At 37.6% G+C, this 227,498-nt stretch overlaps 11 protein-coding genes across 23 annotated transcripts; 7 read left to right on the forward strand and 4 right to left on the reverse strand.

The window, feature by feature from the left end:
• Nucleotides 1-8,978: 8,978 nt before the first annotated feature.
• Nucleotides 8,979-54,437, reverse strand: vav3b (vav guanine nucleotide exchange factor 3b). 5 transcript variants are annotated; one of them, XM_089131367.1, is made up of 28 exons: nucleotides 53,396-54,437; nucleotides 52,092-52,208; nucleotides 44,429-44,487; nucleotides 44,274-44,339; nucleotides 43,853-43,955; nucleotides 43,494-43,586; nucleotides 43,283-43,351; nucleotides 43,080-43,183; nucleotides 42,566-42,665; nucleotides 42,382-42,477; nucleotides 38,289-38,357; nucleotides 34,751-34,837; nucleotides 34,570-34,655; nucleotides 34,355-34,487; nucleotides 30,066-30,175; nucleotides 28,901-29,002; nucleotides 27,646-27,743; nucleotides 26,423-26,445; nucleotides 26,026-26,059; nucleotides 20,297-20,427; nucleotides 18,036-18,101; nucleotides 17,428-17,462; nucleotides 17,215-17,331; nucleotides 16,332-16,419; nucleotides 15,396-15,504; nucleotides 12,214-12,288; nucleotides 11,794-11,942; nucleotides 8,979-10,114 (listed from the first exon to the last, which is right to left on the reverse strand). In XM_089131367.1, exons 1-28 carry the CDS (start codon nucleotides 53,597-53,599, stop codon nucleotides 10,073-10,075), a joined length of 2,565 nt encoding a protein of 854 aa, XP_088987493.1. In that variant the 5' UTR covers nucleotides 53,600-54,437; the 3' UTR covers nucleotides 8,979-10,072. The 5 variants fall into 5 exon arrangements, with proteins under 5 accessions (XP_088987493.1, XP_088987494.1, XP_088987495.1 ...); XM_089131368.1 differs by having other exon boundaries at nucleotides 27,652-27,743; nucleotides 53,396-54,436; XM_089131369.1 differs by lacking the exon at nucleotides 17,215-17,331.
• A 188-nt stretch (nucleotides 54,438-54,625) lies between these two features.
• selenoj (selenoprotein J) lies at nucleotides 54,626-57,817 on the forward strand. Its single transcript, XM_039676689.2, has 10 exons — nucleotides 54,626-54,783; nucleotides 54,917-54,983; nucleotides 55,222-55,398; nucleotides 55,525-55,623; nucleotides 56,062-56,154; nucleotides 56,307-56,463; nucleotides 56,575-56,690; nucleotides 56,849-56,926; nucleotides 57,029-57,168; nucleotides 57,420-57,817. Exons 2-10 carry the CDS (start codon nucleotides 54,917-54,919, stop codon nucleotides 57,519-57,521), a joined length of 1,029 nt encoding a protein of 342 aa, XP_039532623.1. The 5' UTR covers nucleotides 54,626-54,783; the 3' UTR covers nucleotides 57,522-57,817.
• A 684-nt stretch (nucleotides 57,818-58,501) lies between these two features.
• sh3glb1b (SH3-domain GRB2-like endophilin B1b) lies at nucleotides 58,502-69,932 on the forward strand. Of its 2 annotated transcripts, XM_039676687.2 has the most exons (11): nucleotides 58,502-58,873; nucleotides 60,075-60,216; nucleotides 60,705-60,833; nucleotides 62,682-62,815; nucleotides 62,931-63,023; nucleotides 63,336-63,422; nucleotides 64,551-64,574; nucleotides 64,851-64,940; nucleotides 68,758-68,858; nucleotides 69,207-69,429; nucleotides 69,520-69,932. In XM_039676687.2, exons 1-11 carry the CDS (start codon nucleotides 58,811-58,813, stop codon nucleotides 69,625-69,627), a joined length of 1,194 nt encoding a protein of 397 aa, XP_039532621.2. In that variant the 5' UTR covers nucleotides 58,502-58,810; the 3' UTR covers nucleotides 69,628-69,932. The 2 variants fall into 2 exon arrangements, with proteins under 2 accessions (XP_039532621.2, XP_039532622.2); XM_039676688.2 differs by lacking the exons at nucleotides 63,336-63,422; nucleotides 64,551-64,574 and having other exon boundaries at nucleotides 58,503-58,873.
• Nucleotides 69,933-71,820: 1,888 nt separating this feature from the next.
• arhgef4 (Rho guanine nucleotide exchange factor 4) lies at nucleotides 71,821-153,174 on the reverse strand. Of its 5 annotated transcripts, XM_039676670.2 has the most exons (17): nucleotides 152,596-153,173; nucleotides 150,071-150,100; nucleotides 108,725-114,994; nucleotides 107,446-107,769; nucleotides 107,028-107,157; nucleotides 105,810-105,863; nucleotides 86,987-87,132; nucleotides 78,662-78,838; nucleotides 78,243-78,437; nucleotides 77,902-78,081; nucleotides 77,581-77,813; nucleotides 76,451-76,580; nucleotides 76,226-76,357; nucleotides 75,860-76,103; nucleotides 74,243-74,320; nucleotides 73,805-74,049; nucleotides 72,715-72,855 (listed from the first exon to the last, which is right to left on the reverse strand). In XM_039676670.2, exons 1-16 carry the CDS (start codon nucleotides 152,776-152,778, stop codon nucleotides 73,811-73,813), a joined length of 8,745 nt encoding a protein of 2,914 aa, XP_039532604.2. In that variant the 5' UTR covers nucleotides 152,779-153,173; the 3' UTR covers nucleotides 72,715-72,855; nucleotides 73,805-73,810. The 5 variants fall into 5 exon arrangements, with proteins under 5 accessions (XP_039532605.2, XP_039532604.2, XP_039532609.2 ...); XM_039676671.2 differs by lacking the exon at nucleotides 73,805-74,049 and having other exon boundaries at nucleotides 71,821-72,855; nucleotides 152,596-153,172; XM_039676675.2 differs by lacking the exon at nucleotides 107,446-107,769 and having other exon boundaries at nucleotides 152,596-153,174.
• A 709-nt stretch (nucleotides 153,175-153,883) lies between these two features.
• Nucleotides 153,884-163,608, reverse strand: amer3 (APC membrane recruitment protein 3). 3 transcript variants are annotated; one of them, XM_039677844.2, is made up of 3 exons: nucleotides 163,431-163,607; nucleotides 159,594-162,361; nucleotides 153,884-155,589 (listed from the first exon to the last, which is right to left on the reverse strand). In XM_039677844.2, exons 1-2 carry the CDS (start codon nucleotides 163,565-163,567, stop codon nucleotides 159,610-159,612), a joined length of 2,889 nt encoding a protein of 962 aa, XP_039533778.2. In that variant the 5' UTR covers nucleotides 163,568-163,607; the 3' UTR covers nucleotides 153,884-155,589; nucleotides 159,594-159,609. The 3 variants fall into 3 exon arrangements, with proteins under 3 accessions (XP_039533778.2, XP_039533777.2, XP_039533779.2); XM_039677843.2 differs by having other exon boundaries at nucleotides 153,884-155,584; nucleotides 163,431-163,606; XM_039677845.2 differs by lacking the exon at nucleotides 153,884-155,589 and adding an exon at nucleotides 155,645-156,950 and having other exon boundaries at nucleotides 163,431-163,608.
• A 245-nt stretch (nucleotides 163,609-163,853) lies between these two features.
• Nucleotides 163,854-189,741, reverse strand: atr (ATR checkpoint kinase). Its single transcript, XM_039677460.2, has 47 exons — nucleotides 189,509-189,741; nucleotides 189,299-189,390; nucleotides 188,347-188,499; nucleotides 187,383-188,254; nucleotides 186,109-186,290; nucleotides 185,806-185,985; nucleotides 185,552-185,730; nucleotides 184,314-184,466; nucleotides 183,941-184,139; nucleotides 183,054-183,304; nucleotides 182,338-182,525; nucleotides 182,118-182,218; nucleotides 181,835-182,006; nucleotides 181,463-181,633; nucleotides 181,095-181,289; nucleotides 180,698-180,883; nucleotides 180,420-180,515; nucleotides 179,031-179,161; nucleotides 178,631-178,774; nucleotides 177,538-177,631; nucleotides 177,281-177,406; nucleotides 176,775-176,981; nucleotides 176,511-176,624; nucleotides 175,264-175,379; nucleotides 175,061-175,181; nucleotides 174,832-174,969; nucleotides 174,496-174,709; nucleotides 173,499-173,671; nucleotides 173,034-173,198; nucleotides 172,228-172,319; nucleotides 172,029-172,120; nucleotides 171,767-171,944; nucleotides 171,477-171,665; nucleotides 170,777-170,936; nucleotides 170,505-170,684; nucleotides 170,286-170,428; nucleotides 170,077-170,174; nucleotides 168,026-168,258; nucleotides 167,807-167,941; nucleotides 167,443-167,643; nucleotides 167,192-167,335; nucleotides 166,956-167,106; nucleotides 165,409-165,565; nucleotides 165,103-165,256; nucleotides 164,862-165,013; nucleotides 164,431-164,536; nucleotides 163,854-164,174 (listed from the first exon to the last, which is right to left on the reverse strand). Exons 1-47 carry the CDS (start codon nucleotides 189,562-189,564, stop codon nucleotides 164,001-164,003), a joined length of 7,908 nt encoding a protein of 2,635 aa, XP_039533394.2. The 5' UTR covers nucleotides 189,565-189,741; the 3' UTR covers nucleotides 163,854-164,000.
• A 677-nt stretch (nucleotides 189,742-190,418) lies between these two features.
• Nucleotides 190,419-194,577, forward strand: LOC120481614 (putative flap endonuclease 1 homolog). Its single transcript, XM_039675350.2, has 11 exons — nucleotides 190,419-190,611; nucleotides 190,863-190,938; nucleotides 191,107-191,209; nucleotides 191,308-191,362; nucleotides 192,450-192,511; nucleotides 192,632-192,768; nucleotides 192,942-193,002; nucleotides 193,117-193,248; nucleotides 193,843-193,988; nucleotides 194,059-194,200; nucleotides 194,281-194,577. The coding sequence occupies exons 1-11, from the start codon at nucleotides 190,530-190,532 to the stop codon at nucleotides 194,335-194,337; spliced, it is 1,053 nt and encodes a 350-aa protein (XP_039531284.1). The 5' UTR covers nucleotides 190,419-190,529; the 3' UTR covers nucleotides 194,338-194,577.
• An 872-nt stretch (nucleotides 194,578-195,449) lies between these two features.
• On the forward strand, nucleotides 195,450-202,682 carry agfg1b (ArfGAP with FG repeats 1b). Of its 2 annotated transcripts, XM_039677935.2 has the most exons (12): nucleotides 195,450-195,784; nucleotides 197,130-197,223; nucleotides 197,300-197,415; nucleotides 198,421-198,565; nucleotides 198,687-198,843; nucleotides 199,370-199,486; nucleotides 199,982-200,123; nucleotides 200,221-200,297; nucleotides 200,376-200,471; nucleotides 200,587-200,739; nucleotides 200,975-201,063; nucleotides 201,892-202,682. In XM_039677935.2, the coding sequence occupies exons 1-12, from the start codon at nucleotides 195,618-195,620 to the stop codon at nucleotides 201,949-201,951; spliced, it is 1,413 nt and encodes a 470-aa protein (XP_039533869.1). In that variant the 5' UTR covers nucleotides 195,450-195,617; the 3' UTR covers nucleotides 201,952-202,682. The 2 variants fall into 2 exon arrangements, with proteins under 2 accessions (XP_039533869.1, XP_039533870.1); XM_039677936.2 differs by lacking the exon at nucleotides 199,370-199,486.
• A 1,228-nt stretch (nucleotides 202,683-203,910) lies between these two features.
• Nucleotides 203,911-206,701, forward strand: fbxo36b (F-box protein 36b). Its single transcript, XM_039677869.2, has 4 exons — nucleotides 203,911-204,025; nucleotides 204,658-204,766; nucleotides 204,906-205,078; nucleotides 206,087-206,701. The coding sequence occupies exons 1-4, from the start codon at nucleotides 203,930-203,932 to the stop codon at nucleotides 206,303-206,305; spliced, it is 597 nt and encodes a 198-aa protein (XP_039533803.1). The 5' UTR covers nucleotides 203,911-203,929; the 3' UTR covers nucleotides 206,306-206,701.
• Nucleotides 206,702-207,235: 534 nt separating this feature from the next.
• LOC120483237 (putative G protein-coupled receptor 148) lies at nucleotides 207,236-208,905 on the forward strand. The gene is made up of 2 exons (XM_089131707.1): nucleotides 207,236-207,260; nucleotides 207,502-208,905. The coding sequence occupies exons 1-2, from the start codon at nucleotides 207,236-207,238 to the stop codon at nucleotides 208,548-208,550; spliced, it is 1,074 nt and encodes a 357-aa protein (XP_088987833.1). The 3' UTR covers nucleotides 208,551-208,905.
• An 8,706-nt stretch (nucleotides 208,906-217,611) lies between these two features.
• Nucleotides 217,612-224,607, forward strand: grk7a (G protein-coupled receptor kinase 7a). Its single transcript, XM_039678194.2, has 4 exons — nucleotides 217,612-218,363; nucleotides 218,464-218,901; nucleotides 221,874-222,154; nucleotides 222,445-224,607. Exons 1-4 carry the CDS (start codon nucleotides 217,767-217,769, stop codon nucleotides 222,776-222,778), a joined length of 1,650 nt encoding a protein of 549 aa, XP_039534128.1. The 5' UTR covers nucleotides 217,612-217,766; the 3' UTR covers nucleotides 222,779-224,607.
• The last annotated feature ends 2,891 nt before the right edge of the window (nucleotides 224,608-227,498 follow it).

Below are 227,498 nucleotides of genomic sequence, written 5' to 3' on the forward strand. Positions count from 1 at the left end.
GATAGTAGGGTAAGAGGAATATAAACCTGTATACCTTAACCCCAAAAATACTAAATTTGGATAATAATGTTTATAACCAGGTGTTAAAGTTGGAATCTAAATATTCTGGAATGGCATCCCACCATTAAAACTTGGTGTTTTTAGCGTAATTCCTTATTTGGTTCCACTTTATTTTGATAGTCCACTTTAGACATTCTACTAAGTAACTTTGCAACTGCATGTCGACTATATCTTATTAGTAGTAAACTTTTAGTAGTAGTAGTAAAGTTACGTATAGTCAGTAGAATATCTATTGGGGGACCAACAAAATAAAGTGAGAGCAAATATTAAGCAGACAGTCTACTAATACTCTAATGACAGTTAGTTGACATGTTGCTGCAAAGTTATTTATAGTTAGTTGGATGTCAAAAGTGGACTTTCGAAATAAAGTGTTACCCCTTATTTTTCTCAGAAACTTGCAAATATTGCATATATAAATATCCCAGACAGCAACATAGTGTCTGCCCAGATCTGGCCCACATCTGGTGCGAGTGGATTCCACGTGTAGCACACTGTAAAAAATTTGGAGTAGGATTTACTTGAAAAAACCTTGCTAAACGATCTCACTCAGAAAATGCTAGTAAATTTGCAAAGATTTGCCAAGTAAAAACCTAAACATATTTATCAGTAGCTTTAATTAGAAATCTTTAAGTTAAATTTACTTGGAATGTGGAATTAAGTAAACTTTACAAAAAATAAGTAATTTTAACTCGACTTGTAAAAGGTTGATTAATACCGATTTCCTGTGCATTTGTATTACACTTCACTAAAACAATTATCTTGAATTTTATTGGTCATTTATAGTATGTTCTTTACTTAGATCATCTAAGTAATTTATATATACATCATGTCAGACTTTAAGCCTTATGTGAATGCAAACACCTCAATACTTGGTAGACAATACACAATGGTGGTAACATTTGATGGATCGTTTTTGTGTTTGAATGTGTCGTTTTAAGCAAAACATTTACTCGAAATGTCACAAAATGGCAATTTACTAATACTGAAAACAAAAATCAATGATAAAACAGCGTAAATGCAGCTGGAAACCAGTGAAAAATGAACCTCATTAATTATTCAAGGTCCAGTGCATGATGGGAACCCCAGTATCAGAAAAGTTGAGTAATTTTTACTATTTTATTGAGTTGATATTACACTTTCATTTATACTCGCTTGAAATAAGTACTGATATGGAATACTTAGTTTTTTAAATTCTTGCCTGAACTAACTTTTTCAAGTAAATTACATTGGGTTTTTTCACTAGTATTTACTTAACCAAAAAATCATTTTTTACAGTGCAGATGTGGGCCGGATCTGGGCCAAAACCAGTAACACTATTGCATACTGTAATAATGACAGACATTTCACAGTCTGACGTGTCCCTTTGACAGCAGTGATGCCTGGTTACTGTTCAGAATATCTTCATCAGTTTTACTGATTGATTACCAATTTAGATTAGTACACGACAGAAAAATGTCAAATGTGGAAAATATTAATTATGGGCTTTTAAATTGAGGTTCTCTGCGTGACCAAAAGACGTGACCATACACTACAGACATTATGCAACAGCCAAGGATGGAAGGTTATATGCAATGATCTTGTTGGTTTGTACAATGAACAATTCAGTTTCAACAGCAGTTAAGAACTGTTGCATATAACTATGCTGATGAACTAAAATAACCATATGGTTAGAAACCAAAAGGATGAAAGAATTCAGAAAGCTTCGGTCTTAAAATGAGGACAAGACTACATTCTTCATCAACATCCGCCTTATCAGATATAATGAGAGCATTTGCATATAACCTTTATCTCAATGTGTAACATGTTGATGGAGCCACGGTTGCTGCAAAATTACAATAAAGATAAAGAGAAGGCAAATGGAGACGTGGTGAAGAGTAGAAATGAAGATTGTAGGGTTCAGTGCTTATTTATCAGTGTAAACAAAGTCAAAGAGGGGGAACAAACCACCTGAATTTGAAAAGGCATTGTGCTTCTGAGCAAGAGATACCAATGGTAAAAAAATAAATAAATGAATCAAAATCAGTGTTTAATTCCGTACCGAGATTGATGCCAATAGTTCAGGAGGATACTTGTGGTGAGTGGAGACATCTGAGGTTGCATTTAGCGATGATTCATCAAACGGCATCACGAAGAGAGTTTGATTGACACGGCATCATTAATGCATAATGCAGAGTGCTTAGGTCATTCAGTCATCAAATATTCAGCAGTTAACACACACACACACTTAGAAGTGAGTGTCACGAAAACATGCATTGTGTTTTCTAATTGAACTTTTGTGTTATGATAAGACTGAATATGAATATGTTTTGTTCATAGTTATGTATACACTTGAGGGTATAATCACACAGAAAGCCACAGATCAAACTTTGATCAAATGATTAAGTGACGCCAGAGTTATGAGCCTCGGAGTCGGCACTCCTGAAATGAATATGAAAATGATTTCTTCGTTCAGTTGAAGTTCTGCTGTCTTACCGAAACCAGAGCTAGTTGTTACACAGGGATGTTGTTGCAAAATGTAGCTTGACTAAAGTTTTTGAACATCTAAAGACTAAAGTTTTATACATCTAATTGAAAACTTTAATCACCAATATAATGAGGGTTTTAGGTGTATCTGTGTTCACAGGACAAGTGGCTATTTAAAAGGTGCCATGTGTAAGAATTGAGAATACCCCAAAAATGAGCTACACACATCAAAACAATGAGAAGAAGTAAGGTTGATGAGGTCATTAAAAAAATGTCAAGTTATAGTGCTGCCGAGATATTAACCTGCATTAGCATGCTAAATTACTAGCCCCGCCCCGGCAGGTGTCATAATACCAGTTTTGGCCATGGGAGGCGGTATGCGGGCGAGCAACACAACCACCAGCCAAACTGCAACACGAGTACCTCGAACAGCTTGTGGATGTACTTGAACCTGATGTCAATCCTGTCAATCGTGTGGAAAGTGCAGCCCACTACTACATTTCAGTTCAGGAAAGAGATCAAAAAATGATTGGTCGATATTATGCATGAGGAATACATTTTGGTAAGTTGTAGCATACTGTATCTTTCAACAGTGTTCGTGTTCTTTTACTATTAGCTAGTAGAGATGAACGGTTCATGAGCGCTAGGGATATGTCGTGTAACATTTACAAGCGCCAAAACGGTATTTATTGTTTGAATTGTGTAATAAAATTGACAGAATCTGAGAGCTGAGATTTTTTTATATATCATAACTAAACTGCTCTGTCTCTGTGTCCTTTTCTGTGCGTGACTAAATTGATGTGTAGTACGTCAAAAATGGAAATACGAATTGGCATGTCATACATAACACACCCAGGCTCTTATCTGGCAATGAAGACATAATAGTGTAGCCATCTTGCAGAGGTCCAATAATTGTTTTTTCCTCTGAATTTAGTATAAAAGAAATTACAAGTCATCAATTTTTTATATCAACTTTGCATTCCATTAGTTTTGTGAATTGGTATATTTTGTCAGGCTGCGAAGAAATATAGAGCTGAGTTTAATCAGCGTAACTGAAAACAAACACCATCTTTCCTAATGATATCTTGCAAGAGCCATGTACAGAGTGAAAAGCAACGGTCCTAGTACTGAGCCTTGTGGTACTCCATACTGAACTTGTGATTAATATGGTAGGCTGGCGGTAAGGAGGAGTTTTAAGAGACTGAATCTACAAACAAACTGTATTCAGACTCTTTGATGAGGTGTTGTGCAATGCATATTATGAGAAAATCTATTGTAGGAGACTTTCAAAACAAAGTTAGGAACCTTTAAAAAGAGCATAATAAGGGCACTTTAAGTAGAAAGAAAAATATGAATGTATATAATTTTAAGTTTTAAATAATAATATAATTGAAATATTTACTCCATAACAATGAAACCTGGTACTGGGGGCTGAGGTGGGTCAGAGCTGCCATTTTAACATTACACAGAACTTGGAGTCGGCTCAGAAACTTCATGTGGCAGACTTAAACCTACTGTATAAAAATGCCTTTACGAGATCACTAATCGCCCGCCAAACAGCTTAGCCAATCATATGCATTCTTGCTTGCTTATAAAATCCATTTAGGATATTCTGAATCTGGTGTCTCCAACCCAGAATCACTTTAGACCACTGCAACCACCCTCTGATATGCTAGCAAGGCATATCATAGCAATAGTTTGTATTTTAAATAGTACCTCAATGGCATAAGAACCATCTCCGGACTTAAATTGCAAATCACCTCCCCCGATCCCACCCCCACTAGCCCTCTGAGCAAATTATTTATGTATCACACCAACAGAGACTATAAATAATAGATTGTGCCCCAGATCCCTGTGTCTGGAATGAAAGCATTTATCCTCTTTTGAAAACATGTAGTGGTATCAGAGCACAAGGGAGACTGTCTGCAAATGCAACAAGGGCTGAATCATATGGAAAAAGCTATACAAAACAACTTAAACACAAGTCTGTCTGTCTTGGCATGTTTGAAGTGAGAAAGAGACCTAAATGAAATATCTGGGTGTCACAGTGTCTGGTTCGTGTTTCCCTGGTTAACCATGAGAGGTCATTTTCCACCACACTTCCACTTCACTCAGACTACATTTCCCATCATCCCAATTTGTCACTCAGTAATCATTGAACACAGCTGTTTCCCGTCACCTTGTTAGTATCTGTGTGTATATATACCCTGTTTGTTCTGTGATATTCGTTGAGTCCTTGTTTAAGGTCACTGGCGCTTTGGAGATCTGGTTATGTCTTGTTTTTGGACTGCTTTTTTATGGATTTTGAACCTTTGCCTGGCTGACTACGATTTGGATTACCCCAATAAATACCACTCTACTTAAATCTTCACCTTTTGTGTGTGCGCCGTGACACTGGGTGTAAAAAAAGGAGTGTGAAGACAGAATCAATAAAAACAGATGGTGTGAAATGACACTTTCTTGATGTCGGGACATCCAGTTCTGCGAACAGTGTGCAATAGAAGGAAGCCTGTGAAAGGTTTTGTGTTTACACTTCATTAATCTTGAAATTAAATGTTAAATAATTTAAGCAATAATAAATTGCTTTATTAAAACTAATTTATTTCTTAGACTTGATAACGTTATCATGCCTTCATCATTTACTTGTGCTACAAATGCCTTTTATGTATTTATTTTATTGTTTTACCATTGCTTATATCAAAACTATCCATTATTCATGAACATTTATTTAAAACTATGATAATGAAGAATGAAAAATAAATCATGAATATTTATTGTTTGAAGAGTATTTTTATGCATTTTTAAAAAATCATGACTATGAATGCAAATACTTCTATCAGGTATGTCATTTACATTGTTATAGTTAGTTGCAGTCTTTAAATATGATTGTCTAATATTTACTCAACACCACTGGGACGTTTCACTGTTTGGATCATTCCACTTGTCTGTGTTTGTGCATTCTGGACTTTTCAGAAACTCGCAGGTTACATTGTAATGTCAGCATAGTGGATTTTGACAAGTGAGTCAATAAATCATTTACAGCCCAATTGTTGTAAAAAAAAAAAAAAAAAAAAAAAAGAAGAAGAAGCTGATTCATTCAGATAAGCCACTACTGTTTGTTGTTCAGAGATGCAATGATTCTGCTTTGGCTTTGTTAAGACCTACTTAAACTGATGGTGCAAAAGTAGACAAAATACTGTGGTGATGGGAGAGAAACTAAATCAATTAAACCAATTGCTTTGCAAAATCATTCACTGTCAAGAAGCCTAAAAAGCACACACTGGTGGTCAAAATGGTGTAAATGAAACATGATCAGCCCAATCACAAATGTGAAGCTTCATCTCACCAAACACGGAACATTCTCAGAACTTCCCACTACATGCCATCAGTCAATAGAGTATTAGTAGACGGTCTGCTTAATTTCTTCAAACAATTTACCCCCCAACAGATATTCTATTAAACCTTACAAGCACATGCAAACTTAAGCCTAAACCAAACAGTACTAATTCTAATGAGAGTTAGTTGACATGCAGTTGCAAAGTTAGAAAGCGGACGAAACTTTGTTGCAGTCAACTTCAGAGCAACAGTTAAATATGCTAGTACTCAGAACCACTTGAGGTTGGTTAAAGCAAAAAAACTCAATCACTGTGTTTACAGCTGCAATATGCACTTGCAATGCATTGTGAATTCTGTACTAGGCTTAATGGAAGGTCTATTACACAGTGCAAAGCCCAAAGGGGCAGTGAGTGCATGAGGACACCTGTCCTCACTCACTCCAAGGTTGGATTGGAGGGATTCATTGTGGTCCACTCAGGGTTTGTTCCCTTTAACAGCTTTGATCCGCAAGTGTTTAATTACTCAATAGTGCTGATGAAGTCATTAAAGCGCTCAATCTCCGTCCTTCCCATCAGACACACGGGGGCTTTATTGAGTTTCCCTCACACACTCCCCATCTACAGTTGCTGAATTGGTAAAGACAGTGTGGTGAGGTAAGGTAAGTCACACCCATATAACACATAACTCTTCACCCATTCCTGTCTCTTATTCAACACCAAGAGGTGACACTTTCAGGTCATAAGATTGAGGGATGCTCTCTCTCTCTCTCTCTCTCCTGCTTCCTCTGAAGTCTCCAGCTGTCAGTTCACAGCTTTCAGAAGTAGAGATAGACCTGCTTCAATCCTCTGGCAAACAAGCCTGACCATCAATCATTGCTGCTCTCACCTCATGGCTCTTTCTCAACATGCCTCAGGATAAATCTCCACCACTGTTCCTACTCAGCCCCACTGTCCTAATATGAATTAAAAGCTTTATCGGGAATTAGTGACATGTACACTGAATTCTGAAAAATAATGTAAAATAATAATATATATCCCCCAGTTTGTTTGGAGAAATATTGAGTAAAAAAACACTAAATAAAAGCCCATACGACGTGTTAATATTGAGGAAAAGTGACATGCTTTACTGGGTGGCGGTACTAGCTTTTGCAGACATCTTTTTTTTTTTAAAGTACACTCAGACTTCATCAATAATTATAACTTGATTATTTAAACAATGGTAGATTGTTGTAATTCTTATCAGGACGTTAATAAACAGCTGAAGAGAGAGTTATCAGGTTGTCAACTTGAAAATAATTTAGATTTTTTAACCATCTTTGTTAAAAATGTTGCTATTATCAGCCAGATACAACAACAAACTCCACAAAACCACACTAAAGTCATAAAATTGCAAACACTTACTCTTTGTGCTGTTGTTTTCCCTCCAAAAAATGATGTCACTTCCTGTACGATGAAGTCGTCTTCTTCTTCTTCCTTTTATTGGCGATTCGCATCGATTTCATTACCGTGCATTACCGCCACCTAGTGTGAACTTGATCCAGAGACTTCAAGAACCCATTTCCCATCCTTACCCACTATATTAAACATTTATACTATATTATCCTGTCTCAAAAAAAATAAAATAAAAAATCAAATCCTGTCAATTAATCCTGTATAAACTTGTACAAAATATTCAATAACACTCAACCCAAAAAATACAAATATACAAGGGAAAATAATCGTTAAAGAAAATAAAAACATCTAAATAATGCCACTGCAATGGTATAAAATATTTTAATAAAAGTAATACAAAATACAGTTTCATGGCCAATTCTCTCACACCATTGACAAATTTGTGGAAAAAAAAGCTATTTTTTTAACCTGTATGCATCTATAAAAAAATCACTTGCTAAACAGTGTGAAAAAAAAAAACAATAATTTACATTTATTCTGAAGAAAACCCGACAACGTGAACTGTTAGGTGCATTAAGAAACAGATAAATGACTGCAATTATTTTTTCAACATTTACAACAGCAGTGAAAAGATTTCTGTAAATAAAGTTTTAGAAAAGACATGACCTGGATTTTCGCATTTAAAGCAGCTTGTAACAAATGTGTGTCCATTTATAGAGAAGTACTTGTTTTAAACAAAAGTCTGTGCTGAAAGTCCAAATTCAACGCTGATATATCTAATACAGTGCAAAAATCCTATTCTGAGTGTTTTTAACTTGTTCTCCATTAAAAACATCTAAACATCCTTAAAACAAGATAAACTTACCTGAGAAAAAAAATTACACAATACTACTGTAAGACTTTTTTTCAAAGGAAGTACCTTGGATATACTGTACACTACTATTTAAATGTTTGGGGTCGATAAGGTTTTTATTGTTTTAGAAAGAAGCCTTTTATGCTCAACAAGGCTGCAAAAATGCAGTAAAAATAATAATATTTTGAAATATTATAATTGAAAATAACTGTTTCCTATGTGAATATTTTTAAAAATATATATAATTCATCCTGTGATGTCAAAGGATGACATAGAAGAGAAGAAATTGGTGGTTAAAGGTTAAACCACAGTAGTCACATGGACTATTTTTTAACAATGTCTTTACTACCTTTCTGGGCCTTGAAAGTGGTAACAACTTTGCAGTCTATTGAAGGGGTCAGAAAGCCCTCGGATTTCATCAAAAATATCCTCATTGGTGTTCCAATGATGAACGAAGGTCTTATGGGTTTAAAACGACATGAGGGTGAGTAATTAAAGGAGAACTTCGGCGCAAAATGAACCTTTGGTCTAATAAAACATCGGTACCTAGTCAACCGTTCCCTGAGTTTTGTTTTAATTATAATCGAATGTAAAGAGTTTTATCTCAAACTGTTTAGTGTATAACGCTAGAATATGGGGGCATATAATAAGTGAAAAGAAATCACTAGTTAATACCACTAACAAGGCTCAAAATAGCCCCACACTAACACAGTAACATAATGAGGGTCCCTATAAGCAAAACGAAGCATTGAGAACTTTGTAAGTGTACAGACCGTTTAATAAGAAGATAATTTACACTAAACAGTTTTTAGAGATTAAACTCTTTACATTTGATTATCATGAAAACAAATCAAAAGTTTTATTAGACCAAAAGGTTTATTTTGCGCCGGAGTTCTCCTTTAACGACTGAATTTTCCATTTTTGGCAAACTAAATCTTTAAGAACAGAAAAGTTTAAGAAAGTTTAAATTGTTTTACAATTTCAGTAATGTCTTTACTTTAACTTGCATCCTTGCTGAATAAAAGTCTTAAGTATATATAAAAGTAAATCCTACAAACCTCCTACAAACTTTTAAACGGTTGTACATTTTGTCATCTTCCATTGAAAGACATTTTCTAACTGTACTTTTAATTTCATACTTCCATTTTTTGCCGCGTCTAGCATTCTAGCAATGTCTGTAATGTTGAGTTGCATGAAAAGAGAAGGAATTGACGTCAGTCCCAAATCAGTGCCAACATTCTGCTTGGGAGCACCTGAGGTTCAGAAACAGACAGAGCGATGACTGATCACAGTGCAGCGAGATGGATATCGCACTGAACGGCAGGCCTCCTGTCACCACGCAGCGCCCCGAGCGCACAGAGAGAGCACTGTTGCTAAGTGTTATCAGGGCTGAAGAGGGAGGAAGGCTTCGTGACAGCACCACGCTCCATCTCGCCCCAGCCAAACTTTGCAGAGTCAGACGGGCGGATGAATTCATCAATTATAGCACAAGGTGAGCTGAAAGCACCGCGTAAAGGTCGCCGAGCGGAGGGGGAAAAAAACGGCCAGCTCAGGGCTTTTCTCTCTGCGTGCCACTCCTGAGTATATGGGAGGTCCGGCATAGCACAGAAATGGAGTTTAAATTTTAAACAGGCAGAGAGAGGGGGGCCCCAGGCCCTGTGTGAAGATTTCAGGAGGTGACAGGGTGAGAGGGAGGGAAAGAGCGAGAGAAAAAGATGTCTGGATTGAATGTGGATCAGCGAGGGACATTCATAACTAATTAAACAGTCAAAGCCGACAGGGCCTCAGATGCATCACGCTGCAGATCTCAACCGCAGTCCACCGGATCCCATTAGAGGAGGACGATAATTGCTGTGTTTGTGGTGCTTCGCTCAAGTAAGTGTGCATTATTTACGATTACATTTCTTGTCCAACACCAACAGGTCCCAAATCACGGTCCCGGCATAGTGAGGATGACTTCCTGCATTGGTCACTCCTCTTCCTCCACATAGGTTGAAGGGAACCATCCCACCTGTAATTTATAAAGCATCCGTAAACCTTACTTAAAAGTAACAGAGCATATATCTCTTCATCCTAGGTGAGCCGTTTGAGAGCTCTTGTGTGTCAGATCTGATAATGACGTGCAGAAGTATCATTAAAAGTCATTCTGTCATCACCTTCCTGTTAATCATCTCTCTCATTAACGCACTCGAGCGTATGGAACGAAGGAAAGTGAATCTAAAATGGCTCGAGGAATGATTTAGGTGTCAAGGAGAGTCAAGATCTGTGATATTGCATGGGAAATGCTAGGCCAAATTTCAATTTCACTCTCAAATTTCAATCATGTTGTCACACCTCTATATTGCTGTCATTTGGTTGTGTCCAATTGCTTTCAGAACTGGGGCACATTCACAAAATGCCTTTACCTTTAATGTGGGTACTACTGTACATTTAACTCGGTACTACCGAAAGCTCTTCATCATGACAAAATATAGAGCCCAAACACAGACTGTATTCATTAATCTATTTCATAATTAATATGGATCAATTAGATAAAATATAATTAAAACATATTCCATTTAAAAATATAAAATATATTATATTATAAGTCATAACTCCAGTCTTCAGTGTTACATGATTCTCAGAAATAATTCTAATAGATGATTTGCTGCTCAAGAAACAATTATTCTGATAAACGTTGAAAACAGCTCCTTAATATGTTTGAGGAAACTGATACTTTTTTCAGGATTCTTTGATGTTCAAAATATCAGCATTTATCTGTTAAGACTATAAATGTTGTGAAAATGAATCAAAACTCAAAAGTGGCAGTAATGCATCTTGATTAGTATTAATTTCTTTAAAAAAAAATCTTACTGACCCCAAACTTTTGAAGAGTAGTGTACATATAAATTATTAGAAAATTAGAATATGCTAAAAAAAATATTAAAAATAGATTAAATAAATATTAATACGAAATTATATAATGATATTTTTATGAAAATGTAAATATAAAATAATACAGCTACTCTCTTTACAGCAAGGTTCAATTTGTTAACATGTTAACATTTATTGTGTTAGCAAGCACAATAGATCATAAACCATCTTGTTTATCATTCTAACAGTATTATTAATGCACAATATTAAAATTGTCTGACAACTCATCAACGATTTCTAAATATGCTAAATATATAACTCTGCTGTTCTGTAAAACATTATTTTTTCGCTGCTATGTGCCTTTCAGTTCCCTTTTGAGCAACCATGAACTGTGATTCGCGGGGAAGGGTAATAGTTCAGTTTACATGATGTGGAAGTTCCAATAAATAAGCTGAAAATATGAAGCACCAGTACTTACGCAGTTCACTAGAGGTTTTGGTGCTTTTAAAGGTGCAGTAAGTGATTTCTGAGAAACACTGTTGATATTTAAAATCAGCCCAAACAAACAGGTTCCCTTTTCTAAAATGAATGTATTTCCCAAAGCTTTGCCTTTTCCCAACCCTTCTTCTTCCAATTATATTCCTCTAACCTTACACATTTGTAATGTCTCTCAGCCATCTCTCTTTCTACAGTCTTTCTTCAAATATCCCTCCCTCACCATGAGTGTAAACACTCCCCTACAGCTGATTGGCTACAAGTGTCTTGTGGTGCTCAGCCCAATCCACTTTCAATAGCATTTCTCAGTAAATAAAGGTGTATAAGAGTGTTTTCCCTTACCCGGCCATTGACTTCACCCTTCCACCAACCATTGGTACACTTAATATAAATCTTCACCAGGTCTCCCACCTGCAGAGAGAGCTCCCGAGTATCCTTAGAGCTGAAATCATATCGTGCCAGTGCAATGCCAAGCACTCTCGGGGTCAAAACTGAGGGAGAGGGGGATGTAACGCAAAAACAAGTTGTTAAAAAATGGACAAGAGTGAGAGACACAAATGTTTTCACAAGATATGCCAAGTAGGACAAAATGTGTGAACGTGCAACAAGATGATTGGAGATTTGGAGCAAAAACGGGGGCACAAATGGCGTTGCATCATTCTCAGACATTTTTACACACAAAAGAGCTGAAGCAAACACAGGGAGAAAAGAGTGAGATGGCTGGAAGGAGAAATGAATAAGACAGGTGGCTGATAGCTGTACCTGACCAGAAGGGTGAGGGGGAGGGAGGAACAAAACTGTAGCTGGTGGGACTCAAAACAGAAAGCCCACACAGCACTGGAGCGTACAATCCAAGCCGAAGCAGAGAAAATAAGAACACAAAAACCCAGAGATCTTAACGGAGACATTTTCAACAAAACAAACATTAACAAGCTAATATCAAGAACTCCACAAATCTCTGAGGGAATGAACACACTCTAATATGTCAGACTTGAGAAATTAGGGGAAGTGTCTCAGTATTTTACGATTTGATCCAATATATAGACCACTTTTCAGTTGGTAAACATGGTGACGTTTTTTTTTTTTTTTTGTGGGTGGAGCTTGACTGATTGCCCAGTCCTATTTTGAACCCCATTGACTTTTATTGTATGGACAAAAAAAAAAGCACTGAGACATTTCTCAAAACGTCTACTTTCATGTTTCACAGAAGAAAGAAAGTCAAGGAGGTTTGAAAAGACACGTGAGTGAGTAAATGATCACAGAAAAGACCAAAATCTGGACTACTTCAGCCTACTGACTAAACTACTGGGGCAGAGGTTTTCTGCCGGGATATAATAAAAAGAAGAAAAAGAGGTTTAGAATTTCATGAGCAACCCATTCCTATATTTTTCAAGATGTTGTTTTTTTTGTCTCTACAGTAGGTGTTGTGATAGCTTTTGCCAAGTGCGTGCTCCTGGCCCTGTCACTGGTGCAGCTGTGATATCGCGCATACAGAGCGTGAGTCCTGTTACCATCTGAACACCCATCTGAGCATCCAGCACTTTCTAATATGTAAACTAGCAAACGTCAGATCCACAATATGTTTGCCTTCCTGCTTTGCATCTCCTCTGGGGGGAACGAAGGAGTAGATGATGAGCCAACTACTTTTTCCAGTGCCACTGACACTCAGAAATGGTGCAGATATCCACACATTCGATATCTATGCACGATTGAAACCAATGCGATATCTGTTTTCTCACATTAGCTTTTAAAACCCAACGCTGATTATCTGCCTTTCTGTTCAATGTGTTTACCAAACACTCTACGCCTGCAGACGTGTCAGCACACACGCAACCACTGGTCTGTTGGCGCATTTGTATGTGTTTTGGTTTGTGAAATGTCCCAGGATGCATCAAGGGCCTGGATTTTCAACTGCGGTTTTTGGGAAAGGATGCGTTACCGAGATCGGCAGTCGAATACAAACACCTCTAATAAGCCGAGGATGCTGACGAAAAAAAGGACAAATAGATCAGCGAAACCCCCAATTCACAATCCCCACAATCCCGTTCTTTATATCAACAGAGCTGTTCTCGTTCGCTAAGTTTTTCTTCTACGTGACACATCTCTCTCTGTTCAATAAAGCTGACTTTCTATGTCTTCACAAGTTGCCCTTTCATTTCTCAGTGCAGGGACTGTTTTTTTTTTTCTTTCTTTCAACTGCGAGAGAGAAAATCAGCCAAGTCCCCACAGGTGAGGGGAAGCTTAGCATCCATCATGGCTTTTTCCTGTAACTCAAACCAAACTGTCATGTCGCGTCAGGGAGTTTGCCGGTACTACTTGAGTCTTGTTTAGCAGAGTCCTCTCTCTCGCTGTGTCGCCTGAAGCAGGAGCTGCAGAGTCAGACACAAACAGCCTTTTTCCTGATGCCAGGTGCCGAGTGTGTACGGCTCGCTTCACAGCACCAGTCTGTCTCTTTGAGGAGCCATCTTGGGCAATGAGAGCTGGAGTTTCATTTTCCCATGAAAACAACACGTGTGCATGCACACTTTACATTTTCACCCAACGACCAGCATGCCAAGTGTTCAACATTTATATTTAATCAAAAGAGTCAGAGAGGTGTCAGGACATAGCTAAAAATACCTGAGCGCAAACCATTAACCATTGCCATTAAAAGAGGACCTTTCTGAAGTTAACACTGGCGGTGATTTTAATCGCCGGAGGTCGACGTGGCTGCCAGTACACGGTCCTGCTGCTTACTGTGTGACTGGATGTAACTCTCTGACAATGAAGATGTCTTTCTATAGTGGCAACTAATCTAAAGACTAATATTCTGCAAGGGAACAATTTTGTATGTTTGCATATAAATTACTAGGCTAGCAGCTAGGGTGGTCTAGCAACTCTCCGTTGGCATTCGAGCTGGAAAAACCAAGCTCTAGTCAGGCCAATCACATCGTGTATAGAGTCGGCGGGCGGGCTTAATTTAATGACGACAGAGTTGTGACAATTCCCTGCTACATGAAAATTAAAGAATGGCTGCTGCTGCTGGCGAACAGCGGTCTTTCGAATCGGCTTTGACCGCGACTATGGACGACTTGGAGTTAAAGGAGTAGTTCACTTTTTTAAAAAAACAACTTTTGCTGATAATTTACTCCCCCATGTCATCCAAGATGTCCACGTGTTTCTTTCTTCAGTTGAAAAGAAATTGAGTTTTTTTAATGAAAACATTCCAGGATTTTCTCCATATAATGGACTTCATTGGGAACCAAACGATTCATGGTCCAAATGAGAGTTTCAGTGCAGCTTCGAAGGGCTTTAAACGACACCAGACCTAAAACTAAAAACTAGCTCCGCTGGTGGGAAAAAGCTCTGGTAGGTTGTATCCTCTTGTGTGCAGAGGGAATTTGAAAGACAACCGTTTATCCCGCCCCTCCGATTGAGCTCTGCCAATGGTGAGTTCCCAGACCCAACATCTTGATGTGTGTCTGGCCTGCCAAGCTAATAAATTACAGCAGTGCTTAAAGTAGTACTTTGAATGTTACAGTACTGCAATTTCTTTAATTAAATCTCTTTATAATTGAAAAAGTATAAATTATATATTTTTATATTAACTTTTCTGTAAGTGTGCAAAGATTAATCATACTGAACTGTGAAATCGCTCACAGAGCGATAACCTGAACCTGATCTTGCGTGCACTCTTAGTGGTCAACTGATAAGGATGCAGGGTGGCTGACGACCACCCTGACCACATCTAAAACATGTTTCTGATTGGGTTGCTCTTGATAACTCTTCTACATGGTTGGACCTTGAACAATCTTTTGACCTTTGTATTTTTACTTTTACTTATTTTTACCTTTATTTATTTACCTTGATTACTTTATGTTTTACCTTTTTACAGTACCTGAAAATTAATTCTGGTCACTTGTTATCATATAATGAGTTAATTTGAAGGAAATGTAGATACTAACCAGCAGTTCTGAATCCACCACTGATCTCCTTATACGGCATCTGCAGAGTCGTGTCCAGCGTACGGAAACCCTCTTTCAGAGAGTGCTGTTTGTAATATTCAACCAGTTCCTGGGCAGAAACATCACACGTTTAAAAACTTATTCTCAAAGTTTTTTGCCAGCTAAAATTAGATTTTAAGTTAATATTTTAAAAAAATGTAACAACACATCTGCACGTTCAAGGTTCTCTGATTTTGGTTAATGGTCAAATCCATGGTAGCACTGGTGCTCCCAACTTATTCTGGTGAAGCACCACAATTTAAATATTACATTTAAATTGATATTTAATTTAATTAATAATTTAAATAATTTAAATATTCCTTTTATTTAAAAACAACACACATTTTGTATGAAATGAAATTTCTAGTGATGCACTGATCATGATTTTTCATTGGCAATTCCATTTTGTTTTGTTTTTTACAAGCAAATTTTACCAGCTGCCGATTTTTGTCTTTGTTAAAGCAAATTTATCAGCTGTTTATTTGCCAAACTGGCCTTAAAAATAAATAAATAAAAACATCTGTAGAATTTGAAATTAGTGGCAACCACTGCATTTTAATCACGATCCAAACAAAGACGCTACACACAAATGTAGCATGAGCAGTTGTCACGACAGTATTTATTTATCATTTTAAAAGAAAACGTAACAAGGTTGCAGTAATATTGGTGTCTCTAATGGATTAATAGCTGGACCCATGTTATTAATTATGCTAATGAAATACAGGATTATGCAGATCAGCAAATGTTCTGTTTTTACGATAAAAAAAGCCTAGGTCTCTGCAGCACAGATAGTGACATTGAATTATAGCACCCTACATTTGAATTCATATGGTTATAAAAAAAATAGAGCAAATGCTGATGAAGACCATTGCTTCTATGCAACTCAAACCCACTTACTAATACAGTCTTGAACGTCCTGCTTTCAGCAATGTAGAAGAAGCCCTCCTTAGTGAGGATCTTAATGTGCTTCACATCGTTGTTGTACCTGCAGATGGCAGAGAATCATTGTAACCATTCCAGGATTGTCAGTACTTCCACTGTATCTCAAAGGAGTTTTCCCTGGGAATGGGCTGATAAACAAAAGTTAAGCCAAGACACATCTTTTTATTTATGGAGCACATTAAAAATAAGTGCATACTAAAATGCTTTAAATGTGCAATTAAAACCAAAAAAAAAAAAAAAAGACGGACATGTGGGTGAGTAATTCATTTTTTTTATTTTTGGTCGAACTATCCCTTTAATTCTGGATCTAAAGATGTCATGAGCAAGAGAAGATGTAATGTCCAGTGGCATGTTATTCCATGACCTTGGACCAGCTATAGAAAAAAACCCATCCCTTTAAAGCTTAAATGTGAGCTTCCTATAACATAAGGATGTGGAATTGTTCTGTCAGTCTCTGACCGCAGGTCAACATACCCACAGGACCTAAAGCCGCACATAAAGAGGACAACATGTTTTGACAGAGAACCTGTGATTGGTTTAAGCATGAGACAAGCAACTATAAAATGTTCTGAGGTAATAAAGCCCACACTGTGCATGTAGTGTGATAACTCACACTGATCACCACATCCATGCTACACAATGAGCTGTATGCAAATTTGTGATGCATTATGTATTGGGTTGCATCGAGGGAAATGCATGAAGAAAACTAAGCTTTGCATGCAAAAGGACGTTCGTGCAAGAACCTCACCGACCAGCCGTCACGCCAATTTTATACGCAATAAAATCACGCTTGAACGATCAAATAAACAGTATGAAATGGTATAATAGCTAGACGAACTTGATGCTGATGGCGTACTCTCTGCTCTCCCGGCTCCTGTATCGCACCAGGTAGGTGCTGTTCTCTCTCTCCATGAGCTCAGACTCTGCGTGGTGTCTCTCTATTGGCCCAGCAAACCTGCTCGCACAAGCCAACGTGCATATGGCTCAGCACATGTAGTCATGCAGTGTCATGTGGATATTGGAGTAAATGTGGTTAAACATTAAGACTTACCAGGGTTGGGCTGAGTAGTCGACTGTCCTGGGCACCTGAGTATGGGACATATTACAAACAATGTCATGCATACACTACCAATTATACCCATTTATGGTGACGAATTAGTTTAGTTGACAAATACAATTTATTAGTATTTTCATTACTTGTATATATTTTTGAATGAATGAGTTTGACTGGATAGTGAATCTATCTATCTATCTTGTTCTTGTCGGTCAAAAAAATTATTATATTTATAATATTAAGTGAAACTCTCCATATATTCAGATTCATTCCATATAATCAGTTTCATTCCATATATTCAGAGATCCATTTCATATATTCAGTTTCATTCCATTCAATATATTCAGCGTTTTGGGGCTCACTTTTTTTTTTTATATCAATGTTAAAAACAGTTGTGCTGCTTAATTTTTTGTGGTTGTTGAAAACGTGATGCATTTTTTTTTCCTCAGGATTTTTTGATGAGAAAAAAGTAAAAAATAACAGCATTTATTTGAAAAAGAAATCCTTTGGAACAATGTAGAAGAATTCATTAAAACTGATAAAGTGATAAAAACACAAACCAACAGCATACAAATGATTGTGCAAGTCATCCAATACATACTTACACATGGGCAAGGCTTGACTGCATCACTTGGAAAGAAGCCGGTCTCTTGAGTTGTCAGGATTTTGCCCTGCCAAGAAGAGTGGTTGTTAATTGCATTATATTTGCCTTGAGGCGATGCTCGCTTCTCCCTTTTGCTTTAATAAATCTAAGACAATTAGCTCACAACAAGCAGTGAATCTCATTTAGAGCCACAGTTAATTACTGTTCAGCCCCTACCCACGGTTAAACTCCGTAACGCATCAGAATGAAAGCATCACCTAATGCTGAATAATCATACAGCTTCCAAAGCAGAACCTCGTGAATCATGACACTCGCCAATAAGCCATTGTTTGATATTGCTGCTCCGAGCATATTTGGATTTATGAATTACATTAGACTCGAGTTTCATATCATGTCCTCGCGCAAAAGATTGTATTGAGCAATCGCAGGCCGGATGACAGTTTTAAAATAGGCTAATTTCTTGCATGGCTTCAGCCACAATTATCTGTATATTTTTGGATAAAAACAGACAATCCCCCCCTTCCCCCCAACTCAGTATGAAACAGCTGGGAGGTTGTAATGCACTGTGAAAATGGCAGAACCAGGTGCCAAAATTTAGCAGCCTATGACTGATTGTGAGTTTGGCTGAAGGTTTGACTGAGGGTGTAATGAGGATCTTCTCCAACAACTATACTGAAAAAAGATATACTTTTCTTTCCAGGCTCCCTTTTAAGATCATCTCTAACTAGTATAAAATGAATTTCAGAAAAATGCACCTCTACCACAAATTAAATTGGAGTCCCAAACTGGAACTGTATTCATGATTTATTTGGCTTAATAATGTTTCGCCCTAGCTTTTGAAAGCCCTTTATATTTGTTATGCCACAGATAAGCGTATGATAAAGATTAAACTTATTACCCCATTAGAGTAAACAGTTGGCAGCCTAAAGGATCAAATTAAATTACAGTGATCGATTGCACTGTTCTGGCAACGGGACAGAGATAATTGTCTTCCAGTAACATGGGAGATGGATGCTTAGTGCTCTGTAATTCCATTCTTTGGTGTCATGGGACCCTGAAGATTTAGTAGCCTTATTAAGAGTTAAGTGTCGTTTCACACAAGATAAAATAAACCAGTGATGTGCATTATCATTCAATAGTACCGCTTCTCGCTCCCCTCCATGACCTGCCAAGTGCGTGAAGAACCACGGCTGACACGCACGTCTAGCCACTGCCTGTCGCAGTCTGTTGGCTCGGTGAATCTCTTGGCATTCATTTTTGATCTGTAGGGTTTTTTTTTTAACCTCTGTGTGCTATCGGGCAGAAATAGCCCAGCATAAAGCAAGGGAAATCTCGCTAAGTGTCTATTCCCTGCCGAGCTGTTTGAGTCGTGCCGGCCAGATTGGAGCAACACCAGGAGGAAGATGAGGTTTTAGTGCCACCATAAACCATAAAGGAAAAAGAGCCACAACAGCCTGGCCTGAGCCAGAAATAAATAACACTGAGACAAAACTGCAATGTTGAAACATGCCTGAACAAAGACTGTGCTCCGCAGTCACTATATCTGACGGCTCATTTAGATATCAGTGCATATTACGAAAGCAATGCGAAAAAGTATTGTTTTCAGTGACTATTGAATGTAAAGTTTGTATGTTATACTAAAGTTGTGTTGCAGTAAGTTGAGTCAGGGTTATTTTAGTTTAAAAAGAGGGGGAAAAAAACTAAAAACATTAAAAAAAAAATTTTCATTAGTTGAAATAAAAAATACAAAAACCTAAACAAATTTTATTTCAGCTAGTAGCCAAAGCAACATTTCTAATTTTCATTTATGTACTTAACTAAAACTGTAATAAAAAAATGTATAAAAACTATATAGACATATTTTTAAAAAAAAACAAAAAACAAAACTATTGTCAAAAACATTTTAACTTTAAATCAAGTAAAAATTAAACTACATAAAACTATAAAAATAAAAACTAATACAAAATATTTATAAAAACTATAACAGTATCTCATTCATCCATCCATCCGACTTTCCTCTCCCTAGACACTTCCTCAAACTCTTCCGGGGGGACACTGGGGCGTCCCCAGGCCAGCCGAGAGACATAATCCCTCCAGCGTGGAAGGCATTAAGGAGGCATCTGGAACAGACGCCCGAGCCACCTCAGCTGACCCCTCTCGATGTGGAGGAGCAGCGGCTCAGGGTCAAGCTTCAGGATCCCATGACACCACAGAACACAATTCAGCTATTAGGTTTTTAAATACTGCAGTACTTTATCTCACCTGCCACCAGGAGCTGTGAGGATCAGCACAGATGACCTCTATGACATCACCAATCTGAGCATTCAGCGGCGGCCCACCCTGAGGACTAGGGACCCCAAAATAATCTCTGATGACCAGCATTTTTGGCAAACCTGTAAAACATAAAACATAAAATCAAAATTGGCCATATACCTAAACCAGCTTTCTGGTTCATGCTTCATTTGTGTAGATAATTCCAGAGAAAAGATTTTTGATCTCTGACATTTCTGAAAAGTCTTTATTGCTTAATATCACCAACGCCTTTTATTTTTCAACCATCTCACGCTGGTACTTAACGCCCACTTTCAATAAATTCTCAATGGAAACAATCAAGTCCTAACCAATCTCTCTTTGAATATTTTAGATTACATACATCAAATGGCTAGCGAATCAATTTATATTAACTACAGTAAAACGACAAATGTCAAGGTTACTACATCCATGACTGACTGATGACTGAACTGTGAAAACATTACATTCCTGGTCTTGTGTTTATGTATGGTTTTGTTTACTGTGAGTGCATGGCTGTCATGAGTTCTCTGTGTGCCATGTGCTCTTGTGGATTGTCTAGCCCCTCCCACCTTGTTACCTCGTTATTGGATTATTTGTTCCACCTGGTTCCCTTCTTTGTTTGCCTTCCTGTTTAGTTTCCCTGTTTTTCCTGTCCTGTGCTCAATCGTTGTTAATGTTATGGGTGTTGAGTCGTGTGTAGTTCTGTCTGCGCTGCCCTGCCCTGCCCTGCCATGTCATGTTTTCGATTTAGTTTTTAGTTTTTGAGACCTGGATTTCCTTTGTTGGTTTGTTTGATTTATGTTTCACTTAGTTAAAACTTCACTTCAACTCTGCACTTGAGTCCTCACTCCATTCTCCACAACCCACCCGTGACAGGATGAGCTACGCGTTAAATTACATTTATAAAACAGATAGAAATAAGGCAAAATATGCCTGAATGTGCATTTCTCCCCAAATACAAAAAACAAACAACACCAAAAAAGCAGAAAAATAGCCCCCAAAGCAGTTAAGAAAAGTATTTAACAATTTGCATATGATACACTTATTAATAAATGCTTAGTGACCACTTATAAACAGATTATGTAAATTAATTCCACATCAAGCAACACTGATTTTGCTGAAGCTCAGTGCATGGCCCTTCCAACGCAAAGCAAATGTCCAATTTTCTCATTCACACAGGAAAAATAAAGTGACGCATAGCAGCAATTATTGTTTACACAATCCCATCCACTAAATCAGAGGCAGTCGCACTAACCAATGACAGAGAAGTGTATGGTGGTTAATGAACTGGGGAGTTATGTTCCGTTTTGGTCATGTTACTTTGTGTTTTGATTCTGCCCTCCTTGTCAGCTAGTTTGACCCAGTTTCTCAGTTCGTTTGATTAGTCATTACGTTCACGTCATCTCATTAAATAGCTCATTAGTTCCCTTTATTTGCTCCATGTATTTATACCCTGTTCTCCTTCATACCCTTTCCGATCTTGTCAGGACTATGTTGTGTTAGTTTGGTGTTATCTCCCTTATCTCCTGAGCTTTTGTCATTAAAGACATCTTCATTGTGCGATTCATACCAACAACCAACCAATGACAGGCCTGCAGCCTTAGAAGCCCCTTTCCCACCAAACTATTTTGAGAGCCAGTTCGGAGCCGGTGCCTGCGCGCGAACCAGTTCTTTGTGTTTCGACAGCTAAAGAACTGGTTCGCGGCCGGGAAAACTGGTTCCAAAGCGGCACCATCTCCTTGCTGGACTAGAACCGTTCTTTTAGCACGACATGTTTACGTCGGGGGCTGGGGCGGGTTTAGATGTGCTCTAAACATATTTTGTGACCATCGCGAAGCCAGGAGAAACTGCAGAAACACGCAAGCGTTTTTATTTATTTATTTTATCTATTTCTTTTTTATTTGAAACATAAGCAAAGAAGAAAACAGTCACGATATAGAACAAATAAATGGAAAGAAAAAAGACACAAGACAGGACATAACTTATCAGAAAAGATTACATATCAAACGAAAAGATTAAAAGACTTCTTGGTACACGAGTTAGAGATAATCCCAAAGCAATGTACTTGCAAGCGTTTCTAGCGACGTGCACAGTGACGTAATGACGTCGTTCCCTGGGCGCTCTAGTCAGTGGAAAAACAAACAGGTTCTGAACGGGTTCGCAAGTTGAACCAACTCCGAACCAACTTTGAACCAGCACCAGTTCCGAACCAGTTCTTTTTTCGGTGGAAAAGGGGTTAGAGAGAGGCTGGAGGGTTCTTCTAGTATATAATAGCTCTTTAGTAACCAGTCTATGAGTGCTTTAAGTGGGCCGCTACGTGCCGGTACTCAGTACCGTCACTTCCAAATATAGCTCTTGAGCATACCGCCACCTCTCCGTGCACCCAGAACGTGCTTTTAGCGTACCGGTACACTCATTTGCACTTCTGTTTTAATCCTTTGGCAGGGCTGGCGCTTTTCAGAGCGCCCTTAATTAAATGCACGCTTCCTAATTCGTCCCACCGAGAGCGGAGACTTGTTTTAAACAGCAGACGTAATATTAATTCGTCTCTGGTCAAAATTTACAGCATATATTATTAACCGTTTTGCCGTGCTGATCACGCAGTAAAAATGCCCCTCCCCGCGGCCAAAACCAGACATCTGTGGATGAGAATCCAAAACAAGGACTGGTGGGACGTTGTCCTGCTTCACTTCACATACACGCGAGTAAAATGATAATTTTAGAATGATGGGAAACTTATTATTAATACATTTTATTCAACAGGAAAGACAGATTGCTCCGTGCGTCACACGTCATTACGTTTATTTACCGTCATTGCACAGTCCTTTCCCAGATAGCACAAAGTCTATTTGATGTGATGTTTACATCTGGAAGACGTACTTTTAAGAGTGTTTGCTCATCTGCAATACGTCTATTGGACGTTTCCTGTCAGATGTCAAATAGACGTTTAGAAGATGTCAGTTTAACATGCAAAACTGACATCTTCTAAACGTCTATTTGACATCTGACAGGAAACGACAGCTATCTGGGTTCAGTTTCGGTTTTCAATCCGATCAAGTGTTTACATGTTCTCTCAATCGGATAAAAAAAGGGATGTTATCCGATCACGCCTTTCAATCCGATTGAAATTTCATTCGGATCGAGCTCAATCGGATCGATTAAGGTGTTTACATTAAAGTTTTTTTAATCTGATCGAGCCGTCAATCCGATTATAAGTGTCCATGTGTCAACCATGGTGTCAACTCAACGTGGTCCGGAGAGGGTGTGTGAAACGGGTAAAGAAATGAACCATAGCAAGACTCATGTTTATGTTCTACTGTTCAATGGTTATGTTATTTTGTTCAAATTTTTTTCAATAGCCCTTTTGCACAAGTCTCTTATGCACACCAAGGCTGGATTTATTTAATTAAAACACAATAAAAACAGTAATATTGTGAAATATTATACCAATATTTTAAAATCAAATTTATTCCTCTGATGGCTAGGCTGAATTTCAGCAGACATTGCTACATGACATCATGCTCTTTTTAAGCTAAGGTGTTTTGTATCATGAACAGTAAGATTGCAGCAGCAATATAACCAAGACCGCAACAGACTGTCAGACACACAGACGAATTTTCCTGCCATTACAGCACTTTGAATTGACCCTGACAGCTCTGACTGGTTCTCAGCGGCCCTTGCCTGAAGGTAACTAAAAGTAAACACATATTTGACATCCCAGGTGTTTTATATGGTGTTCACCGGGAGTGTTAAATTTGTGACAAAATTCTTAAAACCACAACTAGCCATTCATGTACAGTTTTCTCAAAGCAGATCTATGGAAGAGAAAATTGTGGCAGTTAGTGATCCTAAAACAACTAATCAATGTAAGAATTAAGAGAATTTCCCATGTGTTTGTTGTTAACTTTATAACTTGACTTGTTATCTTTAATGTACCAACGGCCTGAACTAAGGAGATGTTCCACCTGCTGAAATCGGTGTGAACATTATACTTCCTGAAGAAAGAATCCATTTACGGATGCGTTCATATTACAACTTCTCAATAAACCACTCAATCAGCTGTAGGTACTGATGATAGGTACAATGTTCTAGAAGTGAATGTTCCAATTAATACGACCAAATGTGCCAAAGCTATTTTTTTATTCAATCCATTCCAGAGAATGAATATAATAAAACTGCTTCAACTGTGAGCTTCTATCACTTTAGCTGTCAGCAAATTTCAGCTTATTTAAAAGTAACAAGTTGGTCAAAACACATTTCTGTTAAATCAGAAATGAATCATTCTAACTAAACAGCAATAAAATGAGCAGGGCAATTTTGTGCTGTTTCTATAATGCATTGTTTTTGACCACTTCCTCCCATCAACATGAGCACACCCTTTCAGCACTTTAGGATTGTTATTTAGTCCCAGTAGAGCAAAACAGAACTGCAGCAATTTTGAAAATCAGCACTTGTTTAAGCTGAGCATGAAGTTTCACCATTCTGAAAAGAAAATGATGTGGCAGTGTTTTTGGAGTGAAATGAGAAGCTCTCCTGACTGTTTACAAGTAATACTTCTGAGAATGACAAAACACATAAAAAGGTTGCCACACAGTTGCCAAAACTATTTACAAGAAACGTATATATATATATATATATATATATATATAGTATATATAAAGTATATATATACGTATATATATATATATATATATATATATATACAGTATATATAAAGTTATAAAGAGATTACAGTATATAAGCTATTAAAAAGTTATAAAGAGATTATATAAGCTATTAAAAGAAGTTATAAAGAGATTATATAAGCTATTAAATGTATATATATATATATATATATATATAAAGTTATAAAGAGATTATATAAGCTATTAAATGTATATGTATGTACATATATATATATATATATATACACACATGTATACACATGTTTCTTGTAAATAGTCTTGGCAACTGTATATATATATATATATATACACATTTAATATCTTATATAATCTCTTTATAACTTAATCTCATTTGATTTGTGACATGGTTCTGCAAATGATTATATATGTAAATTCTTGCAGAATATTCTGCAATGCTTTAATGACACGAATGAATGTCCACATTATAAATGGTCATAACTGTGTTTTAAAATTATAGTTTTAGATTTTTTTTATTAATATACATATTATATTGTGTGATCATTCTCATTCAATAAATTATCTATTTTTTATTTTAAAATTATTGCATCACTTTTTTTAAATTTTGCATTGATATGACCGTAAATAGACTCAAGGTGAATGGAGAGATAGCAAGGGAAAGGGATATGTCTATCTCACTTTTCCAGGCTCATATAAAGATCCCAAATCTCACACACCATGATAACCATTGCTCTGTGGACTCAAAAATATTTGTTCTAAAATAAATAAATTAAACAGGTGCGGGAAAGAGCCGAGTCAGACTGCCAAGAGTTGACAGATCCATGGACTTTTTTCCAACACTAGGTAAATATTTAGATGAATTTACTTTCTTTTAAGTTTCTCACCATTTTTGATCACTATTTGGTCTTCACTAGATAATTTCAAATGGTTCTGAAGTTCCCAGAAGACTATATAGAACAAAAAATGTTTAAAGTAGAGTACATAAAAGACCTTTACAGCCGTTTTGAAAACGTCACAGTCTATATACAGAAGCATGATGAAGACAAAGACACCTACCTGGGTCTTCTTGTTTCCGAGGTGTTGTCTTTCTCTGTGAAATAAGAGAGGAAACAGAATATCATTAACAGATTCTATGCAATATGAACACACTCAGCTATTATTATCTACTTTTCAACACTGTGTAAAATCCTTTTGACAATATTTTTACCACTGACACAAAGAAACAATCTAACAATGATCCTGTCATTCCTATTTAAGACAGCATTCTGTCAGTACAGCAAACATACATTTAAAAGGACAATAAAACATATACTTCAGACTGCATTACACAATAATTTCCTTCTACTTCCAAATATACATAGAAGATCATTATATCAAAGTCATGCATTGGCATGCATTATGTTTGAAGTGTACAGTATGGACAGTCAGTTTAGATTAATGTTGGTTATCTCACCTGTGCTTTTTGAACAGCAACATCTGAGATCATAATAAGACAGAAAAATAAAACTGTAAAGGCAGCAAAAGGCTGTACACATACAAATTACAATTCTGTGGCATTATATTGAGTATTATAGATATCTCCAGAAAGAAAGTAGTTAAACTACTTGCCTTATATCTAGAGATCACACAAAACACATTTTTGCTCTTTTTAAAGCGTGAGGCACAGGGCGAATGGAATAGAAAAAAAAAAAGGTCTAGAGATGAGGTTAACTACTTTTTACTCTCCCAGATACCAAACAACTATCTTTATTGCTGGATATGATCCTCGCAACAACAACAAAAAAAAACAAAAAAAAAACAAAACAATAATAATAACTCTTAAAACTGGAAATTTTTAGACTCACTTTGTTTCAAAACTCACTGTAGTTGAACGAAATCCTTAATGTTATACGATTGGAGGGTATTTGTTTTTTTTTTTTATTTGTTTATTTGTTGGTTTTTGGGCCAAACTCACATAATTAATTTCAAACTATGAGGCAGTACTTTCTGGATTTCCTCAGTTCTGCATAATAGACCTTTATGTAAAGTCCTCTATGGCTATGCCTTTCTATGCCAATGTTAGCCCATTTGTTATGTTCTTGTTTTATTTTTTATTTATTTAGCTACTTTTGTTATTGTTTCGATATTCATACTCTTTGCTTTGCATATTATCTTAAAAAAACATACTATATATTTTTTTTTTTACTTTTAACTTGTGCACCATGTTTTTGTCTGTAAGTGGAGTGGTCAAAATGTTTGCATAGAAAAATAAAGGAAAAGGGAAATGCAACTGAATGCAAAAACATTGGCCCTTGAGGATGTGGTACATACCTGAATCTGATATTTTATTCTTATAGTAAGGAACTATTCAAGCTCTGCATTACCTTCAGACTATGGCATGAGAGTTACATTAGAACATACACTGAAATATTTATGTTAAGTCTGAAAACCCATGAGCCTGACATGATAAAGAATCTGAAATCACCTGGCATCAATTCCAGTATAATTCTGTGAACAGTTTGTGACTGTAGTCGGTGATTCATTCTTTTTCTATTTAGTACGGGGGGTTCTGTTGAGCGTATGGGAGTTTGGAGGTTGGAAGTTATTTACGGAAGTGTGATTGTTTTTGTCTTTCTCTCTCTCTTTATCCTTTTTTGTCAAATATGAAATGCCAACATGGAGAAGCTCTTTACTGACCATTACCTGCCCTTCCACAGGCTCCTAGTCTTCCCAGACAGCCCTTATGAGCCCCGTTTCCACATTTAGTACAAAGATAGCCTTGGTTAAAAATTCCCCTGAAGAGCATGAGGGTAGAAAAGGTCAAAGGTGTCAACGCTGACTTTTGTTGATTTACACACATGTACCTTACATGACTATTACAGACCCCATTAAATCAACTTTCAGGCCATGTCAGTTAGCTTCAATAGACCTTAGTCAGGGTAGCATCATATTACATTTTTGACAGAAATAAAAAGAAGGCTTTGAGGGACCGAAGTACAATTTGTTCAATGGATTATACTGTTGGATGAAACATCTTTCTAAAAAACCTTCAATAGATAAAAACTCCATTAAAACATGTCCGGGGACCTTTGTACAGTGCATGTCATTGTAAAGACTGTAAAGGCCCATTTACACCAAGAATGATAACTATATTAGCATCCACAACAATGTACGTTAACTTTCTGTTCATTATAAGCGAGCACTGCTGTTTTGTCATCTACAATTTTAAATGCTCAAGCTCTTTAAAGCAGGATGGATTCTGATTGGCTGTCAATGTTTTTTTTATCATCAAATGGAAAGGGATTCTAAAGACATTGTTTCTCTCTACAAAAAAATGTTGTAAATTTGTGTTATTTACAAAAATATGAGGCTGTTTGTTTAGATTTACAACAATCTTCATCATTATCAGTAGCATATCAAATTAATGAAAATATAAATCTTTTAGTTTAAATATGATCTTGGGAATAGCCTATATAGTTCTGTTGTTTGTTTTATGTTTGTTTTGAGAATAGACATGACTTTCTTTTCCTCACTGGAATTCCTCCCCAACTCAAAAACAATCTGTTTGTGGGAGACTTTGAGCTATCTAAAAGAGAAGAAAGATCCAGACCTACGTAGCTAAAATGCCTCGATTGAATCATCTCTTACTGGCCTATGTCATTAATTGGAAATATTTGCACATCACTAAAGTGTGTGGACTCTGAGGAAGATTGCGGGGTTCCATTTATTATAGGGCCTATCTCTCGCAGCCTTGTTTTCATCTGTGTCAAGTTTAATATGGCATCTACCCTAACTACCCCAACAACTATATTTTCGAAGATTTATACACATTTACAATGTCACTGCAGAGAAAGCACACAAAAAAAAAATATGCTCATCAAGCAATTTCATAAGATCTTTATTTTAATAATCTGGTTTCATTAACTGCCTCAAAAGTGTAATGAGAGCTCACCTGAGAAGCATATGACAGGAGCTGCAGGTCGTAGCCCTCTCGAAAGTGTGCATTCTGAAGAGGTGAGAGTTAAACGTGGCATTCTCAGGGCGAATATTAGATCTGAAATGGAAAATGGGAAATATGGAAAAACTATGGTGCAAAGTTGACTGATTGGAAAAATGACAAACTAACTGTGTGAGTTAAACTGAATGTTTAAGTGGCCAGAGAGAACGGGGCTGGATGTTGTGGCCCGTGTGGGCAGAAACAAAAAACAGATTCTGGGCATGAATCAGAGCATTGGGGAATCACTTTGCCCAAACAACTCTGAGATTGATTCTTGCATCAAGAGAGCGGTTTGCATGCAGCAGGTGTAATTTGTTGTTTGAATGCACCTTTCAGATCATTATACGCAGTCAACCACATGTATATGTGTGCAAACAATTTTTTTAAAGGGTGACATATAAATCAAGAGGGAGAGGAAACATCATTTCAGACTCTCTGCACGAGGCATGGCGTATCCTCTTGAGCCTACACAAATTCCAAATCAAAACTTTCGTTAGTCCCCCCCCCCCTCTTCTTTCACTATTCATTTATTTCATTGTAGCCCTTGTAAATACACTGTGCCATCAAATCTCAACAGCATCTCAGATCCAGAATGTCACCATGTACTAGAGCGAAGTAAGCTGCTTGACATCAAACTGCATCGATATTATCATGCTTGGTGCTATATCAAATAGAAGATGATGTGTGCAAACATTTTCTCTCTCTCTGACATAAAAAAGTAGATGTTTCCTATTGCCATGGGCGCTATTCTATTTTGAAAGCAGTTTGATAGTGTGAAAGATACCAATTTAAAAAACAATTTCTAACCATAACTAACTAATTTCAAATCTTCACATTTTATAATTAGTATTTGATTTAAATGTACAAATACACTCACTCTCAAAAAACAGTTATTTTAAGTTAGATCTCAACTATTTGGTTAACAACTCAATGGAGGGAATGATTATAAGTGAATTACTTCAATTCATACTTTCATACCTTCCAGTACCTTTTGTGCTGTTTATAAAGAGTGAAGGCTATGGTTCTTGTTTATTGAAATTGCTCAGAAAAGATCGAAACAAAACTTTTAAGAAAGTCTGGGACAAAACTGTGATTTTTGGGACCAAAGTTTCAAACTCACATGGCCATCTCAAACTGGTCGAGCCATTTCTTCTTCAGCTCTTTTGTCTTGAACAGGAACTCAAATCCACTTTGCCCCTGCTGGTGGGTGAGGAAGAACCCGTAGCACCACTGCCAAAGGACAAGACAGAGCAAAATAACTGCTTAAAAGATTCAAATTAGACTTATGTAAAGACCTATCTTCAAATATGCATTTACATTAAGACTTTTTGTAATAAGTGGCACAAAAAGTTGATGTAATAGAAAATTAAAGGGTTTTTGGTTTAAAGCTATAATGGGGGATTGCGGTGAGGCTTGGTGGGTGATGGGGGGAAAGGGCTCATTTTATTTTACACGGTAATAGACAGCCAGAGGCAACCTTGGGGGAGTAGACACATTCATCATCAACTATTCAGTGTGTATGGGAAAAATATGTATGTGTGTGTGCTGTGCATGAGTACATTTGTGTGGCGTAGCATTTATGCCAGACTACTCTCGCAGCATCCCATCCTTGCCTCTGTCCAGGCCAGTGTTGTAAAACTAAAACTGTTAAATATTATTTGTAGCAATTGAAATAGAGCCGAAATAAATTTAAAGTATTAGATAAAAAATGTAAGTGAAATTTTGAAGAGTTGCCTTAGCAACTATCTGATATAAGTTGAAATACTATAATTACTCAAACTAAATAAAGTACATTAAAAAATTCATTTAAAAAAAAATAAAAAAATTAAAGTACTTTAGTTTAAACTAAAAAAAATTAACTAAATAGAAATTAAAATAAACAAAACACAAAAAATAATACTAAAACTAAAATTAAATTGAAAACTATAAAAGTAAAAGTTAGTTCAAAATATGAATAAATACTATCAATATATCAATAGTACTAAAACAACACTGTTCGAGTCAGAGAATTTAGCCAAGTATATCTGGCAATATTAACTCTTATAAACAGGTTAATTACAAACCAGACAAAATGCTTAACCAATTAAAGAATATGAAAATGAGCTTCCAGAGTTTACACGTTAAATTTGCTTAATTCAGTCAATATATTTATCTAATTTAACATGAAAAGCATAATATTCTGTTCCGTGAGTTATCGAAAGACTGAAACATGAGGATGTGTTCAGTACAAATCTTTCAATAAAAGGGAAAAAAAACCTTCTTATCAGCAAATGTATTTATAAATTAAACCAGGTGAGACTCTAAAAGTTTTATTTAAACGTAATTAAAGCCCTTTCAATAACTATTACAAGCTCTACAAGCCAAAAGTAAATGTGTAAATGTAGTATTCATTCTTTGAGAATTGCATAATGTGATAATGTTTATTAATGATTATATTATAAAGTTTTACGATCTTCTAAAAGATTTTTATGTGGCCATGTCTGTGTATTTTGTGGCTGAAGGAATAAGATCCATCAGTGTATTAAGTGTGTGTATGTGTCCTGAGGAGGGGCAGAAAAGCACTTCAAACAGAAAAGCCAGCAGGACTTCGCCTAGCCAAGGTCTCCTTGAGACAGATTTCATCAGACCATCTGTTCAGAAGAAACCTTCCTTTTGGTGAAAGGCATAAAAGAGAAAAAAATATCAAAAGTTTAAAAGACACGTGTGCATTATTTTTACATCTGTGCGACTATTGCTGAGCCCAAAAAGAACATCAGAAAACCAAAGGTAACCTGAGGATGAGCTGTCTGCCTTCACGGACTAAAAAAAAAAATGTAGGTACACAGTTCTGCAACCTCTATATATACACAATTTAACATGGGATACTCTGCACAATGAACACAGACTTTAGACTGTTTACTGTCAAAAGGAACCAAGTCTTTCCACAGCAGTTGGTTCAGCATGTAGCAGCGATCCGTCACCATCCATCAACCCTCATAAAGAAAAGTAACATCTGTCTGCAACACTATGCAATGAGCTCTCCAGCCTGATCTGTTCCACTTACCATTACAGTCTAAGGGACAGCTTGATTTTTGGTGCTTTTTTCAGCTTGAAGAGGTCTGGCTGTTAGATTTTAGGCTGTTGAATGACAGTTGACTCACAAAAACAGGCATAGTTTTCTAGTTGACAAATTTGGGAAAAAAAAATAAATCAAGCTTAGCGTCAGTTCTGGCAGGTCACGTTCATAGACTGTAAAAAAAAAAATAGCCGTAGTGTCCGTAACATTAGCCGTAAGTTTCTGAAGAGCGTTTTTGGAGCCAAAAGTGGATGGAGCCGGTGTGGTGAAGAGATGAGTCTCACTGAAAAGATGGGTCCCAGCTTAGGACCCAAGCAATCCGATTGGTTCAAAGCTAGTTTTATGGGTAATCGCTTTAGTGCCTGGTTACAAATCAGAGAAAATCCCTTTATTATAGAAAACGTTTAAAATACGTTATAATGAGTCATTAATGTCTTTAAGTTACATGATGACGTTTGTTACAAATAAACATTATAATGAGTCATTAATGTCTTTTAACTTAAGTGTTTAAAGTTCTCGACTGAAAAACTCTTAAAGCTAAAGTTCGTGAGACAATAAAAGTAGTATTTTTAAATTCCGTAGCCTTTTTTCCTCTGCTATTGACGCAACCTACTATGAAAAGCGCTATACAAATAAATGTATTACTTGATGGCAACAAACTACTTTTATCATTTTTTGCTGTCTTATCTTGCACATAGCAGCAGGATTTAGCATTCAAGCTAAACTCTAGCTAGCTCTAAAATTTGGCATTTTAACATTGCGGAGATACAGATTTGACAAAGAGCCTCAAGTGGCCAGTCAATGAATTGCAGTTTAAGTTCAATGTTGGTTTCAAGGGAGACAGGAACTGAATCAGAAATCGCCGTCAAAACCCTCATTCACTATTCCCAACGTTAGTCCACTAATACTGAATGAAAACGAGTGAGCGAATTCGTTAAGTACACATCAGTTGTACACTCGTTATTGAGGTGCAATGTGGGACAGAATGAGTGCACTCAATAACGTCCACTATGGTTTCTGACACCACTGCAAATGGGTGCCCTCTCAAATAGCGCCTTATTTGAGGGTATGTGGACGATTTCAGATACAGCTAGGGAGGTCACGTTAGTCAAGCTAAATTAACGATTTAGTCGGTCACGGTCACGTTAGTCAAGCTGGCATCAGTGACTCTCAGCTGATCCACGTCTACTTATAGGAATACGACGCCTATCACTGTATTCATATATAAGCTCCTTCAGTATTATCATCAGCTATTGCGTTTCTCAGGAGCTAATTACCCTCCTCCATCCCCAGCTTCTCCTCTCGTCATTCAGTATGGCATTCTGATTCCCCTTGAATCAGACTAAAATTATCTAATTATGTTGTACATTAAAATGAATTAATGATATCTGCAATACATTCACGTTGGTTATGTTCTGTTTACCCCAAGGGTTGTTATTGCTCTTATCCATGCTAGGCTGCATGAATGCGCAGAGAGTTCTTGCCCAGAACAGAACCATACCGCCAATCCTAACTGTATGCTAATTGTCAATCATATTTGACGATAGCGGTCCTGACAGAAATATTTAAAACATGCTGTTAATTGCCTATTTAAATTAGGTAACTTTAAGAAGATTTATTGAGTTACAACTTGAACAGTTCAATGAAAGTTGTTTCCTTTATTAACATGTTTTTAAATACTTCAGTAGTATGTTCTCATCTCATACTTCCTATAAAAAATGTACATTGAGAGAAAAGACAGCAACAAAAAGGGCAACACCACATAAATGGCCATTTAATTAAACAACTCTTATATATACCCACAGTATATATTTGCATACAGTGTATGTATATATAACTAAAGTATATTGTATTTGGAAAACTGCACTGAGAAGCAGTAATTCCTGGGGGTTGTTTGAACATTTGTTTTTTAGCATTATTTAGTTGATCTAAAAAAGGTTTTTTTACTGACTTATGCGGTTTCAAAGAGCTTACAACAGCACAACTAATTTGCATAAAAATGCACTTTGGTAAGTCACACCGTCCTTAAAATGGTTTGGATATCGCTAGAATATCCTACAGTATCCTGGAGGACATAACTACTTTTTACAGAGGAAAAAAAAAATCAGCAAAGACTATTCTATGACATTAACAGATCAAAAGAGATCTGAGGGAGAGTTATGTGGAGCCGTGTGTGAAGAAGACAAGAACGCTCAAGTGATTTCTATTCTAGTCCGACCTCAATAAAACACTTCAGAATGGAACAATATGATGAATATGAGCAGATGTTGGGATCATGAGAAAAATATAACGGTTTGATGTTTGGGTGCAGTTTTCTGAGCCTAAAACCTCCTGTTACTATGTTTCTCACTGACCTTTCTGCCGTCCTTATCAGTGGTGGGGTTATTTGTGATCTTGAAATGATTGAGGTCAATCACTTCCTTCATCTCATAGTTGTCCCCACGCCTCTTGCAGACGATCACAGCGACGTCGAACAAAAAAATATGTCTGCAGCATCGACACGTCATGACATGGCATGAAAGTAAAAACAGGAGTGGACTGCAGTAAAGGTTTTTGCCTTAAGCCTCACCTGTCCTGTCTACGTTTGTCCACATTTGACACCAGACGGACTTCACCATCACCCTTCGGTCTTCCGTAAGAAAGTAAGCAATGATTCTGTGAAGGGAAGTTCATGAACAGACAGGAAAACAACGATGACATAAGTACTATGCTTTTAAAAGCTGAGGGCATGCTTATTGTGAACAACTTACCAAATTCTCTATGGATCTCTGATACTGATCAATCTCCCTCAGAGTCTCAACGTCTCTTTTCACCTCATTTACATACTGGGCTAAGTCCTGTTTAATGAAGGAAAAGAAAATGAAAAATGGCTTTTATTTCTAAATTATGACTATTTTTGACATACTAAAAACATACTAACATTATAAGGGCAACCCATGAAACATTATAAAATAATAAAATTACCTTTAATTTCTTTAAAAAATACTACTGAGCCTACACTTTCGAGCGGTAGTGTATATATTATGTTAAATGAAATATGTCAGATTCTCCACTATTTCTGAGTTACTAATCAGATAAGTACATTGTGACATTGATCGTGTAACTTTTTCTCTGAGATGCTTTTTCAAAAAAATCTCCAATCATGCTGGAGAACATGATAATTAGATTTGCTGTCATTAAAACAAAAGAGAGACAAGCCATTATGAAAAACACATTATGAAATTGATGTTCATTTTCAAACCAACTGTTCACTCAAATTGCATTGATAAGACAGTGTAATTAATAATAAAAGAATTATGAAATTGATGAAAAAATAAAATGAATGAAAAATAGATCCAGTAATTATTTTATTTCATCAGCGAGAATAAACATCTCCACATTTCAAAAGAGGTTTTTCAAAAGACCCTACTGGGATAACGTGGATCTCGGCTGATTTCCATTTTAAAAGGCAGCCTCTGCTCAAACACTCACTTATGAGTCTAAATTAAACACACCATTTTACAGGCAGGCAGGTAGATGAGTTCAGTCCCTGTCTGAGCAACTCTCACTGCTCCCATTCGGCTCAACACTAGAGGATAATTCCAACAAATTAAATCTTCGCAGGCCTCTGTTCCATTACTGCTCCTCACATAACCATTAATCTGCTTTCCACCTACTCTGCCAGTGAGACAGATATGAGGCGTTGACATCACTTCACGTATAGAACCCCATAATATCTCAGGGATATTAAAACATTTCCAAGAACATGCAGGAATGAGCTGATGTACCATTCTAAATAGAAATCAATGCTGGTATAAGTGAGACATCTCAAGGAGTTTTGTGGCTTTTAGGCCCTGTGTCCACCAAAGCATTTTTTTCAAGTGGCTGGCGTATTTTTCCATTTGTCTTTAAAGGGAGCTCTGCGGTTTTTAACGGTCGCCGAGAGTTGCAGAGTATTCAAATTTGGGTAAAAGTAGCACTCATCACTGTCAGCAAACCAATCACATTGTAGAAGGGGCGGGACAAATACCACAACAACTAACAGTCACATTCTGCTTGTACAACATCAACGGAAGACAACAACAAACATAATAACGGAACAAAATAATTTAAAACAAGAGCCAGATCACTTTAGCCTGGTTCAACCAGACTCTAGTTCATTTCATTTCCACATAGAGTCTGGAACCGCTCCATTGAGAAACGTTTCCTTCCTTGTAGGCGGGTTCACTATTAAAGTTCAAATCTATTGGATCTGCCCAAAGTCACTCACGTTCTGCCATAGCCAATCGTGAGTGACGTATGTCACGCGCCGAAGAGGATTATGTTACGAGCGCCGCAGGTTTTGTTAATCTAGGAACAATTATTAATTCGAAATGTATATTTGACACGAAGGACAGTGATATATACATCCAACGGTGGAAGCTGTGTCTAATCATTACAAATACGCCGCTGTGGTCGTTTTCTGATCTGCCGCAAATGCTGTAACATTAGCTGCTACAGTGAATGATCAGTCTCTATCTGCAGATGTGTAATAAACAACAATTTTTTCATATTACGTCTTATTGTTTCTTAATTACCTTAATTATGGTCTTCAAAGTATGTGTTTGTACATTTTTATATGGCATTTAGTTTTTTTAGTAAAACAAATCAACCATTGCCATCTAAAACTGAAAATCAAATATCTTCAAAGTATGTTTTTTTACATTTTTATTTATGACAATTATTTTTTTTAAATCACAACCAATTTGTATGATTTACAACATGTAAAACTGACACACCAACCTCCTGCACGAGTGCACAAAGGGGCTCAAAATGTTCTATTCATCACAAGAATCAGTAAATATACAGTTGGGAATATGAGCGACTGACATGACTCCTGAGCGGATCTTCAACAATAGTTTAGCAGCCAGGACTCGGGGCTTCCGAACACCGCGAACACCAGGCTAATAAACCGTCCGTCCAAAATGTCACGGTCATCGTGCACGAACTGCCCAGCACAAACTTCCAAACTTTCTGCCTCCTTCACTTGGTCCTCCGTTGTGCAACAAGAGGTGAGACGACAACAATCCGGCTTTAAATTCTGTATATTCGGCAGTTTCTTTTCCAACAACCGACCGAATAGCTTTTCTCACGTCTTTCTCCGCTGCCATTACTGAACTGAAACTGACGCGCTTACATCAACGTCATCGTTCTCAGCCACTCCCTCTATTCGCTGATTGGTCCTACAAAAAATTGATTTCTGGAAACCTAGGGATATGGAGCGGTCCCAGACGCAGTACTGAAGTAAAATGAAATTGAGCGGAAGTGCGTAGGAGCGCGCAGCCAGGCTAAGATCACTTTACATTGTATCGATATTTTTATATAGAAACAGCACAGAAACAAACGATCTGTGAAATGAGATATTAGTAACACTGCCACGGATATTACATATCATACCAAGCACATAGGCTTAGTCTATGTTAGGAGCCGCACAGACAAGTCGACTAATTGAATTTAATTCTTTGCCATGTAAGTCTGACATCGGTTAGCTGCAGATCATGGCCTAGAGAGGGCGCAACAGGATAATAAATCTTTGAAATCCAATTTTATGCTCCATTTCCAACTGTTAAAATGAAACATAGCGTCAAATATAATATAATTATATATAAATTTATAATCAAATTATATAATTAATTTGACGTTCCCTTTCATAAGTTCCCTCATGAAAGGGAACGTCTCGGTTACTATTGTAACTCTCGTTCCCTGAGTGGGGAACAAGACGCTGCATTCCCCCTTTTCGCACGCAAGAGAACAACTTGCTTCGACCCTTCAAAAGCTGACGTGGCTATGTTCCAATGTCCTTTTATAGCTTCCGGATCACCGTCACATGCAACGTCAGTGACGAAAGACATAGCACCAATCAAGATTGGAGCAGTTCCATTACAGCCGAAGGCATTCCCCAAAGCGACGAGTATCGATGTCTTATCTTGTTTCCCATTTAGGGAACGAGGGTTACAATAGTAATCCGAGACGGTTTGAGTGTCATTGAGTGTCAACACAGCTGGTATGCTGCTGGCGACTAGCAATCAACTCTTCCTTTCCTTATATGTGTGTACTTATGTTCTGTATGTAAATCTTTTGTTCTTCATAATTGTTAATTTAGCATCTTGCTATGATAAAGAGACATCCACACTTGCATTGCGTGTTCGTACATTTTTGGGGGCGGAGTGTTTCTCAGAAATCACTTACATTTAATAATTACAAAAAAATTGCTAATCTGTACTTTCTGTACGTGTTTTGATGTAGATTCCATAAGAAATTGATACTTACTCTCATGGCATCAAGGGCTACTCGTAGGTTGCTCTTTTCTGTGGTGTCATTAGTATATTTGACCAATTCCTATATGAAAAGTAAAAGAAAAAACTTAAGTTGTTTAAATACATCTCTTCTTAGAAGATCATGATTTTAATTTCTAAAATTAAATTAAGACAATAAAGTCAAAATATCATGATGATTTTGTCCACATACCACAATGAAAGAAGAAAAAAAAGGCTAATTAAAACAGTGCAATCCTTGAAAAGTGAGAAGCAGTTTGGCATAATCTTTTTTTTTTAATTAATGGTCATGCAGGGGAAAAATAAGACAACTTTTTAATTATTTATTTCATTTGATTAATGCGTTTCATCATTTTAGTTAAATTATGGCCATGTTCTACCAATTTTCCCCCCTCGTAACAATTTAGTTAAATTCTGGCCACACTATCTTGTTTTCCCCGCCACATTAATCGTGGGCCTCCGTACAAACGTTCTTCACTGATTATTAATATTTGAAAAACTTCAAATCAAATCATGTGGTGAGGCCTAGATTTAACCAACTGAAACCAAAGTGAATATTTCTACCCTGGTGTATGTGTTTCTTTATCTTGGAGACCTCATATGTCATTGTCACAGAATGTGGGCACATCATCATTATCATCATCATCATCATCATCATCATCATCAAAACTCTGGACTAGAACACTTCATTGAGGACTTGTTCTGAAAGACCCACTGTCAAGTTTCTAATGAGTGCACCAGTTCAGTTTTGATGGGATGCTACACATTTTGATTTGAACCAGATTTATTCCACGGTATCGAGAAAAGCATCAACAGAACCTTTTGATACACGCTATAACATAACTAATTAACTTGATAAACAAATCTGGCCTTTGGATTTGTGCGCAAACAGACTCGAGCACACAAACACGCTGGGAGAGAAATGGTGTTGTCCCAAGTATGAAATCTGTGCAGCTCATCAGAAACATGCATTTGTTTTCAGAGTGGAATCGAATTCTGCTGGAGAGAGACAAACAGCCCAATCGCCGCAAGTAAACAAGGTGAGTAGAAAGTTCAGCACTCTTTCCAGATTTACATTCTGACCCAGGCCACTGCTGTGACTTTGATGGAAGCTCAAGCATGTGTGTGCACATGCAACTAGACTCAGGTTTGTGAAGAAAAAAGTATTAGAGGTATAATGCAGAGCAGGAGCTTATGGAGACCCAATTACCTACAGTACAAATGAATGAGATTTCAGTGTTCATCCCTGTAGATCTACCAGTAAATCCTGTCTCTTCAGACATTCATCTGTATTTCGGTCTCAAAACTCACTGCTAGTGGTGATCCGTGCTTCTGCAGACACCATGAGCTTTGTAAGACCAATTATTTATTTATTTTTTATCTGCACTGTCATTTTGCAAGCGATGAACTCTGAATAATTTGTTAAAACAGTGTACAATAGTCAATATCCACATCAGTTCCCAATGTAATGACTTATGCATTAACAGACGGCAAGAGATGCAAGACAAAAAGAGAATTGAAAACAACCAAAGTGTCAGACTGTATTTACTATACTAACACAGTGAGTATGCAGTGTCTGAAACTCTTTTGCTCATGTCGCAATCATTACATTCTGAATGCCAGTATGATGTTACATTTGAATCATATCATAAATGATGAAAAATTATATGAAATGTGATCTGAACGTCAACGTTTAGAGTTAAATTATTTTTTATCAAATTTATTTAATCAAATTTATGCGGTTCAGATCTGGTTTGTAAAAATCAGATCTTGTGTTTCGGGGAGCTCAGGCCACAAACAATTGCAAAAATGCAACAAAAACAAAAGTCAGATACGCCACGCTATTACAAATTGAGCATGTTTGAGTTATTCCAGAGGAAGTGGGCACAACGTGTTTGAGCACAGGACAGCATGTGGTAGAGGGTCAGCCACACTCTCACCTGCCCCTGCTTTTGTTTGTGTGTGCAAATGTGTGTGTGTCGTGTCTGTGTGTGAGTTTGTCAGGTGTTTGTCAGGTGTGTGGCGACACGTCTCTAACACTTGTCCACACACTTCTGTTCTCATGTCATCTCTGTACTGTTGTGAAGGACCTCTTACAAAACTTTAGCATGAAATAGTTTATTAACTGTGATAATTATATTATTTAACCAATAGGTTATGCCTAGTTAAAGTGTTAGATAACTCAAAAAATGAAAATTCTGTCATCAGTTACTCACCTAAAAATGAAAGATATTTTTTATGAAACCAGAGATATTTCTGGCCCTCCACTGAAAGTCTATTAACCCAAAACACTAGATGGTTCAAAACATTAATAAAGAGATCATACAATAAACCCATATGAATTGAGTGGTTTAATTCAAGTCTTTTGAAGAGACATGATCCCTTTATGTGACAAACAGATTTAATTTAGGCTTGTATTCACAAATGAACACTGATCAGCAAACATACATAGAACATTAAAATATGGTAAATGAAAGCTTAACAGTAATTGCATGACACACAAGAATGAACCTCATTGGTTATTGAACTTCAAGCCTGTATGTTTGAGCTTCTATTTACCAAATTTGAGATATTTTTAATCACTAGAATTCATTAAAATTTTTGTTTGTGTTCCAAAGATGAACGGAAGTCTTATGGGCTTGGAATGACACAAGGGTGAGTAAATTATGACAGAATTTTATTTTTTTGGGTGAAATATCCCTTTAATTTTGTAAAAGTGACTGGCTCATTAAAGGGTTAGTTCACCAAAAAAATTAATCTGTCATCATTTACTCACCCTCATGTCGTTCCAAAGCAATAAGATTTTCATTGTTCTTCAAAACACAAATGAAGGTCTTTTCAAGTCCAATCTGGGAGCTTTCTGTCCCTCCATTGACAGCTACACAACTACCACTTTAAAGCCACATAAAATTAGTAAAGACATCATAAAAGTAATTAATGTGGCTCCAGTGATTTAACCTCAGTTTTATTTAGTGACACGAGTACTTGGTATGCACAAAAAAAAAAAAAAACATAATTTACTACTTTATTTACAAAATATTAATCTCCAATGTACATGGTACATTTTTGAGCACACAAAGCACTCCATAAAATTAAGGATAAATCATTGGAGGCACATGTATTACTTTAATGATATCTTTACTACCTTTCTGGGGCTTGAAAGTGGTAGTTGCGCCATAGACTATCAATCGAGTGATAAAAAACTCTCAGATTTCATTAAAATACCTTAATTTGTGTTCAGAAGGGTCTTGCGGTTTGGAACGACATGAGGGTGAGTAATTAATGACAGAAGTTTCATTTTTGGGTGAACTAACCCTTTGAGAAACATGGTATTTATTAAATGAACAGTAAAACATCTTGAAAAAGGACCACAATTATTGGCTAATACTGGCACATTTACAGAAATGGTCTTAGACATAAATAAAATAATTACTTTTGGTTCGGTCATAACACCTCTAGTGGTCACTTTAGGAAAAGTAGATTTAAAGCCAAAACTGGCCCTATTTATTCTTGTAATATATTTTCTAATACATTGTGTGCGTGTGATTATGAAGACAACTTTCCCTTTCCTCCTACATCTGTCATATACAGATCACTTTTTAAAATAACATTTTTCCAGTGGATAAAATCAAGTCCCAACCATAGACTGTAAAACCAACCCACGATTATTTTTTATATCCCTAATGCTCAGAAATACCTCAAAAGTATAAATGTTAAACTTTTTGTGATTGCAGTTTCATGCTGACTATAATATAATGACCCCTTGTGTTGATTTGTGCAACCTGTACTATCAAAAATGTCTTCCCAGCACAAAACATGAGAGTAAAACTTTCCAGCCGCAGCGGTGACAAGTTCTGCAAGTTCATCTAGTGAAGTGGTCACAGATGAAAAGAAAACCAGCCAGACGGTGCCACCATGTGGTACATTTTAGTAGGACAATCTAAGAGGCTCATTCCAACACAGTACCGTATGCAGTTTAGATCCTCAAAAATGTGATGTGCTTTCCCCTAGTGTTAATTCAAAGTGTTGGAAGAAGACAATATATAATAATGATAATAGTGTGGGTGTATAGGTGCATTTTACTATACCTGAAGCAGTAGTGGGTACTTCAGCACACGCTGCATGGGAACTACAAGTAAGTCTCTCAAAGTGAATTTCCCATTGTTGGCTCTCTTCGAACATTCCTGCAACATAAAGTAAATGCATTATAAAATACATTATAAAATGAGATGAAATATTGTAAATATGACAGAAAATGAGACAGTTATGCACCTCTAGTTTCAGTCGAACGCCCTCTTTCTCCTTGCAGATGAAGTCTAACAGAGAAATGGCTGATTCTACATGACTGCAGTATTTTCCATAAAGCAGAAGCCTAAAGCAGACAGGGTACATGTTAGCAGAAAACACACACATCAGCAGTGCTTCATAATATCATTCTAGAAATATGAAATATTAACCAGGCCTGCAGAAATGTAACGAACACTCTGCAGATGTACACAAAATTTGATTCTACACAAAAATCTGTCACCCCTAGCATATTTAATTCATTTTTTCCTCAATAGGATTGCTTTGAATTTTCAATAAATGTCATGTAAATGAAATAAAAATATATAATCACATTTTGGAAAATGTATTATTCAGTTTATTTTTCTTACCCCATTGGTAGACTGTTTCCAAACTAAATTGTGTGAGGTAAAAACGTCTTCTTTTCTTATGCAATTTTGCTTCTGAGCTAACTGCGATTAAGATACTAATTAAGATGTGCTTGAATGTATTGGTTTTATACTTTTCTTTGTGTGTAATGAAGATCTGGTGGAGGTTTTCTGCATTTTTATTTTGAACAGAGTCTTGAATCTCGGCCATTAGGATTTTGTGAACTTTAACCAGGTCCTGTAAAGTGCACACACACGCACAGACACACATATGGTGTAAATTTTAGACATTGTTTACTTGAAAAATATAAAAAACATGGTGGTCAGCTTTACTCACTGGTATATTGATGAAAACCTTGTCAATTTCTGTTGCTGAGATGAATTTTATCAGTGGAATCATAAAATACTGTTAAGAAACACACAACAAATGTAAGCTCCATGTAGGAAAGTTATATCCTTCATAGAGTGGCAACAGCGGAGCAGCTGTCCATCACTAGACATTAAGCGGGGTGTGATGAAATTTTCCACGCTGAGAATATGAATCTTACCTTCTCGATGGTCTCCAGAGTCTCAGTGTATTTGGCTTCTGTCTGTTTGATCTCCAAAAGACAGCAGCTTCTGATGTCCACCTCGGCCTGTTTCTGTCAACACAACTCAAACGTGAGGAAGACTACAGCAAGCTATCCCAAAAAAAGCTTTAAAAACACAACCTATTGAAAGTTTTATAGTCTCAATGCTACTCATCCAGTTTTTTCTGGTGATTTTTGTGTTTAAAGTGAATGTACTCATAAAGATTCGTATGAAAATGCAACCATAATTGTGGTAGGAGTAGGTGTTTTACAAAGGAAATCAACACTTTGATGCGTTGGGAGAGTTTGCGTGTGTGTGTTTTGAGTCATTTGAGTACCGCCTGAGACGCAGCAGCCTCTGTCCTCATCAGATCCTCATACACCTCTCCTCCGTCAACATCTCCGTACACAGGGTCGTAAATATCTTCCTCCAGCTCCTCGCTGTTTACACAAACACATTCAAGATTAGGACTTCAGAACTGCTTTAAAAATATGAATATGAATACACAACAGTTAACAGTCAAACCACAGACTTTGTGGCTGCTGGTTTTTAAATACAATAGATCATTGAACTGGGGTAACTTCCTGTTTTCACACTTACTATTAATCAGCCATTCACATTCCTCCCACACGACAACACTTCCATAGATTATAGATCTCATACATTACTGAAACTACATAAAAACACGTACATATACGTGGGAGACTAAAAGTGCTAACGAGTTTCTGAAAATTAGGTTAAGAGAGCTTCATGCTTACTCAAGGAGATCTGCCAAATGGATGTATATGTCTTCATTTTCACTGCTTTCCTCTGTGGGGAATGACCTGTGAAATCAGTGCAGAACCCTTATTTTAGCTCAGAAAATAAGATCTTTAATGTGTCCAACTGATTCATTTTGCAAATGCAAACCCACCTGATCCCTCTCTGTTGTGCAATAGGCGTATAAGAGAGTTTTGATAGAGTGTCGATGACCTGGAAAGACAAAAGTTACATTTTTGAATCGCAAGTTAAAGATAAACATTGTGTGTCAGTTGTTGGTCTACTTACAGTATACACTATACAGACTTTTAGTTTATCTGTAGACATTGTGTTTTTAAACATGTTTCCCGGGGATAACATGTTTCCTTTTGAGACAAATGAGTTCAATGTATAACACTTTATGAAAACAAACTGTAACTTCCAGAACTTCCTCTCTATCTAAAAAAAAGGACATTTATTGAAACAATCCCAGCCAAACAGTTTGTTCTGCAACTTTAAATTATGTTAAATGACAACATTTAAATATATGCACATTATTTAGTTTTACATTTAACAAGATCACTGATCATTTCAGTCTGACCAACACAGTTTATAAATCATATTTTAAACTATTTTGTGACATAATGCAAGGTTTACAAAGTTGTTAAAACGACAGTTAAAACTATTTAATACTCAATAAAAATCTGCAGTTCAAGTAAAAGTGCTGTTGCTCATTTCAGATAAGGGATGTTTACAAAAGGCAATATATTTATACTAATTATAATATGTCTTAAGGCAAATGTACTAAAATAAATATAACTTAGTGATACTTCCTATATAATCTTCATCCTTCAATTACAACAACATCTTTGTAAACCTTGCCTTCCATCACTAAACAATTTAAAATGTGACACAAACCGTAAAGGTCGACTGCTGATATTTAGTTTATGTGGTTTTCTGGGAAAATATTAAATAACAAAAATGCGATACAACACATTTTAAGTGAGTAAAAGTTTTTTTAAGAAACAAGAAATACAACAAAACAATTAAATAATAGTGTGAATATTAAACCCAGTGCTTTAGATGAAAAGCAAAACTGATTCCTATTATAGTCTACCTATGAAAAGTGATGCTATTAGAGAGACGCTGCACTATCGGGAGAGGAAGTGGTCTTGCAATGCCAAGCTGCTCTGATGTGGGCTCGTTTTCTCACATTTACAATCATGCACACACACATACATAAACAGATTGACATGGTTACACAAATGCATGCATGCATGCATGCACACAAGCGCAATATCTTCAAATAGACAGATCTAGGTGATAACACACTATTTGGGTCTTTGACTCACGCTTCAGAACACCTGTTGAAAACCAACCCTGCTTCCTTTAGAAAGCTATTTTTGTTTGCACCCGTGATAAGATGTTTTATCTACTTTCATTCTCGCGTCATGCATTTTAAATTGCATAAATGTTTCAGCATTTTAACACTCTGACAGATGCCCTTCTGTCACTGTGGAGATGAAATCCCTAAGTAACAAATTGAGCTAAAACTATGTTTTCCTTGTATCTGTTCCACAAGGTAAAAATAAAACCATTCAGTACCTTATTACTAATATAATCTGGATTACGAATAACATCTTTGAAGTGCATTTAAAAAGTCACCTTTATGGTATAAAGCCAGATGCAAGTTCATAGCTTTTGCAGTTTTACAGGCAGACCGCAGCTGAATTTCAATTCCTACATAAAGTGGCATAGCAGAGGTGAGCTTTCCATTCTGCATTTCAATAGATGCATTCACAGGCCTTGTTCAAACAGAATGCGTTTTTGCTTTGAAAAACGTGAGACGCGGGCAGTGGAATGGGGAAAGGGGTTTTTTTTTAAAGTTGAATTGATTTTAACTTGAGCGCTGCGTGTTTAGAACGCCGTGTCATGCGCGAGACACTGCAAAAGAGGTGTAAAAAAAACAATGGAAAAGTAGCGCATTGGAATGGAAAAACACATTCTGTGTGAAACTAAGTGATGTGCAGAAGGCAAGACTATATTTAGTTTAACATTATATCAATGTAAAAACAGTCACAAATTTGACAGAAATTGTTTAAATGCTTGAAACAACATGGAAATTGTGCATATGGATTTCTTTTACATTTGAATTATATTTATGCATTTGGTAGATGCTTTTATCTATTTATCTAAGTCCATTCATCAGCATCCTCTGGGAATCAAACCTATGACCTTGGTGTTGCTAGTACCATGCTCTATTGTTTAAGCAACTCAACAGACAGCTTCTATAAACTCAAATTTACATTTTTATTGGATAAATTAGACAATATAGTCAGTCAATGAAAACAATTTCCTAGCAGACATATAGACTGCTTCAATCCTGTTAAAAAGCAACCCATGATGCACCATGCCAAGATTGTACTGAGCTATATTCTATCTAGACAAAACTGGTAGCTATTTTCTACTTTGTGAATATAAGATGCAAACATTTTAGTCACAACATTTTTTCTATTTCTCCTTCCATCTATGTTATTTCATATAGAGTTAATGGCTTTCACGTTAATGATGTGACAATCTGACAACTAAAAGTCTTTCAGATATTTAACCATCACCATACAATGATGGTTTCCTGTGCTTCTTAGGTTACATGTTCATCAGAAGGAAGTTAAAAAAAAACAGACCTGTTTAATCTGAATGTGGTCTTAACTCTTCGCCTGATTAGGATTTGGAAGATTTAGAAATCAGGAACCAGACCATGATTTAGAATGTCAGCTAAATAATACGGCCATGTACAAAGAAAAAAAAGAGTTGATCCGATCCACTTTTTGCATACTGATTAGTGATTAGACAAACAAATACACACCAGACTATGAAAAAAACATCTGTACTCAATGTTATTTATTTTTTTAATTATCAACTTACTTTTTCATTCAAAACATATGTGACACAAATAAAGCATCTCAAGAGAAATCATGTAGATCACGATTGCGTTAGGATTGCAAAGACAAAACTCCAGCTACCTATTGATTTGATATGGTTGAGTTATCTAACTGTCAATATACTACCCCAGTAACCTAATAATAAGAGAATGCCTAGAAGGTATGTAGTAAATCTATATTCTCTACTGTCAAATGGGGTGACTGAAACAACAACATGTGCATAAGTTGACGAGCCTTGAAGTCTCTAACTAAGGAAACAGCACAGGAAGAAAAAGCTACCCTCCAAACAGCTGTGGTAGAGTTCAGCAACATTAACACCTGTGTGACTTCATGAGAACAATTTTAGAAAGAAATAAGCAATGAGAGACCATGTATTAAAGGCAGGGTAGGCGATTTGTTTCGGAAACATTTTTTGTCTCTTCACGTCCTGATAACAATCACTAATTTGAAGAGGTGGTTTACTGTTTTTTTTTTCTTTGCATGATTGTGTTTATGGGGTGTAATCTAACATGTATTCGTGGTTTTTCTTTTTTAAAAAGTCTTATTTTTCATAAATTTCACCTTTATTGTAAGCCTCGTTCTCCTCTGTCTTTTGAACGACTGGTTGACTTCCTGATTCTATGAAACCACTCCCTCAGAAACAGGCAATGCGCTCAGATTGAATAGTTTGGGCCGGTGTGTTGTTATTGGCTAAACTGTAGCTCACGTTGTCCAAAAGGTTCACTCCCATTACCTTTACGGGCGAAACGTGCATGTGCTCCAGTGACCGGTCCAATGCAGAACCGCTCTGGTCCAATTTACAGTAAATAATGGTGTCAATACTGCAGTATCAGAGCCAGATTCAGACCCAGAAAGCAGCGATGAAGAGAGTCAAGCAGAACCTCCCTAAACACGGCTCTTAAAAAACGTTTCTGAATGGTAATTTGCCTATTTTTTTAAACTTTATACACGTTTGTTTTACACTGACTGGCTACTAATGTTATATACACAGAGTCGGCATTGGTTTACATTCTTGATCAAATCGAAAATAACGTCATAAAGTATATATATATATATATATATATATATACATGAAAAATACATTTGAAACATTAGTACTTATACAAAATTCAGACCCATGATGTTTGTATGCATTTGTCGTAGACACAAAATAGCATAACTAGTAGCCTAGTGGCTAAAGCCAGCGCTGGAAACTAAATAAAACTAATAAAACTAAAACACAAGGCTATGTCTGAAATTATACACGCAAATACATTTAAAATGACGAAGTTTTAGCCTACTTACAGGTTGTGGCTCAACAACTGCTGCCTCTGGTTTTAAAGTTGGAACTGCTTTATGGTTTAGTAACAGTTTCTTGTTGAATCCGGCATTGAATTCATGGAGATCCTGTAAGCTGTCTTCCGTAAAATGCGCAGCACAGAGAGCTAAATTACGATCGTTATTTTCAGGAACATAATCAAACATAAATAGTATCCATTGTTGACGAAGTACAGCATCTGTGGGAAGCTCGAACACAGAAGACTGACAGCTGGATGAACACAACACACTCGACGAGCCGCAGAAATATGGCCATGCCCTTTCCAGCATTTTCCAGAGGGAGGGGTTGATGCAAATGTATGGGTTAGTGACGTATAAAACCCAGCTGTAGTCCCATTCGAGTCGTTTTTGTAGGCATTAAACTTCCTGATTTTTAAAAGACGATATCTCTGCTTACATTGAACTTTCAGCGCTGCAACTTTGCAGATACTGTTCGTGCACCAACAGCAACATTACACACTATTTAAAAAAGTAAAGAAAAAATCACAATCAACCCCCCCCTTTAAGTGGTCTAAATGTATTTGTATGAATACATATCGTCTGTGGAAGGCGTAGGACCATAAAATGTTAATCCAATCATTGCTTTCAGTCTACCTGCCTATCAACGTATGCATTTTTATACCTCTGAGCAACCTGCTCACGCAGACATTACACGTCAGTCACCGAGCTTACAAACAAACAGCGGCCACATTTTATAGTTCCTCCTGAACCAAAACAAAAAACGAACGTATGCTACGTTCACTATAATTGGGATGGAAGAGATGGAAACTTGTGACGTTATACTCGGAGCGGCTTGTCGCTTGATAGAGGTCCCTGAAGTGATCCCAATTACGGCGTCATGTCAATGTCAATGTCACGTCTCCCCTTCAGGGAACAAGGGTTACATTAGTAACCAAGACGGTTTTCAGCATTTTACAAAGGCTTTAAAACGGCAGACCATCCAATCAGAGTTTGAACAATGTTTATGAAGTTTATTTTTACTTAATACTAAAATAAGCACACAACTTCAACTCAGAGAGCTAAATCTGAGCTGCATTTCGTGTCATTACTTCATTATTTCATTTAAAGAAGATTTAATGGATGTGCATGTAATATGCATACTTACAAGGCAAACTCATGTTAGTAGATTGCTGCGGGGCAAAGATTATTCAGAAGGATTAACTTAAACCTTGAGAACACAGAGAGACGTATAAATGGGGCAAAACCCAGCAACTACAGTCTCAAAGAGTTCAATGTGAAGTCAACAATCCTTACAATGGAGCCACTGCTTCATTGTGTATTTAAAGCACAAATACAGTTTTCTATTTCAATATATTACAAATTATAATTTATTCAAAGCTGAATTTTCAGCAGCCATTACTCCAGTCTTCATTTTCATATGACAATATGTTGATTTGGTGTTTAAGAACCTTATATAATACATTTTAAAAACGGTTGTGCTTCTTAACATTTTTGTGGAAAAAATCTTTGATGAAGGGAAAAGAACAGTATTCGTTTGAAATAAAAACCTTTTCTAACATTGTAAAAGTCTTCTTTACTGTCACTTTCGATCAATTTAATGCATCCTTGCTGAATAAAAGTATTAGTTTCTTCTAAAAAATGTTTTGAACGGTAGCATAAATATATGAAAATAAAGAAATCACATTGTAAGATATAGACACATTGTGCAAAATAAGTAGAAACAAAGTCAAGAGATATCAATTGCAAGAGATGCATCGCAGTTGGGAGATACAAAGTAGCCAAATATATTGAAAAAGTAGAAAATGCATAGACATCTTCAAGGCTATAGGGAGTACAACTACAAAAATAGTCCTGGAATGATCTGTGATGACTATCAAATAAGTGCTACTGAAATAAGTAATTAAATTAGTAGCATCACTTTTACTACTACGACACTGATCTACTTCAACATCAACTGTACAGTACATCTGCTATTCACCATTCAGCTTGCATAACTGCAAAAAACAACAGGTTATCCACATTATATGCTGAACAAATGACACTCCTCAGCTCCATTTAAATACACACATGCCCTTAGCTCGAAGCCTCTAAAAAAACTGGGGGTGTTTGCACTGCTTTTTTGTTCCCTGCATTAGTCAGTTCTTTCAGGAGTGCTCTCCCGACTGTAGTTCAGCCCCGCAGGGATGTACTAATGCTTCTGCGTGGCTGCAGATGTGTCATATGAGTGCGGTCAAATAATAGCTGAACTCCTCTGTGAAGGACGCGCCACTTCATGTTAACCCCACATGAGACCAGAGCTTCAGCCACTGCGCTTGCTAGGAGGAGAAATGCCCAGAGGAAGCTACTGGAGTTGGTTACTCCTGTGGCTCAGGGAAATATCGTTCAGTCTAAACATTCATGAAGAGGTTGTACAACAGGAAATAAATGACCTATTTATTACAGGTCACCTTCAGAGGCCAGACCACAACCCCATCAACCTGAGTACAGGAAGCTATATTTTCTGAGAAATATTAACCAGATTATTTTTATTGCATGGGAAAACGGAATGTAAAAAAGGACAAGTTGGCGTAGAGATTGAAAACAATGTTCATAAAATGATTATGATTATTCTTTATAAACACAGCTATTATGTTAAGACTTCGTATAGTATGACCAACTAACAGTTAGTTAGGGGTAATCAGGTCTTACTTTTTGGTATAAAATTAGATCTTCGTGTAGCAGACTTAAAAAAAAAAAAAAGGTTTATTATTAGGTTACCACTGTAGTCACATGGACTATTTTAACAATGTCTACTACCTGTTTTTGGGCCTTGAAAGTGGTAATAACGTTGCAGTTCATTTGGGGGTCAGAAAGATATCGGGTTTAATCAAAAAAGATCTACATTTGTGTTCCGAATCTGAAGGTCTTATGGGTTTGGAATGACATTAAGGTTAGTAATTATTGACAGAAATTTTTAGGTGAAATAAGAAAAAAAAAAAAAAAGATGACTAATTTGTAAGACTGGTTTGCAAATGGCCCCAGAACTACATTCTCTGGTCAGCCGTAACACTCCCCACTCTATCAATACATACTGTCTGACCCATATTCAGCAAATAATGTTTGTTAATAGTCTCATTAACACTAAGCATGAATTCACAGCTAATTCTGATTTCAAAATAAAATCAAAACAGATTACTTCATGTTCATTATATAAATTATTACATTAATACACTACTTAAATATGTTTATTGCTCATGATGTACATTATTGTAATGATGACTATATGAAGAGTTCAGATGCAAAAGCCTCTAAAAGCCATTTGAAATTTTCTTCTTTATTGATGATTTTTATCAAACTTGTATATTTACGTTCAGTAATTTCACTTAAATAACAATTAATAGGTAATTAGCATTGCCATTTAAGTGAAATCACAGAACTTAAATATACAAGCTTCATAAAAATGATCATTCTAGAAGAAAATTTCAAATGGCACTTAGAGGCTTTTGCATCTGAACTCTTCATATATTCACCATAACATATATATTATATATATTATTGGGTAAAACTGGCTACTTTATAAACTGACAATAAAAAATTCTAGAAATAATTAAATATTTTGTAATTATTTTCTATTTTTACCTTTCCAAAATCACGGACATCGAAGAGATCGAAGGCATCAAACAATTCACTCTTCTTCATCCCAAATACTTCACAGCATGCAGACAGAAATGTACGAATATTCTTCAGGCAGAGGAACTAAAAGAGCAAAAACAAGATTTTGTTAATTTTCATACGATTTTGTTTTTGCATAATATGGACAAGCAATTTCGGGATAACACAAGAATTTCTATGGAAATGTGGCCTTGTGTGAGAGAGATTAGGGGACTCATTAAGGCTTTTCCCTTCGGTAGATGAGGAAATGAGATTTCCAGCTCACAAACGGTCTCTATTGTCTAATAGGTGCAATTGACTATATTTCTGCTTCTGTGTTTTTCCTTCCAGTCAAAGATCACAATAGATAAGGTTTTATTTAAATTACAACTGCTGCAATGGAAGCGTCTGTGTGTTCATCCATCATGACAGATGCATTTAAATTCAATAGTTTTATTAGTTCACATTCACATTTATTTATTTAAATTAATGTGAAAAAAATAATAATAGAGCACAAAAACATCACATATCAAAATACACACGACTACAGGAGTCAGATAAGTGACAGGAACACTGACTAATTCAAGGGATGTTGTTGAAAATTGCTCGTTTCCGTTGTCTGATGGAGACTGACTGTGTCTCCTCAATCCAGAAGGGTGGATTTGTGAGTGTAAAAATCAGTCACTTCAAAGATAGATTTTATCAGGTCACTGGAGTGAAACAGGGGCATCTGGGAAGAGTCGTTTGGCCCTGGGCAGGCTGCCCGAGACTTCTCAGCCCTAAACACTTACTTACACACAGCAGCGAATCAGACAGAACATTCATCTGGATGACTTTTGGGTCTCTACCAAAACACGCTGTACATTTAAAAATTGATGTTTCATTAGTTCAATGTTTACCCAGTTTGTTGAGAGCTTTGCAGACTGACTGAATGATGCAGTATACAAAGAGATCTGTGTATAGCCTATCTACCACTGGACCCTTTGTGAAGAGAAGTCTATGTTGCCACTGGCACTAGGGCCACTTACAGTACTATGGCACTGACTAGTACTATAACTGTTTAAATGACAAAATGTCAAAAAATATAGGCTAGGCCTAAGTATACAGTATAATATGTAGGTTAAAAACAAGTGTACTGAAAGAGCTATACTTCTCATATGTGTAGCTACTATAGGAGTAGTGTTTCCATAACTACAAACCATTATAAGAAAGAAAAGAATATAACGTTTCACAGCAGTAACTTAGTTCATAAGTAACAAAATAACAGTAGTCTGCCTATTGTTTGTGCTCACCTGTGACATCTGTGGTCTGAGATTGATCTCTTTTAGGTTAATTGTGTCGGGTTTGAGATTGTTCAGCAGTTGGCACAGAAGCACCCCATCCCGTAGAGTTTGGGCCAAATCAAAAACCTGCGCCGCATCCGCCGTGACCCGATGATTCCGGGGCAAAACTTTACAGTTGATCAGCCACAAGCTGCATTGCCTCCAGTACTCCATAATGCGCGTGTAAAAATAAAATAAACAACTGTGAAATAAATCTGACACCGTTAAATGAAGCTGAGGTGGTTTAGAAACACGCGAAGCAGAGCAGCGCGCACACACCTTGCGTTATATTTGGCAGGTTTTCTTTTTTGTACGCGCTCTTGGTTGGCAAAACCGAGACTTGTGCGCACTAATTTGGGTTTATCCGCGGTCTGCCAGGACTATAAATCCCCATGAGTAGAGTTACGAGTTCTAGTATGGCAAAGTTTTTTATAATAATTAAGTCGTGCGGCGATGTCTGGTAATCTTTCAATGAAGAAGTCTGATCTCATGAATATTAATGACACGTTGCTGACGCTGCGTTGTAATCTTCCAATGGTGAAGGCTCGTCTCATGAATATTAAGAGCCAAGTCTGTATCATATGATAATTTCGTCCCTTAGCCTATTAAATGAGCTTCCTTTTCCGTTAGTTTTAAAACCACTTGAGGATGTATCTTTTCTCTTATAAATATCATACTGACTTTAAAGTGGTTTGTATTGCGCTGTAAAATTGTAAATAAATTATGTGTCCAACCGATTATGTCCTGAATAAAAGAAAATCATTAATAACAACACAAAGATAGTAGTAGTAGTAGTAGTAGTGCGATGACTAGTTTATAAGGCGATCGTTTTGCTTTTTAATGGTGGAATCGTTTTGCTTTCACAGGGAATTTAGGACATTCCAGATGGATTAAACGTGGCTTTAGAGAGCTGATCATTCATAAAACAACGATGGAGAAGTTTATTTAAGAGCAAACTCACACAGATAGTGCAAACGTTCTCTTATACTTTTCCATGAGTGAGTATTCTAGTAAAATGAGTTTGCTTATTTGCTTAGTTTTTTCTTTTAGAACTTTAAGCGTGGTTCAATGAATATGAACGAATCGTCTAGTAGCAAAATATCGAAATTAATTCGTTTTAAATAACATAATTAGTTATTTATTTGGTTAAATCATAGTGTCTATATATTTAAAATGTATAAACAGTCGACGTTGCACGTGCATGTGATCCGTTGTCACGTGCTTAATTCCGTCCAATCAGCAGCAAGGGAAACGCAGTTCCATAACACAACCTGAACATGACATAACACAAGCGCTTCCACATTAAATTCATTGTGCAACTTTCAAACTTTCAAACTTGAAGAATATAGGATTTCAAGGTGAGAAAAAACACATTTGTTTTAAATTGTATTAAACATTAGTGCTAGTTTCAGTTGTGTACGTTGAATATATGCTAAGCGTAGGAAAGCATGATACAGTTTGTCTATATTTCGTTTTATCTCGTTGTTACAGATGGCTCTTGCCTTGGCTGACAGGGCTATCGGAGCTATCGTTGCCTCTGCTGTGGCCGATGCTGCAGGTTTGACTTACGAATACTAGTTACAAAATATTATATATAACAACAGAGGCAGTGTTACAGTAAATGTTATTATTTTTATAAGAATTGAGTAATACTGAAGAACATGCACATGTATGACATTCCAATTTATATAATCACACATGGTTCTTCTTGTTGTCATTACTACAGTAATTATAGAAGCAGTAATGTGTACCTATAATCAAATGTTTACACAGATTTGTGTTTATGTACCCTGCAGCACAACCGCTTCACTGGGTCTATGACCTGCAGAAGCTGAGTGTGTTACTCTCTAAAAGTCCTCAGCCTGAGTTCCACCCTGAGTCTGCAAACCCGTTCTACAGGAGGAACACTGGACAGCAGAGCTGCTATGGAGATCAAGCTTTCGTGCTCCTGGAGTCCCTGTCTGAGTGTGGAGGTGAAAAATACTCCACAAAACAATTAGAACATGATACATTCCACTATGTAGCTATATAAAAGCTTGACTATGGTATTATGCTTATCATCATGCTATTGTCCCATGTTGTTGTTCATGGGTTAACAGGTCTGAACGTGGAAGATTTAAAGCAGCGCACCTACAAGTTCTTTGGACCGGGATCTGAATATGACACACCAGTCAATGATCCTTACAGAGACAAAGGAGGTAGATTAAATCCATTGCACAAGTTTTCATATTATTTACTTTTTTATTAGTTGTTCTTGAAATATTTCAAGCTATATTTGTTTTTCTACATAATTACAACAGCTATTTTATTACAAACAAATGTTCAGACACCGCAGATGACAGTCATAACCTGAGACATTTTATTAGTTTTGTACTGCTATTATTTGTATTGTTATTATTGAGGTTTAATTTATTTTTATTTCAGTTTACTTATTTCAGTGAGTTGAGTAACATTTCTAATTTTCTTTTTTTATTTCATTTTTCAATCTAATGTTTTAGTTTTAGTTAACAATGAGAACCATGCCTGTACATTTGTCATTTTGACTCATAACCCCAGACAGATGGTTGAGTTTGTTTTGTTTTTTAAATGTGAGTTTTCTTGAATTATTCATGATTTTATAATTTGTTTCTCTCAAGCTCCCAGGCCTCAACTACCTATTGAGGGACCCTGGAGACATGCAAGCCTTAAGAGCTTTATAAAAAATGTGGATGCAGGCAAGGAAGAGACAGGTATTGTCAGAAAACCATCCTCCTAAATATTTTGTGTAGCCACATTTTTGTTAATAAACACAAATTAATTTACATTAATTTAATTATAAGAACATTCTATGTAAATTAAAAGGCGTTAAACAACACTAAATCTTTATTGTGACACTTTTCAGGTTGCGAAACTGATAATCAAATAGACGGAGTGACAAAGCTGGCTCCCATTGTAGCATGCTATGCTGGAAAGCCAGAGATGTTGGAGAGAGTCGAGGAAGCCATCCGTGTCACACAAAACAACGACATATGTGTGGCGGTAACTCTCACTGCTGCTAGGTTGGTAATATATGGTTATTTATGATACTTAGATGGTGGCATATGACAGTTTAAATTGTGTGAGGAAATGGTGTATGAACCGATCTCTTTAATATGATGGAAATTCTTCAGGTTCTTGGAGCATTTCATCCTGAATGGTTCTGATCCCAAGGCCCTGGATGCAGTTCTGAAACAGCTCAATGACCCGAACAGAAAAAACCCTCAGGAGTTGGACAAAGCTATAGCTGGTATAAGCAGCTTGGTACTGTTATAAGTGTTATGAGCTGGATTCTTCACAGATGATATAGTCACTTGTCTCTTTAGCTGAGGCTAAAGCATCATTTAACCCTGCAAATCATGTCATTCACTGTGTTACAATCAATCTTATTTTTGTTTTCTAACTTAGGGCACATTCATCAAGTAAAGGACAATCTGAGCAAGAAACCCAAAGAGCTCATTCCCTCTGTGTTTCCAAATACCTGAGGTTAGTAACATTCACTACAGTAGGCCCATGTCTCTTAAGCATTTAGTTGTGTTGTTATTTTTGAGATTGATTGTTAGTTACAGGCTATGTTGCGTACCTCAGGTTTGCCAGGTGCGTTCCAGGCAGCGCTGCATGGGGTTCTGACAGCCAGTGGCTATGAGCAGGCTGTCCGGGATGCCATGAGCTGCGGTGGATGCACCTGTAGCAGAAGCTCCTTCATCGGCGCCTGCATTGGAGCTCAGGTACTGCAGAAATATAAGAATGACCTTTTATAATTGCTTTATTATTATAAAAAGTAAGTAGTCTACAGTATAGGCCTATGTAGTCAAGGTCAAATTCTTCTTGTGTTATCTGTAACACTTATCTTTAACCGAGCAATCCATTCCAATATTTCATCAGGTTATTATGTCATACATGACAGAATGACTAAGCAGCAATTTTTAGCGTTTATGTAATGACTCTTAATATCTAATACTGTGACACTTGTTTTCAGGTTGGTGTTGAAGGAATCCCAAGTTCCTGGAGAAGCAAGACTTTGCGATATAACACTTTGTTAGATCTGGCAAAGAAAGTTGTTAATCTCCAAAAGCTTTAATTTTTTAGTATGCAAAGTTAATATGTAAGTGGAAAATAACTGATATGAATATAAAATCATACATGTTATTATGATTTTTTTTTCTTGTGCCTAAAGATCATCTTCCATGGTTGTGATTTTGATGAGACAGTTCATGAAAGTTGTAGCTTAAAATATGAAAAAGTTATAACTTGATACCTTTGTTTTATTAAATTACAACATGGCTTGCTGAAAATGGCATGTATAACTAATATTCAATGAAACACTTTGTATCTGTTTTGTTGTTATTGCAAAGTCAAATAAATACTACTCAACTACTTGTTTTGTCCAATGGCGCTATCTAGTGGACATCCTAAAAACTCATGGGGAGAGAATAAATTATTTTTATTTTTATTAATTTTATTATTTTTATCAGGGGGGAAAAACAATAGGCTACATTAAACAGTTTTCGTTTTTTTAAACACAAACCAAGCAGTAATATTTAACATTTTAATGTTCATATCACCTTATTTTATTTGGTTTATTTATTTGTAATTTCCTATTATTCCCTGTTTTGTTTAACAACATAAAATTGTATTTTTTTTAACATTTTTTTTATTTAATTTTAAATTAAAATTTAAAATTATAGCAAATTAGTTTGTTGTATTTGTTTATTTATTTATGCTTTTATGTTTGACAGGCTATGGAAGAGACATATATTTTTCATTTAGCCTCTCACAACATTGCTAATTTCCTATTATTTATTGATTTATTCATAACTATCTGTGGATTAATTAATTATTTATCTATGGTTCACTTTGTTAGTTTGTCAAGCTAAATGTGCCAAATATTAAGTTAACAATAATGTTCTCACTCTTTGGCTCTTTGTCAGAACCAACCAAATAGTATTTTTCCAAATACTATAGATATAGAGACTGTGTTATATTTTATAGCCAAACTGCTAAGTAGGCAGCACACACACTATTGAGACACACCCGCTGGCTCTCGTTGAGTTTGTCCTTCCTCTCTTCTCACACTCACACACTCCAACAACAGCTGCTGCTCAGCGTTAGCAGCAACACAACTGACAGATACATCACAATACACACCAGACAGCCTTAACACAGCCTCACGCGTTTATTTTTCATTTCATATCTTTCCAGTTGCGTTTTCTTACATGGACTACACGCTTATCAAAACAAAGCGAGCTGAATTCAGAAGTGTTTTGGCCAGACGGACAGAGGCTATAATAGCAGGCTAATCTGTGTTTGCTAACAGGCTTCAGTTCAGACTGAAGGTTTAAAAACATCGGTTTATTCATAAACACAGACATGGAGTTCAACGTCAGACGACTAGCAGCGGACGCGGGCACTTTCCTCAGCCGTGCTGTGCAGGTATAACGTTAATGTCTATAAATTTCTTTAAAACCCTCAAGACGGGGTGTTAGTCTCTTGTTTTGTCTTTAAACTGTTTTTATTTACTTTACTTAAAAGTACAGTTCAGACAAATTGACAGCTGTGTGTGTCTTCATTTACTCACCCTCGTGTTTGTTTGACTTCTCACTCCTCCACAAAATCAGATTGTAATGAATTGACAGCCGACGTCACCATTCACGTTACTACGTTTTACCATTTGAAAGTGATTGGAAGTGGAAACCAAAACTGTCATTCTGCCTAACATCTCTTTTTGTAGCTTTACAGAACATAGCCTACATTTTAATTAAAATGCATTGGTAAATGCAACATTGGAGTGGTGACAGTTTTTATTTTGTTTCTTATTCCTATTTAGGTTTGAACTTTTCATATAAACATTTTATATATGGCAGTAGTTTTAAAGCTTTTGAGATAATTTAAACAAATTTGTCCAGCAATTTGTATATTCTCAGATGTCAGGGTGGCACTGCAAACATCCCTCGTTTATTATGAATTGACAATGTAATAACAGTAAACATGATAAGCACAACTGATTCTTGTGGCAAAGTGGAAAGGTTTAGATCTCTCTGATATACTGGTAGAAACTGATCATATCAAGTATGGGTAGGTTGGTACTCAATGTCAGGTGGTACAACTACAGTATGTACACAACTGTTACGTTCCGGCTCCAGGAAGTAACAAAATAAAGGGAATAGAGTCCAAAGAAAAAAACAGACTTTCAACAGCAAATAAACAAACAATAAAGAAAAAAAAACCAATATGAAGGTTCAGCTCCTGATGTGCACAGGTACAGGATAGGGATACTATTTGGTTGTACCGCCTGACATAAAAAATGGTCAAAATAAATTTAAAGTAAAGACTTTGAAAGTGTTTGAAAGTAAACAATTGTTCTAGACTAAAAAAAAATGCATTATATCAGTTTTGAAAAGATTTGTGAAGCTTTATTTGTCAATGACCGAATATAATTTTATTATTCATGTGAACAGTGGAAAAAAAAGTTGGCCGGAAATGAAGTTTAGGTCAGCAGCTCACTAGGTTTTGGTTTTGAAGCCACAGCTATAATGTGTGAACTTAAACACTGTCAACTGTAATATGTAAACTATACTGCTGAACTGTCATGTGTCAGAACTGTCTGTCAACAAACTGTTTGTAATCCATGTAGTTAACAGAGGAGACGTTTGGGCAGGCGGAGAAGACTGAGCTGGACGCCCACCTGGAGACTCTTTTAATTCGGGCAGAATCCACCAAACACTGGACGGAGAAGATCATGAAACAGACCGAAGTTGTGCTGCAGCCGAACCCTAGTAAGAAGAAATGCGTGCGATCAAACAGGACTGTAGTTCAGCAATGCTGCAAGTCAACATGAAATGAACTCAGCATTACAGTTTGTGAAATCATCCCGCTATTGTAGTAATCCTAATTGCAGAACAGGAGTGTTAGGTTCCCCATCTGTTCTTTGCAACGGGATTAGGACCCAGCCTGAGTATTTTTAGCTGTTTAGCCAGGAAGTCAAAACAAAGTGGGTTATATCTTGCATTTATGATCTTAGGCTGTCTTAGAATTAAGAAAGAAACACATCTCTATCTTTATTTTGGCTTTTGGTGGCATAGAGGTTTACTTTGCTTTGTTTCCTAAGCAGCACAAGCACACATATCAATAGTAACTCTTTGTAAGATATTTGTGATGTTCAGCGGCAGTAATAATTTGTGCCTGTGGGTGACCAGCCTTGCTTAAGAGGTTGCATGTGGTCTCATCTGACTCCGTCTTAATTGAATTTGTCTGATGTGTGTAGATGTCCGGATGGAGGAGTTCCTTTACGAGAAGCTGGACAAAAAAGTCCCAACAAGGGCCAACAATCACGAGTTGCTAGGGGAGTGCATGATCGACTCGGGACACGAGTTCGGACCTGGAACTGCGTACGGTAAGCTCATTACGTGATCTCGTCCCACTGATCCTGGACCCTCCGCTAGTTTTTGGGGCCATGAAATTTTGGCGACGTCACAAAAATGCCAACACTTCTTCAGACAAGCAGCTTTCTATTGATTGTTATTATAAAGGGATACCTATGGTTTATTGTGAAGAAATGACACCTTCACACATGACTTGAGTTTGAATAAACACTGGCTCTTGTAATTAAACATTTTTTGTCTATTTATTTTCTTAACCTATGTGCTGTCTTGTAAGCTTGATTCATTCAGTATATTAGGTCACGGTCATGCAACTAATTTTATACTTTTTATACAACTAATATGTAGGTATATGTGTACACTAGATAAGTCACCAAGGCTTACTTTATTTGAACAAAAATACAGTAAAAACAGTAATAAATAAATAAATATTTACTCCTGTGATGTCAAAGCTGAATTTTCAGCATCATGACTCCAGTCTTACTCTTCAGTGTCACATGATTCTTCAGAAATCATTCTAATATGATGATTTGCTGCTCAAAAAAACATTTCTTATTATTATCAATAGCCAAGTTTCCATCTACTTATCAATCGAATCATCTGAAAACCTCATGCGAATGAAGCTTGTGAAGGTGCGTTTCCATCCAACGGCTTTTAGAGCGAATAAAAACATGTGCGTAATGACGTCACATGCTGTTTTGCGATCAAATTGGTATATCGAATTGATTTGAGACATGTTTTTCCATTCATTTTCTCACCGAATTGCACAACATTCAAGCAAACAAAGTTTTGCTAGGCAAAATGGATCGCGCCATAATAACGTTTCCATCAGCGTTTATCGCATAAGCCGTATATCGATCAAGATCAAATCCGATGAGACCGAACACATTTCATTTGAGTCGGTATTCGTTCAATTCAATCGAATTTTACTGTTTCCAAAAGGCATTTTTCATTCGTATAAAAATGTGTGGATGGAAACATAGCTGTTAAACAGTTGTGCTGCGTAGCCCTCAATCGGGTCATGGGGTCTATACGACCCCAATCGACTTTTACTTAATAAAAAAAAGGGAATAATCTCAGTGGAATAAGATTTTGTGACTTTTCATACAGTACATTATCTATCTATACACACACAAAAAACTGTGCTTGATTCGGTTGTTCTGAAGGTATGTAAAGAAAATGTTTACACTTCTGGTCTTCAGGGTCTAAAATATAATTTAAATTGAAATATAGTCGGAAATATATTTTCTTCATGTGTCAAAAAAAAAAAAAAATCCGGCATAAATCTGAACATTTTTACACAGAAATGAAGGCCTAGTACTAGAGCATAAATGCAACGTATTATAAAAATAAAAAAAAAATTCAAATGCAAGCTAATGGTTTAGTTGAGGAATTGTGTGGTATATGGATACAAAAGTACTTTATATCTCCAAAAACAAAGCATTAATGAATAGATGAGAAGTAAACAAAAAAAAATTATATATTATTTGTATGATTAAAAATGTATATTTTATGTACAATTACTCAATCAATTGTTGGGGTCGTATAGACCCCGAAGCCCAGAAGTGTAAACGGGAAACAAAGACCATTTATAAAATAGATACATTACAAATTTTGTAACATTATAAATGACTCTACTGTCACTGATCAATTTAATGCATAAAAAAATGAACAGTAGTGTTTGTGTATATATATATATATATATAGGATTGTGTATAGTGTGAAAGAACGCAGAAGTGTGGCTGTCAATCTACATCGAAATCCATATATTCCGTGAACGTAATTTAAAGCTGATGAATTTATCTCAATGAGTGTGTGTGTGCTGAGATGAATGTCTTGTCTTGTCCTCTGATGTGCTGCAGGTAGTGCTCTTGTTAAATGTGGGGAGACTGAGAAGCTGTTAGGCAGCGCGGAAAAAGAGTTCATTCACAGTGCCGCCATCAATTTCCTCACTCCCTTCAGGAACTTCATTGAGGGAGATTTTAAAACCATATCTGTGAGCATCAGCATACCACTGAACATATACAGTACCTTTGACCATAATATATGATGTTATATATTTAATATTTTAAACCGTTTCATTTATCTGTTGTTGTGTTCTGTCTTTACAGAAAGAGCGCAAACTGCTTCAGAATAAGCGTCTAGATCTGGATGCAGCCAAAAACAGAATGAAGAAGGCCAGAGTGGCTGATGCTCGTTCTGCAGTTAGTATTTTACACACACGCACACACAGAGAGACAGAATGCTATAATAAACTGCTTTTTTCTTCAGTGGCATTTCTAGCTTACCCGAGATAAATTTTGAAGGGTGAAAGCTGTTTCTTCCTCTTTCCCACGCTAGCCGCCAGCTCTCTAATGCTCTTAGCGCAGTGTAACTAACAGAGGTGATGCTTGTGTTAAATGCCCTTTTGCGTGTGCGTGCACTGCTGTCTTTGGATCACTAACCTCTCTTATTTTCCACAGTTCTCCCTCATTATGTCTCTCTCTGTCTCTCTGCTTGCCTGCCTCCGTCTGAAGGAGCTGAACTCAAGCTCTCCGCTGGGAGAGGAGTATGTGGCTCACTTTTCTTACATGCTCAGCTTCTTGCATGTCAGGTGGCTAAAGGTTTGTCTGTTGTGTCTAATAAAACATCTGCCCTCTCTTGCCTTTCACAAAATCCACCATCTTTGGAGAGAATCATTCTGTGGAAAGAACATTTTTACACTCAAAAAACACATCTTGATCAACACATGCTTGTTTTTCTGTCTAACTGAACAGAAATAGCAGTGTTAATTTATGTGTTTTTGGGTTCACACAAAACCTCAGTGCTGGTAAATGCGAATACTGATCTTTTATTTTACTTTGAGGGCAACAGAATGCAGTAACTGTGTTTGGTGTGGTTTTGTTTTTCATCTGTCCATTGATAATATATGAATACGTGTCTTCTGTGCCTGTCTCAGATAACATTAAGATGCACAATATCAATTATAAATATTTGATCTTTTTTATTTACTTGTATATTTATCATTTATTTATATATTTATAATTTATTATATTATTAGCTGATATTGGATATTCAATTGTGATCCTCATTTCCTCTATTTTACATTTAAATAACATTTGGCATAATCAATGTTTTATTTTCTAAATTTAAATTAAACTAATATTTTTTTATTTTCTATATTTAAATCAAACTAATATTTTTTTATTTTCTAAATTTAAATTAAACTAATAATTTATTAACACTAAAATCTAATGTAAATGCATTTTTATACAAAACAGTATGTGTAAATTCATTTGTACCATTTAAAACAATTGAGTTTATTGTTTTGTTTTTAAGACAAAATTTTATAAAATTTGATATTAATACCATTTTATTTGACAGGAATATCCTTATAAATAGATGATATATATTGTCACATTGGTTAAGTATTTCAATGTTCATTCAAATACATTTCAGAATAGTATAAAATTTCTTTAGCATGCCAGATTCAGCACTTCAGTAAACACTATGAGGTGAATGTGTTTGGCTCATGTTTCAGTGTTGTGCATAAGGAATGAACAGCTCCCTGTTTTGGTTCCTCCCAGTGAATGTGTCTGTGCATGAATTTTGACACCATTAAACCTCCCTAACATAACGGCTCCAGGCAGTTATGAAAGTTGTTGATTGTGAGGAGTGATCGGTTTGTGTGGTTTGAGTTGATCTGTTTACTTGACCTGACAAGTTTGTTACTGTTTCTGAATGCTGGCCAGCTGTGGACAGAGGAGGTGCAGCAGGTGAGTGCGCTTGAGTCTTTCCTCCCCTAACACTGGTGAAGAAAACGGAGAAAACCGCCCTGTTATCTGTGCTTGTGCTGTCTGACATCAACTCACCCTGCCACATGAATGAGGAACTGCTCTTACACACAACTCAAACATCATACTTGTGTCCAGAAGAGGGAGCTTCAAACCTGATTATATTACCACCTGACTCGGCTTACAGCAGCTTAGTGATTCTGAACCTGTTTGTGGGGATATATGTGATGTGATTTTGTGTGTGTGTGTTTCCCTTAGGCAGAGACAGAACTGAGGATAGCACAGAGTGAGTTTGACCGGCAGGCCGAGATCACCAGACTTCTGCTGGAGGGTATCGGCAGCACTCATGTACGCTCACACATCCTTTGTGTATATCAGTGATTCCTGCACCACTGCAGCACCATGGCAAAATAATGCTTTACACAAGTTAAAGGGACAGTTCATCCAAAGGAAAATTCTGTCATCCTTTACTCATCCTCATAACAGCTCAAACCACTATGACTTATTTCTTGACACAATTTTTTTTTTTTCATATATAATTGGTTGTCCCCAAAATGGTTTAAAGGGATACTCCACTTTTTTTGGAAATAGGCTCATTTTACCACTCCCCCCAGAGTTAAACAGTTGGGTTTTACCGTTTTCGAATCCATTCAGTCGATTTTCTGATATTTAGAAGAATAACAGTAACCAGACAGTTTCTGGTCTCATTGACTTCCATAGTAGGAAAGAAATATACTATGGAAGTGAATGAGACCAGAAACTGTCTGTTTACTGATATTCTTCTAAATATCAGAAAATCAGCTGAATACATTCGAAAACGGTAAAACCCAACTGTTTAACTCTGGGGGAGTGGTAAAATAAGCCTATTTCCAAAAAAAAAGTGGAGTATCCCTTTAAGGAAATTTGTTCAGAATGTCTTTTGTGGTCATCAGAATAAAGGCAAATGGTCTTGGAACGACATGAGGGTGAGTTAATGATGCCAGAATGAGATCCAGGGGTGCCCTAACCTGTTCCTGGCGATCTACCGAGCTGCAGAGTTCAGATCCAACCCTCATCAAACACGCCTGTCTCCTGTGCTCCTGAACTGGTGGGATTTTTCTTGTTCTCCCAAAACCAGTTCTGCGTAAACTAGTTTTATTGGTCATGTCAATCACAGTACTGATTGCCTACACCAAACGGATCCCTAAACCAACCCTCACTGTCACCTAAACCAACAATTAGCAGCAAGGCAGGATTTCTGGTGAAGTGGTTTGAATGGGGATCCCAATTCCAGTCCTTGCGCCTCTGCACTCTTCACAGTTTGTATCTTTCTCTTATCTCGCACACTTGATTCAGATCATCAGCTCATTAGAAGAGAGCGCTATGAACCTGGGTGCATCCTGATTGACAGAGTCCCTATGCAGTGTTCACTGCTTAGCACCAGATATCTGATGAATTCACTTCACTTAACAAAATGTGTTCATTAACAACAACCAGCAATGTCATCAAACACAGATGGAACTCAAGTCGCACATATTAGACGGCTTTCGTTCATCTTCGAAACACAAATCGGTAACACTTTACTTGAAGGGGTGTGCATAAGACTGATATGACACCTTCATAACCATGACATGAGATATGTCTTGAATATGAAGTAAGGTTCATGCATGTTTATGACAACTGTCATTGTTTTTCGCTCAATAATAACATTTTGAATGCAAATATGACATTGTTTAAGATGTCTTTGTTAGGACATCTTGACATAAACCATGACGTCATAACCTGTCAGTGTCTTTGTCATGACAACTTGACATAAAATTACGTTAAACTGTCATGTGGTTGGCTTTGACATTGGCTGTCATGAGGCCATTATAACTGTGTCAAGATTAGTACAGTGGTACTAATTGAATTTGTCATTAAAAAGTTATAATGGCTTCATGACAGCCAATGTCAAAACCAACCACCTGATTATGTTAACCAATAAAACTAGGTGGTTTCTTAAGTTTGATAATTAATCTGCTATGTCATGTTTATGACAGGTTGGGTTGTCTTAGTAATGTCAAGTTGTCATGACAGACACTGCAGGTTATGATGTATTGGTTTATGTCAAGGTGTCATAACAAAGACATCTTAAACAATGTCATATTGCATTAAAAAATGTCATAACTGAGCGAATGACACTTAATGACAGTTGTCATAAACATGCATAAAACTTCCTTCATATTCATATTCGTCCTATGCACACCCCTTCAAGTAAAGTGTTACTCACAATCTTTTTGAGAAAATCTGAGAGTTTTCTTCTGTCCCTTTATTTCCCAGTCTACGCAACTACCATTTTGACACTTCAACAAGTTTGTAAATATATCGTAAAACTAATCCATGAGCTGAGTCGTTTAGTCCAAATTTTCTGAAGAGACAAGATCACTTTGTATGATTAACAGATTGGATTTAGGCTTTTATTCACACATAAACATTCATCAACTCGCACATCAGTTCACATAAATTCAATCTGTTCGTCATTGGAAAGCAGTCGAGTCTCTTCAAACAATTTGGACTATTGCTCAATTCATATGGATTCGTTTTACCATCTCTTTTTGAACATTTTAAAGCATCAAAGTGACTGTTGCGTCAATGGAGGGACAGAAGAAAACTCAAAAAGATGTTCATTTGTGTTTTCCGAAGATGAATAAAGGTCTTATGGGTTTGGAACGACATGAGGGTAAATTTTGGGTGAACTAACCCTTTAAAGTTTATGCCATAATATAAAATTATTATAATTTTTTTATTCTTTAACATAATAAAACAATAGAAGAGAACAGCAACCACAGATCACAAGCACTTTCCAACATAAACCAGATGCATGCATCGTCAAAAGACAACAAAAAAATAGGTTCATATTGACCTGCCAAGCTTTTGCAAAAAGATAAGTGAAATCCTGGGACCTAAGTACTTAAAAAGGGGGTCCATATCTGATAAAACATTCAATTTTCCCCTTTGACCAGTTAGTATATTCCAGTAAAAGAAAATCAAATATGACTTTATGCCACTCTGACACTGTTGGCAGTTTATCAGAGATCCATTTAAGAAAAATACTCTTACGGGCAGCATAAGTAAGGAGATTAAACTAAGATTTCCTGTTTGAAGCACTCTATATTATTATCAGCAGCACCTAAAAAAATGAAGTAGATTGGGGTGTGTTGGAATCTCCCATAAGATTCCCAAATACACTATTAATTCACTTCGCGAAACACATATGGTCTAATGAAACCCACCCCTCAACTGACTCTGTCAGATAAGAGAAGTACAAAATGTACAGAGACTGGGACTGGGAACGCCTGCTCTTGAAGATCTTCAATCTGGTGCAGGTGTGTTTCATCAGGGCTGGAGCTCAACTTTGCAGGATAGTGGATCAAGGCACCCCTGTCTTTAAAGGGATACTCCACTTTTTTTTGGAAATAGACTCATTTTACCACTCCCCCAGAGAAAAACTGTTGGGTTTTACCGTTTTCGAATGTATTTATCCGATTTTCTGATATTTAGAAGAGTATCAGTAAACAGACAGTTCCTGGTCTCATTCACTTCCATAGTATATTTTTTCCTACTATGGAAGTCAATGAGACCAGAAACTGTCTGGTTACTAATATTCTTCTAAATATCTGAAAATCGGCTGAATGGATTTGAAAACGGTAAAACTCAACTGTTTAACTCCGGGGGAGTGGTAAAATGAGCCTATTTCCAAAAAAAAAAGTGGAGTATCCCTTTAAGAGTTTCTATTAAATGTGATAGGTCCTGCAAAACAACTTCAAATTACACCCTTTTAAATTTGATGACTTCACTACACTCAATAACAAGACTACATGACTACTAGTTTAAATGAGTTTGCAAAGGAATTACTTGTAGTCTTAATGACTTTTATTAGCCTGTTCTAATGAATAAGAAAAAAAGGCTCATTCTTTGTATCAATTTCAATAAATGTCTCTTATGAGCCATTCTTTTTAATGAATGAGTTAAATGAGTCAAAAGGCTCATTCTTTTAATCTTAATATATGATGCTGTTTGTCAGAACTGATTGAATAATTCTGATTTGAATAAATGATAGATTCTGTGGGAAACACTGATGTATAATCATGTCTATTTTATGTATGTGATGCACGCTGACGGTTGTGCTCTTCTGTTTCATCATCAGGCTCATCACTTGCGCTGTCTGAATGATTTTGTGGACGCTCAGGCTGCATATTATGCCCAGTGTTACCAGTACATGGTCAATCTGCAGAAACAGCTGGGAAGGTCGGCTCACTTTTGTATCTGTATGCATTTGTTTGTAATATATATATATTATTTTCAATAATTTCTGATCCTTTGGCGTCATATACGTAGGTGACGCCATATGACATTTTGTCGAAATACTATATTTAATTTATATTGACGCTAAAGGGCGCCATGTGCGTAGTATTTCGAAAGAAATGTCATATGGCGTCACCTATATGAAGCCAAAGGATGAGAACGGGCTCATTATTTTACACCAGTTCCTGTTTCTGCTAAACAGTCAAATTGCGATGTAAGGAATATACAGTATGTACATTGTTATTTCTATATTTAAAGCACCAGTAGTAACTGCTCCCTTATTTCCTCTAGCTTTCCATCCATGTTCTCTAATAACAATCAGCCGGCTAGCAGCTCCTCCGCCAGCGTCTCGGTTCCCTCGGCCCCGCCGGCCGCCTCGCTGCCCGCTCCGCCACCCAGCCAGACTTCACCCGCGCTCAACGAGCTTCGCAGCACCTCGGGCACCCGTAAGGCCCGTGTGCTCTACGACTACGACGCTGCCAGCAGCAGTGAGCTCTCTCTTCTCGCTGATGAGGTGCGCCTTCATCACCGTACTCAGATTTAGGCATTACATGGATCATTAGGAGTCTTAACTGGTATTTGTGTGCTCATTTCTCCCTGTCAGGTGATCACCGTGAGCAGTGTTCCAGGCATGGACTCTGATTGGCTGATGGGGCAAAGGGGCAATCAGAAAGGCAAAGTGCCAATTACTTACTTGGAGCTGCTCAATTAAGATCACATTGTAGATGTGGGTTCGACAAGAGTAACACTCCAGATGTGATCTGAGAGAGATCAGAATTTAATGTACCGCAAAGCAATATAAAAGTCTTCTACACTGCCATTTCCTGTTGTGTGAACGCCTCCTCTGCCATTGGAGGGGCGGCATAAGTAGCCTTACAGTAACGAACAGCAGTCCGAGGTTGCAAACTATTAATCGGATTTATGTGCCAACTGATTTTTTTTTACTGCTAAACTAATTGATTTTGCTATAATGTGCTATGGTGCTCGAATAAATATTATATAAACTATATAACAGTGTTGCTGTTTCGTGTGATCTTTTATTTTTCTTTTAAAAAATATTTGGTAACACTTTATTTTACATCTTATATGTACTTACTGTAGTAATAATAACCTTGAACCTAACCGTAATCCTTACCATATAGTATGTATGTGTTGGAAATTATTAAGTATTTGAATGTATAATTCGACTGTAACAAGGACACCTTAAAATTAATTTCTTATTGCTTAATATAATTATGTCTTGTTTCAAGGTCAGACAAAACTGAACACTGGATGCTAATTTTGAAAAACCATAGTAACAGTGAACTGATGTCAGCATGAATCTTGACCACTGGGTGTCAGTATTTTCATTTTGTAAAGATTTAAACGTAAACACTGCAGCAAATGTCTACTAGATACATCTTATTAATAATGAAGAGTGCAATTTCACTGTAGTGGCACCAAACAGAACTGCAACAATATTGACAGTATGTGGAAACACTTCTTTTGTCTTCCATTGTTTTGGAAATGCTGTGTTATTAACTAAAGATAACACGATTAGAATTGTTTTCATTAATTGAAATAGATTAAATTAAATTAAAATATATATATAAAAAAAATCAATGAATGATAGAAAGACAGATAGCAAAAGCTGTTATTAACACTATTAAAATTGAAAGATTAAATAAAATGTAAAAAAACATTATATTAAACTAAGGGATAGTTCACTTTGAAATTAATTTTTGATATGTTTTAGCTTACCTCAAAGGCATCCAAGATGTGGGTGTCTTTGTTTCCACAGTATTTTCAATTTTGACATTTTTCAGTCAAAGTGTTGTTGTCTGCCAGTCATATAATGCAGGTATGGAGGTCCACCTCAAAGAGCATGCGCAGAGAAGTCCAAATTAAACATGATTTAATGACTCGTAAATGTAAGTACACATTGATGGCCTAAGACACGAAAGCGGTTTGAGTGAGAAAAGTATTTATATAGTTTTTACCTCGTGTAATAATCAGTCTCGTCCAAGTGATCTGAATCATTTCATTGTTCCGCCGGAAGTGATCGCTTGCGTGTGACGTCGCTCAATATTTACACGGAGATTTCGGAAGTTTTACCTTTTACTAAACATATTTAGATATACCTAAATCGTGTTCCATTGCGGTTTCCCGTATATCTAAATATGTTTAGTGAAAGTTAAAACTTCCGAAATCTCTATATAAACAAAGAGTGACGTAGGCGCGCGGCGCAAGCGATCACTTCAGGCGCATGCGCAGACCGAAACGCCCGTGCCGTCAGATCAATTTGGCAAGGCTTTGATTACACGAGGTAAACATGATATACTGTTCGTTTTCTCACACAAACCGCTCGTTTCGTGTCTTAGGCCATCAATGTGTACTTTCATTCACAAGTCATTAAATCATGTTTAATTTTGACTTCTCTGTGCATGCTCTTTGAGGTGAACCCAGGGTGGACCCCCTTAACCTCCAGTGTATGACTGATAGACAACAACGGTTTGACCGAAAAATCTTGTGGAAACAAAAACACCTAAATCTTGGATGCACTTGAGGTAAGCTAAAACATATCAAAAATTAATTTCAAAGTGAACAATCCCTTTAAAAACTGAAATGAGAAATGTTGCCTTGTCAACAAACTAAAATCAATAAAATATTAAAATTACCAAGACAAAAAACAAAAACAAAAAAAAGCTAAATAGAAATTATAAAACTAATAAAAATGACAAAAGCACAAATAAAAACCTAAAAATTACACCTGGAAATGAAACCTCATTTAAAATATTAATAAATACTATAATGGTATAAATAATACAAAAACAACACTGTGCAAAGATAATAGTAGTCATTGGAACTGGAATAGAAAGCATTTCAACATCAACAATAATAAAATCAGTTTTACGTTAACCAAATGTCAGATTCATAACACTTACAAATGCTTTTTATTAACATACTTGGTTTTGTGGTCAAAGATAATCATATACATATTTGACAACTGTCAAAGATACTCTTTCATTTTATAGTACCATTATCTATCAGAATGACAGAATATTGAGAATTTTATTTGGGTCGAAAATGTCGAGTTTCACAGCAAATTCATGCAACCCCCCATCATAACATCCGGGTTACGTTTAGAATGGCACTTCAGAGAGAAGTTCGTTACAGATAGGAGTCGTTATTTAGGCAGCAGAATTAAATCGAGCACGTACATGAAACACTCATCTGAAACGGTGAGTACCGATGGGACGTCGTCGAAAAGCTTCATGAGGAGAAAGTTCGGAGATAGTTGCATACACAGACTGGCATGATATCGACGGACTTCGGGTGACAGCCTTGAGGAAGTTAATACAGTAATAAATCTCGACACGGTCTACTTTCGTCTTGTGCGGGACCCCCTGAAACTTGAAACTTTATCATGGGTTGCACAAAAAAGTATCAAATTACATACAAAAGCTAGTAGTTGGGCACTGTGGATAGCTGGCATACATTGAAAACTTGAAAATAAATTAACCGACATATAAAGAAGTCCTCTCTTCAAGCGGGGCTCTTTTGATGAAGCGTGTCCGTACGATAACTTGCAGCAGTAGTCGTGTTAGTCGGGAAGTGGAGCGGTTGAGCAGTAGTAGCCGGACAAGGTAGCAGGAACGCCCCCCTCCCGCGATGTTCGGCAACGTCCGGGAGTGATGCTGTGATTGTAACAAACCCATAAAGTGCTTTCGCAATTGGACAATACAAATAAAAATGTTACACTGGGATAAAAACACAAGTTCAGGCACAACCGCGAATGTCCCTCATTTTTTGAACGGTGTCAAGCGTCCGATGTTGTGCCAGAAATTGGAGGTCTTGCGTTTGGGTTCGGCCAACATGATGACCTGCTGCTGGGGCAGGGAGGTGGGGAGCGTGGGGTGCTTCTGACGCAGCAGGAAGTCATAGTAGGGCCTGGTCACAGCTGTGGGGAGAAGGACATAAACATGGGGTCAGGACACCTGAGAGTTCGAACAGGACACACCCAGACAGCGGATCTGGGCCGACACTGTGTTGCTTGTCTGGGACATTATACATGTAGACATGTTGGTTTAGTAGACGAGCATGTTCCGGTCGGTTGGTGCTGATATTATTAAATGTTATGCTGTAATGGTTTTTAGTGTGTGCTTATTAGGGAAGGATGGGTTGCCAGTGAATTATGTAAACTAGAACAGTTACTGTAAATAAAGAGCTGGGTATCGATACAGATTTCCTGATTCATTTGAATTTTGATGTCGATCGGTTTGATCAGCTAATGCTGTACATTTCGTACATTACAAAAATAATAATATAATATCAACATGGTCTAAACTGTGCAGTTCAATTGGCAATTATTGTAATAAAATGTATAAACTGCTCTGTGAAAACTGTGATAAATGGTTATTTATTTTATGATTGTTTGTGAATCAGACAACATTTTTTGCTCATCATGTTTTTTGATTCACTAAAACGGTTTAAAAGAATCATTCATTTGTGAATTGGACTATACTGGTTGTGCTCTGTTTTTGATTCACCAAAAAGAACCAGATTTAATAGAGCCATTTGTTAGTAAATCAGACTACATTGGTTACTCTGTATGTTTTTGATTCACTAAAAATAACCAAACATAAAAGAGTCGTTTGTTTCTGAACTGGACTACACTGGTTGTGCTCTATATTTTTGATTCAGTAAAAAGAACCGAGTCATTTGTTCATTAATCTGACTACACCAGTTTTGCTGCATGTTACTGCAACAACTCAATAAAAAGGAAGAAAGAATAAAGAATCAATATTGATATCATTCAAATGAAGATAAGATTAATCTGAAAATCAGTATTTTTTACCCAGCCTCAGTTAAATAAGCGAATAAGTCACACTAACACACTCTGGAATTACCCTGGACTACTCGATCGGCTCTCTACTTTGAGAGGACACCCAGGATATTGCCCTGCGCAGGACCCCAGGAGGCACCCTAACCCCCCGCCCCTGCCTACGCTGAGGGCCTTCAGGGAGGAGAGGTGAAGTTAAGGTGGCCCTGGGAACCAGAGGTCCTGAAGGTTCGGAAAAACGTAGGCACTTGGAAGTTTTTGGGTGAAGAAGTGATGGAGATCTGAGTGCCACAAGGTGCTGTAAAGCTAATGCTGTTCCAGGACAGCGCGGTAATGTTGAAACAACACACAAACATCATCAAACACGTGCTTGTGAACAGATGAACAGTGACCACACATGGCACAACTCATTCACTACATGATAAACTGAAATTATTTCATACTGTATCCTGAAAACTGGGCTCTCTAGCATACAATCATACATAATAGAACAGCTGAAATTCACCTTTGGGCTTCCCTGTTGGGTGACTTTTAGATGCATTCAACATGGCCTGCTTCTTCTGGACCTCTGTGATCGTAAAACCTGTTTGGAGGACGAACAAAAGCATTGATAAACTTGTTGATTATCATTCTTAATCAACTGTGGAGAACTGACACGTTCGTCATTAACAAATATATAATGATCAGCAAATATAAATGCAAACGTCATGAAAAAAATACAACTCTCAGGGCCCTATCTTGCACCAGCGCAAATGACTTTGTACACGTGACGCATTTATCATTCCTATTTTGCACCCGCGCAAAGCGGACTTTTACGTCAGTAAACTAGGAAATGAACTTGCGCTTAGGGTTGGGTATCGTTTGAATTTGAACGATTCTGATTCCGATTCCTTGTTTCGATTCCGGTTCCTAACGATTCTCGATTCCGATTCTTTTAAGAGGCAGGGTCAAAAAAGTTTAGCTAACCTTGCTAACCAACGGCCTTTCTGAAGGAAATACTCCTTTGTAAAAATACTCCTTTTGTCACAAATTTTGCATTTTGCCGAGATTTCGTTATTTTTAGAAAAGCGAAGCCACACTTTGGATCGCCGACGTAAGGTACTCATGTTCGACTCGCGTGGTTATGCCAACACTTCCGGTAGACGCTTCTTCGTTGGTGTTGTTCAGCGGTTTCTTCTTCCGCTCGGCGGACTGTGAATATTGAAACTAGGAATCGAAATTTTAACTTTTGAACGATTCCGGGAAAAACGAAAAGTTAGTCCCGGTTCCAATCGATACTCGATTCTCGATACCCAACCCTACTTGCGCTCCCTGGGCGGGTCAGTGCAAACAATCCCTGGTGCTATTTTGCAGTTCCAGAAAACAATTGGGCCAATGATCAGAAAAAAAAAACAGTCTAAAGTCACTGGCGTGTTGCGCGTACATTCAGATGCTATTTTAAGCACGCATGCTTGGCCATAATACATACTGTGTGAACAACGCGCATACACTGTAGACGATTCCCTCATCTACACAGATGCATTTTACTTTTTGCAAATGATACATTATTATAAGAAAAAATATTTAAACACAAGGGAAATTATTGTTTCCAAATGCTGACCAAGTATTTGAAGGTTGAGCTCATGAGATACTGATACACAGGAACCAATTAGCTGTGCCCTTTAGATAACGATGTAATTACGAGCAGGCTGAGTTAAATGACCTATTAGCCTGCGCCATTTAGAGTTTCATGGCAGAACTTTGTATATGATCAAATGGCACTGCAAAGTGTTTGAATGTACATTAGCGATAGTTTGGTTATTATCGCAAACTGAGAGGAAGCACTAAAATTACTAACTGGAATAAATAAAAAACGAAACCTGAAAAATAAAATCTAATTCAAAATATTAACCAAACATGCAATACTTTATAAATAATATTAATGAAAAATATGACACTGGTTGCCATTGCTAGCTGGTTGCTTACTGGCCAGGTTATGTCATAAACATTTTTGTTTATGGAGAACAAATGATGCATTATGAGTTGTAGAAAAATCTAAAAATGATCCATGTAAAGACAATAAAAATCAATGCTTTTCGTTTTGCTTCTGAGAACCTACAGTAACTGAAGAAGTGCTGATCACCTGTTTCGAGGTCGTGCTGGACCTGTTCCCGTTCATCTGCAAAGGCTCGCAGCCAGCGCTGCTTCTGCTCGGGTTTCTTGGCACACAGGAGGTGGACCTCCTCTCCTCCGGGAGAACACAATTTCAAGGCATTCTTCACACTCACGTTAAAGTCCTTCTCCTTCCCATCCTCTACATCCACCACTTGCATCTGATCCATGTCTAACCGACCCTTGTAGTACAGGATGTCTCTCCGAAGCAGATCCTGGGATGCCAATCAAGACATGAACAACTTTAATACTGTCGAGAGCCACTCACATAAAAAAAAAAAAACATATGCCATAAATAACAGTGATTCTGCTCTCACTGGCCTGGCAAGTGACTGACCTTCTTACAGAAAACCAATTGGTGGTCAAAGAGGAAGAACATTCGCTGCTGGCCTTTGGCCTGTGGCTGGGAGATCTTGGTCAGGTCTCCTGAGAAAATCAGATCAGAGCTCCTGCTCAAGATGTCTTCACCCTAATGAAGGGGAAAAAGAGCCTGTCAGACCACAAACATACCTGGAGTGAATAAGTGTGTGAACTCTACACCCATGATGCTCCTGTGATTTACCTCCCAGTCCTCTATAGAGCTCTGCCATTGGGCGATTTTGTCAATATTCTCCAGACGCCTCTTCCTCTCATTGATCAGTCTGGCCACATTCTTCATTGCGTTTAAGGCAGCTTCCACATCCTTATAATCTCTGAAAAGCAGAATATTAGAGATTTTGTATAGCTGTAAAATGTCAATAAGCAAAATGTGAACCAAATCGTTCAAAAAACTGGTTCAGCAAATTGTCTTCGTCCATTAGTGATCATGAACGTGTATGTATGTAGTTTTAAATGGGTACTTGTATAAATGAACAAAAAATAATGCTCCTTTGTTTATTTGTGAATAATAATCATTCAGTGAATATTTTTCATAGAGTAGATTATTTATAAAAAATTTTTTGCTGTGTGTGTGACTTGAAACAAGTTTCTTATGCTCCTTAAGGCTGCATTTATTTGATAAAAAAAAATAAAGTAAATTTGAAATTCTTAAAATTATTACACTCATGATTAATAAATAGTTCAAAAGAACAGCATTTATTTGAAAAAGAATCATTACAAAAATATATTTACTGTAACTTTTGATCAATGTATAAAGTGTGGGGGGAAATGTTTCATTTCGTAATTATTACAGACCTTTTCCATGTCTATTATTTACCATACATTTTGATGCAGTTAGTTTCCTATGAGTGAAAAGCACTTCGGTACAAATCTGGTTTACACTTGTCTTTTCAGTGTGTGTAGACAGCATCCAGATACAAGTCACATGTTAATGCCAAGTGTATATGAAACCTCTGCATCTCTTCCATTATATACATGAAGTGGTATCTACACAAATTCTCAATCAATCATTTCATCTAATATTTAGATACACTCTTAAAAACAAAAGTTTTTTTTTTTTTTTGCAGTGATGCATGCAATAGAATCACTTGTAGAGTAGAATAGATAAAAGTACCATTTTGTAATCTCCCCAAAGAACCTTTTAGTGAAGAACCATTTCTTCTTAGTGTGAAAAACATTTAAAAAAGACCCTTTTTCTAGAATAAAGAACCTTTTGTGCAATGAATCGCAATCAATAAAAAAAACAAAGGCCTGGTTCCACAGCCAGGGCGAGATGACACAGGCAAAAATGCTGAGAAAAATACAGCAAAGTACCTGTGCTGTGGGTTGGTGTACTTCAGCAGTTCAGCCAGCTGAAGAGGGTACTTGCAGATCTTCTGAACAGGAGTAAGCAGGAATCCATCCAATGAAATGTCAATCATCTTCTGGAGCAAGCGACAGGCCTCAAAGAAGAACACATACTTCTTGATCTTCATCAGTTTGGAGAGCTGAACGCAGGCATTGGGGTGGTTGTTGCAATACTCCGAGTAGATCTGGAAGTTTGTTTGCTGGATGGAAACAAGCGAAGAGAACACAATAAAAATCCAAGCGTAAAAACGTTATCCTCCTTTAGCGCTTACATCGAAGTCAGCTTACCTGTTCTAAGAAGCAGGAGCCAATCTCGCTGAGGTGAGGATGGTCTTTGTTAAATTTTTTCTCCAAGGCTTTGACGAATTTCTTCTGGAAGCGGTAGAGCTCATCGATGTTGCCAAAGATAGTGCGCAGTTGCTCCTCGGTAAACATGTCTGTCCTCTTTCGGCACTGTTTTATATAGCCCTGGAAGCCAAGGTAAATATGTCAAGTAATGGTTACGGAACAGCTACTCTTATGTGAATCCAGATGTTCTTTCAGCATGTAAACACAGTGCCATTATAGACTGTAACAAGATCTACACACTGAGGTAGAACCGATCGATCAGAGTCATGTGGTAAACTGACCTCACAGATGTCTTTCAGGTGTTTGATATAATCCCTCTCTGTGCTCATGATCTCATTGATGACGTTGGCTCTCATCTGCTCCTTGCAGGGCAGGCCGGGCCCTAAAGGGCCCCCCATGCTGGCTCCACCCCCCTCCGAGGCCCCGTCTAGATGGGCTAAGTATTCCTCCATGGGCTCATCTTGGTTCACCCGTAACTATCAACAACAATGGTTAAGGGTTAGTTCACGATTTTGAACTATGATAAAATGTCTGGCATTTACTGCTAAATGTTGAAAGTGCAGTTCCTTTTATCAATGCCCTAGCCAAAAAGAACAGAGGTGCATCGAAGACCCCTCAATGTAGCTTAATGTAATAGTGATGTCATTATGTGACAGTAATCTAATTTTTTTTTATGAGCAGAAAGTCTGCTTTCTTTTACCCGAACAAAGCTGGCAGGGAACCAGCCCTCGCTGTCCAACACCCGGCCCCACCACCACTCCTTGTTTGTGGCGTCCACTACTTCGATGACGTCTCCAGCTTTGAAGCCCAGCTCCTGGTCGTCCATAGTGACATGGTCCCATAGAGCCTCCGCACACACGCTGCCATCACTGATCAGCTATTGAAAAAACACAAGATGAAGGCAAAACTGAATGATGAAATATAACTGATCATATTAGATGAGCTACAGGGATCTTCAACGTGTGTGAATGAAAATGTCGGTTTCATTTGAGAGGTTTCATAGTCTTAAATTCTTGAAGCCCATTCACGCCAAGAACGATAACTATAAAGATAACTATATTAGTGTCCACACAAGCGGACGATATCGTTCTGTTTATTCTAAGCGCGTGCTTGTCTGTCACTTTAAATGCTCAAGCTCGTTACAGCAGATTTGCAATTGCAGATTTCGAACAGAGATGGCGACAAAGAGTAAAAATGCAGGACTGCAGCTTTAATTTAAAAGTTGTTATAATATTTAAATGTTCTATCATGTTTAATACAGTACATGATGAATAAAAACAATCTGATAATTTGCAGTTTAGGCATTGTTTTCAAATATACTGTAATGTCCAATGAGTATAATTGTATAATTACTCATTATATCCCCAAAAATAAATTCACACATTAATTTGGAGATTCAATGTGGAAATATATTTATCAGACAGTACGCAATATAATGTTAGGTGTGATTAATTAAAGAAACTTGTGTGATTTTTGACTGATTAACATCCCTTATACATACACAATACTCAATACATCTGGTGACAAAAGGTGAATTGTTTTGCCTTGCTCCTGTATGCCAAAAAAAAAAACCCACCATGCAACAATACATAGCATTCAATTTCACAGTCTGTTCCAGCATTTCAGTGGTATAGTGTGTTATCAAACAAAGATACCCAACCCTTAATTCTGTGCACTTAACCAAAACCAAACTGCAATGTATCATTGGAGGAAGCATTGCCAATTAAGCTTTTTCTGTCTGCTTTTTTCCCTGAGTGGTCATTTTACGGTTCCGCTTTTTGCTTGCAAGGACTCGTTTGGCAAAGAAAACAAAAAGTGGGGTGATGTATTGCCCCACTGTTCAACTTGGCTATAGCGAAAATTAAGTGAAATCCTGGCAAGCTCAACAGCTTCCATTAAACCATTTCTACTGCACAGCTAAACGTGATCTATTGGTGCTGATCTAATCATCACACTTGGTTCTCTGTCCACACATCGTTGATGGACTCGAGGGCTGAACGGTGAACATACACCCCCTGAATCCAGAGCCCTGCATTCTCATCACAAGATCTGTGCCTATGTACCCTGTTGCCTAGCGACACACCCACATGCTTTCCCATGTGCCTCCTCTTCACAGCCTGTGAGTTACCGCTTCTTGGTTTATTTGAAGACACTATCAGGAAAAAGCCCTGGAGCATATTGTGCAAACATATAACAAAACGTAATGAAAACATGCTGAATGAATACGTTTTTTAAAAAAAAATTAGCATTATAGTATTCAAATGTTTCCACTATCAGAGTAAATACAGAACATTCTTTGCTGACCCAAAACTATGCCAAGTGCATTGGCCAAACGATTTCCTTCTGGATGTTTATTCCTCACCGAGACGCCATGCTGCAATACCCCCAGCATAACCGTGTCAAGCTCATCTGTGTGACCTCTTTCTCTGCAGAGTCCTGCTTGCCAGCAAAAGTATTGTGCAGATAGATCCCTCTGGGACACATAAAAGAACGCCTCACATGGGCTCAAGGCACAAGCTGTCAGTTATACAACAAAAACAAGCAGAGTCATTCAAAGTTTCCCACACATAAACACCCAAACATACTCACAAAAGCTTACAAAACGTCTGAAGAAGCCCTTTAGATGACTTGAAATCAAAGACTGACCCCTACAAGCCACTCAAGAGTGGTTACGGGCTGGTGAATAATTCACGCAGTGCAATCTCGGCACATTACTTCTGGTTGCATGCCGCCAACCACACACCCATTCTGGTTACCTGCACTGTGATGTCTGCATCCCGAAAACCCATCCACGAGTGAGCGAGAGGGACCAACTTTCCCTCCCCCTCCTCCTCACCGTCGTCTTCCTCTCCACCCCTCCCCTCGCTCTTCCTCCTCACTGCGGCTGCGCTCTACTGAAAGGCCAGCAGGAACATCAGCACTACGTTGATGATGACCAGCAACATCATGATGACGAACACCACCACCTTCTGGGCCTCCGGGCTGAGGTTGCAGCGCAACAGGAAGTGACTCAGGCCCTGCCGAGACGCTGTTCGCTGGCCTCCGCGAGCCATGGCGCCGGAAGCCCCCTCGCCTAGAGGTCTTGCCGCGAATGCTCGACGGCACACAGTGTGTCGGCCGGATCCGCTCTGTGTTCTCTGTGAAGCGTGAGGGGGAGGGGGAAGAGCCTCCACGTCCACAGTTACCTGCTCACTTCCTTTCCGTTCCCTTCTCGCTCTTTCTCTCTTTTTCTCGCGTGCGGGCAATCTTCCTCCTCCTCCTCCTCCTCCTCGTCCGTCTCTCCCCTCAATCTTTTCCCCGCGCGCTGCTGATGTCAGGAGCAGGGGTGGATGCGTCTCTCCGCCTCCATGTATTCTTCTCCGTCTATGCTTTTTCTGTCCCTTCCTGTCTGTTTTTCTCTTTCTGTCCTCCTTCCGCTGCCTCCCCCTCGTTCTCGTTCTCGTCCTCCTGCTCTGCTTGAACACACGGCCGTTTTAATTCCCTTGGATCTGATTAAAGCACTTGGAATCCTTTCTCATTTCACCGTCTCTTTTGCAAAAAGCAAACCTGAGGGGTGGAAATGGTTGCTGCATCTGTGCTTAGCGGCACTAGCAAAAACCATGCATCCATCTTCCCGAATTGACTTCTGTTTTTGCTCTGGATTTTTTTCCTCTTATCCTTCCCAGCCAATCGGCTGGCGGTGCTGTGAAGCGTATCCAGGATACCAGAGTAGTGGAGGCCGGATTTAGCGGCAGCGGGAGGGAGGCGACTGTGGGGGGAGGGATGTGAGAGAATGCACCACAATACATCCTTTCTATCCTGGCGTGTCTCCATTGGTCGAGCCGACTGCCAGTCAATTGCACTTCCCGACGTCTAAAAGCAAGCACGTCCTAGGCAGTGCTAGTGCTGCTGGAGATATTAATTAAAGGCTGCATGATGTGCCAGACACCTCTTGAGCTTTCATTTCCTGACCCGGGCCGGTGTCGACGAGGTAGGATTAACGCAGTCATTCTCACTTGTCTTGTTCCCGTGCATCAATGTGTGCACAACTAATGGGATTAGTAAAGGACTCTGATTCCATCAACCTTCTGTTCTCTCTCTCTCTCTCTCTCTCTCTCTCTCTCGGCCGCAGAGCCTCATCCCCACTGTCACAGTGTCACACAGCTTGATACTTCCTTTCAAATCAGCACCTGTCTTTTTGACACATGCACAAGCAAAACAATCACTCACCCTCTCCAACACTGAAACTAAATATCCTCCCCAACACAATGGTAATGAACAATAAACCAAAAAAAAAAAAAAAATGAGAGTTGTGCTTGTCTATGTAAAAGAATTTGCTAGATCACTGTGGTTGGTTGACAGGTTGCTGCTATGCAGTAGCTAAGGTGTTCAAAATGGTCTTTGGGTTGTTGCACTGCAAAACGGCTAACAATCAGTATTTTTGTCTGGTTTTCTAGTAAAACTATTTCCAAATGTCCTTGAAATAATAAAAAGTACATTAAAAGTGCAAAATAAGACAAAAATGTAATTAAGTTCATTTCTTAAGGGGCAAGAAAATGTATTTCTAATCTTACAGTAGCCTACATTTAGGCTAAATGCAAATGTGGATGAACTAGCCTGCTAGAGATCAAAACTATATTTTGTATCCAGCATTTAAAATTGCATTTTAAAATACACTGATCAGCCACAACATTAAAACCACCTGCTTAGGCAACACCTTCAACTCTTGGTCATGAACTTTTGCAGAAAAATTTCACACACACACACACACACACACACACACATATATATATATATATATATATATATATATATATATATATATATAGACCATTTTGCAAGATGTAAACAACACTGGTCCAGAAGCACTTCCTGTTTCAGTTTTTTAACACTACATAAAAGCTGGGATAAAATACAACTAAAAGAACCTATAAAACTGAATCAAAAAGTTAAACAAACATCTTTAAGATGTTTTATTTACATGTGCAATAAAGAAAACAGTTACAAACTGAAACAGGAAGTGTTTCTGGACCAGTGTTGTTTACATCTTGCAAAATGGTCTATATATATATATATATATATATATATATATATAAAATGGAAATTTTTGCCTATTCTTCTAGAAGTGCATTTGTGAGGTCAGGCACTGATGTTGGACAAGAAGCTCTAGTCTCAGCTCTAATTCATCGCAAAGGTGTTCTATCGGGTCGAGGTGCAGGCTAGTCAAGTTCCTCCACACCAAACTCGCTCATCCATGTCTTTATGGACCTTGCTTGGCGCACTGGTGCGCAGTCATGTTAGAAAAGGAAGGGGCCATCCCTAAACTGTTCCAACAAAGTTGGGAGCATTAAATTGTCCAAAATATCTTTGTATGGTGAAGCATAAAGAGTTCCTTTCACTAGAACTAAGGTGCCAAGCCCAACCCCTGAAAACAACCACACACCATAATCCCCCCTCCATCAAACTTTACACTTGCAGTCAGACAAGTACCATTCTCCAAGCAACCACTAAACCCAGACTCATCCATCGGATTTCCAGACAGAGAAGCGTGATTCGTCACTCCAGAGAACACGTATCCACTGCTCTAGAGTCCAGTGGCGGCGTGCTTTATAGCACTGCATCCGACGCATATTGCACCGCACTTGGTGATGTAGCTGCTCGGACATGAAAACCCATTCCATGAAGCTCCCTACGCACTGTTCTTGAGCTAATTTAAAGGCCCCACAAAGTCTGTAGCTATTGACTCTGCAGAAAGTTGGCAATATATTTTATTTTATTTATTTATTTTTGCAGAATGGGCTGCCTTAGCTCCGCAGTAAAACAATGACACTTTAAATTTGCCTGTTTACTCTTTACTGGGTTCTTTACCAGGACAGAACTGCTTAAAAAACAATAACAACAGCATATGCACACGGCTTCTGTGCAGCTCAGTGCACATCAAGCTCCCAGAGGCCTAGCCGTTGATTCGATTTTTCTGCAGTTTCTAAATAAAATGCTGCATGGAGTTACTGAGCGGCTTTCTATAATTATACCAAACAGTCATATATCAAACTCCGACACTGCATATTCTCTGAAATTCTTTGTAGATAAGAGCACAAATTCACCCTCATTCATGCTGAAGATGATGGGAGAAGGACAGTGGCAGCAGGTCATACTGCTGGTCTCAGGCCTCAGGAGAGGGACAGATGCGTAGTAGACTATTAAAGGGTTAGTTCACCCAAGTCATTAATTGCTCACCCCCATGCTGTACCAACCCCGTAAGACCTTCATTCGTCTTCGGAACACAAATGAAGATATTTTTGATTAAATTTGAGAGCTGTATAACTACCACATTGGCTGCCTAAGGGACTGCCTCTTGACGGCCCAGAAAGTCAATGAAGAAAATGTTTAAATATCCCAAGTGACTAACGTGGCTCAACTATATGTTTATCAAGCGACGAGAATAATTTTTGTGCGAAAAAACAAACAAAAATAACGAGTTTATTCGACTATTCCTTTTCTTCCTTGTAGGCCAGAAACGAGACTTCCTTAGATTTCCACGACGCATGAGCGAGAATTGCTATCTTTTTCAACTACTTCAGTTCAGTTCTCGCGCATGCGTCGTGGAAATCTAAGGAAGTCTCGTTTCTGGCCTACAAGGAAGAAAAGGAATAGTCGAATAAACTCGTTATTTTTGTTTGTTTTTTCGCACAAAAATTATTCTCGTCGCTTGTTAAACATATAGTTGAGCCACGGTAGTCACTTGGGATATTTAAACATTTTCTTCATTGACTTTCTGGGCCGTCAAGAGGCAGTCCCTTAGGCAGCCAATGTGGTAGTTATACAGCTCTCAAATTTAATCAAAAATATCTTTATTTGTGTTCCGAAGACGAACGAAGGTCTTACGGGGTTGGTACAGCATGGGGGTGAGTAATTAATGACTTAATTTTCATTTTTGGGTGAACTAACCCTTTAAATTACAGAGACTGAATTTCAACATGTATAACGACTAAATAAAGAGCACATCCTGAACTAAAGTGGAGCCTTGAAAGCTTGTCTGAAACCAGTTATCTTCATACAAAAACACGTTCTGTTTTGGCTGTAAGTCCTTTAAGTCCTTGGGTTTCAAACGCAATCTACCGACTAGGGCTGCACAATTTGGGGAAAATGTCATATTGCTATTACTGAGGTCAAAATTACGATTGCGATATGCAATCTTCGTCATACTCATATTCTAGTCAGAACGTGAGCCTGATACTGCTCCATAGGGCTTTGATTATGAGGGGTGTCTTAAAGCCACACTATGCAGGATTTCCATTTTTGTCAAACTGTGACCCCTAGAGTCGCTGTGGAGTACTTGCACAGATGTCTCCGCACTCACGGCCTGATCCCCTCCCCCTGTATACCGGTACCTGTTCAGTAGGACGGAAGCTGTAACGAGTGGAAATAAGGTGTGGCCCCTTTAACTCTTTCCCCGCCAGCGTTTTTAAAAAAAGTTGCCAGCCACCGCCAGGGTTTTTGACGATTTTCGCTAAATTTGAATGCCCCGCTGAATATTTTCTTCCATGAATATATGAAGATGATATATATATAAATAAAGATCTGAGCCTCTGCTTTTAGGCAAAAAAAAAACGTTTTTATTTTATCTTCATCTGTTCTTTTTTTATTGCCTCTTGAACAGAGGTAGGTTTTGTCAAAAACACAACATTTTGGACAAAAAACTGAGAAAAAGGTATTTTTATCAAACAAGTGCATTTAAAAGCAGAATACATTCAGATGTTGTTTCCTTCATATATAAAAATTTCCAAAATAAATTAAAAACATAAAATAAATGTAAAATATATCAAATTTCCCAGGATGTAAGGGAAATGTAACTTTTGCAATAAAACTTCTGCCTCTGCCTCTCTGTGTTCTACCTGTGAATAATGAATAATTGGAATTACAATAAACAGGCCTAGACACACACACACACACACACACACACACACACATTACAATGCGGTAAATGTGCACAAAGAGAGAAATAATTTGACAATTACACCTTCATATTTAGACACCCACACATAAATGCCTGCACACACACATACATATTATAGTGTCATAATATTATACGATCTATCTGCGGCACGTCCATGGCTAGAACTTTCTGTGACAACATGTGCATCTCTCTCACTGACTACTTCGTCCCGATCAGATTCAGAATTATCAAATAAAGAGTGATCGGACTCCGAGTCCATTAACCTCCAGTACTTCAGCCATATACCTCTGCATTGTCTGATACATTCTCAGTTCTCACTACTCCACTGTTTGAGACGATTGCAATCTGTTTCTCTGATCAAAGAGTTGCGCACTCATTCAGGACATGCGCGCGGGTCTTCCTTACCGTATACCACCTAAAACACGGATACCCGGAAAATTCCGTGTTTGGCGCAGATGCGTTTTTTCATTAAACCCGGAAAATTCCGTGTTTGGCGGGGAAAGAGTTAAGAGATGCGCCCTGTTGAACTGTCGGCAGTCTGTATTGTAGGCGCCTTGAACACCACATGCATACGGCGCCGGGTTATTTCTGTTTGATGCTCATTTTAGCAGATCTTTCTAGCCGTAAAGCAATTCGTTACAATGCGAGACCTGATATCACGCAACACTTCCTGATGCTGCGGCGGGCTCAAAGTTGCAAGTGTTTTTTTTCCGCTCACAGGCAACAGGGGGCGAATCTTGTTGCGAATGGTTTAAGCATTTGCATGAATAAGAGCGAGATCATGTAACACTAGCCAAACGATGAAAAAATTGACAGATACTGTGTTAACTGCGTTAACAGACCTAATTTGTTTATTTCAAATAAAATCTCAGCATTTTGCATCATATATATACCCGCATAGGCTTGACATCGCGATTGCGATATGATTAATCGTGCATCTTTACCGTCCCTTTAAGGGTTGGAAGGAATATGCTTCTGAGTAAAATTTGGAAAAGTGAATGTCCTGCCATTGACAGAGAAACAGAACAACAGAACCATGATCTGTGAACACAAACACAAAGTAACACACAGACCATATGTATGTTGTACCTCATTTATGGCCAGCTGCTCTCCTCCTCCTCCTGGGTGTCCAAATCGGTTGGAGGAGCTGCGAAACTCATTGTACAGGTCATCTTCACTCCCCACCTCATCCGCAAGGCCAGACTTATCCTGCGATCCATCGTTTATCACCAACGCTGGAAAGCAAAGCACAAATCTGTTTCAATTCAGCAACATTTGAGGTCTCGTGACTCAAACACTGATTAAACTTAATCTTGGGATAATAATGTGTTTGTTTATATGACAATGAAAAGTATTTAAACGAAAATATACAAAATCGGGCAATTTTGCATTGAAACATTTAAACACTTAACTGGTGTATGATATATTTACAGCATTTAAGTTCAATCAAAGTCATTTTTGATTATATTTTAATGGGTACATTAATGACTTCATTAATGACTCATGATTGAACAAACAAAAATCTTAAAACAGTATTTTAATGCACAAGAATATGATCTGTGATCTCAAAATGGAGTATGTGGCCCACCCTGTGGAATAAAATGGCTTTTTCTAGGCCAGAGGGTTTTCAAACGGGTGTCAAGAGACTTGAAGGAAGCCACAAGGGGGTGCTAGAGAGGTCCATGAAAAAAGAAATAATCAAAAAGGATGACATACAGATTTTTTCATTTTGTTTTTTACAAAACTATAAAATATTTAACAAACAACAAATCAATATTAAATTAATTCTTCAAAAAGGGAAATATTTCAGAATCCGTTATTCTAAAGCTGGTTAAACTATTTAATTGTAATTATTTAATTTCCATTAACAATGTGTCTGTATAATCCCACACATATAAAAGCTTTGGTAACACTTTAGTTTAGGGTTCTTTTCTCAGTACTATTTGCTTAAAAGCATGCATATAACTAGGATACTGGCTGTTTATTAATACATATTAATGATTTTTCTGCATGACCATAGTCTACATCCTTTAATCCTACCCTACCAAAACATATCATCTACCTTACTAACTATTAAAATAGGATTTTTTAAGTCATAGTTAATAGTGAGAATTAGAGCCTAATATAAAGTGAGCAACCCACTTTATGAAAAGAGCTCCTCCTAAGGCTATCATCATATCTGCACTGTAAAAAATATATATATATATATATTGTCAAGATTTGTTATTACAACATTTTTTCTTTAGTCAAATCAACTTAAATAATTTATTTAGCTGAGATGACTTATTATTTGAGTTTCTGATGATTAAATCAATCTCCTTCATTGTATTAACTCACTTTTTCCAATTCAATCAACTTAAAATTTTTGAGTCTTTAGCCTCAAACACAATAACAAAAAAACGTTCTAGGACCCTGATATGACACTCACGTGAGTATCAATTTTAAACATTCGTCAGATATAGCCTACTATTCATTCCTTCAAGAGCAAAGTTATATTTTATTATTAGAATGCAGAAGAATTTAGCATCTAACAGTTAAGATATGAGATTTAAAGCCTGAGGTTACACAACTGTTTTCCCAGCCATGAAATTTAATGACCTCATCTTGCATGGTCACACTTGATAAAAGGATGAATCCACTAATTAGCAGTTGGAATATTTGATTAGCTGCATCTCATTAACAGCAGGCTAGAACATAATGAGAGAATGTGGTTCACACACACCACACTGATCAAGCTTGAAACAGCCAAACCTGTGGCATGCATTGCACACTATGGGGGACGTTCACACAGAATGCATTTTTGCATTCCACTGCTCTGTTTTCCATTGCTTTCCAATGTACCGTAAGCATACGATAGAGGATAGACAGACATATTTGACAGTTCCGCACGTCATGTATTTTTCAGTTCTAAAAAATCTAGTTGTTCGAGCGGAAGACAGTGTAACCTAGTAGTAGGCTAACCAAAAGTAAATAAAACGGAAACATCTAATTAGTCACGTGGGTTTATTTTATTCGGCTAATGTGTTTCTATCTCCCATTATTCGCATTGACTATTTTTTCGCAAGTTAAAAACCACCTCAAGCGAGGGTAAAAACTTTTTTTTTTTTCGAATAAAGGGAATTTATCACTCCATCACTCATTTCTGATGCGATACTTCAAAATGCACATAAAACAATGATGGAAACATAGCTAATGTCAAAGAAAAAACACTAATGAAGAGCAACTGAAAAGGCACATGCAAAACATTTTTTTGTGGCAGCTGCTGATTCACTTACACTGTTTTACTGCAAAAATTTACTTTTGAAAGTGACCAAACCAATCGTCATTATAACTGAAATCATGTCTAGCATCAATACAAAGCTTTCTAGCCAACCCAATGGTTTCCAGATTTTTAGCAGACACTTAAGGGAACCATAACAACAAGCTTGCAGCTAAATTTCACTTTTAAGGCCAACAGTACGACCAAAATGCTCCAGTAAAACTGTTGGGATGCTTATTGAATCCACAGTGGTGCATTAACGTGCCCCTGTTCATTCATTTGTTATTTCTAAAGCACTGGAAACACTGCTGCCAGAGCTGGCTGGTTTCTCCACAGACAGGACTGCTATTATTTATTACTGTGCAGTAAACCAGTGAGGAAGAGAGGACCTGGCCACCGCAAGAAGCTCTCTTCCTGTCTCATTCATAATGAATGGATGGGAGGGAATGGAGTTAGACTTCAATTTACACCTCTGGAAAGATCCACTGTTCTGGCGACGCATGAGGGCACTGTCCATGAAATCGAGGTACTGTAAATATGAAAATACTTCTTTAAATTGTAAAGATGTAACTGAGAATCGAAACTCTGGCGAAAGTGGCTTCACGTCAAACTGCTGAAATGTCCCTAAAGCACAGAATATTTGCCTGTCATTTACAAGAAAAGCTGTACGTGTGAAAATGAGTCTGGTAATCCTGTCATGCTCTTCTGTGTAGGTTAATTGTTGAGCCAGTGGATTGATTAGGGAGACGGACAAGAGAATGAAATCGTCCTGATTTGTTTATCGGCTGCTAAGTGTGGCTCAAAGCATACGAGACAGCACATGTCAGCAGAGTTCTGCATTTCCAGGGTCACATGGGCTGATGAGATCAAATATAGTTCACTCAGAGCCCAAAGTCAGACAGTCACGGTGGGGTAACCCAAATAACCCTGTCTAGAACAGCCCCGCAACCGAGTTCATGTGCAACAGGGCTGTTTTCTTTGTAATGCAGCACGATTTTAAGCACGACATGGTTTGGGGTCTCTCTTTGAGGTTTTCTTTTTTTTTTTTTTGTGGCACAGATGTTTTGGATTTTGCAATTCCGTTAACACTAAAATATTCACTGAATATTTGAATTGTCCCTAATGCAAAATGCAATACATTTACTTTCCTCGCATCCTGCATTGGATTTGTTATCCTTTCCCTCATGAGACAAAATAACCCGAAGCCCTAAAATGATATGTACTGTATATATTATTTTTATCCACCTTTAAATTACTAGATTTTATCAATAAATTATATAATTCAAACACGTTCTTCACATTCTTTGATACTGCATGCCTCTGGGCACTAGATGGTCTTATAGCGCTATATAGAGCAAATGAGCTGTTCCAATTTAGGTAAAGTTTTAACATTTTGAACACTTTTTTGGGTTTTGTAAGAAGTATTTCTCGCATTCCATGTTTCCAACCACATAAATTCCTCGAATCCAGTAAAATAAAATGGTGTATTCATGGTTCAAGTGCAACAAAAGTCTTTGGGTCTTGGACGACTCTATTGAATCCTCAAAAATAAAAATATAAATTGTTTCGGCACAAAATAACCCGAGGGAATGACGAGGTCTTTTAATCAACATTATATGCTAGAAATGCTGTCGATTGAGCATTCCTTGTTCTGAACCTGTAAAAATAATATAATAACCTATAATAAAAAAACTACCTTTTGAGTGTATAAAAAAACACTAGTATCTAGTCTAGAATCAAACCCTGAAGAGATGTGCGAACATCCATGCACATGAGTGTGTTAACTCGTGCATGTTTTTAACCAGTTGCATGTACACACGCACACACATATATATATATATATATATATATGAAGAATTCAGATGCAAAAGCCTCTAAGTGCCATTTGAAATTTTCTTCTAGAATGATCATTTTTATCAAGCTTGTATATTTAAGTTCAGTAATTTCACTTAAATTGCAATGAGGATTACCTATTAATTGTCATTTAAGTGAAATTACTGAACTTGAATATATAAGCTTGATAAAAATGACCATTTTAGAAGAAAATTTCAAATGGCACTTAGAGGCTTTTGCATCTGAACTCTTCATATATATATGTATCCTATATCTCTTTATATATGATTTCTGACCCGCTGAGGGTAATTTAAGGAGTTGATCACACAGGCAGAACTGTGAATGCGCACTGACCTGCTTCCTTATAAGTCCACATCCTCAGATAAAGTCACCCGACCGCACAAATTCACCTCTGAGCCATGCAGGCGAAGACTTCCACTCAGCCTAATCCACGTGCACTTTAATGATTAAGGCCTAGTGCTAAAATGACACTAACTTGCATTATAACACTCATCAAAAAGAACATCAGTAAGCACAGAACATTGAAGAACGAAGACAATTGAGAGAAGATAAAAACGCCGTCCCTTCACCTCAGACAGAGGTCACATCAGTTTTGAAATGGAATTTCATTCCTCGCTGATTTCCCTTTTAGTCGGGGAACAAGTTTATGCCATTCACATGCCATCTAAAAGCCTTATATTAGTCTTATGGGGGTTTTCATATTGCTGCGGTCCGAATCCGTGACCGTTCACGGTGCCCTCTGCATCATCACGTGCATGGCGCATTAGAGAAATCAGAGATATATTGACAGAGACAGGTCAATATATTGTGTTTATTATTAATTTGGAGCTATTATATGCAGCAGAGTGAACGACACTTGGTTGCCGCTCTGATTGCACTCACTCTGCACAATTACACTCACTCACCACTGTCACACTGTCATTCCCTAAATGTGTTTTGTTGAACTAAAGACTCATCCTCAGCAAAAAAGCATACACGTTACTTTACTTCCTGAACAAGTTTGAGTTGCATTCACATGAATCACGCTGTTCCAGTGCATCCATCAAAGAATCCTAAAATATTAGAATGATTTCTGAAGGATCATGTGACACTGAAGACTGAGGTAATGTCTGCTTTGCCCTCACAGGAATAAACTGTACTTTAAAATAAAATACAGTTATTTTACTGTAAATTGTAATACTATTTCATAATTTGATGTTTTCACCTGAAAGAACTAAGTTTTTCTATCTGTGATTGACTCAGTACCTGAATTTAAAGAAGAGGTTTCCTTTTAAAATAATGCACTTAGTCTGTGTATCTGATCTAAAATTATTGACTATCCACATTGTGTTTGTTCAATCAACTGTTCAGATATGATTTGTGTGCCCCATGGCTCTCTGGCATATTTCTGGAATATCTGCATTGGTTTCTGTGGCAATGACATTGGTTTTGACGGTAGGTATATGCCAAAAAGAAAAGAAAATGCAAAATGGAGGGTTTTGCAATATTCAAAACGTGAATGATTTATACTTGTATGTATCAGTCTTCTAATGTACTTAGAAAAGCCCAACCAGGAACAGGAGATGAAAATTAGCATTAGCTAGTTTACAGGGTTTGTATTGTAACTATGTTTGCACTGTTCCTGTTAAATAATTTAAAAGAAATAAAATAAAAAATACAGATGTTGTCTTAGGCCATGTTTACACCTGGTATTTGATCAGGGTCGATCAGAATAGACAACGCTGAATACAGGTGGGGTCTAAAACGTTTTGAGCTTGTAGCTTTTGATCAAGCAGCACAAATGTGGAGTAGTGGTCGTGTTGCCTTCGCTTGTGCCTATCTGTGAATTCCAACAATGCCGCAGGGTGTCCCATTAATGGTATTATGGGTTAAATGAATGCTCATCAACACCCCCTTTGTGGCCATGCACGGTCCGAAGTCAACACCAGGACTTCACAAAGGATTGTTACCCAACAGTCTAAGTGGCATTACATCATCAAAATGTGGATACAGAGCAACATAGGGCTGAGGGTATGATTTGGGACAGAGCCAAAGTAGAATTTACTTAAAGTGATTTCAAAAGTCACCCAAAATACTGTACATCATTTTTCATCTTTTACTAACCCTCATATCATCCCACACCTGTATGATTCATATTTCATTACCTAAAATACAGCTGAAATCAAATAAAATCGAATATAAATATTAGATGAAGAACTTAAGGGAATTTTGGCAACTGAAATAAAATAAGTTTATGTTTAAGTAAAAGTACTCAAATTAAAATGTAATAAAATTAAGTTAAATGGACAAATTTAATAATAATAATTATAAGCATAATAATAATGATAAGCACATAACAAAATGAATAAAGCTTAACCTTAAAACTAGGGCTGTCAAACGATTAATCGCATCCAAAATAAAAGTCTGTGTTTACATAATATATGTGGGTGCACTATATATATATATATATATATATATATATATATATATATATATATATATAAACACATGCTTGTATATATTTAAGAAATATTTTCATGTATATACTGTATATAGATTTATATATAATTTATATTATAAATATTTTATATATGAATATTTTTTTATTTTATGTAAACACAAACTTTTATTTTGGATGTGATTAATCGGGATTAATCGTTTGACAGCTCTACTTAAAACTAAAATTATAAAAATAAAAGCTATAACAACGTTGGACCCCATTAACTTCCATTGTATGGACAAAACAGATATATATTATTAAAAAAAAATATCAGTTTTCATGAGAAACTCACACAGGTTTGGAACGAAATAGGCCTTGACCATAAAACCATAAGCCCATTTTGTTTACATTTTACATTTTATTCCATATTCATCACACACTCTTCCTGAAAGAGTTCCTTCAATGCACCACCATGTCTTTTTTCCTTTTGTGCATGTGAGTGCCACAGACTTCACAAAGCAGGTGAACTCAGTGTAATATACTTTAAAGAGATGGTTTAGAAGCTGGCTTTGAGTGGCACAGGAATCAATGCAGATATATAAGCCCAAAGGGCCCTTCTAGAAAAAACTCATCAGTTCATGTTCACATGACTGACTCTGCTTTAACACTCTAACTGTGTCCCACATTTACTTTGAACAACAGACAACATAAAATCAATAACATGAGTGCTCTATGTGCTTGTCATTTCAAAATATCTAACCTTTTAATCAGAATATTGAAATCAACTGTTAAGGTGCATCCGCTTTCATAAACCATAAGCATAGGTGTACTGCAGCACCTGAAACAAATGTACCAGACGCTCAAATCTCCACCTCTTTAACAGCAACATGTGTCTTATTCAAATTCAGATCAGAGCTCTGAGCAGCAAAACGTCCCAGAGCCGTCATAGCCTGCCAGGAGAAATCATGCTGTGTTTAAGTAAACCATACACATTACCACAGCATTACAATGAGAAAAACTCATAAACCACTGAGCTTACTACCCACATATTGTTGGAATCAGAGCTGCAGGACCCGAGGCAAGTCATAGAGTCCATTTGCACATGTAGCCTACTTTTAGGAGATGGCTTTAATGAGAGCTTCTCTGAATACTAGCGGCTCATGGATCATCCTCGAATCAAAATAAAACACACAGGTCAGCTAACCAACAAGAGCAGGGGAAAAGTAGCTAAGCAAGCACTGAATATGCCTAATTTTCAAACATTTGTGCTGATATTTGCACATAACTCAATATGAGACATTGGAGCAGATGTGCTATGAGACCAGGGTCAGGTCTGCATCTCAGTGTAAAAAGTCAACGAATTTCATGGTATAGACCATTTTGCAAGATGTAAACAACACTGGTCCAGAAACACTTCCTGTTTCAGTTTGTAACTGTTTTCTTTATTTCACATGTAAAGAAAACATCTTAAATATGTTTGTTTAACTTTTTGATTCAGTTTTAAATGTTCTGTTGGTTGTATTTTATCCCAGCTTTTATGTAGTGTTAAAAAAACTGAAACAGGAAGTGCTTCTGGACCAGTGTTGTTTACATCTTGCAAAATGGTCTATATGAATATTGATACCCAGTGATTTCCAACTAGGGCACTTTAGCAGGTGCAATTATTTTTCGTTTTCATTGTTAAATATTAATAAGAACAACTAATTCTAATCTCATGATCGGTCTTATGATTTTCTTTTACAAGGGAAACCATATACACTGCCATTGAAAAGTTTGAGGTAAGTAATAAGTATCTTATGCTCACCAAGGCTGTATTTATTTAATCAAATATTAATGCTTAACACCATTCAAAAGTTTGGGGTCAGCAAGAATTATTTTTTAAAGAAATAAATACATTTATTCAGCAAGAATGCATTAAGAAAATGACAATAAAGACATTTATACAATTTTCTTCTTTTTTAAAATGCTGTTCTTTTTTAAACTTTTTTATTCATCAAAGAATCCTGAAAATTAACAACAAAATGATTTCTATATGATTTTATTGATGCTGAAATTTTAGTTTTGCATAACAGGAATAAATTCGATTATTGCATTATACTTACATCACATATAGGCTACTTACGAGTGTAGCCTTGGTGATCATTAGAGACTAAAAATTTTACCGACCCCAAACTTTTGAACGGTAATGGTCAAAGGTTAAGATGATAAATAATGAATGAAAGAACATAACAGCCTAAGCATATGTTTAGACTGACAGAAAATAATAATAAAGTTAGCTAATCAGTTAGCTGTAGATAAGCACTTATAATGAAGAGTTATGCTAAGAGTCTTTGACTAAAGAGAGATAGCGTGTGAGTCACAGATAAGATCCTCACTGGGAAACATTTAGCCCAGCAGAGTCTGACATTCCCTGTGTATCAGAGAAGAGACAGCCGGCCCCGTGTGAGGAATCTCCACGTCACATCCAGTCAAAGACTATTACATTCACTCCACGCCAAAGTCATCTGACAAGTGTGTGTCTGCAGTGGGCCTGACATTCAAAATAAAAGCCTGATACCATCACGGTTTAGTTTATCTTATTAGTTGATTTGGGAAACATAACTGATTGGACGAGGCACTTGTGGCACTTGTTCCAAATAAACGCTGTTCTTTTGATCTTCCAATATTAATCAAAGAATCTTGACAGAAATGCATCATGGTTTCAGAAAAAGTATTAGTCACTATGACATTTTTTTTAGGATTTTTTTTAATGGAATGTTGCATTATTGCTATAAATGATTTATCCGTGCACATCATTCGTTTTCTTGTGCCCTTAGCATCTTTAATCAAAATAACGTACCCTCACTCTTGCAGAAGCCATCACAATAAGGAAGAAAATATCAATTTAATGCAAATTAATAGCAAATATTACAAAATATTACCAACCCAAACCGTTTTAGTATCTTTTATCCTACTTCAGACACAGTTGACATGCTCACACTTAATTTAGTTTATATGACAAAACAGTACAAGGTAGCTTGACGTTATGCACAAAACACATTTCCTGAGAGGAAGAAGCGGTCAGGACCCATGCTATAGAAAGGAGCCGTCTGTGCCTTGCACAGCTTAGTCTGGCAGTCCCGCTGGTGCCTGTCTGAGAGCAGAATTGAGGAACTGATAAACTATACTCAATACAAACAGGCGCACGTCGTTTACTGACAAATTAAAGCTGCATGATATTCATCACTTTAAGCAGAAAAAGTCTTTGGCAAGATTACTGACGTCCACTTAAGCTGCAGGGACAGCTGATGGACTCCAGGCAGAGTGACGATGGGTGAGGAATTCTGGGTAAAGTGTTGCTCAGACAGTCAACAGAGGGCTGATGAGGTGAACATGAGGGGCAAAGAGCCTTCATATGGTTTTGTCTTCTCCTCACTGTTTAGTATTCAAAGACTGACTAACTGATTAACTACTAATTTGTATGATATTCTCTACTATTCTTGTGGCCTTTTATGAGGGAAAAGCTACAGAATCCAATGGAATCAACGGATGAGCTCTATAATGTGTTCCATTTAAACTTTTTCTTTGACAGAAAACATGGTAACAAAGGAAAGAAAAGTTGACTCATCAAGCGATAGGGCTGCCCTTCATATTCGACTAATCGTAAGTGGGCTATATGAGGTTAGTCGCATAAGAAAGAAAAAAACTTCCGTGCGATACTTTGTGGTAATTACAGTATGTCGGGCAGGAAATCCAAACAGCTGCCTTTCATGCATATGGCTTATAATTTGAAACGCTCGCTCTGATGTTGATGTGCGCAATTATTAGGTAGATAATAGATAATACATCATTCGAAACTGTAATGACCTACTTTTATTTGTGTAAACTCACAATAACACGAAAATGTTGTGCCTTTGTGAAACAAAGAAAACAAACAGGATGTGCTTTGTGCCGTCTCGACGTCTGTGAACTTTAGCGCGTCAAAAATAAAAACCAAAACTCAGTGTATACTTTCCTCACAGACATGAGAAACATATCAATAGAAAGCTTGAAATGTCAAGCGATCGTACAACCAATTCAAGTGGAAAAGAAATATTCCCAGATCAGCCTATGTAGTCCATATGAAACGTGCATATTGGCACGTCCACTACTGTGGAGATGACAAGTCAGCATTGTCAACTTAATCACTGCAGCTGAAAACTGAGAAAACATTATCAATAAATTATTAAAAAGTTTAGACAGGCTCCTTTTTTTCATGATTCATAAACATTACTTTAGTCAGTATGCTGTATAAGCTTCATGTGTGCGCTTGAGCTTAGGCGGTGTTTTATATATAGGCAATTAAAGGCTCATTATTATTTATATGGCTTATTATATATATATATAGTTTAGTCGACTAATTGCTTAAATGAACGACTACTAGTCAACTAGAAAAATCTCTAGGCAGTCCAAGACATCTCAAACATTAAAAATGGCATTTATTAATAATTATTTGCAAGTAGGCCAACTTGAATTTATTTAAATAATTATATTTAAGATAATAAAATATAATAATAAATAATTTATATTTAACTAATAGAATCAGCATAAATCTGTTAATTTTGAAACAATTCAATTTAATCTGTTAGAAGTATGGTTTATACGAATATGGCTAAATGTATAACAAGCAAGATTTAATTAGTTAAAAATGTATAAGATTGGTTTAAGTGTATAATACATTTTATTGGTAATAGAAAATATAAATTTAACCAAATTTGTCAAAGAGCGAACTTTGTCAGATGCAAAGCTAACGCACATGGACAGTTGTAAACTTATGGGTACTAAAACATTATCAAATTAGCCAAAATATTACAAACTTGTATACACGTTCTTCATAAAATCATATAATTAGTGAAAGATTAGCGCCTTCACCATGTCAAGGGTCCATTCTTGTCCTTGCCCTTTTCTTATGAAAGTGATCTTGCAGTCTTTTCCCACTCTCAACCTGCAAAACACTTGCCCTCTTTTGACTTTGTGAATGATATTAATGCCACACAAGTCTGGGACAGTAATCTGTATAGACTGCAGATTATAACTAACCCTGCAAACAGGATCAAAGTTTATTAAATGACCCAAACAGAGGGAGGAGTGTTTGTAATCTCCCCATGAACTCACAGAAAATGGAAATATGCCACAATGATTTCACAGCAGCGATGATGTCTCCCTCTATGCAGTGGAACTAGGGTGGGAACATCCCGACCGCAGTGAAATTGTGGGTGAATCGGCTACTCCAAAACAGTTAGAATATAGCCCAAAATATTTAATTTTAGCTGTCTGGTTCAACACAGTGAGAACTGTGTGAGAGGTAAGCGGAGCCATTCACACATTGGTGGGAATTCCTCTGGTCGATGAGGCAGTGGGGGACTCAGTTTATTGTTGCTGTGGATGTACGATTACACTGCAGTGCTATTTCACCCGTAGACTGAGCAAAACACCTCAAACAGAGAAGCAACTGAGTCACACTAGATACTGCAAACAAACACTGTAACAGCAATGACACGAAGCTCATATATACAGCAGGTGAACTCTGCCCCGAAAATATCGTTTTCCACATGTTATTTTTATTTTATTATGAATTATAGACCATTCAAATCCATCATGTAACCAACTGAAGAACTGTAAAACGATTCTATGTTTTGTTGCACCTGAAATGCTTAAAAAGAAACATCTAGGGACTAGGGAGTTAATGTAAATGATTAAAACCTACAGATTTGAATATCTATTTAGAGAATTAACACTCACAACAGGTCATGTCAAACACCATCCATCTCTTCACATCTTTTCTTCATAGCAGAAACCAAAATAAGACAGAATGGGGAAAGAGTATGCCTGAAGGAGGCTAGCATACAGCAGAGCTGTACAAATGTGGTTTATGTAAAAAGGTGTGAATGAAACACCTTCTGTTTTACTGCCGTCAGTTGTAATAGTGCCTGAGGGGCTGCAAACCCCCCCCCCCCCCCCCCACCCCGTTCCGTCTACATGTTAACCGGATTAGCAGAGCAATTGTTGGATTATGAAAAGCAAAGGCGTAGCTTAGTGTAATACATTTGGCTGAATTAACCATTAAATGGCGTGTCATTCAGTTTCTTGGTGATGAATAATCATTTATGAAAATTAAGCAACGAGTGTTCATATAGAAACTCTCTCTCTCCATCACTTGATCTGGCTCGCACTGGGCGGTCACAAAATTCTGCAATCTAGACAAAATACCCCCCAGGGAAAATGCGGACACACATCTGCTCCTCTTCCAGCATAGAAACCCAAGTCCTTTTGAGAAGAACTGAGACTTTCTATTTCTGGCTCTGAGACAAGTGTGAAGAGCTTGTGCATTTCACACAAATAATGAAAGCAGAAGAGAAGAGGCTTTGCAGAAGCATAATGTTTTTAAGTGTGGTGGTGGTGACACATCATGCGAGAGTGTTTCCACTGCATGCTGCCCGTTCTATAGCGCATCTGCACTTTCAGGCGACCTTTACACAGGTAAACGCTGGAAAGCACATGATAAGCCCTTCGTGGTGTCAAATGTGTCATGGTGCATGCATTGACATTATAGGGGGGGGGTGGACAAGAAAAAAAAGTTTTATGATTGTCAAAACATCTGGTAACTAAAAAGAAATGTATTAAGCTTGGTGACAACACGTTATAATGTTTACATGGCTACTGTTTTTCAATTTGAATACAATTCAATTACAATACAATATACTGTATAATACAATACAATACAATTCAATCCCTTTGATTTGATTCCGATGCTGAATGTGTGAGAGTTGGCAGCCCCTGTTATTATAATCAATGATGAAATCAGTTGTGCTGCTTAATATTTTTGTCAAAACCATGACACTTTATTTTAGGATTTTTTGATGCACTTACAAATGAATGAATGTCATTATATTAGATACAAACTATTAAACAAACTCTTTTATTCTCAAATGTTTTGCTTGCAAATAGTGTTTTTGTTGTCCATCATTAAAATAAACGGTACTTGGATTTTATTCGATAATGCATTGACATTCATGTATTTTTTAAATGTCTAAATACCTTTTGCGGTCACTATATTATAACGAAAAATATCAATTTCACTAACAATTTAATAACACTTTTTTAACTACACATTACAAACAAACTTACACATACAAATCAATGGCTCCACTTTGATGGGTCATAGCTATGTTAGGCCCTTCTGGTAAATATCGTAACTCTATTGACAGGCATTCCATATTTGTTTTGTTTTTTTACATGCATTTCAATTGCAAATATTTAACTGGTAGATTATTTTGAGAGCTATTAAAAGATCAAAATAGACATGGTGCTGTCATGACATCATATTAGGAGTACATATTGCGACCTCCCTGTCAGTAATTACACTAAAAAAACAGTTATTGATGCCCAACACTAGGCAGATAGTCTCTTTATGCCGAGCGGCCATAAGAACTGACTACGATATCTATGTATTTTTAAGGTAATCAGCTAACCTACCTAGTTCACTTTGTTATTGCCGTTTTATTCCATTTAAATATCTAAAGGTTACTAAGAAGAAGAAAAAAATATAAAACGTTTAAATATCAATCTGCACATGTGAGGGATATTGGTTATGCTAATCTTTAAGTTATCTTGAGTAAAACCGCAAAAAAAAATCATGAAGCACATACAAAAGAGCAGAACCGGAAGCGATGAGACCTGTTTTACAGAATTCGGAAGTAAGTTGTGCATAGAGCCTATTCAGGGAATGGATGGTGTAGAACATTTGTTTGCTAGGGTCCAGTCTGGCTTGAACCCAAACCATTTCTCTCAGTCTAGGGATGCCATGAAATTAGGATTTGTTAGTAAACAAACTCTCATTAACCATTTTTTAATGCTCAAACTTATGAAAGTTTCAGTTCAGAGCGTTTCTCACGTGTCGCTCCAGTTTTTTCTACCTCCAACTGTTCTGCGATCAGCTACGGACAGTGTATGAGTGCTGTAATGAGGTCAGCGAACCGTGACGAGGTGACAGCGCTGTTTGAAATGTCTGTAGCTATTGCCCCCGGCTCACAGTGCACCATTTATTTCCCTCCATCACAGGAAAAGTCACATCCCATCTCTCTTGGGACAAAGCAGAAAACGAGAAAAACATCCAAATTGCAGCTGACGTGGGTAGTGGTGGCTGTTTGAGACATCGGTGCTACCTAGGCTGGCGGTCATTGGCTTGTCTGTCACCATGCCAACCCTGAGAGAACATAATGAGACCAAAATACTGCTCAAGCTGGCATCTCTTCTCATTTCACATAATTCGTCTTAGTACACGGCCACTGGCGCACGAAAGTATACGGTAATGTCAGCACAGAAAGAGAGAGTTGCTCTATTCTTAGAAAGGAAACCTGAAGAATTTGCGTTGATCAATATATCAGCTCTGTTCACTGACGCAAAAGGGGCAGTGTTGGTTTCCCCTCAAATCTTTTTAACACAGCCAATGCTTTCACTTGCTTCTCATGTTGTACTGAAAATCCAGCTGAATATTTTTACATGAACGCTGATGTGACATGATTAAGGTGTGGAAAAGCTCAAAGAATGCTAATGTTGCACATTAATATCCTGCAAGGGAATATGTGCAACTGCTGAATGCAGGTAACGCCGTCACTTCGGTCATAAGCAATCCATCTAAATCTAGAATACACATTGGCTCACTTGACAGAGCCTTCCACAACATTACCACTTAACCAATTACGAGCCAGCAGCAACATAGATCAATAGATGACATCCGTGACAGTAATGCAATAACCAAAGCAGGATACGGCCGAAAAGAGAGTGGCACATCTTCATTCAACAGTAAGGCATCATCTTTAATCTCGATTCCCACATGGCCACCAGCAAATAAATCTAGCTCGATTTCTAGAACTCATGTTTCTTCAGTACATGTAACATGCAGGCAGACTCTCCTGTTGCTTTGAGGAGCAGCAGCTACGCCATGTGTTTACATTTGCATTGAGACAGTGGCGCTTTCAGCTATCTCCTTTCGCCCATCAAGGGCTTAAGACAATGTCATTACATTGACCGAAAGACTGCAATACAATGAACAAGAGCCATCACAAAAACCTCAGCGAGGCTGCATGAGTGTCAAGTGACGTCAAGCTCAAAACGTCCAGCAAAACACACACTACTTATGACATGATGTGAGAGAGTCTTACCGTTGGTGGAGTGAAGGCTCTCCAGACTCCAGTAATGGGACATGACCCCTCGCACTGCTCTAACCCCTCCGGCCAGTCCCAGAGCGGGGCTAAAGCCCGAGTCAGAGCCAGGTGACTGCTCTGAGCTGCCACCACTGCAGCCACCTCCTGCCAGCGGGACGCCCACCTCACCGGCACTGTGCTGGGTGCGCATGTGAAAGCACGGCGAGAGGAAGAAGGGTGGCGTCGCTTCAGGCAGGTGTCTGGTCCAAAAATCGAGTCTCAGAGCCTCGTGGATGTGGCGTAGCTTCAGCCCTCCTCTGTCATTCCTCAGTCGCTCTCCTGCTCTTTTACTTTCACTCTTGGATGCACAGTCTCAAAGAGCTCACGGCTCAACACAGACGCCCAGGCACACAATCAGCCTTCTCTCTCTCGCGAGCGCACACGCATACAGTCACAGGCTGGCATCACCGGGGATCGTCTGAGGGGAGGAGGACTCATACGACTCGCATGACTCAATGTGAAACGCCTGCTCTGGCATTGAAAAGAACCGCCTTCCTCCTCCCCTGCGATCCCCCCTTGAGCCCCCCCTCCTCCGCTGTTAAAGCCAAGCTGTTGGTAAACCAAAAGACAGCGCCTGGAGAAAGCACTAGCGATGTCGAGAGTTGCAAACAAACCTTCTAAGAATTTAACCCATAATTAGCTGAGATCGCACATAAATGACGAGCCCAAACATGTACGCAATTTACCACAAACAAAGAGTGCTTGCACAGCACGCTGATTTGATACAAAAAGACTTGATTTCCATAGAAATGCTCAGAATCTCTGGAAACTATGAATAGAAAGGAATGTGGTTCGAGGCCATTCTCATTAGACTCAAACTTAAGAATCTTGACATGGGTGAACCTTTGCAGCTGGACTATACTTTACATGACATGGGAGCTGGAGGACGAACAAAGATAAAACTCAGAGGAACATTCCTCACATTCCTGTATATGACAGATCTGATCTGTCACTGGTTTAGATCAGGGGTTTTCAAACTGGTGTATCCGTGGAAAAGGTCAAGTTTAGAAAAACAGAATAAAATAAAAATAGTTATAATTATAATAATGTGATGATGATTATTATTAGAAGCAGTAGCAGTATTAGAGAGGAAATATTTTGCCCCTTTTTTACAATATAATGTTTCTATGAAGTTTCAGCTCAAAAATACCCACAGATCAATTATTGTACCATGTTGTAAATGCCCGTTTTTGAGTGAAAGGAAAAACATACTGCTTTCGTGCATGTATCTTTAAATACCAAAGAGCTGATGCTCCCCACCCTGTTTTCCAGAAGAGGGTGGAGCCTGTATGGCTACAGATACTCTAACAAAACATCTGTTTGCTTTTGATTATCATTTCTATCCCGCTCACGCTCACGTGACATTGCAGTTCTTCATCATCAGGAAAATGTATTATCGGCATGCGTTTTAAAGCCTTATCAGTCTAAACTTCTGATATATGTTTTTTTTTTAGAGCGCACACACTCAGAAAGCTGGATATCAGACAGCGCGCCCAATTTCTCTTTCACACAAGGTTGTCAAAAACACACAAAGTTCACATAAACACAGCTGGCTATGTGAACAGCAAGTAAAGAAATCGCATGTGTATATTAAATTGAAAGCAGCGTAATATACAGTACCTACTGCTATATGCTGTTAATATGAATTACTAACAGAGAATAACTTTAGTAACTTTAAAGGGGTCATGAACTGGCTTTTTAAATTTTATTATATTGTTGTCTGAGGTCAACTTATGACGTTCGCTTGGTTTTTGCATCCAAAAACATTCAAAATGAATAAGTAAAAGGCTATTTTATACCCTAGTTTTGAGCCTAGCAGAAAAACGCTCGGTTTTTATGGGCGTCTCGCACTGAAGACTCGGAAGTAAACGCCCACTGCTGTGAGTGGATAACAGTTTTGCATATTATAATGAGTTTCAACTCACCTCGTCGGTGTACGTGGGGGAAATTGTTTTGAAAACGTCCAATGTTGTCAAATGGCAACCGGAATGATTCGCCCATACATGTTCGACCTAGAGACTGTGTGTTGCACCATTCCTGTCGGATCCAATATAGACGGCACAGCACCGTTCTTGACTCTTAATCGGTCTGCAAATCCAGTCTTGTTTACAAAACAATCCTCATTGAAATGCAGCGAACAGATGGACAATGTTTTACCTCATCAGCTGGAACGTCATTAAAAATAAAGTTTATCCATGCAGTCCTATTGGAATCCAGAGGAAGCATCTTCTTCCACAACCAGACACTGCACAATATTCTGTATTGCTCGGTAGCTCGACCCATTTTGTCATCACAAGGTAGGCATCTATGTTATTTAGCTATGCGTGTAATGCGCGAATCGGTGGGCGGGGCTAAACCGGCCATGTTGAATTAGGCGTTGATCTTCTTCTACGGGGGTGGTGTTTTATCCTCTTTGACGTCATAGTTCCCCACTTTGAAAAAAGAGTCGTTTGCTGAGGCTGGTGTCAATAAAAGCTTTTATTGGACTAACTATTGAAAGGACGTTTTCAGTTCTGAAACTTACAGGACATTCTTTTAATATGATGACCTCTTAGATGTCAAAAGCTCAAGGAAAATTTGATTTCTCAGTTCATCACCCCTTTAATAAGAATACATTTCTTACTTGAATGCTGGTGTTAAATGCTCTGGCGAGGAGATAAACATGGCGGACTGTGTACAGCTCACTGAGGACGGGGTCTATGCATATGTGAATGTGTGACTTCACAAAATCTACAATCTGCAAATAACTTGTTCTGATTTATGGGGATTAAAATAAAGGAGTGGGTGGATTTTTACCATTATAGGGAGGTTGTATACATACACTACCGACACACATTTATGTTCAAACACCATGTAAAAGTGAATTTTGCATAAAAGGCCTTTAAAGAAAATAGCATACATATTATAAATAAAAAGTAACTGAGCCTACTATATATACACATCCCCACACTTAAAAAACCCAATTGGACTATTAGACAACAAACTAATGGTCATATTAGTATTCATAAAAATGCACAATAAAATGTGTATAAAAAAAACAACAGTTATAAATGCAAATAGGTCGAACAAACAGGTTTAAATATCCCTTCAATAATTTCACGCAGGCATTGTTTGAAAGTACAGGCTCATATTGTGTTTCAGAAGGAGTAAACTCACCTAGAGGAGCAATCTGTCCATGTGCCTCTTGTGCTGGTGTGCCGAGATTTGATTCTGTGGAGAGCAGCATGTATCGGTGTTAGTTTCTCTCATGAAGTGCTCCTGAACTCAAAATACAAACTAAGACTCAAGTTCTATATTTGCATAAACCGCAATAGGAATGCTGCATTGGCTTGTCATGCAGAGTACAGAAAGGTTGTAGAGTGGGCATGATGTCAGCAAGGAGCAAAATGAGGTTATTGTGTCTTTCTCCTCATAGGAATCCATATTACATGAGGCAAGGCATTTACAGAGGCCTTGCAAAACATACAGAGCATGTCATGGCAATAAGACACCAATAGTGGGAGGCATATTTTACATAAATAAAACAGAACAAGAGTAAAAACAAAGATCAAGAAGTCTCAGTTCAGACCAGAGATCCAGAGAAAAATGCACACTTAAATGTATAACTGGCTCAGATTTAGTCAGGTTTTTATGTTGATCATAGAAACATAATGCTTGCAACAGCAAGCAAACAAAACTGCCAACTCAAGGTCAGCCTTCAACTCTCAACTCCATTTCCTAAATCCAAGTCTCCTTTTAAAAGTGTGCATTTGTGAGTGTCTGTAAAGGTGGGGGTTATAAATCCATGCCAGGTCTACCTCTATGCTCAGAGAGAAAGAGAGAGTGAGAGAAGGCCTGGCGCCAGTGAGTGGGTGAGAAATAATCAGCAGGATTGTTTGGCAGAAAGGGAGAGGATCAGCACTGGGGGCCTCTGAGCTCCACGCCCCATGCATTACCGCACAAAGATAGCCTCTGTGCTCCTGATACGTGCACACACGACTGAATAAAGCTTCTCCTTAAGGAATTGCACATTGTAGGTGGAATTCATCACTCTTCACAGATGTATTGTTTGTTTGCGGCTGCAGCTGAGCTAAGACCTCCTCGGGTTTATGTCCAGGTATCTCAAACAAACTAGGCCATGTTTGATGATGAAAGACAATAAATTTACATCACAGACATCCGTGAGTCTCCGGGCTCCGATTGTCACAAACAAAACTATAAATATCTCACAGAGGGTTTTCAAAGGTTGCAGAATGAAGGAAACCATTGCCCCCTGGAGGAAACTAAAAGGACACTCAGACTTGAAGGGAAGATTTAAGAAGTCAATATACTGTGTCCCGTAATAAAACGGTTGTGGTGCAATGTGTAGCAGGTTTAAATGTCAATGTTCCTTACCTGAAATAAACGCATAATGCGGCCAGCCCAAAAAGTCCAGTCCAACAGGTGTGCTCTGGGAGAAGAAGTGGTCTTTGAGGGGAAGAGAGGGGAATTGCTCCGGAGAAGTGAGAGAAAGTCTAGCGTGCAACTATGGATGAGAAAGACACATACGCATTATGAAAAAAAAATAACACTCACTATTATTAATACAAGTTTTAATATGCAATATTAAAAAAAAATTAAATGACTCTAGTCTGAGCTCATCTTATAAACACTGATTTTTGTGTATTCAGACAAAACACAAGAAACGGAAGACAAGTCGGAAATCCTAAAGAAAACTACATGGGAATGATTCCAGGAGTACAAGAAGAAAGCAGAGCAGGAGAAGATAAAGTGCAGCGGCTCGGTGGTTCTCCATTTTCGACGATTTCCTTACTTTCTTGTGCTTCTCAGATGTTGGGGTGCTAAGCTGGCGCAAACTTCGCTGAATGCTTAGCTTCTTTTTATGGGTGTTCTCCACGTCAGTCAACGTTTCAAATGAGCATGAGCGTAGATGTGCTGCGGTCGAATTGTTCTTCCTTTCCAGGTCAAGCGCTACCTCTCTGATGCCCTGAAGAGACATGGTCCAACCGTAGAGGTCTGAGATGGGTCTGGGTGCAGCTGTACCCTGCTCTCTGGACTTCACCCGAAGCACACATGCATTTCCTTGTTGTCTTCTCTCTGCTGACTGGATGGCTGGATCAGTAGTCTGCTGTACATGCTTTGAGTGCAAATTTAGGTTGTTATTGTACATGTGTCTTTTGATGGATGTCCACTGAGAGATGAAGTTTATCAAATGTTAAGAAGTTCAATGTATACATAAGCAAGATATTTACACTGCATCAAATTGTTGCTATTCTTAACAAGAATTGTATACTTCTCCAGTTAAAACATCAATAAGTTGTAAAGAATGTATCTTCTAATTCTTGTGTATTTTGTCTGCACTGGTAGATTTATTCACTTGTTTTTACTACCATTCAAAAGTTTGGTGTCAGTACGTTTTTTTTTTTTTTTTAAAGAAACTAGCACTTAAAACAAAAATTATATTTTATATAAATGCTGTTTTTGTTGTCAAATAATTCAGCTTTGCATCACAGTAATAATTTATATTTTCTTTGAGTTCCAAACTTTGAAACTAATACAAGTGAAAAAAAATTGACAACACATTAGACAAAATACAGTTATATTCAAGACACAACCTATTAAAAACCATCCTTGAAAAGTGCTGCTTCAAGGATAACAAAAGGAAAAAATAATTTAAATCTCATTTAGGATTTTGCAGTGTAGGCTACACTTATTGAAAGGCTGCACTACATTGTGCACTAGATACAGCATACGAGCAATGTGATCATCCTTGATTCCTTGTAGGCCACTAGATGGCAGTATATTTGAGAAGTGCACACTATCACAGAGAGGCTCTTTAGTATAGTGACTTAAACATAACAACCCTTATAATTCCCTAGCTGGCCAGCCTCTTTAACAGAGAGCAGGAATGCATTTTGAAAAAATGCACCATAAAAATCCACTTATGATTTCATGTGTGAAGAAGAGTCTTGGGAAAACTCAAATTTTTGAGTTTTGAGACTTTTTGAAGTTTTGAGACTTTTTGAAACTCAAATAATTTGTTCAAAGGACACATTTAAACTGTCGAAACATCATAAATTACTTTGACTTACCTCTGGTTTGTTTATCAGGGATGCTGAATTCAGGCTATTCTGAGAATGGCTGTCTGAACTGCTGTCCTCTAGTAAGTATTCAGAATCAAAAGACTGGGTTGTAGTGAGTTGCGCTGTCCTTGGTTTCAGAGACCTCGGCCTCTGAGGTGGATCGGAGAGGCCGTCAGTGCTCACTCCCTGACCGAGCGAGCAGAGAGAGGACGCAACGGATCTCGAGGGGTAACGGAAGCTCCTCCGGTGTGTCCAGCCCAGAACAGGACTGGAAGGTTTGGGGCTCATGGGCCTTGTCGGACTATCAGTGTTCTCGAAACAGCTGAGAGACCTGGTCCAGATGGGTGACATCTGGGTTGCGAGTGCAAGAACATTGGGATTTACAGGTGACTGCGACCTATCCTCTACATTGGACTCAAAGCCATCTACTGAGGCCTGATCAGAATCTGAGGAAGTGGCATAAGGTAGCTCACCTCCTTCCAGACACGTACTGTCTTCAGCCTGTTCCTGAGGTGCAGATTCCAAACTCTGTGGGTCAAAATGGCAAGTGCTCCTTAAACTCTTTTGGGAAGCTGGTGAGCTGTTAAGTCTGGATCTGTTCTGAGGAGCACAGAAGGCACAATCAATATGGCTCTGATGTGTGGACTTGTCACAGACCGTCCCAGGAAGCGATAGAGTTCTTTTGTAAAGTTCTGCTTCCTTAAAATGTTTCATCTTCCTCCAGGACTGCTTGGTTTTCCCCTCCTCATTTTCAGACTGCAAGATCTGTTCCTGGTTGTCCCTCTCAGGATATCTGGACTCAAACAGGCTAGACAGAGACTTGTGAGCCATTGCGAGCTTCAGGCGTAAGTTCAAGTTATCGGTACTCTTGCTTCTTTTTTGTTGCAATCCCTCTGTCCTTGGGGAAGCTTTAAAATTCTGTGCATCTCCATCTTTGTGATTCAAATTTTGGGATTGTGTATATTTCTCTCTACACTGCAAGTTAAAAGCAAAAGCCTTTTCAAAAATGTCATCATTGGAGTGGTCAGAAAACTTTGTAATGTCTGTGAGATGATCTGTACTTTGTGAAATATGGGTCTTGTACAGCGAAGTTGGGGAACTGTTACGTGTGAGTGACCTACTGCACTTTACTTCGTCCCGTTCATCTCCATCCACATTGGAGTCCTTAACTTCCGGATCAACCTTGTTATTGCCTTTGTGTTCTCGTTTGTTCTTGCGGAATGAGGGCATTCGAGAAAAAACTGAAAACATAGAGCCCTTCCCTGATTGAGTTCTCTTATTCCTCGCAGAACCACGAAGACTAGACGATGACTGAGTGCTGTCCTCCGTCTCCTCACTGTTAGTACTGAAGTCAAGGTCTTGTGACACAGAACTGGAAACACTATGGCCATCACTGCTATCAAACTCATTTGATAAAGAGCTCATTGTTTCTCCAGCGTCTGGTTCATTCATGACAACGGCTACATTGGATTTTGTGCGCATGGCAGAAATGTTGTCATGTGGGCGGTTTGTAACGCCATCAAAAGAGCTCCATTTCTCATTAAGTACACCTTCTGATATTGGACTTCCTTTCTGTTCCTCCTCCAGTCCATTCTCCAACACAAACAGGCTCTCCAGTGAACGGTCCGACTCCAAAATAGCTTCTAAATTAGTGATGGGTAAAATTCGACAACATGTAACAAACGCGCCTTCGATCTTAGGGTTGTGCAGTTGCAAAGACTGCTTAAAAAGAGGATCAGACTTTTCACATAATGAATCAGGGATTTCAGGAGAGTTTGTTGTGGATGTTTCGAGTCTTCTCTCCGTGTTTTCTAATGCATGAGTATCATCGACCTTGAGAGAGCCACTCAATGGTAATTTGCTTTCCTCTCGGGCAAGCTCTGGATGTTTGTTTGCAAGCAAATGGACAGTATGTGAAAATTCACAATTTGTAGAGTCTGAATTAACCTCACCATCTGTGTTTGGGGGACTCAAGGTTTGCAAAACTCCAGTACTGCTCTGACTGATGCCGTCCGTGCCCTTGAACTGAAATCCTCCCGCTGCCTGCTCTCCCTCCACTGAAGATGAGTGCAGCTGGCACTCCTTCCCATTATGGCAATCACAGAGCTGCTTCTGTGTAACATCTTTGAATTCTGAAGGTTTCTTAACATTATCTTTGCTGTACATAACAATATTCATTTCAGGTGCTTTGAAGGAGGAAGCCCGACCAGCCGGGGTACTAAAAGATTCACTATCTTTGCAATCACCGCCCTTTGAGACTAAACATCCAGCATTATTACTAGATCTGCTGTATTTTTGCAAAGAACTAGGCAAAGACATTTGTACACTTGAGGCACAATCTGCTAAAGTAATGGCTTTAATGTTATTATTTGTGTCAGAGCTGTATTCATGGTTTCTACTGTTCAGCTGAGAATAATCAAAAGGAGTGAAAGGATCGGGACATTCACTAGACAAAATCTCAACGACTGACTCATTTTGCCTTGTTTGTTTGTCAGATAGGGTGTTGGGTCGGTGAAATTGTTTGGAGGTCTCTGTATATTCTATAACGCAATGCGCTAATTGTTTACAGTTCATTTGAAGGCCATCACTGAGCTCAAAGCAAACATCTGTAGGGCTGACTGGAGATTTCTCAAACAGACTAGCCAAAGATTCGACAGGACTGTCTACAGGACACCCATCAGCCTCAGCTGCCTTCGTGTCAGGACACGCAACACTCAACGACTTGGGCCTAGAGTATTCTATGCATCCCAAACTGTCAGAGTAAATTACTGATTGTTCAATAGAGGGAACTATTGTACATTCTTTCTGGTACCCTTTAATATTGTGATGCATGTTGCGATCCTCCTGTGTTCGTTGTAAAATTTCACCATCTTTAGCGCTAACACAAACTTGTGTTTCAGTGAATTCACCCAGTTTGAGAAAATTAATTTTACTATTAGGGCACTGATGGGTTTTGTAGAAATCTGCCTCAGGCTCATGGTCCTCCGAATATGTTTTCCCACTGTCCTGCACACAATAACTGTCCATATATCTACTAACTGAGTAATCTTCTTTTTCACTGTGCATTACTGGGCAATTTTGGTGAATGCAATGAGTTATGGCCTGCAGATCTGACTGTTCTGATGTCCAGTCATTGATCAGATGCTGATGCAGTGAATTTGACGCTTCAGCAGAAGTTGCATTAGGCACATTTGAGAAAGCTCCCTCAGCTCCAAAACACTCATTTTCCGAAACAACGGGAGTGTCAGTCAAGTCCTTCTTTTTGAAATTTAGACTTTCATTCTTTTCAAAGTTTAAATCAAGTTCTTTGTCAGTGTCCTTTGATGAATGCCTTCCAGATGTTTTCAATGATTGATTGACTTCACAGTCCATCCAAATGTCCATGCAGTCCTGTTTTAATTGTCCCCTTTCATAAGCCACTGTGTTTGAAATAAAACCAGCCTTACTGAGATCAACCTGTGATAGTCTGTCTTCCACTGAAAACTGTAGTTGGCTGTGTTCCAGTGAAGTATTGGATTGGCTATTCTCCATGGGGTTCTGTGATTGATTGTGTTCTGAATCCTGTGATTTCCTGTGCTGTACAGAATCCTGTGATTGGCTGTGTTCTGATGAAGTGTGACTTTGTTTTACTGATTCCTGTGATTGGCTGCGTTCTATTGAATCCTGTGATTGGGAGCATTCTACTGAGTCCTGTGATTGCCTGTGTTCTGATGAAGTGTGACTGTGTTCTACTGAGTCATGTGATTGGCTGTGTTCTATCGAATCCTGTGATTGGCTGCATTCTACAGAATCCAGTGATTTCCTGTGCTGAACAGAATCATGTGATTGGCTGTGTTCTGATGAAGTGTGTGACAGACTGTGCTCTACTGATTCCTGTGATTGGCTGCGTTCTATTGAATCCTGTGATTGGGAGCATTCTACTGAGTCCTGTGATTGCCTGTGTTCTGATGAAGTATGACTGTATTCTAAGTCATGTGATTGGCTGTGTTCTATCGAATCCTGTGATTGACTACATTCTACAGAATCCAGTGATTTCCTGTGTTGAACAGAATCCAGTGATTGGCTGTGTTCTGATGAAGTGTGTGACAGACTGTGCTCTACTGATTCCTGTGATTGCCTGTGTTCTGATGAAGTGTGACTGTGTTCTACTGAGTCATGTGATTGGCTGTGTTCTATCGAATCCTGTGATTGGCTGCATTCTACAGAATCCAGTGACTTCCTGTGTTGAACAGAATCCAGTGATTGGCTGTGTTCTGATGATGTGTGTGACAGACTGTGCTCTACTGAGTCCTGTGATTGCCTGTGTTCTGATGAAGTGTGACTGTTTTCTACTGAGTCATGCGATTGGCTGTGTTCTATCGAATCCTGTGATAGGCTACATTCTACAGAATCCAGTGATTTCCTGTGTTGAACAGAATCATGTGATTGGCTGTGTTCTGATGAAGTGTGTGACAGACTGTGCTCTACTGATTCCTGTGATTGGCTGTGTTCTATTGAATCATGTGATTGGCTGTGTTCTGATAAAGTGTGCGAAAGACTGTGCTCTACTGATTCTTGTGATTGGCTGTGTTCTATTGAATCCTGTGATTGGGAGCGTTCTACTGAGTCCTGTGATTGCCTGTGTTCTGATGAAGTGTGACTGTATTCTACTGAGTCATTTGATTGGCTGTGTTCTATCGAATCCTGTGATTGGCTACATTCTACAGAATCCATTGACTTCCTGTGCTGAACAGAATCATGTGATTGGCTGTGTTCTGATGAAGTGTGTGACTGACTGTGTTCTACTGAGTCCTTGTGTTCTATTGAATCCTGTGATTCTGAGCATTCTACTGGGTCCTGTGATTGGCTGCATTCGACAGAATCCTGTGACTGACTGTGTTCTGTTAAGTCCTGTGATTGCCTGTGTTCTACTGAATTCTGTGATTGACTGCATTTTATGGAAGCTTGTGATTGGATGTGTTCTGTCGAGTCCTGTGAATTGGTGTGTTCTATTGAATCCTGTGTTTGGGAGTATTCTACTGAGTACTGTGATTGGTTGTGATATATTAAATCCTGTGATTCTGAGCATTCTACTGGGTCCTGTGATTGGCTGTATTCAGCTGAGACCTGTGTTTGGCTGCATTCTACAGATTCCTGTGTTTGGCTGCATTCGACAAAATCCTGTAACTGACTGTGCGCTGTTAAGTCCTGTGATTGCCTGTGTTCTACTGAATTCTGTGATTGGCTGCATTTTATGGAAGCTTGTGATTGGATGTTTTCTGTAGAGTCCTGTGAATTGGTGTGTTCTATTGAATTGTGTGATTGGCTGTGTCCTGTTGACTCCACAACTTTCTGTTCAATAGGCTCCTCAACTGATACAGACTCATATTTAGAAAGATGCCGTGAGACAGATAAACTGATCTCATTGTCATCAACATTCAGCTCATCATGTTGAGTGTTTGATTTATTATGTTCAGCATCTGTACTTTTCACAACGGATCCAATTATCTCTATTTCAGTGTTACTAGTGTCAATATCATTTTGCCGTAACTCTTTCTCACTTGTGAACTGTATGTGTGGCTCGCTGTATCCTGATTGAGTGTCCATGATATTGTTGTTGATTTGTTCTAATTTGAATTTTTCATCAAAGGTGTCAGTAAATTGAGACTTGGCTCCATCACTGTCTGTTAAGGTGAATAATGAGTCTTTAGCACTTGACTCACAGAGTGTTTGTGGTTCTACAGTGTCCTTTAATTCCACTAGGGATGTTACTACATAGGATAGGCCATTCCTTGAAGAAGAATCAAGTCCAGGTCCTGCTGGAGAATTGCTGATAACCTCCCCACAATCTGAACCACCTTTAGCATCAGAAATTCCAGTACCATCAACCCACATGTGTATCATCTCCGTATTTCCAGTCTGTGTTTGCAATTGCTCAGTGGTCCGACTGTGACTGTCAAAAACAGCATGGTGGCTTTTTGCTAATGAGGGATTTCTCTCTCTGACTGAAGGAGAGGGTTTGACTAATGGAGAGTGTGAGACCAGATTACCCACAGAGCAAGAGCCAGTCTCATAGCTGTGCGACGTCCTGCAGCCATCCTTAGTTTCATGATTGGGGTTAGAGAAAGTGTCACTGCGCCATGAGTTTGTGTCAAAATATTCCTCTTTTTTATCCTGCGCTGCTTCAGGAACCGGCTCACACCATTCCTGATGGTCATGTTGCTCTCCATGGTCCTCCTGCTGAGACTCTCCATCTTCCAGACAGCCTGCTTCACTCCCAGAATCCTCTAAAGCTGGGGCCTAGGAGGAAAAAGACGATATATTCATTGTTTTCCCGTTCTTAACAAAAATGGGACTTGGACTCACTTAATTGAAGTAAACAGTTTATAAGTAACATCAGTGAGGCGATTCAAAATAAGAGTTAAACAATCCGTTGAGTATTTTTTTCCGATCTGCAATCAATTTAACTCTAAAGAGCAGTTTGCGAGGTTAACCACATAGGTATGATAATCATTCAATTACATCTTACATTCTTTCCCCCTTACACCAGGAACTAATGTGTCACTCAACATGCCCTGCTTCATGTAGTTAAATCAAAGCCTTTTAGAGAGCATATGAAGCATCTGAACCATTAGTTCATTTGTTCAAGGGATAATTTCCAATGAACAAAATGATGCATGATGATGAACAGACTCAGATGTAATAACACGTAAGAGCATAACAGATTGCATGAGTCATTAACATCATCATATTAGCACAAACAATAGAGAACAAAAAATTAACTGATGGAAAAACGCAACTAATCATAAAGTAGATGACAGCAAATCAACAGACCGTATACTATAAATCAAACCTTATCAGTGAATGCAGAAAGATGCATTTGTAGCCAGTTGGTGTAGTTACAAATGTCTATCAGTAGGGGCTAACTGGACCATGCTTACAAGGAAAAAACCTTTACCCTCTGAGCTCTTCTCATGGTCAGTAGGTTGTGGAAAGGGACGGGACCTTCCACAAGGGCAGACATTTGTGCCGTCATCCAGCTTAGAGAAACCATACAAACAATCCCCTAAGAGAACCACCAGCCGAGCAGCACAACGACAATCCCTTCTTATCGGACTCATAACCCACTGGCCTGTCTTCCATCAACCATGTCTCTAATCTAGTCCAAAAGATTGCAAAAGAAAACACCAGGCTAAGCTAGGTCAGCTAATGGTTCTGATGTTAAGTAATCTACAAACATCAGGTTCTGAGAGGGAGAGAGAAGAGATGAAATGAAAGCCTCCATCAAACCCTGCTTGTGCTTAAGAAGCGAGGGGTCATTAGGCACAGCACATATCCAGCTAATCCCACCAGGTCAAGCTACTCCAAACCCTTCATGTTAAATGAGGAAGGACACTAAGAAGAATGGCTTTAAGAATAGCAGGTATCAAAGAGGAGAGTGCCAAACACTTCTGCACAGCCTTTTTCAAGGTAAACAAAGCTTGAATACTATTTTTGGAAAATAGGAGTACAGGAATATATGGTAACCCATGCACCGTTTAACTTGAAAATATATGTATGCAAATAAATGTAAATGTTAAAATATTTTTTATTATATTTTTATTATTACATATTTTGTATTTAATTCTTTCTTTCTTTACTTCATGCATGATGCCAATTTCTCATAACCTGTTGTAGGGATGTAAACTTGAACTCCCCAATCTTCAATATCCTAAGGGTTAGTTCACCCAAAAATAAAAATTATGTTTGTAATTACTCACCCTCATGTTGTTTCAACCCCGTAAGACTTACGTTCATTTTCAAAACACAAATTAAGATATTTTTGATGAAATCTGAGAGCTGGATCACTCCTCCATAGGCTTCTATTGTAATTTAAACCTGCCGGTCCAGAAAGTTATTAAAGTTAAGTGACTACAGTGGCTCAACGTTAAGTTTATCAAGCGATGAGAATGCTTTTTGTATGCAAACCCCCAACCTTCCCACCCCACCACCCCCACCACCAAAAAATAACGACTTTTTTCAACTATTCGTTTTCTGCTATGTGGTCCTCTGAATTCACGTAGTGAAACAGCGCAGCGCTATGTTAAAATGTAGGCTAACTATTAGAGGCCCTCATAGTAGAAAACTATTTGGACTATTTTAACAATGTTTTTACTAACTTTCTGTGGCGGCAGGTTTCATTTACAATAGAAGCCTATGGAGGAGTGAGACAGCTCTCAGATTTCATCAAAAATATCTTTATCTGTGTTCCGAAGAAAGTCTTACGGGGGTTGGAACAACTTGAGGGTGAGTAATAACTTCTATCTATTCCTTTAACTAAACAAATAGGCTAACACTTGTTTGCTAGCTAGTAGTACAGCATAAGTCAGAAGTAAAACCTGTTCTCATTGGCAGGTGGAATGACCGCAGCCAAAAACACAACGTCACCTGACCCCATTCAGTAACCAGAGCTTGTTTTGCCAAATTGATTACAGTTGAGTTACCTAAATGGCTTAACATCTTAACACTACACCGTGGGCTGGGCAGGAGAATGGGGGGATTGGTTTTGTATTCAAGTGTGAATATACAGTATATACAGTAGGTGTACGATGTAAAAATAGAAAGACAGAGCCAGAAGAAGCACATGTGATCCTGCACACGGGACTGCTACTACTGACCCTTAAAGCCACACTTGACCCACAATATAAAAACCATTCACAGTCCTTCAGCTTGGTTCATATTTTGTTTTCACTAGGAAAGTTACTCATCAACACCAAGCAAAAGTTTTCTACTTTAATATATTATACTTTTAATATTCAAATGAATCGCTACATTTCTCGAAAAGAATCATTACATAACCAATTTATATTTGAATACATTTTAAATGTATGCATTTTAGAATGCAAAAAACAACAGAAGAAGAACATTGAGATAGCATGTATGATTGCTAACAATCTTTCTCAAGGTATTATAGACATCATTTGTTTAGATTTATTAGGATTCAGGAGGAGATACATGCACTCTCAGAAAAAAAAAAGTACAAAAGCTGTCACTGGGGCTGTACCTTTTCAAAAGGTACACTTTTGTATCCAAAGGCTACATATTGGTACCTTAGTGGTACATATTAGCACCTGAAATGTACATATTAACTCATGAAATGGACATATTAGCACCTAAAATGTACATATTATCACCTAAAATGTACATATTAACACCTAAAATTGACATATTAGCACCTAAAATTGACATGTTAGCTCATGAAATGGACATATTAGCACCTAAAATGTACATATCACCTAAAATGTACAAATTAACACCTAAAATTGACATATTAGCTCATGATATTGACATATTAGCACCTAAAATGAACTTAGCACCTAAATGTACATATTAACACTTAAAATGTACATATTAGCACCTAAAATGTACATATTATCACATAAAATGTACATATTAGCACCTCAAATGTACATATTAGCACCTAAAATGGACAAAAGTTTACCTTTTGAAAAGGTACAGCCCCAGTGACAGCTTTTGTACCTTTTTTTCTGAGAGTGTGGGTGCATCGGATCACAGGATCCTGCTGCTGTCTCCACAAGAGCATGAGCTCATCCCATCGGAGAGGCCAACCACAGAGAGGGAATCACACACACAAACACTTCTACACACATGCTAGGGGGGAGTCACTCTCAGGAGATGCACACACTCACAGAGGACACTTCTGAGAAAGGAACTAGAGATCATTTTTGATGATACATTCAGACAAAGTGAAATGACGTCTTGTCAACTGTAAATCAGTTAAATATGACAATGAAAGCACAGGAGAGATGATTTGTGGTGGTAAGTTATATGTGTTCATTGTAGGGCTGCTCTTATTTCTAAATAGAGGAGTGGAGAAGCACAGAATAGAAAGCAGATTTAACATACTGTAGTGAAGCTCAAATATATGCCATCAAATACAAGGTGAGGATTAACATCATGATATTAAAATGCAAATGGTGAGGTCATCTTAGACCACACCTTCTAACTGGTTCTCTCATTAAAAAAAGATTTTGACCTCTGCTGAGTGAAGCATCTGTGTATTTGAGGAAATTAATTAATAAAATACTAATATTTCTTTGCAGAAATGTTTGCTTTAGATTTAATTTTAACACAATCCCGCAACTATCAGTAGTAACAATACACCTGATTAAAACCCAGTGGATGTTCTAAAGAGCTTTAGCATCTTGAGTATAGAGAAGCGTTCGTGTGCACTGCTGTGCATAGTAAGTGGTTGTAGTGATTTAGAGCTGGTGCAAAAACACAACTGCAACCCCTTCTGTGCCAACTAAATCAGCTGACTTCAGATCAGATAAACCATTTTAACAACACTCTCTCCAAACACACCACGGTTGTGTTATTTCATATAAGAACTACTGTAAACGACAGCTTTAAGATATGTATTGGTTAAAATCTTAGTTAAATGCACTTAATTTGATTTTTAATCAATAATGTATCAGTATTACTATTTTCCTACATTTCCCTGTTTTTTTATTTTTTATTAACCACTCTAGATAAATCCATTAAACTAATAGCCCTTATTTTCCCGTTTCAACACTCATCATTTCTATATATTTCTGGTAAGTTTAAAGGCATGTGCTCGCTTTATTAGGAATACCCCATTTGAGCCATATCCCCATCAAAGGTTCTTTTTATCATGACATCATAATATCTATTTAGCTTTGAAGTGCAGTCTAACTTAACAAACAGTGCATAACATTATCTAGATCTGCAGGTATGATGCAAAGTACGTAGTAGACACATGACTGGCACTCTGAATTTTTTTTTTTTTTTTTTTTGTACTAGAAGTCTAAAAAATATTGTTGTTTAACTTAAAAAATTAAGTAACCTGGTTGCCTTAAAATTTTGATTGAAGTTGGTTGATTGAACTGGAAAAAGTGAGTTAATACAATGAAGGAGATTAATTTAATCATCAGAAACTCAAAATAATAAGTTATCTTAACTAAATAAATTATTTTAAGCTGATTTGACAAAAGAAAAAATGTTGTGATAACAAATCTTTTTTACAGTATATTTCTATATTTTTTTTACAGTGTAGATCAGATCTGGTATGGCATTTAGGCTTTTCAACTACACTAGCATTTACACCAGGTTCTACCGCAATCATTGTTAAGTGCCTAGTTGATAAGTTCATTAAGTGTCTGATATATTGTATTAAGATCTCCAGAAGCAGCATGCAACACACTGACTCAATCAGATCAGTGCCGTGTCACATATCACACTTTCATACTGGGCAACTGTACATTTTCAGAAGATGTGCACACTGCTGTCAGACTGACAAGGAAGGTCAATGCTTATGGTTAGAATAAATCCAATTCAGAGATTTCATTGACAACAAAGAAACAGATACATAATGAATGCTCCTTCCTAGACCTGGATCGGGCATTTTCAGCACCTGAAACACCTGATTCAGGCTTTTCTCAGAGGAATTTGATAGTGGAGCATAATTTCAGTCTTTTTATTGCTTTCCAACTCTGATTATCATATTATCTAAAATACCTCAAGGTGCACTGAAGCACAAGAGGTTACATTCACTCCCATCCATGTATTTTCTCGAAACTATTCAGGGTATGGCGTGTTGAATCAGCGGACCAAAAAACAAGTGGTTTCTTGTACCTAATGAGGAGGTGATGAGCAGATTATGCAACGCACCCCTGCTGAGAAAAACTTAAAGCTGTGCTCTGATAACTCTCAAAGAGACTCAGGAGAAAAATCAGAGATCCCAAAATGCACTGGGAAAAGACTTTTACCCTATAAACTCATGCCACGGCTCCCTAATCCCTCTTGTCCATTCTAATCAGCAGCAGCTTGTTTACCAAACAGATGATATATTCTTATCAATGGTTACATAACCTAAACAGACACAATCGCCAAAACACAAGGGAGCTGTTTTCCCCAAAACAGTTTTACAGGGCAGGGGAAATTATGCACACAACACTTACATTGATTGAACCGCTGATAGATGCTACACAGAAAAAAAAAACAATAGCACTCAATTTTACAGTTCTGTTCACCATGAACATACTACGTACATACTTATTATAGTTATTATGTTACATGTTTTTACATTGCTTAAACTTGTCAAAATAAGTTTATACATAAAGTTATACAACAAAAGTTGAAATGACAAACATCCAAGTTGATTTTATTAAAAAAAATTTAAAGCAGCAACTTTTTTTTTTTACAATTATGTTAAATTAACAAAGAGAATAGAAGAGAAAGCGAGTAATTTCTAGTTACTGATTTGGAAGTTTACTTTACAATAAAGTACTGGTTTAAGTACATTTTCCTCATTCTTTGTTTGCAAATTTTACTCAAACAATGTACATAGCACTGAATTAAGCCATGTTTTTAAAGTGTATACTCTACTTATAAACATTCTGTAAGAAAACATACCCAGCCGAACACATTTACTGTACCTCAATACTTGGTACACAATACACAATCAGTGGAAAGTGTTTGATGGGTAATTTTGAGTATAAGATGAACTCCAGATGTCACAAAACAGCAATTTACTAGCAACAACAACAAAAGCAACGATAAAAAAAGTGTAAATACAACTGGAAAACAGAGAAAAATGCAACCTTATCCATCCATGCACCAGTGCATGATGGGAACACCAGTCTCAGAAAGTTGAGTAGGTTTTACTTGATATTATTTACTCAAAGAATCACTGTAAACATAAACAATTCCAAGTAAAATATACTTATAAATAAAAAAAAAATACAAGCTTGAATTGAGCACTAACATAAAATGTACTTGTTTTTATTCTTGCCTGAACTAACTTATTCAATGTAGAAATTAGTTTTCTGTAGTATTTACTTCACCACAGAATCATTTTAAAAAAAAACTGGAACAAATTGCCCCACTGAACTGCACACAGCACTTGTTTAAACTCACATCCGATTACAAATGTTTTGTTTTTTTAATTATCACTGAGATCTTTTGGCCAAAAGTCAACCCTAATAATCTATGAGTAAAAACATAGGCTGGGGTCCGAGTGGAGGGGCTACAACAACACCCTCGACTTCACACAAGTTTGTATATCCTCTTATTTATTTACATTCCTGTCCTGTTATCTCTCTCAGTCTCTTCGTCTTGAATGGTCTGGCCTTGTCTCTGCTCTGGGGAAATAGAAAATCTGCCCACATCTATTATACACTTTTTTTCCCCCTGAGTGAAACCTCAGGAAAGCACTGCGAATGCTTCATTGCAAGGCCTTTTAACAGCTTAAGAACTTATATGTAAATGTTTAGCTGAGAGCCTCACTTGCATGTTCACTACACTTCACAGTTCCTACTGACATTTCGTGCTGTAGTTCTGCTACTCTAAATGAGATTGTTTGGAAGCGCCACATACAGTAAAGAGCTACTGAAAAACACTTAACATCATTTGGTATGTCGTTTGTTTGGATTTGCAGACATCTCGCACAAACAACCTCTGAGTTTCCTTCTGAGTTGTCACATGCCACAAGACTCAAATTTCACTAAATGTTTAGCTTAATAAAGTGCATAAATCTCTCATTGCTCCCTTGTTTTCTTTTTTAATTAATTTATCCGTCTATTTCCCCGTCAGGCCAAGTGCAACACAAGCCAATGTATTGAGTAACTGAGTGGGGTATGTAATGGTAATTCTCAAACCTGTATGTCAGAGGAATTGGGAGCCTTGAGCATCAACACACACACCTATCCGTCCCACACAACAACATGCGTGCTAACACATGTATCCATTCCACACCATACTTTTACTTACCACGTCTAGCACTGACATGCCAAAACACTGTCATCTAAAGAGACACCGGATCATCGAACTGCCTCAGGAACACACGGATGGGAAAAACAACTCCCATTCATGTGCAATCCGAGCGTTAATATTCCTGGCGGGAGAGCAGATTGGGACGGATCCTCTGTCACAATGACTTTGCTTGAGAACGGTATTGTTTGGGAAAGTGCTGTTTCGTGGCTCTTATTTCAGCTGGGGGTGTAGAGATATAAAAGGCTAAAAGTCAAGGCTGTTTCCTGTTCATGTCATGAAGTTTGAAAGCTGATTGATTAAGCTGTTGAAAAAAAAAAATTATGTCTGAAATTATCAGGCAGAAGTTATGCTGACCGAGCTCATGTATAATCTGCCTACATTTCCCATGGCAAAAAGCCATAGTATAAATACAAACGAATCTCTTTCAGAGAGACCCAGACAGTGTGAGGATGCATTTATTCACGGTCATAATCTGACACATGCTGTGCATAACATTGCAGTTGAACAATGCCCCCCAATGAGAAGATCTTACATCACAGATGAGGCTGCTGAAACGGCCGAGTAAGACTGCGCTTAAACTGCAGAGCTGCTTCATTACAACACTACTGTAGTGTCCTGTTCATAAGTCAGGTGGCAAGACTTTTGCTTTTCTACCAGTTAAAGTAGGGGACATATTTGGACACAGATTGGACACAGAAGTAGTTAGTAGTAGAAGTAAAAAATACGGTCATCATTTACTCACCCTTATGTTGTTTGAAACCTGTATGACTTTCTTTCATCTGCATGTGAAATTATTAAGATATTATATTTTGAATGAACGACGACATGATGGTGAGTAAATTATGTTTAATCTTTGGGCGAACTACACTGAAAAAAAATATTGTTGGTTTAACTTAAAAAATGAAGTAACCTGGTTGCCTTAAAATTTTAAGTTCATTGAAATTGAAAAATTGAGTTAACACAATGAAGCAGATTGATTTAATCATCAGAAACTCAAAATATTATGTTATCTGAACTACAGAAAGTATTTAAGTTGATTTGACAAAAGAAAAAACGTTGTGACTACAAATCATGAAAATATGTTTTTACAGTGTATTTGGGCGCATTGGGTAAATGATGACAGTATTTCAATTTCTGTGTGAACTATAAAAAAAATCAAAATGTTTAAAATGATATTCTATGATTTTATGACATTCTAAACAAATAATAATACTAATAAGAGACCATTTTTTATATCTCTTTAATATTTTTTTTTTTACTGTTCCACAGTAATGGCATAATAGTCTCTATGCACAGCTTCACTACTTCCTGAACTTCAGCCAGCTCCTTGTTTCCTGTCTGCCATTATTGGACCAACTTGATTAATTCAGGTGTGCCGATTATTGTTGTTGTGACTACTAAGGTCAGACACACCTGGGTGTGCAGACAGGAAACAAGGAACTGGCTGAAGTTCAGGAAGTAGTGAAGCTGTGCATAAAGCCAATTTCTACAACATCAAACTCTTTTTCTAAAGTTGGTGTACTTTTTTTACATAAGTAAACGGTGTCATTGAAGAGTTTGAGCTAAAATATGACTTTAATGTTTGAAGAAAAAGGTAAATAATTCTTTGCAAACAGAATATCACCAATAAAGTCATTTTAAATCACATTGTTATTCAATTTATCCCAAAATTGTGACAATATTTTGTAATTATGAGCATTTAGGTCACATAAAATGCTAGCTATGAAAGGTTTTATTCCAAAAAAAATGTAATTTCCATCCAGCAAGAAAGGAATGAAATGAATTAATCTGGAGGGAATGTGAAATGTTTGTTTTAAGAGAGCTTTTCTAAATGTCCATGTTTTATCATTTAAACTCTAACAAACATCTATAGTTTAGATTTCACTTGAAAAGTGTGCTTTAAAATGTGTTAAAACTTCAATGCTATTTGTACATTAACTAAGCTTAGTTTAATCATCCATTTCTTTCAATCTTGCCACTTTTTTTCTTTTGTGTACTGTATGCATGACTGCACTTCGAAACATTAACACTGGCAGTGACCAAAACGCCCTGTACGCACTACTGGACTTACTGGAGGCCGATGGCACCATGTTAAAGGGTTTCCACCTCCGCCGTGACAGTAACTGTAGATTCAGCTGACTGGGATAAAATACAGCTCAAATCTGTTGCTTTCACTGACTTGAACTCCAGTGAATTTGCATAAAACGCAGGCATTGAAGATTGGACTTATATTCGTTTTACGGAGAAACGTTGTGTAAATGGAACAGTTTATAAAACATGAAGTGACCAAGTGTAAAAAGGCTCTCTGTTAAAGTTAGGCTATGATCAAGCTGAAAAACTACTTGCCTTGCTGTGCCACTAAAAAACATTTTTTAACAGCACCCAAATCCATGACAACGCTGAAGACGCTGCCAACGCTTCCCAACAGCACAAGACCACTCACGCACACTAATACGGCCGTTGGTGAAGCTTCACTGACTCAATGGGAGAAAGTCCAGGCGCTGTTCTAGGCGTCCTTCAATTAATCAAAAACATATGTGATCTCACGAAACAAACCCAAGGATACAACCAAACTGCTGTTATAAGACGTTTGTCAGACACTAAAATGAATCTCTAATCAAAAGTGATCAAACTTAATCTCATCAGACTAAAAAAAGCAAACGTATCAGATCCTGGCATGCTAATATTATCTGCAACAACATTCAACATTTCTTTCACCAAAACAAATATTTCAAAAATGTAATTGAACTCAACGCTGTCATCTTTCCAAGAGGCGCAGTTACAAGATAACTTCAAATGAAAATGAACTGAAAGCTATAACTAACTAACCACCATGACGGTGTGATCTTAATCTGCACCAACAATCCGTAGCCGACTGAATGCTATGATAACAAGCTGAAGCACCCTTACCTTAAAGAAGCTTCGTAGAAAGTATATAACACTCAACATTATGAGTGTGTTGAGGAGGGGAGGGCTTCAGTCGTCTTCACTCCCCCTCGAACCCTCTCTCTCTTTCTCTCTCAATCCTCATGTCCTGTTGAGTTTCTCCAGCCCGTACCGGCCACATGCTTACTTGTTGCTATTTAGGAGCGCTCTAAGACTCATGGCACAGCCAGAGATAGAGAGAGAGAGAGAGAGAGTGCGAGCAAGAGACACACCGAGAGAGACAGAATGAACCTGTCATGCCATGTCAGTGGTTTAAGTTTCCTAACAATGAGCACTCCTCCTTTCAACTCAGCTATGTAAAAACATCCATGTTAGCCAGAGAATCGTTTAACCATTTCACTTCTGCTATGAGCAACCGAGGAAATTTAATTACACTGTCTGTGGCCGGACTGAGTGTGTGATGGTAACAACAACAGTGTGCGAGTCATGCTGCGGTGGATTAAAAAAGGGGTGTTGTGGGTGGAAAAGCATGAGGTCATTTTATTTTTTTATATTGTTGGGTGAATGTCTGTGAAACAGCCGTGCTTTAATCTTACAGCTCCCGCCCAGCACCACTGTGTGGTGTCTTGATTTATATAAACAACACTACTATGAGTGTGAGGTGAAACTAAACATCGCTGCTGTGAGGTCAAGTGGGCACACGCTCTCTAAAGGCCTGGTGGTGTTATTGAGTATTTATGATAGCGGTGGGGAAACATACTTTCTGAAGGTTGAACCTGCAGTGGAAAGTGTCAGATGAGGGGAAAGGGTAGCGGTGTTTGTTTTTTTTCCAATTGCAAGGGTATACTTAAAGCTGAAGCGTGTAATTTCTGAGCCGCTGGTGTCACCAAAATTAACAGCAAAAATAATGGTTGTTTCGTAAACACTACCCTACACTCTCAGAAAAAAAAGGTACAAAAGCTGTCACTGTGACGGTACCTTTTCAAATAGTACACTTTTGTAAAGGGTGCATATTGGTACCTTAATGGTACATATTTGCACCTAAAATGTACATATTAGCACCTAAAATGTACATATTAGCACCTAAATGTTCATAATATCACCTAAAATTTCCACATTAGCACCTAAAATGTACATAATAGCACCTAAAATGCACATATTAGCACCTAAAATGTCCATATTAGCACCTAAAATGCACATATTAGCACCTAAAATGCACATATTAGCACCTAAAATGTCCATATTAGCACCTAAAATGTCCATATTAGCACCTAAAATGCACATATTAGCACCTAAAATGTCCATATTAGCACCTAAAATGTCCATATTAGCACCTAAAATTTACATAATAGCACCTAAAATGTCCATATTAGCACCTAAATGTACATATGAGCACCTAAAATGTCCATATTAGCACCTAAAATGTCCATATTAGCACCTAAATGTCCATATTAGCACCTAAAATGTACATATTAGCACCTACAATGTCCATATTAGCACCTAAAATGGACAAAAGTTTACCTTTTGAAAAGGTACAGCCCCAGTGACAGCTTTTGTACCTTTTTTCTGAGAGTGTATCTGCCATGGGTTGACCAAGCAGATACTGCCCCAAACCAATCCTTTTGGATGAGCCAGTTTGGGCAAAAAAGCTGAAACAAATCAACCAATGATGGCTTACTTCTAGCTGCATATTAAACTACTTTTAAGGGGGCATATATAATACACTTTGTAGCATTTGCCTGTTTTTTTTTTTTTCCTGAAGGTCCACTTAATTTAATTTTCCTGCACCAAAAACAGTTGTCATTTTTTCTCAATACTGTAGGTTAGTGGTGAAACAATGCACTCTTTTTCCTCAATGCAACTGAAACAAAAATAAAAAACAACCTTTCATTGCATTGAAACCGGACCATACTTTTCTCCAAGACAAAACATTCAATATTGCTGTTACGTTTTCTTTATTTGCATACACCGTCTAAAGGTTTTGGGTCAGTAAGATGTTTCTGCAAAAAAGTCCTTTATGCTTACCGAGATTGCATTTATTTGATCAAAAATACAGTAAAAAGAGTAATACTTTGAAATTAGATCATGATTATTCAAGCCCGATTCCAGTTTCTTTCAGAGATATATATAAACCCATTCGATATTTTTATGTCTTTCAACCTATGTTTTATTTACTCTGCTGTCGCGTCTCCTCTCGCCTTCAGGGTGTTCTCTGGTAAACGTTCTGTTTACAAACTTCGTAATATTTCCACACAAATTACACTTTGGGAAATTATTTCAATGTAATAATTTTATGTAATAAGTTTGTGGACAAGTCCGGAATAAGTGATCGGCCAGAATAAAGCAAACAACTGTGTTTTCACAGTTTTTTCAATGAAGAAAAAACAATCCGGTTCCGATTTATGGCAAATTACTGCTACAATTATACATCCAAAATGGCATGTAAAGTCATGTCAATGTAAAAGTATTTTGGAAAGACAATATAATGGTGGCATTTCAGGAATCAAGCTTTGAAATAGTGTGAGTTCTTGGCACAGGGCGCTCTCTGCTGTGTACATCTGGAAATGCAAGTGAGGGGCAGTAAAGGACCCACTGCTAGGGATTTTATACTAATATGATAAGGATTTATAGGATACAACTATCAAAATTTAAAGGTAAAATATTTATTTTATCTAAAAATCCTGGAAGATAAGAGCATGCAACAAATTATTTGGTGACACTATACAATAAGGTCTCATTAACATTAGTTAATAGTTAACATGAGAATGAACAATACTTTTACTTAGTTAATGTTTCTATCAACATTTACTAATATTAAAATCAAAAGTTGTGTTTATTAACATTAGTTAATACACTGTGTACTAACGGTGAACGTGATTTCACCAAGTACCACATGTTCCTGGATCACCATCTTTGTTGATCCTGGATCACCATCTTTGTTGATCCTGGATCAACTTTCCAGTCAACCAATCAGATTTGAGGGACAAGTTTACAGTTTATGTCAAGTTTAGGCTTAGAACCAGGGTGAAGTACTTAAACATCAGTGTTATTCACCTATCATTACCTGATTTTAGGGAAAAAGTTGTAGGGTTAGGTTTAGGTTTACTACATTTTGGGACAGAAATGTTTACAAAATATGTTGATCCAGGACCATGTCTTACTTGGCAAAATCGCGGTGACCGTGAAGGAACATGAGCAAACAATGAACTGTTTTATTTGTAGAATAAATACTATAACAAATGTATTGGTCATTGTTAGTTCATGCAAGACCTTATTGTAAAGATTATTTGAAAACATTATACAAGAAATGGTCTCTTTCAAAATGTCATGTTTAATTCAATGTGTTACTTGCTGTTGTAATTATTTGTGAAATTCACTATCAATTTCTGAGTTGAATTGAATCTACTTTTTTCCCCCAGAGTGGTAGATACAAAGACTGGCCTTAAAAAACACTGACAACTATTAAGAGTTATAACCAGAATAGTCCAAATGAATGTCTGTTGATCAAATGTTTTTTGTTCTACTTTATATTGTAGCCTAGCCTAACAAAGAGCGTCTTTTATTCTCTGTTTTGTCTACACCATTTTGGCTTGGTTCACAGTCTGCTGTGACCACAAATCACCGCCTGCTGCCCACAACAACGGACAATTCAGCCGAACTCCTCAAGCCTGTCCTCTGTGTCTCCGCCTGTAGTCTCTGCTGTTTCCTGGGTGACGGCAGCCTCCCTCGGGGCTTTTCAGTGTGTCGACTCTCTCTGGGAGGTAGACGGTCGGGGCAGTTGGCGCGGGACCAGTAGCTCTAGTGACCGCTACCCCTCTATCTCTCTCCCTCACACTTTTCTCTCTCTAATTTAGTTTGACACCGTTTAGTGGAAGGCCTTTCCTGAATGAGGCCATTGTGGAGCAGAGTGACTGAATGACAGAGCGTCCGTTCTTCGATTTCTTGCACTTCAGCAGATGAAGATTTCCACAGCATGAGCATGAGTCTGTCACGACGCTTTGTGAGGGCTGAGGAGAGGCTTATGATATTCTCATAATGGATATGAACTCTGTCAAGAGGCTATTTCGCAGAGACAAAAGGGTAGGAAGACCGTTTGTCGGGAATCGACACAAAACGCATTATAATTACAAAAGCGGTCGGAGATCACTCACAGCAGCCTCCCACCACGATTCTGACAACTCGGCACAGCTATACATACAAAGGCACTCAAGAAAAAACACCCGCACTGAAATTTACACAACGGCCCGGGCGCGTGTTCCCAAACGGAAGCTGTATGTAAAAAGTCAACATTTATATAAGAAATACAGACACCGCCTTCGGTTTCTTCAGGAAATTAGCAGACTAATATTGAATTCTTGCAAAGCAATTTTTAGCCTCACAATTTCCACATTACATTACCCTTTTTTAAGCACCAGAGGCACAAATCCAATGTTTTGTACTTTAAGAACCATTAGATATATACAATCAACTATTACAAATAAAATAAATATAATTGCTATCCCAAATTTTGCGATAAACAATAAAACAGCAATTGCGCAGTTTACAACATTTAGTTAGATCTTTGGAAGGTTATTGATAACACCTCTTTCCATTAATTCACATTCCAATGTTTTTGCTTGGAGAAATATTAGATGTGATCATCAATAAAGTATACTATTATCTGTTAAGTTTTAAAGAGTTAGTTCACCCAAAAATGTTGAGTAAAATTCTGTCAGTAATTACTCACCCTCATGTTGTTCCAACCCCGTAAGACCTTCGTTCATCTTCGAATTAAGATATTTTTGATGAAATCGGAGAGCTGGATCACTCCTTCATACTAGTCCATAGACATCTTGAGGAATTGAAACTTGCTGGCCTCGAAAAGTTATTAAAGACATCGTTAAAATAGTCCAAGTGACTACAGCGGCTCAATCTTAAGTTTATCAAACGACGAGAACACTTTTTGTGCGCAAAAAACAACAAAAATAACGACTTTATTTCAACTATTCACTTCCTTCTCTTTGCGCCTCTAGTCAGTTAACGTAGTGTGATAGCGTAGAGCTACGTCACACGTAGGCTCACTAATGGCCGACACTTGTCGTGTGTGATGCGTGTGACGTACAATAACAGAAGCTTACGCTATTAAACTAACCTGACTCGAGGCAGAGAGAGAAATAAATGAATAGTTGAAATAAAGTCGTTATTTTTGTTGTTTTTTGCGTACAAAAAGTGTTCTCGTCGTTAGATAAACTTAAGATTGAGCCGCTGTAGTCACTTGGACTATTTTAACGATGTCTTTAATAACTTTGAGACCAGCAAGTTTCAATTCCTCAAGAAGCCTATGGACTAGTATGGAGGAGTGATCCAGCTCTCAGATTTCATCAAAAATATCTTAATTTGTGTTCCGAAGATGAACGAAGGTCTTACGGGGTTGGAACAACATGAGGGTGAGTAATTACTGACAGAATTTTCATTTTTGGGTCAACTAACCCTTTAAACACATCAAATATCCGTTTCCCCCTCTTTAAAAAAAAGATAAATAGATAGAAAGATAGGTTAGGCTACATGCACACTCCTACATGTTTTGTGCATAGTAATTTACCATTCTACAGTAGCTGCTTTTTTATTTTAGAAACTGTTTACTTCATTTTTATTACAATAAAAATAACTATCACAGGGTCGGAGTTTTATTTCAAACATATTCGTTTAGCACCACTTTTTACTGTTCATCTATTCTACTGAAATGGAAAACGGTTTCAGGCTCTATGTTGCACCCTGCTGTAGAAAGCCTTATCTTCAGATAACAGAAGTTATCTTCATGTTTTAGAACCTACAAGTTCTGTGACTTCATGCACTCAGTTTCACAGTACATCACAGCAGTCATATAAGCAGGAAACATATCACTTGAGTTGCTAGACATTTTAAAAGACCATGTAGCATGAACACCCTGAGGTGTCCAGGGTCACAAATCCTTGACATGACACGCGTGTTTAACATGACCTTTAAACCTTGTGTGGGTCAATCACACGGCGCGACAACTCGTCTGCTGGGATCGCGTGTTCTTAATTGGGACATGCTGTGTTTGTGTATATTTGCTGTTAAAATAGCTGGTTCCTTAAAAAATACCAAAGCAATCCGTTTAGGAGTTCATGTCTGATAGGTCTTTAAGTTAACCACCTGATCTCCGGCAAAACAAAATGTTTCGTCTATGCTGTGATGCCATTTCTTTTATTGCCACAGCCAATGTTTTCAAATGTGAAAGTGGAATTGTGTCTTTTTTGGATGAAATACTTTCTCTTATCTCAGCTCCATTTCCAGAGATGACTATCAGTAAGTCACCTGCACGCTGATATTTTTGAGCATTCCAACCAACCCAACATATGAACATTGGCTCAAGCAGTGGCATGAATTGCCAATGGCCAAATGGGGTAGTACAGGGTGACACCTGCATGGTTTAAAGTCATTATATTTGACGCTGATGGTTCAGAAATTACACAATTCAGCTCAAGTCGAGCTGATTAAAATCTCATTGATTATCTTAAAGTATATGGTTAAATCTTACAGAGGTTTAACCCTTTATGACCTGCCATAGAACAGTTCCACCAGAGTATATCTTTCTATTTTTACATGCTGTGCTGTCATTCTTTTGAGCATTTTCACATGCCATACATCAAAATAATCCTTACTTTCTCTACTTGAAGGCTATGTTTGTAATAAATCAATAGTACCTAGATAAATATCTCAAAAATGCAATAAACAAAAAGAAAAACAATTTTTTTGAAAAAAAATCTCCATATTTTATTCAATACAAAAAAATGATAAATGTAAACCTCAAACTTGTCAATGAGAAAAATGTGCATAAAACAGTTTAAAACTATACAGAATTGATTTGAACTGTTTACATCAATTAGTTTTTAAGATACACTCATTTAAAAAAGGGGAGTAAAATGCCATATGTAAAATATTCAATTACATTTGTGGTCAAACAGATAACATTTTGCTTTTGAACATTGATTGAACATTGAATTGGTTAGAATATAAATTAAATAGACCCTGTCAGAACAATTAATAATAAAATAAATATAAAATAAATAAATAAAGGCGATGAGCAGAAGGAATTCGGTGCGTCCGTGTACTTTCATTTTGACATAACGTTGCGCGCATGCGCACACGTGTGTGTGTGTGTGTGGGGGGGGGGGGGGGGTGTGTGAATGTGCTTGTATTTGCGAGTGTATAAACGAGAAAGAAATGATAGAATGAAGCAATGGTAAAAAGACAATAATGATAAGAAGGAACATATAGCAGATGGGAGTCAAGTGCGAGTCAAACCTATTATATATTCAGTCAAACGCATGGCCAAAAGACGCTGCTTCTGACGTCACTACATGCGACACAAGCTGGGGTCAAAGTGCACAGGAAGTGATGTCGTGATCAGTCCATGGATCCGTCATCGGAAGACGCAACTACCAATTGCGGGTCTATAGCACATGTGTGCAAAGACGTGCAATGCATTTTTGTGTGTTTTTTTGGAAACGCGCATTATTACAGACTCATTAGAGGGTGGAAACCGCGCAACATGAGCATGTTGAGGCTTGATCTGCCATGTGCACCGAACGTGATACCTCAATGCGCCATCGGAAGGCGTTACTATCAATCGCAGATCTACAGATCATGTGTGCAAAGACGTGCAATGCATTTTTGTGATTTTTTTGAGAAACGCATTTTGCGCATTTTGTACAGACTCATTAGAGGGTGAAAACAACGCAACATGCGCATGTTGGAGGCTTGATCTGACAATTTTACATCTCTGGTTTTGTATGCAAAAAGAATGATTGAGCTAGCCACTTGGTTTCAGTTTCTATAGGCTGTTAAACAGACACACGCAAACCGGAGCGCCGACGCTCCCGTCGGTCTTAAAGGGTTAACCAGAAATCAAACAGTCAGTTTCATTGGATTTCCAATATAGATGGGCCCTTAATGGATTGGAATATAGGACAATCCAATCTTATTCAAGCTACACTGTCCATGACACATCCATTTCAACTATACTGTATATATTATGTATATATACACATTATTCTGCTTTTAATTGGCCAAATTTACCAAATCAATCAAATACCGATAATTGTGCAGAGATGAGAGACATTAAACTACATCTATATAGCAATTTGATCAATATTACAGTTTATCAGTCCTTATAATACAACAATAACCAAACAGAAAAAAGTATTCCAGGGAGTCGTCTAATTTAATGACACATGTGGGGTGACCTCAGATGTTATTAATCCAAGGGAGCTGTCTAGGTGAGTAAAGATGTTAGGGATAGTTCTTGACGTCTGGATTTGCAGAGTCCACGTTCATGAGGCGAGGGACGTCATTCCCAGTGGCCAGACTATAACCCAGCCCATAACAACAGAACCTCCCAGGACATGGAGCGTGAGAAAGGAGCAGGAACAATGCAACAACGCTGCCTATAGCAACTTAAGCACACACACAATTAAGTTGTTGGTGCATATTACACAGTGCTGTCCCGGCAACAGCAGCTCGTTGAGACTGTGAGGGTCAAATCAAAGGCCTCCTATGGAGTGTTCTTCTCAGAGGAACTTCCATTCCCACCTTTAGAGCGCAAACTCTCACAGATTTAAACTGCCTTCGCTTATTACTAACAACTGTTTGGAGAAGAGAAGGGCAATGGTTTCCAGGACCTGTCAATCAGAGAGCTTGTGAAATTCTTGAGACTGCATTTTTGAAACAGTGAGGAAAATGGCATGGATTCGAAAAGATGAATCATTCACCATAAAATGCAGGAAACCTTGGAAGATCAACACAGACCTCTCAATCATCAGAGTCAGGGATATATTAGACTTACAAATCTTACTGGCCTGACTTGAAACTGAAAAGGAAAATGTTGGGTTGAGTAAAGCATCTGAGAGATCCTGATATACAAGATATATCTAACAAGCTATACAAGGGATGCAAAACATATCAGTGCCAAATTGGTATACTGTGTATGTCATTTGAAATGAACTATGTGCTCATTTATCATATCTTTACTTTTAAATTAACTTTTTAAATTAACATGGGTAACACTTTACAATAAGGTTCTTTTATTAAACATTAGCTAATGTATTAACTAACGTGAACTAACCATGAATAATACATTTGTTAATCTTTGTTAACGTTAGTTAATACAAATCCAGCTGTTCATTGTTTGTTCATGTCAGTTCACAGTGCATTAACTAATGTTAACAAGATTTTAATAAAGTATTAGTAAACGTTGAAATTAACATTAACAAAGATTAACAAATGCTGAAGTAGTATTGTTCATTCTTAGTTAGTGTTTACTAATGTAGTTAACTAATGAACCTTATTGTAAAGTGTTACCTTAACATAAGTGTGACATTACGGTAAAAATTATCTTTAAAAAAAAAAAAGTACAATATTACATGTATTCTTTAGGAAATCTCAAAATGAATTGGCATTTTTATACTGCGATGCCCAAATTCACTCATAAGATTTTTTTTTTCAACATTATAGTATATACACGTTTTTATACTATACTTTAATATATGCTTAATAATATAATATAATATATGCTTAATAATATAATATAATATAATATAATATAATATAATATAATATAATATAATATAATATAATATAATATAATATAATATAATATAATATAATATAATATAATATAATATAATATAATAGCCTTGAGTTATAGAAAATAAATACTCAAAATTAAACTCGGTACTTCCGATCAAAAAAGCAATGATTAAATTTACTTTAAGCAGCTGTTGAACAATTAATTATATTAAATTGCAAGTTTGCACACCTGAAAAAGTCAGAAAGAGAATAACTTGTGATTTATAACTTTAAATGTGTCCAACTTCCCTGTTACAGCAGAGAAGTGGGGGGAAAAGCACAGACATGATAAGAATGAAATGAAACAAAGACTCAAAATGGACAAATGGAGCTTTTCCAAAACACACTCAGCACTACATACTTCACTCATGAGGGCTAATGCTAAATGCAAGTCACTTAATGCACCATGAAACACTTCACAGCAAGATGTACACTCCTGTTACCACCTGTATGCAACAAAACCTGAGCATAAGACTGGTCAGTGTTTTTCCATGTTTACACGACTCAGTGCTGGTTGTTTGCACGGAGCCTAAACATAGCCCAAGAATCTTTCTTGAGTCTTCCAAGCTGCATGTTATTCTTGTATTTGTTTTGTTGTATTCCACCAGTTGCGTGATGACGTGACAGTTTGTAAGACCATAATGACACATGGCTCTGAGAGTGTGGAAACATGGCAAAGAAGCAGTGATTAAGAGGCACAAGTGTTTTCAATCCCTCCACTTAAGAGAATTGAGGACCATACACATGTGCTGCACACAACATACGATACCTCCATCATAGCACGAAAGGATGAAGAATGCATGACAATAATGTATCAAATGATTATAATTAGCCCCACTAATGTCTAAATGACTTTGTGTTTGAGTTTTCTGTTACAGTTTTCTGTTTTCTGTTCTGAAGTTTTCTGGTCCACACCAAAGACTGTATACAAGGCGGTTCACTCGTATTACTACAGTATGAGCGGGAGAAACTGCAATGCACAATATGACTGATTAAGTTCTGCCTTCTAAATAAACTGGTAACTCTCCTGTTTGAACTCGTTTATCAAAATGAACAAATCTTTTTTTGTGTCATTTGGTTCATTCAACGAACGAAATGAACGAATTGACTCGGGAAAAGATTCGTTCATTTTGATAAACGAGTTTGAACAGGAGAGTCATGAACGCTCATCACAGAACAAAGCAAGGCAACCTTTGAGCTTATAAAACGTAAACTTTTTTTTTTAAATGAGCGATCGTTTCGCTTGATAAGACCCTTATTCATCGTCTGGAATCGTTTAAAGCCCTTTAAACAGTTTGCAGTTTGCACTGAAACTGTCTTTTGGACCTTGAACCATTTGGTTACCAGTAAAGTCCATTACTGTATATGGAGGAAAATCTTGGAATGTTTTCATCAAAAATCTTAATTTCTTTTCGACTGAAGAAAGAATGACATGGACATCTTGGATGACATGGGGGTGAGTAAATAATCAGCAAAAGTTTTTTTTTATTTTTTGTAAAAGTGAACTACTCCTTTAATAGACACTATGTCGATCATATGAATCCTACTAGCCAAAACCGCATTAAACCACAATGGCAGAATGTTGTTGAAAGGACACGCTCACATTGATGAACCAACTAGCAGGTGCAGAAAGTGCATCTAGCCTATCTGGAACATTGCAGAGTCTGGTGAAACTCCCACATGTGTTCACTTCTAGGCAGAGGCCAGACATATGAGTTTGACCACTCAATGCTCTATTTGCCCAAAATACTTCTGCTGTCATTTACTCACACAAATCCATATGATGCATTTCATTTGGTGCAACACAAAAGGAGACGTTTTGAAAAATGTTCACCCTGCACTTTTCCATACACTGAGTGGATGGGGACCAAAATACGACAATAAAACCTCCAAAGAAGAATCATAAAACTCCACATGTAGTAAACTCCAAGTGTTTTGAAGACAGGCTGAAATTTAAGTCACTTTACTGAAAATATTGCTTTACAGCCAGCATAAAATCACTTTAATTGTATGAAAACAGCAGCTTGGGCATTCCGTCAAAAGTCGTGAGTAAACAAAGACAGAATTTTAAGTTTTGAGTGAACTATCCTTTTAACCGCAATAATGTGGTATTCCTCGTTGAGCCGAATCTAAAAATTACAACCTAGACAACAGCTAGATGCATATGCATTAAAGAAACCTAAATTGAAACATCCAATACAATGCAGTACTTGACAAAACAAAACACACACTCTGAGTTCAGCCAGAACTGAGCGACCTCAAACAGAACAAAGGAGGTGAGAGTGAAACCAGATCCTTTATCGGTGTGTTCCCATGCAGAGGAGAAGCTCTGACTCAAGATCAGTTTGCATTGCTGGCATTATCCCACTGCTCCGTTTAAATAAATCTGCTTTGCTGTGAGAGAAACAAAGAGAAGGGAGAAAATGGGGTATCCGTTTCACAAACCCACAAGCCAACAACACCTGCACCAACAGCTCTGAATAACAAGTGCAATTCCTCTAGACAAATGAAGTTCCTGATGAGCTGGAGGGGTTATTTGAAGTTGATGAAAACCTGTTAGCGCATGTTTTTGCATCTTTATTGTCAGTCTGCATGTGAGGTAGAGCGTTGCGTCACAGGAAGGTGAAGGTGCGGTGAGTCGCAAGAAGGGCAGGACTTCTTAGAATCTTGGTGCCACCATTGTTTGTTACCAAGGCAGGAGTGTTAGAAACGGTTTTGGAAAGACGGTGTCAGAAAGATGTCTTATTCTTGTGGAATAAACGAGTCTGACAGACACATTGTTTTCAGACGATGGCCTCTAGGCTGTCTAGAAAACTTGCGTGTCAGTAACTAATACCAAATTTTTAATAAAAAAAAACACATTGCGCAAATAATCATTACATAAATATTCAAAAGTCTAGTATGTGTGTAATTTATTATAAGGTAAGATAAGGTAAAATAACATCATGACAACACTGTTTGGTTGATGGCACCACAACAATGTGCACAGTTTCATGCCCTTCACCAGTAGCAACTACACTAACCTGTTGTGACAACCAGTTTATTTCATGCTTTTGAAGCCTATAGTATACTTCCATTGTTTGCATTCTGCTCTGGCTTCCATGAAGCACGATTTTAATGTCCCAGCGTAAAAATAAACGTCTATTAGGTAGTGCGCCGAATGAGTCCATCCGCATTCACTGTCAGTGGAGTGTACTTTGGATGGCTTGCATGCTCGGCTGGGCCCTGTCCCAAATGACACATTCATACGCACTTACGGTCTTGTGGACTTACAATGGCCACCGTGTTTGCACGGTCACGTCCGAGAACACCGTAGGGCGTCTTAATTGTTTATAGGTTTCAGAAGGGTGCTCACGAGTGCCCTGTTTGAGGGTCGATCTGTGCCCTTGATGCACACTTTGGCTGAGCCTGCGGCATTACGTCACAAAAGTGTAGGATGACCGCACGATTTTAGGGTGGCATTTGGGACAAGGCCACCGATACATAAAGCATACCTTGATCATACAAGTCCTCCATCAAGTAGGGGACCTTTTATATACATTTACTGTCATTATATGAACATTTTCCGGCTTCTGAATGGCCGTCAACAGAGAAATATGCTTTTTGCAGTTGATGTAGTTACAATAAAGGCTAAAAGTAAAAAAAACAAAGCCTTTTGCTTCAATTACCTGTGAAATTAAACCAAATGTGTTATTCAGTTAAGCTATAAACATGTTGACAGTAAAGGAGTGTATGCTATTGTATTTATTTAATAAGCAGAATGAGAAAAGACATTTTCAAAGTTTTTTTTTTAGAATTGTGTACTAACATATTTGGAAATTCAACAAGGTGTGAAATCAAGTTTGTGAAATTATTTGTTGCAGGGATAATTCAACCCCAAAAATGTTAATCTTGCCATCAGTTACAAACCATCATGTTCTTCCAAACCTGTATGACTTTTTTTTTCCTCCTCTGTAGAACATAAAAGATTGTTGAAGGATGTTGGTAAGCAAACCACTTTGGTTACACTTATAGAAGAAAAGGTTCTATATAGAACCTTAAAAGTTTTCTATCAGCGCTACGTATTTGGAACCCCTAAAAGGTTCTATACACTCTTAAAAAGGGTTCCTCTGGGTTCTATATAGAACCCTGGGGTTCCATACTTGGCCAATAGAACCTTTTACCAAAAAAATGGTTCTATATAGAACCATTTTGGAGTTCCATATATGAAGCAGGGGATGGAACCATTTCTGGTTCTAAATAGAACCATTTCTTCTAAGAGTATACCACTGATTTGTGTGTACAAGCTTTGAAAGTAAGTAAATAATGACTAATGAATATTTCTTTTTGGGTGAAATATACGTTTAACATATTTGCGTACAGAACATTTCAGGCTTAACAGACACAGGATATGACGCAGAAACAAGACAAGAATAAGAAATGGGATTTCTGGAAAGCCTCAAAAGTGTATCTCAGCAACGTCTGACAACCAATTCCCTGCTTCATTGGTTGGCTGAAATTTCGCCAAGGAGATAGACACATTTTTGTGGATGGACTATAATATCTGTCATTTAGGCACTGATTGTACTACTGTGCAAGTGCAAGTTCAGATCACAGGGAGGGAATAAGAGAAGAAAGAAAGAGTGAAGGAAATATCTCAGGACTATTGGACAAAAGACGTGCTCTGAAACAAGAAAAAGTGCTGCTCTCACACTTACATAGAGTTGCAAGACGGCCAATAAGAACACAGAGTCAGGGGACCTATGAAAAGCTTGTATAACTCCAGACAGGGGGCCGATATACTACAGAGGGAAAGCCCAGGAAATTACTTGAATTCTTGACATTAAACCACACTAGCACCACTATTTACTTTCTAAGGCCATTAGGGTGTAGTGCAGTGGTTTGGTTTTGACTTTCATTGCACGTCAAGTATCAACTCAGGCAGCACAATTTCAGAACTGTTCATCATACAAAAGCAACAAAAATGTGCTTAAAATTGAATATTGAAATGTAATTATAGGCCTTACAATATGCAGACTGAATGGGACATTTTGACAGATCAATGATCAGCAGTCAATAAGTCACGAGAGAGAAAAATATATAAAGACAATTAGAAAAAAAAAATACATACATATACATATATATATATATATATATATATATATATATATATTAACTGGACACTCTAATAAATGCTGGGTTGTTTCAACCCATATTTTAGTCAAATATGGTCATATACGACTTTTTTTTTTTGTAATTTTAATTAAACAGTTATGTTTGTCCATTTTTTGACTCAACAAGTTAAAACAACCCAGCATTTTTTAAGTGTAAAACAAAAAAATGTTTAATTTAATGTTACTTGCCGCTTCTTAATAATTATTATGAAGTTTACTTCACAACTGAAAATTGTTTCAAAGTAAGTCCTAAACCAATTTCATTCGGTGTAGTTTTGTTCATGTTTTTAATGCGGAGTATGTAAGTACATGTCACACAACCTATCCATGTCTAAACTGTCTAGCTGACTACCAAGTGAGAGATTTTGTAGTACAAATATACAAATTTAAAAAAGCAAACTAATATTGAATTAAAAAGGCCCTGAGAAAGAGGTCAAACACCATTGCAAGTGTATAACCAGGACACAAACACCAGGGTGAAGAGTCAAAAGAAGGCTTGGATGATGCCCTAGGCTTGTGGTCCAGATTGCCGAGGAAGCGACCAATCATCCTGTTCGTCTTTCTGTGCCCAAAAATGAGCTACTAGCTTCTGACTCTAATAAATCTATGTGCAGTGTGTCAAAAAAAAAACAAAGAACTAGCATGGACCAGAGAAGCGAAAATACTTCAGCCTCAGATTCTGGACGGGAAAGCATCCACCCTGCAATTTTGAGAAAGGGAAAATTTTCAGGCAGCATTGTGGACACTATTTAGTATTCGCCACCAGTGTCCACAGAAGCGGTTTTCCCTTGAGAAAAGAACGTTGACAGTTGGCAAATAAGGCCAGAGGCTTTTGTGAGCAAACTTATGCAAAACCTGACTGTTACTGTAAATCAGGCCCACTCTGGGACGTTCCTCTGGCTCTGATGGAGTCAGGACTATCCGGGGGCCGAAGGGCTGGCAGGCTGTACAGGGCGAGACCGGAACGTTCCACATTTCTTTTCCTCTGGGACAGATGAAACACATTCATGGCCCCCACACACAACACTGACACAACACCACACCTTGTTTGTTTTTCTGAACCACGGACGATTTTAACACACTTTTATTATTGGCTATGTGCAAAAGGGGGAAAAAATGATACCAATGATAAAAACAACAGCTGTTTCATGAGGGACACTAGCAGCTGCAGAATGCTACTGTACCTGACACAGCAACAATTCCATCGGCATGAGCACAACAGATATTTTCCAGAGCTGTTCATGTCTCACTATCCAGCTGCATCCCAAAGGATACGAGAAAACACAAATGTTGAAACTGGTTCTGTACAAGACGTTATAAACATTTATGGTTAAAAGCTTTCTTTGTTTATAATTCTAACAAGTGCCAGCCATTGGTATTCGTTTTTACTATCAAACTTATGTCATTCAACACTTGTAGTTGTACCTGCTGTGTCCTAAATCAGTGCTATATAAAAGACTGTTGGTTTATGGATGGTGACCTCTCTTCTGCTTTGTTTGACAAGCCCTTTAACTCTGAACTCGGCAGGAGTTTTAAATAGCCTGTGACGGGCACAACAGATTATTCTAAAACTAGGAGGCTCCATCAGGACATCCCAGCAAGAGGTGAACAAGAATCCCTAATTTACTCTTTCAGCCCAACTAATCCAACAGGAAGTCTGAAATGAAGGGGAAAACGGCGTCAAGCCGAGGTTAGGTACAAATCAATATCTTTGAATCTGCCTTATTCCATCATTATATTTTAATATTTTGGTGAATTTCATGAAAACTGTCAAGAACATGTTCCACATTTAAAAAATGTTTTATCTTGGAATGATTTAATGTTGGAAGATTCATTATTTGCCAATTTAGCATTATGACCAGTAGTCGAACTGTAAAAAAAAATTCAAGAGGGATGGGATGATGACTTTGTAGGGCACTGAAATGTTTATATATGTTTATATATATTTATATATATATATACAGTATATATATATATATATATATAAATAACTTCATAAATAAGTTCCAAATGATAATTATTTTTGAGCCCCACACTTTTTAGGGCTATGTGGATGGTAAAGATTATGATAAAGAGTAATGACAAAAGCTTTTTCCTAATAAATACATAATGAACACATACATTTATCTAACATATGCATACACCTCAGTGACTTTCAATAATTCAATGCAACTTTGACAACGATCCCTTAATCAACACACTTTAGCTTTGATCGTTATTCTTTCCAATGTAATGTCAGAAGATGTTATATCCTTAAACACGAATCAAAGATATATCATACCTTCTGTTCTCTTCTTTTTAAAGAATATCAAAAGTTGCATTTACATTTTCCATGCCCCTCGCATCCTCCCTCAAATCTAGCCCTAATTATGACATCATTTCCATGACAATTCAGCAAATTTCTCCCAATTCCTAATTAACGTAAACCAAAATATCTCATTATTAATACTATACTGTAAAAATAAATTAAATTGTTATGTATTTATTTTGATAGTATTTATTGAAATGTATTTAATTCATGCTGATTTAAATAAAAATAAATGTAGTATTGAGAATCACCAATGACAAAAAAAAAAAAAAAACTTGACAAGAAAGTCTTGACATTACTTTAGGGGAAATGTTTTGAGTTGTTGTGAAAATAATCTCAATGCAAAAAAAAAAATCTTAATGGTCCTATTTCTTTTTTCTTTTTTTCTTTTTTTAGAATAATATATTTTTTATTGGTATGAAATTATCATGTTTTCATGAGATTCCCCCATTCATTTGATTATGCAGAGATGTCAAATTAAGGGTACTGTGGTATAAAAATTAACATTTCTAATAGTTCACTGGAGCAAACACATAATTCTCAATGTGGGATAACATGGGAACAGAGTAAAGAGAGTGGGAACAGACTAAACCTTTAAAAACTGAGAACAGTGGCCTACAACCTGTACAGAACTACATTAGGCTGCTTCACAGAAGAGCTATATGATAAAAATGTAATCTCAAAGCTCAAATGTATACAATTCACATTCTGTATACAAGAGTTCGCGAGGCCAGTACCGAGACGAATCAAAGGAATCCATGATATATTTACAGACTTCACATCAAAACAATGGAGTTTTATTCAGCAATCATTCCGTGGTAAATCCGTGATGTGATATAGCCTATTTATGTACAATAACAAATTGTCTTAACTAGAAAACTGCAGATCACAAATGCCATAGGTGTTTCTATCAATAAGGGATTAAATAATAAAATATAAAAAAAAAAATTGGCAAACCAACTCCCAACCTCTCAGCGTAAAACAAAAACAACATTGGCAGCTACATTACAACGTGGTGTAAAATAACATGGCTGAACAAAGAACAATGTGTTTGACCCATTTACAGGTGTCTACACTGTAAACTCTACATCAATGAGACTTTTGAAGTACAGGAACATTGATGACAATAGTCATCTCATGTCCAAAAGCAAATGGATTGGTCAACTGACCACAAGAAGATTTACATCAAGTAGTTTCTCAGACATACCTGTGCCATGTCTCTGTGCTCACAGCCTCTGTTTGGCATCCTAACAGCCACTCTTCTCAGAAAGCTGATCTGAGTTCAGCCAGACTGGCTCCCAGAGTCCATTCATCGCCCCAGACTGCTCCTCAAGCACTGAGACTTCCAGTTCCCTCACTCCACAGCCTGTGGCTCAAACAGTGACACGAAAACAAAGGAGGAGGAAGGAGGAAGCCCATCCCAAAACACAGAGTGAAAGAGGGAGGAAAAAAAATGAATAAGAGAAAAGGGCCAGTCAGGACAGCCTGACGGCGCTAAGAAATTCAGGTTTTCCCTGAAAGCGGGTTCGCTCCGCCTTTTCTCCCGGAGGATGCTTAATCATTTCTCAGAGCGGTTTTACGGGTATTTACCTATTTTAACTACAGTGTGTTTTGCATGGCAGTGCATCTTTGTGAGGTTTGCGCAAACAAGTGCTATATTTTAAAGAGATAAAAAGTGAAGGCCAGGTGGACAATAGAGGAAGGAATATAAAATGCTTTCTTTCAAGCAAAAGGGTGTGATTCGCCTCAATCATTTAGAGCGATGTTTCACAAACTAAGCAGTGTTTTGTTTTTGTCATATGAAGTAACTTAAGTACCACTGCCCATTAATTCTTCAGGTCACTTGTCCCTTTAAAGTCCTCATGAACACCACAGTGACTTACCTGAAAGAATCAGTGTATTCGAATGAATCGGTTGAGTGAATAATTCAATGACTCACTCGATTGATTAAAGCTACACTGTGTAACTCTTTTAGTTTATTCTTAGCTAAAAACACTTAGTTCTTTCAAAAATATATGTGCTCATTAATGTACATTTACTTCGTTCAAGTAATAAAGTATTCTCAATATGCCATTGAAAATACATACGGGTAAGGGGTACTAATGTCGGTCGCCATGTTGTCCCTCCATCTTGAAAGTACATTAGCCAAAGACGGACATACCCGTTAATTCAAGCTTCACCTTTCGCGTTTACGTTTGAGTTAGCACTCATGGATGAGGTCGAACTGGAAGCCATGTTAATCTTGGACTACATTGGCCACCGTAGGAGTTAAAACTAAATCGGAATAGAGATATTCACTGGATGGTCATATACCTTTTCACCACTAGATGGGGGTAAAAAAAAATCACACAGTGTAGCTTTAATTAACGATGTAACCTGACACCCATCACTGAAAAATTCCCACCTCTAATGCATATCTTAATAATCTCATTATTACTTCTAAAATGAAATTTTAATCCAATCATTTTGTGTTGTAAATTCAGTTTTCTAGGTTTACAACTAACTTACTTTTTTAAAATCACTAGGTCAGCTTTCATATGTGCAGGTTCTAGTGCTTCAAGGTGAAAAGAAATAAATAAACAAATTGCCAGTTCAAATCTGGCACACCTCCTGCAGCCCTTCGCCTGTGGCAACTACCTCCAAAGAAGAGTGTGCGTGAGAAGTCGCTTTATTCTAAAAGGAGAGGGAATGAAAAGAAAAGCAAGCACTTCCAGATCCCTTTGTTTAGGCCATAACGAATACCCCTGAATAACTGTCTCTCTCTCTCTGTCTCACCTAGCATGAATCTTGCACTAAATACTAACATATTATGGTCATAATGAATGCAGCCACCAAATGAAAGGCCATTGTTCCAGGCAGGCATGTGACTTTTATTACTGCGAGTGATCAAAATCAGTTATTCTGTGTTGGGCGGGTTGAGGGGGAGCGAGCACAGAGGGAAGTTGTCAGTCAGAAGCTGAAAGAGGTCACAATGCAAGTGGGGCGGCACATGATAATGAGGAGCACTTTCCGATGCCTGACTGATTATCGGACCACGTAGAAAATGCGACACTACGCTGAACTTCAAATGCGCGGACAAAACACACTGTCATTCCAGTTAATCCACAGAGGAAAGATCCGAAGCATAGAAACAACACAACTACTGCCAACTCTCTTTAGCTCCTCTTTTCACATCTCTGTGGTTCCCAGACATTTTTAGTGAGTACAGTAGTGTTTAACCCATTGTCTAAAGAAGTCTAAGGAGAGTAATTATGGAGCGTGTATCCAGAGAACTTCAAGTACCCATGGTGAAGTTTACCCTGGCAGTGCGTGGCTATCATCCGCTAGCCACATGAGAGTTTTGGCGCAGCCAATGCAGCGTTCTAAAGCCAGCTCTGAGGTTCAGCACTGGGTCAGGAGTGTGACAGGTTACTCTTCCGGTCCGCAAACAAGAAGAGCAATGCTGGGACTTTAGGTGATATTACGGACTATTATTAGATTTAATGTGGGAGTTTATGACTGATGTAGCATTATTTGCATGTTTGTGGCATTATAACTCATGCTTCTAGCTTGCACTGCCTGTAGGGCACAGCCCATCAAAGCATACTTAAGAAGAGCATGTGACCATAAATCTAAAATTATGTCTCCAGGGTCGCGGAGTATAATAGTATGCCGTTTACAGCATGTAAATACTTTGTAGTACATATACTGTAAATAACCCATGATTTTCATATAAGTCTAAACTGAGAGCAAACTGCACAGATGGAACCATTAGATCGATATAAAAATACAAAAATATGCATGTGTACAAAGTAAAATCCCAAATGTTTAATGTCAACATTCTTAAACACTCAGACCTATTTTAAATGAAATGTCATGATTACTCAAAGGCTAAACGCACTTGGCTGAGTTTATTACTGTAAAATAGGTACAAGCTGAGACATGAAGAGGCAGATTGATGTTAAGCTGGAAAAGCATGAAATTCTACCAGTATTTCATCTCTTGAAAAATCCCTCTCATTAAAGGCAACTGTTTTTACCTTCAACTTTTATTTAGTATAACACGCCTCATTATTCAAATAATAATTTTACATGAATATATAATTATATAAGACTTTGCGTATGATTGGAGAAAATTTATATATTTGACTGAATCACAATTTAATTATTTTAATTTTCCATTTCATGTAAACTTTATAGTAATCAATTGATCAAATAAATTGTAATAATATTTCACAATATTACTTTTTACTGAAACATTTGATCAAATAAGTGAAGCCTTGGGGGGCATAAAAGACCACTTTCAAAAAACAAAACAAAAAAATCTTATGAAGTCCAAACCCAAAATTTTGAATTAAAATGTATTTATCATTCAAAGAAAATTACAAAAAGGTACAGTCAACGCATGTCTGGATGTTCCAAAATGCCTCATGGCTCAATTATCAAGAACAGAAAGCTACATAAATCACTCAGACAAGGACTGAAAGATTGCGCCTCAAACTCTCAGCATGAATAAGATCTGTGACAGAAGCAAAGCGACGCCAAGATCGTTCTGTGGAATAAACAAAGTTCAGTAGTGTAAAGGTGCTGCCGTTAACTATATCAAGAGCTCTGCATCACACTAGCCTATGAAGGAGGGTGGGCCAGTAGATGCTATCACTCAAATGAGTTAAACAGAGGATGGCCCTCAAAAGAGCCATATAAGCTCACAATGAAAGGTTATGGTCAAATGAGACAAAAATCAAACCAGTGTGGCACAAATCTAACAACCACTGCAAAAACACAGCACAAAGAAGTGTGACAAATCCTTCACTACTCAACCAACCAGAAAAACAACTAATATGCCAGGATTAATGAGTCAAATAAATTCACAACTGTCAGCAAATATGCTTATCTTAACATACTTAAGCCTACTTTATCATTTGATTCACAAATTTCTAAAGCCTATAATTGTCAACATGATCAAAACTTAACTGAAAACCCTCTTGTACACAATCTATCACATGCCTTTTGTTGTTTGATTGATGGTTCGTACGTTTTAGCAAGTAAAAGGCCTTTACTAAAGAAGTAAATGTGAAAATAACTTAAATATTGTAAGAAATATTTCATGATGAACACTTTAGTTTTAGATTTGGTTTACTTATTTATCATTCCTTTTTTAGAAAAAAAATCATGTTCGAAAGTATCAAATATGATACATCAGGCTTTTGAGGAATGTTTATTTGGAAATTTCTCAATCATCAGTGTAGTGCGAGCCAATCAAAAACAGCTTTAATCATAAAACTAAGCATTTAAATATCATCTTATCAGACATATTGGGAGATAGAGTAACAACTGGTATGCATTTTCTGTAAGTTGCCTGCTACAATAATCTCAATGGTTTATTAAAATTTGTAATTTCTAGCAATAAAAATATCAAAAACTGCACAAAATTCAAAGTTTTGCTCAGTATGGCCTTCTCACATATGAGCTCCATGTTCACCTATGAGCCACAAAAGCCAAATGTATCAAATATGACACTAAAATAAAACATAAACATTTTTAAAGAGTTTTTTTTTTAATCTAAGGGTTCAAAAAACGGTCCCATTTAAAAAAAAAATCTGACAATTATTATACTATACATTATTATTTCATGCTTTACAGGGTTAAGGTTGCTATTAATTATTACAAAATATCAAATGTACGCAGTCCTATTTAATGTGTCATTTATATTAAGCAAGATGCATATTATCCAGTTTAAATTCACCAAAAGCTTTTTGAATGGGTGGGATTTACAGACTATGATTCTCTAGATCAAATTGCCTTATTTTTCTGTCGATAAATACCAAGTTCTGGCATGCAACAGATCCAATGAGTGGCCAATGAGCTGCGGCTCAACATTCAAATACCGGAAGTGTTGCTGTTACCAGTCTGCAGAGCACTTTCTGAAACCCTCCACCTTCCCCAGCTCCACCTGTATACTGTAGATCTGCCTACGACAGGGTTATTTCAAGTATGTTACATGTGCAGCAGTAAATGTACCAACTACATATAACCTCCAATTATAATAACACTTAGGCCCCGTCCACACTACTGCGTTTTCGCTTAAAAAACGGAGAATTAAAATAAATATGTTCTCCGTCCACACACCAGCGTTTAGAATTGATCTCCGTCCACATTAAAACGACTGAAAACGTGGATCATGTGACCATTCACCAACACTGGGCATGCCTGTGTAAACAGGAAACGGGTCAGGTAATGGGTGGCTGACGAATCAGGGAAGGACACGTCATGACTGATGACACCCAATCATAGAGCCGAACGTGAGCCCCTGCGTCATCGTTTCTAAAGTCCTCAGTTTTGTCCCGTCTTCACTAAAACGCCCTCCAGAGATTCAAAACGCAAAACGGAGCTGCAGCGTTTCTAAACTTCTCCGTTTTATGTCTTCCTTTTTTCCGTTTTAGCAGACTGATCTTATGAAGTAGCGTGTGTATGACACGCCAATTCGTATTTCCATTTTTGGCGTGCTATCAACACGCATAATCGCTTTTCAGCGTGTTTATGAACGCCGTTGACTTAACGTTATTACTGTATATATAAATATATGACTTACCTCAACCCCGTCCCTAAACCTAACCGTCACTGGGGTAATGGCATTTATGACTGTTGCCTTACCATCCTAGGAAAAAAAAAAAGATCGCTCCCCAGATGTAGATCTACATTTGCTTCGTTTCGCGTGGACATTTGACGGCGTGTACAGACACGCGGAATCACTCGGACGTTAATGGCGTACACATTCACGCATACACGCGGATAGCTCAAAATGCGTAGAGATTACACGCCACTTGACTCGAAAGTCATGATGTCATGTTGGTTTTAGTCTGGACGGGAGGTGCAAACATAGCAAAAGGTCTCCGTTTTTAAACGAAAACGCAGTAGTGTGGACGACGCGGCCTTAAGCTGAATGGTTTAACCTGACCCCTGACATAACATAATTGACTTAAAATTACATCATTAGTGCCAACAAAATAAAGTCAATGTTACAGCAAAAACTAACAAGCACCTGGGAACAAGCATTCAGAATGACTATATGAACGTCCTACTGAATTAAAAAAATTGTACGCAACAATATTAGGCAACATTTCAATAAAACAAGAATGGAAGCAAACAAATTGTGCGACAGGAATCAGCAACTACTGGTATAAAACCAACATACTGTACATATGGTGCACCAACCATCTGCAGAAACTACACCTCAAAGCATTGCATAACTCCTAAGCAACATCCGACAAGTTAAGGCACAGCCTTTACCGGGTGAAGGCAGATAGGCTGTTGGCAGCGTATATGAGGGGAAAAGTACAATATGTCCTGATGGTGCATGCTTGATCCTCAATGATTACATCAAAACCGTTGGCTGAATGACGCTTAGTGGGATTAAATTCGAATGAATGGATCCTCATATTAAATGAAAAATGGCAGATCTAATAGTATTGTGCATTTATTAGACAATGAGCTCAGCTATTTCAATGCAGCAGCGTTAAAATGATTTAAATGAATTGAATGAGAATTATGGAAATGATTTAGCACATGTGAATTCTTGGGTTTTCAGGTTCATCAATCTCTACCTCAAAAGAAAGACTGAACTTACCTGGGGAAGAACTGCCGACGGGCTTAATCTCTGGAGACACACAAAAAGGAAACATACAAGACAGTTTCAAGGTGTGTTTTGAAGTACCAACAATTCTCAACAGAACATACGCAAGGCATGCATAAGGCAAATTGTTGACATGAACATAAAACCCAAGGAACTGGTACGGCACAACTGAAACAATCATTCGATATTTTAGTGTTTAATTAGGGTGAGGACGACGTAAACAAGACGTTATTAAATGCACAGCACATACCTACAGCATTATGACTTATTCTGAGGTAAAACAGGTCTCTTCGGTTAGTTTTAAAGCCTAGTGTAGTTAAAAGTAATGTTGTCAAATAAACATTAAACAGAAAAAAGCGAACCCATGGTGCTTGTTAAAAGCTACTGTTTCTAGTGCAACTCCTGTTCAGTCATAAATGTCTTAATAAATACATGCCTTTGTTTGATCTACCAGCCATCCATATGGTTCACCACTATTTAAAAAAAGTTCCCGCTGTGCTTTAAAGTCGGTGTTCATTCTTAACCAATCAAAACTATTAAAACCGGTTCAAGGTTGTGCTGTGACCTCAGATCTAAGGCAGCCGGTTCGGTTTCATTGCAAGAACGCTATAAAGGTAAAGAGTTTAGGTTCAGGATTTATATTGTCTTTAATTAAACCTGATTACGTTGTCCAATCTTATCCATATTGAAATAATAGTCTACTAAAAATACTAATAATACAAACTGCAGTGTTATATTGAGTCCAACAAAATGTTTGGGCATGCAGAGGTTCTTTAGCTATGCCTTGCTTTGAATAAAAGATGCTAAACCACAGATAAACCCCTTATAGGTCATTGAGAAGAGCTTGTGATTTACAGCTGTTACATTCATGGAAAGGTTCAAATGGCAGCAGTTCAAAGACTGGTTGAGGGGATAGTGCATGGATGCAGTCAGCCAGCCATTAGATGTTTCAGTGCCCGAAGAAACACTCAGTGTTGGAACAGGTTCAAGGATTTGGCTGCATTTTTCCTTTCAAATATGGAGCCAATACAAAAAGATATATGGGTTGGATTTATCTGTTGCTTAATTGGAAATCGCTTATCTTATGAGTTTTTAATGAATTTTTTTAGGCTCAAGGAGATCAGATCAGCTATGATTTAGTCAAGGGCGTATCATTACAACTAGGCGACCCTAGCAATTTTAGGGAGATAATACTTACTTTTCACAGACCCCACAACAACTTTTCAATGGCCATACAATAGTCTGATGATGATATCACACTTTTCAAGTGTCTCATAGTCATGCCATGTTATGATTGGGGTATAAAGGGATGTGATTGAGGGGAAGGGGTAAATAGTTAAATAATGATGAGCTTAACAGACCCCCAGGGTTGAAGCAGGTGGAGGGTCTGACTCCACTCAAAGCAATTTAAACTTTCTAAGGAGTGAATCTACAGTGAGGCATATCTTCACCATCTGTTATGAACAAGACCATACTCTCAGTTGTTGTCAACCAGGAAATCATAAAATTAGTCAAATTTAGTAAACAATAAAAATAAAATAAAGCAGCACAAAACTAAACTGACATATTTTTTATTTTTTGTATGACATATGACTGACAAATATTTTTTTGAGATTAAATTTTTTTTAAGAACCACTGCTTTAGATAATATTACAAAAGCAGCTGCCAAGTACAGTGCATACGAAATATGCTTCCTCTCTAAATAGCATGCTATTACCTCTATAAGGAAATTTCTAAATGAAAGTTATTAAATATTTCTGAGAAAATTTGAATACTGAGGCACCCCGAGTTTGTACAGGCTGAAAAACCTATATTTAATATAATAATTATACCATAACTATGGTTTTAATGACAACATTAATTGAGAGGCAAACATTTCTACTCATAAAATATTTTTTAAGTTAACTACCACAAAAATGGTAAAAAAAAATAAAATAAAATAAAATAAAAAAAATTTTAAACAAAATGGTGACCGTACCTTAGATATACACTTTCTCTCCTATATGGCAAAAATATATTTTCTAACTTGTTTCTTTTTTGGGTTTTTTTTTTTTTTTTTTAATTAAGACATTTAATTGAGAAGCAAAATGACTTAAGATATTAATTGTTTTCTGAAAAATGTATCAAAATTAAGTTTGGTTTACAAAAAATATCTGCCAATTGTTCAGAAAAACACATTTAAATGCAGAAAAGGTTTATTATTCTTCTTGTTTTAAGCATAATCACTTAATTTAGATAAAACTGAATATTTTTAGAACCTGAGAATATTTAATTTGTAGCCTGTAAAACAAGACTAAAATAATGAGTTTGCAGTGCATATTGATGACAGTTTAGATGTTATTATATTCTGCCAACCACCCAAATCCAAAAATAGTATTGATTTATATGTAAATAATCCAGACTAGCATTAGAAAATCATTACTGTCAGACGGTAAACAACTAAGGACCTGACTTTATTGTGGAGCGTTTAAATATTGTTCATAACTTCAAATTGTGCTTCCATATGCAGCATGCCTTACCTGACACAACTTCACAACTGTCCAGCAAAATATGTAGGCGGAGAGGGAAAACTTAGCCCTCATGTATCGCTCCGGTAAGCAGGCGAGATGCATCTGCACCTCATCCAGTCCCCCGTCTCCAGCAGAACGCTCCAGTTCACAGCCATGCGTCCCAGTACCGTTCCCAGCGTCAGACTCTTCCATGTTTACAATGACTTCAACAAGTTTAAAAGTTCTTTAACGGGCAAAACATGCTAACAGTACCTGTCTGCTTCATGTTGGTTGTTATTAAGTCATCTGAATGTCATAGAAGGCAAAGGCTCTTCAACAGTGCATGACATTTGTGTGTAGCTACTCAACCGCAGGTGATAGTGCAATGTTTATTTCATCGCTGTCAGTAGTTAAACATATTTTCCAGCTCCGCGGCGCGACGGTGTATAAAAAGCAGTGCAAAAGTCTCTGGTGGGGTATAACAAATTCCAGCGTCCCACGTTTGTCGGTGACAGGGGTGAGAGGAGGCAGAGTTTCAGATCCAACACCTCCTCCATCTGTACACTACACCGTAAACGAGCGACGCGACGAGACAAACCAGAACGCGACCAGTATGTACAGCGAATCTGAGGACACTACTGTGAGTGTGAGCAGCGTGAATTGTAGACGGAATTCTGACGTCAACGTCCAATGGACCAATCAAAGACTTCGTTTACGCAAACAGCGCGACGCGACAAACCAAAACACTCGCTTGGACTGTAAACAACTTCAGTAATTCGGTGTGAATTATATGAGGTCAATTGGTATTTTAAGTAGGCTATAATTATACAAAAATAGGTGTTTTTTGTTTGTTTGTTTGTTTGTTTGTTTGTTTTGTCTGAAGGACCCTCATCCAGACAGATACCCCACAATAACAGTTTATGATAACTTTTATTAAAAACATTAAATATTATTTTTACATTTTAGTTAAAGATCTAAACAATTATGTCTCCATGCAATATCTTCTGTGAAGTTCACAGACGTCTCTAGTTGAAAACACTGGACATACAAACATTAAGCTCTTTATTGTATTACATGACATTATTGTAATGTGATTTATTTGTATTTTTTCTGGTCTTAAAACACAGCCGGCGCCAGGCCTGATACAGGGCTCTGTTCGGTTACTGTTGTTTGCTTTGCTATTGTTCTGTCTATGAAGCAATGTCTGAGCTAGTCAATACATACAGTGCTGACACCTCAGCTCATTTACTTTGGAAAAGAGCCAACATCTGAGTTTGAAATCAATCACAAATACAAAAAAAAGACAATGTAAATGCACATGGATTCATAAATAGGTTTTTATTAATACTCCAGTCAGGCAAGCACATCAATATATTGCACAGACCTATGATACTTGTCAAAATAACCATTCCAACAGTATCTGCACTTTACATAGTTTATAGCCTACAATATCATGCAACACATTCGTTTTGCAATATAGTCAATCATATTCTTAGGATATTGTCAGTCTTTCATGCTATTATCTGTATCTAATTCTTGGATTTTGACAGCTTATCCTGAGAAGTAATAGAATTACAACTTTACAAGAAATACAGCGACACGATATAACAATTCAATTTTATCAAATAATATGAAAACAAGTAAGCTATCTGAAAAGCTTCTGTTCAATGCTAACATTTTTAATGCCAAACTACAGTGCTTTTATTGAGGATTATCATTGCCATTGGAATACTGACACCCACCCTCCCTGTACCAGATGTTGTTACGGTTGATGCTGATCTAATGGAAAACAGGTTGAGGCCCTGAAATATAATACTTTACTAATAGCTGCTTAGGTTTTGGCAAAGGGCTTCTTAGGAATTGGCTTCCTTTTGATTAGAGCAACGATTGCATGCATACAGACAATTCTATGGAGGTATCCAACTTAGATTTTATCCTTTCAAAATATGAAATTTTGATTTATATACACATTCCATCACCATAAAGAGAATAATAATGGCCCAAATAAGTTCAATGTTTACAGATATCTACCCCAATATAGATGTGCAGACATCTATATTTAAGCAGATAACTTTCTGCTCAAAGATAGATGTGAAGACATAGAATAGTCATACCAGGGGTTGAATTTATGGGAATTCTGTTCAAAAACAACCCCAGCTGGACTTTGGCGGTCAAGGTTTAGTTGTTGAGTTGAAGTATTTACCAAGTTTAAAAAAAAGGCCGAACTGGCAGAATTGCATTCCAAAATGGACAAAGACGACAAGTAAAAGTGCCACCTGCCTTCTTTGTGAAGAGGCCTACTATGTATGAATGGAGCCTTTTTTTGGTAGCACTCATCAATTCTGGTCACATCAGCCAGATCAGAGGCGTTCTTTCAAAGGCCTACTTTACCTCATTTATTCACTGATACACAATTATTTGTCTCTGTTTTAAACTCTATTTGGGCAAATGAAAATGCAGACTTGATTCCATTGCAATGTCTCCAGCTGTCCCAATCCTTTGAAGGAAATTGGCCTTTTCTCTTCCAAACTCCAGAATAGAGCTTTTCAAATAGCTTGTCAGATTGTTTCGATATGCAAAAACAACGCAAGTATAACTTCCCACAATGTATTTTAAATTCCGTAAGTGAACTTGTGTTTCAAAAAGTTTTCTCTATTAAGACAACAGTTTAAAATGTGTCCGTTGGACATTAATAAAGTGTTATAGTTATTGCACTAGTATGTCTTTGATCCTCGGTTTGAAAACTAGAGTAATATAAAAAAATAGCAGTGATTGCAGAAAAACTATGGAGAGAGAAAAACACTGAAACGACAGGTTTCAGACAAATGTTACATCTCCAACAAACAGACCTGTTGTTATTCCAGACTGACAGTGTTGCTGAGTTGACAGTAAAATGAGCAAACATGTCAGATTTCTTGAGGAAAGATAGAGACTTTGACAGCTGGTAGAGAGGTCGGAGGGCTGAGGTACTGGACAGAAGAAACCAGTTTGAGACAGTCAGGATCCACAAAATCAGAATCTGTACTGGAGATATAATAATACGAATTAGGAAGCTCAAAGGATCTCACCAAGAAATGCCAATTAATAATTAAATAAGACACCAAAAATAAACAAGACATTAACAAAAAACAAAAAAAATAAGACAAAAAGACAAAAAAAATTAAGACATTCGATTAAGAAAACATTCTTAATCTGATATAGAGTATAAAAATCATCCAATTTTCTTTTATATATTAGCGTAAATTAAATTCAGTACAACCAATACAGAGATGTACCTTTATAATTACATTTTCCATTTTCAATTGAAATAATACAAAAGTACAACACATTAAAATTCATTTTTAAACATTACAATATTGAGAATGAGAATTTAGGCAGCACATCTCTAATCGTCAGGTAAAAAATGTCTTTTATTTTTCTTTATGTAAAATATAATTTTGATTTTGCAGGTGAAATATGTGGTGACAGTTTCCGTGAGATTCATGCTGCAAGTCTATTATTCATCTAGTTCATGCGACAAAATTTCACTTGTCATTGCAAATTATTTGAAGCAGCTGCACCAGATAAATTACTATACTTTGAGACAAAATTGTTTTATGCAAGCATCAAAGGTCTACAGTTCTAGCAGTGAAGTCTATATCCTTTCCCATCCCAATGTCCTGCACGAAAAACTAATTCCATCCCTCAATATTGACACAGTCCCCCATTGTGTCCCACATCACTGGACTAAATCGTCCGTAGTGTCATGCAACCAAACTAACACCATGAGGCTTATTCCCTAAGCCAGAAAACAGAACAGAGTCCTGTTCAGCATAACCTCTCTCAATGGGTAGCAGTCAGCCAGCTCTATACATCTGCTCTGTAGTGGCTCCCGGGTTGCTAAGAACACTCCCAGGAGCACACTGATGGATTATAGACCAGTCAAAGCCAACATGAACCTCTTCCCCTCTGGCTGCAAGCCGAACCTGCTGGAGAGCAGCATCAGATGAGACAAGCATGCGTAGAAAATGTCCTGCTCTGATGGAAGATAATGTATGAGGAAATACAGACAGGCTTAGCCTGAATTTGGTGAAGAAATTCACGTGGTTTAAACGTTCTGTTCAAGCTCACACTGGGTTTTTTGGAATCATGCATAGGTTGTCAAATGTCTACTGCCACATAGTGGCCAATCGGTACTTTTGCAATGCAAACATAACACGGTTTCATCTGTAATCCTCTCATTCTTATCAAGGTTAATTAAAAACAAACATCTATTCCATAATAAAACATGTTTGGCTGAACTGTGCCCCCCACTGTGCTGCAAGTCACTTAGATTGAATACATGCCTTTATATTTTCCAGATGCAAGAAAACAGCTGTCTGCTATGTGAAGATCCACTGAGAGCTCTACAGGAAATAAAAGTATGTCAATAGACCATTCACTACTCATATTCAGCCCCGAGACCATGATATAACTATTCAAAATAATACAAGCATACCTCATGGCAGGCCAAAATTCAAATGCATTTCCTGTTAAGGAAACACAATTGTGTGTGTAAAGTTGTACACTGAACTGTTCTTGGAATTGAAGTGTTTTAAGTTGTTGTCTATTATTTTTATTTAAAATAAATAGTGTAATCAGCATCTTTAAAGTCATATAATGGAGGTTTAGGGGGTCCACGTCAAAGAGCATGAACAGAGAAGTCCAAATTATACATGATTTAATGACTTGTAAATGTAAGTACACATTGATGGCCTAAGACAAGAAACGAGTGGTTTGTGTGAGAAAACGAACTGTATTTATATCGTTTTTATTTATATCGACCGCCTAAACCTCCATTATATGACTGATAGACAACAACGGTTTGACCGAAAAATGTCAAAACTGAAAATAATGTGGAAACAAAGACACCTACATCTTGGATGCTCTTGAGGTAAGCTAAAACATATCAAAAATGAATTTCAAAGTGAACTATCCCTTTAAGAATCACAAAATGTATTGTGTTTAATTAATGTAGTTTGAAGGTTTGAAAACAAGCAACATTGTCATAATTGTAGCATAAATACCAGAATAAATATTTAAAAAATATATTTTGTTGCAAAGTGGGGGACTTTAAGTCAAAACGGTTGACAACCACTGATCTGGAAGATTCACATGATAAGCACACGTTCCTTCAGTGGAGGTATATGTAATAACCTGCAGTGTTTTCTGTGTGTGTGTGAGTGTCAGACGGCCTTATTTAATTATTTACAAGCTATTCTCCTCAAATTCCATTTACTTTCTGTTTCACTATTCTGATTTTAAATTATTAAATATCATACATCATATGTTCTTATTTTAGACACACAAGTCCTAATCACTAAAAACTCTTAGCAAAACATCAAAACAACACATGAGACGCATAAAACAATTCCATGAAAGAACTGTAGCCAGTACACCATCAGAGCCTTAAGACTTCATTTCTGTAATGTATTCTAGTGTAATGTGTAAAACCAAACGTAATAGCCTGTAATGATGTAAGCAGTACACAACAATACAATCTCCACTCTCATGCTGGTACACTGCCAATATACTGAGAGCTTTCCCATCTATATGCTGTGCTGTTGCTATGGTTTCAAGATATCAGCTGAAATATAAAACAAGACAGAAATGTAGGGAGGATATCTGACCTTGAACACTAAAGCAGCTCTGCTACCCTTAGTGCTCATTCATTTACTCCAAACCCTCTCGCCTAGAGAACTACTGTATAACTCTAAAGCTGCTATGCAAGTCATTTCTAAAGGAACAAATCCAATGCTTGATGTCGTTTTCAAAGTATTCATATCAATGTATATCAGTAGACAGTGCAGCTCTGTTTTTTGTGTGTGTGTGTGTGGTATAGTTTGTATGAGAGTAATAATAGACCAAATGACTAAAGCCCTTCCCTCCCCTGAAATCCTAATTACAAATGCAGTCCATCAATGCTCAGTGACGCACACACCAAACAACCCATAGATGAGAGTCTTCAAGCATGTCTGCTGACCCATGCAGCTACAGCAGTATAATTCCCAGAAAGCCTTGAAATGCTGAGACACAAACACTTCCCCTGACACAAGCACAAAACAGTGACCACTCACCCCTTATGATGTAATTAAGAGTACAGGTTTTAAATCTGTAATATAGTGGATCTGCGCTGTTGTGATAGGCAGCGTAAAACAACACTGAACTTCATTACATACTACAGTACATAGACTATATTGAACAAGCTTTAAAGAGCATAAGATGCTGGGAGGTATATATAAAGCATCACAGGTTGTGTGTCTTTCTGTCTGACACCTCATTATGCACTGATGCAGGCCTTGACAGCCTGTACAGTACAGCATGCCAATTTGTTCACCTCTTGCCATTGCTTGTGAGTGAAATGAAGGAGAATATGCTTGCTGTGAGAATACCTGCAAGCCATGTGAGACTTTGAGAGCGGGATAAAGGACAAAGTGAAATGTTTCCTCTGAAGCATCACTAGCGCAGGTTCTTCTCAAGCACCCCTACAGTCATTAATAATGCAACTTTTCTCAGCTCTATTTTTCTTGCAATAGATGTTTCTTGCAATACAAAGCAAACAAATACATGTAAATGTCCAGGATGCATTACTTTATGCATGTCAAGACTCAAGAGTCAAGACCAAATGCCCTAAACCACAATAAGAGTGTGAACACTTGCAATTTACAGCCTTGGAAATGTTTCATAAAAACATTAAAGAACTGGGTAGTCAACATGCCATGAACTGGTGTCTTGCAGTGTGACATGGATCTAAATGCATGTTCCAATTATAGCATAATTACATATATTGTATCAAAATTTTTAGAAAATATTTTTTTCAAATAAATTGAAATATATTCTAAGTATTTTATGTGCATATTACATTGCTGCCACTGTCAGATAGATAGATAGATAGATAGATAGATAGATAGATAGATAGATAGATAGATAGATAGATAGATAGATAGATAGATAGATAGATAGATAGATAGATAGATAGATAGATAGATAGATAGATAGATATCCAGCACCTGTTTAATATGGCCTTTACTTCTTCATTCTGCATCTTCGTTCTACTTTCCTATCCTCTGGAAAGACACTGCATGATCCCTCAATATTCACAGGAGCGTTGTTGCGATGACGCAACCTATGCTTCTTTTTGGCTGGAGTTTCCTCTGCCATCTCATTTAAATGGTCAATGTGGTGGTCCTCTCCGCAAGGAAACTCCAAAGAGGCAGAGGCCATGAGAGGAAGAGATGTAGGCCTGGTTGCTTGGTATACGTCTGTGTCACCGGATTCAACAGCACATGAACCGTACGTTTCCAGAACCAAATCATTGGAAGCATTAGTAGTGACAAAGCCAAGTCCTTCAGTCTCCAAAAAGGAAGGTTTCACATCTTCAGAAAAGCTAGACGGCCTCAAGCGATGTCTAGCATTCAAGGCTCTCTCGGTAGTTGCCACTGGTCTTTTCTTGTGTTTTGACTTAAGGTATTTTTGAGATTGTCCTTTGTTCCTTTTTACCCCTTGCTCAGATACAGGGACATCTCTTACCTCACAGCTTGAGTGATTTTGAGTAAAGTTGATCTTCATATAAGACAACTGACTAGCACACTGCTCAACAAGGGAAGCTATGCTGATGTCACTTCCTATCCCGCAGGTGCTGGCTGGGGATAGTAGATCGCTGGTTATTGGCTGCGGAGTTAAAGTGAGCCTGGGAAGACTGGCACGGGCCCAAAGGTCTGACGTTTTGATATGCTCAATCAGGGACATACAAGAACGGCACAGGTGCAGATCTTTAGCTCCGTTTTTCAGGGAACTCTTGCAAAATTCACAAAGAGATTCCTTGTTTATGGCCAACACAAACAAAGACTTTGTCCCAGAGCCAGGGGAGCTTACTACTGGAGACTGCAAATCTCCACCTGGAGTCATTGGAGAGTCGACATTGAATATTCTGAAACACACACCACTCGTTGGGGTCTTGGGTTGATTCTCTGGAGAGGCCAATGTTGACATCACTGTGTTTGCATCATATTTTAAGGGCTGAACACCAACAATTTGCTTACTTGGCTCTTTAAAATTAATTGTATCTCCTCTACCATTAACAGTTCTTGCTCCTCTTGGTGGTTTTCTAACCCTTGCTGACTGGGATTTGCATCCCAGAAATAAATCTCCTTCAGCACTACTTTGTGAAGATCTTAGGTCTGTTGGGTTGTTTTTGTCTGTCCTATGCTTCAGCCAGTTAACTATACCCATAGCCAGAGATATCTCAGTGTCGCAAAGCTTTAGTAAGCAATCCTTCCCCGTCCATTTACTTTCCAGAAGCTCTTGACCAACAAAGTCCCGAGCCAAAGGTGGGGCAAGATTTTCCTCTGCTCCAACATGGAAGCTGTACATGGATAATGGATACTCACTGCACTGGCCAACAATCCTGTCTGTTAGGTTGATTTCATCATCAAAGATCGGGGTTATTTCTGTCTCGCTGGGGTCACAGAATAGCTCATAAAGAGCATCTCCACTGTACGTGTCCCTAGGGATCTTGTTGGAATGCACTGGAGTGAGGGAACTTCTGCTGTGGTCCTCAAAACCAGGAGACACATAATCACAGTAGCCCTCATCACTGGTGTTCCCTTGGTTGTCACTTTTAGGAGTTACCACATTAGTATTAAGTTCCCTGATCTCGGATTGTACAGATTGGGGTGTATTTACCATTACATCTTCAGACGTGGATGTGGAAGGAGATTTCATGACAGGTGTTGTGGATTTTGTTACATTTTCCGTAGCTTTTGAGCTGTGCCCTAAATGCAAAGTTCTGTTTAGGGTTTCCCACAACCCAAACATGTCCAATACCTCACCATGAGCTGGAGAGGCCAGACACTCCTTTCCTCCCTGTAAACCTGCAGTAGTAGGGCTTCGCCTCGGAGCTTCAAAGGAATCTTTGTCACGCTCAGGGCTAAAGATGCCCTCCGGAGATACAAGATCATCAGCAAATATCTCACCACAACCAGCCTGAGATCCAAAGCTTTTTAATGAGGCAGAATCCTCACAGACATTGGCAAAACATTCACTGGAAGAATCGGAGGGAGTCTCACTGAAATTATCATTGTACCTGCTTCTTGCAAGTGCATGTTCTCTGTGCCTTGCCGTCTTCCTCGTACGTTTCAATGTTGGAACATTTTCACCTGCAACATGGCACGGTGTACTCGGTGAAGTAGCTTTCTCATGTTTGTGTCTTTTGTGAACGAATAAATCCTTAATGGCCTTTCTGGGCTTCCTCAGGGAGATCCTCTTTTTAGGAATGGATTTGGCTATGCAGGGCACAAAGGGCACTTGAGGTGTTAGGTTACGATAATCAATGATTTCGTGACTGCTGCCAGATGTATCCCGATTCTCACGAAGCAACCTTAGAGGTGCCTCGAATCCTGAAAAGCTGACACTGGTCACTAGCTTATGGTCATGGCGCCAGTTGGTCGCATCTTTGTCTCTAGGGCTCTCAGTTGGCTGCGGTCTAATTTCTCTCACACAGTCATGGGTTCTGCTTCTTTTAACAGAGCCACGGAGTCGTCCGTGACCTTTTGAGAGTGTGTCACTAATCTCTTGCGAGTGTACGTCCAGAGTGTCTGGCACAGGCAGTGAGTATGGGCTTTTATCAGTGCTCTGTATATTCACAAATCCATTATTCGGGGTGTTATGAGATTTGTGCTCTTCAGGCCATTTACATCGGCCATGTGCCTTACTTGACCTCTTTGAATCATCTGAAGTGTCTTCGCTCTTTGATAGCTCCATGTTTTCATATACATAACTGTAATTGGATGCAAGAAAAATACAGGATAAATAATGATAATTTATGACATTTTAACATTGACATTTAAGATCAAGAATATTTCAAATGAACCTAATAAACAGAAACAATAAAAAAAACAAGAAAGTACACTACATCTCTTCAATCACAAACAAGCTATTTATGACTCAGCACATGCTCAGTTGAGTCTCTCTATGCCTGATAAAAGTGTGATTGCTTATTATTATTTTGGATGTCTAGTATTTTGTTATAATGTTTGATGCTTTTGAATCTAAATTGGCTATGAAGTTGGTGAGAAATTTCTACATGCAATAGAGATTTACAACAAATCAATATTCAAAACAAGGCTGAACATTATTTCACGCACACACACACAAAGATGAAAACTGCTCTTACCAACGAATCAATATATTCACGTGAAAAATAATTTAAACTCATTTCACATAATTATAATGCGGGTCGACCGCCTGACAGCTGAAATATCTTCCGTACAAAGGTAAAAAAAACTAATTATTAATAACAAGTAGACAATCTGATGATGTTACTTTTGAAGTGTGTATTGCTCACTAATACTTGCATTGCTCACTATTATGACGTAATCTTTCTCAAACTTAGTATTCATCCTAAACATACAGTATGATTTGTAATAACAAAAACTGTAACAAAAGTGTTACAGAATTCTGCCCTGTTATGATTCTTCTCAGATTGAAACACTGTTACTTATAATTTCTTTTAATTCGATTTAAGGACAGTCTATAGCTTATAAAATAGGTCACATCACACGTGTATATTATTACAAGCCTTACATGAATTCGCAATAAACAATAACAGGGCGTACTAACGGTATGAGCCAGTTGCAAATTCCTCAAAATCCCAAATGCCACTAGCATTATGGAAATAACTCATAGCCTATTTTATCGTGCACTGCCAAATGACGTGCAGTTCGTCGTTCGATTTCTTTTGAGCGACGCCTTGAAATACACGTTTTACCCTTCAAAAAAACAACTGAATTCTAATAAATAAACGCATTCCATTTGCGCGTCATTTCAACGCTCATTTTAATACATACCTGAAGCAGATTGTGTGGCAGAAGGCGTTTGGCGGGAGCTGGTGGTTCACACGCGCGTGACAAGATGGGATGCTCTGGCTGTCAGCGCGCGTGTGAAAACAATTACGATAACCAATCAGAAGACCGCAAAACAGCATCAGCGCTTCCTGATCATAAGCATGGATACAGACAGCGGCGAGACGTTCTCACACTCTGTGTAAAGTGAAATATCACTGAAAGGCTTTCACAACATGTCTTGTGAAATATAAAGCCTCCAGCTTAGCTGAAAGGGGAATTTTAACCAAAACCTGTTTATCTGCATGCAGGCAATTTTAAGTGCATGTTTAGTGCTAAAAACATGTTAGTGTTCAGCACTAGTGCTCATATTTTACCTTTAATTCCTTCAAAACAGAACACATATGATATGAAAGAAGATTCTTGAAAGAAACATAAATGAAATTTAATTAACCTATTGAGGAACATTGAAAATAACAGTGACAAATATATCAAAATACAGAAAAAAAAAAGTATGGAACTAAACAGAAAGCTTATGTTGAGTTTTGGTCTCAAACTCTTAAGTGCAAATGTCCTTCACAGATAAGGACCCCATCCAAGGTACATCAGGCACAGGAGATTATCATCAGTGGCTTCTTGAATGAGGTAGTGTGCGTGGCCCTCAATGGACAGAGGTAAGCCCATCACTTTATTTCTGCTCTTGATCACTCCCTGAAGACGCTGCTCAATGTCCAGAACATGAGTCTTAGCCTAGAGTGGGACAAAATTAAATCATGAAATATTTCTTGACAACTATTACTTAAGCTTGTTATTTAATCTATAGTTGAAACGCAACAGCTCAAATTGCACATAAAGATGAAGCACTTACAGTACTCAAAGCAAGTGTATTCCAACCATAATGCCTTATGTTTACTTATAATCCAATCCTGCTTAGCTGAATATAAAATGCATTTAATATACAGATATGCATCCTTATTCAGGCTGAAGCGACTGATTGATGAAGTACCTTCTCATTGAGGATCTCTCCAGATTCATTAACTTGTGTCTTAGAGGAACCCTTGACAGGCTTGCTCCACTCCACCAAAGGATCATGCAGGAATGTTTTTAAAACACTGATAAGGAATATAAAAGAGATAATTATGCAATACAAATACTTTATGAAATACCCAACATAGAAAAGATATTTGGTTTCAGAGATGTTATTTTTCAGATATTCATGCACTTCTACTTCAACAACCATATTAGAATGATTTTTGAAGGGTCATGTGACAATGAAAACTAGAGTAATGATGCTGAAAATTCAGCGTTGACATCATAGGATTAAATAACATTTTAAAATATAGAAAGTTATTTTAAATAGTAATAATCTTTGACCATTGACCCTTCAAAAACAAACCCTAAACCTCTGAATGCTAGTGTAAGTTCTGAGATGTTCACCTCATGAGTGGCTCTCTCTGGTCCCTCATGAGTCTGAGTGTGACTTCACAGGCCTGTCTGAACAGACCCTCTGTGCCCATGGGCCCCATTGCATGAACCATGTTCTGAGTGAGCCGGAAGGGAACAACCTCAGGAACATCAAATGTCTCCCCCTTAAGCACCACACAACACATTTGTTCTAGTTACTCAGAGGTACCAAGTATTCAAATTATACAGACACATTCCTCATGACTTCTCAAACCTTGTTGAAGAGGCAGTTGAAATCCACATGAACGGACTCGCCGGTTAAAGAGTCAAACAAAATGTTCTCTCCATGGCGATCGCCAAGCCCAAGAATATAGCCCACCATAGACATGACCGCAGTCGAGCGACAGTAAGCAGACCTGCTGTTGTACCTGTGAAATGCCACATTTGTCCCATGTGTGAAGATGTTCATGTCGGTGAATTTCTACTGAATTGCCCTAAGCTCACTTTTAATAGACAATATTAAGAAAATAATAGCAAAGATATTGTGAATGCAAGTAGTAAAACAGCCTGTCATATATACCAAGAGGTGGGATCAGGAAATGTCCGTAGGAACCACTCATGAAAGACCGGTGGGTGTCTGGCACACAGTACATCTTTGTGCAGCTTCAGCTTCTCCTCAAAAGAAGCTGTTTTGGGCAAAAGCAGCTTACGCAGCTCCGTCCCACTGACATAGATCCCTGTTTAAAAGAACAAATACATTTTCACTCAGCTGAGTCCAAATGACTTCATGGAGACACTGACAGCCTGAATAAACAGCAGTTTAAAATGGATTCTGATTGGTTAATCAATATTTCATGTCCATATACAATAGAATACTGTTCAAAAGATTGGGGCCAGGAATTTTTTTTAGGAAAGAAGTATTTTATGCTCACCAAGGATACATTTATTTGATCAAATATACATTAAAAATAGTAATATTGTGAAATATTACAATTTAAAATATCTATTTTATTCCTTGTGATGCAAAGCTGAATTTTCAGCATCATTACTCCAGTCCTCAGTGTCACATGATCCTTCAGAAATCATTCTAATAGGCTGATTTGCTGCTCAAGAAACAAGATACATGTTTTCTAGGATTCTTTAATGTACAGAAAGTTCAAAAGAACAGCATTTATTTTGAAATAGAAACTTTTGTAATACCTAAATAAAGGTATTAATTTCTTTAACAAAAATCTTGACCCAAAACTGTTGTACTGTATATTAATTTATTTGGCGAGTAGCCATGTAATAAGCAGGATAATGTACTGTTAGAGCTGGTCATTATCCAAAATAAAGCACTTGAAAGTGATACAATATTTATTGTATGATAATGACAAGCTTTCTGTGAGTTTCTGACCACAAATATTAAATCATTAAATAAAAATTAAATAACAAAATGTTAAAAAGAAGTCACGTAACAAATTTACAATCAGTTATGGATTAAAGGAGCTGTATGCAAGATTGTAGCCAAAACTGGTACTGCAATCACTTTCAAATTAGGGTGTATCCCCGCCTTCCCCCATGACTCGAGGTTGCCAGATATGCTGCAGGATCCAGCAGGAACGCAGGCTGCTACAAGAAGCTTCCAATGGCAAGTGACGAGTCCTACACAGTGATTTTTTTTTCTGTTAAGTATTTACTTCTGACTTGACAAAGTATTTCGGATTCATATCGAATTTTGGGGGGTTTCGCGACGTTAGAATTTTTTTTATCTGATTACGACACGTTCGTATCTGCACCTGTGGTAACTAGAGAAGAGCTGGCAACCCAAATGCCGCAACACTACTGACTCCGTGATTGGTAGATCGGTGGAGGTTGGAGCATCAGAACAAAACACAACATGACAACATCAACACCAGTCAAGGGCTGCAACTTCACTTTTTAAATGACAATATCCTGTCCGGACTACTGTTGTCAGTGATAAGTATTTGAAATGAACATGATTTCTTAATGTCTAGTGGCATATCAGGGAAAATTTATGATTAATTGAAATAAATTTATTGCATACAGCTCCTTCAAAGTTATGCATGGATTATGGGTTAAATCCCAGTCCACTGTATATCAGTAGAGGCTATGAAATCAGCACACCTTTCTCTTTATACAGCTTTGTGAGGATGTGGCGTAAACCCGCTGTGTTGTTGACCCACTCTATTATGCCGCACTCTTCATTCAGAGGGATGACGGCGTACGTTCGAATGCGCAGATCCCTTCGTCTAGACTCTGCATCTTTCCTCAAAGACTAAAAAAAACAACGGCACATTTTTATTATGCAAGTTTTCGGGAAAATGCAATAAATTATTGTGGTATTTAGCGAACAGCGCAACCTTATTAATGAGACAGTTGAACTCCATCAGCCTGCAGTCTTTCCTCAGGTCATCTTTGGGTTTGCACATCATGGTGTAGAACTTTCCGTCCGAGCCTTTAAGCGAGATCTTTTTTGGCTTCTGCAAGGATGCCAAGATCTCCACCTTTTTGAAAGGAAACGAATAATGATATCATTAATAGTGAATCTTTTAAAATGAGAGGGAATGTGATGCATCATGTGCCCAAAAAACTGGGGAATGGTGAAACTGACGGTGTCGTCGAAGCCGGCGAGGTAGACCCAGTGCCCTGGAAAGGCGTCGTGTTTGGGGTTGGCTCCTCCAGTGGAGGGCAGGGTGGGTATAAGGACAGACTGCAGGGGGATGAGGATCTGACTGAAAGTGGGCTCTTCCACCAGTTTCTTCAGCATTTTGAAGTGTATACTCATGCTGAGGGTGCTGCTGTTTCCATCCACCTACACAATTACACAAAAACAGTTTATAACTGCATCCATAATATGCAAGACCAATTGATTACATAAATGAATTTTGAATTATGAAATACTACTAAATGCATAAAAGCTGTTTTCTTGCGAATTAAAATATTATTCTTTCGCTAGTGGTACAGTTTTCCCCTACTGGTTTATTGCCGAGCTCCACCAGTTTGTCAGTCAGTCTGTTGGCATCTCCGATAAATTTCCCAAATGAGTTATTCAGACTGATGGCCTTCTTCAAGATCTCCTTGCATCTGTTCATTCGAGTCGGATAGGAGGACTAAAATACATTTTAAAAAGCATATAAACAATTAATACTTGTGAAAAGACATTTATAGTTATAGATGTGGCTGAGGTGTCTGACCTTTGACACAGCAGTCATCATCCACATAGCTTGTTGTGGGTAAGCTAAGAAGACTTTGGCAACAATCTCCATCAGCACAGCGAAGACCTCGTTGTTGGAGTGGCAGATTCGGGAGATGAGCTGTGAAAAGGCTGTGAGGAACTGGTAAGGCAAGAGGTTGCTGGTGTGTTCGCTGATGACGGAATTGATTTTAGAAAGTTCAGCCCGCATCTGGACTCTGTCAGAGCGGCCAGCTGAAAAAGATTGAGCAAGGATGGATTGTTTTAATTAAGAGCAGTGAATATTTGGTTTTATAGTCAATCGATTTCGATTCAAAAGCATTTTGAATTGGACTGCAAACTCACAGTGACCCAATTCGAATCAATACGCATACAATAATTCTGTATTTTTACATGAGAAATCAAATTGGCTTTGATCTTTTGACTTTTAAGAAGTCATGCAAGTTTCATAGCTTAAAACATCCTCATTACAAAAGTATATATTTAATCAAGCTCCAAAAATAGCTCATGTTGATATTGCGGTATTTGTGATGTAACATGAGCAAATATAAATGCATGTGACTGGCTCCAGAGCAAGACATCGATGAATAGTTATACATCATCTCAACATAGGCCCCGCCCATTGGCATTTAGTCGGTTAAAGGGATACTTCACCCAAAAATGAAAATTCTGTCATCATTTACTCACCCTCAAGTTGTTGCAAACTTGTATGAGTTTCAGATTTAAGATATTTTGGAGAATGATTGAAACCGAATAGTTGTTTGGCATCATTGACTTCCATAGTAGAATAAAAAAACACTATAGAAGTCAATGGTGCCCTACAACTGTTTCATTCCAATCGTTCACCAAAATATCTTCCTTTGTGTACAGCAGAAGCAAGAAACTCATACCGGTTTGTAACAACTTAAGGGTGAGTAAATAATGACAGAATTTTCATTTTCAAGTGGAGCATCCCTGTAACGGCTGACATTTGCCTACACTGGATGTAAGCATCGTGTCAAAAGCAAATAGAACCCATTGTAATCACTCACTGAATACACTGCATACACTATACAGATGTGCATTCAGTTTCTGACATCCTCCACACACTTGAGTCTGCCAACAATAGGGCGAATGGAAGAGTGAAAGAAAGTTCGCTTTGACGCATCTATTTTAAGCAGTCTCTGAACAGACTTCAGACTTCATAAGTAAATAATTTCATAATGCTTTGTCTGTAAATTACACTTTTATATGGATAATATATTTTAAACACTAACTCGCGTGCAATATGTTTTTTTGTCCATTAAACTTTATTGACATCATAAGTGAACCTCAAGGAACATATTAAAATAATTTAAAAAGTCCATGTCAAAAAAAAAAAATAAAAATAAAAAAAATAATAAAATGTTTAATTATTATTGTTACTATTATTATTCATTTGTGTAATATTGTACACTATATATACTATATATATATATGAAGAGTTCAGATGCAAAAGCCTCTAAGTGCCATTTGAAATTTTCTTCTAAAATGGTAATTTTTATCAAGCTTATATATTCAAGTTATTTCACTTAAATGACAATTAATAGGTAATCTTCATTGCAATTTAAGTGAAATTACTGAACTTAAATGTACAAGCTTGATAAAAATGATCATTCGAGAATGAAAATTTCAAATGGCACTTAGAGGCTTTTGCATCTGAACTCTTCATATACACATTTGGCTACACTTTATTTGAAGGTGTCTGTATAACAATGTACATTTAAGTACTAAGTAATATTAATTTAACTACATGAAATTACTAAATGGTTAGTATGAAGGTGTGGTTTATGGTTAATTGCATGTAATTATACATAATTTAATTATTACTACAGTAACCACATGTAACAATGACACTGTAAAAGTGTTACCAAACATTTTACCAAATTGCAATTCTTTTTGCATTTTAAATTATTTACTGCCCAACACGAATTATTTAAAATATTAATAAGATCAATGCATATGAATCTGCAAGATTTTTAATCAATGCATTAATAAAACGAGAGTATAATCTCAGCCACTTTTGTGCTTTACCTTTTTCGAACTCAAAAACTTTGGCTCCATAGTCCAGCCATAAGGTTAGCATTCTGGGCATGGCTTGATAGATATACTGATTGCCAAACTGCAGGGCTCTATGAAGAGAGCACAGCATTACTGTATCTGACTTTCACACATTGAAACATTTCTTTTAGAACTGCTGAATGAAAGCCCTATAGGGGGATTACCAATAGAAAACATCTTACTTTCCAAAATAAGTGACAATATAACGAATGAGGTTGCCCTGTCTTTCCAGTTTGTTGTCAGTGACCATAGGCATAACCTTGTCGTAGTATTTGGCAAGGTAGAAGTTGCCATCCTCCCATTCTGGCAACAGATAGGTGACATCCTGCATGAAAGAGAAACATTGACTAATGAATCTGATTTTTGTCCCATTTGTCCATGAATGTGATTGACTGAAATACCTTGTAGGTTTTCATGATGGCATTGCTCTCAAAGTTGGCCGTCTCCTCCATGTATCTGCCCACCAGCAGCATGGCATTCCCTTTTATCTGGATTCTCTTGGGGTCTGTGAGTGGCTGGTCATCAGGAAAACACTGCTGCACACCTTTCTGCAGGACTATCAGAGCCTGATGCACATCACCCTGTAACAACAACATCTTTCCTTATTACTACAATTTCAACGATGGAGTAAGACCTTCATTGGCATAAACAACATTAAGCTGAGCTGCTAAACCTTAGACCAGAGCCATTTGGCTTTCTCGATGAAGAGTTCAGAGAGGTGGGAGTTCTCAGCATTGAGCAGGGCGTTGAAGGCTGTCTGGTGATGGCCAGCTCTTCTGGCTACACGAGCACTCTGCAGCCAGCACTCGCCAACCTGCTCCTCACAGGAAGACCTGCAAAGAAGTCGTCATCATCACTCTTTTATCTCATATCCACTCAAACGAGATAGGTCACCTGAAACTCAAGGTCATGTCTTTTGAAGCCTACACTACTGGTCAAAAGTGTGGAATAAATATGATTTTTTATTTTTTTTTATGTTTCTGAATCTCTCTTATTCTCACTAAGACGGTATTTATTTAAAAATGTAATGTCAAAGCAAAGTATTATCAGAAATTAGCTAATTACTTGGCTTTCTAGAAGGGAAGTGAAACATTTTGCACTGAAATATGAAGAGTTCAGATGCAAAAGCCTCTAAATGCCATTTGAAATTTTCTTCTTTAATGATGATTTTTATCAAACTTGTATATTTAAGTTCAGTGATTTCACTTAAATGGCAATGATAATTACCTATTAATTGTTATTTAAGTGAAATTGCTGAACTTAAATATACAAGTTTGATAAAAATCATCATTAAAGAAGAAAATTTCAAATGGCATTTAGAGGCTTTTGCATCTGAACTCTTCATATGTAGTATGAGTAATATGTGCTCATACCCCTTGTTGAGACTGAGAAGAGCTCTCCGCAGTGCCAGTATGGGTTCCTTGGCTCTGAATGAGTTTTGGGTCATGAGTAGGCGGGCGTCCCAGTTGAGTTTGGGCTCAGGCTTCTTGGATCTTCCAGCTTCTGTGCTTTCCTTCTGCAGCTCACTTAAGGAATGTTCCAACTCACACAACATGTGCAGCCTAAGACACGACACCTTAGTCGAAAATGCTTTTGAACACATTGTATTTGTATTGTAAATGTTACGTTTTTATTTTTCTGAAACTGTCAACCATCGGATTACCTGACTATGTACTCATATCCTCTCTGATAGGTGCCACACTCAAAACTGGCAGCTGATAAAGGGACAACCTGCTCTTTCCTGGATATTTTAAGCTTTTCATACAATGCCTCTGAATCTTGCTTCTTGGCAGCCAGCAACATTTGACCAAGTCTGACACCCCATGTGCTGGACTTACAATCTATAAAACAGAAATGGCAAAAAAATAATGCTTCTTCAATCTGACAAACATTTCTATGTTTCTAGAAACATCTAAATCATTTACCAGAGGCAAGATAGTCCTCAACTAAGTCCCACTTTGACAGTTTCCATGCTGCCTCGACCCGGTAAGCATTTAGATCGGACTTCCAACGTGGCCTTTGCAAATGAAATAACGTTAGTTTTAAAAACACAAAACCTGGGGTTGCGTGATCCACAGTGTCACTGAATAACCCAGGAGACTAAGTTTACATCAGTACGCCTACCTGCTTGCAAGAACTCCATTGACCTGGGTTATTACTGTGGAGAGTTGACCAAGGCCCAACATAGAGTTCATAACCCCATGATAATGGATGAGCTGCATACAAAGATAAGTAAGTGAGAGGGAAATGTATCAGTTACAAAAATACAAAAAATAAGAAAGTAAAGACTAAGAGGATTATTTAATACACACATTGTTCGATGTGTTCAATTTTACTAGTTCTGGAGCAACAACTGAGTGTGAATATACTGTATATAGATAGGGTTTAAAAGTATGCCAATAGACAGTTTTAGGGGCAACGCATTACAAGTAATGTCCCCAAATAGTAAGTAAGCGCAGAGGAGTTGTGTGCGCTGTGTAAATATGATGCTTATTGTAGTTCTAGGCTAAATGTGAGCATGGATTTACTCATCTCACATGCACAGAAACAGATTCAGTATTCATTAAATGAATCAAACAGTGAAATGCAAAACCAGATTATTACACAAATCTCCAATAATTAAATATGTTAAATAATCTCACTTATTTAACCGATGTCTTTGCTGCTTAACATCCATGATCTAATTTAACAATATTAATAAGTAAAAATTACTTTAGATAAACATCATGTTTGTTTTTAGTTTTTGTTTTGTTTTTATTGCCGAAATAAGAGTGTTGATCTTTCTTCCTTTTTGGGTGAACTAACCCTTTAATGTGTTCCTTTTTATTTATTTATTTTTTTTTACTAAGAATCAAGCCCAGCCAAAGCACACACATCTCTACATTTGCCCGGTGTTTATAAGAATAAGAGTGTGTGTGTGTGGTGGTGACCTGGTCTGGCTCGAGTTGGATGGCTCTGTCGTAGCAAGCAGTGGATTCACGCAGAAGTCCAATGCTCTCATGCTCCAGGATCTGCTCTCTCAATGACGGCTCCTCCTTCCTCAGATCATTCACCCCCCTCACACCATCTGGCTCGTGCATGGCCGCATACATAGTCTAGAAGACAGGTTATAACAGATAGCTTAAGAACCGATCTGATTTATTGACAAGTATACATGCAAATAAATGCAGCCTTGGTGAGCTTAAGAGACTAAACATTGAAAAAATCTGACAGACCCCAAACTTTGGAACATTATTGCAAGTTTCATGTCTCCACATCACTTCACCTGACAATTTTTTTCTTACATAATAAAGTAATTTTGACTCAATAATAATATTTTACAGTTATTTATTTTAGTAAGTAACCATAACCAGCAACCATTACAACTCGTGCAAAAATCTGTAGACTGGTAAGACCTGTAAGAATGAAAGATGGTCCTGAATGTTCTGCTTCTTCTCACGGATGAAGGACTCAAAGTGCATGACAGCCCGTGTGTAGGCTCTGGAGCGGAAGGATGCCTTGGCCAGCACATCCTGAGGAATGCTGTTGAGGAAGGCTACTACGCTTTGATACTCACTGCTCTCTGGGCCTAAGAGGACAAAGAGTCAGAATTACTTTCCATAGGCAAAGCAAAAACATTTTAGGATTGTACAGGATGAACTTATACCATTTCAGATCAACAGAATTCACCTGGGTTATTCTCAAAATATGATGACATGTCTCTTGACTTTTCAGTTATGAAAAACATTTAAAATATTTAAGGAACCCCTTTTTATAATATTTTTGATCAGAACCGACAATAAAAATATATAAAAATATATATATTTCTCAAAACAAATTCTGTTGCTTTAAACATTGTATTTCTTCAAAGAATCCTGAATAGAATGCATCAGTTTCTACAAAATGATTAAGCAGCACAACTGTTTTCAACATTGATAATAATAAGAAATGTTTCTTGAGCTGCAGATCAGAATGATTTCTGAAGGATCATGTGACACTAAAGACTGGAGTAATGATGTTGAAAATTCAGCTTTGCCGTCACAAGAAAAAATGACATTTTAAAAACATGCTGTTACTGTTTTTTTTTGTTACTTCTTTCTTTCTTTCCTTACTGTCCCCAAAGCTTGAAATATGTAACTCGCACAGCATTGCCGTTTTCTTATTTAAATGTATGTTTGCAAGAGTTTATGAGGAAAATAATTAATGGTATAATGTATTGATTTTACTCAGAAAAGTTGTGTGTATTTTTGAGATGCTATTAACGGCAACTTAAAAATTCATGTTTGAGGAGAATTTGTAAATAAAGATAAACAGACAAATGGCCTATTAACATTCCTAATAATGTCAAGATGTTAATAATAAATTATCATCAGCTTTTATGAACTGAAATCAGAACTTTGTTTAGTACGTCACCTGTTGCCTGTGCCTGCAGCTGCTCTCTGCCATGTTTTCCTGACCTCTTGTTGGTACTCAGGCTTTGTAGTTTGTGGCGGGACCACTGAGTGAGATGGTCCAGCATGGAGAAGACTGTTTGTGTGCTGAGCTGACTCAAGCTAGAGGCATTATCCTGCAGTCGCAATAACCGCGGGTCACCCTCCTTCAGGACTGCCATGATCTCTTCATTCACCTACAGGGCATAAACAGAAACAGCCTTTTTCACTGGCAAAAACTTTACAGAGAAAAACTACACGGACCATTAGCTATCAAAAATTAACAGCATGTCCTTTTCTACAGAGTTTGAATTTGTACCTCTCGCTGCTCCTCCTGAGTGCATCCAATCAGCACGTAGACCAAAATGTGGGGCAGCAAGTAGATGGTCACTTTGTAATCATGCTTTATGATGAAACTACAGCAGTTGAACACTTTGCCAGCTAGCTCATGTCTAACCTAAAACACATGAAAAGATTAGGGAGAATTAGCCTTTGCATTAAATATGTGATTTTTCATAGCACAGGAAAACAAGTAGACGTGAACTTACTTTACTGATGAGATATCCTGCCCAGGTTGCAGACCAGTCAGAGAATTTGTTTCCACGGCTGCTAAGATATATTGGCTTTTTCAACTTCGACCAGTTCACCACCTTCTGGGAGCTCTTATACCTTCAGATGATTAAAACAAATCAGTTTTATGCATTAAATAAAAGCAGCTGACAACAAGTCATGCAAAATGATCATGTCCAACCTGGTGTTGAGATGTGGCTCCAGGATTTCCTGAACCTGCTCAGGGAATCTTCTCCAAAGACGGCGACCTGGTGAATCAGTCCTGCCCTCCCGACATTCAAATAATGATAGCAGCTCCTGAAACAGAAGTGTACAGAGTTTAGCTAAAATCTACAACTTGAATGTTTCTATAAGGGATACACAACATATCAGTAGCAAAATGGCCAATATTCATATTTTTAAATATCATTCGATATATGTAAATGTTATTATACAAGCTTATTTAACATATTTTTACATTTAGATTTGCCGTCATCTAACGCTTACTTAATATAATAATTTTAAAATTATCTTTAAAAACGAATAATTTAATAATACAGCTTGAATGCAGTACTCAAAATGAAAATAATTTTCAAAACATTATAATGTTGTGATGCCTAAATGAACTTAGAATTTAAAGTTTTTAGTTTTAATGTTTTATTTATTCAAACAAAATAGAACAAAAGTTGAATAGGTTATCGTCAATGACAAAAAATAATTATCGTTTCAACCTTTAGTTTCTTTCTACCTATTTTAAGCTAATATAATTTAAACTAAAACTCTCCTTGCTAAATACTTTGCAGTTCTAAATGTAAATCACAAGTAGGCATGGGAAGGTATCAATTTTTCATATCACGATAATTTCTCAAGCTTTTGGCACAGTATTGAATTAAGGTACAAAACGGAAGTGTTGTCCTCTTAACAGGTTTATACTCTTAACCTTTTTTCTTATGACAAAAATAACTCTGAACATTTAATTGCAATAAAAAAAAAACATTTAAAAATTAAAGTGCAAAAGATCTATAAAGAACAATAATAAAGAATCAAATCATGTTCAATCAATATCTAGGGCATGTTTTAGTCCAGACTAAAATATAAAAAAAGTTTAAGTGTAAACAAAATATATAAAATCTTAGGCATGGTTTCGTAAACCCAGGATTAGACCTTAGTTCAAGTAGGACACTAATGTGGCTTTTATAAATGTGCCTTAAAAATGCACATTACATATTTTAAGATATGTCAGTGCATGTGATTTTCAGTTAAAACAGCTCAATAATGAATTTTATTCTGGCACTAGGCTTAAGACTTGTCTGTGAAGCCGGGGGCAAAAGTATAAGCTACCAAGTAACCAAGTATTTGGTGATGTGATTAAAACTTTTATAAAACACCAAACAAAGGGACAATATCAAAATCCCAAGGGACAGAATATTTGCCCAAGTTCATTCATACCTGCATGGCGTACGCCGCAGCATCCTGTGCTCTCACATCATCAGCATAGGCCAGAAAAGCTCTGGTCAGCTCTGTCAGTAGTTCATAGGCAAAATTTGGATCATCGATCCCACTCTAAAAAGCATAAAGACACTCTCTTTATTCTGTGCATAACACTTGAAATACATAAAATGAAAAAGCTGCACACTTAAAACATGATCTTCAAGATTCTGCTTGATACATATCGCAGCAACAAAAAACAAAAGTGTCTGAGGAAAGTCTTACCACAAATGTTGATCCAGTTCCCTGAGTGTCAGCAGGTGAAAAGTCAAGCCGACCAGGATCAATGGCTCCTAACTCCCCCAGGCATTCCCCACACAAAAGCCTGACTTCAGGGTTGACGTCCTGGCAGCCCCGGAGCAACACTGTCACTAACTGAGAGATCACCGGCTCTACCATCTCACTGTCCAAGACATGTTTTAGTAGAGCATCCTGTAGAACAAACAATATAGATCAGGGGTCTTCAACCGTTCAGGCCCCTATTACATTTGAAGCCTGGTTTCTAATAATATGCTTACAATCCCATATTGTATTTACATACTTAAAAATACTGAATCTAGTGAATAATTATTGATGAACAAACTCTTATACAGTACTCACACAAAATATTATCATTTTACTAACGGCAATGAGTGAGAAAAAAACATACTATGCTGATATGATTTACAGGTAATAAGATGTATGGCATTTTGATGTCTTTTTTAATCTAATTTCTTAAGAGCGAGTCTGACCTGGTTCTTGTATATCATCTCCTTCAGGCTGGTGAGTGCATGGATGCGTACATCAACGTTCTCATGCTGGATCGCCCGCATGGAGAGCTGCAGTGCTGTCTGCATGTCGGTGCTCTTTGAGGTTTGCTGTTGTTGAAGAATAGTGCATCACAACCATCATTATAAAAATAATTCCATTTTATTGAAATCAAGTCACAATTTTAAAAGTTGTACACTGTTATTTATACTTTGATGTGATTGGTTTGTTTAGGTTGTACCTTACGGTAATCTTGAAGGACCTTGTGAATGTTTTTCAGTTCTGGATGGTCAGGAAGGAAGTAGATTTCATGAAGAAAGTCTTGTACTTCCTCCCTGAGATGAAAAGATTGTGAAGAAAGGATTTTACCCAAAACAACAAAATACATTAAAATTATACTAGTGTTATAGCGTAATTTTTCAATGTTAAAATAAATGTTCTAATCTAATATGCAGAGAAAACTACAACAAGCTAACAAATTTGGCCAATAGCGTGAGTTTGAGGCAGAAGGGGAGATCTGTAGATTGCAATAAGTAGTTGACAACACTTATCCAAGTACTTTTTTATTTTTGACATAGATAACTTTTGTTTTTAAAAGAATATGGATGATTTTTTAGATAATTTTATAGATTAAAAGCAGTTTTTTTACAGATTAAGTAGTAATGTTGATTATTAATGTGTTGACAACATAGTTAATAAAGGTAAAATGTTTCCTTTTTGCAGCACTATGATTGAATGATTTTCAGGTTTGTCTAATAACTAATACTATAAACTAATACTTTTTAGTTGACTTTACTTAATGTAGAACAGTTTGTTGAACTTAATTGTAAAAAATTAGTAATCCGTACTAAATATTTGTGTAATATTATTTGTAACTAAGAAAAGTTAAAGGGATATTAAAGCCAAAAATTTGAATTCTGTTATCATATACCCACTCTCAAATTGTTCCAAACCTGTATAAATTTCTTCTCATGAACACAAAAGATGATGTTTTGAAGAATGTCGGTAGCCAAACATTCAAGTCAAAGGGGCCTATCAACTGTTTGTTAAAGTAAACTAAAAATTATTAGTTTATAGTATTAGTTATTAAGACATTTGAGAATGTTAAGGAAACCTGATTGAAAATAATTTCAATCATAGTGCAGCAAAACGTAAACACTTTACCTTTAATAACTATGTTGTCAATACATTAATAATCAACATTACTACTTAATCTGTAATAAAAACTACTTTTTAAATCTATAAAATTATCTAGAAATCATCCAAAAACCTTTAGAGAAATAAAACCAAATCTAGCCTTTAACAAAACAAGAGAAAGCTGGAACAACACACACCTGTTCTCCACTATGAGGTAGTGCATGATCACCACTGTCTCTTTAGGCTGGATGGAGATGAGAGGTAACAGAGCGACGATTACATGACTCAGAAGCGGACCCAGATAAGACGGGTCAAGACAGCGCACGAAACAGTCCCACGTCCTGTAAACCAGCAAGATAACAATAAAGCCCATATACATGCAATTACGGTTTTATCCTCTAAACTGATTGCATATTAGATACAGATGGTTTGTGTTGAGCTTAACCGTTGTTAAAATTAAAATGAGCTCACGGCAAACTAACTAAAGAACATCTGATTCTTGTCGTCAGCACTCTCTCACGCAGATACAACTTCTGATGCTCTTCAGAATCTATTTGCACATCCTCTTCAATGCACTCACTCAGGCTAGAAACACACCTGCAGCAGAGCTCTGGGAAGTCGTCCTTGTACCTCAGACCAGTTCTTAGTGTTGTCATCATCTTCACTCGGACTGAGCTGATGTGCTTTGGACCCATCAGCTTCATCAGGGCCATTAAACTGTTTAGAGCCTGAGAGGAAAAAAGGTCATAAATATACTGACATAATGGGGATAGAACTATCTTGCCATCTCTATTACAAACAAACGAATAGTGTCTTACTGATGCGGCCTGAATTGAACTTAATTAAAAGTAAAGTTCATCCATGCTTTTTAATGTTTAGGATCACAAGGACGGGATTCCACAACTTGGAACTGCAAAAATCCTTTAATCGGTTTTGTTTCTGGAGTAATCCTGTGTTTAAGACACGTATTTACTACTACACTACACGCGCAAATTGGTGGGTGGGGCTAAATAGAAGTCGATCTTCTGCAGAGGCGGTCTTTCGTCGAACTATGACCTCATACTGAGAGAAAATTGGAAACCAAACATTTGGAAGCTCAATAAAAGCTATTTTTGGACTAACAAGGAATTTTTGAGTCCTGCAACTTGCAGGATATTTTTATAGTAAAATGACCTCTTAAAGGGATACTTCAGGATTTAGCATTAAGCTTTGTATTAGTAGAAAACCTGTAGTGTTTTCAAATTACCATGTATTCCACACTCATATCCCCCTGAGACGAGAGATTTATGTATTTTTTGTCTGGAAAAAATCTCCGATTACACAAAAATCTTCATTTTGAGGATTTTTTGGCCAGAGGCTAAAGACTACAGTCAGTAGGGGCTGTTCCGCATATTTTCCACCTGCCCATAGAGGGTGGGATCTCACTCACAGAATGCACACATAGTTGTGTCAGCCATCTTTTTTTGGAAGCTAAGCTAGCAGGCTCTTGTTCTGTGGAGAAAGCTGAGTAGTAGGGGTTACCATCCTCTTTTTCCCAGACATGCCCGGCCGTTGATGTCCATGATTCAGCTTTTGCTTTCTGCAGTCGCCATTCATTGTTTACACGCACACCTTTTGTTTCAATCTAACTGAATTAATTCCGATTGGTGAATCTGAATGTAGTGTTTACATGAATGCTAAACAATTGATCGGTTGATGTGCATTTTAACGTTGCTAAGAAAATTCCCGCTCCTCCTAATTTCACATTTCTTCTACATAAATGACCCATTTGAAATACACATTCATCTTTCCAGAGGTGAAGTATCCCTTTAACTGTGAAAAAAAATCAAGGAAATTTTTATTTCACAATTCATGACCCCTTTAATGATGTTCTGATGTGTCAAAGATCAGTTATGAGGTTGATGCGTCACGTTTTCACTACTGCACTTTAGCATTGAAACCAGACAAAACAGCTTTAAAGATTGTTAGAACGTATCGAACACTTACCATTTTCTTTTTCTCCTTCTCTCCAGCGCTAGAGCTAAGCAGCTGCATGTTGAAGAAAGCCAGGATGCCAAGGAGCTTGGGCTGCAGATAATCGGCCTACACAGACATAAAATGACAGACAGCATTATTTACAGAACAATGACTATAATAGAAGGCTGACAACGAACTCTAATGCATCCGATTCTGTACAACAAAAGGCACATGAATCAGTTTATGAAAGATGTGCTAGACACCCGTGCGCCTTAGACTGATGAATATTATTATTAGAGGAGTAGTACCATGCGTCCTGGGGTGGTGATTTCTCTTGGGCCCTGGTATGGGTCGTCACTAGAGGCGAAAGAAGCTAAAATAGCAAGTCCATTAAAGACCTGCTGGTAGTGTTCTCCAAGACGCAGGAGCAGCTCATTATGAAGACCCTGGAAATCCTGTCTCAGCAGACTGCCCAATTCAATTTCTGTCTCATTCTGTGCAAAAATAACATATAAATAAAAGTTAATGAATGAGAAATTAAGAAGAAAAAAAAAATCAATGTAAAATCAAGTCAGTAAATAAATAAATAAAAATGTAGAGGTACAATACGTAAATTTGAAAACATATTTTTATGATACCATTCCTCTTTCTATTTGTCTTTTTCCTCACTGCTTGTTTCCGAATTTCATAATCTGAAAATTACACCTTAAGGTAGTGGAAAGCTTTCTCCAGCTCCTCCTTGGTACAGGAACACACAAGATGGGAGAATATGTATTTGAAGTTATTGATGAGCATTTCTCTGCGGTTGACATTCAGCTGCTTGGCAATTGTGCGGATCAGAGCAGAAGCAGTAGGACTGGCCTTGGCTGCCAAAAAGGGAAGAAGGACCTGTAGTGTCCGCTGTAAATTAAAGAGAGAGTGAGCTCATTTCTTCGGTGAAACAAGCAATGTTCAAAAAGTTTTCCCAGTCCCGGCCTATATGCTATGCTATACTATATTTGCCCAAATTTCAGGCTTTTCTGTTACATCAGAGGCTGATCTTGCCAAATCTGGTATTAAGATGCTCAACTTACATTGAGGAAACGATTAAGGTCAGGGAAATCAAAGACATGTGCCACATGAGACAGGATGTCCAGTGCCAGCTCTCTCTGATGGGCCGCCTCCTCCTGCAGAGCCTCGCAGCTCTGATCCGGCGTGCAGCGCAGAGCCGTCACATGTCGGGAGTGCAAAGACTCCACCAAGAACTGCAATAAAAGAAAAGAGAAGAACATTAAATATTCTATAAACACATTACATGTTAGCTTGAAGCAAAACAAACAATATTCTCCATTTCTAACACACAATTTGAAAGCTTTGTGATTGATGTGAACTATATAAAACACACCATGAAAGCAAAGCAATTAAGATAATACTTAATCATCACAGCAACACAAAGGCATGCTGACCTGGCAAATTGGGTTCCTGTACTGGTTGAAAAAGGACTGCAGTTTGAGATCTCTGCAGGTGGCCAAAGCCTGGATCTCTGTGTAGGCTGCTACCGATACTGGATTGGATTTGGACAGCAGGCAGTGAAGAAGACGAAGCAGAGCAAAAGATACCAGGTTCCCCTCAGCAGCTCTGAGAAGCACCATAAGCATTGTTGAAACATGATTTGCGTGCTTTTAACAGCTGGAAGAATCAAAATATACTAAAAGTGGTACCAAAAAGAAGCATTTTGCAGTGCACTACCTCCCAATTTCTCCAGTGGTTAAGATAAGCGTGTTTTTGAGATCATTGTTTCTGGAGGTCTTTGCATTGGTGTAAGCTTCTTTCAGCCTGGACACAAGAAGCTGGACACAAAATCATAATCCATCCATTAGTCGCTTTGGATAAAAACATCTGAAAGGACTAAAAGAATGACATAATGATTACAGCATGTTAATATAATTTGAACTTTAAATTTTTGTACCTCCTTGAGAAAGCCATTTCCATTCCAAAACTCCAGAAGATTCTTAATGTTTTGGCCGAACATAATGCGGACTTCCTGGTCAGGGTCTTCAATGAGGTTGACCAAAGCACTAACCAGAGCTTTTGTATCAGGGTCACTGTTACCCAGATCTACATGCTTGAACAAGTGCCGTATATTCCTGATAAAAGCTGCCATTCCAAAAGACAATGTTAAATAGGATAATGTTTATACTTTAGATTATAGTTTAATGCTCATCAGGCTGCAAAACCAAAGGTATATACTAACAAAAACAATCATTGGGTAAATTCATGCATCCAAATTCAGCTTCTTACATTCTTTTGACCAATAACTCAATCCTCAAAACAGTTTAAAAGTGAAGTATGTAAGAATTTGTTTCTGTTAACCAAGTCGTTTATTGAATACTATTAGTATGCCATTAATGGGTTTATCTCCCCCAAAAGTGTCAATATTAAGCCTCCCAGGCACGATCAAATCATTGAGAGCGGTCCATAAGTCTATCTCCTTCCAGTTTGGGGTGTGGCTACAGTAGCAGGCAGAGCAAGAGGGGTTTTTACCAAGTGTGGGACCATTTTTTTTAATTCCAATAGGCGCCACTAGTGTCACAGAAACTACATACTTCACCTTTAAAATAGATGAAGTCTTTCCATGTTAAAAAATTCAGAAGCTTCACAGAAAGTGTTGCAGAGCAGACTGACCTTGCTTCACCTTCACGTCCTCCACAGGTCTGAGCAGCAGAAGGAACGGGGTGAGGATAGAGGCTCCGATTGAGGAGATCTGGCAGGGATGGGAGTCTGAAATGCTGAGACCAGCACAGAGGAGCTCATGGGAAGGCATTGTCTCCTGAGGGAACTGCAGTTCTGACCTCTCAGACAGACAGCAGGCCAGCTGCCCCGTGATACCGGCCAGCTCGGTCTTCACTTGTGTTGAGCTGTCCTGGAGTCTGTTCCTAAATGCAATTTTAAATACAAAATGTTAACAAAAATGTATTAAAGACAGCATGAAATCAAAAAATTGACACTTCTTATTTTTTACACAATGTTGCAGTGTGCAATTAAAAATCATTGGATCCTTGCATCAACAAATGCTCTCTTCATGTTGTCTTGGCAGAGAGTGGGACTAAAATATCCTCCTCAACTGACTGCAAAACCCGTTTAGTTAGCAACACACAACTTCCTACGATCAAATCAATTCCCGAAGGATGAAATCAAGTCCTGCCCTACATTTTATTCTCATTCTATGTTTAAGTTGTGATGTAAGAAATACCATTTCTGGGTCCAAGCCGCCACTCATAATATCACAACAGCCATTTTACGAGCACAATGTATTCATATATTTATTCACATCTCAATCTTTCAGTCTTTCATAAACTGCATATGGATTAAAAAAATATTTAGCTTAGGTTATTTCACATCGATCGAACATTTTAGAACTGAAAATGACTAGAACAATATATTTGCTATTGATATTTCCATGACTTTTAAAATTCACTGATATGTCAAGGTTTTCCATGACCATGGGAACCCTGAATTGATGTGTGCCAATATTGGATTATTTTCAGATTGACTGTTAGAGGGTGACGTACAGAAGGACCTCGTGGATGAGACTGTAGGATTTGACCCCTAGGTGGTGCAGCAGAAGAGGGAAGCCTCTGACGGCACTGGCCCGCTCAGCTTCCATCTTGCTTTGCAGGGCCCAACGATAAACCGACGAACGCCAGTCACCGCACACACTCTTTGACAGCAGAGCAAGCAGAAACACACAGTGCGCTCGAGTTTGTGCAGCTACAGACAAAATTACAAAAGAACAAGCGTTAAAACTTAAAGAATAAGGAATGAAAAGTGAATTAAACGCATTTAGGAACTAGATTTAAAGTTATCCATTAACAATACAGCTACAGTAATTCCCTTTTGGGCATATATAAAATATTGCAGAACGTTAATGAATTAGATACTTACAGAAGGCAGGAGCAAGTTTCTGGGAGAGTGAAATCAGACTTGCAGGAAAAGAGGCTGTCTGATAAACCGTTTGTGAAGAATGCTCAAACACCCATGGAATCGACAGCAGAGCACACACATTCCTGGAAAAACTTGTGTCACACTGACTATTGGCTGTAAACAGACAATACAAATCAAATTATTTCAAATTAAATATATCTATCGGATGCTTTGTCTATGGTCATAAAAAATATTTAAAAAAAATGTGTGCAATTTCTGAATAAATTAGTAAAATAACTAGGGATGCACAAAACATTGGTACCACACACTACTGTTCAGATTTTTAAAAACGTTTTTGAAAGAAGTCTCTTTTGCTTACCAAGGCTACATTTATTTGTTTAAAAATATAATAAAACGGTAATATGGTGCACTATTATATTAAAATACAAAACCATTCTTAATAACTGAATGTAAATTATTCCTGTGATAGAAAACTGTATTTTCAGTATCATTACTCCAGTTTACAGTGTCACGTGACCAATCAGAAATCATCCTAATATGCTAATTTGGTCAAGAAACATTTACCTATTATCAATGTTGAAAACAGCTGCTCAATATTTTATGAAAAAGCATTTATTTGAAACATAATTTTGTAACCTTTTAAATGTCTCTACTGTCACTTTTGCTCAATTTAATGTGTCATTGTTTAAAACGTACAAACTGAAGTGTATAAGAGATTTTTTATTTATTTATTGGTATCGACCCGATTAATAACACTGTTAAATGTTATCTTTATCCAATCTCAAAATAAATATCCATTTTCATACTGTGTGCATCATAATGCCTACATTTACTTGTTGTGGTATATTAAATTTTAGTGATATATTTTTCATAAATTCAGAACAAATAGTATTTTATATTGGTTACCAGCCATAACTTGAAAACAATATTAGGCTTTTTGGTTTTGACCTGAATTTTAATATTAGGCCATCCTGAAAAAATAACCAAGATGCAATTGACCCTTCACTAAGCCCCGCCCTCCCTAGTTACTGTTGCTACGCCTGTCAAGCATTCACGGCTGACACATCTATTACAGTGTGTATGCACGGGTGTCAGACATTTCCCAATGAGATAATTAGTAATTTTTGGCGAACATGTGAGAGCAAGACAAACGGTTGCTAAGACACGTGACGGTTGTCGGGCGTGGCTTAGCGTAGGGTCAATTGAATGAAATTGTCCTTTGCAAAAAATACACTCACTGTTAAGGTAGAGGACAGCATCAAGGATCCTGACAGTGCCCTCCACCAGAGGCTCTAGCTCTCCCTCATTGGAGGTGTTCGCCATTGCGGTGCGGCAGCTCTCGACAACCTGAGCCAAAATCCGAGGCTTTAACCAAACAAGCTGGACTCCATCTGAGGTCCCTGATGTCTTCTCTCCTCTGCCAATGAAGAGGCATTTAAGAATGAGAACTAATAACCATGCAACACAACAAAGGCCTTAGATGAAACCGTACCTCTGCGGTCCATTTGGACAGTGCTTTGAGCAAAGTGCAGCCAGGTGGAAGATGACCGTCAGTCCCTGCACGGTGCTCACGCACTGGCTCACTGTGTGGTCCCTCATCCGGGTCAGCAACTCGCCCAGTCGGCTGTCTACAGCTGCCCACACCTCACTACTGCTCTTCATGTCCACTTGCCTGATGGCAGACAAGATCATCTTAATGCGTTAGGCTCATCTTTACACATGGTAAGAGCAGAAACTGAAGCAAAGTCTATCTGAAGAGAGGGCAGAGACTGAGAGAGGGCAGAGAATTGCATACATTGGCTGAGTTTTGGCCTCACTCCTTAGTTGCGTTGGAAGAGAGAGGTTTGGTCGTTTGGCTGGAACCTCCTCTTCATACATACGAGGATCAGCAGGGTCAGAAACTGAGGCCTGCACATCCTGAACTGCAGCAATGGCATCTGTCTTGAGTGCAGCGTACAGGTAGCCTTCCACACTTTGCTAGTTTTTAAAAGGAAATATGTTACTCTCTGCAATACATCACCACTTTAAGACTTTAAAGCTACACTGTGTAACACTTTTAGTTTATTCTTAGCTAAAAACACTTAGTTCTTTCAAAAAATATATGTGCTCATTAATGTATATACATTAATGTTACAAATATTTGTAAGTAATAAAGTATTCTCGTGAGTGTATAATATGCCATTGAAAATATAAACGGGTAAGGGGTTCTAATGTCGGTCGCCATGTTGCCCCTACATCTTGAAAGTACATTAGCCAAAGAGGGAAATACCCGTTAATTCAAGCTTCGCCTTACGCGTTTACGTTTGAGTTAACACTCATGGACGAGGTCCCCCACTAGAGGGGGGACAAAAATCACACAGTGTAGCTTTAAACTACATAATAATGTATATGTGAGGATGAGATTTGAGCTAATGTATGGCAAGATTGTAAACTATCAACACTATTAAAAGGATATTTCATCCAGAAAATAAAAATTCTGTTATCATTTGACCTTCATGTCATTCCAAACCCATAAGACGTCTATTTTTAATGAAACCTTAAAAGTAATCCAGTGGTCAATCGAGTTGTTAAATCCAGGTATGATGAACCTATGTAATGTAGGGTTTTATTCATATATAACACTGATAATCACACATTTGTAAAGCACATCAAATATGGCAAACTGAAGCTCAAAAGTGATTGCTTGACAAACGAGAACCAATGAGGTTAGTTCTCACGTGTCACACAAACATGAGCATCTGTGTTTAACAAATTCTTGTGTTTACCAAGTCTTATGTGATGGGAACAAAATGAAGGTGATTAATTGATGACAGAATTTTTGGGTGAACCGTTCTTTTTCCGAACATTGCTTCAATACACTTTGGATATAGTGCAAAATATGTCTGAACCACTGTGACTGTGTTGCTTTTATCTTGTTTTTGTCATGTTCTCATGTCACCATTTATTTAGATTGTATGGAAAAGAGAAGCCAGGACCTTTTGCTAGACTTCTTATTTTGTGCTTGACAGAAAAAAGAAAAATATATATATATTTTTTTTTTTTGTATACATTTTTCTTTTGATCATTTACCTCCTCCTGGTCCTGGGTTCCAATGGTCTTAATAAGAGCTTTGCAAATGGCTGCAACTCTCTCCTTCCGGATCTGCACTGCACACTCGTATCCGGGAGGAACAAAGTTGAGGACAAAGCAGAAGACTTCGCAAAGTGTAGCTTTCACCTCCATGACCTTCAACAGCTCAAGTGCCCCACCAACCACCAGTTTCTCAAGCCTCTCCATCAGCATGTTCAGATGGACTCTCTCGAACCGGCCGTGAGTGCCTTCCTCTGTCAGGAAAACACATTGGGAGAGCTTCTGGAAATCCTTGCCAAAAGACTTGAGCTCTGACTCCTCAAAAGCAGGCAATGAGTCCAGGAGATGCAAATAAGCAGAGAAAAATGGCTGTGAATGATCTTCAGGGAAACCTCCTAGAGTCACAATGCGAGTTAAAAGCACCATAGACACTGCCTTGAGCCTCGGGCTCCCATTAGACAGGATGAGACAAGTAGTGTTCCATATGATGCCCACTTCTCTTGGGAAGAAAATACCCTGCAAAATATCCGTCAGCACTGTTAATGAAGTTACTAACAGCATCTGAGCTGAGGCACATGAGGACAGCTGAAGGATGGTAGGGGTCAGGTAAATAGCAGACTCTGCAGACCTGATGGAGAAGCGTTCCACCACCACAGGCCATTGTGGAGACGGTCTGACCATGAGATTCTTATGCACTAAATCTTGCATTAAACAAATTAGCTCTGTGGAAAACAGCCCAAATAGGACTGGACCCTTGGCTCTGAAAAGGTGAAGCAAAGAACAGATGACTGACGAGATCTTCATGTGAAGATCTTCGCATTCTGGGCACGCGGCGATTCGCAAAAGACGGTTGATGATCCATTTACTGAAATCTATGAAGGGAGAAGGAAGGCAAACAATTTAAGCTAAAAGTAGTTGTTTAGAACTATATATATATTGTATATATTAAACTATATCAGCTTACCAGTGCAGCTGTTCTCTGAGTTTTTGAAGTGATCAGAAAGACACGCTGGGTTTATGAACATTAATGTGGAGGATTTAATAATGTGCTGGACAAAGTCCAGCAGCATCACACATGCAGGCTCAAAACTGGTCTTCTTACATAACTCCAGAGCAACTAAAACGTGAGAGAGATTAAAAACATTAGACTATGTAAACACATCAAACATTACTGTACTAAAAACTGACAGTGGAAAGAGATGAAGAGACATGTAAATTTATGTCCTGTTCTTTTTTTTCCCCATAAATATAGGATTTGTATTATATCTATATTCATTATAGTCGAATCAAATCAGGAATCGAGAATCGAAATCGAAAATCGAATCGAGAATCGAAATCGAATCGAACTGAGAGCTTGCGAATTGAAATCGAATTGAACATGTGAATCGACACCCAGCCCTACTAAAAACTTAAAAGCTATGAGTGTGTCTGTATATATACATGTCTCAAATAATACTATTCTAGTGTATTAATTGTTTTGTGTATTAATCTAGTGTATTAATTGTTTTGAGTTTTCAGCCGTTCAGTTCGTGACTATGATATCAGAAGACTTTATTGTAAACTATGGAGAACATTTATGTTACAATAACACACTTCATCATTGGGGAAGAAAGGAATGCCTTATTTTCAATTTATGCTATATTTGTTTTGATATGTTTATATTATGTAAAATTGTAATATATAGCCTACTTTTAAGCACATTATCTATTCTAGAGGGCTTCACATTAAAAGTTTTCACTATAATTCTTCAACCAAGTCAACCACCATATATTTGCCTTTGATTCATTTAGCATGGTTTGAAACAACATGAAGGTGAGGAAAAAATGACAGAATTTTGAGATGTTCTCATAAAAAAAGACTTTTGACGTAACAACAACACAAATATCCAAGATGTAACTTAAAGCATTTTTCCTTACCGACATCAACATCTGTGAGTATCCTGTCAATGAACTGACATAGTATCTGACGTGGTTTCTGCACAGCCTGGTTGTACTCAACTGAACTGGCACTGGAAAAGATATAAAAGGCTTTGTATGAGCTATATTTTAAAATATTTATGTTGAGTACACCTGTCAGGACTATTTTACAAGAGAATATCTTTCGCAATTAGCAGCCACTGATGTTACCTGGCTAGTTCTTGCAATGCAGGAATCATTGCTGACATCTCTAGTCCTTGCTCCATCTTTAACGTTACTTCCTGAATGTTCTTTTATTACATACAAAGAAATGTTTAGGCCGAGTTGACCAAATAACATATTTAGTCAAACATTTTGACTCGCTCTGACATCCTCTGCTTTCACACAAGCATCACTTTCAAAACTATTCTCGCACGCTAGCTCGTCTACGGCAAACGAGTTGGGTCTTTTTGTTTGCAGACTTTGCAGTCGCGGACATGTTGTAGAAAACATTACGTAGAATCGTAATCGACCGCTCCAGATACGTCGTCACGCCCGCCATGTTGGAACAGTCAGCGTGTCGCCAATTACATTACAATCAATGATTGATTGATGCCACTAACTTTTTTTATATATATATGTTAAAAGGTTTCCATTTTTACAGGTTTTTACTATGGTAACTTTTTAATGCCGTGTTTTCTGACGCCTCAGTCTTGTATGCTGTTGGTTTAGCAAAATCATCTGCTTAAGTCTATTGCAGATAAAGATATTCATGTAGTCAATAATTTTATCCCAAAACTCATCTTTGATTACCAAAATTACATATTTAAAAAAATATTCAGGCTTTAAAATGGCTTAATATAACTATATCTTTGCCTCATTTTGTGGTTCTGAATATGCACATTTTAATTTTTGCGATTTTCCAAAACTCTGGGGGAAATGCCTAGCTTTTCGATCGAGGGAACCCATGCGCCGCTAACTTCCGAGTTTTCCTAGAAAGTTACGTAATAACTTCGGCACTTTATTCCCAGTCTATTCCATATGGAAACAGTCGCTAATAAGGATTCTATGTACAGATCCTATGGTCGCGAAACGAGTTGGTGACGTCAAGTAGCGGTGGCCTATCAGCACTATGTTACCGTGGCAACCACGTGAGCACTGCGACCATGCGGAAATGAAGATGTGTGATGAAGGACAATAACATCTGTCCTACCCACCAACACGATTAGTTTTAAAAAAATAATAATTTAAAATGGGGATTACAAAGTTAGCGCATTTGATTCATTTTGACGCTCCAGTGTCTATGCGCAACAATGAGATCGGCGATTATTCGGGTAAGATCAATGCATTACACAGTTAAAATATGTGTGACAAAAGCTTATTGGGGAAATCGTAGTAAAAAATGTATAATGTATTGTCATAAACAACATAAAACAGTAAGAAAAGCAATTTACAGGCCAAAAAATGTATCTCAAATGTACACTTCAGAGTTCGATTGTTCTAAGATAACATCATATTCAAAAATCTTTTTGTTCTGTTATGTTTGCCAAAACTCTGTAACACCTGTCATGTTTCTGTAATCCAGGGAAGATTATCGCACTAGATACATCTATTGTGGTGAATCAGTTTCGCACAGCTCTCCCCAGCCATCTGAAGCTAAGGTTTGAATAAAAATGAATTGATGAAAAATTAATTGTCTGTTCTCTTTTGTAAATCTTCTTTTCTTCTATATGTGTGTGTGTGTGTGTGTGTGTGTGTGTGTGTGTGTGTGTGTGTGTGTGTGTGTGTATTTTATATTATCTTATAAATATGAACATCTGATGTTGCAGCCCTCTCACAGGCTTGTTTTACCGCACTCTTACTTTCCTGGAGCATGACATCAAGCCTGTCTTTGTACTTGATGGCAGACCGCCCAGTCAAAAGAGAGCCGTGGTGAGAAGATGTGTTCTAATAAAATTATTTAATAATTACATACATATAATAATTATATAATCCAGCGTGTTTAATAATATATATTTGAATTCCTCTAGCTGGAGAAAAGAGCTCAAATCACTGGCTATAACTGCTTGCAGAGCTCCAACACAGGTTTGTGGCGATTTAAACATTACGGTTAAAAAGTTTGGGGTCAGAAAGGTTTTTTCAAGTCTCTTTTAAAAGAATGATCACCAAGGCTCCATTTATTTGATCCAAAATACAATAAAAGCAGTAATTTTGTGAAATATGATTAGTATTTCAAATAACTTTTTTTATTCCAGTGCTGAATTTTCAGCATCATTACTCCAGTCTTCAGTGTCACATGATCCTTCAGAAATCATTATAATAGGATGATTTGGTTCCATAAGAAACATTTCTTCATATTATTATAAATGTTGAACACAGTTGTGCTGCTTAATGTTTTTGTGGAATCTAATACATTTTTTAAGGATTTTCTGATGAACAGGATCAAAATAACAGCATTTATTTGAAATGGAAAACATTCTAACTGTATCTTAAAGGGATAGTTCACTTTGAAATTAATGTTTGGCATGTTTTATCTTACCTCAAGGGCATCCAAGATGTAGGCGTCTCTGTTTCCGCAGTAGTTTCAATTTTGATATTTTTAAGTCAAGCCGTTGTTGTCTTTCAGTCATATAATGCAGGTGTATGGTCACCACCTCAAAGAGCATGCACAGAGAAGTCCAAATTAAACGTGATTTAATGACTCGTAAATGTAAGCACACATTGATGGCCTAAGACACGAAACGCTTGGACGTGGCTGTGGTTACAAGAGGTAAAAACGATATAAATACTGTTCGTTTTCTCACACAAACCGCTCGTTTCGTGTTTTAGGTTCAATGTGTACTTACATTTACGAGTCATTAAATCATGTTTAATTTGGACTTCTCTGTGCATGCTCTTTGAGGTGGTGACCATAGACCTCCATTATATGACTGACAGACAAGAGCAGTTTGACCTAAAAATATCAAAATTGAAACTACTGCGAAAACAAAGACACCTATATCTTGGATGCCCTTGAGGTAAGCTAAAACATGCCAAACATTAATTTCAAAGTAAACTATCGCTTTAAAGTCATACATAACTATGTTTTATAGTTTCATGTTGTTTCTACTCATCACTATTCCCAATTTGCTGGTGACTATGATATTTATGCGCATTGTTTTGCAATTTTTAGGCTCCAACTTTAAACAAGACTGCCTACGTCTCCTAAAGCTCATGGGTGTGCCGTGTATCCAGGTTTTTAATTTTTTTAATTTTGTGTCCTTTTTAACTTAGTTAGCGTTATAGAAATAACTACTATCATCTGAATTTGAGGTGTTCTTGTTTGACTTATTTTGACATTACTTTGAATGTCAGGCTCCAGGTGAAGCAGAGGCACTGTGTGCCCACCTGGTCAAAAGTGGCACAGTTAACGCTGTAGCCTCAGAGGACATGGACACACTGGCATTTGGAGGAACTGTTCTTCTCCGACAGCTCAATGCAAAGAGAGACAGGTGAGATTAAAGTCAAAATCATTTCCCACTCTGATTATAGATTTTGCAGGAGAACATTCAGTGCTACATTTTACAGTAAGGCATTTCAACACTTCTGTAGGAAGACATTTTAATTTTGCATTAAAATACAGCAATAGCTATCATAGTTTTGTTTTAAATCATTCCTCTCACAGTGAGGTGACAGAGTACTCCTTACCAAAGCTATTGGAAGCTCTACAGCTGAGTTATAAACAGGTAAAGCTTTCAGAATTTCAGATTAATCATTGATTTGCTTTTTTTTTTTTGGAAAGGTACTCTTTTTACACCAAAAGAGTTTGTTTAATTTATCTTTCTGTGTCTCTTTCCTAGTTTGTTGACCTGTGTATCTTGCTGGGCTGTGACTACTGTGATAAGATTGGGGGTCTTGGGCCGAGTCGGGCATTGAAGCTTATTAAACAACATCATACAATAGAGGGTGTGATGGAACATGTCAACAAAAAGGTACTTGTTTGGAATAAATCAAGCCCTGCTAAAGTCGACATGAAATGGAAATTGGGATCGTCTTTTCTTCCCTATTATCATAGGTGGAGTAATTAGAAAGTCATGAAATAGTTTCAAATTCTGTCATTAAATACTCACTCTCATGTCGTTCCAACCCGTAAGACCTTCGTTCATCTTCGGAATACATATGAGGATATTTTTGATGAAATCCGACAGCTTTCTGACCCCTTATAGAATGCAATGCTACCACTTTCAAGGCCCAGAAAGGTAGTAAAGACATTGTTAAAATAGTCCATGTGACTACAGAAGTTCAACATTAATGTTATGAAGCGACAGAAAACATTCGCAAACCAATATAATTTAAACAGAAAAGCAAGCACACCGTATTGTGTGATTTGATATATCAACACCCAAAGAACATCTCTCAAAAGCTGTCACTCATCTCAATTCATCTCATAAGCTTCCGCTATAAGCAATGAAGCTGACTGCACAATCAATCTCTTATTTAGCCTACATAATGTCTACACTTTGTTTGTTAAAAGTTAAAAGTGCAAAAGGTGATGAGCAACAGACTTTGGCTGTCAATTCTTACAGACACACCCTATTCCTCCAAACTGGCAGTACAAGGATGCCCGGAAGCTGTTTTTTGAAACGCCACAAATTGATGACCCTGTTCTGGCCTGGAGTGAGCCTGATGAAGAGGGACTGGTGCAGTTCCTGTGCAAGGAGAAGCCAATGAAGTATGTCTCTATATTCTGATGTTTAATAGTATCTGAAATTTGGGTATGTGACCCTATTCACTCTTTTAAGAGAGGAAAGGGTGCGGGGACGCATGAAGAAGTTTCGCGAGTCTCTCTTAAAGAGAAGAAAACAGAGGATGGTGGATGAGAAAATGGGCCAAACTAAACAGTCACGACTTGAAGATTATTTCCCTGCAACACGAAGGAGAAAGGTTAGATATCAGTTTAGAAGGATTGTAAATCGATTGATTGCTTGAACATTGTAACTAACAGTCTTGACTTCTTTATCTAGGCTGAATCTGCAGCTATGGGAGGATCCAGTAGGAGAAAACAAGCAAAAATTGAATAAGACGGACCATTTTTAATCTTGGATCTTAAAGCATTGATCAAGCCATCATGTGGACAGAAGAGTTTAATGTATAATGGCGTCGATCTGTTTTAGATATTTTTGTATTTTATTATGTTAAAATGGCAAAATAATGTAAAACAAGTGCCAAGAAAGGGTAAAATTTAAAAAATAATGCTTGTAACTTTGATGTTTGGGAGTCTGTCTTAATTTACAGTAAACCTCATTTTATTTCTAAATGTATACTGTGCTTTGATATATTATTTTAGTGTAGCTTGTGTTTAATGTGGTTAATATCTTATTGCCTATAGATATATATGTGTGTGTGAGAGAGAGAGCTTGTTCTTTGTATTTGTACATGTATATGATCCATCTAAAAACTACAAAGTACCAAGCTAATAGGGTTTTTTGGACATGGTAACTTGGTAATGTCATGTTTTTACCATGGTAATACCATGGTAATCTTTAAAGTACCTAGGATTACCATATTCTGTACATACAGTACCATGATGTATGAATATTGGAATCATTCAGTGCCATAATACATAAAAAAGCACCATGATTTGACCATATTTTTGGTCAGGACACCATAGAGACACAAAAACATGGCTTTTCTGTTCCTATGAACTTTCACTGTGTGTTATTTAACCCTCAGGTGGTCTTTTCGATTTTTAACATTTTTTCCTTCATCGGAATGGCACTTGGTATATGAACAAACAAACAAAAACTCAGGTCGTGATTGCAAAATACGTAATGGTCTTAAACACTGTAGGTTTGAAAATACTAAATAGTTGTCTAAAATTAAAGTAAAAAATATGGGTATTTCAAATATCAATGAACAAATAATGACACAAAAAACATGCTTATCTTTAAAACTGCTTATTTTCTTTGGCCTCTTTTGCACTGAGGAACACATGTCTGACCCCTAAGCAAGTGCCATGATGTAAATACCGTGAAACATGAATGTGGACATCAGGGTGTCAGGCTCTCGTTCACAATTAAATATTCATACACTCATGTTACTCATGTTTTTGACCATGTTCCATACGGTGATATGTGCTGCGGGTCTGCAGAGGCTTTTCTCCGGTGCAGTAGATGGCAGCATTGAAATCTATAGTCTTTAGCACTCCACATCAGTCCAGTGAAGAACAGGACGTTTATGGCTATTCCTGGCTGTCCTATGTGGAACGATTTTCCAGCGCTGCCGGGTGTGTTTATGCACTACACTTACTTATAACCTCCAGCTTCACCTGCCCTAGACTCGACAGCTTTATAATTCCGTGATGGCGGCGAGTGCCAAGCGAAAACAGGAGGAGAAACACTTGAAGATGCTTCGGGAGATGACCAGCCTGCCTCCTAATAGGAAATGCTTTGATTGCGATCAGCGCGGCCCGACCTACGCCAACATGACAGTGGGCTCGTTTGTGTGCACCACCTGTTCCGGAATACTGTAAGTTTAATAACGAGGCCCCTCATATACACACAGATGGTGAACGAACTTGTTTTTTCCTCAAGAGTCTGTATGGGCAGACGCCTAACACAACCCCTCCCATTTGAGAGATCATCTGCAGAATGTGTCCCAGCTGTCTCTAACATCATCACAACATCAGCTCTCACAAAATAGCACGAGATTCAGAGCCAGATCCGTTTTAAATAAGACGGTGTGACGTTTGTGCCATATGGCTAAAATTGTGTGTGTGTGTGTGTGTGTGTTCATAAAGTACTGTGTCAATGTGTGACACACCCATGTTTAAACATTACAGCTGCTTATGCATAAAATATGTTCATAACTAGATAAACTGAAACAAATGAGTGGTATTCAACTTGCAGACAATGCCACTCGTGAAAATTATGATATGATGTTGTGGTGCTGCTGAGATTTGGGCCCCAGGTAGTGCACACGGGGTCTCAGTTCATTGGCTGATCAGAATAAGATGATGTCTCTATGACATTTTGGTGCAGAGTTATGACAGGGGCCAACAGTGACCACCAGAGGGCTTCGGGGCTTCACACTGGAACCTAGATTTACAGTACTAAGTCAAAAGAGCCCCCCCTGATGTCAATGTCCTTATGGCATTATGGTGCCTAAATATGACAGGGGCCCCCAGAGGGCTGTGGGCCTCCACAGGACCTCAATTTAAGGTCCTTAGTCTAAAGCACCATGATGTCAATGTCATTATGACATTTTGGTGCCAAGAATCAATATAACTGAATATGACAGGGGCTCCACAAGGGCCTCGAGGGTCCCCCAGAGGGCTGTGTGACTCCACATGTGGTCTCAATTTAAGGTTCTATGTCAAAAATGCCGTCCCTGATGTCAGTGTCCTTATGACATTATGGTGCTGAAATATATCTAAATATGACGGGGGCCCTCATAGGGCTTTGGGGCTCCACAGGACTTCAATATAAGGTTCTAAGTCAAAAGAGCCACACTCGATGTCAGTGTCTTTATGACATTCTGGGGTCTGAACACTGCTAGTACACTGCCTTGAGTCATTAATAATGATTAAAATGTATAACAATTATTTTAGATTTTAATATTCAAAAAATAATTTTTGTTAATCTGCCGTCAAAAATCGAAATATTTAGAAAAGTCATAGAACATTTTTCTTCAAATTCGATAAATTGGGGTATCATATGTGCTTATAGTGAAAATACTTTTTATCTGGAAGAATAACAAATATAAGCACCACTAATTATGTACGACTGGTAGAATTAGAGATCGACAACTTCTCAGAGGTTAGTCTCGTCTCTGTGTCCAGTCTGTGATGTTTGTCATTTGATTTGTATCCCAGACGAGGCATCAACCCTCCACACAGAGTGAAGTCCATTTCTATGACAACTTTCACCCAACAGGAAATCGAGTTCTTACAAAAACACAGCAATGAGGTACAATACGCTTTAACACATTACAGTCTATGAACATACTGAGGCTCCTCTAAGTATTCTCTCTTTTTGTGCTCAGGTCTGCAAGCACATCTGGCTCGGGTTGTATGACGACAAGAGCTCTGTGATCCCAGATTTCCGTGAACCTCAGAAAGTCAAAGAGTTTCTTCAGGAGAAATATGAGAAGAAACGATGGTAAGGAATGTCTGGTCAGATCCATCCTCCTTCTGTGACGTGTTTCTGTGTAGCATGTTGTTTTTTTGCATTGTACACATTTCTTAAGTGCCAAATGTTTTTGAGTGCTATTGTTGCTATTGTAGTGCAAAGTTGTTCATTTTTCATACTGAGGTTCTTCAATAAATTCTGATGGAAATATCATTTGTGGAATCAGGAAGTTACACTAAAATACTAAATCTATACTGTCCTGTTGTTTCAGTAAAGGCAAAAATATATCTAAATCCGCATTGAACCTTCACATTGCGATTAATCGCATTCGCATCCAAAATAAAAGTTTGTGTTTACATAATATGTGTGGGTGCACTGTGTATAATTATCTTATATATATATATATATATAAATAGTTAAATACACACACATGCTTGTATATATATTTAATAAATATTTTCATGTATATACTGTATATAGATTTATATATAATTTATATTATAAATAAATATAAATATTTAATATATAAAAAATATTTTTCTCCGTAAATATACATGCATGTGTGTTTATTTATATATATATATATATATATATATATATAAATATATGTATGTGTGTATATATATATATATATGAAGAGTTCAGATGCAAAAGCCTCTAAATGCCATTTGAAATTTTCTTCAAGAATGTTCATTTTTATCAAGCTTGTATATTAAATTCAGTAATTTCACTTAAATGGCAATTCATAGGTAATCTTCATTGCCATTTAAGTGAAATTACTGAACTTAAATATACAAGCTTAATAAAAATGAACATTCTTGAAGAAAATTTCAAATGGCATTTAGAGGCTTTTGCATCTGAACTCTTCATATATATATATATAATTATACTTAGTGCACCCACATATATTATGTAAACACAAACTTTTATTTTGGATGCAATTAATCGTGATTAATCGTTTAACAGCCCTATTTATTAGCCTTCCGGGTGGCCTACAAATTGACTGCTTTATTATTGTGCCACTGTCATTTTCAGGTATGTTCCCCCAGAACAAGCCAGGGTGATAGCTTCTGTGCAGGCCTCAATATCTGGTTCATCTGCTAGCAGTACCAGTAGCACCCCAGAGGTTCTTCCCCAGCCCCTCAAAACCCTGCATCTTACCAAGACTCCGTCTAACCAGGTAACTACACACAACCACCTGCACATTTGTGCTTTCATTCGGAACCACACAACAGTTATTTCTTCTCCGTGAAATCAGGTTATGCCTTGCTTTTCATGCCTTCCCCACGTTTCTGTCTCAGTCCCCAGTGACCAGTCGTACTCAGGCCCAGTCTGCAGGCCAGGAGAAGAAGTTTGATCTCCTCTCTGACTTGGGTGGAGATATTTTTGCTGCCCCTCAAGCTCAAACTGCCAGCTCCTCAAACTTTGCTAATTTTGCACATTTTAACAGGCCCTCAGGTAACCATTAAGATTTTTAATAGATTGACAGCCCAAATTTGCATAAGAAAGGAGTAATTTTGATGGAAAGGAGGAAAGTTCCTGTAATTGTTTTGTCACTACTAATCATCTTTTGTCACATAGCTTTTTGTCATTTATTTAAAGGGATAGTACACCCAAAAATATGTTTTCTCACTTTTAATTATGACTTTCTTTCTACTGTGGAAAACAAAAGATACATTGAATTTATTTATTTTTCATACATCCAATGTTGTTTTGGACCCCACTGACTTTCCTTATATGAATAAAAACAGATCAAATGCTACATGAGGTCTGAAAATGAGGACATAATTAAAATTTTTGGATGAACTATCCCTTTAAATGTCATTTCAACTACCCTACTCTACAACCATTTGTGAATAAAATCAGTCAGCTCAGTTTGCTTTTGCTTGCCTACATTTATGTCAGAACCATGATTTCTGTCACTTTAATTTTCCTCATGAGTCCTGTTCATTAATTTATTTTGTTCATCCTGTGCTATGTGTAGCACAAAATAATTCCACCACAGAGTTTGCCAATTTTGATTCCTTTGGAAACGCCAGTGTACCGTCACATTTTGGCACATCACCCCCCTCAAAGCCTTCCCTTCAACAACCCCACACAGGTACCACACCCTGCCCCCATCGATTGTGTATTATGTTCAGTTCACGTGTATTTTTATTTCTTGTCATGGTTGTTACAGAATGTTATTGGCTTAATATCACCTCTGTTGCTGCTGGCTTACTTTAACAGTACTGTACCAATCATTTAAAGAAGACAACATTTTTTTTGTCGTATCTTTTAATTTATTTCAATTTAAAAAGAAAAGAGAAAAATATTGAAAAGAAAACCAAGGAGTTTGACAAATTTATTATTATTTACATTTAAATGTATTATTTCTTAGGGGAAAAATATTTTAAGGTCATGTGGTGCAACCAACATGCATTGGTAAAACACAAATAATAATAATAACAGGAAACAGAATTATATCCTAGAGAGAAGCCCTACATATCTTCATGAGTAATGACTGACAAATCAAGATTAGTTAATTAGTTAAATTGAATTGAATTAATACAATAAGTCTGAGTATAAATTTAAGCTCTACCCTTATGCGATTCAGGAGGAGGCATGTCCATTCCTCCTCTACCCAATGTGGCCCCTGCCCCGCCTCTGAGCTCTTTATCGAGAGGGGACCGTTACGCGGCCCTAGCTGAGCTTGACAGTGTCCTCAGTTCCACCGTTACCAGTGGGAGCGCACAAGGGTGAGAGATCACTGCATTACTTACCGTATATTCTCTGCACAGTCCACCTTTTAGGCTGTTCATGTACATGTTTTTGTGTGTTAATGCACTACCAAAGTGTGTATGGAGGTGTCCCAGGAGCTGCTGCACCTCCAGCTCAGCCAGGAATACCCAACATGCAACAGGGTTTTGCAGGTGGTACTTTTAAGATTGGTTTAAGTAAGTTTTAACATGCAAGTCTTTTAAACTGACTCAAGACTTTCGATCGTGCAGCCGCTCCCTCCACAAACCCATTCGTGGCTGCTGGAATGGTTCAGGAGCCCATGTCTACAAATCCATTCCAAACCAATGGGAGAGCAGCCGCCTCAGGTAAAACCTCGCTTTGGTCGAGATCAGCATGCTCGTTATGTGTGTGTGTGTCCATTCAAGGAATGAGCAGATGAAACATGCTACTCCTCCTCTGGTCTCCTTTTATTTACTTTAGCCTCATTTGGCACTGGCTCCATGAGCATGCCAGCAGGCTTTGGGAACGCAACCAGTTTCTGCCTGCCAACCAGTTTTAGTGGGACTTTCCAGCAGCAATTCCCTGGCCAAGGTCCCTTTCCCCCACCTGCAGCCTACCACCAACAGCCCAATGGTATGTGAGACTATATTCGTGTGTTTCGCCCAAACCCCCAGTGGATTATGCCTTCCTTTATGCATACTCATGAGAAAGGCTGTTTGTGTTTTGTATTAAGCATCAACTCTTTTTGCTTTTCCTGCTTTGATGTGAGTTTTGGTGTTGCATGTGTTGGAGTAGCAGGTTCATTGAGGTCAGTCTTTAATGTAACACACCAGCTCCATGGCTTTTCTTCTTTTATGGTCCTCCTCAGGGGGGTTTCCAGCTTACGGACAGGCCAAACCTATGGGCAACTATGGGCAGCAGGTCACAGGACCTGGGATCTCCAGCAACCCATTCATGGTAAGCAAACCAGTTGCTATGAAGTAAATACGAAGCCGGTGCGTTCCCTATACGTTTTTTTTTTTTTTTCTCATTCTAAACAAAAAATCCGTAAACACGGCGTCGTCTCAAGAAATATCTGCGTACGCCACTGAAACCGACTGAAAAAGGTGTAGTATATATGCCAGACCAGTATGGGGCGCTGTAATTCTTCCACAGAGATATACTATACACAGAGAAGAAGACTTTGAGCATGCGCATAACCTTGCGCGCTGTATAAGACGAATATGGCGTGTGACGCAGCCGACACGTGATGTGATGACATCATCGTTTCACAAAATATACGGACTGGCTGTACACACGAAACCGCAAGGGTGTCGTTTTCAGATTTCAAAAAATTGTGGTTTCACTCTCCCAAAACGCCGGATCCGTGTGGAAAAAAAAACACCAGCGAAACGCGTCTTTGTCTGACTTGAAGATTAAGGCATATTTAGGCATGTCACTGATCCTACTCCCCCTCGGAAACAAAATAAAGTTTATTAAATTGCATAGTTTGTTATAAAATTAAATGTTAGATGCTGTACTGCCATTTATTGATGTGGATCATCACGATTGTCTCTGAGTTTTATGTGACCGTCATTAGTTCCTTACATAGATGAACAAAAAAAGAAGCCACATGGTTCTCACTGAGTTTTTAGTTGACACCATTTACATGACATTTCACAAAAATACATTTAGCACCAAACTTCTGAATGCACCTTTAATGTCAGTCTGGCTCTTAATGGTTTTACATCTATTGTACTTAATATTGGGCTGCATTAAACATGCTTACGTCTGTTTTCTCTTCAGGGTGGAGGCCCGGCGGGACCGTACCCGACAGGAGGTTCCTCCACAAACCCCTTCCTCTAAAGCGCTTTCCACCACATTTCAGCAGCATCATGCACACATTCCGCATCACCAATGCTCTAAAACATTGTCTTCAAGAATCTGAAAGTATTCAGGTTTTGTATTTACTGCACTGAGTCTTTGACATTTCTAGAGAAAGAGCTGTGGATACGCAGGGTATGGTCTTCCCCACCCACCGGTGTGTTCTGGAGAAAACAATCCACCTCATTTATGCCTTCAGCTCAATAAGTAATGTTTTATGCCTAGAAAGTAAGCTCCTTGTGCATATCAGCATTTGTAATCCTTTTAAAAACATGTTATTCACAAAGAGAAACTGATGGAAACAGCAGAACACAATGGTGTCTAGGGATGCTGTGATTAGCTGTACAAACAACTTCAGTTTGTCCTTAGCACCTGCTCTAGCAGGAATGTTTCGTTCAGTCTAATCGCCTCAAGGAGGTAAGAAAACATGGTTTGGATTAAAACCTGACACCTATTGTAAAGGCAGAGGAGCTCAGCACAAGATAAAGCAGGTGTCTACAGCACAAACGGACCGAGTAGATGTAAGTGGTAGAGTACGCTTTTCTATGATCTGCCCTCGGGAGCACCTTGCGAAATTTGCAGGTCTGACCTGCTGTGTTCTACGTCAATGGATTTTTGACCACATCAAAAGTTACCATTAAAGGAATACAAGTTTATGTGTACATATATAAATATATGTATAAAATATTAAATGATTTTTAACTACTGTGTTACATCCGCCTGTTTGTGCTTTTCTTTTTCACACAATTATTTATTGTGATCACGTATGAATAATTTGAGGAAATTAATCAATTTTTTTTTTTTGTAGTAAAGTTTTTATCTCCCACCCCAGTACACATACTGTATCAGACACTCTATAAAATAAAGGCTATTTAGTGGCATTGATGGTTCCATAAAGAACTCAACATCCATGGAACCTTTCCATTTCACAAAAGGTTCTTTATAGTGGGAAAATTTTTCTCGAATTTGAATGCATTTGTTTATTGTGGTTACTTTTATTCATTTGTTCATGTTTCTTATTGTTGTAGTAAAAATGTACGCTTTAATTAATTGCTTGACTATAACTTTCACTGCATTTATCTAGTGTTTTTTCATGCACGTCATATGACAAAACAAGTTACATTTTGCTTAGTTTACTAAAATATCTAGGCTAATTTTAGTAAAAATTAAAGTATTGGTCAGCATTTATCATTATTATTTTGTATAGGTTTTGGGGTGGGCTAGCAATGCAATTCATTCTGGGGTAATCTTATTTTTTGAGGAGTGACATCGATATCTTCTCCAAAGGCGACGTGAGATCTTCGAGCAGCTGTCTCCTTTGTGCAGACATTACATGATGTTACGAGGTGTTATATTGTGCACCTGTCGCTCATTTTATTGCAGAGCTAGTTACAAGATTAGGGAAAGATGAGATGGTTGTATCTTTAACAATTAACAATCATAATGACAGAAAACATAAATATCATGTGTTTGCATCCATCACGGGATTATAACACAGGAAAAAAATAATAATGACAAGGTCAAAAATCTTTAAATAATACATAAAAACTGATTTTTTATTTTTTATTTATTTTTTTTTAAGTCTGAGGGATGAAACATTAAACAAGAAAAGGAGGAATACATGCTGTCGCTGGAATTTTATCGCGTCGCGTGTAGTTAGGACACGGTGTAAGGACACCCTGGGGGCCCAAAGGGATTTTTGCTTGTGGGTGAAAATTTTGAATATTAAATAAAGAAATTAACAACATATTCAAGAGATGACGATTTGAGATTGTGATATATATATATATATATCACTAGTAGGCTACCCTACTAGTACAGAGTCTACTCTTTTTATTTAGCGCTGATATGCTTTCAACCGCTATCCAAGCGCAGCATCTGTCTGGAGATGATGACGTAGTAGAGTGTGTGCTTCTGAGTCTCCGTTGTCCTGGTAACGCGTCTTCAACGAGATCTGGGAATGGCGAGCTTGCTGGGAGAAACTCTGTTTGAGCTCAGTGGACAAGGTCCTGCACCTATGAAGGACTATTTCCACTTTACAATTACACCGACTGAGGTTTGTGCGAGGTTTTTTTTTTGTTAACTCAAATGCGATTCTCTTGCGGTAGCTTATGACCAAACGTTTGCATTTTATATATCTCTTCTCTTAGAAGATCCTCCAAACCCAGGTGAAATGTACTTAAGTGAACATTTTTATTTTTATACAAAAAAATACATATTTTACTAACTTAATAGGCTCCAATATTGTGTTCCATTTTTGAAGATGACATAACACAAAATTGAGAAGGTTTTAAAGTAGTTTCCATCATGATAGCTCCATGCCCAATTTAAAAACTGTTTTCCCAAGATGAATTTTGAGTTTTTAATATTTTAAATGATAGACCTATGGTGGTGATTACTAAATGATAAAAAAGCGAGCCAATTAGTGTCCTGCTACCTCCCAGTTACCAAGCTAAACTAGCTGTAATGATCACACTGAAATGTAAAAGAAATTATAGCCTATTTAGATCAAGAAACTATTGGTATAAGATCCTACAACATATCACTTTGGAGATGATCATTAATGTAGCTCTGAAGAACTGTTTGCCTGATTAAAAGCCACTATGCATCTGAAAAGAAAGGTTTTTTGTCTCAGTTTTACTGTAGACAATTATTTATGATAATAATTATGAACATCCTTCACTACAGGTTGTTTGGAGCTGGTGGAAGATTTCTTTGAGATCAGACTGCAGGAACACACCACCAGGACAACTGAGAGAATCACATGAAGACTTCTTAGATGACAGCCGTCTGCAAAGTAAGTTATTCAGCAACTTTCTCTGCTTACTCACTATTCCAGTCATACACTTTTTTTTTTTTTTTACATTTCAAATAAAGTGAGTCTTTTAATGTAGCCTCTTTCTCATTCAATGAACAACCTGGTCTATTTCATCCAGATCACGTTGCCATGGTATTTGGTCCTCGCATCTTGCAGTACTCCAAAAACTTATGCCAAGGCCACTATGATTACATTGTCCGTCTCCCCAATGCTTTGCTTTTCACCATCATGGCACATCTAGACCTTGAAGACATTTCAGGTCTTTCACGTACCTGCCGTAAGTTTAAAGAGGTAAGGCCTATTGAAATCCCATGGCGTTTCAAAGGGCCATAGAACCAAACCAAGTGGCTTTCATTTGAAATAAAATCGCTCAAGCACACTTTTTAAATAAAATATTTCACATAAAATGTTTGTAGAAATAATTACAAATTTTGAATTGCTGTTTGTATGTATGTTAAATGCAGTGCAGGGTAGTACCTGATTACATGTAATCTGGATTACGTAATCAGATTCCAAAAAATAAGCATTTGTACTTACCGGTAGATTATATCATGTTTTAAAATACTTGTAATCAGACTACAGTTACTTTTTTATTGATTACTTGTTATTCTAACAATGGCAGTCAAACATTCATAATTCCGAGACCCACAGCTTTCGGTCACTCGATTTACAGAAATCATTTCACTTTTAACAAGTGTTTTCCCAACATTGCAGATCTAATCAACTCTTGATTCACACCTTAATTATTATTTGAATTATCACTCAGATTCAGTGAGTTATTTAACCATGCATTAATGTCTTTGGAAGGTTTTTGTCTTTCAACAAATTCACGTTTACAGTTCATTTCATCGCATGACACACAGGCAAACAAATTAAATAATCTTTTTATCTTTTTAGTAGTGTTTTAAATGATTTAATTAGTTAATAGCTTTTCATTAAACACATGATCCCCAGCGGTTCCATCATGAACCCCAGTCTGGAAAACCCTGACATAATATAATATTTAAGGCACTTCATGTTGTTGATAACAAAGAATGGAATATATTTTCTTTTTCTTTGTATTTTAATATCAAGTTGTTCTACTCAAATGAATGTGTTAAACAAGTTAAGTCAAAAGTAATCTAAAAGTAATCCAAAAGGGTTAGGGTTACATGTAATGTAATGGATTACGTTATGTTTTTTGTCATGTAATTTGTAATGAGTAACAGATTCCAATTTGTATGTAATCTACCCAGCTCTGGTTAAATGGTTACATTGAAGTGTATGTGCTTTCTGATATTTTTTTTTCTCCCCCTTCAGCTTTGTAACTCCGAGGAGTTCTGGGAGCAGACAGTAAGGAAGCATTGTGACAGTGTGACTCCAACAGTGGAAGCTTTAGCTAAGGAGGTTGGCTGGAGGACAATTTTCTTCACTAACAAGCTGCAGCTGCAGATGCAGATTAGTCGCCGGAAGCAGAAGGAGAATCAGCCCTGTGAGGATCAAAACGAGCCAAGTTCTTCTTCTGTTCCTTTTGAGTAAATGGCTTCACACACCCTATTCAAAGTCTTTCTCAGAACAGCATTTTTCCTTGTTTTACGCGTGGAGGTTTCACTGTTGAAAATAGCTGGCATGTTAATGTTTTTGTAACATTTGCTCAAATCTAAAAAGTCTAGAAGTGCAAAAGACTAGTTTTACATTTCACAACTTGTAAGACAAAATCATAATCACTTATTTTCTCAATTGGAGTTATTTTATTTGAACACATATCCAAAGACATTTGAATTAGCATGTGAGTTGTCTTAACAGACATAACTGATAACTCCCAACAGTATTTTCCTGTTCAGATGCCAAGTTTTTGTGCTGAGGAGCCTAATGTTCAAATTTATGTTATTTATGTCTTGTTTTGTTCGTTAAAAATAAATATTGCATTTCTATAATAAAACATTTCTGGTATTTTTACACCCTAAATCCTCATTTATTTAGTAAAAACACTGGAATAAAAATACTATTTAGCCCAGCTTTTTAAGGAAAAAAAAAAATCCAATCCAATTATTTTACCCTTTTACCCATAACATTACAACCATGGTAATTCATTAAACCCTGCCAATAACATTGAAGAAGTGCCGAATTATCATGTCAACCCTGGTTCATCGTTTTAAATAACAAATGTTAGAGGTAATGAGGGGAGTTATTTATGAGCATGTGGTTAAAACCCACCTCTTGTATGCTCAGTAGATTACTGTTGCATGGCATTGTGTCAAACACGGGAAAAACATGCATGGGAGGGATGTTAGAAACCTGAGATGCTGTGTCTAGAACGCTAGCTGCAGGTGAAAATCACTCATCATCAAGCTTGACAAAGACAAGAAAAATTGTTCATTTTTTGATTTAAACAAGTTGATTAAGCGAGGCAGGTGGTGATTCTGAGATTTACTTGGATGTGAATCTTGAACAAGTGAAAGACCAAAAATGACCAACATCAGCGATCAAACAGGTGAGTGGACTTCTTGGTTTTTCATTCCGCAATATGTAGTCCAGAAATGTGTATTTGTTACAATTAAAATAAATACAACATGATCATGCTCCTCTAGACCCACCTTAAAAACCATGTTGTATTTTATCGCTATAATGTAACTGAAATGTGTTTTTTTTATTATATATATATATATATATATTATGTATATTATTCTAATTCTCCAATTGACAGAGTTTTTTGTCTTTTTTCTTTCCCCGAGGGCTCACTAGCTCCGGTCTAGCAGAAAACAATCGGCTTTTGGAGACTGTGAAAGCATCTGTCCACTTTGGAGCTTTCACTGTCACTGGTCTCTTCGCCTTCCTCATTATAGCAACGGTGCGGCACAACCAGGAGCTGCGTCAAAACCCTCGTTACGTCCTGTTGTGTCAGCACTGCATCTGTGTGTCCGGCTTCAACATCATGGGCGCAGCCGTGCACGGTCTCCGCGGACTGCGTTGGCCTATTTCCCGAATCACCTGTTGGATACTCTTCGACCTGCAGGTGCTGATGGCACGAGGTTTGATGATCACGCTCACGCTGATGTCCATCAGCACCTGTCTGTCAATTTGCATGCCACTCCGTTACCCCATTCTGGTCCAGCGCTTCCACCGCTGGGTCATGCTGGTGGCTTGCGTTCTCGCCCTGCTCAACCCCGTTGTCTTCACCGCCCTAGCTTGCGCGCAATCTTCGCGGGACCACGTACTTGGGCTGGATACTGAGTGCTCTACAGCTTTGGAAGGCACAGCTTGCATTGCCAGCGCTTTAGCGTTGCTGTTATTGCTGGCGCTGCTCATCATTGTAAGCTATGTGGCGATTTACCTGGAAGGTAGACGTGCTGGCCATTTCACGCAATCCAACAGTAAAGGTCGCCGCACCATTCTCATCCACAGCCTGCAGATAAGCCTGCATTTCCTGCCCTCCATCATCATCATCTCCCGGCATCAGGAGACGCTCCCCGTGGCGGTGGTCATTTTTGTCGTCTTCAGTTTTGCACAGTCACTGAGCCCTGTGGTGTTCGGCCTGCGCTGCAAAGAGCTTCGCGAGGAGATGCAACATTTCCTGCCTTTGTTCTGGGGAAACTGTTGTGGCTTTTGGTACAATGGCAGCATGGAAACCATCAGCACTGGGACCATGACCAGTGCAGAGACCAGAACCAGCATTGAGACTAACACTTCCACCTGCATCGCCACCATCGTCACCCCATCTGCCATTGTCACAGAATGTGAGGGTGAGAAAGAGAGGTCAGGCTTCATAGATGTAACTTTGTAAGTTAAAAACAAGTTGGACATTGCAAGGGAAACAAAATAAGTCATTTAGACAGTGGCACCTCTATTTTAAAACATAGAATAGGGAACTGATTTATTCAGGTGTCTTTTTTTAATCCCATGACAGAGAATAAAAAAATTAAACAACATCAAAATTTTGGGGTCAGTATAAGATTCGTATCTCTTTTATTCAGCAAGGATGCGTATTCAATTGTTTAAAAGTGACAGCAAAGACTTTTACATTGTTATGAAAAATGCTATTCTTCTGAACTTTCAACTCATCAAATAACACTGAAAATCACGGTTTTCACAAAAATATGAAGAATGTTTTCAACATTGATAATGATAATAAATTATTTCTGAAGATTAATTTGACACTGAAGACAGGAGTCATTGTCATCACAGGAAATTACATTTTAAAATGTTATAATACTGTATTTCTAGGGCTGTGCAAAGATTAATTGCGATTAATCGCACCCAAAATAAAAATTTGTGTTTACATAATATATGTGTGTGTGCTGTGTATAATTATTTTGTATTTATAAATATACACACGTGCATGTATATATTTAAGAAAAAGTGTTATTCATATATAAAATATTTATATTTATATATGATATAGATTAGATATTAATATATTGAATGTACATTATACACAACACAAACACATATATTATGTAAACACAAACTTTTATTTTGGATGCAATTAATCTTTGCACAGCCCTAAAATGTGTTAACTTTAATCAAAAAACCTTCATGAAACCTTATAACTTCATAATCATGAATATGATTTTGAATGGCCAAATGTAGGTGGTTTTGTGAGAAATGTTATCTACTTTTGCTTTTTCACTGATTCATTAAGGCTATTAATAAATCTGCCAACAAACCTTTTTGGTTTGTCTTTAGGTAAGTTTGCAGTCTTGACAAGCGATGACACATCCTCAGGAGCAGAGGTGGACAAAATACACAACTTCCTTACTTGAGTGAAAGTACAGATACTACTGGTCAAATATTACTCCGTACAAGTAAAAGTTGTAAAGATCGTTGTAAAGTTGAAAGTTGTAAAGATCTTTACTTAAGATTTTTTTACTTCAGTGACAGTAAAAGTACAGAAGTAATCGTTTTTAAAAGTGCTTAAGTATCAAAAGCTATACGCATTTTTAAAGCCTAAAAAAATGGAATTTGATTTTCTGTGTCTGTGTTCAAATAATATATAATTTACATTAAAAATCTTTTAATTTTTTGAAAGAGGTTATTCTCTGTGTAATAACAGGCCACGCTGAGTTTGGATAACATTTATAAGACAATAAGTTACCATTGTAATATATAAACAGAACTGTTAATAATAAACTAAGAATGTATGCTGTAAAAGTAAGTTGAATAAAGCCTGGTTTTAAAGTGTTTATTCATATTTTGATTGTTTTATTTAGTGCATTCTGAAATTTACGCAAATGATTTAATTAATATAAGTGTTAATGGTATAAATGTTGTAGGCTAGATATTCATGGCATGGTTACATTACAAAGATAGCCTTGTCGTGCATGTAATTGTAATTGATGCTTTCTTTGAACATATTTAGTGAGAGTGGAAAAAAAACTTGAAATGATTGTCTAATGGTGCCACTTTTATCTTGAGTAATCACTTTCTGTTTACCACGGCATGTTCAGGCTATTTACTTCCAAGGTAATATAACACAAACGTAGAAATAAAATCAAATGAAAACATGAAAAACTTGTGGAAATGCGTCATCCCATGTGAAAAGGAACCATAAAGACCTTCAGATAAACACATTCATACCTAATAAAGCCTAAACAATTTATAATGGGCACTGAGTAACATAGTACCAACAACAACATCTAACCTCTGCATCTGCAATTCTCAGCGTGTCAGTATTGTGTATATTATCAAGTCTCTGGTCCCTTTTGCTTTGTCATTGAATGTAAACAACACAATCAGTCAATCACTGAATCCAGCCCCTGTAATGGCTGCTTTCTTAAAGTTAAAGGGATACTCCACTTTTTTGGAAATAGGCTCATTTTACAACTCCCTCAGAGTTAAAAAGTTGAGTTTTACCATTTTCAAATCCATTCAGGCGATTTTCTGGTATTTAGAAGAATATCAGTAACCAGACAGTTTCTGGTCTAATTGACTTCCATAGTAGGATAAAATATATACTATGGTAGTCAATGAGACCAGAAATCTGGTTACTGATATTCTTCAAAATCGGCTGAATGGATTCGAAAGTGGTAAAACTCAACTGTTTAACCCTAAAATGAGCCTATTTCCAAAAAAAGTGGAGTATCCCTTTAAGACCCAAATCTTTACAGTAAAAAAATTGTTTTCAGCTTATTTGATATTGAACTTGCCCTAAAAACATTATTTAGACATGACATATTGTGTACTATTCAGTTCAGTTTAACTATTCATCTATGATCCCTATTTAATATAATAGGATTTTGAATGCAAGTTTACATGATTATGACGTGACTGACAACAGGTGATTTCTATGATTTGAAATTTGAAGTTATTGAAATGTTTTATCAATATTTTGTATTTTTTTATGTAATCTCTGATCTTACCTCATTTATAAAACTTTATACCCATAAAACCCTTCAACATCTGCACAATATAAATACTGATGTTTCATTACTGAATAATGTCGGCTACAGCCACAAAGCATCTATGAACAACATTTTGTAGATTTATTAATAATGTGGCCATAATAAGGCATTGTGACTTGACATAAGGCATGTGATTTGAGATAAAATTGAGTAATTTTCCAACCATTAGATTTTAATTATCATTATCAAATGCCATTATTATTTATGTCTCAACAGCAGAACTTGGAAACAATCCGGGTGTAATCGGGAGACTTGTGTGTTTATTACTAAATTATATAATAGCTAACTATAAAATATTTTATATAAATTTAATAAGAAGAAAGTATAAAACTTTAATTTCTTGCAAGGCGTCTTCATTTTCACAGCTTTACTGGAGTGTGGTTTCAGGTCAAAATGCTCTGACTGTAAGTGATCCATGGCGGACTGTTGCATCTAATGGTGATGACCCAGATACAAAAATAAATAAAAGCACCTGTGTTTTATTGTCATACAACACCTGTGTGTTTTTTAAGTGTGTCTATTCCTCACCAAGCCTCCCTCAATATTTAACACCAGGTGCATCGCATCAGACTAACCTTTGTAGCCATCAATAGAACCACATTAGCATTTCATGCCTCAAATGCAGTCCACCGGGGAAACGTGATAGGTGATGGGAAGTCAGGGTATGAATATAATGAATTGTTTTCATATAATTAAAAATACTTTAAATCAGGGGGGTTTTTTTGTTTTTTTTTTGTTTGTTTTTTTTTTTTTTTTTGCTTCATCGCGATTTCCATTAAACTTCATGCTGATTTGTACTCGGCTTTTGCCAAAATAAGCACAATATAAGACATAGCTTTAACTATGCTTTTTCATACATTTACGCTTCTTTCCATATGGTAATCTCCTTCTGTTCGGCGTTAATGGCTGCAGTGAACTTGGCGCGTCAGGTCAGGACACACGAAGGCTGCAACTACAGTGTGGTCTCCTCAGTGGACCAGTACAACAACCTTCTGGATTGAGCCGAGTAGGGGACATCTCTGGGGTCTTCAAGTGGGCACCTTCCGCAAATAAACAAATGAACAAACAGACTCTTCGAGTTTTTCAAGAATCGTAGCCTAGATAGCCTAATTATATCGTCGTGCAACTAAAACTTTTATAGTTTTTGTCAGTGTATAGGCTATTTAAAAACATCCAATTATGCAATGCATTGTACAATGAAAAATATGACAATAAAATATAAAGCCTGTGCAATCCAGTTGATCCATGATCCTAAGAAAAATCTATCCTCATGTCAATGCTCACATCAAAAATCTTCAATTGAATTAAATTTCTGATTTTTAAACGGTCATCACTATAAAATGCTTGGTGTGTTTGCAATGATTGTTGATCTTAGACTGTGTGTAGGCCTACCCACGAGGAAAACAGCTAATAAATCATACTAAATTAAGTTTTTTGTTTGTTTGTTTTCTCCAACACCTCACATAACAGTTAGGGCCTATTGTTTCTCTCTCTCTCTCTCTCTCTGGGCAACATCAACTTTGCGTTACAAAATGTAAAAATAAATTTTTCTGTGAGGGTTGTGTTTTGCGTTATGGGGTGGTAGTACACGCAGTTTGTACAGTAGGCCTAAACAAATCATGTCTCATGTCAAATCAAGTCCCTAAAGCCTATGTGGCAGATGTCCCCACAAAGATGGCAATAGGCTACCCGAAATCCTTGTCCTTGTGGGGACATTTTGTTGGTCCCAATGAGGAAAACAGATTATAAATCATTATAGCAGACAAAAATGTTTTTTTTGAAAATCTAAAAACACAGTTAAAGTTTTGTATGATGGTTTAGGGTTGGTATAGGGGGATAGATTAGAGTTTGTACAGTATAAAAATAGCTGTCCATGGAAAGTCGCCAAACATTTAAACCCAATGTGTGCGTATGTGTGCGTGTGTGACATATAAAAAAGTTAAATTAAATCACCCTAACTGAATCGTACATTATTCAAAACTTAATCTAGTGTAATCTAGATACAAATAGTGAAGTGTTTTTTTTATGACAAATGTATATCTGTCTGTAATGATTTTGAGACACTTGGTTTTTTATTAGATCCCTTGGCTCGATTTTCTCACAAGCGGTTGAGCAGCAGATGGACAGCAGATGGCGCTAAAATATGGATTACATTAATTGAAAAATTCTTTAATTTAAGAAAATCTGCCTGGACACATTTGTGAGAAAATCGAGTCAAGAGATCTAGTGTCTCACAATCGTTACAGACAGATTTGATATTTGTTGGTTACATGCAATTTGTAGGATGGTTTGTAGTAGCCTATTTATTTGTGAAATATTATCTAGGCTCAAATATTTGGAAAACACAATTGGTTACTCCAGTGCGTTTTCGCTCAAATTGACCATTTGCACATTGCATTCTGTTTGTTTGCTTTCTATGGTTAACACCATTGTATCGTTGTACTTTGCTATTCGACTATCCTACTTCTAACCTACTATGAGATGAGCGCGCGAGATTCGCTCTTATTCTCACGCATGTCTGTCACAGAATTATGTTTGTGACGTCACAATTGCTCATGCAGGACATGCAGGACATAAGTGAAAGCAACGTTAGTGTACATGAGTTGGAAATAATAGCTTTAAACTTAAAAATGTGGTTTCTGTCCTGAACATTTACATTTAGGACTATATGTATCTAAAATTGAGTTAACAAAATAATTATATATTTTGTTTTTTCTGTAAATGCTCTTTTTACAATTAACACTACTACATTTTTCCAAAGTAAAGAAGAAACATTATCAATGTTCTCAACAACAAATGATTTAGAGGTAGAGATGCTATAGTCTTATAATTTTCTTTTTCCTATTTGTTCTACATTGTGAGTGACTGCTTCCTTCTTTGTTTATAATGTTCATAATAATAATAAAAAGAAAGCAGCGTTTTTAAACCATGAATAATGTCAGTTATCCACTAGAGGGTAGTGTCACTTGTGGCATGATGCTATAAGTCATTGGGACTGATGGTTCTGATTTGACTTTTAGCATGAGCTCTAAGTGGACTGTAGCCTCCTCATTTTAGAAGTCAAGTAGCCAAATTTGTTGTCTGTCTGTATATTGTCACAAAAACAAAGGACTAATTGGTATAGCAGACATGCAGTGGACACAGTAAATGTGCTGTCCTTGATATATTTTGTCTGCTGTGGTGAAAATAAACATTTCAATATATAGCAGATGGTTAACAGCCAGTCAGATATTGTGTATTATATGTAAATTGTTTTTGTTGTATCTTGCCATTTGTGTGAGTGACCCGCTGATCTGCTCAGTAGCTACTTTGTGTCTGTGGGCTAAAAGCAGAAGGAGGATTGTTAGTCTGTTCTCTCCCTCTACCACCTCCATAATCCTCTCTTGTAAGAGAAGGCAATCTCCAGGTGAGACAAGGCGATTCTACTGACATGAAGGACAGAGATGACTGCCTAGCTGTGCCAAATCTAAAGAGCGAATATGTGCAGAGTTACCATTTGACCATGCATTCAAATATGTAGCCTACTCGTCCTCTTACCATGCTTTTATGTTTGTGCAGTATACATAATATAATATGTAGGTGTACCTATACATTTGTTTTTCCTGTGGTTTTCCAGACTGCAATCTAACAGCCTAAAAGGAAAAGAATGTTTTATTTTCCTACACTGATTTTGAAGCCTTTTCAGCCACAAATACATCTTAAGTCCTCTTAAAGGGAAGTGTAGAACATCAATTTATGAAGAAAAAAATAAATAAATAAATAAATATGAAAAAGGCTCTGTGGCTTTGAATTGTCATTGATGCAATTCTGCCATCAATTGCATCAAGTTGTTCCAAACCTGTCTGAATTTCTTTATTTTGCTAAACACAAAGGAAGTTATTCTGAAGAAGGTCGGCAACCAAACAGTTGACAGGCCCCATTAACTTAGTATCCAGGAAGTCAGATGGTCCATCAACTGTTTATGTCGTCCTTCTTCAAAATATCTTTTGTGTTCAGCAGAAGTCATACAGGGTTGGAACATTTTGAGGGTGAATAAATGATGACAAAACTTATATTTTTTTGGGGTGAACTAACACTTCAGCTGCATATACGTGGCTGGTGTTCAACATGACCTAGAAGGTTTGATTGAGCAGCTTTAATGTCTCAGTGTGAATGAGACCCCCTCCTCCCACTCTGTTTTAGAAGCATAAGACACTTTTGGTATGGATTAACTCATATTAGCTTAGCTTTAGCGGACTGAATTAGCTTATACTGATGCGCACAGCCTTAGATACAGATCTCTCTCTCAAACAGTAGGAGAATTGTGTAATTCCTGTAACTACCTGACCCCTGGAGCATACAAAATCCATGTCAAGATGGCAGAACGATAACCAATGCGGTCCATTATGTTCCTTGAGACTTGCATTTTGCTTTGCATAATATAATATGCTTTTTTGTGTATATTTTATCTTGTTTCAATCTCGTTTTTTAATGATTATGTCGAATTTGATAAATTACACAAAGCAATATATATGACTTAAAGTTGCAGTCCATAGCTTTTTGGGGGGGTTCAATATTATCCAAAATACATAACCAGCCAGTGTTCAAAACTATCTGCTTGCCGTAGCCCGATTCAAAGTGTGATGTAATGATGTTTTTAATTCCAGTGGTACTGGTGGATTTCCGCGGGAGATTCGAGCTTGTCTTTGCGTCATTACGTCACATCTGTACACATAAAGAAAGAGTCTCGGCTAGTAGGCTATATTGCAAGTGAGGACGTTGGAGGTCGAGAATTATAGATCCAGATCCAGAAAGGTTCAAGTGGCAATAGATTCACCCATTGTAAAATGCAAAACACTTCATTCGGACTTCGGAGTGGCTACAGAGAGAAAGAGACTGCAACCGGTCCCATGCGAAAACAAGGATGGAAGGACATTACATGTAGTCACACAGTGCTAATGACTTTTAACATTAACAATTTGAGAACAAAGTATAATTTGCACAGTTTTGTGAGATATTATAAGCGGTTGTTATTTAATCAGCACGGTTTACTGCAATGTCAGAACCAGAACAAAAGTGGATGTTTCTTAGTTGTTCAGAGGACATTTTCCGGTGAAAATTATGTGGGTCATACTTCCAAAAATAATAATCTGTGACTCTGAATGCCAGTATCCACACCGACGTGGCGACTGACAACCTCACACTCTCCTTAAACATTGTGTTCATCCGCGCTTTGCAGTGTCGAGGTACAACTCATGTAAAGTTGATAATTCAGCGAATGACTGCAATTGCAGATTTCCGACAGAGATGGCGACCATGAGGAAAATCTGTGGACTGTAGCTTTAATGTGATTTATAATTTTAAAAAAACTATTAAAAAAAAATATATATATATTTTATATTATATTTTTTATTTTTATATTATAATTTTTTTTATTGAGGGCAGTCATGGCCTAATGGTTAGAGAGTCAGACTGGTAATCTGAAGGTTGCGGGTTCGATTACTCAATACTGGCAGGAAATAACTGGGTGCCCTTGAGCAACAAACACCCATTGCTCTCGGGGCAAAAATGGCTGCCCACTGCTCTGGGTGTGTGTGTGTGTGTGTCTATATTTATATAAAAAAAAAAAGGACAAATAATGAGATCAGAAATTGTGAATCAAGATTATTATTAGCCTACCCTTTTCTTGCATTTAAACAAAGTACATCACTACACTACATCATAATATGCATTTATATTGACATGCTCAATAATTAACGAAATCTTGTTTTGCTAGAAAAAAAACACCTATTTTGCACAGTTATCTGACACATGGTGATACACCAGTAAGCACGGGTAAATTGTGATTGCTCAGGACGAATCCCTGAGTGATAATACTGTTGTAAAGACAGAAAGCATTTGGCAGGAACAATGTGTGACTGTCAATAGTATCTTAGAGCAGTTCTGTGTAATCTTCTGCATCAATTGTGGTGAAAGGCAGAAAGGTACATTTCCCTAAACTCTAAATCTGATTACGCTAAATTAAACAATTAAAACCAGCAAGAAAAACAATACAAAATCATATGATTGATTGTATCAGCAGATAGACATTAGCCTCTTTTTTTGTAATTTGGTGGTCTGGTGACCAATGGTCTGTAAACAACAGGAGAAAGTTTTAGTGCGTCCTGCTAGCCTCAGCATTTTGTACACACCATGCTGATCTGTTAGCTCCCACATTTTTGCTCCTCTCATCGTATCTCCATTTATGTTTGGACAACAGAGCCCAATGGCCATTCGTTGACTGGCACTCTGCACCTGCCTAAATATAGTCAGCCCTAAAGCTTCTTAGTGGGAGAACCCTCTTATAAGTTCCTTTCCTTGAATAGTAGCTGAGTATAGGCCACACAAATATACTTAAGTGAAAATCCCTTGCAGGTATTTAATTCTAAATGAGTAATTACTGGGTTGTCAGTGTGTCTTGGTCTGCAGGTGCATGTGTCTTAGTGGCTCATTCGCGCCTTGGCTTCAAAGCGAGTAGCACACAAACGCACTGACCACTGGCAGTAGCATCTTCTAGCCTGATAAAGCAGTGTGCGGAGCTTCCATTTCGTTTGGGCGAGTAACTTGACACAGCCGCCAAAATGTGTGACATGGGGGGACTTGATAATTTGGTGGCCAACACGGCCTACCTGAAAGCCCAAGGGGGTGATGACAAGGAGATGAAGAAACGTCGCCGAAGTCTGTCTCTGCCTAAGGCGGAACAATGTGCAGCACTCAGGACGAGTCTGGACTTGGACTTTGAGTCCCTCTGCGAAAAGCAGCCTATAGGTAAGAAGATGTTCCGCCAGTACCTCGATCAAGGGGGGCCAGAGTGCTCCGCGGCCGCAGAATTTATGGATGATCTGTACGATTGGGAATTGTCAGAGGGTGCTGCCAAAGACAAGGCCCGTACGAATATCATCAACAAGTTCTGCAAAGACGGTTCCAAGAGCTCCCTCGGCTTCCTGACTGGAGATGTAGCAACCAAGTGCAAGGCGGTTACTGACAAAGATTTCGAGGAGGTGATGGCAAAGGTGAAGGAGGCCACCAAAGAATTCTTAAAAGGCAAACCGTTTACAGATTACCAGTCAAGCCAATTCTTTGAAAAGTTTCTGCAATGGAAAGAGTATGAGAAACAGCCAATCACAGACAAGTACTTCTATGAATTCAGGACACTCGGAAAGGGTGGATTCGGAGAGGTAGGTTCTATTCATGAAGTGCAACCCATTGTTAGTCTCAAATCAAAGATATTGTGATGTAGTTTCTCAAACTTGACCATGTTGACCTTTACACTTTCAGGTGTGTGCAGTGCAGGTAAAGAACACTGGTCAGATGTACGCTTGCAAGAAGCTCTGCAAGAAGCGTCTCAAGAAGAAACATGGGGAGAAAATGGCCCTTCTGGAGAAGAAGATCTTGGAGAAGGTCAACAGCCTGTTCATTGTAACCCTGGCATACGCTTACGACACCAAAACCCATCTCTGCCTGGTCATGAGCTTGATGAATGGAGGTGATCTCAAGTATCACATCTATAACATTGGTGAGAAGGGTATCGAAATGGATCGAATCATCTATTATACAGCTCAGATTACAACTGGGATCCTGCAATTGCATGCCATGGACATCGTGTACCGTGACATGAAGCCGGAGAACGTGCTCTTAGATAGCCAGGGCCAGTGCCGTCTTTCAGATCTTGGTCTTGCTGTGGAGCTTCCTGCGGGAAAGACCATTACCCAAAAGGTGAGTTAATCATCTCTATGCTGTGATTAGTAGGGTAAAGGCATCAGATAGCACTTGTGTGGGGAGTGCTTCTCAAACTTCTTCAGGAGGTGGATATGTATGCATAAATATACTGTATGTTATCATAAACAAGACTGGATTAGACTACACTATCTTAAATTAGACTAAAAAATAAAGAAAGAAAATAAATTAGACTGTCTAAAACTTTGAGCTACATCATTAAGGTGAGAAAACAGCCAGTCAACATGTGGACCACTTGGATTCCATTACAGGTTTAGTTCAAATCTAAGTTAAGGAGTCTTCAGCCACCAGGACTTTAAAGATTTTCAATAACACTGTTAGCGACCTCGGATTGTTCGTCTTTTACACTGGATTACTCCTGTGTTAGTGTGGTGCTCTGTTGCTGTTACATAATCCCTGGTGATCTTCATCACCCCACCAGTTAACAGACCTAAAGACAGCACACAGAAGCAATACAAGGATCAGTTAGCTGCTGTGACCTTAACTGCACCTTTGGCTCATTGTGTTTTTTAACTTTTCAATTTGTGGGCCACAGATAATTGTGACTGCGGGGTTTCTTGGAATGTATTTTAATCAATTAAATTGCATTTTCCCTATTTTTGTCATTATTTAGTCCACAATATGCATTGTGCATTGAAACTCTCCTAGCTTCTAACTAAACTATGCTAAAAATGGCAACAATTTGATTTGGACTTCTATGACACAACAATTTGACTTCAGAAGGCCCACAAGTCCTTCACCTCTACCCAAAATCATGACTAGGTGTCTATCTTATGCCAATAAAACAATGTTATGCAGAATAACCTGAGATCTTTTAACACAGTGCAGCATCAGTGATGGCAAAAGGACAATAGACCATTAGCAACTGAGAAGCTTCTGATAAATACAAAGATCGGGAGAATTTTTACTATTGAATTATATGAAACACTTTTTTTCTGCGCGGGAATTGCGCAGAAAATTGTGAATTTAAAATTTAAGAAATTGTGCGATAGGAAAATTAAATTTCCCAATAAAATGTTCAGATAATCGAACCTTTAACCCATTTCCAGAGTTTAAAGGCATTTTAGAAACTGGTTATCTAAACACTGTTAAGACCGTTTAGATTTGCACAGATACACTGTCTATGATAAATATTATAATGATGAATATCATGTCTTTCCTGAACTTTACCTTTGTTTTGGTTTTGTTTTTTTGCTTGTGGTAGTGTAAGCCACCCATTCATATTTTTCTCTCACACAATTGTGGACAAAAAGAGGTTGCATACTCAGCCCTGCCCCTCATGATGACGTGTTCATTTTTGATGTCAAATGTCAAAATGAACAAACTCTAATGCAGTGAGCCTAAGCTCATTATCCAGTGCCCTTCTTGAGTCCTCAGTGCAGGTTGAAGCCCAAGCTGAACCCCCGGGGGTTTGGCTGGCTTTACACTCCTGATCCTCTTAGGAAGAATTACACAAATCTGTCTCTGATCAGACAGCCAAAAGCAGAGGGAGGGGGATGCATTTTATATTTGTTTTCTATTGGGACTATTAAAACTGTGGTTATCACTGCCCTTTGCAGTCATTTATGTCTTTAATTTACATTTTATTGATTGTTATTAGAGCCTTTATCTTCTAGAGGTTATACAACTATGCAAGCCATGGCCCAGCAGTTTGATTTATGTAACTACACTATATGCACAAACTATATCTTCAGTGGTCTCAAGGCCTAAGTCATTCTAGCTTAGGTAAACTGATTATGTTCACCTAGCACAATGACCTTTCCATGTAGGCTAATCATTACATTTTAGCTTGACTGAATTTCTATGTCTTGTTATAGTTCTTTGCATTTCAGGAGGCCTTTCCAATTGGCCATATGAGTTACTAGTGGCTTAAGAATACAACACAGTCTCTACTTAGCATTACTCTAGGGTACGACTATTTAGCCAAAAAACAACTATTTTGCCAATTTTAGTTTTTTAATATATTTGTGTTGTAATTATTATTGTGGTTTAAAACGCATTAAATGTGTTTTTAAGTGCACATAGTGATCAGTTTAAGAGCCATGCAAGTTAACTGAAGAATTACTGTTTCTCTGGTGATGAATTAGCTGTGAAATCAAGTCTGTACACAAAAGGTGCACATGTCCATTTGAACCCAAGAATGGTTGTCTTATATAAGTCCGCTTCATCATGGTGGATCGGCACATGACACCTGACAGGTAGTAGAGGATTAAGATTAAGCTTCCTCTTTCTGGCAAAGAGAGGATGTGAGGTACGAGCAATAGATAGGTTCATGCTTACATAAAATGCTCTACTACTGCAGACCTTAAAGGAGAACTCCGGTGCAAAATGAACCTTTGGTCTAATAAAACATCGGTACCTAGTCAACCGTTCTCTGAGATTTTTTTTCACGATAATCGAATGTAAAGAGTTTTATCTCTTAAAACTGTTTAGCGTATAATGCTAGCACTGGGGGCATTTACTAGTAAAAAGAAATTGCTAGTTTATACCACTAACAAGGCTCAAAATAGCCCCACACTCACACAGTAACATAATGAGGGTCCATACATGCAAAACGAAGCATTGAGAACTTTGTAAGTGTACAGCCCGTTTAATAAGAAGATAATTTATAAAGACAGTTCACTTCGTGTATACAGACAGGAGCCATCTTAGAAAATAGTCTCGATATGTCGATCCCCGAACGCCTTTCATACAGTTCAGAAGTTCGCTGAACTTCATACAGTTGCTCGTGGTTTGACTTGTCGTGACTGTTTTCCAAAGATGGCGCCGCCTGAACGGTTGACTAGGTACCGATGTTTTATTAGACCAAAGGTTCAACAACAAACTACACAAACCCTCATAGCAAATCATGGCTACACAAACCCTCTCAGTTTCATAAAAAGGAAACATTTTGCATCTTATCTAACCAGTTTCCAGTCAAAAAATATTAAAGTTCCAGTCTCTTTCCACAGGCTGGAACGGGTGCATATATGGCACCTGAAATCCTCACTGATATCCCATACAGAACATCAGTGGACTGGTGGGCACTGGGCTGCAGTATCTATGAAATGGTGGCTGGCTACACCCCCTTCAAAGGCCCTGATGCCAAGAAGGAGAAAGTGGAGAAGGAGGAGGTACAGAGGCGCATCATCAATGAGGAACCCAAGTTTGAGCACAAGAACTTTGACGCTGCCACTACAGACATCATCAAGCAGTTTCTCAAGAAAAAGATTGATGATCGTCTTGGCTGCAAGTAAGTGCTTCTCTATCCCTCTTAACCTCCTGATTCTTCAGTGTGATCAGAGGCGTTAAGCATATGATTTTTGGATCCTAACCTGTATGAAATCTGTCATCATAATGGTAGGACTTCATATAAGTCAAAGCTATTGTAGAAAATTTGTATGATGATTATCTAGGTTTTATCTCTTCATTTGGGCCAAGTGCAAGATTTTTCTTGAACATGAAGGCAATATTGTGAAATGCATCAAGCTAATTTTCCCACGTGGTCAGGATGTATAATTGTATTCTGTACTATTTTCACAGGGGTGATGATCCAAGGAAACATGAGTGGTTCAAGTCCATCAACTTTGCTCGCTTGGAGGCCGGCCTTATCGATCCTCCCTGGGTGCCCAAACCTAATGTTGTCTATGCAAAGGATACAGGTGACATTGCTGAGTTCTCTGAAATCAAGGGTATTGAGTTTGATGCAAAGGATGATGTATTCTTCAAGGAGTTTAGCACAGGTGCTGTGCCCATTGCCTGGCAACAGGAGATGATCGACACAGGACTCTTTGATGAGCTCAACGACCCCAACCGGAAAGAATCAGCCGGTGGTGGAGATGATGAAAAGAAATCAGGCACTTGCACACTTCTGTGAGGAACCAATCCAGCCACCCAGCCCACTATTCACCAAAAAAAATGCTTTCAGTGGCAGTGTCTTCCAAGAAGAGTGAAGTGTGATTGGAAAGAGATGGGACGTTTGTCCATTGTAGCATAGAAGGACACTTCATCTGCACAGAAACCTGGTCTGAGAATCACTCTAGACCATGCATGATGTGGTGGACTGAGCTTTGGACCAGTCAGGAAAGTTCTTCCCCGGAGTTTCTTTATGTCTTGTGAAGTAGTCAGCCTTCTATTCAACAGGGGGCGCAAGTAAACGTACTATTCCCTATTGAGCAGTGGCGTAGGTTTGATTTTAAAATTGGTGGGGACGGGGACATCAATATATAAATATATTTTAAGTTTTGATTAAACGAAATGTTTGCTAGGGATGTATCAGTGTCACTGGATATTGGTAGGGACATGTCCCTAGTGTCCCTACTAAATTCTACGCCCTTGCTATTGAGAAGATGCTAGAAGATTAGAGGACCACAGGCCGCACCTTAAGAGACTTTAAGATTATTATGTAACTATAGTGACTCGATGTAATCGACAGCAGTTTGTGATCAGAAGGTAGAGATGTGTGGATATGCAAAAAAAAAAAAAAAAAAAGTCATCCTCAAGAAGCAGTGGCTTGCGTTCCAAACATCTCCTTCCTTGCCAAATCACAGTTTATTTGTGGATTAGATCTCGGTGATGGCACAATTGCCATCTCCTGGATGCACACCATAAGAGAGGCTACTGAAGACCTGGCCCAGACGGAATCTGCGGAATACTATCGCAAAATTTAGAATTGGAATTTACTACAATTGAATATGACAAAATGTGTCCATACATCCATCAATCACCGCTTGCCGTGTGTAGGTTTGCGGGGATGCTGGAACCCCACAGGCAGGGAAACACCCTGGACAGATGGCTAGTCCCAGATTAGCCAAAATATTTAACAAAATAAATGTGAAGGAAGCATTCATTTTGTGAACGATCGACGTTCCAATTCTGCGGAGCATTCCATGCACACAGATTCCCTGTGGGCCTGCCTGTGAAACAGGTAAACGGCTACATGCTAACAAAAGTGCATATGAATGAATTGTGTAATTGTCCAACAGAGCTCAAATGATCTCTGTTGTAGAAAGTCTTGCATGAATTGTTAACTCATGCTAGTGATCTTTGATAGCAAGGCATTTCTGATTTCACACCTAGATTTTGAAAGGATATGCATGTATAAATATGTACATATAAACATGAATAAATCAGTATATTTTAATAGCTCTGAAATGAAATCTCAAATTTCAGAATTTCATTTCAAAACTAAATATATATATATATATAGCTCTGAAATGAAATAAAATCAGAGCTTAATTATTTAGCACTTAAAGGTAACAATTCCTTTTGTGTTTTGTTACTTCTTTACCTCTCTGAGTGATTTGCTGGGATAGATACTTACTTCCTTTACAGGAAAGTTGAGCTGAAAGAGTTCAATCCTCAAGGGATCAAAGGGAGAGAGAGCTTTAGCACTGATACGTCTGCTCAATCCTCACTAGTTGAGCTACGTGACCAAGGTGCAGCTTGTACCCTCTTATAGTCTTCATTTGTGTTGCTTTTAAAATCCTGAGCAAGAGCAACCGAAAACTGGTTATTGTAAAAATAACAGTAAGTGACTCAAAATGGACCAAATGAATTATTTGTTCTTTGCCAGTGTTTTTACTTTTTGTCAGTCAAGTAAAAATGGTTAAATATAATTGTATATAAGGTTTGAGAATGATTCTAAATAGAAATGTCAGATTTTCGAAATGGGTCAATAAAATGTTTTTTTCTTTTACAGATTTATTTCTGTTCCTTTCCCCCTCATAATCTGTGCTTTTGGCGCTAATCAGTAAACCTCTACTATCTTGGCACTGATCAAATCACTAAATTTAAATTAAGAGTCACAGTTCACTTGCAGAGGTTAGTCGTCCATTATTTCAGGTTTTAATGTTTCCATGTTTTCACTCATGAGATAACTGAATCTTAAGATTAATCTCACACATGATGGAAATCGTTGGTGCACGCAAAAAAAAAAAAAAACCTGCAAGAGTCAAAACCTAAAAATATTCCCCAGATTAAGGAGTCAAATCACAAAGTTCTGGGCTGAATTCAGTGCACCACACTTATCTTGTAAAGCGATAATCTGGCTTACACTTGCGTACTTAAATCAACCTCTAATCCTTGCAACCTCCAGTCTGATTTGCTCAACCAAGAAGACTCGCACTCTCCAGTCTCTCACCAATTTTGTAACTTTGTCTGGTTTCAAAGTTACATCACTCACCCCTGAGCTTTTTTAGGCAATGTACAAGTAGAGATGGTGTGCATAATACAGTTAACATGTGCTCTGTTTATGACTGAGAATACACAAGTAAATTAAAAGCTGGATTTCTCCAGGTGGCAAAGCTAAAGACCCTGTTAAGCCAAACAGACCCCCCTCCTCCTTATCAACTAATAATGAGAATTAGCTTATGTGTGAGTTAGTGAGAGTGTAGGCAAAAGTGATCTCATTTTTTTTCTGACCAGCTATTAGAATGCAAAATTAAACAGTAATAATAATAATAAATGTTATATTTGTTACAAGTTATAATTTTTTTGTCATGGACCCCCTCATGGTCCCAGTTAAAATGCTCCTGGCCTAACACGTGACTTGAACACTATAAATGTAAAACCTGGACATTCAAAAGCGTATACTAAATGTTCACAGGCGACTTTGCTACATTGGCCATCTTAAAAGACCAACTATGTACGTAGACCAAGCGTGCCGCACAAGCCCTCAAAAGTGAAGCCAAAAAGTCTCGATCGCCCCCCTGTGACCGGTCCTAGTATAGATCATAACCCCCGCCGCCGCGAGACCAACTAAACAATTAAATTACACTTCACATATCCTTTTTCCAAAGATAGTTTCTGTCATTTACTGTAGTTTCTATCACGTTGATGTAATTTCAAGTGTTCGTTTTTAAAATAAGTTTGTTTTTAGTTAGTTATGTGATGATAAAAACGGTGCTCTGACATCTAGTGATGGGAAGTTCGGATCATTTTACTGATTCGGATCTTTGAGTCTCGTTCAGTAAAATGAACGAATCTTTTATCGAGTCATTTCGTTCATTTCGGTCATTTCATAATTATATAATTAAAATGTCATGTTAAATATCCCATACATCTAGTACTTACGAAAATCTTAATTACATTTGTAAAAATAACATAATAGGGTAATGCAGCCAAAGCCAAAAGCAACTGAAATAACTGTAACGTTAGCTATTAATTAGTTGCTGGGTCTAAAGTTCAGGCTATGCAGTCTGACCCTGTTATAGTTCACCTCACCTCCTGATCCGAGACGTTCTTTGCTTTGCATCTTCATATTTATCAGGTTTGTTCTCCTCCTCTCATGTCTCGAGACGTTAGCTGTTGACTCGTCAGTGTCTGACTCTGATCTGTGCTGTCTGCTGGCCGTGCCATGCGATATAGCAGGACCGGAAATATTAAAGATTAGTTCATCTCTCGAGTTCGGGTTCGGCCGGGTCCGAGTCTTTCGTTCTTCCTGTCAGTCCCATAGAGTCTATGCTGTCAGCACCGGAAAGAGAAATGATTAGTTCATCTCTCGAGTTCGGGTTCGGCGGGTCCGAGTCTTTCGTTCTTCCCGTCAGTCCCATTAAGTCTATGCTTTCAGTACCGGAAAGGGGAATGATTAGTTCATTTGAGTCTTCGGGTTTGAGTCCGTCGTTCTTTTCTCACGTGGCCACGGGTCTCGCATCAAATACAACATTAGATTCGTATTATTGACTGCGTCTGAATATTGTGTTATATAGGCATTAAAATACAAATGTTCAATAAACATTAACGTCCATTATTCCTTATTCCTTATTATTGTCCCTGTCCGTCTCTTTTCTATATTATGCATCTGTGGTGTGTTTTATTATATATTGTACATTAATTAACTACTATTATATTATGCATCATCTACGTGCTTGTTTGTAAAAGGTTTGTGAATTAGTTTGTAAAAAGTTTGTGAATTTGGGTATTCAATACGGTGACAATTCACGTGACTAAAGAACGAAGGACTCAAACCCGAAGACTCAAATGAACTAATCATTCCTCTTTCCGGTGGTCTGACAGCATAGGCTCAATGGGACTGACAGGAAGAACGAAAGACTCGGACTCGAGACTCGAGAGATGAACTAATCATTTCTGTTTCCAGTACAGATTCAGAATCCATATGTTGCGCAATGCGCATGCGCGGGTAACACAAGATGAACGAATCACTCCCTGAGACAACTCGATAGTCCCGAGTCATATTAAAGATTCGTTCAAAATGAACGAATCGTTCATGAACGACACATCACTACTGACATCATGATTGACAGCGGTGATTGACAGGTTCTCTGAGCGAGGTAGTCACTGAAAGCACCAGCGGACTTTTTTTCATAATGTTGATTATGTGGTTAGTAGTTGTATTTACCTTATTTTAACGAGGTTCTGCAATCAGCAAACATCATTGGAGAAGAACGAAGCAGACAGAGGACACTTAATGAAAGTGCGGGGCGTGTGCTTGCGTTTGATTCAGCGCGAAGGAGGGCGCGGCCTTGATTTCGCGGCTTTACTTCCTGCTCACGACTGCGCATGACTGGTCCCGAAACACGCATGTGCGCAGACTCAGGTCCCAAGATGTCAGCGTCATATCGAGACACTGGCGGCTT

Source organism: Pimephales promelas, chromosome 5, assembly GCF_988280905.1.
Source record: "Pimephales promelas chromosome 5, fPimPro1.hap1.1, whole genome shotgun sequence".
Taxonomy (NCBI): Eukaryota; Metazoa; Chordata; class Actinopteri; order Cypriniformes; family Leuciscidae; genus Pimephales; species Pimephales promelas.

Bases quoted from the DNA above. Each gene is read 5' to 3' on its own strand.
- vav3b (XM_089131367.1), bottom strand. From the start codon at position 53,599: ATGGAGTACTGGAGGCAATGCAGCTTGTGGCTGATCAACTGTAAAGTT. The intron at 43,956-44,273 runs GTAAGCATGAAG...TTGTGTAAACAG, and splicing joins CATTTGGCAGATCTCCTTGA to CGAGGAGCTGGAGGAAGATA. The intron at 42,666-43,079 runs GTATAAAACCAA...TGTCTGCTTTAG, and splicing joins TTCATTACACACAAAGAAAA to GCTTCTGCTTTATGGAAAAT.
- amer3 (XM_039677844.2), bottom strand. From the start codon at position 163,567: ATGCTGTTTTGCGGTCTTCTGATTGGTTATCGTAATTGTTTTCACACG. The intron at 162,362-163,430 runs GTATGTATTAAA...ATCCAATTACAG, and splicing joins TGCCACACAATCTGCTTCAG to TTATGTATATGAAAACATGG.
- atr (XM_039677460.2), bottom strand. From the start codon at position 189,564: ATGGAGCAAGGACTAGAGATGTCAGCAATGATTCCTGCATTGCAAGAA. The intron at 177,407-177,537 runs GTACAACCTAAA...CTTCAACAACAG, and splicing joins TCCTTCAAGATTACCGTAAG to CAAACCTCAAAGAGCACCGA. The intron at 176,625-176,774 runs GTAAGACTTTCC...TATGCTTTTTAG, and splicing joins GAACTGGATCAACATTTGTG to AGTGGGATCGATGATCCAAA.
- agfg1b (XM_039677935.2), top strand. From the start codon at position 195,618: ATGGCGGCGAGTGCCAAGCGAAAACAGGAGGAGAAACACTTGAAGATG. The intron at 197,224-197,299 runs GTACAATACGCT...TTTTGTGCTCAG, and splicing joins TACAAAAACACAGCAATGAG to GTCTGCAAGCACATCTGGCT. The intron at 199,487-199,981 runs GTACCACACCCT...TATGCGATTCAG, and splicing joins CCTTCAACAACCCCACACAG to GAGGAGGCATGTCCATTCCT.
- grk7a (XM_039678194.2), top strand. From the start codon at position 217,767: ATGTGTGACATGGGGGGACTTGATAATTTGGTGGCCAACACGGCCTAC. The intron at 218,364-218,463 runs GTAGGTTCTATT...TTACACTTTCAG, and splicing joins GAAAGGGTGGATTCGGAGAG to GTGTGTGCAGTGCAGGTAAA. The intron at 222,155-222,444 runs GTAAGTGCTTCT...CTATTTTCACAG, and splicing joins GATGATCGTCTTGGCTGCAA to GGGTGATGATCCAAGGAAAC.
- LOC120481614 (XM_039675350.2), top strand. From the start codon at position 190,530: ATGGGGATTACAAAGTTAGCGCATTTGATTCATTTTGACGCTCCAGTG. The intron at 191,210-191,307 runs GTGAGAAGATGT...GAATTCCTCTAG, and splicing joins CCAGTCAAAAGAGAGCCGTG to CTGGAGAAAAGAGCTCAAAT. The intron at 191,363-192,449 runs GTTTGTGGCGAT...TGCAATTTTTAG, and splicing joins CTTGCAGAGCTCCAACACAG to GCTCCAACTTTAAACAAGAC.
- sh3glb1b (XM_039676687.2), top strand. From the start codon at position 58,811: ATGGAGTTCAACGTCAGACGACTAGCAGCGGACGCGGGCACTTTCCTC. The intron at 64,575-64,850 runs GTGAGTGCGCTT...TGTTTCCCTTAG, and splicing joins GGACAGAGGAGGTGCAGCAG to GCAGAGACAGAACTGAGGAT. The intron at 64,941-68,757 runs GTACGCTCACAC...TTTCATCATCAG, and splicing joins AGGGTATCGGCAGCACTCAT to GCTCATCACTTGCGCTGTCT.
- arhgef4 (XM_039676670.2), bottom strand. From the start codon at position 152,778: ATGGAAGAGTCTGACGCTGGGAACGGTACTGGGACGCATGGCTGTGAA. The intron at 78,438-78,661 runs GTAAAAGAAAGC...TGTTGTTGATAG, and splicing joins TCCCTGCCAGCTTTGTTCGG to TTACGGGTGAACCAAGATGA. The intron at 78,082-78,242 runs GTCAGTTTACCA...CTTGGCTTCCAG, and splicing joins ACCTGAAAGACATCTGTGAG to GGCTATATAAAACAGTGCCG.
- LOC120483237 (XM_089131707.1), top strand. From the start codon at position 207,236: ATGACCAACATCAGCGATCAAACAG. The intron at 207,261-207,501 runs GTGAGTGGACTT...TCTTTCCCCGAG, and splicing joins CAACATCAGCGATCAAACAG to GGCTCACTAGCTCCGGTCTA.
- fbxo36b (XM_039677869.2), top strand. From the start codon at position 203,930: ATGGCGAGCTTGCTGGGAGAAACTCTGTTTGAGCTCAGTGGACAAGGT. The intron at 204,026-204,657 runs GTTTGTGCGAGG...CCTTCACTACAG, and splicing joins TTACAATTACACCGACTGAG to GTTGTTTGGAGCTGGTGGAA. The intron at 204,767-204,905 runs GTAAGTTATTCA...TATTTCATCCAG, and splicing joins AGATGACAGCCGTCTGCAAA to ATCACGTTGCCATGGTATTT.